General features: G+C 46.4%; 11 protein-coding genes across 26 annotated transcripts in view; 8 read left to right on the top strand and 3 right to left on the bottom strand.

The window, feature by feature from the left end:
* eml3 (EMAP like 3) overlaps window positions 1-32,136 on the bottom strand; it is a 67,234-nt gene extending 35,098 nt beyond the window's left edge. Inside the window, exons 1-3 of the mRNA XM_079257652.1 lie at window positions 32,027-32,136; window positions 634-810; window positions 429-534 (exon numbers count right to left, since the gene is read on the bottom strand). Of these exons, the coding sequence (XP_079113778.1) occupies window positions 429-534; window positions 634-810; window positions 32,027-32,051 (308 nt within the window). The 5' untranslated portion in view covers window positions 32,052-32,136. The remainder of the gene's footprint in view (window positions 1-428; window positions 535-633; window positions 811-32,026) is intronic.
* A 1,165-nt stretch (window positions 32,137-33,301) lies between these two features.
* On the top strand, window positions 33,302-35,969 carry ecsit (ECSIT signaling integrator). 2 transcript variants are annotated; one of them, XM_079257552.1, is made up of 8 exons: window positions 33,302-33,417; window positions 33,504-33,691; window positions 33,838-34,243; window positions 34,318-34,541; window positions 34,657-34,714; window positions 34,792-34,940; window positions 35,264-35,369; window positions 35,474-35,969. In XM_079257552.1, the coding sequence occupies exons 2-8, from the start codon at window positions 33,530-33,532 to the stop codon at window positions 35,740-35,742; spliced, it is 1,374 nt and encodes a 457-aa protein (XP_079113678.1). In that variant the 5' UTR covers window positions 33,302-33,417; window positions 33,504-33,529; the 3' UTR covers window positions 35,743-35,969. The 2 variants fall into 2 exon arrangements, with proteins under 2 accessions (XP_079113678.1, XP_079113679.1); XM_079257553.1 differs by having other exon boundaries at window positions 34,657-34,710; window positions 35,474-35,652.
* Window positions 35,970-44,504: 8,535 nt separating this feature from the next.
* LOC306769455 (uncharacterized protein) lies at window positions 44,505-61,216 on the bottom strand. Its single transcript, XM_079258064.1, has 7 exons — window positions 61,016-61,216; window positions 51,925-54,574; window positions 49,691-50,275; window positions 49,568-49,617; window positions 49,440-49,501; window positions 49,066-49,368; window positions 44,505-45,147 (listed from the first exon to the last, which is right to left on the bottom strand). Exons 2-7 carry the CDS (start codon window positions 54,436-54,438, stop codon window positions 45,131-45,133), a joined length of 3,531 nt encoding a protein of 1,176 aa, XP_079114190.1. The 5' UTR covers window positions 54,439-54,574; window positions 61,016-61,216; the 3' UTR covers window positions 44,505-45,130.
* Window positions 61,217-64,607: 3,391 nt separating this feature from the next.
* zfta (zinc finger translocation associated) lies at window positions 64,608-78,141 on the top strand. 2 transcript variants are annotated; one of them, XM_079258233.1, is made up of 5 exons: window positions 64,608-64,861; window positions 66,055-66,564; window positions 68,840-69,226; window positions 70,777-71,058; window positions 74,285-78,141. In XM_079258233.1, exons 1-5 carry the CDS (start codon window positions 64,714-64,716, stop codon window positions 74,764-74,766), a joined length of 1,809 nt encoding a protein of 602 aa, XP_079114359.1. In that variant the 5' UTR covers window positions 64,608-64,713; the 3' UTR covers window positions 74,767-78,141. The 2 variants fall into 2 exon arrangements, with proteins under 2 accessions (XP_079114359.1, XP_079114358.1); XM_079258232.1 differs by having other exon boundaries at window positions 70,777-71,232.
* An 11,218-nt stretch (window positions 78,142-89,359) lies between these two features.
* Window positions 89,360-125,424, bottom strand: rtn3 (reticulon 3). 2 transcript variants are annotated; one of them, XM_079257731.1, is made up of 8 exons: window positions 125,153-125,422; window positions 117,582-117,629; window positions 100,229-100,436; window positions 96,350-96,488; window positions 94,680-94,749; window positions 94,507-94,553; window positions 92,541-92,599; window positions 89,360-91,758 (listed from the first exon to the last, which is right to left on the bottom strand). In XM_079257731.1, exons 1-8 carry the CDS (start codon window positions 125,241-125,243, stop codon window positions 91,710-91,712), a joined length of 711 nt encoding a protein of 236 aa, XP_079113857.1. In that variant the 5' UTR covers window positions 125,244-125,422; the 3' UTR covers window positions 89,360-91,709. The 2 variants fall into 2 exon arrangements, with proteins under 2 accessions (XP_079113857.1, XP_079113858.1); XM_079257732.1 differs by lacking the exon at window positions 117,582-117,629 and having other exon boundaries at window positions 125,153-125,424.
* Window positions 125,425-126,273: 849 nt separating this feature from the next.
* Window positions 126,274-141,385, top strand: men1 (multiple endocrine neoplasia I). Its single transcript, XM_079257308.1, has 10 exons — window positions 126,274-126,332; window positions 132,779-133,254; window positions 133,449-133,657; window positions 133,735-133,863; window positions 134,697-134,737; window positions 134,822-134,909; window positions 135,057-135,193; window positions 138,315-138,456; window positions 139,661-139,834; window positions 139,912-141,385. Exons 2-10 carry the CDS (start codon window positions 132,819-132,821, stop codon window positions 140,425-140,427), a joined length of 1,872 nt encoding a protein of 623 aa, XP_079113434.1. The 5' UTR covers window positions 126,274-126,332; window positions 132,779-132,818; the 3' UTR covers window positions 140,428-141,385.
* Window positions 141,386-142,027: 642 nt separating this feature from the next.
* Window positions 142,028-208,297, top strand: map4k2 (mitogen-activated protein kinase kinase kinase kinase 2). 7 transcript variants are annotated; one of them, XM_079258170.1, is made up of 32 exons: window positions 142,028-142,314; window positions 154,963-155,020; window positions 156,250-156,340; window positions 156,577-156,641; window positions 157,016-157,071; window positions 157,607-157,654; window positions 157,739-157,781; window positions 157,871-157,943; window positions 160,730-160,861; window positions 160,969-161,031; window positions 161,114-161,195; window positions 162,439-162,555; window positions 163,960-164,038; window positions 190,427-190,485; window positions 190,577-190,626; window positions 194,009-194,047; window positions 195,247-195,280; window positions 195,734-195,890; window positions 197,108-197,283; window positions 198,754-198,795; window positions 199,035-199,119; window positions 199,207-199,286; window positions 201,213-201,273; window positions 201,350-201,473; window positions 201,656-201,714; window positions 203,273-203,376; window positions 204,944-205,121; window positions 205,192-205,260; window positions 205,359-205,445; window positions 205,512-205,582; window positions 205,665-205,720; window positions 206,359-208,297. In XM_079258170.1, the coding sequence occupies exons 1-32, from the start codon at window positions 142,222-142,224 to the stop codon at window positions 206,444-206,446; spliced, it is 2,619 nt and encodes an 872-aa protein (XP_079114296.1). In that variant the 5' UTR covers window positions 142,028-142,221; the 3' UTR covers window positions 206,447-208,297. The 7 variants fall into 7 exon arrangements, with proteins under 7 accessions (XP_079114296.1, XP_079114295.1, XP_079114300.1 ...); XM_079258169.1 differs by having other exon boundaries at window positions 190,574-190,626; XM_079258174.1 differs by having other exon boundaries at window positions 190,574-190,626; window positions 195,247-195,284; window positions 195,810-195,890.
* Window positions 208,298-210,096: 1,799 nt separating this feature from the next.
* Window positions 210,097-221,456, top strand: LOC306769350 (RNA-binding protein 4.1-like). Of its 2 annotated transcripts, XM_079257922.1 has the most exons (4): window positions 210,097-210,183; window positions 217,241-217,670; window positions 217,923-218,704; window positions 220,732-221,456. In XM_079257922.1, the coding sequence occupies exons 2-3, from the start codon at window positions 217,259-217,261 to the stop codon at window positions 218,687-218,689; spliced, it is 1,179 nt and encodes a 392-aa protein (XP_079114048.1). In that variant the 5' UTR covers window positions 210,097-210,183; window positions 217,241-217,258; the 3' UTR covers window positions 218,690-218,704; window positions 220,732-221,456. The 2 variants fall into 2 exon arrangements, with proteins under 2 accessions (XP_079114048.1, XP_079114049.1); XM_079257923.1 differs by lacking the exon at window positions 217,923-218,704.
* Window positions 221,457-226,801: 5,345 nt separating this feature from the next.
* Window positions 226,802-246,598, top strand: sf1 (splicing factor 1). 5 transcript variants are annotated; one of them, XM_079257921.1, is made up of 13 exons: window positions 226,802-226,926; window positions 227,676-228,099; window positions 234,674-234,805; window positions 236,463-236,538; window positions 239,736-239,888; window positions 241,261-241,350; window positions 241,433-241,616; window positions 241,693-241,808; window positions 242,099-242,206; window positions 242,284-242,479; window positions 242,557-242,779; window positions 243,871-244,035; window positions 245,397-246,598. In XM_079257921.1, exons 2-13 carry the CDS (start codon window positions 227,694-227,696, stop codon window positions 245,726-245,728), a joined length of 2,181 nt encoding a protein of 726 aa, XP_079114047.1. In that variant the 5' UTR covers window positions 226,802-226,926; window positions 227,676-227,693; the 3' UTR covers window positions 245,729-246,598. The 5 variants fall into 5 exon arrangements, with proteins under 5 accessions (XP_079114047.1, XP_079114046.1, XP_079114044.1 ...); XM_079257918.1 differs by lacking the exons at window positions 226,802-226,926; window positions 227,676-228,099 and adding an exon at window positions 232,263-232,670 and having other exon boundaries at window positions 242,284-242,431; window positions 245,397-246,595; XM_079257917.1 differs by lacking the exons at window positions 226,802-226,926; window positions 227,676-228,099 and adding an exon at window positions 232,263-232,670 and having other exon boundaries at window positions 245,397-246,595.
* A 475-nt stretch (window positions 246,599-247,073) lies between these two features.
* On the top strand, window positions 247,074-263,830 carry LOC306769088 (glycogen phosphorylase, muscle form). Of its 2 annotated transcripts, none has more exons than XM_079257601.1 (20): window positions 247,074-247,425; window positions 252,916-253,017; window positions 253,102-253,180; window positions 253,243-253,346; window positions 254,882-255,013; window positions 255,094-255,205; window positions 255,281-255,363; window positions 257,182-257,325; window positions 258,343-258,435; window positions 258,540-258,686; window positions 259,625-259,788; window positions 259,883-259,997; window positions 260,129-260,230; window positions 260,315-260,462; window positions 260,539-260,597; window positions 261,623-261,764; window positions 261,858-262,065; window positions 262,192-262,326; window positions 262,496-262,562; window positions 262,913-263,830. In XM_079257601.1, the coding sequence occupies exons 1-20, from the start codon at window positions 247,183-247,185 to the stop codon at window positions 263,060-263,062; spliced, it is 2,529 nt and encodes an 842-aa protein (XP_079113727.1). In that variant the 5' UTR covers window positions 247,074-247,182; the 3' UTR covers window positions 263,063-263,830. The 2 variants fall into 2 exon arrangements, with proteins under 2 accessions (XP_079113727.1, XP_079113728.1); XM_079257602.1 differs by lacking the exon at window positions 247,074-247,425 and adding an exon at window positions 252,521-252,753.
* Window positions 263,831-268,245: 4,415 nt separating this feature from the next.
* Window positions 268,246-274,846, top strand: LOC306769003 (protein C-ets-2-like; the record flags this gene model as incomplete). Its single annotated transcript, XM_079257503.1, has 8 exons — window positions 268,246-268,282; window positions 269,278-269,397; window positions 269,473-269,676; window positions 271,183-271,359; window positions 273,487-273,718; window positions 273,793-273,907; window positions 274,145-274,356; window positions 274,756-274,846. 8 exons carry the CDS (start codon window positions 268,246-268,248, stop codon window positions 274,844-274,846), a joined length of 1,188 nt encoding a protein of 395 aa, XP_079113629.1.
* Between the last annotated feature and the right edge of the window lie 12,749 nt (window positions 274,847-287,595).

Raw genomic sequence — 287,595 nt, 5'->3', positions numbered from 1 at the left:
TGAGTACCGCTCCCGTTTCCAGTCTATCCCTGTTTCAGGAACATTCCTGCTCCTCCGCGACAAGCCCAGCTTCTAGAGCCCAAACTTTTAAACGAGTTCAGGTTTTCCTGCAGAAGCGGCCTGTTGACTCTGATCTGTGTGAAACGGCGCGAGTCGAATGGATGTTTAAGAGACCAACAGTGTGTGTCTTCCTGTTATTCTGTCTGCTCTTTGTGCTTTAGCCTCATGGACTCAACTCAGCCTGCAGCTGTGTTGTAAACTTTGGACTCTTGGAGGGTACTGCTGGCTGCGTCATGTTGCTGCTGTCATTTTAATGTTCCAGATTAAAACATTCTGAAGCCGGATGATCAGGCTTGGTTTCTGTCCCGTTACTATGGAAACCAAAACAAAGATCAAGAAGCTAAGGAGTTTAGCTGGGTTTAAGTCACCTGGTAGCAGAGGCAGGGTGGCGAATCCCATCCAAGAGTTTTCCGCTGCCCGAGCATCCGTCCGAGCAGCAGACCTGGTTCAGAACCCGAGCAGCAGCTGGGTTCACTGAGGAGGGCAGGGCGGGTTAGAAACGCAGCTCTCCACAAGACAAAGTGAGCAGAACTCTCCCGTCTCCACACCGTGTCCCGAACCTCCGACACCCACCTGCTATGAGCTGCTGCTTCAGCAATGGGATGAGCTGGTCATGAACGCGGATCCGTCGCAGGGCGTCAGCCAGCGAGGACTTCAGCAGAGTGATCTCCTCCTCCTGAGCCTGCAGACGGACCTCCATCATGGAGCTCCGGTCCTGGAAGTCTGCGCTCCCGTCTGCCGACACATCGTCTGCAAACAGACCGGAACGTCGGGACACATGACTGTCATCCATCTTGTTTTCCCCTGATCCGTTTATCATCCATCCTCCTCCTCCTTTGTGTGTGTGTGTGAGTCTGTGTGTGTTTGTCTGTGTGTGTGTGTGTGTGAGTGTGTGTGTGTGAGTGTGTGAGTGTGTGTGAGTCTGTGTGTGTTTGTCTGTGTGTGTGTGTGTGTGTGAGTGTGTGTGTGTGAGTGTGTGAGTGTGTGTGTGTGTGTGTGTGTGTGTGTGTGAGTCTCTGTGTGTGTGTGTGTGTGTGTGTGAGTGTGTAAGTGTGTGAGTGTGTGTGAAAGTGTGTGTGTGTGTGTGTGTGTGTAAGTGTGTGAGTGTGTGTGAAAGTGTGTGTGTGTGTGTGTGTGTGTGTGTGTGTGTGAGTGTGTAAGTGTGTGAGTGTGTGTGAAAGTGTGTGTGTGTGTGTAAGTGTGTGAGTGTGTGTGAAAGTGTGTGTGTGTGTGTGTGAGTGTGTAAGTGTGTGTGTGTGTGTGTGTGTGTGTGTGTGTGTAAGTGTGTGTGTGTGAGTGTGTAAGTGTGTAAGTGTGTGTGTGAGTGTGTAAGTGTGTGTGTGAGTGTGTAAGTGTGTAAGTGTGTGAGTGTGTGTGTGTGTGTGTGTGTGTGTGTGTGTGTGTGTGAGTCACTTATTTTTCAGCAGAAGTTTCAGGTTGTTTTCACAATGTTTTCCAGAAGTAAAAGTAAACTGCTTGGTCGTGTACCGGTACTTTTCTGTACTAAAACAACATGAAAAAGTGTTTGTTGAGTCAAACCTTATTTTAAAAAAAAAAAAAAGGAAAGAAAAAACAATTATTTATTTTATTTTAAAATGGAAAAAAAACTAAATCAAGTCCACAAAAGCGGCGGGAGAATTTATATAAACGACGTGCACGCTGCAGCGGGGGATAATCAGCTGATCCGTGGAGGGGCATGGCAAGCGCAACAAACATAAAAAAGACCCACAAAGACTGGAGAAAGGATGTTTTATCATCTAAGAATGATGGCTGATCCGCCGGCTCTTTATGGACTGCAGGATGAAACGCTGATAGTCTGCTGCAACTTTCTCTGGTGGACTTGAAAGTTGATATGGGGTGTTTAGTAAATAGGTGCTGGTTTGTTTTATGCTCTTAATCTGTAGATTGGTCTGTATGTCGTGTCTGTATGTCGTGTCTGTATGTCGTGTCTGTATGTCGTGTCTGTATGTCGTATCTGTATGTCGTATCTGTGTATCATGTCTGTATGTCGTGTCTGTATGTCATGTCTGTATGTCGTATCTGTATGTCGTATCTGTATATCATGTCTGTATATCGTATCTGTATGTCATGTCTGTATGTCGTGTCTGTATGTCGTGTCTGTATGTCGTATCTGTATGTCGTATCTGTGTATCATGTCTGTATGTCGTGTCTGTATGTCATGTCTGTATGTCGTATCTGTATGTCGTATCTGTATATCATGTCTGTATATCGTATCTGTATGTCATGTCTGTATGTCGTGTCTGTATGTCGTGTCTGTATGTCGTATCTGTATGTCGTATCTGTATGTCGTGTCTGTATGTCGTGTCTGTATGTCGTATCTGTATATCGTGTCTGTATGTCGTGTCTGTATGTCGTGTCTGTATGTCGTATCTGTATGTCGTATCTGTATGTCGTATCTGTATGTCGTGTCTGTATGTCGTGTCTGTATGTCGTGTCTGTATGTCGTGTCTGTATGTCGTGTCTGTATGTCGTGTCTGTATGTCGTATCTGTATGTCATGTCTGTATGTCGTGTCTGTATGTCGTGTCTGTATGTCGTATCTGTATGTCGTATCTGTATGTCGTATCTGTATGTCGTATCTGTATGTCGTATCTGTATATCCTGTCTGTATATCCTGTCTGTATGTCGTATCTGTACGTCGTATCTGTATATCCTGTCTGTATATCCTGTCTGTATGTTGTGTCTGTATGTCGTGTCTGTATATCCTGTCTGTATGTCGTGTCTGTATGTCGTGTCTGTATGTCGTGTCTGTATGTCGTGTCTATATGACGTGTCTGTATGACGTGTCTGTATGACGTGTCTGTACGTTGTGCCTGTATATCGTGTCTGTATGTGGTGTCTGTATGTCGTGTCTGTATGTCGTGTCTGTATGTGGTGTCTGTATGTGGTGTCTGTATGTGGTGTCTGTATGTGGTGTCTGTATGTCGTGTCTGTATGTTGTGTCTGTATGTCGTCTCTGTATGACGTGTCTGTATGTGGTGTCTGTATGTCGTGTCTGTATGTCGTGTCTGTATGTGGTGTCTGTATGTGGTGTCTGTATGTGGTGTCTGTATGTGGTGTCTGTATGTCGTCTCTGTATGACGTGTCTGTACGTTGTGCCTGTATGTCGTGTCTGTATATCGTGTCTGTATGTGGTGTCTGTATGTCGTGTCTGTATGTCGTGTCTGTATGTGGTGTCTGTATGTCGTGTCTGTATGACGTGTCTGTATGTCGTGTCTGTATGTCGTGTCTGTATGTGGTGTCTGTATGTCGTGTCTGTATGTCGTGTCTGTATGTGGTGTCTGTATGTCGTGTCTGTATGTCGTGTCTGTATGTCGTGTCTGTATGACGTGTCTGTATGACGTGTCTGTATGACGTGTCTGTACGTTGTGCCTGTATATCGTGTCTGTATATCGTGTCTGTATGTGGTGTCTGTATGTGGTGTCTGTATGTCGTGTCTGTATGTCGTGTCTGTATGTCGTGTCTGTATGTCGTGTCTGTATGTGGTGTCTGTATGTGGTGTCTGTATGTGGTGTCTGTATGTGGTGTCTGTATGTGGTGTCTGTATGTGGTGTCTGTATGTGGTGTCTGTATGTCGTGTCTGTATGTCGTCTCTGTATGACGTGTCTGTATGTGGTGTCTGTATATCGTGTCTGTATGTCGTGTCTGTATATCGTGTCTGTATGTGGTGTCTGTATGTCGTGTCTGTATGTCGTGTCTGTATGTGGTGTCTGTATGTCGTGTCTGTATGACGTGTCTGTATGTCGTGTCTGTATGTGGTGTCTGTATGTCGTGTCTGTATGTCGTGTCTGTATGTGGTGTCTGTATGTCGTGTCTGTATGTCGTGTCTGTATATCGTGTCTGTATGTGGTGTCTGTATGTCGTCTCTGTATGACGTGTCTGTACGTTGTGCCTGTATGTCGTGTCTGTATGTCGTGTCTGTATGTCGTGTCTGTATGTCGTGTCTGTATGTCGTGTCTGTATGTCGTGTCTGTATATCGTGTCTGTATGTCGTGTCTGTATGTCGTGTCTGTATGTCGTGTCTGTATGTCGTGCCTGTATGTCGTGCCTGTATGTCGTGCCTGTATGTGGTGTCTGTATATCGTGTCTGTATGTGGTGTCTGTATGTGGTGTCTGTATGTGGTGTCTGTATGTGGTGTCTGTATGTCGTGCCTGTATGTCGTGCCTGTATGTCGTGCCTGTATGTCGTGCCTGTATGTCGTGTCTGTATGTCGTGTCTGTACGTTGTGCCTGTATATCGTGTCTGTATGTCGTGTCTGTATGTCGTGTCTGTATGTCGTGCCTGTATGTCGTGCCTGTATGTCGTGCCTGTATGTCGTGCCTGTATGTCGTGCCTGTATGTCGTGTCTGTATGTCGTGTCTGTACGTTGTGCCTGTATATCGTGTCTGTATGTCGTGTCTGTATGTCGTGTCTGTATATCGTGTCTGTATGTCGTGTCTGTATGTGGTGTCTGTATGTCGTGTCTGTATGTCGTGTCTGTATGTCGTGTCTGTATATCGTGTCTGTATGTCGTGTCTGTATGTCGTGTCTGTATGTCGTGTCTGTATGTCGTGTCTGTATATCGTGTCTGTATGTGGTGTCTGTATGTGGTGTCTGTATGTGGTGTCTGTATGTCGTGTCTGTATGTGGTGTCTGTATGTCGTGTCTGTATATCGTGTCTGTATGTGGTGTCTGTATGTCGTGTCTGTATATCGTGTCTGTATATCGTGTCTGTATGTCGTGTCTGTATGTCGTGTCTGTATGTGGTGTCTGTATGTGGTGTCTGTATGTCGTGTCTGTATGTCGTCTCTGTATGACGTGTCTGTATGTGGTGTCTGTATGTCGTGTCTGTATGTCGTGTCTGTATGTCGTGTCTGTATGTGGTGTCTGTATGACGTGTCTGTACGTTGTGCCTGTATATCGTGTCTGTATGTCGTGTCTGTATGTCGTGTCTGTATATCGTGTCTGTATGTCGTGTCTGTATGTGGTGTCTGTATGTCGTGTCTGTATGTCGTGTCTGTATGTCGTGTCTGTATATCGTGTCTGTATGTCGTGTCTGTATGTCGTGTCTGTATGTCGTGTCTGTATGTCGTGTCTGTATGTCGTGTCTGTATGTGGTGTCTGTATGTGGTGTCTGTATGTGGTGTCTGTATGTCGTGTCTGTATGTCGTGTCTGTATGTCGTGTCTGTATATCGTGTCTGTATGTGGTGTCTGTATGTCGTGTCTGTATGTGGTGTCTGTATATCGTGTCTGTATGTCGTGTCTGTATGTCGTGTCTGTATGTGGTGTCTGTATGTGGTGTCTGTATGTGGTGTCTGTATGTGGTGTCTGTATGTCGAGTCTGTATATCGTGTCTGTATGTGGTGTCTGTATGTCGTGTCTGTATATCGTGTCTGTATGTCGTGTCTGTATGTCGTGTCTGTATGTCGTGTCTGTATGTCGTGTCTGTATGTGGTGTCTGTATGTCGTGTCTGTATGTGGTGTCTGTATGACGTGTCTGTATGACGTGTCTGTATGTGGTGTCTGTATGTGGTGTCTGTATGTCGTGTCTGTATGTCGTGTCTGTATATCGTGTCTGTATGTGGTGTCTGTATGTGGTGTCTGTATATCGTGTCTGTATGTGGTGTCTGTATATCGTGTCTGTATGTCGTGTCTGTATGTCGTGTCTGTATGACGTGTCTGTATGACGTGTCTGTATGACGTGTCTGTATGTCGTGTCTGTATGTCGTGTCTGTATATCGTGTCTGTATGTCGTGTCTGTATGTGGTGTCTGTATGTGGTGTCTGTATGTGGTGTCTGTATGTGGTGTCTGTATGTCGTGTCTGTATGTCGTGTCTGTATGTCGTCTCTGTATGACGTGTCTGTATGTGGTGTCTGTATGTCGTGTCTGTATGTCGTGTCTGTATGTGGTGTCTGTATGTGGTGTCTGTATGTGGTGTCTGTATGTCGTCTCTGTATGACGTGTCTGTACGTTGTGCCTGTATGTCGTGTCTGTATATCGTGTCTGTATGTGGTGTCTGTATGTCGTGTCTGTATGTGGTGTCTGTATGTCGTGTCTGTATGACGTGTCTGTATGTCGTGTCTGTATGTCGTGTCTGTATGTGGTGTCTGTATGTCGTGTCTGTATGTGGTGTCTGTATGTGGTGTCTGTATGTCGTGTCTGTATGTCGTGTCTGTATGTCGTGTCTGTATGTGGTGTCTGTATGTCGTCTCTGTATGACGTGTCTGTATGTCGTGTCTGTATGTCGTGTCTGTATGTGGTGTCTGTATGTCGTGTCTGTATGTGGTGTCTGTATGTGGTGTCTGTATGTCGTGTCTGTATGTCGTGTCTGTATGTCGTGTCTGTATGTGGTGTCTGTATGTCGTCTCTGTATGACGTGTCTGTACGTTGTGCCTGTATGTCGTGTCTGTATGTCGTGTCTGTATGTCGTGTCTGTATGTCGTGTCTGTATGTCGTGTCTGTATGTCGTGCCTGTATGTGGTGTCTGTATGTGGTGTCTGTATGTGGTGTCTGTATGTCGTGCCTGTATGTCGTGCCTGTATGTCGTGTCTGTATGTCGTGTCTGTATGTCGTGTCTGTATGTCGTGTCTGTATGTGGTGTCTGTATGTGGTGTCTGTATGTGGTGTCTGTATGTGGTGTCTGTATGTGGTGTCTGTATGTCGTGTCTGTATGTCGTGTCTGTATGTGGTGTCTGTATGTCGTGTCTGTATGTCGTGTCTGTATGTCGTGTCTGTATGTCGTGTCTGTATGTCGTGTCTGTATGTCGTGTCTGTATGTCGTGTCTGTATATCGTGTCTGTATGTCGTGTCTGTATGTCGTGTCTGTATGTCGTGTCTGTATGTCGTGCCTGTATGTCGTGTCTGTATGTGGTGTCTGTATGTGGTGTCTGTATGTGGTGTCTGTATGTGGTGTCTGTATGTCGTGCCTGTATGTCGTGCCTGTATATCGTGTCTGTATGTGGTGTCTGTATGTGGTGTCTGTATGTGGTGTCTGTATGTGGTGTCTGTATGTCGTGTCTGTATGTCGTGTCTGTATGTCGTGTCTGTATGTCGTGTCTGTATGTGGTGTCTGTATGTGGTGTCTGTATGTTGTGTCTGTATGTGGTGTCTGTATGTGGTGTCTGTATGACGTGTCTGTACGTTGTGCCTGTATATCGTGTCTGTATGTCGTGTCTGTATGTCGTGTCTGTATGTCGTGTCTGTATGTCGTGTCTGTATGTCGTGTCTGTATGTCGTGTCTCTATGTGGTGCCTGTATGTGGTGCCTGTATGTTGTGTCTGTATGTGGTGTCTGTATGTGGTGTCTGTATGTGGTGTCTGTATGTGGTGTCTGTATGTCGTGTCTGTATGTCGTGTCTGTATGTCGTGTCTGTATGTGGTGTCTGTATGACGTGTCTGTACGTTGTGCCTGTATATCGTGTCTGTATGTCGTGTCTGTATGTCGTGTCTGTATATCGTGTCTGTATGTGGTGTCTGTATGTGGTGTCTGTATGTGGTGTCTGTATGTGGTGTCTGTATGTGGTGTCTGTATGTGGTGTCTGTATGTGGTGTCTGTATGTGGTGTCTGTATGTGGTGTCTGTATGTCGTGTCTGTATGTCGTGTCTGTATGTCGTGTCTGTATGTGGTGTCTGTATGTGGTGTCTGTATGTGGTGTCTGTATGTGGTGTCTGTATATCGTGTCTGTATGTCGTGTCTGTATATCCTGTCTGTATGTGGTGTCTGTATGTGGTGTCTGTATGTGGTGTCTGTATGTGGTGTCTGTATGTGGTGTCTGTATGTGGTGTCTGTATGTGGTGTCTGTATGTGGTGTCTGTATGTGGTGTCTGTATGTCGTGTCTGTATGTCGTGTCTGTATGTCGTGTCTGTATGTGGTGTCTGTATGACGTGTCTGTACGTTGTGCCTGTATATCGTGTCTGTATGTCGTGTCTGTATGTCGTGTCTGTATGTCGTGTCTGTATGTCGTGTCTGTATGTGGTGTCTGTATGTCGTGTCTGTATGTCGTGTCTGTATGTCGTGTCTGTATGTCGTGTCTGTATGTCGTGTCTGTATGTGGTGTCTGTATGTGGTGTCTGTATGTGGTGTCTGTATGTGGTGTCTGTATGTGGTGTCTGTATGTGGTGTCTGTATGTCGTGTCTGTATGTCGTGTCTGTATGTCGTGTCTGTATGTCGTGTCTGTATGTCGTGTCTGTATATCGTGTCTGTATGTGGTGTCTGTATGTGGTGTCTGTATGTCGTGTCTGTATGTGGTGTCTGTATGTCGTGTCTGTATATCGTGTCTGTATGTGGTGTCTGTATGTCGTGTCTGTATATCGTGTCTGTATGTCGTGTCTGTATGTCGTGTCTGTATGTCGTGTCTGTATGTCGTGTCTGTATGTCGTGTCTGTATGTGGTGTCTGTATGTGGTGTCTGTATGTGGTGTCTGTATGTGGTGTCTGTATGACGTGTCTGTATGACGTGTCTGTATGTCATGTCTGTATGTGGTGTCTGTATGTCGTGTCTGTATGTCGTGTCTGTATGTCGTGTCTGTATATCGTGTCTGTATGTGGTGTCTGTATGTCGTGTCTGTATATCGTGTCTGTATGTGGTGTCTGTATATCGTGTCTGTATGTCGTGTCTGTATGTCGTGTCTGTATGACGTGTCTGTATGACGTGTCTGTATGTCGTGTCTGTATGTCGTGTCTGTATATCGTGTCTGTATGTCGTGTCTGTATGTGGTGTCTGTATGTGGTGTCTGTATGTGGTGTCTGTATGACGTGTGTGTACGTTGTGCCTGTATATCGTGTCTGTATGTCGTGTCTGTATGTCGTGTCTGTATGTCGTGTCTGTATGTGGTGTCTGTATGACGTGTCTGTACGTTGTGCCTGTATATCGTGTCTGTATGTCGTGTCTGTATGTCGTGTCTGTATATCGTGTCTGTATGTCGTGTCTGTATGTGGTGTCTGTATGTCGTGTCTGTATGTCGTGTCTGTATGTCGTGTCTGTATATCGTGTCTGTATGTCGTGTCTGTATGTCGTGTCTGTATGTCGTGTCTGTATGTGGTGTCTGTATGTGGTGTCTGTATGTGGTGTCTGTATGTCGTGTCTGTATGTGGTGTCTGTATGTGGTGTCTGTATGTCGTGTCTGTATGTCGTGTCTGTATGTCGTGTCTGTATATCGTGTCTGTATGTGGTGTCTGTATGTGGTGTCTGTATGTCGTGTCTGTATGTGGTGTCTGTATGTCGTGTCTGTATATCGTGTCTGTATGTGGTGTCTGTATGTCGTGTCTGTATATCGTGTCTGTATGTCGTGTCTGTATGTCGTGTCTGTATGTCGTGTCTGTATGTCGTGTCTGTATGTCGTGTCTGTATGTGGTGTCTGTATGTGGTGTCTGTATGTGGTGTCTGTATGACGTGTCTGTATGACGTGTCTGTATGACGTGTCTGTATGTCATGTCTGTATGTGGTGTCTGTATGTCGTGTCTGTATGTCGTGTCTGTATATCGTGTCTGTATGTGGTGTCTGTATGTCGTGTCTGTATATCGTGTCTGTATGTGGTGTCTGTATATCGTGTCTGTATGTCGTGTCTGTATGTCGTGTCTGTATGACGTGTCTGTATGACGTGTCTGTATGTCGTGTCTGTATGTCGTGTCTGTATATCGTGTCTGTATGTCGTGTCTGTATGTGGTGTCTGTATGTGGTGTCTGTATGTCGTGTCTGTATGACGTGTGTGTACGTTGTGCCTGTATATCGTGTCTGTATATCGTGTCTGTATGTTGTGTCTGTATGTGGTGTCTGTATGTCGTGTCTGTATGACGTGTCTGTATGACGTGTCTGTATGTCGTGTCTGTATGTCGTGTCTGTATGTGGTGTCTGTATGTGGTGTCTGTATGTCGTGTCTGTATGACGTGTGTGTACGTTGTGCCTGTATATCGTGTCTGTATATCGTGTCTGTATGTTGTGTCTGTATGTGGTGTCTGTATGTGGTGTCTGTATGTGGTGTCTGTATGTCGTGTCTGTATATCATGTCTGTATATCATGTCTGTATGTCGTGTCTGTATGTCGTGTCATGTCGTGTCTGTATGTCGTGTCATGTCGTGTCTGTATATCCTGTCTGTATGTCGTGTCTGTATGTCGTGTCTGTATGTGGTGTCTGTATGTCGTGTCTGTATGTCGTGTCTGTATATCATGTCTGTATATCATGTCTGTATGTCGTGTCTGTATATCGTGTCTGTATGTCGTGTCTGTATGTCGTGTCTGTATGTCGTGTCTGTATGTCGTGTTTGTATGTGGTGTCTGTATGTCGTGTCTGTATATCGTGTCTGTATGTCGTGTCTGTATGTCGTGTCTGTATGTCGTGTCTGTATATCATGTCTGTATATCATGTCTGTATGTCGTGTCTGTATATCGTGTCTGTATGTCGTGTCTGTATGTCGTGTCTGTATGTCGTGTCTGTATGTCGTGTTTGTATGTGGTGTCTGTATGTCGTGTCTGTATGTCGTGTCATGTCGTGTCTGTATGTCGTGTCTGTATGTCGTGTCTGTATGTCGTGTCTGTATATCGTGTCTGTACATCATGTCTTTATGTCGTGTCTGTATATCGTGTCTGTATGACATGTCTTTATGTTGTGTCTGCATGATGTGTCTGTAAGTTGTTGGTATGTTTTGTCTTTACGACGTGTCGGTATGACCTGTCTGTATGTCGTGTTTGTATGTTGTCTGTATGTCGTGTTTGTATGTTGTCGGTATGTCGTGTCTGTATGTTGTCGGTATGTCGTGTCTGTATAGTCTCCTGCTATGACGTTGATGTGAATCGGCGCTGTATAAATAAAGCTGAATTGAAGTACTTTACTGGCCCGACACAAGATTGCGCTGAACGTAGAGTTGGGCCTTCCTACGCCAGACGATCAGCTTCTCTTGTGCTCCCAGATTTTTGGCCACATGTTCCTTTCTCCAGATCCAGAGACATATTTAAGATAAAGTTCGGCTGTAGTGAATACCGTCGTCACGTGTTTCTCCTAGCGGGGTTTTATCCCAGAGAGCAACTGATTCACATGATAAAGAGGAAAAATGCTTGTCAGAGCAAACGGCTGCCGGGTCCACTTGTCCGATTTGTGGAATTTTACAAGATAAGAGAATTTCTTTCAAAATCTAAATTGTAAGAAAGAAGCCAGAAAACATGGTTGACTATTAGATGGAGGGAAGTCACTGCTGGGCCCGGCTGTCTGGGACATCAACACTTCCATACATCCCCACAGGCCCAAGTCTGCGTGACCACTACACAAAAGAGACTCAGGAATCATAGATCCACCTAAAGGCCGTTGATTTTGCTGGTCTGTTGCACTTTCCTGTGCAGCCTTTATTACTGTGAAGAATTACCAGGAATTCCATGTTAACATTTGCTCAGAAGGAATATTTTCCCCTCCTCCAAGCGTTTTGAAACCGAGGCGATGATGAAATATTTCTTCCAGTTAAATGCTTTCAGCAAAAGAAAAAACAGGAGCTGTTAGAGGCGAATCACTGTGAATCACATCCAGCATGTCAACACTTGTATGAGGCCTCAGGCTGCTTGTAGACAGTTTATCTGGCGACTCAGTAACGCTCCGCGTTGCGTCACTATTGGCAGGACACCAGGAACATTTATGGACAAACATGCTGCGTTTAGGAACGATTCACAGCAATCCAACTTTCTGCTGTTATTAACCTGCTGTGGGATTGATTGGGGGGGGGGGGGGGGGGTTTCTAGTTTAGCTTCACTATGGGTCCAATGCTGTAAACATAAACATTACAATTAGTGTGCATAAACTCTGCTTATTGTGACATTTCCTTCACATTTCTCTGCATCTGACTCATCACGCAGCTTTAACTCAGTCCCAAAAGTTACGTCTACATCGGGACAAGTGCTTTTTGGTTGTTTTTATGAAAATCATTCTGCCAGATTTCTCCCGATGAATGAAAAGGCTTTTTGCACATGTGGGTAAAACACCAGGCCCACTTTCAAGCCCTAAAACTCAGAATTCAGAAACTTCATTAGAAGTTTAAACGGGCCTGGAAAGATGAACCTTCTGCTGCCTGAAAGGACATTTTTACATCTTTTCTGCTTGTGAGACAATCAGAGTTTAAGTTGTGTGAGAAAATTTCTATAACTTCTCATACACCCAGTTTTTCGCAGAGATACGCAAATTATATATGAAAACCTGGACATTTTTCCTGACTTCCATCCAACTGTCGCTGCGATGAGCCTCACGGTTTTCTCCCAGTTCGGCCCCCTACCACCTCATTCACCACCATTCCATCTTTTCTCAGATTGTCCCCTAACTCTCTAAGCGAGGGGTGTTTTTAACTGGTCATAAAAATTACACAGCAGCGTGGAAGAACATCTGTGTTCGGCAGACCCTTCTGCAACTCATGGTTCATGCATTGTTTCGTGTCTGTAGTATTAAAACTGACAATCACTGTTATTAGAAAGAAAACTGGAGCATGGCTGGGACAGATGCAGGTCTGCGAGGAACCTCCTTCCCATTCAGGTTTCATCAGAAACCGGTCTGCAGCTTTTATAGCCCCGCTGACAAAACAGCAGCCTGATGATAAACAATTAAAAACATTCCAGGCTGTTTTTGTGAGGCCGATACTGAAACGTGGACGGAAACGGCTGAGAAAAGCAGAAACACATGGCGAGAGCTCGTTCCTCTGCAGGCCTGCTGCCTTGTTCTTCACACACAAATACAGATCATTAATCAGCAGACGGCATCAAAGACGAGTCATAAACAAATAAACAAGTTTCGCTCCACAAGCCACAAGAACTCCATCTGACTCCATTGTTTAGACAGTGATGGATGGACACGGGACACCAAAGGCTTTGTGTCAACATTGTCTGCGTCTCATACCACATTTAACGTTTTTATTGTGTTTCTCTGCTTCTCACTTGCTTTGATGGCATAACATATTTCTGAAGCTGCCCTGCAGCAACCAGACTGGCACCTCCCCAATCTGTGTTAATCTGTGGTAATATGCAGTAATCTGTGTTAATCTGTGGTAATATGCAGTAATCTGTGTTAATATGTGCTAATCTGCAGTAATCTGTGTTACTATGTGGTAATCTGCAGTAATCTGTGTTACTATGTGGTAATCTGCAGTAATCTGTGTTAATATGTGGTAATCTGCAGTAATCTGTGTTAATATGTGGTAATCTGCGGTAATCTGAAGTCATTTCTGTTAACCTGTATTATTCTGCAGTAATCTATGTTAATCTGTGCTAATCTGCAGTAATCTGTGTTAATCTGCAGTAATCTGTGTTAATCTGTGCTAATCTGTAGTAACCTGTGTTTATATGTGGTAATCTGCAGTAATCCGTGTTTATATGTGCTAATCCGCAGTAATCTGTGTTAATATGTGGTAATCTGCAGTAATCTGTGTTAATATGTGGTAATCTGTGGTAATCTGCGGTAATCTGAAGTCATATCTGTTAACCTGTATTATTCTGCAGTAACCCGTGTTAATCTGTGCTAATCTGCAGTAACCCGTGTTTATATGTGGTAATCTACAGTAATCCGTGTTTATATGTACTAATATGCAGTAATCCGTGTTTATATGTGCTAATCTGCAGTAATCTGTGTTAATATGTAGTAATCTGCAGTAATCTGTGTTAATCTGTGGTAATCTGCAGTAATCTGAAGTCATTTCTGTTAACCTTTATTAGTCTGCAGTAATCTGTGTTAATATGTAGTAATCTGTGTTACTCTGTGCTAATCTGCAGTAATCTGTGTAACTATGTGGTAATCTGCAGTAATCTGAAGTCATTTCTGTTAATCTGTATTATTCTAGAGTAATCTGTGTTAATATGTGGTAATCTGCAGTAATCTTGTCTGTGTTAATCTGTCGTAATATGGGGTAATTTGCAGCAATTTCTGGTAATATGCATTAATCTGCAGTATTCTGTGTCCATCTGTGGTAATCTGCGGTAATATGGGTTTATCTACAGAAATCTACAGGAATATGTGGAAATCTGTGTTGATCTGCAATAATCTGCATTAATCTGTGGTAATCTGAGTCAATCTGTGTGAATTTGCTGATCTGCAGAATGACCACAACAACTTGTTAACATATTAAAACAAAAAGAAAATAAAAATACATTTTTTTTTATCCCAGAGAAATTTTATTGTAGTTATAAAATAATAAAAATAAAATAATAATAATGTGTAAACAACACTTATTACTGTGTTAATAATCCTAATTTGGCGTTATTTGTTTGGCCCGCCTACTCTTGGTTCTCGCACCACTAGAAAAACGTGGACATCAGTGAGAGCATCACTGAGCAGATGTGATGGCTGTGTCTACAGCCACACATGGGTAATATCAAAGTGCATCACACACACATATTTATTTGTTCAACCAGGGTTTAATTTGCAGAACCAATATTAGACATCTTTTTCATGTAGCATCACAGCTATTCTGAAAAAGCGCGCATTTTAGTTTACGTTGTGATGGTTTTCATTTGTTTTTTCCTTGAGTTCCAGCAGCTCCAGTCCCTTGGCTGGCAACCAGCAGGTGGCCACGGGGTGGAGCCAGCTAATTGGACCGAACCAGTGGCAGAAATGGGAGGGGGAATTTAGGGTTTTCTTCTGTTCATTTAGTTAGGCTTTTGTGTGTCATCCCCTTTGTCTGTTTTTGTTTGGGCTGATCAGCCACTATTTAAGTTTCCCCTTGTGTGTCATTCATTAGGTCGTTTGTTTCATTTTGTTGCTTTAGTTACTTCTGTTACAAATTCTTTGATTATAGTTTTGTTAAGTTGACATCTTTTATAGGCCTGATTTATTCATTTATGTTAAAACAACTTTTTCTTTTTTGGGTCAAAATAAAAAAAACCTATTTTTGAACTTTAAACCTGTGCCAGACTGTGCGTCACTGCTCGGCCCATCACAGCAGACAATGAGGAATTTCAACAACCCTAAAATAAAGACATGAAATTACGATGAAGCACATGGTTTTAATGTTTAATACAGTAATATTTCTTTTCTTTTTATTTAATTTCAATTTAACAAAATAAAATATTTTATCAAATTTATTTCATTTAAATTTTTTCATTATTTTTTCCTTTTGATCCAAAACACTTAATATTTATAAGAATTTCTATTTTTTAAAATATTTTTTATTTAGATTTTTTTTCTACTCATTTGAAATTTTCATTCAATAAAGTTCTTTAAATTTAATTTAGTTTCATTCAATGAATTTAAAAAAAAAAAAAAATTAGCTAAATAGCCATTATTTACTCATGTTTATATTGCATTAATATTTTATTCTTTATGTTATTTATCCTGCTACAGAGAAACTGAGTGGTGTTTACCATCAGCAGAACCAGAAACCAAAGTTTCATCCTGGTATCAGTACATTTAGCTAGAAGCTCTCTCAAATAGTCCAGTGCCATGAAATTCCAGTTCTCATCTCCTCATTGAGCCTTTGGGGCCACCGTAGTTAAGCCAGGTGGTGAGGAGAGAGTTTAGATGAGACGGATTAAGTTACAGATTTTAAACCTTTTATTGGAAAATTCAGCTGCAACTTTACAGTTAATAAAACCAATACTTCATCTAAAAAGGCTTCATCTATAGAATAAAGCTGTCCAGCTGTAAAACCTGGATTACAGCGTATCCGTCTGGTCCACTCGCAGCAGGAAACTACAAACAGGAAGCAGTTTTTTCCCAAAGGCGTCAGGAATTCCTGAATTTGGCCGCAGGAGGGGAAAAACCACTTCCTGAACCAGCTTGGGTCTGTCTGCCACTCACTTATAAACTGTCAATAAAAATGGACCTTCAAGACACGTGTTGGGTCGGAGCAGCTTCAGAACATGAAAACATATGTGTAGCTGAAAGAGCCACTGGTTTAACACGGCTCATGTAGGTCGCTTTCAGTCTTTAACTCTTTATGTCTGCTAATAACCGCAGTGACCATTAAACCTTCACGTCTGGGCCTTGCAGGCTACACTCACTGACAACTATCATTATTATTATTATTGTTGTTATTCATCAGCTGTTTTTGTGTAATCTGTTCCAGAACTCGCCAGTCTTCTGCCGTTTGAAAGTCTCCAGGCCACCGTAGGCGACTTGGTGACCGTCGTGTGTCTGGCTTCTGCTGAGTCTCTCCTGGGGAAAGGAGTTTTTTCTCAGAGTATTTCTGGAGCTACCACACCCACTGCTGCTGTAAAAAGACAAGATCTGTTATTGGCAGAGGGATAGTTAGTAGTTTGGCCTTCATGGGGGAGATGAATGCTGAGCTTTATTGTCTGGTTTTGCTGCTCACAGATGTGGAAATGGTCAGTTTGGCGTAATAAAAGAAGCATGTCAGGCTCTGCCCCATCTTTTCTGCTTTCCTGCAGGATAAAGAGCTTGACTGAGTCCTTTCACTGCAGGCGACACAGAAAGCTGCTTTCACCCCTCTTCAGACTATTTTCAGCGTATGATTTTCTGTTGCTTAAGTTGCAATTAGACCTAAAAACTGGCTCACAGCTGGTTTATTCGTGGAACTGCTGTTAGACGCTCCCTCAAAGCTGTTTGTGAGCTTTGTGACATGGTGCATCATCCTGCTGGAAGTTTCCATCAGAAGATGCTCCACTGTGCTCAGAAAGGGATGGACATGGTCAGCAGCAGGACTCAGGTAGGCTGTGGAGGTTAAACCACGTCATGTTGGGAAAATCAAACCCAAAAATTGAAAATCTGGATTTTTTGCTTCACAATTTTAAAATAGATTTTTTTGTTTTTGTTTGTTTAAAAAAAATCTTTTTTCTTTTTTTTTTTTTTTTATTCATAAAAATAATCCATTATGAAATATTTGTCATTTTCATTTTTTTGATTGATCTTTTCTTCTTGGGTGTTATAGCAGCAGAATGATGGTCTGGCTACTGTGGTTTATTCCTCATTTAAATCAAGAAAAATGACGAGCAAAAACAAAGTTTTGTACATTTTTTTGTTTGTTTTTAATCTACAAAAATCAGCAATATCAAAGAATTGTGAGAATCACAATTTAAAATTGAATTGGCACCAAAAAAACTCGGAATTGAATCAGCAGAAAAGCGTATCATCACAGCCCTACAAAGTTCCCAGCAAATCCTGAGGATCGCATCTGAAAGTGGAGCTGAAATGTTGCCGACCAGCAACGTTTTCCGGGTTTTTAGACAACATGACAGCAACGCTGGAGTTACATACGCACAGGAAAACATCTTGCATAATGAATACTAAATAAACACGTAAAATTGGTATTTATTAACTTTACCATAATATTAACCTGTGATCAACATTGTCAAAGCTTTTTTAATGAGACTGCTGGCTGCCAGGATGGTGATTCAGAAGAGAGGACGATAAGGGAATGTTCATCTTTACATGGTACTAAACTGTATCTATGTGTGAGCTTGGTTTCCTTAGTTGAAGTAAAATATTCTGCAGCATTTCCATTAAAACTTCTGTGTACTATCTGCATCAAGACACGCTGTTCCACTTTAAACCAACTGACTCTCAAACTGGGGAGGCTCAGGACGAGACAAGCGTTTGTCTTCCTAGTTTATCTTTGATGGTCTGAAGGCTGTCGTAGAGGTTCGTTCCAGCTTCGTGTTCAGACACCCGGAGTATAGAGATGTGTCATTCATGAACGAGCCGGCTGTAAGAGCCAATTCTTTCTGCAGAACAAGAAGAACTGATTCCGCCCTAAGAGAACCCAGTGATGGGGACAATACGAGGTCCATGCGAGGAAAGACGAGGATCGGACCACTCTGTAAAGACAGAACCAGGTACATTGGGTACGCAGAGAGAACTGGAAGCCAGGGTTAGATTACAGGTGCATCAGGAAAAGATGGAGACGAGTGAATTAAAAGTGTAATAATAATAATAATAATAATAATAATAATAATAATAATAATAATTATAACAGAAATTGGCCTGTTTTTACTAGATGTGGTTCCGTGTTCAGTTGTTTTGATTATATTATCAAACACTACATTAAAATGACATTTTATAGAAAATGTATAAAACTCCGTCTCTTATAATAAAAAAAATGTTTATTAACTTACAAAACACTTATAAATGATAAATGAGACTAAAATAGAAGCTTTAAGAAGCTTCAATAAAGAGCCATTTGGGAGCCGAAAGAGTCGACTCTTCTGAGCGAGTCAGTCAAAAGAGTCGACTCTTCTGAGCGAGTCAGTCAAAAGAGTCGACTCTTCTGAGCGAGTCAGTCAAAAGAGTCGACTCTTCTGAGCGAGTCAGTCAAAAGAGTCGACTCTTCTGAGCGAGTCAGTCAAAAGAGTCGACTCTTCTGAGCAAGTCAGTCAAAAGATTCGACTCTTCTGAGCGAGTCAGTCAAAAGAGTCGACTCTTCTGAGCAAGTCAGTCAAAAGAGTCGACTCTTTGAAAAGAGTGTACAACAGGTCTCTGCAAAGTTTTTAACCTTGAAGTGATGCAAGAGCTCTCAGAAACTGTTCGTATAATAGGTTTAGATGATGGTCAAAATTAATTTGGTAAATAAACGTGTTTTAAGCGTTTGTTGTAGAAAAATAAACAGAAAAAAACTTGGCAGGTAGACGTGAAAAGATCATTTTAACTTGGTTTGTTTTTGGATAAATCGTGTAAAAGGGGCCTGTTCATCCTGGATTTCCCTTCTTCCTGCTTCTTTTCATTCTTTTATTTGGATTTGTTTGTTTTTGTTGTTTTGTCTCAAGAACAAATTAAATAAACCAAATGTATTGAGATGCAGCCATGTGATTGGCTGATCAGATGCGTGAACAGCCGTTAAACAGGCGGAGCAGGTAAACTAGACGGTGGGCGTTTGTGCAGCTAATCTTCTGTCACTTTGGGGGTTTTGCAAACACAAACCTGCTGGCGGTCGCTCTGCTTGGACACACGTCCTGATGTCCTGCTGCTGTAAAGGTCTAACCACAACACGAGCCTGAGTTTCCAGTCATCACTTCCTTGTTTCATACTGAAGTGTAACTGAATGCGCACACACACACACACACACACACACACACACACTTTCCCACTCTACGTTGAGCTGTCCTTTGCTTTCATTTTTCACATTTCTGAGCACAGACCGGGTGAGTCATAGCAGTTTGGCAAGAAAAGCAGTAATATGATCCACATTAAACCACGACTGCAGCAACATTCTGGTTAGCGTGAAGACCTCGGCGCTGCTGCATCCATATTTACTGGGAAAAAAACTGGACTCTGAATCACGAACTTTGACACACTTGTTCACCAGTTTCAGCAGTAGAGATCTCATGTATGTTTACTAAATATAAAGCAGGGTAAAATAAAAAAAGCTGACAGGAAACGATGCTTGAATGGAAATCACACATGCATGAAAGAAACTCATTTCACGCTCAAGCTGTTGCTTCCAAATCACATTCATAACAAAAATTTGCCAAACAAATGAGTAACCAGGAGCATCGAGGTACTTAGAGCTGAAAACTACTCTGAACAAGGCGTTTATGACTCCAGTGTTGACGTGCATTAAGAAAAGAAAGTAAGGCCCCCAGCAGGGCCTCCTTTCACCTGGCCTGGTCTTCATATCAGTTAGCCCCAAGGCTAACTCAGCAGCACCGTTCTCCACGTAGCAGAAAATGTTTTCATTTTCAGTCGACATTGTCGGAATCAGCAGCAGAAACTCTGCAACCAGCAGTCTAAATTACTGCAGACCACCACAGACCCATGGGCCGTGCACGCAGGCTGAAGGTTCCTTTCTGCTCCCTTACGTACCCACATACCCTTCAAACGCTGTCCTGCGTCGCTGTCATAAGTCGCTGTCCTACGTCGCTGTCCTACGTCGCCGTCCTACGTCGCCGTCCTACATGGCTGTCCTACATGGCTGTCCTACGTTGCCGTCCTACATGGCTGCCCTACATGGCTGTCCTACGTTGCCGTCCTACATGGCTGCCCTACATGGCTGTCCTACGTTGCCGTCCTACATGGCTGCCCTACATGGCTGTCCTACGTTGCCGTCCTACATGGCTGCCCTACATGGCTGTCCTACGTTGCTGTCCTACATGGCTGCCCTACATGGCTGTCCTACGTTGCCGTCCTACATGGCTGTCCTACGTTGCCGTCCTACGTTGCCGTCCTACATGGCTGCCCTACATGGCTGTCCTACGTCGCCGTCCTACGTCGCCGTCCTACATGGCTGTCCTACGTTGCCGTCCTACGTCGCCGTCCTACGTCGCCGTCCTACATGGCTGTCCTACGTTGCCGTCCTACATGGCTGTCCTACATGGCTGTCCTACGTCGCCGTCCTACATGGCTGTCCTACGCTGCCGTCCAACATGGCTGTCCTACATGGCTGTCCTACGTCGCCGTCCTACGTTGCCGTCCTACATGGCTGTCCTACATGGCTGTCCTACATGGCTGTCCTACATGGCTGTCCTACGTCGCCGTCCTACATGGCTGTCCTACGTCGCAGTCCTACGTCGCAGTCCTACGTCGCTGTCCTACTTCGCCGTCCTACTTCGCCGTCCTACTTCGCCGTCCTACGTCGCTGTCCTACTTCGCGGTCCTATGTCGCCGTCTTATGTCGTCGTCCTATGTCGCCGTCCTACATCTCTGTCCTACGTCGCCGTCCGACATCTCTGTCCTACGTCGCCGTCCGACATCACTGTCCTACGTCGCCGTCCTACGTCCCTGTCATAAGTCGCTGTCATAAGTCGCTGTCCTACAACACTGTCCTACAACACTGTCCTACGTCGCCGTCCTACGTGGCTGTCCTACATGGCTGTCCTACTTCGCTGTCCTGCATCGCCGTCCTACGTGGCGGTCCTACGGCGCGGTCCTATGTCACGGTCCTATGTCGCCGTCCTACATCTCTGTCCTATGTCGCCGTCCTACATCGCCGTCCGACATCACTGTCCTACGTCGCCGTCCTACATCACTGTCTTATGTCCCTGTCCTACATGGCAGTCCTACGTTGCCGTCCTACGTTGCCGTCCTACATCGCCGTCCTACATGGCTGTCCGACATCACTTTCCTACGTCGCCGTCCGACATCACTGTCATAAGTCGCTGTCCTACGTCACTGTCCTACGTCGCTGTCCTACGTCACCGTCCTACATGGCTCTCCTACTTCGCCGTCCTACGTCGCCGTCCCACGTCGCCGTCCTACATCACTGTCTTGCGTCGCTGTCCTACATGGCTGTCCTACTTCGCTGTCCTACGTCGCCGTCCTACGTCGCTGTCCTACGTCGCTGTCCTACGTCGCCGTCCGACATCACTGTCATAAGTCGCTGTCCTACGTCGCTGTCCTACATGGCTCTCCTACTTCGCCGTCCTACGTCGCCGTCCCACGTCGCCGTCCTACATCACTGTCTTGCGTCGCTGTCCTACATGGCTGTCCTACTTTGCTGTCCTACGTCGCCGTCCTACGTCGGTCGCTGTCCTACTTCGCCGTCCTACGTCGCCGTCCTACGTCGCTGTCCTACGTCGCTGTCCTATGTCACTTTCATGTGTCTTTTAGGTTGCCATGGTTGTTAAGTTCATCCACTAGCGCCTCTAGAAAGTTGTTTAAAAACATCCAAAAAAGCAGAACAATAAAACCACTAAGGCCCTGTCCCAATACCCACGCTACACCCTACGGTCCTCTCTGAAGCGTGCACCTGGTAGAGGTGAACGTAAGCGTTCGAGGTAACCAGCGTGGGAAACAGCACAACTGGGAAAGTGATGGTTAACTGTGCGACATTTGTGTTGCTTTTTGCAGCTGAACCTGATGATTAGACTGCAACAAACAACCATTGAAAGAGGCTCATACAGCAGACTTGTGGCTGCAGATCAGGTTGCGAGGCGTAACCATCAATGCTGCATGCTGGAAGCAAAAGTGACACAAAGTTCACATGACTCTCTGACTTTGTTCATTTTACACACAGAGTTAAAAACAACACATGTGAACTTGTGATAGAGCAGGTAGTTCCACCCAGGCATGTTGCAGTTTCTCCTATTAGTTTTCCTCTTGTGGGCGCCGACTGATAAACATCCATATTCTGCAACTGTTGGTCCGTCTTCTGTGTAGAGTACAAATAGCACCTCCGTAGTCTCATAAACATAGCTCTTCATTATATCTTAATTCTTTATATTTTGTTGTGGACTTCGTAATCTTAGATCTTTTGAAGTACATAAACCACCGTTTTCTCATCAATTTGCATCCAGGAGGCGTCCGATCCAGATGCCCAAGCCACCTCATCTGGCTGCTCTGCGTGTGGAGGAGCAGCGGCTCTACTCTGATCTACTCCTGGATGAACGCACTTGTTTCTTACTCCTGGTCCTCAAGTATCACTGCCCTGCATGTCTTCAATGTTCTTCTACTCCAACACACCTGATTGGCATTGATGAACCTCATCACCAAGTTCTTAGCAAGCCTGCTAATAAGACAGTCACTTAATCCAGGTGTGTTAAAGTAGAATTATCTTATTGCAAACTGCATATAGCAAATAAACGTCTATGATTAGTGTCTTCCAGAGCTCCATGGACGACTTTCACCAACGAAACCTACTCTCAACAGCAGCTGTCCAGCAACCAAAGGGCGGCTTGGACGCCATTCTTTCCATCTTTTAGCTGGTATTTTCACGGGAAATGAAAAGTTAGTTTACATGCAGCAGTCTGTTTAATTCGCTGTTATCCAACCGTATCGTCAGACTTCCTGATTGGCCGATCCCGCCCTGGCAGCGCTGAACAGGCTATTATTATATTATGATTCAGCTTGTTCAGGAAAAGTAATCAAATTAATTTGCTAAAACATATTTTGCCACTGAATCACAGAACAAAGAAGAGAGTGTGAAACCTGACAAACTTATGTGGTATGTAGCTGTCGAGCCAAAAGATCCTCAAACAGAAAAATGTGATCATCTCATTTATTTGCAGATGCGTCGGGCTGACTGAAGTCTTGTTGCGAGTCTCTCTGCAGTTATCCAGTCTCTGTTGTCATTTGTTGGTGCACCAGTTCACAATAAACCCATTTTGATGCAGCTCCATCCCAGCCAGACATCCAGAAGCAGATTTCGCTTCATCTGTACTGCATCTATCTACATCTGTGATGCATACACTCCATGCATGTTTTTTTTTTTTTTATTTCTCCACTTCTCAGAAATGAAAGCGTGCAGTGCGTATTAGAATATCTGCTTCACACTGTAAAAAGCTAATTTAACATATTTAGCATGTCCCTCCCACTCACTGGTGGTGCGAGAAGAACCTCAACCTCAAGGCGCTGAAGCTTTTAGCGCTGTTCTTTGATTTGCCACTTCCTATCATCACGTATGCAACAGCACAAGAGTTTGAGGCTGAGAAGAGATGCGACAGCATCTGTGAGAATGCTTCTCTTCTTCCTCTGCAGCCACACAGCTGACAGACAGAAACACTCATTACAGAGCTGTACTCCTTGCTAAATACAAAAAAAGAAAACGTTCAGGGATGGCGACAGGGAGTTGATGAAGACAAAACAAAAACTGCTCAACAAAGATGAGGAAGTGCAGTCAGAAAGCAGCTCCAGAACAATGAGAGGGACGTGTGGTCAGGGAGGAAAATGATCACCAGTTCAAGGGGGATCGGACTGATGGAGGTCTGGACAGAGTGAATGAGATGAAAATGTTCTTCAGACGGTTTAGTTCACCTCCTCTCTCCAGTCCAACTAACCAGAAACTCTCCATGATCCACAGCTTTCCTGTCACACCTCCACTCTGTCACATTCCATGGACCTTAACACAACCTCATCTCTCTGGACATCGTCTGTCACCACCTCTAGCCCGTCTGTCTCCCGAGACCTCCTCTGTCTCCACCTCTAGCCCGTCTGTCTCCTGAGACCTCCTCTGTCTCCACCTCTAGCTCGTCTGTCTCCTGAGACATCCTCTGTCTCCACCTCTAGCTCGTCTGTCTCCTGAGACATCCTCTGTCTCCACCTCCAGCTCGTCTGTCTCCTGAGACATCCTCTGTCTCCACCTCCAGCTCGTCTGTCTCCTGAGACCTCCTCTGTCTCCACCTCTAGCTCGTCTGTCTCCTGAGACATCCTCTGTCTCCACCTCCAGCTCGTCTGTCTCCTGAGACATCCTCTGTCTCCACCTCTAGCTCGTCTGTCTCCCGAGACCTCCTCTGTCTCCACCTCTAGCTCGTCTGTCTCCTGAGACCTCCTCTGTCTCCACCTCTAGCTCGTCTGTCTCCTGAGACCTCCTCTGTCTCCACCTCTAGCTCGTCTGTCTCCTGAGACCTCCTCTGTCTCCACCTCTAGCTCGTCTGTCTCCTGAGACCTCCTCTGTCTCCACCTCTAGCTCGTCTGTCTCCCGAGACATCCTCTGTCTCCACCTCTAGCTCGTCTGTCTCCTGAGACCTCCTCTGTCTCCACCTCTAGCTCGTCTGTCTCCCGAGACCTCCTCTGTCTCCACCTCTAGCTCGTCTGTCTCCTGAGACCTCCTCTGTCTCCACCTCTAGCTCGTCTGTCTCCTGAGACCTCCTCTGTCTCCACCTCTAGCTCGTCTGTCTCCTGAGACATCCTCTGTCTCCACCTCTAGCTCGTCTGTCTCCTGAGACCTCCTCTGTCTCCACCTCTAGCCCGTCTGTCTCCCGAGACCTCCTCTGTCTCCACCTCTAGCTCGTCTGTCTCCTGAGACCTCCTCTGTCTCCACCTCTAGCTCGTCTGTCTCCTGAGACATCCTCTGTCTCCACCTCTAGCTCGTCTGTCTCCTGAGACCTCCTCTGTCTCCACCTCTAGCCCGTCTGTCTCCCGAGACCTCCTCTGTCTCCACCTCTAGCTCGTCTGTCTCCTGAGACCTCCTCTGTCTCCACCTCTAGCTCGTCTGTCTCCTGAGACCTCCTCTGTCTCCACCTCTAGCTCGTCTGTCTCCCGAGACCTCCTCTGTCTCCACCTCTAGCTCGTCTGTCTCCTGAGACCTCCTCTGTCTCCACCTCTAGCTCGTCTGTCTCCTGAGACATCCTCTGTCTCCACCTCTAGCTCGTCTGTCTCCTGAGACCTCCTCTGTCTCCACCTCTAGCTCGTCTGTCTCCTGAGACCTCCTCTGTCTCCACCTCTAGCCCGTCTGTCTCCCGAGACCTCCTCTGTCTCCACCTCTAGCTCGTCTGTCTCCTGAGACCTCCTCTGTCTCCACCTCTAGCTCGTCTGTCTCCTGAGACATCCTCTGTCTCCACCTCTAGCTCGTCTGTCTCCTGAGACATCCTCTGTCTCCACCTCCAGCTCGTCTGTCTCCTGAGACCTCCTCTGTCTCCACCTCTAGCTCGTCTGTCTCCTGAGACATCCTCTGTCTCCAACTCTAGCTCGTCTGTCTCCTGAGACATCCTCTGTCTCCACCTCTAGCTCGTCTGTCTCCTGAGACCTCCTCTGTCTCCACCTCTAGCTCGTCTGTCTCCTGAGACCTCCTCTGTCTCCACCTCTAGCTCGTCTGTCTCCTGAGACCTCCTCTGTCACCACCTCTAGCCCGTCTGTCTCCTGAGACCTCCTCTGTCTCCACCTCTAGCTCGTCTGTCTCCCGAGACCTCCTCTGTCACCACCTCTAGCCCGTCTGTCTCCCGAGACCTCCTCTGTCACCACCTCTAGCCCGTCTGTCTCCCGAGACCTCCTCTGTCTCCACCTCTAGCTCGTCTGTCTCCTGAGACCTCCTCTGTCTCCACCTCTAGCTCGTCTGTCTCCTGAGACCTCCTCTGTCTCCACCTCTAGCTCGTCTGTCTCCTGAGACCTCCTCTGTCTCCACCTCTAGCTCGTCTGTCTCCTGAGACCTCCTCTGTCTCCACCTCTAGCTCGTCTGTCTCCTGAGACATCCTCTGTCTCCACCTCTAGCTTGTCTGTCTCCTGAGACATCCTCTGTCTCCACCTCTACCCTGTCTTTCTCCTGAGACATCCTCTGTCTCCACCTCTACCCTGTCTTTCTCCTGAGACATCCTCTGTCTCCACCTCTAGCTCGTCTGTCTCCTGAGACATCCTCTGTCTCCACCTCTAGCTCGTCTGTCTCCTGAGACCTCCTCTGTCTCCACCTCTAGCTTGTCTGTCTCCTGAGACCTCCTCTGTCTCCACCTCTACCCTGTCTTTCTCCTGAGACATCCTCTGTCTCCACCTCTACCCTGTCTTTCTCCTGAGACATCCTCTGTCTCCACCTCTAGCTCGTCTGTCTCCTGAGACATCCTCTGTCTCCACCTCTAGCTCGTCTGTCTCCTGAGACATCCTCTGTCTCCACCTCTAGCTTGTCTGTCTCCTGAGACCTCCTCTGTCTCCACCTCTACCCTGTCTTTCTCCTGAGACATCCTCTGTCTCCACCTCTACCCTGTCTTTCTCCTGAGACATCCTCTGTCTCCACCTCTACCCTGTCTTTCTCCTGAGACCTCCTCTGTCTCCACCTCTACCCTGTCTTTCTCCTGAGACATCCTCTGTCTCCACCTCTACCCTGTCTTTCTCCTGAGACATCCTCTGTCTCCACCTCTACCCTGTCTGTCTCCTGAGACCTCCTCTGTCTCCACCTCTAGCTCGTCTGTCTCCTGAGACATCCCCTGTCTCCACCTCTACCCTGTCTTTCTCCTGAGACCTCCTCTGTCTCCACCTCTACCCTGTCTGTCTCCTGAGACCTCCTCTGTCTCCACCTCTAGCTCGTCTGCCTCCTGAGACATCCTCTGTCTCCACCTCTACCCTGTCTTTCTCCTGAGACATCCTCTGTCTCCACCTCTACCCTGTCTTTCTCCTGAGACCTCCTCTGTCTCCACCTCTAGCTCGTCTGTCTCCTGAGACCTCCTCTGTCTCCACCTCTACCCTGTCTGTCTCCTGAGACCTCCTCTGTCTCCACCTCTACCCTGTCTGTCTCCTGAGACCTCCTCTGTCTCCACCTCTACCCTGTCTGTCTCCTGAGACCTCCTCTGTCTCCACCTCTACCCTGTCTGTCTCCTGAGACCTCCTCTGTCTCCACCTCTAGCCCGTCTGTCATTTTGTGTGTGCTGGAGCTGGGAAACATGGAAAACCTGCAGGATTGCAGAATGACCAAACTGAAAGAGATCTATCCATCTTTGTGTGTGTGTGTGTGTGTGTGTGTGTGTGTGTGTGTAACGCGTTAATGATAAAACTATTGATGCATTTAAAAATCTATGTTTTTAATCAGACCCTGCATCATATATTTTCATTTTTCTTTTTCTTCTAATTTACACTGAAATACAATGAAACACATTTCACAGACACTAATTGAGACAAAGTTTATCATTTTAAATGTTTTGGGATTTATTAATACACTTAAAGTCATTTAAATTAACATCTGTGCTTTTTGGGGCAACTATAGTTATATGATAAAAATACAATGAATCAATATTAATTATTACAAAGCCTGTAATTAATTAGATTAATTTTTCTAATGAAAGTCGTCGTGTGTGTGTCCGCCCGCCCCCTAGCTCAGCCATAATTTTCATAATTTGCAATATATGAACACAGTTATAAATAGGATTAATGTGATCAATGAACTAATTTGTTTTAATTATATCTGAAATAATTATGAGGAACTGAATTGGACTGAACGTTGTCCGTCAAAGAGCCTTTAGATGACTGGATTCAACTAGACTTAGCTAGAATCTGCATTTTTCTATCTACAACGTAGAAAAACAACATTTCTTTGATGCACGACATGGCGAGGACACGTGAAGTAGGTACGGACAGGAATAAATTCTGGCGCGGGTCTGAGGGGAAAAAGACTACCATGTTGCTGACGTGAAGATCTGGTTCACTGGAGACCAGAACAGTAACCCATTAATCTTTTTAAGATGTTTTTGTTCTTTATATTTTATACATTTAGTGGTTTTATTAGAAAATGAAACAGGAAATGTGTGGAATGATGTGTGGACTTCCAAGCAGATGCTCTGCTGCACTTTCCAGCGTTTACATGACGAAAAGCTGCTGAAACGGCTGCTGCTGTGCAGTCTGCGTTCCATCCACCAGAAGGTCTAAAACCCAGATGTAGTCCTGTAACTGCTGTAAAACAGTAAATCTGACGGAGGCCGAGACAAATCTCACATGCTTTCTGCTGGTTAAAGCTGATATGTAGAGAACAAACCAGCGATTCGCCCTGCAGGGACAAAAATCATGAGGATCCCACAGTGAGAGCTGTTATTACCAGAGTTTTTCTTTATAATTTATATCCGTACTACAGCAGGGATTTCCAAGAGACTAATAAAGGCCTTCTGTAGCTTTTTTACCCTCCATGTCGACTTTAAGGAGCATTAATGTGTTTTAATTCGTCCAACAATTAAAAACAAGCGACAGACTTGTTTTTGGGTTAGCATTTCAGAAGCAGCCTTGATGGTAAACATCCGGACTTGAGGACCAGGAAGAGATCTTAGCCCACCATATTCCAGCTGCACCATTACAGCATTCAGACGAAGAAACCAACAGAAACACTGCGACGTGCTGATGCAACTTCCTGCTGTGTCTGCACAAATAAAGGCCTGAATGAACTCATTCAGCTCCCAAAAGACGGACTCCGGGAGGCCACTAGACCTCGGAGTCCGGGAGGCCACTAGACCTCGGAGTCCGGGAGGCCACTAGACCTCGGAGTCCGGGAGGCCACTAGACCTCGGAGTCCGGGAGGCCACTAGACCTCGGAGTCCGGGAGGCCACTAGACCTCGGAGTCCGGGAGGCTACCAGACCTCGGAGTCCGGGAGGCCACTAGACCTCGGAGTCCGGGAGGCCACTAGACCTCGGAGTCCGGGAGGCCACTAGACCTCGGAGTCCGGGAGGCCACTAGACCTCGGAGTCCGGGAGGCCACTAGACCTCGGAGTCCGGGAGGCCACTAGACCTCGGAGTCCGGGAGGCCACTAGACCTCGGAGTCCGGGAGGCTACCAGACCTCGGAGTCCGGGAGGCTACCAGACCTCGGAGTCCGGGAGGCCACTAGACCTCGGAGTCCGGGAGGCCACTAGACCTCGGAGTCCTGGAGGCCACTAGACCCCGGAGTCCGGGAGGCCACTAGACCTCGGAGTCCGGGAGGCCACTAGACCTCGGAGTCCGGGAGGCCACTAGACCCCGGAGTCCGGGAGGCCACTAGACCTCGGAGTCCGGGAGGCCACTAGACCTCGGAGTCCGGGAGGCCACTAGACCTCGGAGTCCGGGAGGCCACTAGACCCCGGAGTCCGGGAGGCCACTAGACCTCGGAGTCCGGGAGGCCACTAGACCCCGGAGTCCGGGAGGCCACTAGACCTCGGAGTCCGGGAGGCCACTAGACCCCGGAGTCCGGGAGGCCACTAGACCTCGGAGTCCGGGAGGCCACTAGACCCCGGAGTCCGGGAGGCCACTAGACCCCGGAGTCCGGGAGGCCACTAGACCTCGGAGTCCGGGAGGCCACTAGACCCCGGAGTCCGGGAGGCCACTAGACCCCGGAGTCCGGGAGGCCACTAGACCTCGGAGTCCGGGAGGCCACTAGACCTCGGACAGCCGAGCAGCAGAATCACCTGCAGGCAATGCAACACATGCAACCCTTAGAAAGATGGGCGGAGCCTCCATGGCGTCACCCGTAGGTTTCTGAAGAGCTGAACTGAAGCTCGGTGGGCGGTTCCTACCATCACCATCTAGGCAGCGGCATGCGTGTCGTCTCACCCAGAAAATACAAATATGGGCAAAGAGGTGGAGCTGAGAGGGGGGCTGTGAGCGTCATGGTGGATGATTGACATCGAGGGAGCTTTCTGTAGCTAAGAGCTAACCGAGCTAACCCGGAGCTAACAGGAGCTAACCAGCTAACGGAGGTAAGCGGGCTAAAGCTAAGTCACGTTGTTAACCAGCTAAAAACCGCGGTTCTACGTTCTTCTGACTTGAAGCGGAAGATCGGGTACCTGTCAATCAAAAGGAATAAGGATATGCCGAACTTTAAGATTAAATTACTTTTTTAAAAAATTCACTCAACCCACAGTTGTCATGAAGGTAAACCTGACCTGTCAAACCGAAAATGGATTTTCTAACCAGGCTGTAAACATGTTTATTTCTACTGTAAACATTCAGAAATGCTGCGAAACGTCCACAACATGTTCAGATGCTTCAGCCCGTCTGTTAACATCCAGACCCTGTAGGATCCCTGACTTAGCAGAAACGTCCTCACTACGACCAGGAATCTGGACCAGAGAAGTCCTCATCAAGACCAGGAATCTGGACCAGAGAAGTCCTCATCAAGACCAGGAATCTGGACCAGAGAAGTCCTCATCAAGACCAGGAATCTGGACCAGAGAAGTCCTCACTAAGACCAGGAATCTGGACCAGAGAAGTCCTCACTAAGACCAGGAACCTGGACCTGCAACCACTGGACCTGGCTTCTGAACCAACCAGATCCCTTAGGTCATCAGGACCAGGTCTAAGTTCTGGTTCCAGAGTCAGGACCAAACCTGGAGGCAGCGTTCAGGTTTTCTGTTCCTCACGTGGACCAGACTCCAGAAACCTGCAGGTCTGCAGAAACCGCTTCAGATTTCTATTTGCTGCTTTTTATTAGAAACAACTTTATTTCTCCTCCATTCAGTTAATTTTCTCTCTTTTTATTTCATTTCTCTCCTAAAGTCCGTTTCCTGCAGCAGCTTTTCATTTAAAACCCTTTGAATAGTTTGGTTTTATATCCTGCCAGCAACACGGTGGTGTAGCAGGTCAGTGCCGTGGCCTTGGGGCAAAAAGGTCACTGGTTCAAGCCTCGGGTGACAAAAATACAAATATTTAATTAAATAAAATCTGGATTTTATGCAGTTTTAAAAACCAGTTGTGAATCTTTATTCTTCTTAGCCAATAGAGACTGCTGCTTGCAAGTTGGACAAGTTTCTGCAAACGTGTTTCTGTTGTTCCAAACCTGGAAACCATATTTTCAGAGTTCACAGTCACCCTGCGGGTTAACTAGTGCAGGTTAACTAGTGCTGGTTAACATCTGGAGCAAAGTGCGTGTGTGTGCGTGCGGGGGGGGGGGGGGGGGGGGGGGTCTCTCCTCACCTGGAGGGGAGTGAAACCACGCTGCAGGACCAGCTCTGTGTGATGTGTTGGTGCAGATCTGTCAGCTGACAGTGAAACTCAGACTCCTCATGCATGACCCGCTGCAGCAGCATCACACCCACGTGACGCGTTTTCAGGACAACAATCCACGTTTTGTTAAAAACACGCAGGGAAGTTTATCCCCGTCATAACAACCCCAACCCCCCCTTCACCGACAGGAGCTGCCAAACAGGCAGCATTCCCTCCCCAGGCAGATGCTGGCAGCAAACCCATGTGATATTTACTGCTCTCTCGCGCATGCATCACTTTACAAGGCAAGTAAACACAACATCAGCACAACAGCTGGCTGCACGAGCCCAACAGCAGCGGTATTGTCTAACCCAGCTGCTTTTACAGCAGGAGGGGGTCTGCTGCACGTGCAGGGTGTGTTTCCAGTTTCTGCTTTTCCTCAGTTTGTTTTTTACTCCTAAACGCGGTGCGGGAGATCCGCTGTGGGGGACTGCGCGGGAGATCCGCCAACGTGGACCCTCAGTGGTGCATTTTGCAAACAGCGAACGAGCATGCAGCAGGGAAAACAGAGAGTAAACTTGCAACCAGCATCGCGACAACTTCCACACACCCACGCACGAGCGCGGCTGTCCCGTCCCGCGACGCGCCCTCCGTCACACTTTATCTCTAAAACCAGGAGAGAAGCTGCAGGTTCCACAGAAGTGGAAGAAGGTCTGCGTGCAGCGAGCAGAAGTGAACCTGTTTTGCATGTAAACGTGTTTTATGATCCTGTTTTCGCATCAACCATCTTCCATAAGCAGAGAATGCGGCAGCAGAGGCGCCTTCCTGCGCAGAAAGCGTTGTTTAGCGGCTCCACAACAAGCCTAAAGCTCACTAACTGCTCCAACGTCCCAGCGGTGCGTTTACTGGCGTGTAAAACAGAAAACTTTGCTTCCTTTTTACCTAAACAGCATGGAAAGTTCCCTGCACGCGCTGCCGCAGTTTCCTCCAACCCACGAACCAACCAGCATGGGTTAGTTACCAGCATGGGTTAGTTACTCACCTAAACTGTTAGTTGATGAGTCCATAATCCAAGTCCAAACCCGAAGCGAGGTGCAGTTTGTGCCGGAGGTGAAGTCTGCACTAAGGTGTGTTTTCCATGCTGACAGAGGAGTGTCTCACACACACACGCACGCACGCGCGCGCGACTTGTGTCAATTTCACAGGTTTGTAAAGAAACCGGAAACCTGATTTTTTTCCCCCTCTAGATAATAAATGGCATGTAAATAATACCTCATTTAATTAAGAACTACCCGTTTTAAATAATGTTGAGCTAATGTGAATATTGTTTTATAATAAAAAAAAATAAATAAAACAAAAGAAAGGAATAATAGCTCGCGCCAAAGCGTTTAACAGGAAGCGATGATAACGGTTAATTTGCCGCCATCTTTGTTAACTCGCTAAAATTTTATTTTTCCGCTTTTTGCGGTTCAGTTGTGAATAAAAGTGGCACAAAGCTTCCGTGTGGAAGTTTTTCTGACTTTATTTTTCTCAGCTCTGGGTGAAAACATGACTGTCTGGAGGTTTGTGGGGATTTGTCGCCACCAAACGTCGCCGTCGTGAAGTGCACGCGACGCCTCGTGCTGCGCGAGCTCCACGGATTATGTTCCTTCCAGATTAACCTGGATTCTTTTGTTCATTCAAAATTTAATTTCCACATATGTTTAAACTAGATTCTAATGTATGCTTTCTCTGTTTGGATTCAATTCCTTGTTTTATTATTTAAATAAAACCATTTAATGTAAATGTGGTCAGTGTTTTTATTTGTTTATGGTGAACAGTTTTATGATGGTGTCTACTGTTGGTTGCTCCTCAGAATATCTGATCGTGTGTTATTTTTGGTGTTACCAGTCCAAAGTAGGATCATTATTTTAATCCTATTTATTTGAATTTATTTGTATTTTCATAATTCCTGCCAACATCCATCTAAATTAACTCAGTGAATCGTTTTCTTTCCCTCTTAAAAACAAATAAGAAACAGTAGCAACATATATATTTGAATATTCATTTGTTTAAGCTGTCGGCTGACTTTTTCCCACAGGGCTGTGTGGTGTTAAGGATTTATATATTTTGGTTGTTGGTTGGTTTTCTGGTCCGTCTCCTTGTCAGAAACTGTTCTCCAGTTTAAACTAACAGACCCTGAGGTCAATACGTTGCTGTGTTAATCTCAGTGTATTTAATCTTTGACTTCGCAGAGTATTTTGTTGTGAAGCGGAATTTATTTCAGTGAAATTGAAGTGTAGCGGTACCATACTTTGTTGCTGTGTTTCCGTTTCTGGGGGAAGGAAATGTGTGTAGGAACACGGTTTTCCGCCGGCTTCTCAACATGGAGGCGTCCGTGGAGAATGATCTGTGAAGGAGACTCATTTCTGCTTGAGTCTGTCAGCATGGAAGGTATGGATTTATTCACTTCTTCTGTTCATTCCAGTCCAACATTTCCTCTCTAAGGACAGATAGATGCCATGATGTGTCCTCCACAGTCCAGACCCAGATGGACTGAAGAACCATGAGGTGTCCCCGATGCCTCCTGCAGCTCCGGGCTCTCAGGCTGCAGAATCAGCCCTGCAGGCCCCCCGCTGGGTCCGGAGCCCTGATCCGGTCTCCGCAGTCCTGCAGGCTCCCCGCCGGGTCCGGAGCCCTGATCTGGTCTCCGGCCTCCGGGCACCAGGTGAGCTTCTGTCAGACATGCATGACTTAATGACTGATGAGTCAGTTGTTCCTGTAAAAGGCAGATTTCTTGCTGTTTATTTGACCGTTTGAGGCAGTTTTTCTCAGAAGGGACCAGAGGAAAAACTGTCTTCTCTTGTCCTGTAGCCCTGGAGGACTTTCCACAGCAGTCCAGCTTGTCCAAAGAACCGACCTCCTCCTGCACGGTTTGTCAACGAAGACCACAAGACGGTGGGGAAGTCTCTGGCCACCCATGATGACCTGTTTGAGCAGATGGCCCGTGAGTCCAGAACCAAGACCACGTTCAACAAGGTGATCGACGTCTTCATCAGGACAGACATCAGGCGGCGAGGTCACGTGGAGTTTATCTACGCGGCTCTGAAGAAGATGCCGGAGTTCGGAGTGGAGAAGGACGTCGCTGTGTACAACAAGCTCCTGGATGTTTTTCCCAAAGAGGTGTTTGTGCCCAGAAACTTCATCCAGCGGATGTTCAACCACTACCCCAGGCAGCAGGAGTGTGGCGTCCAGCTGCTGGAGCAGATGGAGAGCTACGGTGGGTGTTGGCTGGAAGCAGACATCCCATCTGGGAAATGTTCCTGTGACTGTTTACATGTCCCCATTCCGCAGGTGTGATGCCCAACGTTGAGACCAAAGTCCTGCTGGTCCAGATCTTTGGAGAGAAGAGCCACCCAATCAGGAAATACCAGCGCATCATGTACTGGTTCCCCAAGTTCAAGCACCTGGACCCCTTCCCCGTCCCCCAGCAGCTGCCTGAAGACCCGGTGGACCTGGCCCGCCTCAGCTTGACCCGCATCGCCAACGACCTGGACGCCAGAGTCACCGTCTACCAGGTTTATTTTATTTTATTCATGCAGGAAACCATGTTGCAGTGTAATATATTGAGGAAAAATTGTGTGTGTGTGTGTGTGTGTGTGTGTGTGTGTGTGTGTGCGCGCTCCCCACCAGCTGCCCTGCACAGACGTGACGGAGAGCGGAGAGGAGATAACGCGTCCTCACATCGTAGGTATGGAAATGTCTCGGCGAGAAGCTCGGTGAACTTTTCCAGCAGGAACTGATCGGTTTTGTTCCGATTCCTCGCAGGCGTCCAGAGTCCCGACCAGAAGCAGCTGCTGGCCCAACACAGTCCCAGCAAGCCCGTGTTGGTGGAGGGGCCCTTCCCACTGTGGCTCAGGAAGACCTGCGTTCACTACTACGTCCTCAGAGCTGACCCGACGCCGCCTGAACAGAAGGTCAGGAAACATCCAGACATACGTCACATAGAGACACTTGGATAGTTTTATGTCTGAAGAAAAACAAGATGATTGTTGCTGTGGAAGCAGACCTAAAACCGCTGCGGGTCCTGCAGACGCCGCGGGTCCTGCGGGTCCTGCAGGCGCCGCGGAGCAGGAAACCTCTACGACCTGTGTGACCGTGGTCCTGCAGTTCAGAGTGTGAGGACCTGATACGGATCCAGTTCTCACACTCTGAACTGAGCAGGTCGGTGAGGAAGACGTGATCAGTGATGATCCAGGACCGCTTTAGACCGGCCTCCATCAGGATCTCCGTCTCGCAGGTGGAGGAGCCCTACGACCCAGAGAGGTGTTTGGACTATCCTCTGCAGCTGGACCTGGATCTGGACCGGGACCTCGGGGACGACGAGAGCTTCGACGTGGAAGACTGTAAGAACCCTGCAGCTGTGTGAGCCGCAACCAGCGGAGCGCTGTGTTTACGCCGTGTGTGTGTGTGTGTGTGTGTGTGTGTGTGTGTGTGTGTGTGTGTCCAGTGGACGAGGGTCCCGTCTTCGCCATGTGTATGACCAGCCAGGGAGACCAGGCCACCCTCAACCAGTGGATCTCCGGCCTCCAGGAGGACAACCCCATCCTGGGTCAGGTCCCCACCCTGTTCCGTCTGGACCCTGGACCCCGCGAGCTGCGAGGAGCCGCCGAGGCAGACCACATCCAGCGGCCCGGTCCAGAAAACCCAGAACCTGGTGAAGATGCTGATGCTGCTGTGGAGGAGGAGCCCAGGAGGAGCCAGGGGATGAAGAGGTGAGCTCCTGGAGGAGGAGAACTCATCCTGGCTCCGGGTTCCTGGTGTCCTCAGGATCGGTCCAGGTCCTGCTGAGGACACGCAGCCTCATCGGTCCAGAACCTGCTGAGGACGCGCAGCCTCATCGGTCCAGAACCTGCTGAGGACACGCAGCCTCATCGGTCCAGAACCTGCTGAGGACACGCAGCCTCATCGGTCCAGAACCTGCTGAGGACGCGCAGCCTCATCGGTCCAGGTCCTGCTGAGGACGCGCAGCCTCATCGGTCCAGAACCTGCTGAGGACGCGCAGCCTCATCGGTCCAGAACCTGCTGAGGACGCGCAGCCTCATCGGTCCAGGTCCTGCTGAGGACGCGCAGCCTCATCGGTCCAGGTCCTGCTGAGGACGCGCAGCCTCATCGGTCCAGGTCCTGCTGAGGACACGCAGCCTCATCGGTCCAGGTCCTGCTGAGGACGCGCAGCCTCATCGGTCCAGAACCTGCTGAGGACACGCAGCCTCATCGGTCCAGAACCTGCTGAGGACGCGCAGCCTCATCGGTCCAGGTCCTGCTGAGGACGCGCAGCCTCATCGGTCCAGAACCTGCTGAGGGCGCAGCCTCATCGGTCCAGAACCTGCTGAGGACGCGCAGCCTCATCGGTCCAGGTCCTGCTGAGGACGCGCAGCCTCATCGGTCCAGGTCCTGCTGAGGACGCGCAGCCTCATCGGTCCAGAACCTGCTGAGGACGCGCAGCCTCATCGGTCCAGAACCTGCTGAGGACGCGCAGCCTCATCGGTCCAGAACCTGCTGAGGACGCGCAGCCTCATCGGTCCAGAACCTGCTGAGGACGCGCAGCCTCATCGGTCCAGAACCTGCTGAGGACGCGCAGCCTCATCGGTCCAGAACCTGCTGAGGACGCGCAGCCTCATCGGTCCAGAACCTGCTGAGGACGCGCAGCTTCATCGGTCCAGAACCTGCTGAGGACGCGCAGCTTCATCGGTCCAGGTCCTGCTGAGGACGCGCAGCCTCATCGGTCCAGAACCTGCTGAGGACGCGCAGCCTCATCGGTCCAGAACCTGCTGAGGACGCGCAGCCTCATCGGTCCAGAACCTGCTGAGGACGCGCAGCCTCATCGGTCCAGAACCTGCTGAGGACGCGCAGCCTCATCGGTCCAGGTCCTGCTGAGGACGCGCAGCCTCATCGGTCCAGAACCTGCTGAGGACACGCAGCCTCATCGGTCCAGTAAGACATCAGTAAAACCCGTTTCTGTGGCGTCGCCACGCAGCTGCTGTGGAAGGCAGCGGTGCCGTGAAGAAGAAGACGCTTCACAACCGTCCACATCAGACCAGCAAGACTCCACGACTCAGCAAATCCAGACTGAAGGGTCTGGGTCCAAAACTTTGTAGTGTGGAGTCAGTAAACAGGCTGATCAGGATGATTGATTAGTTTAATTTGGTCCTGTGGTGATGATGATGATGGTGGTGATGATGATGACGACGATGATGATGATGATGTAAACCTGAATAAAGACAGCTGCACACGTTTCACGTCTCGTCTGAAAGACAAAAATTCCCATAAACCACTTCTGACCTTCCAGGTTTTATTATAAATTGATTATTGATCTTGTAAAGTTATTTTTCCCGATGGCGTCGTTCTGCTTCCGGGTTTTACGCACCCTGAGGCGTCGACCCATAGACATCATATTTACATAGACGCTGCATTGTATCACGCCGCCTATACGAGCTGACGTCTCATCGCGCCGCCATCTTGGATGGGTCTCCCCATCCAAATAAATGCATTTAGTTGTAAGGTGTAGGTCCAACCACAACAATAACTTCACGGATTTTTACCTGTTTTTCCTCACAGTTTGGTTTGTTACAAAGGGCAGAGATATTGTTATGATACAGATCACTGTAAAACATTAAAAAACAACGTGCTTTTAAGTTAAAATATTTTGAAAAGTCCAATAGTTTGGGATCATTAGCTATCTAACTATCCCTTAGTTATGCTGCGATAGGTTAAGACTGCTGAGGGACATTTCCTGGTACACAAGGGCTGATAACTTTCCAAAAACCTTGGAGTAAGATTTAATGAAGACAATCCAAATTTTGCTGTGTACAGAACAGCAAGACATTAGACCCAGGATGTTTCATTTTATGTAGGTTTAATAATGAAATATAGCACTTAGAAGTAACATTACATTATACATATATATATATATATATATATACATATATATATACATATATATGTATATATACATATATATGTATATATATATATGTATACATATACATATATATGTATATGTATATATATATATGTATATGTATATATATATGTGTGTATATATATATATATGTATATATGTATATATATATATATATATATATACACACACAAATTGTGTGTGTATATATATATATATATATATATATATATATATATACACACAAATTATGTATGTGTACATATATACATATATATATATATATATATATGTGTGTGTGTGTGTGTATGTGTGTATTAGTGTTAATTTAGGTTTATTTTTTTCTTCATTCATTCTTTGTTAAATGTAATGTCTTCTCCCCACTTGTTGTCTCATGATTGTCCTTTGTGCAGTACATTAAATCCTCCAGCGCTCTGCTTCGTTACTCATATATGAAGCTACGCTTTTTTTCTACTTCTACTTTTTAATCCTGTGTTGCCTCTACTGGGTTCTTGGTGTGCAGGAATAATTCTAATAATAATATAATAATTATAACAATTCACTTGCATTCAGGAGATTATTCACTGTGTTAATATTATTTATCAACAAATTATGTAGAAATGTGTTGTTGTTTTTTTTTTTTTTTAGTGTGTAATATATACGGGTTGTTCCACAAAAGAGTTTTGTGGGGAAACTACGTTGACGCCGCAGCAAAACTCGACAGCGGAGACCCATCCAATATGGCGGCGACGCTGGTTCACTCTCCAGCGCTCAATGAGGCGTCTACGTGTATATGATGTCTATGCGTCGACCACCCGCTTGCTGACGACACCGTACGTCGATTTGATGGGCTGTTGGCCGTTTCCCGACATCGCCTCCAGTCTGGATCTGGTTTGGATCCGTTTCCGTTCACACAGAGCAGCGAGAATCTCTTCCAGCAGCTTTTATTCCGGTTCGCGTATTTAAATCAATCTAAAGGGAAAAAGTTCTTTAACAGACGCGTAAATAAACAACAAGCCACAGGAACTCACAACAGCAACCTTTTCAAAATAAAAGTTGGTTTGATTAAGGGTTGTTGTATTGATTTTTCAACAAAGTTTGCATTTTGGATCAACCCATTGATCACGTGATCATCAATATCCGTACCGATGCAGACTGAACTGGGATGGGTCTGCAGAGCTCCTCTCTGCCCATTGAAGCTGCAGGACGGGATTCCAGTCTTCATGGTTGACAGAATCAGAAGGAAAATGGTGTAAAAGCTCCTTTTCCTGCACAGCCGTTCTGATTGGTGGGATCTGGGAGGAATTCTTTTCCAAACGAGATATTTGATCATTTCCAGCAGCTTCTACGTCCTTCATGGCTGCAAACTTTCTGACATGGAGTCTTCATATTTCCAGAACATTTCACCCTGATGGTGAAAAAAACGTCTGACGATGCAGATGTTTGTGTTTTTATGTTTCTGATCATGTTCAGATACTTTGGAAGTAAAAATGATCCAACAGGAAATCTCAGGTTATTCAGACTCAAACCTTTTAAATGTGAAATGTTTAATATAAATAAAATATCCATCCATCTTCTGCCGCTTATCCGGGGTCGGGTCGTGGGGGCAGCAGCCTAAGCAGGGAAGCCCAGACTTCCCTCTCCCCAGCCACATTTGCCAACTCTGCGGGGGGGATCCCGAGGCGTTCCCAGGCCAGCCGAGAGATATAATCCCTCCAGCGTGTCCTGGGTCTTCCCCAGGGTCTCCTCCCAGAGGAACGTGCCTGGACGCCTCACCAGGGAGGCATCCTGACCAGATGCCCGAGCCACCTCAACTGGTTCCTCTCGATGCGGAGGAGCAGCGGCTCTACTCTGAGCCCCTCCCGGATGACCGAGCTTCTCACCCTATCTCTAAGGGTGAGCCCGGCCACCCTGCGGAGGAAACCCATTTCAGCCGCCTGTATACGAGATCTCGTTCTTTCGGTCACGACCCACAGTTCATGACCATAGGTGAGGGTAGGAACGTAGATCGACTGGTAAATCGAGAGCTTCGCCTTCTGGCTCAGCTCCTTCTTCACCACGACAGACCGGCGCAGAGTCCGCATTACTGCAGATGCCGCACCGATCCGTCTGTCGATCTCGCGCTCCATCCTTCCCTCACTCGTGAACAAGACCCCGAGATATTTAAACTCCTCCACTTGAGGCAGGACCTGACTCCCGACCCGGAGAGGGCAATCCACCCTATTCCGGCTTAGGACCATGGTCTCAGATTTGGAGGTGCTGATTCCCATCCCAGCCGCTTCACACTCGGCCGCGAATTGTTCAAGCGAGAGCTGGAGATCACGACCAGATGAAGCCAACAGGACCACGTCATCCGCAAAAAGCAGGGACCCAATCCTGAGGCCACCAAGTCGGATCCCCTCAACACCTCGGCTGCGCCTAGAAATTCTGTCCATATAAGTTATGAACAGAATCGGTGATAAAGGGCAGCCTTGGCGGAGTCCAACCCTCACCGGAAACTAATCCGACTTACTACCGGCAATACAGACCAAGCTCTGACACCTGTCGTACAGGGACCGGACAGCCCTTACAAGGGGGTCCGGTACCCCATACTCCCTGAGTACCCCCCACAGGAGCCCCCGGGGGACACGGTCGAATGCCTTCTCCAGGTCCACAAAGCACATGTAGACTGGTTGGGCAAACTCCCATGCCCCCTCCAGGACCCCAAAGAGGGTATAGAGCTGGTCCACTGTTCCGCGACCAGGACGAAAACCACACTGCTCCTCCTCAATCCGGGATTCGACTATCCAGCGGACCCTCCTCTCCAGGACCCCTGAATAGACCTTACCAGGGAGGCTGAGGAGTGTGATTCCCCTGTAATTGGAACACACCCTCCGGTCCCCTTTCTTAAAAAGGGGGACCACCACCCCAGTCTGCCAATCCAGCGGTACTGCCCCTGATGTCCACGCAATGCTGCAGAGGCGTGTCAGCCAGGACAGCCCCACAGCATCCAGAGCCTTAAGGAACTCCGGGCGGATCTCATCCTCAGCAATAGAGGCACGGAACACAGCCCATTCAGACTCAATGTCCCCCACCTCACTCGGGACATGGTTGAAGCTCTGCTGAAGGTGGGAGTTGAAGCTCGCTCTGACGGGGGACTCAGCCAGATGTTCCCAGCAGACCCTCACAACACGTTTGGGCCTGCCAGATCTGACCGGCCTCCTCCCCCACCATCTGAGCCAACTCACCACCAGGTGGTGATCAGCTGAAGCTCCGCCTCCCTCTTCACCCGAGTGTCCAAGGCATGTGGCCGCAGGTCCGACGATACGACTACAAAATCGATCATCGAACTGCGGCCCAGGGAATCCTGATGCCAGGTGTACATATGGACACTCTTATGTTGGAACATGGTGTTCGTTATGGACAATCCATGACGAGCACAGAAGTCCAATAACAAAACACCATTTGGGTTCAGAGGGGGGGGACCATGCCTCCCAATCACTCCCCTCCAGGTTTCACTGTCATTGCCCACGTGAGCATTGAAGTCCCCCAGCAGAACAATGGAGTCCCCAGAAGGAGCACCCTCCAGCACTCCCTCCAAGGACTCCAGAAAGGGTGGGTACTCTGAACTGCTGTTCGGTGCATAAGCACAGACAACAGTCAGGACCCGTCCCCCCACCCGGAGGCGGAGGGAAACTACCCTTTCATCCACCGGGGTAAACCCCAACGTGCAGGCACCAAGCTGGGGGCTGATGAGAATGCCCACACCTGCTCGGCGCCTCCAACCATGAGCAACTCCAGAGTGGAAGAAAGTCCAGCCCCTTTCGAGGGTACTGGTTCCAGAGCCCAAGCCATGCGTCGAGGTGAGTCCAACTATATCTAGCCGGAACCGCTCAACCTCGCGCACAAGCTCAGGCTCCTTCCCCACCAGAGAGGTGACATTCCACGTCCCTAGAGCCAGCTTCTGCAGCCGGGGATCGGACCGCCAGGGTCCCCGCCCCTTGCTGCCGCCCAGCTCACATTGCACCCAACCCCTACGGCTCCTCCCGCAGATGGTGAGCCCACGGGAGGTGGGGCCCATGTAACCCTTTCGGGCTGAGCCCGACCGGGCCCCATGGGCGAAGGCCCGGCAACCATACGCCTGCTCTCGTACCCCACCTCCAGGCCTGGCTCCAGAGGGGGGTCCCGGTAACCCGCGTCCGGGCAAGGGAACATTCATGCCCAGGTTGGTCGTCATCGTAGAGGTCGATGATAAATAAAATATGTTCCAATTAAATAAAAATCCAGAAATATTAAAAATGTTTGTTTAAATACTATTACATATTTAATATTAACTACAGCTGACAAAAATGTTTTACTAGAAAAAGGATTTAATTTTTAAATGTCTATTCTTTCATGTTAAATATTTTCATTTTTAAATTAAAATAAAATGTATGTAGTTAAAAAAAATATTTTAAATTATAAACATGTTGGATGTATTTTAATTAAAACATGATTTTAAATGTAAAAAATATATTTAATGTTAAACTTTTGTTTTTGCTAAAAATTCAACTAAATGTACAAAAATAATTAGACATTGTCTTCATAGAATAGAAATTAACACATTTTAGATATAATTTGATATATATATATATATATATATATATATATATATATATGTATATATATATACACACACACACACATATATGTATACACCATGGCCACTTCGGTGATCTGCCGGTGGTACATCCCATGCAGGAGCTTTTCCTCCCATGATGGTTCATCCATCTCGTCTTCCTCCAGATTCCATTGTCTGAGACATTCACTAAGTGCTTCATCCCTCGGTGCCCTCTTCCTGATGTATTCATGGAGCTTGTATGTTTCATCTTGGATAGTAGCCTTGATGCTCACTAGTCCCCAGCTTCCTTCTTTGCTCTTGGTGTATAGTCGCTGGACACTGGACTTGGGGTGGAACCCTCCATGCATGGTGAACAGCTTCTGTGTTTTGACATCTGTAGTCTGAGTTTCCTCCTTTGGCCAGCTTATTATCCCAGCAGGGTATCGGATCACTGGCAGGGTGTAGCTGTTAATTGCCCGGATCTTGTTCTTGCCATTGAGCTGACTTTTCAGTACTTGCCGTAGTCATTGCAGGTATTTAGCTGTGGCAGCTTTCCTTGTGGCTTCTTCATGGTTGCCATTCGCAACCATTTAGAACTTCTTTGTTTGGGAGTTACCAGGGCCTCAGGTATGGACATCTGGCTGTACCTCTCTTCATGGTTATGTCCTTCTGGAGTTCTGACAGTTGACTAACTTCCCTTTGAGTTGCCTTGATCTTGGTTTCTAACCTTCTCCATGGTATCTCCTTCTTGTCCTTGATGTTATGTCGGCCAAGCTTCTCCAGGATCACTGTAGCTGTACTGTATATCAGCTCGTTGGTTTCCGTGATGGTCGCGGTACTTGTACTTATGCTATGTACTTATTGCTGCATTCACCTCAGTTAGGCTTTCTGGTGGTTCATCACAAACTCTTGCCAGTGGATGCCGGGGGTGCCTCACTCTCATCTTAGCTATGATGCCGCCTGAGACTGATTATTCCCTCACTTAGCTCTATCTCTGAGGTTTGGTACCCAGTCTTAATGGGGGAGTTGATGTTATCTCCCCCATACCTCCTCCCCCCAGTGGTCCCCCGTTCAGTATTAAGTGTGTTGCATCTTGTCAATCTCCAACTGTAATAGCAGCTGCCTTTGCATATGTTGGAACATTGTGCTACTAGGTGTTTCAGTATCATCGCCTCTTCATATAGCCCTGCTCACTAGGGTTACTTGCATGATGTCATTCCAACAGTTCCTTATTAGCCTCTCATGTCCAGTGTCATCTGCTTCGTGTTCCAGTAGCCCATTTTTCATCACAGCAGCCTGGTTCCTCAGTGTGTTTCCACTCATCATGAGGTAGCCGTGCCATAGCGCTAAGGGTCTTGCCCAAGGACCCAACTGGATGATGTTAGTTTTGGAGAGTCTTCTACCAGAAGACTGGTAGAAATCCAGGAGTGTCAAGATCCTCTAGGACTTCCAGATCCAGAAAGATAAAATGGTGGTGGCCAACCAAGTGGACATAGTGATCATGGATAAGCAGCAGAGGAAAGCCATAGTGATCGATGGATCCATCCCCAATGATGTACCAAGGCCTCAAAGACCTGGAGAAGTACCAAGACCTCAAGGAAGAACTGGAGCAGGCCTGGAGGGTGAAAGCAACAGTAGTACCCATAGTGATGGGAGCACTGGGGGCCGTGTCCCCCACACTGGAGAAGTGTCTCCAACAGATACCTGGTGGAACATCAGACATCTCCGTCCAGAAGAGATCCGTCCTAGGAACAGCTAAGATACTGAAGAGGAGCCTCCAGAACCCTGGTAGAGGACCCAAGATGGAGAGATTACCCGCCACCCACCCTACCCTGGCGAGATGGGAGGGGTAGGTGAGGGAAAAGTTTTTTTTATATATATGCACACGTGAACGTATTTAATCGTTATTTTTTTACATAAAAACAGAAAAATGTGAGCGAAGCAGAGGAAATGTAGAAAAGGTTTATTACTGAAAAAGCATTCAGATTCTCTTAACGGATCAATAAGTCATCGAGTCAAAGTTACATTCGAGGGAAGCGAAGTGGATCTGTCGCTTCTGCTTCTTGGCTTTCCGTTAGCCAAGCAGGAAGTTATCCTGACAGCTTTGTGCTCAAACAGAAGCTCAAGTCAGCATTTTATGCTTCAGGAAAGTCGTATGAAAGAGGAAGGAAAGCGTGGGATGCTGATCGTCCGTCTACTAATCATGCAGGAAGCCTTCGGATCTCCAACACTAACATCAGATACTCTAACAGGGAGCTACCTAGAGACACTAACTACGCGTCATCCGTCGTAGAAAAGGTTCAATAAATAATAAATACTGATGCTGAAGACTTTTGGCCTCTGAGTTTGTGTGGTTCTGTATTTACAGACCAAGTGCAGCCGAGGTCCAGAAAGCCACGGAGGATGGTTGTGGATGGGTGAACCAGAACCATCCCTGCAGCTCTGAAAATGTACAGCTTTTCTGTCTGCTTCCAATCAAACATCTCAGTTCAGGCAACTTCAACACAAACATGTCCACAGGTTGTAGGAAACGAGGTAAGGTTGCTGCGGGCTGAAGGTCACCACCAATCATGTAAACAAATAAACCAAAAGGTTTCCCAGATGACTCCTGCAGTCGTCGGTGCCACTCAGTCCATGTTCGTTTCTGGAAACAAAGAGAAATAAGATGAAGAACGAGAAGAAAACAGGAAAACGTGTTTCTGATTAGTCCTGTAAATACAGATAACCGGAAATAATAAGAAACGGATGTTTACGAATTTAACATAAGTTTCCATCAGAAGATGCTCCACTGTGCTCAGAAAGGGATGGACATGGTCAGCAGCAGGACTCAGGTAGGCTGTGGAGGTTAAACCAGGTCATGTTGGTACTAAGGGACCCCCCCACCATTCCACCAGCAGCAGCCTGAAGCATTGATCCTGACGGCAGGATGGATCCATGTTGTCATGATGTTTCCAGCAGATTCTGATCCTACCACGTCAATGTGGAGCTGAACTGGAGACTCATCAGACCAGCAACGTTTCTCCATCTTCTATTGTCCAGTTCTGGTGAGTCTGTGTGAATTGTAGCCTCAGTTTCCTGTTCTTACTGACAGGAGGGAACCTGCTGTGGTCTTCTGCTGCTGGAGAACATCTGCTTCCAGGCTGGACGGGTCTTTAAGACTTTTATACCAAATCCTGACACCCTCACCGGTCACAGTTTGACCTCAAACACAAAACAAAGCTGTTTAACGTGGCTGTAGGAACTGTTGACCTGTGTTTACTGGACTTCCTGTTGCCTTTCTACCATCTCCAACCAGTCTGTCCATCCTCCTCTGACCTCTGACCTCTGCAGCTGGACCCTTTCTCTTCTCCAGACCTCCTCTATAAATCCTACAGTAAATCCTCAACAATCATTCCACAGTCAAAGAAAAACAAATATTTATAGTTTTCATTCATAAATCTGAAAGGACCTCATTTCATATACAGAGTCCTGGTCTGACCCCGGGACCAGGACCACAACACGGAGGTCTGACCCCGGGACCAGGACCACCACCAGAGGGGATCTTGCTGAGTTAAAAATTCCTGTCCTGAGAAAATGTTCGTCATCTTTACGTTTCATTAAACATCAAAGCAATTTTAATTCTGCGGTTTGTTTACTTGTTTGTTAGTTTTATGTTTACTTCCACGCTGCTGCTCGTGTTTCCATGCCAACGAATAGTTCGCTGTCGTCGAGCACATTTTCTCCCACCTAGCAACCAATCAAATCAACTAGATTTAATGACAGACATGAATCCCTTCTCCTTCATTCTGCTGCTGGGTTTGGACCTCAGCAGGTCGCCTTCATTGTGTCTACATGGTGCCGTGCGGATTGCATGTGGTCGGCGTGTGCTTGGCGTGTGATTGGCATGTGGTCGGCGTGTACTTGGCGTGTGGTCGGCGTGTGATTGGCGTGTGCTTGGCGTCTGATTGGCGTGTGCTCGGCATGTGGTTGGCATGTGCTCGGCATGTGGTTGGCGTGTGCTCGGCATGGGGTCGGCGTGTGCTTGGCATGTGGTCGGCGTGTCCTCGCCGTGTGCTCGGCGTGTGGTTGGTGTGTGCTTGGCGTGTGGTCGGCGTATGGTTGGTGTGTGCTTGGCATGTGCTTGGCATGTGGTTGGTGTATGCTTGGCATGTGCTTGGCATGTGGTCGGCGTGTGCTTAGCGTGTGCTTGGCATGTGGTCGGCGTGTGCTCGCCGTGTGCTCGGCGTGTGGTCGGCGTATGGTTGGTGTGTGCTTGGCGTGTGCTTGGCATGTGGTCGGCATGTGGTCGGCATGTGCTTGGCCTGTGGTCGGCGTGTGCTCGCCGTGTGCTCGGCGTGTGGTCGGCGTATGGTTGGTGTGTGCTTGGCATGTGGTCGGCATGTGCTTGGCCTGTGGTCGGCGTGTGCTTGGCGTGTGGTCGGCGTGTGCTTGGCGTGTGGTCGGCGTGTGCTCGGCGTGTGCTTGGCGTGTGGTCGGCGTGTGCTTGGCGTGTGGTCGGCGTGTGCTCGGCGTATGGTTGGTGTGTGCTTGTCGTGTGCTTGTCGTGTGCTTGGCGTGTGCTTGGCGTGTGGTCGGCGTGTGCTCGCCGTGTGCTCGGCGTGTGGTTGGCGTGTGCTTGGCATGTGGTTGGCGTGTGCTTGGCATGTGGTCGGCGTGTGCTTGGCGTGTGTTTAGCGTGTGCTTGGCGTGTGTTTAGCGTGTGCTTGGCATGTGCTCGGCGTGTGTTTAGCGTGTGCTTGGCATGTGCTTGGCATGTGGTTGGTGTATGCTTGGCGTGTGCTTGGCATGTGGTCGGCGTGTGCTTAGCGTGTGCTTGGCATGTGGTCGGTGTGTGCTTGCCGTGTGCTTAACGTGTGCTTGGCGTGTGTTTAGCGTGTGCTTGGCGTGTGTTTAGCGTGTGTTTAGCATGTGGTCGGCGTGTGTTTAGCGTGTGCTTGGCATGTGGTCGGCGTGTGCTTGGCGTGTGCTCGGCGTGTGCTTGGCATGTGGTCGGCGTGTGCTTAGCGTGTGCTTGGCATGTGGTCGGCGTGTGCTCGCCGTGTGGTCGGCGTATGGTTGGTGTGTGCTTGGCATGTGGTTGGCGTGTGCTTGGCATGTGGTCGGTGTGTGCTTGGCGTGTGTTTAGCGTGTGATTGGCATGTGGTCGGCGTGTTCTTGGCGTGTGGTCGGCGTGTGCTTGGCGTGTGCTTGGCGTGTGGTCGGCGTGTGGTCGGCGTGTGGTCGGCGTGTGCTTGGCGTGTGGTCGGCGTGTGCTTGGCGTGTGCTCGGCGTGTGCTTGGCGTGTGCTCGGCGTGTGCTCGGCGTGTGCTCGGCATGTGCTCGGCGTGTGCTTGGCATGTGGTTGGCGTGTGATTGGCATGTGGTCGGCGTGTGCTCGCGTGTGGTCGGCGTGTGCTTGGCGTGTGGTCGGCGTGTGCTTGGCGTGTGGTCGGCGTGTGCTTGGCGTGTGGTCGCCGTGTGCTTGGCATGTGCTCGGCGTGTGATTGGCATGTGCTCGGCGTGTGCTTGGCATGTGCTCGGCGTGTGCTTGGCATGTGGTCGGCGTGTGATTGGCATGTGGTCGGCTTGTGGTCGGCGTGGGCTTGGCATGTGCTCAGCGAGTGATTGGCGTGTGCTTGGCATGTGGTCGGCGTGTCTTTGGCATGTGGTCGGCGTGTGCTCGGCGTGTGCTTGGCATGTGGTCGGCGTGTGCTCGCCGTGTGCTCGGCGTATGGTTGGTGTGTGCTTGGCGTGTGCTTGGCATGTGGTTGGCGTGTGCTTGGCATGTGGTCGGCGTGTGCTTGGCATGTGGTCGGCGTGTGCTTGGCGTGTGTTTAGCGTGTGATTGGCATGTGGTCGGCGTGTTCTTGGCGTGTGGTCGGCGTGTGCTTGGCGTGTGGTCGGCGTGTGCTTGGCGTGTGGTCGGCGTGTGGTCGGCGTGTGCTTGGCGTGTGGTCGGCGTGTGCTTGGCGTGTGCTCGGCGTGTGCTTGGCGTGTGCTCGGCGTGTGCTTGGCATGTGCTCGGTGTGTGCTTGGCATGTGGTTGGCGTGTGATTGGCGTGTGGTCGGCATGTGGTCGACGTGTGCTCGCGTGTGGTCGGCGTGTGGTCGGCGTGTGCTTGGCGCGTGGTCGGCGTGTGCTTGGCGTGTGCTTGGCGTGTGGTCGGCGTGTGGTCGCCGTGTGCTTGGCATGTGCTCGGCATGTGGTTGGCGTGTGATTGGCGTGTGGTCGGCGTGTGCTTGGCGTGTGGTCGGCGTGGGCTTGGCATGTGCTCAGCGAGTGATTGGCGTGTGGTCGGCGTGTGCTTGGCGTGTGGTCGGCGTGTGCTTGGCGTGTGGTCGGCGTGTGCTTGGCGTGTGGTCGACGTGTGCTTGGAGTGTGGTCGGCGTGTGGTTGACGTGTGGTTGGCATGTGGTCGGCATGTGGTCGACGTGTGGTCGGCGTGTGGTCGGCGTGTGCTTGGCGTGTGGTCGGCGTGTGCTTGGCATGTGCTCAGCATGTGCTTGGCGTGTGCTGGTGGAGCTGTGTTGTTTGTCTACACTGCCTGATCTTCATCGGCGTGTTCCTCAGCCGTGTCCGTACCGGTCAGCGTGCCGCCGTGCTGCTGCAGCTGGCTGGTGAAGAAGCGTTCCCGCCGGGACACCTGCTCGTCCCAGGCCTCCAGGATTCGCTGCTTCTCCGCAGGCTCCAGGCTCAGCGTGTGGGGGTGGGCGTCCTCGATGTGGGCCGCGACCCCCTCCAGGCTGTGGGAGTACTGCAGCTCTCCACACACCATGCACACCAGCAGCTGATTGAGCGGGTCGTGGTCCATGAGGTAGCGCTTCCTCCACACGGCGTCCGAGACGGCGCCGTCCCCGTCCTCAGCAAACAGCAGCTCCGACTCGCCTGCAACGGCAGCAGACAGATTACTCCCCTCCTCCTCGTCAGGTTCAAGCTCCTCCTGCTGCTTTCCTCACCTTCGGCCGGTGCAGAGTAGTCCGGGTATGGGCACGGTCCTGGTCCCGAGTCCGCTGGCGGGCTGGAAGAGAGACGCTGTTATTACCCAGCATGCAGCTGAAAAGCAGAAAACAAACTCAGTTCCAACCTCATGAGATGCTCCGGCGGCTCGGAGGAGCCCGTCCAGCCTCTGGAGTCCTGCAGGGTCAGACCACAACCATAAGTCTGGCGAAGTGGAGAGAAGCGCAGCGTGTGGCGGCTGCGGTCGTACCTGGACAGGTGTCTGGCTCGCAGGCTCCTGGACCGGCAGGATGGGGGTCCAGCTGCTGCTGGAGGACCTCCTCGGGTCGCCTCCTTTGTCCTGGACCGCCTTCCTGGCTCTCTGCTCCTTCTTCTTTATCCTCCAGTACTCCCGCTTTCTCCTCAGAAAGTCCTCCTCGGACTCGCCCGGGACGGGCTTGGGGGGGACCAGCGAGCTCACTGGGGCGGGCTTGGTGCAGAACGGCACCATGCTGGGCAGACTGGGCAGCTGGACATGTGGGATTTTGATGGGACTGGAAGTGGGACTATGACCGGGGGACTCCATGGGCTGCAGGTTGATGCTGGACAGTGGGTTTTCTGGGGGCTTCAGTGTGGTGAGGGAGGGGGCTGGGTCCAGGTCCAAGCTTTGATGAGCCCACTCCAGGGAACACCGTGGAGACTCCGACATGTTCTGTAGTTGATGGACTTCCTCTCCGCCGGTGGGGGGCAGCTGGATCTGGACCGGATCAGCTGCCTGCTCAGAACCCGCTGGACCGACGAGTCCAGGCAGCGAGGAGACGGATGGCTGGGTTGGACCGGCTGGACGTCCTGCAGTCTGAACAGATACAGGAGAGTGGAGAGCTGACGTCATCATGGTGGAAGTGATGTCATAACAAACAACAACAAACAGGAAGTTAGAAAGATAAACGTTGCTGAACGACTTCGAGACTAGATTACTGTAACTCTCTATTACTGGGCTGTCCTAAATATGCCCTGAAAAGCCTTCAGCTGATCCAGAATTCTGCAGCCAGAGTTCTGACCAGAACCAGCAGGAGAGATCATATTTCTCCAGTTTTAGCCTCTCTTCATTGGCTGCCTGTTGAATCTAGAATAGAATTTAAAATCCTTCTCCTTACATATAAAGCCCTCCACAACCAGGCACCACTATATATCAAAGACCTCATAGTTCCTTATATACCAAGCAGAGTACTTCGTTCGCAGACTGCAGGCTTACTTGTGGTTCCTAGAGTCTCAAAGAGCCGAGCAGGAGGCAGAGCCTTTGGTTATCAGGCCCCTCTCTTATGGAATAAGCTCCCAGTTAGTGTTAGGGAAGCAGACACCCTCCCCACCTTTAAGACTAGGCTGAAGACTTATCTTTTTGATAAGTCCTATAGCTAGGGATGGTTAGCATCCCTTAGTTATGCTGCTATAGGTTTAGACTGCTGAGGGACATTTCCTGATACACTGAGCTTCTTTATCTTTATCTCTCTCATGTATGTCTCCTGTCTCAGCAGGTCTCCCTGGCCGGGAGTAGCAGTTCCTGTTGTCTGTTGTCTTTCTGTCCTCTTCCCCCCACACAGCAGAGGCAGATGGCTGCCTGTCCTGAGCCGGGTTCTGCCGGAGGTTTCCTTCCTGTTAAAAGGGAGTTTTTTTCCTTCCCACTGTCGCCAGTGTGCTTGCTCAGGATGGGAGATTGAGTTGGACTCAACTCAATCTGTTGGTTTCCTTATATAGGCTGTTATGAATTGGCCTTCATTATGTTTTCCCCTCTGTCTGTAAAGCGTCTTGAGATGGCATTGCCGTGATTTGACGATATATAAATAAAGTTGAATTGAATTGGTTTCAGTTAGAAAGTTTTATTTTCCCAGTTTCCCAAAAAAACGTAAATCCTGCTGCTGACAAGCCGGACGCGGCCGTCGCTCTCTGTCGTTGTTTACCTGGATGTTTACCTGTTTCTTCTGGTAAACATCCAGAAGAATGTTTACCAGGTGTGTTTACCTGGATGTTTACCTGTTTGTTTCAGTGTGTTTACCTGTTTGTTTCGGTGTGTTTACCTGGATGTTTACCTGTTTGTTTCAGTGTGTTTACCTGTTTGTTTTGGTGTGTTTACCTGGATGTTTACCTGTTTGTTTTGGTGTGTTTACCTGGATGTTTACCTGTTTGTTTTGGTGTGTTTACCTGGATGTTTACCTGTTTCTTTTGGTCTGTTTACCTGGATGTTTACCTGTTTGTTTCAGTGTGTTTACCTGGATGTTTACCTGTTTGTTTCAGTGTGTTTACCTGGATGTTTACCTGTTTGTTTCAGTGTGTTTACCTGGATGTTTACCTGTTTCTTTTGGTGTGTTTACCTGGATGTTTACCTGTTTGTTTCAGTGTGTTTACCTGGATGTTTACCTGTTTGTTTCAGTGTGTTTACCTGGATGTTTACATGTTTGTTTCGGTGTGTTTACCTGGATGTTTACATGTTTGTTTCGGTGTGTTTACCTGGATGTTTCCTCCCCCGTCTCCCGGCCTGTCCCTGTGTCGGGCCTTCAGGCGAGCTCTCTGCTGCCTCTTCATCATCTTCCAGTACTCCCTCTTCCTCTGCAGGCTGCTCAGACCTCCCTGTTCTGGGCCTGGTTTGCAGCTTCTCTCTCCGTCCTGCTGCCGTTCCTGATGATGGGGGGGGAATGGCGGGTTGGGATGCAGCCTCGGCGGCGCCGGGGAACAGCAGTCGGGCTGTCCTGCCTTTCTGGAGCAGAGCCTTTGGGTTCTGCGCGGTGAAGTGGTGCCGTCAGGTGTTTCCATGGAGACGTTCCCTCTGAAGGCGGGAGGGGTCGGGGAGGGGTGGAGGACCTCGCTGGGGGCAGGAACAGGCTTGGATGGAGCCTTCAGATGGAGGTCTGATGTGACCTGGGTGTCCGGATGCCAGCTCTTGATCTGCAGCGTCAGATCGGCGGCGAGGGGACTGACGTCGTCCTGGAAGAAGACGGGAGGCAGACCGGGTTTAACGTCTGGTTCTGGATCATCCTCCGCCGCCTCCGTTTTAACGACGGTCTGCTGACTTCTGCTCTCCGTGACGGTGCTGAGCGACTCCTCCAGCAGCTTCTTCATGGAGGCCACGGCCAGCAGCGTGGTAGCCTGGCTGTCGCCGCTCAGAGCGCCATCGGGCTCCAGCGGCGGCGGCGGAGAGCTTGGCGGTTTCACATCCGGACAGATACCCGGCTCTGCTGGAGGATTTAGGTTGGCTTCTGGCTCAAACTCCTGTTTTATCCTGTCTCCGTGTGGTGGAACCGCCACGCCGTTGCTGGGGAGAGCTTGTGTGCTTCCTGCACAGTCCGTCTCCATGGCAACAGCCTGTTTGTGAGGCTTCCTCCTCTGCAAGGCCGGCCCGGCCCTCGCCGCTCGCTGCTCACGCTTCTTCACCCTCCAGTACTCCCTCTTTTTGGCCATCTTTTCCTCCTCCGTCAGCTCCGGGTTAAGAGTCAGCGCCATCAGCGGAGAGATGGCCATCTTTTTCACACCGCTGCTCGCCGCCGCCAGTCCGCTGGAAGCAGGGTGAGGGTGGGGCCTGATAGTCAGGAGTTTGGGAGCTTTCCGGACCAGCGGGGGGAGCAGGTTGATCCTGACCAGGGGAACGCCGCTCCGTCTGGGAAGTGTCCGATGCTGCAGGCTGGGAAGGGAATTCTTGGGAAGCAGCTCTTCGACTCCGGCGGCGGTTTCCTGCTTGGGACCGTGGAGGACGTTGACGGTCAGTGTCCCGTCCTCCTTGATGAACCCTCCGATGGCGTCGGCGGCGAGGGGAAGGCCACTTCCTGCGGACTGGGTCAGAGCTCTGGCCCGCCTCATCTCCTCCAGGATCTGCTGGTAGCGCTTGACCCTCCTCATTAGGGAGTCCTTCTCCTTCAGCCAAGCCTTCGTCTCCATGGACAGCTTCGCTCGCTGCTCACGCTTCTTCACCCTCCAGTACTCTCGCCGTTTGGCGATGATCTGCTCCGGGGAGTCGCTGGGGAGGATTCTGGGTAAAGCTCTGGGAGCGAACAGCGAGGCCATGGAGGGAGTTTTGCACCTGAAGCTCCTCGGGGTGTCGATGAGTCTCTGCCGCGGCGTCCGGCAGCGAGCGATGCCGCGGGTGGCGTTCCAGTGGTGAGGATAACCCAAAGCTCTTCTCTGATTTGCTGCTGCTTTCTGTACAGAAGCATCCAGCATGGCGGACGTCTGCGTCAGCCTGTGTTGCGGCAGGTCAGCCGCTCCGCCTCGCGCTGGAAACGGCAGGCTAACCCGGATGGGACCGGGTTTCCGGGCCGCTCCTCTGACCAGCGCTGCTGGAAGCAGACCCGGTCCGAGTGCGGCCCCACCCTGCGTCCGCTCTCTGGCCACCTGAGCCGCCAGCTTCGCTCTCTGCTCCCGCTTCTTGATCCTCCAGTGCTCCCGCCGCTTGGCGGCGCGCTCCTCCTCGGACTCCAGGAGGACCGGCGGAGCTCCGAACCCGGCAGAACTCGCCGTGGCGTCTGAGGCGGTTCCCCCGAACGGCGCTGCGTCTGGCGTTGTGGCCTCCGTTTTAACAGAAACATGGCCGCACTGAGACGCCAAAGCTGTGGCGACGAGCTTGGGCTGGACCGGCGCAGCAGACTGGGATACTGGGGCTGAACTGGAGCTGCTGGTTCTGATGGCAGGAGGCTCTGAGGAACTGGTGTCCATCTGGGTTCCGTTGGATGTGGGTTCTTCGGAAAGCTCCGTCTGAAGCCGCTCCTCTTCCTCCCGTCGGTCCCCAGCTGACAGTCCGATCTGCGGTCCCGGACCACTCCCAACAGTTTGGACGGGAACATGAAGGAGTGGGAGCGTTGCCCCCCCGTAGTCCCGTTCTGGCCTTCCTCTGTGCTCCGACAGACGGGCCCGCTGCTCACGCTTCTTGTTCCTCCAGTATTCTCTCTTCTGCGCCAGCGTGGCGTCGTCGTACTCCGCGGCGGGCCGGTAGCGATGAGGCGCCGAGCTCGCTCTCCCTTTTACAGCCGGCATGCTAACACCAGACCCATCGGGTCTCAGCCAACAGAGACGCTCTTTCCTTGTCCTGACAGGCCGATCCAGACCGTCGGCTCATCGACGTCCTGATGCAGCAGAGCAGAAGTCGGGTTCTGTGTCGTCACATCGAGTCCTAAAAAACGCCAAACAAAACATGAAATACATCAGCGACTCAGGTCAGAATCTGCACCTTTCTGGTCAAATCCGTTTTACGATCTGAACCCAGAAACGTTGCCGGAGCAACCAGAAACGCATTGGGTCACATTCCATTCTAGATTGCGCCATCTGATGGCAGCAGAATGTACTAACTCTGACTTGCTATCTTGATTTTTTTTTTTTTTTTTTTTTTTTTTAAGTACAAACTCGTCTCATATAGATATTAACTTAAATTAGGTGTTTTTTTTCTGAGGATTTCATGCCGGTTCGGAGGGTGTGTTGCAAGTAAGATTTTTCTGCATATTTTTGGCTCTCTCAAGGTTTGTTATGATGAGTCTCCATGGCAACGAAAGACTTGTTTACAATTGGGATCAACTGATTAACCTCTCCCAAATGAGGATTATCAGCGAAACAACACATCAAATCCCGATGGAGTTGAAAAGAAAGAGAAGAGGATGCAGAGCGGGAGTGAGACAGAGGAGAAAGCGATGGAGATTTAAACCATTTCTCCCGACTGTTTTAATGGGTAATGTGAGATCGCTAGCTAACAAAACGGACGAGCTTGAGATGCTAACAAGGTCTCAGAAAGAATACAGAGAGTGCAGTATTATGTGCTTCACCGAGACATGGCTGCATGAACACATCCGTGACTGTAATGTGTCTTTACCGGGCTTTAAAACGGTCCGTGCAGACCGCAGTAGACAACACAGCGGAAAGCTAAAGGGTGGTGGAATTGCAGTGCTGGTTAACCAGCGTTGGTGTCATCCTGGACATGTTACTGTCAAGGAGAAGATATGCACAAGGGACATGGAACTGTTAGCTGTGAGCTTCAGTCCATATTATTTACCCAGAGAGTTTACCTGTGTTATTCTGGTAGCGGTTTATATAATACCTGGTACCGCACCAGACACAGCCTGTGACGTCATCAGCTCCGTCGTTGCTCGGCTACAAACACAGCATCCAAACTCATTCATGGCGATCTCCGGAGACTTCAACAACGTCTCCCTCTCTGCAACTCTACCAACATTCCAGCAGTTTGTCAGCTGCTCCACCAGAGAAAATAAGATGTTGGACTTATTTTATGCAAATATGAATAATGGATACAGTTGTTCTGCCCTGCCTCCTTTAGGAAGATCTGACCATAATCTGGTTCTTCTCACCTCCACCTACAAGCCCATCGTTCAGTAGCAACCAGTCATCACAAAGACTATCAAAATCTGGTCTGCTGAAGCTGAAGATGCTCTTAGAGGAGGCTTTGAGGCTACAGACTGGAACGTCCTCTGTGAACCTCATGGAGACGACATCAACGCCATGACTGAGTGTGTGACAGATTACATAAACTTCTGTGTGGACAGCATCGTCCCAACAAGAACAGTGAGGTGCTTCCCCAATAACAAACCCTGGATCACCAGTGACCTGAAAAAGCTGCTGAACATCAAAAAGAAAGCCTTCAGGGATGGAGACAGGGAGTTATTGAGGGCAACACAAAAACAACTTAAAACACAAACTAAGAAGTGCAAGGAGGACTACAGGAAGAAGTTAGAAAGTCAGCTCCAGCAGAATAACCTGAGGGATGTGTGGTCTGGAATGAAGAAGATCACCGGCTTCAAGTTAAAGGGGGACCAGCCTGATGGAGGTCTGGACGGAGCTAATGAGCTGAACATATTCTTCAACAGGTTCAGTTCACCCCCTACCTCCAGCCCAACAGACCACACACCCTCCATAAGTCCACTGCTTTCCTGTCACGCCTCCAATCTGTCACCCTGCAGCTCAGTCATGGACCAGAACACAGCTTCATCTCCCTCCACATCAGGACATCCTGAGACCTCCACCTTGTTTGTCTCCTGCAATCAGGTTAAGAAGCAACTTGAGAAACTGAACCAGAACAAAGCTGCAGGTCCAGATGGTGTCAGTCCCAGAGTTCTCAAGACCTGCTCAGAACAACTATGTCCGATTCTCCAGCACCTTTTCAACACCAGTCTGAGACAAAATAGAGTCCCAGTGCTGTGGAAAACCTCCTGCCTTGTTCCAGTGCCTAAAAAAACACAACCAGCTGAACCAAGTGACTACAGACCAGTTGCCCTGACATCTCACATCATGAAAGTCCTGGAGAGACTCTTACTGGCTCACCTCAACAAGCAAGTAAACACCTTTCAGGACCCATTCCAGTTTGCATATCGTAATGGACTTGGGGTTGAAGATGCCATCATATACCTGCTCCAGAGAGCACACTCTCATCTGGACCATTCAGGCAGCACTCTGAGGGTCATGTTCTTTCATTTCTCAGTGCTTTTAATACCATTCAGCCTGCTTTGTTATGTGAGAAGCTCCATGAATTCCAGTTGGATACCTCCACAACCACCTGGATCTATGACTACCTCACAAACAGACCCCAGTTTGTGAGACTGAAAGGTTGTGTGTCTGAGATGGAGGTCAGCAGCACTGGTGCACCACAAGGAACTGTACTCTGGCCATTCCTCTTCACTCTGTACACCTCAGACTTCCAGTACAACTCTGAGTCCTGTCATCTGCAGAAATACTCTGATGACTCTGCAGTTGTGGGGTGTATCAGGGATGGACAAGAAGCAGAGTACAGAGAACTGGTCAGTCAGCTTGTTAAATGGTGCAGTGACAATCATCTCATATTAAATAGCAGCAAAACAAAAGAGATGATTGTTGACTTCAGGAGGAAGAAGAATAAACAAAGCACTGTTTCCATCCTGGGAGAGGAGGTGGAGGAGGAATACAAGTATCTTGGAGTTCAGCTGGACAACAAACTGGACTGGAAATGCAACACTGACTACATCTACAAGAAAGGTCAGAGCAGACTGTACTTCTTAAGGAAGCTGAGATGGTTTAACGTCTGCACCAAGATGTTGCATATCTTCTAGAAGTCTGTTGTGGAGAGTGCAGTCAGCTTTGCAGCATCTGCTGGGGTAGTAGCATCAGAACCAGAGACTTGAAGAGAATCAACAAACTGATCCAGAAAGCTGCTTCTGTGCTTGGAGTAACTCTGGAGCCGCTGGAGCTGATTGTCCAAAGAAGAATGCTGCACAAGCTGACGAAGATGATGGAGGGTTCTTCACACCCTCTCCACAACACAGTGATGAAACAACAAAGTGTGTTCAGTGAGAGGCTTCTTCAGGTGCAATGTAAGACTGTAAGATACAGAAGATCATTCCTGCCAGCAGCCATCAGCCTCCGGAACAAGACCTCCTCTAGTTATTATTATTATATACTACAATATTGGATTTCCCTTTGGGGATTAATAAAGTATTTTTCACTTCATTCACACAGAACACAAAGCGCCGGGTCGCACGATGGAACAGAGACATTTTATCCTCTGATGCAGTGACACGTCTGGAGGGGGATTTACTGGTTTAACTGGGAACAGGTTGATAACATAACTGGTTTAACTGGGAACAGGTCGGTAACGTGACTGGTTTAACTGGGAACAGGTCGGTAACGTGACTGGTTTAACTGGGAACAGGTCGGTAACGTGACTGGTTTAACTGGGAACAGGTCGGTAACGTGACTGGTTTAACTGGGAACTGGTCGGTAACATGACTGGTTTAACTGGGAACCGGTCGGTAACATGATTGGTTTAACTGGGAACATGTCAGTAACGTGACTGGTTTAACTGGGAACATGTCGGTAACGTGACTGGTTTAACTGGGAACATGTCGGTAACGTGACTGGTTTAACTGGGAACAGGTCTGTAAAGTGACTGGTTTAACTAGGAACCGGTCGGTAACGTGACTGGTTTAACTGGGAACAGGCCGGTAACATGATTGGTTTAACTGGGAACAGGTCGGTAACATGACTGGTGTAACTGCGAACAGGTCGGTAACATAACTGGTGTAACTGCGAACAGGTCGGTAACGTGACTGGTTTAACTGGGAACAGGTCGGTAACGTGACTGGTTTAACTGGGAACAGGTCGGTAACGTGACTGGTTTAACTGGGAACAGGTCGGTAACGTGACTGGTCTAACTGGGAACAGGTCGGTAACGTGACTGGTCTAACTGGGAACAGGTCGGTAACATAACTGGTGTAACTGGGAACAGGTCGGTAACATGACTGGTGTAACTGGGAACAGGTCGGTAACATAACTGGTGTAACTGGGAACAGGTCGGTAACATAACTGGTGTAACTGCGAACAGGTCGGTAACATGACTGGTGTAACTGGGAACAGGTCGGTAACATGACTGGGTATAAAAGGAGCATTTCAGAGTCTCAGACTGAAAGATGGACAGAGCTTCACCAGTCTGAGACAAACTGGTCTAATAGTTGTGGGGCCATTTTAGAAAAACATTCCAGACTGAAGATCCTCCATCTGCAGTGTAGAAGATCAGAATCAGACGGAATCTCTGTATGCTGGGACAAGGCTGGATGCTGGTGATCTTCTGCATTATAACATGATTCTCTACTGAAAACCAGTGCATGGACTCAGGAAGCTTCCAGAAACCAGTGTGAACCCAGTTCAGGCTGAAACCCACACATGCAGGTTAAAGCTCCATCATGTGTGAAGAGGATCCAGAAACACGCCGTCTTCTCTGGACCAAAGCTCATTTAAAATGTTCTGAGTGGAAACCTGGATGAAGATGTGGAATAGTTTGTGGACAGCATGGACGGCGTGTCCTGCAGACTAAAGAGGAGAGGGAGCATCCAGCTTGTTATCAGCCTGCATCTCTGATGGGATGGGGTTGCATTAGTGCCGATGGCGTGAACACAGACGTATTGCTGCACCAGATTCACAATCAGCTCATATTTTCCATCAAACGATAAAATGTCTCAGTTTAACCATCTGATATGTTGTTTCTGTGTTTGACCTGATAATATCTGGAAATAATCCAGTTATTACAATAATTATCTTCATCTTGTTGCATCACTTCCACCAGCAGGAACAGCCTCAAAGCCAAATATGCAGATTTTACCTCCTGAGAGACAAAAAAGAAATCTGAACATTATAAAGTTATTTCTAATGTGTTGTTGCCTCTTTCCTTCATGCAATGTCACAAAATCTTCCATATTTACTGACTGATGTCAGGCAGCAGGTCCGCTTCTGACCTGGCGCCTGCCTGCCTGTTAAACACGTTTAGTCAAACAAGTCCAGCTGCATCACACACATACGCTCGCTTTTCGCTGCTCTGCTTTTAATGACAAACAAAAAATGTAATTTAGCACTAAAGGAAATCAGATCATCTCTTTGTTGGTTTATTACCCCTGATATGGAGTCGTGTTTGTAAGGAGATCTGTGGGATGAACATCTGAGGATGTTGGTGTTGAACAGAGAGGGAATAGAAGAAAGACGATCCAGTGGATCCAGCTGAGCGGATCCAGCTTAGTGGATCCAGTGGATCCATCTGGCTGTAAAAACCCAATCAGGATTCACCAAAGCTGTTGGTGGAAACAGGGTCTGACACAAAACACAGAAGGCAACTGAAGGACTAAAGTAATAACAGACAACCAGTAAAGATGTGAAAACAAAGTAGACAATCATATGGAGCACCTACAAGAAGGTAAACTGGTCCAATGGACTGGTCTGCTTGCAGTCCATCTGGGGCTTCTGTTGTTAACAGAAATACCAGTCAAACCACATGGCTAACTGGTGACAGATGCTGGTTGAAGACTGGGACGGTGGAAGCATGCGGCTGTTTACAGACCTTCCACATGTTGGTTCAACGAAAACATTGTTAAAGTCTCCACATATCTTCAGACATCCAGTCCAGGAGGATCTCCCCAGGAATAAACAGCAGAATCATCTTATCATGGACATTAGCAGCATCCTTCACCCTGCTGCTCATCCCACAGAAGCATTTTCCTTCCAAATGAGACTCCATTTAAAGCATCGTTACAACAGAGGAATAATCCCCCAAACAGGCATTTTGTGCTAAGTTTAGCCACACTTCACCCGCAGGGGTCAATGCAGAGCAGAGACTGATAAACAGTTTCTAGGAGGCAGAAATACCGCGATTTTCTTGAGAGAAAAAAGCCCGTTTCACCCGGATGGAAAAATCCAGCTAATTTCCATCCTGTCGGAGGTTTTACCGTAAGAATCCGCTGCTGGAGTGAAAATGTGTCAGCTGCTGGGAGCAGTGTGTCTGTCCCTTTAAACCTTTCTATCACTATTTATATCCGGCAAACCTTTTCTCTGTTTTATTCTTTATTTTATCCTCTTCCCTCCGTCACGCGGCCAGGCTGGTTAGCGGGGCTGCGGTGCAGGAAATGCGGGGAAAGCCGGAGGAAAGGAGGCCGCGGCGGGGCTCAGCCGCCGCCTGAACGCCTGTCTCCCTCCGCGGCACAATGGACAGGATCTTCCGGCTCTTGTCCTCGCGGACAGCCGCCTGAAAAGCGGCGCATTTCCGCCCTGAGGTCGCGAGCTGGAAGCTACGGAAGAGAAACATGCACACCGGTACCTTTCCGTCTCACCCAACTTTCCGGGACAGTTTGGCGGAGGGTTGCAGGGCTGGAAGCGGCCCGGACTCTGCAGACTTTCCGACACCAGCAGAGCTCAGGCTGCCTTGACAACGCCGGAAAGTACCAGGATGTTGGACCTGGACGCCCATGTGCGACGCCCCCCCTCGTTTTATTTTTAGATTATTTATGTTTTTGCATTTAAACCCGTTAATCTGAGTTAAATGTGTAAATCTCGGCTCATTTCTAATGTTTTTACAGAAACGTGAATAAACAGCTGGATAAATATCCCTGTATGTTGAAGTTGTGCTCAGTTTCATTTAGTTTAACTTTTATTAAAGCAGATGGTCTGAAACACGCAGTTTCTGATTTATTTATTTTTTACAGAGAAAACAACATTTAGTTTGGGTTACAGAAGGATCTTATATAAGGTAGAGTTCATCTAAAAGCAGGGTACATTTAAAAAGAAATAAATAAAAAAGCTGCTTTATCCAGACCAGGATCCGGATCCAGGTGGGCTGATTTACCTGCTGCTCCAGGCTGGAGGAGCTGAGTAAGAAAATGACCTTTAGACAAGCTCTGAGGAACACTTACAGTAATATCCTGAACATTTGAAGATGGAGTCCGATCAAAATGATGGGTGTAAATCACCAGTTTGGTGATTTTACATCGATTCATGATATTCTATCGATTCTGCATGATGTTTGTCAGCTAAACTTATTCCAGGATATAACTTTAATTCAGTGCAGGATCCAGAGGTTTATGTGGAACTATTAATTACTTCTGTTGTCAAATTACACTAAATAAAACATAAAAAATATCAGTTTATTCCTGAGCTCAAAGCCACAGATTTCATTACGGGGCCAAAAACACATGAAGCAGCCATGGTGAATGTACAGATAACATCTGGGCCTCAGTCACCCAAAGCTCCATTTCAGCACATTGTCTCCAAACCTTTCCTCCCTGTGACTCTGGGATGAATCCCAACACATCCCAGGAGGTCATTAGAAAAAAAAGCACCTGGATCTTCAACATGTTGGGCTTTTCAGGAAGATGCGCGTCCCTCCAGGGTTTTAATCAGCATGATGCATGTTCCATGTCTGCTGTAGCATGAGATCCCACACATGCCAACACGTGACGTCAGGCTAATGACATCATTCCCATGTGTTGCTAAACCACAGACAGGCTCCATCATCAACCTGACATTTTGTCATGATAAAGAGGGCAGATTGACACCTTCTGGTGTTTAATCACATGAAAATGAGACATTGGAACTAAATGGAACATTTCAGTCCTGAACATACTTGTTTTATTTAGATATTCATCAGGAAAGCTTTGTGTGTTTAACCTTTGTGCATAAATGAAAGCTACACACTCACAAGCAGCGATGTGAGAGCAACCAGTAGAGGGCAGAGGAGAGACCAGTTGGACCAGTGGAAAGGTCGCATGGTGGGCTGGTTCAAACTGAGGGAAATCTCTCTGATGAAGTCTGAAATTACCCAGGTCTTTACGACGCATCGTTGCCAAACATCAACTTCCTCTAATGTGGGTTTTTTTCAAGATAGTGGGCTGACGAACTGTGTGCAGGCTCCAGGAAAAGACTGCTACAGACCTTCATACATTTATATACAAGTATTCTAAAACCAAAAAAACTTAAAGAAATAAACTAAATAAGACTTTTGTGCAAGACTTGTTCTTCCTTTACCAGCAAGTTTGTTGACTTTTGCAGACTTACCTTTCTCAACTTTCCCAATCATGGCAGAAGCTAACATAGATCATGGCTACTTGCTAGCCGCCTTGCAGCAAGCTGGTGACGCTGAGGATATTGAATAGCTGGAACAATAAGCTAATGAAGATGACTGTCTGAACCAGCAGAACAACCTATTACTGGATTGACAACATACTCCACTCAAAAGCCCAAAATCTAAGAAATCCAAGATGTCTGAAATGGAACGTAAAGTCTCCAAAATAATGCTCCTCAATGCCATTCATAGCCTTACTCAAAAAATTGACACTTGTTAACTTGTTCTGGTCAGACATTCACAGCTGGATTTCTTTAGAAATTAACATCCCTTTGTTTACCCATAAGGATATTATTTATTTTATGGACAACCTGGACACAAGCATCTCAGATGTTGTTATTCTCATAATCATGCTGGGTAAATATCATATTCATACCTGTAAATGGAAAAAATGCATTCCATCATTCACTGGGTTTATGAATGGCTCCACCTGTTACTTTAAATCACTTCAATGTCTGGTCCACAAGAACCTAAAGGCTAAAAAAAAAAAAAAAGTATACTTGTATTTGTATGTCCATGCTGTTTTTCATCACTTTATTTTTGCCTCTTTTTTTTTTTTTATGAGACATGCACAGTTTCACACAGCTCTCTACCACTAATAGTGTCACTTTGTTTATTGTTGTCTGTTTGTACCCTGACTTGTTGTACAATCTTTAATAGTTAAATAAGTAATTTAAAAAAACAAACAAGCAAAAAAAAAAAACTCCTCTAATGTCTCCATGTTAGTTTCCGGTGTCTTGATCCGGTATGAGCACTGCAACGCGCCCCCTGGTGGATCCCCGCGGTACCAGCTGCTGCTGAAGCTGCAGCGCGCCCCCTGGTGGATCCCCGCGGTACCAGCTGCTGCTGAAGCTGCAGCGCGCCCCCTGGTGGATCCCCGCGGTACCAGCTGCTGCTGAAGCTGCAGCGCGCCCCCTGGTGGAGCCCCGCGGTATCAGCTGCTGCTGAAGCTGCAGCGCGCCCCCTGGTGGAGCCCTCTGGTACCATTTACGGTGAACTCACTGCTGGAGCCCAAACTGGCACTTTTCAGTGCGCGCGCTGATCAAACATCTAAATCTGATCGGTCTAAAGCTGATCTGTAAACAACTATTTTACCAGAAAGTGTTTCAGTTGTCCAGAGAGCTGCTCGTTCTGCTCTGAGTCAATTCAAGCTGATAATTTCAATATCAGACCATCAGACACGATCAAAGTAACACCCCCCCCAAACACACTCACTCACACACACACACACACACACACACACACACACACACACACACACACACACACACCCTGATTCAAGCGGAGCATGGGATCCCGGCACAAAGCAGCGCGAGCTGGAGCTCGTGGGGCCCTGATTTGCCACGGAGCCGCCTCGTCTTTTAACCAATCATCTACCGGACAGCAGCTCCCTGCCAGCCTGGTTCTGACAGAACAGTTGGAGCAGTTAAAGGCTTATTAGCATTAGCTGCTCCTCCACCTCCCCCCCGGGGTGGGTGTGCGGCGCTGACACTGTTACTGTCTCTTTAAATTTACCCAGGAGCCCCTTAAGGAGCCCCAGGGGCCCCTAGTCCGGCTCCCCACCCAGAAGACAAGCAAGAGCCTTAAAATACATAAGCAGAGGCCTACGCAGAGGCGCGTCCACCCGAGCAGCACGAGCACCGGGCACGTTTCACCGGCGGAACACGGGTTGGGTTCATCCATGAAAAGTTAACTTGGCTCCGGTGCGGAGCGCGCGTGGGTGGGTGGGGGGGGGGGGGGGGACACCGTGGAGAGCACGGGCTCCAAACGCAATGGGTTCGCTCTAGAGCGCTCGCCAGATGCGTGCCGAGCGGCGGAACGTGCTGTCGATGTGAGCGTGACATGTCGACCCGCTGAAGGAAGGAGGAGCAGCCGCCGCAGCAGCAGCCAGGCCGGGGATGGAGGAGCCGGGGCCGGGGTCCGGGCCGGGGCCACGGACAGCACTGCACGAGCCCGTGGACCTCCGCTGCTCCGAGCAGTCTGAGCTGCTCTCATTAATAATAAGCGGAGAGGAGGAAGCGCCGCGCGGGGGGAGCGAGCTGGGAGGTAAAACATGAAAATAAATTCATACATAAACTAAATAAATAGGCTGGAGTGTTTTTACCCCGCACAGCTGAGCGCTGGCGCGGGCTTGTCAGTGACACGGCCATTGTCAGACAGTTAATCCACGCCAGGGACAAAGCCGTGGAGCAGCATGGCCCCTCCGTGTCCGTGGCTCCTATAAACAAAGGCTCAACGGCACAGCGGCGGAGGCGCGCACCACTGACACCTGGCGGACAGCCGCGGTACTGCAGCAGCACTAAAACTGATGAGGGGATGACATTTATCTGTTACAGCTGCAAAACACAGGTTTACATTCACTACGATGCCTTACCAGAGCAATGGATTCATGTGCAGTGATGAACGATGTCACAGGTTCTATGAAACCACCGGATCAATGTGTCGTTGTAGGCTGTCACACAGAAAACACAAGCTGCCGTGCAATTGGTACATTTTTAGTTTTACATATATATATGTGTATATATATATATATATATATATATATGTATATATATATATATATATATATATATATATATATATATACATACTTATACTTACAGTATATACAAAAGTTCTTTCCATGTCCAGTTTTTTGTTTGACGCCTGAATGAAGCTAGATTCCAGGACTTTTACAGGTGAACCTTATTCTCTGAACTATTGAACATCTGAACGTGTCAACTCCTCCATCTTTAAGTACATGTTGTTCTCTAATGAGAGGATCAGCCTAAAACAAGACAAGTTTCTGAAGCATGAATGGCTAAGTGTTAACCGTGTGTTAGGAGCTGCCGGCGCCGCCATGTGCAGCAGTGACTGGATGTTGTGACGATGGCAGGATGTTGCTGGATTGGTGCAGACAGATGGATTGTACCATATCTAATACCTCCAGCATGTGATGCTCCCATTCAGCCAGGTCCGCATCCACAACCCGACCTGAATGTTGCTGGACCGACAGAAGAAGCTGATTGATCAGATCCAGGGTCCAGAGATCAATAGGAGCCAATATCCCATCTGATTTACCACGATGGCTTCAGTTCACCCTGATCTCCGTCCTGGTCCGGCGTATGTAGATGAAGTAAAACTGGACCAAACCACGCTGTGGATGTCATTAAGTCATCTGTATTCTGTCCTGTTTGCTCTATTCTGACTGTCTGAGAAAACTGCTGATTAAATAAACTTTATTCACATTGTTCTTTCAGAACAGGACAATCTGGCCAACGGCCATGGTGAACCACATCCAGGTGCGGTCACCGCCGCCACGTCACCGGGCACCAGCTACTGGAGCATCACGGAGGGTCCCGACCACCCTCTCCTCCTCTCCCCGGCACCTGGACCCTCTGGACGCAAACCCAGGGTTCAGAGGGCATCGCGTCCAGGCCACAGCCGGATTCCCGGCCGTGACCACCGGCGCTACTACCACGAGTACTGGCGCAGCGAATACCTGATGGACTTTGACCCTCAGAGGCAGGGCATGATCTGCATGGTGTGCGGCAGCTCTCTGGCCACCCTGAAGCTCAGCACCATCAAGAGGCACATCAGGCAGAAGCACCCGGACTCGCTGCTGTGGAGCGCTGCCGACAAGGAGGTGATCCGCTCCGGGTGGGAGAGCCACCTCTGTCTGGGAGGAGGTCAGAGTTCATGTGGCTCTGCGGCTGGGCCATCGCTCCAATCCGACGAGGACTCGCAGCACTTTGGCCAGCATGTAGTCGGTGGGTAGAACTCAGAGCTCTTCCTCCTCCTCTTCCTCCTCCTGCCATCATGATGGCCGGAGGAAATATTTTCTTCCCAGTAGAACAGAACCTCACACAGCCGGGCCAGAAGTCTCACCTGGATTTACCCGGGATAACCGCTCGGAACCTCCTATCGGGTCGTTCCTGCATGCACAAACCCAAACCGATGCAAAGACACACCCCGTTTGAGAAGGGTCAGAGCGCCAAGCAGAGACCAGTAAAACTGGTGTCCCAGTACCAGACTAGATTAGACAAGACCAGACCAGACTAGAATAGACTAGACTAGACTAGACTAGACTAGACTAGACCAGACCAGACCAAACTAGACTAGACCAGACCAGGTCAGACTAGACCAGGTCAGACCAGACTAGACTAGACTAGACTATACTATACTAGACTAGACCAGACGAAATCAGACTAAACTAGACCAGGTCTGGCCTGGTCTGATTAGACCATGTGAAGGAAGAACTGTAGGTCCAGAAGATCCACCCTTTTCCAGACTCATCATGTGGTCTGATGGGTCCAGATCCACCCTTTTCCAGACTCATCATGTGGTCTGATGGGTCCAGATCCACCCTGTTCCAGACTCATCATGTGGTCTGATGGGTCCAGATCCACCCTTTTCCAGACTCATCATGTGGTCTGATGGGTCCAGATCCACCCTTTTCCAGACTCATCATGTGGTCTGATGGGTCCAGATCCACCCTGTTCCAGACTCATCATGTGGTCTGATGAGTCCAGATCCACCCTGTTCCAGACTCATCATGTGGTCTGATGGGTCCAGATCCACCCTGTTCCAGACTCATCATGTGGTCTGATGGGTCCAGATCCACCCTTTTCCAGACTCATCATGTGGTCTGATGGGTCCAGATCCACCCTGTTCCAGACTCATCATGTGGTCTGATGAGTCCAGATCCACCCTGTTCCAGACTCATCATGTGGTCTGGTGAGTCCAGATCCACCCTGTTCCAGAGTGTTCCTGTAGTCAATGGTTTGGGGTTGCTGCAGCTGCTCAGGTCCAGGTATAGGGTTAGGTATAGGTTCAGCTTTTGGGGTCAGATTGAGACAAAGTGGTTCAGGGACCAGCAGACATCCTGTTCCAGACCACAGAGTCCAGACCTGGACCCCATGAAGGATCTCTAGGATGGTCTGGAGAAGCTTAGTGCGGTGGTTGGACTCTCCTCCACCAGTTCATGTTGGAGAGAACTGGATGGAACTGAGTCTGCTGACGTTGCAGAAGCTTCTGGAGACAATGAGACGGAGAACAGTGCTGGAATCCAGATGCTGCAGACCTTTGTCCTCTTGCCGTATCTGATGGTGAAACTGAGACATTCTGCGGTGAATCTGATGGCAGCAACACGTCCAGCTGATGTGGGAGAAGTCTGCGTGCTGTCTGAAACCTGAAGCTGTGATGCTGTTCTCCAGACTGCCAGTAGCGGCAGCAGAGAGACAAAATCACTGGTTAGCTGCAAATGAAGAAGAGAACTCTACATGTCTTCAGGCAGGTCTGGTCTAAAACTAACTAAATGCAGACCAGAGTAGCTGGAGGGATGCGGCTGGTTGTTTCGTCTCTTTCCAGCCTCCTTTGCTGGTGAGAAACTCCAGAAAGAAGTGGTCTAACTGGTGAAAAGTAGGAACATCTTACGAACGAGTCCCATTCAGACCACTGCGTCCAGTGGTGGACGTGTCGATCCGCCTCTGGACCGACACGTCGTCCGCCTCTGGACCGACACGTCGTCCGCCGCTGGACCGACACGTCGTCCGCCTCTGGACCGACACGTCGTCCGCCTCTGGACCGACACGTCGTCCGCCGCTGGACCGACACGTCGTCCGCCTCTGGACCGACACGTCACACCCCCCAGCCGATTGTAGAATCAGTTTTTAGGAAACGTTTAGTCAACGTTGTCTCTGGAAAAACTGGAAGTCACCAGTTTGATCAGGATACGACGTAGTGGTCGCCAGCAGCGGACGACACGTCGTCCGCCTCTGGACCGACACGTCGTCCGCTGCTGGCGGTTTCACCCGGTTAAAGATGTTTATTTTAACTTTCTATCTAAAAACAAATAGTTTATGGTTTCAGACTTTCTTTTGAGTCCTTTTTAAGTAAAAAAAATGTGAAATACTAATTTGTAAGTGAAAAAATGAAGAAATATCTTTTATTGGACAGGAGTATGGATAACTTTGGGCCTAAGTGTAAAATCTGTTTTTTCCCTGAATACTGCAAACACCATATTTTGTCTTTAACTCCGAACAGAATCTCCAGATCCTGCGACGCCGCTGGAGCAGCCACAACAACCCCTCACCCTGTCTCCCCCCTCTGTGGGGGTGGACACTCTCCAAGCCCAGGCGGAGGAGGAGGAGGAGGAAGAGGAGGAAGAGGAGGAGCGGGAACTTCCCGGACCTTCAACGAGGACTCTGGAGCGCTACCTGAACAACTCGCTGCACGCCTGGTTCCGCCAGGAGTTCCTGATGGAGTACGAAGCAGAGGCGGGTCGGCTGCTCTGTATGGTGTGCGGAGCCGAGCTGCCTTCGCTTCACCTGGATCACATCAAGAGCCACGTGTTGGACACCCACCCCAACTCGCTGGTCTACAGCTCGGAGGAGAAGCACTGTGTCCTGCAGGCCTGGGCTCAGGCGCACGGTGAGAACATCAGCAACCTTCAGTCCGCGCTGACCTGGAACCAGCAGGGTGGGACTTATCTTAATCCACATTCAGCTCAGTCTGGTCTCCACCTACAAATAATGTGTTAGTACAAAGAAGTACAAGTACATAATGAAGATGTTTCCATTTAATTTTCCATCCTTTTAGAAAACATTATGAACAAACTAAACTGTGGAGGAAACTAAACATTTACATATTTTATTTAATAATATATATTCATTCTTTTTTTTTTTTTTTTAGATATTTTTATTATTTAATTAATTAGTTCATTCAATTATTTATTTATTTAGTGTCGAGTAATGGCGAGTAATTTAATGAAAATCTCACCTGGATACATTACAGATTACACTTTTACACAGTTAGCATCGTCTATGTTATTCTGAAATAACTAAATTCATGCTGCGAGCCACACTGGACCTTCTGGTGGGCTGCTTTTAGCCCGCGGGCCATATGTTTGACACACTCTTGCCAACTGCTCAGTAAAGAAAGTAGCTATTGGCTGTTCTAAAAGATGCTAAATGACATCATTGTCTAATTTGCATAATTGTTTATTTGCATTTAATGTAAATGACGTTGTGGGAGAAACAAACGGTGAGTCAAAACCACCCTAAATATGTTTAGTACTATAAATAGTCTTTTCTGTTGCTTTTCATTTATTTTGGTGTTGAAATAAGCAATCACTTTAGACTACTGAATGCCTTTAGAACCACATTGCATAAACTGGTTTTGTACTCCATTGCTAAATTTTAGAATATCAAATTTAACCAAAGGACTGTTATGGTGTGCGGAATTGCTAGCTGCATGTCCAACCCTCCTCCTTTATCCAGGCTTGGGACCAGAAAAGGGTCCCAACGGAGATGCTTTGGCAGAGTTACTTAGATTTTTTTTTTGCAGTTTTCTTACTTTTAATTTAGTTTTTTTTAGTCAAAGTAAAACATGAACTTATGTTGCCAAACTTTAACATGTTTTACTACTTACTGGACAGACAGTTTAAACTGGACATCAACCATCTAAATGGACCAAACGGAGACAACAGAAATTAATGCAATTTACATCCCACTTTGTAAGCCGGGGCGGGATCAGCAGTATATTTTTACATGCATTATTAATTTTGAATGTGTACATGGAGTCATGCAGGTGTCCTCTCTGCTCTGACTGGCAACACCTGAATCCGGAGCTGTTTGTAAGCGCTTTAGGACGCTTGTTTGGGAAGGTAACTGCAGAACAATATATGCTTTTAAGTCAGTCGCCAAAACACCAGAAAAGTCTCCAATAATTCCAGTAAAAGTCGCTACATTTGTCGCTAGTCGCTTTTCACAAAAAAGTTGCCATGGGGGTTTGGAAAGTCGCCAGATTTAGCGAGAAAGTCACAGTGGTTTGACACCCCGTTCCGTCTGTGTTGGCAATGAAATCATTGATCATGGTTGCTTGCTTTCAAGATGAGACAGAAATGGGATAAAAACTTGTGATGCTGACGGATCTATCCTGGTAATCTAAGCAGTGTTGCATGTTTGTCTGTCCTGCAACAGAGGAGTCAGAAAACTCCATCAAATCAGAGCCTGACACCAAAGGAACGGGGGCAGACGTCTTCGCTGACAATGTGACGGCCATCCAGGTCAACGCCCACATGTATTCAGAGGGAGATGGCACTTTAACTCAGGACATTTGTCTTATTGGCGAGGATGGAGGCGTTGGTACTCCGCAGCAGGGATCCCAGCCTCTCCGTCAACCCAAGAGGAGGCGGCTACGTGGGGGTGACCCGTGGAGGCTCCGCCTTGACTACCTAGTGGCCTACGGGCCTCAGAGCCAGGGTACGTTCTGCATGGTGTGTTCTCAGGTCCTGCACGAAACCAAGGTCAGCAGCTTCCGGCGCCATATCCAGGAATGTCACCCTGAGACCACAACCCTGAGCCGACAAGAAAGGGAAGCCATGGCTGCCGCCTGGACCAAAGATTGCTCTAGTGATGACACGCAGACGCAAGCTGGTGAGAGGTTTAGCTACACACCCGTTGTAGACATGTAACGTGGAGCTAGCGTAGTTTCTGACTCATATCTCTGTATTTGTAAGAGGAATAAGTACAGGTACAAATCAGATCCACAAGTACGGAATTTGTCCTTCAAGTCAGAAAAGTCACATTTTATAAGACTTCCAGTAAAACCAGTCAGAAATCTCCAACCAGTAACCAACCACAGAGCGCATTGACCGAGGCCAGAGTGACCCTCAAGGCGAGTCGCTTTCTGGATGCATGAAACTTTTACAGGAAACTTCCGCAGACTTGGCTGATAATAGTGAGTTTCAATGAACGACTCACCTTTAGGGATCTGTGACGGCCACGGTTGGTCTGACGGCCGGTCTGACAGTCTGACGGACTTTCTTTCCTCTACATGATGCAAAGTTCGGTTACGGACACATAATCTAAGCCCTCTGCTCTGTGATTGCGCAGGGTTTGGAGATTGGATCTGATTGGTTAACGAGCAGACATGTAAAATGTGGCATTCATTCATTCACTCACTCATTCATTCGTTTGTTGGTTCATACCGCTCAGTCCAATTCAGGCTCACAGAGAAGTTGGAATCCATCTATTTTATATCTTTTACTTGTAAAAGTATTTGTGTTTTATATTTGTAAAATGTACCAGTGTTTCCAGAGAAGGGGACTTAGTGGCTCAGGTGGTAGAGCTGCTTGTCTTGTGGCCTGATGGCTGGTGGTTCCAGTCCTGCTGCCCTATTGTTCTCTGGTCCCAAGCCCAGAGGGTTACATCAGGAAGTGCATCCGGTGTAGAATGTGCTGCCGTGTGAATAGCTTCTGTACCAGCTCGGTAGTTGGAAACTGGTGATTCGCTGACTGATGTCCAAATCCCAGCAGCTCCAGTTTACTCATTGTTACTGGTTCCATCTGAAATAGATTACTTAGTTTTATGGTAACTGTTAAGGGTCAATTAAAGCTAAAAAGACAGAAGTTACTTGAACAAGTAACCATAAAGCCAAAGACAGGAGAGAATTCATTTTAGTGCTGCCCTGCGATGGACTGACGACCTGTCCAGTTGTACCTGCCTCTGTCCAGGTATACCTGCCTCCCTGTCCAGGTGTACCTCCCTCTATGTCCAGGTGTACTTGCCTCTCTGTCCAGGTATACCTGCTTCCCTGTCCAGGTGTACCTGCCTCCCTGTCCAGGTGTACCTGCCTCCCTGTCCAGGTGTACCTGCCTCCCTGTCCAGGTGTACCTGCCTCCCTGTCCAGGTGTACCTGCCTCCCTGTCCAGGTGTACCTGCCTCTCTGTCCAGGTGTACCTCCCTCTCTGCCCAGGTGTACTTGCCTCTCTGTCCAGGTGTACCTCCCTCTCTGTCCAGGTGTACCTCCCTCTCTGTCCAGGTGTACTTGCCTCTCTGTCCAGGTATACCTGCTTCCCTGTCCAGGTGTACCTGCCTCTCTGTCCAGGTATACCTCCCTCTCTGTCCAGGTGTACCTGCCTCCCTGTCCAGGTGTACCTGCCTCCCTGTCCAGGTGTACCTGCCTCCCTGTCCAGGTGTACCTCCCTCTCTGCCCAGGTGTACTTGCCTCTCTGTCCAGGTGTACCTCCCTCTCTGTCCAGGTGTACTTGCCTTTCTGTCCAGGTATACCTGCTTCCCTGTCCAGGTATACCTGCTTCCCTGTCCAGGTGTACCTGCTTCCCTGTCCAGGTATACCTCCCTCTCTGTCCAGGTGTACCTGCCTCTCTGTCCAGGGATACCTGCTTCCCTGTCCAGGTGTACCTGCCTCTCTGTTCAGGTATACCTCCCTCTCTGTCCAGGTGTACCTGCCTCTCTGTCCAGGTGTACCTCCCTCTCTGTCCAGGTATACCTGCTTCCCTGTCCAGGTGTACATGCCTCTCTGTCCAGGTATACCTCCCTCTCTGTCTCAGTGTACCTGCCTTTCTGTCCAAGTGTACCTCCCTCTCTGTCCAGGTGTACCTGCCTCTCTGTCCAGGTGTACCTGCCTCTCTGTCCAGGTGTACCTCCCTCTCTGTCCAGGTATACCTCCCTCTCTGTCTCAGTGTACCTGCCTTTCTGTCCAAGTGTACCTCCCTCTCTGTCCAGGTGTACCTCCCTCTCTGTCCAGGTGTACCTGCCTCTCTGTCCAGGTGTACCTGCCTCTCTGTCCAGGTGTACCTCCCTCTCTGTCCAGGTATACACTCTTCCCTGTCCAGGTGTACATGCCTCTCTGTCCAGGTATACCTCCCTCTCTGTCTCAGTGTACCTGCCTTTCTGTCCAGGTGTACCTCCCTCTCTGTCCAGGTGTACCTCCCTCTCTGTCCAGGTGTACCTCCCTCTCTGTCCAGGTGTACCTCCCTCTCTGTCCAGGTGTACCTCCCTCTCTGTCCAGGTATACCTGCCTCCGTGTCCAGGTGTACCTGCCTCTCTGTCCAGGTGTACCTCCCTCTCTGTCCAGGTGTACCTCCCTCTCTGTCCAGGTATACCTGCCTCCGTGTCCAGGTGTACCTGCCTCTCTGTCCAGGTGTACCTGCCTCTCTGTCCAGGTGTACCTGCCTCTCTGTCCAGGTGTACCCTCTTCCCTGTCAAGGTGTACCTGCCTCCCTGTCCAGGTGTACCTCCCTCTCTGTCCAGGTGTACCTGCCTCTCTGTCCAGGTGTACCTGCCTCTTTGTCCAGGTGTACCCTCTTCCCTGTCCAGGTGTACCTGCCTCCCTGTCCAGGTGTACCTCCCTCTCTGTCCAGGTGTACCTCCCGCTCTGTCCAGGTGTACCTGCCTCTCTGTCCAGGTGTACCTGCCTCTTTGTCCAGGTGTACCTGCCTTTCTATCTAGGTGTACCTGCCTCCCTGTCCAGGTGTAACTGCATCTCTGTCCAGGTGTACCTGCTTCTTTGTCCAGGTGCACTTGTCTCCCTGCTCAGGTGTACCTGCCTCTCACCAAATGACTGCTGGGATAGGCTCCAGCTTCCACGCAACCCTGAATTGGACTTAGCGGTTAGGAAAATGGATGAATGAATTAATTTTAGTGATCTCTCCTCTCATTCTGAATTTATTGTTTATTTCTGCAGAAATCAACCTGGGCGAAGCTGTTGTCTTTAATACTAGAGGAGAACTGAAAAAAGATGTCTCCTCAGATGTCAAAATACCCACCAAAATGGTGAAACAGGAGGAGAGTTTCAGTGGAGGGAAGGGCAAACTGAGGGACACAGCAGTGACCCCTCGCCACAGCCATTATCCTGGTAAAGACCAGAGAAGGAACTACCAGGTGCGCTGGCGGCTGGAGTACCTGATGGATTATAACTGTAGGAGACATGGCTTGATCTGCATGGTGTGTGGAGCCACTCTGGCCACGCTGAAGGTCAGTACCATCAAGAGACACATCCAGCAGGTCCATCCTCACTCCCTGTTTTACAGTGCTGAGGAGAAGCAGCAGGCCCTGCTGAGCTACAATCAGACCGCCCTGCACTTCGTTCACTCAGAGGACTGCTTCTCCTCCCAGGATCACGGACACACCGACGGGGTCCCAGCTCCGGAACTGCTTGGCACTTAGACAGGGCTTCTATCTACATGGTTTCTGTCCCAAAAACAGCCCTACAATTTTCTCCTTCCTCAACTCACTCCTCGCCACCAATTTTCTTGAATCTCAAAAAACATGGATCCCGAACAGAACTGATATGGCCAGGTGTCATGATGAACATGAGAGAAAAGCTTATGTGGTCAGATACAAGAATTTCTCTTAAACCTGCTTAGGCTAAGACGACTTGTAGTATCTGTCAGACAGAAAACAGCACAATGTAAAAATGTTAATGCCTAAAGAACGTCAAAGTCATTCATTTGAAAGTAAGGATTCATTTGGATGTAACTTGTTGCACTTGAAGACTTAATTGGAAGTAAAGGACTAGTATGGATGCACAAAATGCGTTTTGTAGATAAATTTGCCAAATCCTGACTGCCAGGACTGAATATAGATGCTATAAAACATGACAAATTTTGGCCACATGACTATTCTCCCTCCCCCCCCCCGACACACACATGCACACACCTTGACCCTGAGTTTGTTAGAAATTGGCTTTAATATATAGTTCTAATAGCTAATTTCTTTAGATTGCCATTGTTTACTTGTGGAATAATCCTGTTTTTAGATTTACACATTTGGTAAAAAGTAAATAACTCGAGATCCATAAGTCTAAGCTGAACAGGACCAATATTTATAATGGCAAAATTTCAAAGTAAAGTTAATTAACTCAGTTTTTTGTTCTTAACCGTTTCAAGGAGAAAAAGAAGTATATGTTTTAATTGTCTGGAAAAGCTTGATTTTGTTACTGCTTTTGTTAGTTGTTAGGCAGAATAACAGCTTGCTTGGTTAAACTAAGCCAGACTCTTGTCAATGACTTTTTTCCCTTTCTGTGGTTAATTTCTACAGTTGTTAAAAATCATATGCTTTCGGTTCCAACAAAATAAACAACACAAAGAAATTTCCCCTCAAATAAAATTAAAAAAAAAAAAAAAATCCAATTTAATCTAGTGGCTGGTAGAATGGGAATTTCTGAAGGCTGGCTAACATGCACTTGTGACAAACCGCTCTATTTAATTGCCATTTACAATAGTGAAACTTTTGAGTGAAATTAATTATTATTGTTTGTTATTGGCTCAGGCATATATCTGCTGAGCCAATATCAAAATCTGGAGTTATATTTTGGTCACTGGGACATAATAAGATGGTGGTCCTGACAAATAGGAAGACATGATATCTGACGTCACTCAGCTGTCATCTCATGAGTGATTCACAAATAACAGTCTGAAGAAAAGATGTTATACAATATAATTGTGGAATATTTTTTTCTCTTACTAATGTCTTTTATAGCTGTTAGCTATACCAACAGCTAGCTACATTACCAGGTAGCTATACTAACGCTAGCTTGGTTAAGCTTGCCCTCCTGTCAGTGACTTTCATCACTTTCCCTTCCAGTTCTTGTCAGAAGCAAAATGCTTTGTGCTGTGATAAAGTTAACAATATTTTTGTACCATAAGGAATTTTGCATAACCCACATATTTATTTCAAATTTACTTTTAGTCTGCTAGCGCAGACGTGTTGGTTAGCTAACATAAAGATTTATAGCAAGCTGCAGTACTCACAAAGGACCCCCTGGGACCTAAAATTAATGAATGAAACTGTAGTAAAATTCAACTCCAAATGAATACCTGGGCTTTAAGGATTTAATGGCATTAGAAAATATGAAGAGAAATATTTGGTATCTGTCTTTCAGGAGAGCCGGGGCTTGGTTTCTGGTCATCACCGGATTCTTTTCTCAGGAAGTTAGAAAGAGAGAGTTGAATAAGATTGAGATGAATTTCTCGAACGAAACGTGTCTGAAGACAAAACAGCACTTTGTCCCCCCAAAACGAACTAAACCCCAACTTTCCTTGTGTACAGCCATTTGAATGAAACTGTGTTTGTTGATATTGCTAAAGACAATGAATGACACTGTGCAGTCACTGAGTTCAGATCCCTACAGAATATTTAAGTCCTTGTTTACAGTGCAGGAAAGGAAACCCTCAAAAACTAGATACATCACTTCCGTCAGCCTATTTTGAGCACCGGCCTTCATCATTTCCACAAACTACAACCCATCTTACCTTAACGCTGCACAAAAAAAACAAAAAAAAAAAAAATGTAAATATAGAAGAAAATTAGAATTATTTTTTTCCTTTGTATGAGCACTTTTGCATCCTGGTTTTTACAAAATATGTTTGTAAACAAGTCCAGTTTTCTACTTTATTCAAGATTTAAACAATGAAAGTGTTATTTAATGGCTAAAAGTGGCTTGTTTAGACTTTTGAACTCACTTTGCAAAGTTTGCTCCTGCTTAGTTTTATTTTTCTTTTTTCACTCGTTGTACAAAGTTATGCAACAAAAGAAGTTGAATAATAACTGTCTAAGTCTGCCAGAAATAGTCACTTCACCTGAAAAGTATCTCAGGGATTCTGTTGTCATCAAACTTTTCATCAGAAATCTTGTTTTTATCAAGTATGCTGTTGATATTAAAGATTTTGGACATGTGCAGTCAGTGTTGCTTGTTCACCTCGAGTTGGAGCATAAATATCACAGAGTTTTAAGGCCACTACACAGTTAAAAGGATTAATGGAACTGCAAAGGAAAAGTAATATGATCATCTCACAATTGCCTGATTAATTGATGTTTAATAATTTTGAAAATGTATTGTAATGTTAGAAAAAGGAAATTTTATCTTAAAAAATTTGGTTTCAAGGAAAAAAAATGTTTGGGGAAAATATACAGCAAAAAAAAAGACATAAGAAGTTTGACGACACTATAGCAACCTTTTTTGATGAAAAAAAAAGAAAACTTTTATTATTTATGGTATGAAAGTCATTATTTTAAAAAAGAAAAAATAAATTTATAAAGTATTTTTTCGGCTGTCCAGAAACAAAAAGTGAATATTAGAAGCAACAACATAAACTTTCAGTTATAATTAACATCCTTTTTTACTTTTACTTTCTTCACTTGACCTTCAAAAACATAAATTCACATTTTCTTTTTTTTTTGGAAGTACGTCCCCGCAACCAAAATTTACTGCATCAGTGGCCATGTGACTCTGTTGTATTTATGTGTCATTTTTCATGAAGGATAAAAACAGATTTTTTTTTTTTACAAACGTAGATGTGAAAAGAACCTGCTTCATACTTTTGGTTTAGAATAGATCCCTCATCACTCTGATAGCACTTATTATTTAAATGAGGTAAAGATAGATTTGTTGAGGTGACGCATTGCTTGTGTGTGAGTGTTATTTCAGTTTGTGTTTCAGGACGGATGCTGTTAGATGTGCCCAATGATCCTGTTCCTGGTTTGGTTTTCATGTTTTTCTCTTGTTCTCTGTACGCAGTCAACATGTCACATATGCATTCTTTCCTCCGTGAACCATAAATAAATATTCAAAACCAAACACTGTCTGGACTAAAGATTATTTTATTTTCAAATGTAATTTAAATGATTCTTCAATTGTTTTCATATTTAGTTTATTTACACCTAGTTTATCTAACACTGAATTACCAGTTTATCTAACAGAGATGCATGAATACTTTACTGGGTGATTATGGACAACATAATCTGATTATTTTTTATCAGATAATGAGCTTGTTTACATGACCATCACAATCTGATAACTAGGAATAAACAGATTACTGCAATATTCAGCTCTCATATATCTATATTCACTTCTAAAAATTATGATTTATAATTTCCAGTCATTTATCAGATTTCTAGCAGAATGTGTGCAAGGTGATGTCACTTCCTGTTATTTTTTTGAACATGGCGTAGCCAGCGGCTTTAGCATTAGTGGCTAATGTGGACGCTAACAAGCTGCTGAACAGACAATGTGAATGTTTTACTTCTTGAGGGGTGGAATATGTTTGCTATTGCATTGCATCCACATTTATCATGGCTGCTACGCATTCCTAGCGTTCTTTAGCATGTCCCGCTTCCATCGACACGAGATTACGTGATGCATACATGAGTTGCACTATTAACTTGAATGCTAGAGACAATCACACCAACAAGAGGATGAACAAGATCAGAGGAAAATGCGAAATCTGAAAGTTTTGAAAAACACCTCTCGGCAATCATTTGTGTGTTCACACAAAAACAAATTTTCTGCCGCTTATCCGGGGTCGGGTCACAGGGCCAGCAGCCTAAGCAGGGAGGCCCAGACTTCCCTCTCCCCAGCCACATTTGCCAACCAGCCGAGAGATATAATCCCTCCAGTGTGTCCTGGGTCTTCCCTCCCTGGAACACCTCACCAGGGAGGCACCCGGGAGGCATCCTGACCAGATGCCCGAGCCACCTCAACTGGTTCTTCTCGATGCGGAGGAGCAGCGGCTCTACTCTGATCTCCTCCCGGATGACCAAGCTCCTCACCCTATCTCAAAGGGAGAACCTGGCCACCCTGCAGAGGAAACGTATACAGGCATACATACAGCAGGGACATCGGAATGTCATTCAGACTGGACAAATGTGGGCGAATGATAACAAAGAGAGGGAAGGTAATCCATCCATTGTACTCCCAGAGGGCAGGATAACAGATGTGGAAGAAAGCTACAAGTACCTGGGCATACCACAGGTGAATGGCAACCATGAAGAAGCCACAAGGAAAGCTGCCACTGCTAAATACTTGCAACAAGTGAAGCAAGTACTGAGAAGTCAGCTCAATGGCAAGAACAAGGTCCAGGCAATTAACAGATATGCCCTGCCAGTGATCCGATACCCTGCTGGGATAATAAGCTGGCCAAAGGAGGAAGCTCAGGCCATGGATGTCAAAACACAGAAGCTGCTCACCATGCATGGAGGATTCCACCTGAAGTCCAGTGTCCAGCGACTATACACTAAGCGTAAAGAAGAGGGGCAGAGACTAGTGAGCATCAAGGCCACTATCCAAGATGAAACATCCAAGCTCCATGAATACATCAGGAAGAGGGCACCGAGGGATGAAGCACTTAGTGAATGTCTCAGACAATGGAATCTGAAGGAACATGAGATGGAACAACCATCATGGGAGGAAAAGCCACCGGCAGATCACCGAAGTGGCCGATATAAACAAGTCCCATCAATGGCTGGAGAGGGCTGGACTGAAGGACAGCACAGAAGCACTAATCATGGCAGCACAGGAGCATGTCCTGAGCACCAGAGCGATTGAGGCCCAGATCTACCATACCAGGCAGGATCCCAGGTGCAGACTATGCAAAGGAGCCCCTGAAACAATCCAGCACCTCACAGCAGGGTGCAAGATACTGGCAGGCAAAGAATACATGGAGCGCCACAACCAAGTAGCTGGCATAGTGTACAGGAACATCTGTGCAGAATATGGACTGGAGACCCCCTTGTCCCAGTGAGAAACTCCCCCCAAGGTTGTAGTGAATGAGAGGACTAAGATCCTCTGGGACTTTCAGATCCAGACAGATAAAATGGTGGTGGCCAACCAAGCGGACATAGTGATCATGGATAAGCAGCAGAGGAAAGCCGTAGTGATCCATGTATCCATCCCCAATGATGGAAATATCAGGAAAAAGGAGAAACTGAAGAGAAACCAAGGCCTGAAGGAAGACCTGGAGAAGGCCTGGAGGGTGAAAGCAACAGTAGTACCCATAGTGATCGGAGCACTGGGGGTCGTGTCCCCCACACTGGAGAAGTGTCTCCAACAGATACCTGGTGAAACATCAGACATCTCCTTCCAGAAAAGTGCAGTCCTAGAAACAGCTAAGATACTGTGACCCTCAAGCTCCCAGGACTCTGGTAGAGAACCCAAGCTTGAGAGATGAACAGCCACCTGCCCTACCCTGGGGAGATGGGACGGGTGGGGGAGAGAGGAGTTTTTATATATATCTATATCTCTCTCTCTCTCTCTCTCTCTCTCTCTCTATATATATATATATATATATATATATATATATATATATATAAATATATATATCTACGTGTATATATATATATATATATATATATATATATATATATATATATATATAAAAATATATATATATAAATATATATATCTACATGTATATATATATATATATATATATATATATATATATATATATATGTATAAACCACAGGGGGGGATATTTAAAAAAATAGTTTATTGATAAAATAACCAGCAACACATTATCTTTCACGCAGGTTTCTTCATTCCAAACTGGAAGAAAAATCTGGAAAATAAAAATCAGTATAATGTTCCCAATATGTTGGCCTATTTAAAAGATTCTTATTTTTTAATGCCCTTACCTATAAACTCAGCAGAACAGTCTGGTGTGGGGAGGGATCTCAGCTTTGTTTGACCTTTTCCCGTGGGAGCATTGGAGGCAGCATATCGGCCTTATTTGATCCACATCTCTGCATATTTTTCTGCAGGGAATAAATGTACTTCTGGGTCATTTACGGAGATGAAGAGAAGATTTTTAAGTTCTTGTATCACCATCCTACTTCTTTTCATTCATTCATTCATTCATTTTCCGAACCGCTTATTCCAATTCAGGGTTGCGGGGAAGCTGGAGCCTATCCCAGCTGGCTTTGGGCGACAGGCAGGGTACACCCTGGACAGCTCGCCAGTCCATCGCAGGGCCACACAGAGAGAGACGAACAACCACACTCATGCTCACACTCACTCCTAGGGGCAATTTAGAGTGACCAATTAACCTAACATGCATGTCTTTGGATGGTGGGAGGAAGCCAGAGTACCTGGAGAGAACCCACGCATACACGGGGAGAACATGCAAACTCCACACAGAAAGGCCACTGACCAAACCAGCCAAGGATTGAACCAGCAACCTTCTTGCTGTGAGGCCACAGTGCTAACCACTGTGCCACCGTGCAGCCCATCCTACTTCTTTTGTCTCTCAAAATTGCGTTCATTGTGTTGAATCCTCTCTCACACTGCTGTAGAATTTGGCAGCGTGGAAACTGCAGTGATCAACTTTTAAAGGTGTTTGCCGATGCGGCCTTGGTGCTTGTAGTGTCTGAAGTCATTCAACAGAAGTACTGGGGTCACGGAATTTACATGAAGTGCTCTGCTCAGATAAAGCACCTCGGAGTCGCCAAACATTGCCTGGTCCTCTTCACCAGGCGGCCAGGTGGATGGATTCAACACCACAGCAGCGTATTGTTCACGTTGTCCAGTCTCTGCGTGATGTTTTCAGTGAGTGCAAGGAAGAAGTTTGAGCAGAACTCTTCAGATTTCTTGCGTTGGGTTTCGCTGGCCTCAGACAAGTTCACCACCTTAAATGTATTTGTATTTTCATGTTCCTCTTTTAGAGACCGCGTGTTTACTCCATCTCTCAGAATCATGGATTTAAGAAATTTCAGCACGATGTCACCTCTGCTTTTGCCGTAATTGCTGTGGCATCCCTTCTCTGGAGGAATAGCGACAAGGGCCTCAGAGTTTCAAACGCATCTTTCACACATGCCATCTCTGACACAAACAACCACCAAGTCATTGTTGCGTGCATCCCTGCACATTTGGCTTTCTCCTTGGCTAAACGTGTGTTGTCCTCAGACAGGATCTGGAGCAGTATAACTAGGGCTGGGTAACTCTACCACAAAACTGTCACTGACGAGAATGATAGCCAGCGCACGTCAAAAACTTTGCCTACTCTTTTTGCTCGGATACCAAGTTCTGCTGCAACTGCCTCTAGCTCCCACATGTGTTTGGGGCTCTGAGAGAAAAACGCATGCGAGTCTATGAACATCTAGAGGTAGCTTGCTTGGGTGTTGTGTTTGACCGTGTTATGGAGGGCAAGTTCCAGCTTGTGGTTTATGCAGTGTATCACCACCATCAGTGTTAATTCTCTCTCGCATCAGTGTAGCAACCCCTTTGTATTTTCCCATCATAGCAGAAGCTCCATCTGTAGCCAATCCGAGCAGCCGAGCCCGCAGAATGTCCTCATCAATTCTGTGCTCGTTGAGACATTGCAACAGTGTCGCGCAGATTATTTCCCCAGTTCCAGCATCCAGCTCAATAAGTTTGTAAAAGAAATTACAAGTCTGATTTTGAAATGGAACGTGGATGTAAACAATTAGGCAAGTTTTGTTGGATGTTGTGGTACATCAATCAGAATGCTAAACATATCCGGAGACTTAACAACATATTCAGCAAGCTGTGCTGACATTTTTTCTCCAATAAACATTAAGATGTTTCTGCAAGCTTTGTCTGGGTGCAACATGTTACCCAGATTGAGCCCATTTAGCTGCTGAAGCTCAACTAGTGCTGGTTGGATTCTGAATGAGAGCTCTTTCCTGCAGATGGTGTAGGCAGTGCGTAAGCAACGCTTTGTTACTTTTAGTCTTCTCTCGTTCGCTTTTCTCCACAGTTCTGCGCTGTTGTCCATGGCCTTTTCAATAATCTCTTCCTCCCACTTTATGACAATGACTCTACATTTTAAATGTGACTGATACTTTTCATGTTTACTGATCTTGTTGTGTAACTTTTTAGTATTTTTTGCAACTACTCCGTTATCGAACGCTGGATCAATATGAACCCTCTCTTTGGTGAGTGGACCCAAACTGCCAACATCAGAACAAACTGACCACTTTACTAATCCATCATCAGCAACAAGCTATTCGCATCCTTCTTTCCATCTTAAAAAGTGGTCTGGCTCAAGGCTGCCTTCAACCAGACATGGGCGGGAGGGTGGAGAAGGCAGTGGCTGCTCCTTCCCCACAGATGCTGGCTGATGGTTTTTACTGTCATTGTCGACCAAAGGTGACACTGTGATGGTAACATTACTGATTGTCATCTAGTCTTGATTTTCTGGGGATGTTTTGGCATAAAGAATGAGGAAATACTTTGTTGACGTTTCATAGCAACTGTGAGTCGCTGTTCTCTTCAGACAGATAACTAGCTAGCTCACGCGCCTTTTAAATAGATGTAGTCTATTCCTGATCAACTTGCGCCATCTAACATCGTGAGTCTATAGCTTTTTATAAAACATTTTTTACTGCCTCGACCAAAGACTAGAACATTAGTCTATCCCCCCTGGGATAATAAATGAATGACCAGAGGGGGGGGACATCAAAAGCAGAGGGGGGGTAAATCCCCCCCCAACAAATCGCACCCTGTGTATAAATATATATATATATATGTATGTATGTATGTATGTATATATATATATATATATATATATGTATGTATGTATGTATGTATGTATATATATATATATGTCTGTATATATATATATATATATATATATATATATATATATATATATATATATATATATATGTATGTATATATATATATATATATATATATATATATATATATATATATATATATGTATGTATATATATATATATATATATATATATATATATATATATATATATATATATATATATATATATATATATATATATATGTATGTATGTATGTATATATATATATACACACAAAAGAAGAGGCTGTGGGACATATATATACATGTATAGCTAAGAGCTATCCGAGCAAACCAAGCTAATGAGCTTGGTTAGCTCTAAAGCCAAGTCCCACTGTTATAAAAGTGTGGAGGAGTTATACAAAAAAAAAAAAATCACTCCCAGCACAGTTGTCATGAAGGTAAACCTCAACTATTAAAGCTAAAATGTTTTTTGTAGCAGGCTATAAACATGCGGAAGTTTTTGCCTGGTCTACATGCATGAAGAGGCCAGGGTATCTGGAAGAAATCTGGGCTTGTTCATTTAATTGCTCATATTCAGATTACGATATTTACATGATAATCTGAAAATCTGATAACTCCAGACAAATGAACAGGTTTTCAGTGTTGATTCAAATGGGACCAATATCATATTCAGGTGAGATGGTTTGTGCTGTGTGACATGACCATGTTAGTACAACTGTTCTAAAACTGAAATTCTCAGAACAACCACCATGCTGCGTTCATCATGAGGTAAATCCCCTGTCTCCCTCTTTCGGATGCTCAGATGAAGTCATTGACATGTCTACATGACATGAGTTGCTACCATGTGATTAGCCGCTCAGATATCTGCGTTGACTGGTAAAGCCGACGATGACGTGCACCAAATTCATTTCCAAATGTTTTTCTGCAGTATTCAAAACAGGTAAGATGCAAATTTCTGTTGCCATGGCTACACTAGCAAGTAAAATACAAGATTTCATCAAATGGAGGGAAAAAAATTCAGTGGCTTAGTGACAAGAGAAAAATAATGGATTCATTCATCCATACTTGTTATAAATACAGTTAATCATAGGTTTTAAGTTTGGTAATTTCATGGAAATCTTCATTATTCTACTTCCAACTTGCTGCTACAGCCCCAGGCCAATCCGCTGTGTAAGACGGAGCTTGACTGGAGAAAGATCTGGATCCTGAGGAAAACCTCACATCACTCCAGGTGTTTATAGTGGTGCAACAACGTTTTGTGACACGAAATATCGCAGTAAAAAAAATTACCAAGTGAAATTTAAAGTTTCACAAAATAAAGGTCGAAATGAAAAAATATCAAGAACATGAAAGTCTGTGACTGATAAGTTTGACCCTCTCGGGCTATTGTAGCAGCACCGAGACATTGAAAATGGAGGTTCTCTGCGCACAGCCTCCGAAACGTGAACCAGGTTTAATGTCTTCAGGCCCGTTTCGAAATGCTCCGATTAAAATCAGTGGGAGAGTAAAAAGCTGTGTTTCTAGTTCTTATTTATTTACATCATTTTACCGACGCAGAACAGCTCGGAAAGACGGAGATTTCACAGCTGCGCGTGCGCGCCCTCTTTGCAACGGTTGCTATGGGTTGCCAGATCCGGTTATTATAGGCGACTCTGGGCTGCCAGATCTGCTTATTATAAGCGACTTTGGGCTTGTTTTTTGTAAAGTCGCTTGTAAATATCATCAGGTGCGGGTTGCAGTTTTTTGGGGTTGTTTTTAAAACACTGGTTGCTTATTTGGGTTTAATTTATTCCCTGTATGAACCCTTCCTAAACCTTCCTCACTTATCCATATTGATGTGAAAAGTGTGACGGGGTCAAATGCATGGGTTTTAAATGAAATTGTTTTATTGCATGTGTTTTTAACTTGTTGCCTGCACTACTAACCCCAGGCCTAACGAGCTCACCCTTGATTGTTAAATGGGAACACCTGTGAGTGTCTGGACAGACTATTCAAAAGAGCAACAGGTGTGGCAGGAGAGACTCAGAGAAGGAAAACAAAAAGAGAAGCAGAAGAGGAGCAGGACAAGGAAGGGGATGGAGCTCCTGGAAAATGGAAGACGATGACTATGATGATGATGATGGCGCCGCCGCCGACGAGTAAGGGACTGCTGAGGGGCCAGTGATGACTGGTCCCACCGTGGCTTGGTGGTGGCCAGGCGGAGCCTGAAGTGCAGCAGCCGGTCTGGACCCTAAGGCCTCCTGCCTGTAGACTGCCGTGTATGCTCCTCTCTGCAGGTCCTGGACGTGATGTCGCCAAATCGAAGGCTGAAGACAGGATCCGTCGCTGCAGAGAGGAGGGCCACCCCAAGCCGCACAGTGGTCATTTTAGAGGACATTTTAAGGACATCTGAGAGGACTGGGGTTTTATCATTTTAACTTCTTAACCTTTTTATTATCATCTTATTAAACCATTTTTTATTGAGATTTTAGTGTGGTTGACTCTGCTCCCCCTGACTTTTAAAAAGAACCAAGGTGGCCGGGAGGACCCTTTTTTTCCTGTTTTTATTTTCTTTCTTTTTTTAAATTTTTTTTAACATGCCCCGGCCACCCCTGTGTTACAAAAGCATCACACAGTCGCCTTGTTGATCTAGTTCTTGGATCTGTACATAACCCTATTTCCTTGGTAACCACCATACACTGTGCATAAAGAGAGAGGTAACCCTGCTGGCCCAAACCGGAGTTGTACACCTAAACCTAACCCTACAACACCACTGTCTGCCAGAAACTGGTCAAACAGCCGCGGGAGCGTGCAGCCTGTTAATACCATGTTGATCAGTGTCTCCAACCTGCTGCTGTTCCTCTGACCACAACACCGATGTCAGAGGTGACATCAGGCCCGTTTAAACAGAGAAAGTAGGTTTTTGCTGCACGTTGGTGCTTTAGCTGATTAACAAGTGAAACGAAGAGATGAAACAATGTTCATGCATGTTGCTGCTTGACTCTTCTGGTTATGTTTGGCCGTATGCTGCGTTTAGGATGTAAGGGTCAATTAACGGGATTTAATTCATTTATTACAGAGAGATTTATATGGAGAATGCTACAGTATCAATGTATACAATGATGTCCATGAATTATAAAGAATCTACGATGACGCATTTCTTTCAATAAAATGTAGAGTCTCCATAAATTCTCAAAAGGCCTGATTTCATTTCAGAGTCAGCTGTTATTACATCCACCCCCACAAACCTCTTAAGGAGGAATTTGATCTCAGAAATAAAGTTTCTGTGTGCCAGGAGAGATTTACTGGCTGGCTCCAAGTTATATAAAATGTAAGTTATATTCAGTTGTGCTCATAAGTTTACATACTGTAGCAGAACTAATTATTTCTTGGCCATTTTCCACAGAATATAACTGATAACATGTTGATGAGGCTCTTTATTTTCTCTGGTGGAGAAGCTGTCCATTCTTCGTAGTAGCTTCACCCAAGCAAGGACAGGGATGTCCCACATGTCCCCACACTTTCAGCAGTTCAGTGGACATACGCTGCTGAAAACCAGAAGGGGAAGAAACACCACATCTGAGATCTGAATCAGTGGATGGAACCAGACATGATCCCCCAGAAGAACTGGACTGGATTCAGGTCTGGTGAACAAGTACAGCATCAAACCTTCATGATGCAGGACCGGCTGAGTCACTCCAGCCTCATGAGGACGACTGTCCTGCATCAGGAGGAGCCAGGACCCCCTGCAGCAGAACGTGGTCTGACGAGGGTCTAAGTATCTTATCCTGGAACCTCTGGCGAGCACTTGAAGGTGCAGTTAGAGCAGAAATACGGACATTTTGTAGGACTCTGGCAGCTTCTCCTGGATAAAGGAGCAGAAAGGAGTCCTGCTGCTGGTCTGTTGTCCTCTTGTTTCCCCCTCCACGTCTCCGGGCGTACCGGTCCGTCTCCGGGCGTACCGGTCCCTCTGCAGGCGTACCGGTCTCTGAGCTGGAGTTTTGAAGTGACTGTATTATTTGCCATATTGATAATAAATTATTTACGAGTCTCTATAATAAATGAGCTTCACATCTATGTTTAAAACCAACGTTAACCGGATCCGAGACGTTATATAATCTGTTTTTCTGTAATGGATGAAAGTTTAATCTTCCTAAATATGACGGGAAGATTATAGGACAGTTTCTCTGAGGAGATAAAAGGAGGAAGTGGTTCTGCTGGGGAGAGACCAGTACACCCCCCAGGTTAGCAGCTGTAAACCAGGAGGAATGGACTCCTCTAAATCCAGGTTCAACCCAGTCTGGTCTCCAGCGGGTCGGAGCAGCATAACAATCTACTACACGTTTTAACTTGTAGTACGCAGAAGTACATGATCAGGATTTTTACTTTTAATGAGCCTATTAAAAATGGTAACAACTACCTGAGATTTATGTAGAAAAAAAGAAGTTTCAGCTGGAGTTGACCTCATATACACACGTGATTTATTTGACATTTTATGTATTTTCTAACACACACACCATGTGCACTGTTTTCATATGAAATATATATTCTGCCATTTCATTTTTGTAAATATTGGTAAAACCTTTACAGATTTATACAGTTTAAAAGCAATTTTCTTTTAAAAATAATTTATAAACATTTTCTTGCACATTTTTATATTGATGCGATTTTAACATGCGTCGTTTCCAGATCAGCACGAATCTGTAAAAGCAGCTTAATTCCAGCGATCAGAGAGAAGCATTTCACAAGATCAGAGGAACTTTTCCAGACAGAGAACTTCTTTCAAACGTACATACGTGTACATTTCTACACGCATGTCGTAATCCAGACTCACCTCATCATGCAGACTGAAGATGGAAAGATTTCCTGCTGGTCTGAAAGTTTTACATTTAAACCAAAAACATGAAACCTCACCAGAGTTTACAGTTACTTTCCTTAGATTGCAGTTACTTTCCTTAGATTGCTGTTACTTTCCTTAGATTGCCGTTACTTTCCTTAGATTACTTTCCTTAGATTGCCGTTACTTTCCTTAGATTACTTTCCTTAGATTGCCGTTACTTTCCTTAGATTGCCGTTACTTTCCTTAGATTGCCGTTACTTTCCTTAGATTGCCGTTACTTTCCTTAGATTGCCGTTACTTTCCTTAGATTAGTTACTTTCCTTAGATTAGTTACTTTCCTTAGATTGCCGTTACTTTCCTTAGCATATTGCCGTCATTAACCTCCATGTTGCTTCCATGTTTACTGGGTTCATGCTGTGGACCAGATGGGACGCTCCGGTCGGCCCATTTTGGGCCCTGGGCCAGATGTTAGGCACCCTGCTGTTTTACGACTTCACATCTTGAAGCTTCTCAGTGAAGCTGCTGTACAATGAGAAAGTTTAACCCCCCCCTCCCGAAACACACGCTTTAATCCCGCAAACCGCTGTAACCCCCACGCTGCGGTAACCCCGCCCCCAACAGAGACGCCAGGCCACAGACACGCCTTTGAGCTGTTTTATTAATTTCACTTTGACATCAGTACAGAGACCACATACTTATTCCACTTTGCTTTTTTCCTGCAACATCTCTCCAGAAAGCTTGAAAATCCGAACAAAAGTCAAAGAGCCGATACAAAACGGAGCTGATGTTAGTGAGGGATGAAGGAGCAACGTTCCTGCCGCTCGCTGAGGTGAGAAAACGGAGAAAACACCGACATGCCGACAGGGAACGTCTTTATTCACATCTTACAATCTACTGGAACAAACCGACTCCGGACACGTCCACCTCAGGTCCGGGAGGCCCGTGGACCCGCGTGGAGAGTAAATATTCAGCATGCAGAGAGGAGCGACTTTGTGCTGAAAACAGCCTGCAGTCCTGGTTCTGGTTCTGGTCTCATTTCCATTCAGCTTGGCGCTGCAAAGCAACTCGGTTCTGTCCATAGCGACGTCCAGAGTCACCGTGGAAACAAAGAGGAGGAGTAACGTCTGGGTGGAGGTGCGAGACAGCCGACGGATACGGGGGAGTTGCCATGACGACGAGAAAGAAAAGCCAAACAAAGATTTCTAGAATAATCACTCAGAAAAATGGATTTATGTTCTGCAGCTTCTCTCATCCAACATATTTACTTTTATTTATCTAAACAAAGCCTAAATCTCTAAACTTTACCGAGGGAAACCATCACATCCACGAGACCAAAGCAGGAAAATTTACTGACTTCAACAAACTTTTTCAAGTTTTTCTGCCAAAAAGAAACAATTTATGACTAAATTTTCAACAAAAACTCAGTTTTAGAAAGTTAAACAAAGCAAATAAAAAAAAAGAAGCTTGAAATAAATGTTTTAAACTTTCAGCTAATTTACCTGCTTCAACCTGCTCATGTTTTCCAAACGAGATGCAACGCGATAAATAAACTCATTATTCCCCAGTTTTAATAACTAAACAGCAAAATGTTCGTTTCAAACCAGAAAAATCATATTTCAGCTGATTTACTTGCTTTAATGTCAGCAAATTTATTATAGTTTCTAATTATTTTGTCACATTAATAAATATAAAAGAAAACTTAGATTTTAAATAAAGCAGAATTAATAATTAAATCCAGAAAATAGCCTTAAATGAGATTTTCTTAATTTTTCAGTTAATTATCCTGCTTTAATATTTTTAAATTTTTAAAATTAAACAGTGATAATAATGTAATTTTAAATAATTTTTTATGTTATCAATATAAAGCTGAATGAAACAAAATGAATCCAGTGAATGAAATCAAACATTAGAACAGATTAATGAACTGAAATATAAAACAAGGATCAACTTCTTTTGTGTCAAAACAAACTTATCCTCAAGTTAAACAATTAAATGTTAAAATTGTTTTAGATTTTTCTTTTTTCAGAATGAATGAATTAAATCCAGTAAATGATGTTAAATGTTTCTTTTAATCCAATATTCTGCTTAATTTACCCGCTTTAATCTCACTTTCATCGGCTTGTTATAATAAAGAATTTGCAGACATAGCGCTCTTTCTGAGCCGGGAAGGTTTTTGGGGGGTTGTTTGGATTTCTGGGGTTCTGGCAACTGGTCAACAAACCAACCAGTTAACTTCTACAGAGCCGACTAGTTAAAAGAAGAAGTAACACTTAACTTAGCTAGAAGGGAGTCGAAGCGGCCGTCCTATCCATAATATCACTAACAGTTAGAAGTAAGAAGAAAAGTCAAAATATACAAGTGAAGCTGACGCCTGAATGCGACGTGTGTGTGTGTGTGTGTGTGTGTGGGTGTGTGTGTGTGTGTGTGTGAGAGGGGGGTCCGTATAAAAAGCCAAGCGGGTGTGTTTGACGCAGCGGAGCCTGTAATCATCTAACGGTTTATTTACATGGAGCTGATGACAGCGTGTCAACAGAAGGCGAGCTAGAGCGAAGGATGACGCTGGCTCAGAGTTCGGGTTGTTGCCGCGGAAACCGCCGTCCAGGGTCTGGAAATCGCCTCCAAACGCAGCTTTTTCAGAGACGTTTGCTTTTCCTGACAGTTGTCTTCATCTTCATCATCATCGTCACCTCCCACCCCCCACTCCCTGGGCGCGACAGAGCCAGGTCATCCGTTCGGTCTAGTTCACGCCACGATGCCTCCATCTGGCGGCGGCAGCGTGACATCACCACCTCCTGCCGCGTTTCTAGTGCTGCCGGTTAAGCTGCAAAGTTTTACGTCGAACATCAGAGATTCTCTACCAAGCAGGCTTCAGTGTGGTCAGGGTGGAGATGGCGGGTGGAGCGGACCGTTAGGCGGGGGAGGGGCCGGGGGTCCACAATGGCGATGGAGATGAGGACGATGGTGACGTGGAGGTGGCGTTGGATGCGGGATCATTCAGTTTTACTGCGTTTCATGGCGCCAGGCAGCTTCTCCTGCAACCTGGCGAGAAAAAGAGCCGAGAGCACAAAGTGTCACGTCTGAGTTATAACAACATTATAACAACTATAACATTATAACATTATAACAACTTTATAACAACAACTTTATAACAACATTATAACTATAACATTCTAACTTTCTAACATTATAACGACTTTATAACAACATTATAACAACTATAACATAACAACTTTATAACAACAACAACTTTATAACAACATTATAACAACTATAACATAACTTTCTAACATTCTAACAACTTTATAACAACATTATAACAACTATAACATTATAACAACTTTATAACAACAAATTTATAACAACATTATAACAACTATAACATTATAACTTTCTAACATAACTTTATAACATTATAACAACTATAACATTATAACAACTTTATAACAACAACTTTATAACATTATAACAACTATAACATAACTTTCTAACATTATAACAACTTTATAACAACAACTTTATAACAACATTATAACAACTATAACATTATAACTTTCTAACATAACTTTATAACAACATTATAACAACTATAACATAACTTTATAACAACAACAACTTTATAACAACAACTTTATAACATTATAACAACTATAACATTATAACAACTTTATAACAACAACTTTATAACAACAACAACTTTATAACATTATAACAACTATAACATTATAACTTTCTAACATTCTAACAACATTCTAACAACTATAACATAACTTTATAACAACAACAACTTTATAACAACATAACATAATAACAACATAACTTACTTTGCAATCGTGGTGTTGACTTGAGTGCGTGCAAGGTCAATGTATTGATCAATCTGGGTCTGGAAGGAGAAAAGTAATTCAGATTTAATATTCAAGTTGTAAACTGTCGAGACAATGGGAAATAATTTTTTCGGGGGGTTTAAAATGATAAAATAAAATTACAAATGAATTTCTTAAAAATAATATTCTCCTTGCTTAAATGCTGGACACGACCAAAAAATAAAATAAAAATGAATATAAAAAACAATGTGAGAAATAAATGAACACATTATGACATGATTCAATTTAAACAAAGAAATAAAATCTATTAAAATTTCCAAAATACAAATCTTAAAGATCATATTAAATAAAAACCAAAAAGTCAAAACAATTTGGTGATAAAATTCGTAATGACTTATTGACTAAAGTGAGGAAATAAAAACATTAAAATTTCTTAGATAAATACTTTAAACAAGATGTAGATCATTAAAAACTACAAATGATGATATAGTGGGTCCTCGCGGGACGCTGTCCTGCAGGTTTTCAACATTTCCTGCTCCAACGCACCTGACTAAATTCACACGCATCCTACAGTCGAAGTTCTGCACATTGATCTGAGTCAAGTGTGTTGGAGTAGGATACGAAGACGGAGGGATGGAGGAGAGCAGGGAGGGAGGGAGGGAGGGAGGGAGGGAGGAGAGGAGAGGAGAGGAGAGGAGATGAAGGAGAGAAGGGAGGAGGGATAGAGGAGAGGAGGAGATGAAGGAGAGAAGGGGGGAGGGATAGAGGAGGAGATGAAGGAGAGAAGGGAGGAGGGATAGAGGAGAGGAGGAGATGAAGGAGAGAAGGGGGGAGGGATAGAGGAGAGGAGGAGATGAAGGAGAGAAGGGAGGAGGGATAGAGGAGAGGAGGAGATGAAGGAGAGAAGGGGGGAGGGATAGAGGAGGAGATGAAGGAGAGAAGGGAGGAGGGATAGAGGAGAGGAGGAGATGAAGGAGAGAAGGGAGGAGGGATAGAGGAGAGGAGGAGATGAAGGAGAGAAGGGGGGAGGGATAGAGGAGAGGAGGAGATGAAGGAGAGAAGGGGGGAGGGATAGAGGAGAGGAGGAGATGAAGGAGAGAAGGGAGGAGGGATAGAGGAGAGGAGGAGATGAAGGAGAGAAGGGAGGAGGGATAGAGGAGAGGAGGAGATGAAGGAGAGAAGGGGGGAGGGATAGAGGAGAGGAGGAGATGAAGGAGAGAAGGGGGGAGGGATAGAGGAGAGGAGGAGATGAAGGAGAGAAGGGAGGAGGGATAGAGGAGAGGAGGAGATGAAGGAGAGAAGGGAGGAGGGATAGAGGAGAGGAGGAGATGAAGGAGAGAAGGGAGGAGGGATAGAGGAGAGGAGGAGATGAAGGAGAGAAGGGAGGAGGGATAGAGGAGAGGAGGAGATGAAGGAGAGAAGGGAGGAGGGATAGAGGAGAGGAGGAGATGAAGGAGAGAAGGGAGGAGGGATAGAGGAGAGGAGGAGATGAAGGAGAGAAGGGAGGAGGGATAGAGGAGAGGAGGAGATGAAGGAGAGAAGGGAGGAGGGATAGAGGAGAGGAGGAGATGAAGGAGAGAAGGGGGGAGGGATAGAGGAGAGGAGGAGATGAAGGAGAGAAGGGAGGAGGGATAGAGGAGAGGAGGAGATGAAGGAGAGAAGGGAGGAGGGATAGAGGGGAGCAGAGAGGGAGGAGATGAGAAAGATGGGGGGATGGAGGAGAAGAGGGAGGAAGGAGAGGAGGAGATGAAGGAGGAAGGATAGAGGAGATGAAGGAGGAAGGATAGAGGAGATGATGGAGAGGAGAGGGATGGAGGAGATGAAAGAGAGTAGGGAGGAGGGGGGATGTAGAGGCAGTGATGCAAGAGGATGACAGCAGAAGAAAGGCTCCAGTGTGTGATGAAGACGAGTCATCCAGTGATGTCATGGCGAGGTGACATCACTGGCCACGTCTTCGGTGACTCACCTTGTTCTTCTCGTAGACGGGAGGGACGGCAAATAGCAGGATATCAGCTGGAGGACAGACAGACGGACATCACAGTTCAGGCCGGTACCAGTCACCATGGCAACAACTCAGCGTTTCAACAGATAAACAACAAAAACCGGTGACTATGGGATGTTGGTTGCCATGGAGCTTACCCAGGATGAGGAGGGTGATTCCATTGAAGACTGCTCCGACGTAAGTCAGCAACCACATGACCACAGCCAGCTGGGGGAGAGACACAGAGGCCCAGAGGACCAGTTCAGGCCAGTTTAGACCAGGTCAGGCCAGTCCACACCAGTTCAGACCAGTCCACACCAGTTCAGACCAGTCCAGGCCAGGTCAGACCAGTCCACACCAGCTCAGGCCAGTCCAGACCAGTCCACACCAGCTCAGACCAGGTCAGACCAGTCCACACCAGCTCAGACCAGTCCACGCCAGTTCAGACCAGGTCAGACCAGTCCACACCAGCTCAGGCCAGTCCAGACCAGTCCACACCAGCTCAGACCAGTCCAGACCAGGTCAGACCAGTCCATGCCAGCTCAGACCAGTCCAGGCCAGTCCAGACCAGGTCAGGCCAGTCCACGCCAGGTCAGACCAGTCCACGCCAGTTCAGACCAGTCCAGGCCAGTCCACGCCAGTTCAGACCAGTCCAGGCCAGTCCACGCCAGTTCAGACCAGTCCAGGCCAGTTCAGACCAGGTCAGACCAGTCCACACCAGCTCAGGCCAGTCCAGACCAGGTCAGACCAGTCCAGACCAGTCCACACCAGCTCAGGAGAGTCCAGACCAGTCCAGACCAGGTCAGACCAGTGGTAACTGATAACCATCCCAGTTAGTTCACTCAGCTCTGAAACTAACGGACTGTCTTGTCTGGATGGATGGTTTGTCTATCATGAAGACATCATCTCATTTCCACGGCCAGTAAGTCTCGTTACCACCTCAAACTGGGATGCAGAGAACGGTTGGAGCAGGTAAAGGTGAAGTGGGAAGATTTCAGGAACGAGAACCACGACGTTTGGAGAGACGCTGATGAAATACAGCAGGTGGCGTGGAGACCCAGCCCGCCGGAGGAATTTGGTCGGTTAGGCAGAAGTTATAGTGGAACTGGGGTAACTGGTCCAATTCCAGCTGAGGTCAAGTAGACAAGAAGCTCACATACAAACTACTACTGGGTTGTGTACTGGTTTCAGAGGGCCCCAAACTGGCGGCACCGTGGGAACCAGATCCAGATAAAATGAACCAGCATCCTCCAGATGTTGGTGAAACAGACAGGTGGAGGTCAGACGTCACCTGTGGAGGAATTTTCATGACGTTTCACAGAGAAGATTTTAGCAGGAATATACAGGAAGATACAGTTTTTAGCAGGAATAATTGTTAATCTGATGAAGTTTTACTGCTTTCCACAGCTCATAAAACCCTCTAAGATCAATCTGGCGTGTAGGCGTGTTCTGCATCTGGCCAAAGGTTAATCTCCTGGTTGTTCACACCCTGAACAGCTCAGCAGGGAGGAAACCACCTGAACTGGCTCTGCAGAGGGAAACTGCCCCTCCCACATGACGAGTCCTCGTCCTGAGCCCGGATCATGACCAAAGCCAGGGCGTCCTCATTCCTTTAGCAATAATCATACTTTTATTAGTATTCCACCTGACTTCTACACTCACAGTACTTTCACACTTACTAGTATTTCCCACCTGGTAAAAGTTACTGGTTAGTACTGGTTGTGTACATGTAAACCATGCGGTGAACACGTTACCGTGTTAACCGGGAGGCTGTCATTAACGTGATGAACGAAGGAGACCGCTGTGGATGGCGGCTGGAACTGCTCACCTTTAGAGAGTCCACGAGGTCCTCGACCAGGAATAGGCGGCTCATCTGCTTCAGGGCTCGGTTGATGTAGGTCAGACTGGCGTCCACGTGCTTGCGGAACGTCTCAGGAGGGATGCTGACATCCTTATCTATCAGAGCTCTGCAGAGGGATGGCGGAGAGAAAGGAGACCAGAAAATGAGGCTGAGTGCTGGAGCAGAGATGCTGCAGGAAACCATAAATAACCAGCCTGGAAGAGTCAGAGGAGGCTGCAGACACGGTTCCACGGCACACTCCGAGCCCAGCAGGGTTACCAACGAGATCAATGACAAAATGATTTATTAGCAAACTTTTCCTCTCTCACTGAAGAGGCTGAAGTTTGGTTTAAAATGGAAAAATCTGGACTTCTGTTTAGTTAAATACTCTGAACAGTCAGCTGGGCGAGCTTCCTCCGTAGTTCAGGTGTTCCAGAAAAGGTCTAAAAGGTTTCAGGGTCAGCTGATCTTGTTGCGTCCAATCAGCAAAAACTGATATTAAGAGAACAACAAATTTAAGGCCGAAAGGGAGGATTGTATGGATCCAAGACAGGAGCAAACATTTAGTAGCTTTTATCTCCTTACATGAAACTGCAACAAGCACAAGTCAAAACCAAACCTGCAAGTTCTGAGTAGTTCTACAAGTCTGAAAATACTAGGAAGTTGTACAAGTATGAAACATTTTATGAACCGACTCAAGTTCGGCTCAGACGGCCAGATGAGCATCACCATCGGCTCCCGAAAGGCGCGTCGGTTTGCGGATGAATTTAACATTCAGGAAACTTAGCAGAATGAGCCGACAGTAGCGAGGAGTTTCCATAAACCGACTCAGCTGTAGGAAACCCCGACGGTCGCGCTGGCCTTGGTTAGACGTACTTTTCTCTACATCAATGGTTCTAAAACTTTGAGCCATGACTGAGTGGTTAATGTTGGATATATATCAGATGTTTTATCCTGTAAGAGTAAAGCTGGAAAGGGTCTGAACTTTAAAAGAATGAGGATAAAGTGGTTTTTGGTGGATTTGGGTGACCACTGTAACAGGGATCAACATGCCCAAAATCAGCTTCTCTCGCAGAGATGATGCAAATTCCGACACTAACGTAACATCTATTCATATTGCATTAAAATATTTCACATATTTCTTTCTGTACTGATGCTTTAAATTTTACATCCCTCATAAAAATCTCACATCTATCTAATGTAGGATATATATTTTGTACCATTATCAGGCATCCCCCTAAAAAGATCTGGCGACCCCCAGTTTCAGACGTACATGATGTAAAATGTGGCTGTGGACTCGTAATCTCCGCCTTCCTGTCTGAGATTGGTTAGGGATTAGAGAGATCATATTCTTTTTTTTTTTTTATTAGGTGTGTAAAAGTTTTGTCCTTGTATAATCTACTCGTATTTTCAGACTTGTGTTTTACCCGTACTTGTTACAGCTTCAAACATGCAGATACAAGTTGCAAACCATATTCTAGCTCCGTAAGAGTCCCACCAAGCCCTGGCAATCTTAACATTTACGTTAATCTGCTTTCCCATGGCCAGATATCATTCTTGAATAAGATCATATCTGATAGTTTGATCCAGCCATGATGAGAAGTCTGGTTTCAGGATTCACTGCACGATGTTGAATAAAACTTATGTTGCTCAGAGTCAGCAGGGAACACGTTGGGGTAACGCAGCCCGTTTCTGACATGCCACCATAGCTCATGTGTTTCAGATAGCAATGTCAAGCCAGCCAGGCTGATATGGATCATGACTGCAACATGACGCTGATGAAGACCTGCATTACGGGCAAATCTCTGCTACAAAGTTACACAACAAAGCAAGTACCAGTAAATGGTTTGGTATTTTATGGCTGTTTCTCTCTGATCTGCTACACGTGGAGACATTTTTCCAGGACAAAAACCACCTCCTGATGACCAGGGATTGGTCATGGCCTCACGCTGGAACATAACAGCTCACAGACATGTTAAAACTCCTGAGCTGACACTGAACTGGTTCAGACGATTCAAAGCAGAAACCAGTCAGAAGTTACAGGCACAAATATGACTGTGTTGATACAAACGAGCTACAAACTTCAAGCTATTCGAGTAACTTTCCACCTGCACACGCAACACACTGTACAACCTATTGTACACACATTTCTGCTTCGCAGATCGTTTTTTAGTTTAGAAGTCTCCTACTGAGATATTTTAGTCTATTTCCACTCCACATGATGAAACGTGAAAGGTTTCATTCAGTCCAGATCTTTACAGTCCAACTACAACCCCATTTAAATAAATCCATCATATGGTCCACATCATGAACTGGTTCACAATAACCAGTTCATATTAACCAGTTCATAGATAACGGCCAAGCTAAAGAAACCCCAGAATGGATCAAAGCTTCCGTTTGATTCATTCCTGTGGTGCACAAAAAGACAAGGGAGGAATACCTCCATCGGAACCGGAACCAGGGAGGAAAACCTCCATCGAAACCTGGGAGGAAAACCTCCATCGGAACCGGAACCAGGGTGGAATACCTCCATCGGAACCGGAACCAGGGAGGAAAACCTCCATCGAAACCAGGGAGGAAAACCTCCATCGGAACCGGAACCAGGGTGGAATACCTCCATCGGAACCGGAACCAGGGTGGAATACCTCCATCGGAACCGGAACCAGGGAGGAATACCTCCATCGGAACCGGAACCAGGGTGGAATACCTCCATCGGAACCGGAACCAGGGTGGAATACCTCCATCGGAACCGGAACCAGGGTGGAATACCTCCATCGGAACCGGAACCAGGGTGGAATACCTCCATCGGAACCGGAACCAGGGTGGAATACCTCCATCTGAACCAGGGAGGAAAACCTCCATCGGAACCGGAACCAGGGTGGATTACCTCCATCGGAACCGGAACCAGGGAGGAAAACCTCCATCGAAACCAGGGAGGAAAACCTCCATCGGAACCGGAACCAGGGTGGAATACCTCCATCGGAACCGGAACCAGGGTGGAATACCTCCATCTGAACCAGGGAGGAAAACCTCCATCGGAACCGGAACCAGGGTGGATTACCTCCATCGGAACCGGAACCAGGGAGGAAAACCTCCATCGAAACCAGGGAGGAAAACCTCCATCGGAACCGGAACCAGGGTGGAATACCTCCATCGGAACCGGAACCAGGGTGGAATACCTCCATCTGAACCAGGGAGGAAAACCTCCATCGGAACCGGAACCAGGGAGGAATACCTCCATCGGAACCGGAACCAGGGAGGAGGTCCATCTTCTTGGACTGGCTGATTAGATTTATTTTATACACTTCGGATGAATCCTGTTCTGACGAGTTAGACCCGACTGTTTACTTCATTCTGGTTGGTGTTGGAAATAAACATGAAGCTAGTTTGGCCGACGCTGCTGGTGGAAAAAACCGTTAAAATAAAAGAGTTGATGGGAGAGGAACATCTGAGGAGGATCTCGCTGGTGGTTTTAGGTTCTCTGAAGTTTCCTTCCATCATAAAAGTCTCTCCATAAAAACAAAAGGCAGACATGTCGAGCTCCAACACTGAAAAGCATTGTCCTCTACCTCAGAGCGAAGTTTAACGCTTTACAACATTTCTCTTTTACTTCAGTCACAATCAAAAGCAAATAGAAATGATTTAAATAATTTAATCCTCAGTCCGTTTGAAAGCCTGATTTTTTTCATAAAAAGTGATATTGTGCCATCAAACAGACATTTAAAGGGTTAAATTTATTTAGATAATTACATATTTGGCATCTTTGATTAGGACTGAAGTTGACTGAGCGTAATAAGTGGAAAAATATTGATCTCTTTTCTAGTTGTCTACGTCTTACCAGTGAAAAACCAGCAGAGTTAGTCTTACTTGAAAGGATGTCCGTCGTTGGACTTCTGCACGGCCTGGACGACGGACTTGTAGATGCGGAAGGTGATGGTGACGCAGAGCAGAGCGAGCAGCAGGTAGGAGGCGACACTGATGACGCTGAAGGCTGCCAGCGACAGCAGCAGCAGCATGGACAGGCCGAACACCAAGCCCGACTTCTTGGGGTCTCGCCAGTGTATCAGGTCCTTCACTGCAGAGAGGCAGAGGTGGGAGGGGGGTTAGCGTAACGTAGGAACTCATGTATGGTCCTATCTGAATTCAGACATGCAGGAGGCCGAACAGGACCAGGTAGAACACCGTTAAAACTGACCGCTGATCATGTGTAAGTCACTGATTTGACGTGTTAGACTCTTCCTGCAGCAGAATGAACGTTTCAGGAGAAGCTGGCACTCAGGAGCCTGGACGACAGCCGGTTACATAACCGTGGAGGGGGCCGGCACCCTCAAACGGCCCCTCCTCCCCGAGTGTGGGTGAAAAAGCCTGGTGCGAGTGCTGCTGCAGATGCACGTGGCCCAATGCCCCGGGGACCAGAAGGCTTTAATGGGAGCAACTTAACGGGGACGCGGTAGGAAGTGTCATTCCAGTGGAAGGGAATGAGGAGTCTGTTCAGCAAAGAGCGATTATTCCTGCTCCTGCCCGCTACAAACCAACAGGAATGCTCATGATTCAGACAGGAAACAAAGCCGGTTTCTCTGCAGAGGTATGCTTGTGTCCTCCCAGCATCCTTTGCTGTCGGTGCCTGCAGGGAAGCAACCGGAGTTTGACAGACCAGATTCATTTTCCCTCCCCATCTCCTCATAACCTAGCTGAGGCCAGGCGCCCTGCTTTCATCGTGCGCTGCTCTTAAAGAGACACACGCACATAAAAACATCGTTACCATGGGGACCAGCAGCAGTTTCATCCATCTGCATCCTTCTACAGCTCCTCTGATTGGCCGCTTCATGAACAGTGTTTTTATGCTAAATTTAATTGATCAAATTAGTTTATTTTTAAATGTATCAGATACTTCGTCTTGTGACCTCACAGTCACAGGCAACCAGTCTTTAACGTCCCCTTTTCATTTGGGAGAAGTCATGATACATTTTTACGGGCTTCCACCAGATTAAACTGGTTCTTCAGAGATACAGGACATTCTGGTGTTTCTGTCTCTTTTATTATGAAGTCATGGGACCATCAGGGGGTGCTGGGAGTTATTTGTTTTGATGTGTGTGCATGAAATCATTTCCAAATCAAAATCTAGTGGTTTAAAAATGACGAACTACTGCATACAAACCTCCATGATTTCCTTTATCTGCCAACCATGGAAACCAGCTGAATCTGGTGTAAACCAGGAAAAAAGTCAAACTGTTGACATTAAATAATTTTAAACTGGAACGACTGAGATTTAAACGTGTTTTAATGGAAATGAGACGATTTGTCCATAAAAAGGTACCAATAGGAGGCATCTGGTACTACATAAAAATATTTAAAAAATAAATACATTTTCTATTCAATAAATAAAGTAAATATTTGATTAAAAATTACTTCTTGGATGACACTTTTATTTCATAATGGTATTTTTAACCTTTTCACATTTTGTAAAATCAATTTTATATTTTTTCTATTCAATGACATGATTCAATTCAATCACTTTATTAATTTAACATTTCTTTCATAATGGTACCTTATTATGTGAAACTAAGTTTGTCATGTTATTTCCTGGCTCTTGATATTCAAATGAAGGGGTGTGACTTTGTGAGTGGGGGCGTGGTTAACTCCGTCTCGGTTCCACACGTTAACCCGTTAATACACTAATAATCATATTTGAGACCTTTTGCATCAATTTATGGTAGAAACTTTGCTGAAAACCCACAATCCTAAACTTGCCTTCTGTGGACAACAACAGGAATACACTAATGCTCTAAGTGCAAAATCATCCTGTAATAAAGAGTAAATATAGAAAATTTATTTTTGTTAATTTTTTCCACATTTTTTAGAGACTAAAAGTCTATAGATTGAAAAAAAAAAAAAATCCCCGCCCCCATTTTTCTTGGCTCATGCTTGAAAAGGTTAAACAAGTAAATAAAAAATGTAACCAGATCATTTTCATATTTCAAATATAAGTAATTGAAAAGTATACCTTTGTGAAATAAAATTGTCAAATAAGTTCATTATTGAAAATGTAATTCATTCATTTGCATTTATTTTATTGGCATCCTTATTCATTTCATACATTATGAATACGTTATAAAAAGCAAGCCAACCAGAAAGAGCTGCAGTGATGACCGTTTAGGTGTGGAAATGAAGTGTACTTCATTTCCACACCTAAACGCTGGCTGTCCTCTGGTTTCCGACGGCAGCGGCTCAGTTCTGTGGCGTCAGCTTTAAGTATGCCACACATGTGGACACTGAGCAATGAGCTGAGCAACGCTGGAAAAACTGACTTCAACCATCTAAGATACAGACTGAGTGATGAAAGACCTGACTGCAGGCCGTTTCCTAATTTAGCTTCCTGCTGAAACCTAGATAGAAATTGCCACTCTGAAATAAACGCGCCTAGATATGAGCATGATTGGCTTTGATTTCCTGGACCAGGCTTTTTCGTCATCATCGCTGAACAGACCTGCCTGTGTGCTGTGGCAGAAACCCGATCCTGGGGATCGACTGCGCCGCTGACTTTCTTTCTTGCAAGCCGACACCAAGCCGCCATTTTTAAACCTCATCCCACAATATGAGGACAACTGGCGAGCTTTAAAGGACACGGGGCAGGACAGGGTCACTGGCTCAAATGGACCGGGGATAACTCCACCATATGCAGCCGTGGCGTCCATGCACCATCTCCATGACAGCTGCAGGCCCTGCAGTTAGCTGAACATGTACTTTCTGCTATAAAAACAGGAAGATCTCCAGGTTTTGAAGACTTTAAAGCAGATCTATGTGTCTTTAATACGATGTGATGAGAGTCAAACTGATTCGTCCGCAGAGATGGAACTATTCATAGACTGAGCCATATGAAATGAGCCGCAGGGATTTCCAAAAGGTTTTCATGTCCCAGCGGTCCATCAGCACAGCCAGATCCCCTCTTCAGGATTTAACAGGGTGAAGACCAAATTTCAATGCCGCCATAAACATATCAGAAAACTAAAATGAAAAATGTATTTTTTAAAATATAAAACAGGATAAAATCATTCCTCTCTGTAAAATGTGTAAGCAGCAGCTCAGACTGTCGCTAATCCAGTGTTCTGGGGAGAGTGCTAAAACCAGATGTAGGAAAAATAAAGGCCATCCGCCATCTTTCAGTGGCAGCGTATTGTCTTAACTTAGATGAGGAAAACACTTTAAAAAAACAAAAACAAAAAAAAAAAAACTTCCTAAAATAGGAATTTCATATAAAAATAATTTAAATTTAAAGTTTTGTAATTAATGGAATATCATAAAATCCATCTTTGGCCATGTTGGACTTTTCAACATTTTTTAGAATTATTCTGTTAATTCAGAATAAAACTAGTTTTATTTTTAAAAACATACATAAAAGTAAACAGATTATTTAGATGTTTTTTTTAATTGATCTTTATAAATAACTGATATGCAAGATCATCTGCTAAAGAAGGAAGTGGCACCGCCTCAGTCTCGACTGAAATGAATTCCCTCTATCCGTTAAGTAGCTTTAAATACCTGAAAACCCCTCCAGGGCCCAAAACAAGCAAAGATGAAATGTTACATCTAGATCAGCTCAAACCACGATACATGAAACATATTCTACGGACCCATCGTTCTTCAGCAGGTGGTCACTGCATCCAATGGTAGATTTTATGATCCACAGTCTGAAGAAGCAACACATGACAACGGTTTAAGGCTTGAACCAGAACAAAACTCAGAACATGATCCAGTGCTGGTTGTGGGAAAATACTGGTACGCTGTGATTGGTTGACTGACCTCAACTCGTCAGCTACCACACCTAAAGATTGTGACCCAAGCACAAAACCGTTTTCACTGGCTCTAGAGGCACACTGGACTTAACGTCCAAACCGTAAGCAGTAGCCTTAATTTTACTGCTAGTGTTTAAAATTTATTTATTTAAAAAAAAAAAAAAACATTTCCAGTAACCGGCTTACTGACTGGGCTGGTGGCAACCTGCTGAAATGAAACCAAAATACGAGCCATGTACCCTACCAGGTAGCGCAATAACCATACCTAGTTCCAAAACAGGCTTGGTGACAGTAAGTGTCTTTTAGGGAAAATACTACAATTGCCTCCTGATCAATAAATGCATGTCATGTGACATGCTCAGGGACATTAATATATCAGGAACCATTAAAACTCAAAACTAAAGGAGTCTATGAGGGCCAGAAGGAGGAAAGTGTTGAATATTCAAAGGAAGAAGTGCAGTAAGAGGTGCAGTTATAACAAAATGAGTCCCATTGAAGGGAGTGCATGAGGTTAGCAGGCCTACTGCCCAAAGGAAGGAGATGTTACCTGATAAATGTGTTAGTATTGCTGTCAAGACATGCTCAGCAAGATGGTAGGCTTCAGCCACCCATTCATCAATGGCTTCCACCTCTTTGGAGTATGTGGCGTCGGACACACGGGTGCTTTGGGAGCATGGAGGATGGGGAACTGACCGCGTAGACGTAGCACTAGGGTTAGCGTCACTCTGGTCTGAAGCTTTAGGTTGGAGGTTCATCGAGTCTTCCTCATCTTGACTGCTGCCCAGCTCTTTGAGAGCACTGATTGTAAGTTTTTCTTGTTCAAGGTCCATCACCACACTGGGCGAGGGGTGGGAGGGAGGTGAAACGGTTTTGCAGAGTTTGTTTTTAGAAGGAACAACCAGATGTATGTTTTCAGGTTCTTCATCCTGCCTTGATTTCAGACACTCTCTCATAAAATCAACAAAACTATCTGTAGGTTCGGAGGATGAGCTGTCGACTCCGTCTGGGCTTTCTGCTTCAATGTCCCGTTGGATATCTGAGCCTGGTTTTTGTGAGCGGACATCATCATTTTCCACATTATTGCCAACATCAGAGGTGGCTTTCTGAATGAAATCTTGCTCTTTGATGCTGTTAAGTGTTTCTGTTTGGTAACAGGAATATGGGTTTGGGGGATAGTCTTCAACAGACTGCTGACGAATCGTCTTGCTGAAGGCTTCATCGCAGTTCAATGACATGACACCATCTTCCGCACTGTCATTACGCCCAGGATCAGAAAGAAACCGTTCCTTAGCATTGTTTAGCCCTTTGACATCACTGTGATCCAAGCCGATATCGTAGTCGTAGTCAAATGATTGTCTGTCATAAATCTCATCCTGCATGAAGCCAGTTATGGATATCGGAGCAGTTTCCTTAAAAGCATCTCTTGCTGTTCTGTTGCTCTTTTCATCGACTTTGGATTGGTTGTAGAGAGTCGATTCCTTAGATGGAAGGTCAGCCTCACAAGGTTTAACAAGGATATCCTGTACATCATCAGACCACTCATCGTCATTGTCTTGGAAGTCCACTTCCTCGTTTTCAGTAAAAGCAGGGGAAGGTTTGTCACTCACTGGATTCACCTGTGGTTTGTCAGATTGGGGTTGTGAAAACTCATATGTAGAGTCCTTTAAGACTCCTGGATCAGGCAGGTCCTCAGATTGTTGAGGTCCCGTTTCTGAAACGGTTTGGAGAATCTTGTGTTTGGGAGAGTATTCGGTATCAGAGTCCACAGGTGAGGACGGAGGTGAGTAGCCTTCCATAAATTCAGTTTCTAAAGGACGTTTTTTGGGTGGTTCGGTTTTGCCATTTTCGGGCACTGGTTCTTGAGCTGGGTCTTTGACAACCTCATAGTCCTCATCTTCCTCTGCCTCAGGTTCCATTTCCATCTCCTCTTCACTGTAATTTGGCTCATCAGTCTCAATTACGTTTATCGTTGGAACCTGCATCAGCTTCCTCTCCGACTTTGGTGGTGGGGTCTCCTTTTCAGAAGGAAGATCAGGAGCAGCGGTGGGATCATTTGAAACTGGTGGATCAAAAGATGGTGGAGGCACAGATGCAGGAACACCAACTCCATCTTCAATGACCGTATCGTCCGACTCTCCTGAGCTGTCTGCCTCACCTACCTCTGGATCGCCGACCGAAGAAGCTTTCTTCTCACATGAAACATTTTGTTTAGTGTCAGAGGAAGCTGGAGGGGAAGAAGGTGGAGATGGCCCAAAGCCTGCAGGAGGTGCAGGTGAAGAAGAAATCACTGAATCTAGGTTAAGTGGAGCCTGAACTCCAGACTTTTCCTGTTGATCCCACACGTACGCTGTAGGTAAAAAGCGGATGTCAAACTCCTCAACTCCTGCTTGTTTCTGTTCATCAACATTTTCCTCTTTCAGCTTCTGAGACTCAACAGGAGAATCCATAAAAGCATCAGGAACACCGGCAAAAGCAGCAGGGGAATCAGGACCATCCATGTCAGCCTCCTTCAGTGGAACATTGTTTCCGCATTTAGTTAAACCAACAGTATCAAAATCCGGGACTGGTGGTGAGTGAGCCTTCATCCATTCTTCTGTTTCTTCCAACTCATTCATTTGTCTCATATCTCCAAGAACCTCAAAGGGTGACTCTGGAGACTCTTGATCAGATGGACTTCCCATTTTCTTACCGGCTGGTATGTTCTTCTCTGAAAAAGGTTTGATGGCTTCGGGAACAGATCTGGGGGCTTCGGGGACAGATCTGGGGGCTTCGGGGACAGATCTGGGGGCTTCGGGGACAGATCTGGGGACTTCGGGAACAGATCTGGGGACTTCGGGAACAGATCTGGGGACTTCGGGAACAGATCTGGGGACTTCGGGAACAGATCTGGGGATCTCTGGCACTGATTTCTCATGGTGGCGTTCCCTGAGGTGAATGTAACTTGCATCGCCTCTAAAATCCGGTTCCCTCTTTTTGGCAGCAAGAGCTTCTAGTGCTTTTATTCGCTCTGAAACAGGAGACGTCTTTATTGGAGAATCAGGTTGGTCGTCTACTTGCTCTGCTTCCCTTCCATAATTACTGGGTGAGAACGATCCGGGCTGAGAAGGAAAGCGAAGTGATGTAGCTACGCCTTCAGAGGGCTTGTCAGAGCCCGGGACCACTCTCTTGTCTGTCTCGTCATGCATGGACGACAGCAAAGAGAACAAAAAGTAGGGAGATCATAAAAGTCACTCCAACTATAATCCCATGCATTTCAAATGTTATTCCTCTAGGCCTTTAGGTAGCAGCCCAAGCATTCATGCATTGCATCATGGAAATGTAAGGCACATTCATATGGATGAGCTCTTAACTGTTCGCATGCTGCTCTTAACTACTTCACTGTCAGCCTCAAGCAGCACTCATTACGGGAATCTAAGTAATCTAGATGATCACATGAAGCATTGCAAGTGTATACAACCTTTTATATACTTGCAGGCTGGAAGGTGGTTTCTTTTTGATAGTGTTTGCCTAATATTAACCCTAAAATACTGTGCAGTTGAGTATTTCATTGGAAAAAACACTGCCGCCAAGTATATTAAGTCAACCCCTTACCCTTTCCCCAAATACCACGAAAACAAAAAAAGATCTAATTGTGCTCCTGTAAATGCTACTGCATTCATATAGAATAATAATGTAATGGAGTGCAACTACATAAACAAACATAGATACAAATACAAACATAACAATTTGGAAAATATTAAAACTTCAGAAAAACAATGTCACAAATTCTTCCACAATGATTGTGATGAGATCCAGGATCCACTGATAGAGAAAATATCACATTGATTTGACTCCATCCCCTCCATTCATATCAAACCCAAAAAAGGAAAATATATATAAAAAAAATATATGTAGAAATTTTCTTCCAGATAAATAATTTCTATTTAAAAAAAACAAACAAACAAAACAATCTGAGTAAAAACTGAGTGAACTCCATTCTGGATGTCGAGCTTTAAATTTGATTTGTTCACACCATGGAAAAGAAACTTCTATTTGTAACTGAGGATACAGTTTATGTTTAAATATAACCAAGAATTTTGTTAGAATAAGGCAAATGAAAACAATTCCAGGTGCTCTTACATAAAAATTCCTGACAAATCACTGAATCCATGATTGATTAATGTTTTCCACTGGATCAGCTTGTTTTAGCTTCTTTTGTCACATGGTTGTGTTTGTTACGGGCATTGCGACAATAACGACATTTCCTTTTAATCTGCCGAGGTTTTAATCTGTTAAAGAGAAACTGGAGAGTTTCCAAAACCAGACGTTTTATCAGACCTTGTAAAGGGTCTGACTACTAATGTTAAAAGCTACATCTATCTTTTAGTGAAGCTAAAAAAGCATGACTAACTTGCTATTGTGTTGCTTTATGTAAACCAATGAAAGACAAAAAGGGAAAAAAAAAAAAACAGAAAAAAGGAAAAAATTAGTAAAGCTTGAAAAGGGAAAAACAATCTACAAAAACTGCATGTTTACAAGATACATTGATAAAAAAAAGAACCAAACACAATGAGGATTTGTGCATCATGTCTTACCATATTTAACTCTATTTCCCTTTTAAATGGAGCCATGTTTGTTAAGAAAATGTATTTGTGGGACGATATGTGAAACTGAGTGGATTGTACGCCCAACAACTGTTGGCTCCGGTTTTCATTTGACAAGATTTTCATGGGTTTTACCCACATATTGAACTCTGCTGCTCATCCCACAAATACATCCTCCTTACAAATGTAGCGCCATTAAAAAAAAAAAAAAAAAAAAAAAGGAAATTAATACTTTCCAATAATTTCGGATTCATCACCAAGAAGCATTGTCTAAAATAACCCAGTTCTTTACTGACTTTTTAAGCCAGATTTAAATTTTTTCTTGTCAGTTTAGCCAAGATTAATAAGCTTTTATAGGTAAATACTGCAATGTTAGCTTTGCTGTCAGTATGACTGCAGTGTTATCTGCCACTTTATAGACAGTCCTTTCTACTGGCGTGCAACTGACTGGTTTACTTTGTCTTGATAGGACCGCCGCCTCCTCTGCACCACAATACATTGCCTTGTTCAAACTAGGCCACACAAATGCACTTTCCATCTCGTCAACAGCATTGTTGTGTTTTGGCTCTCTACTTGTAAACAAATTCCAAAAGAGCTGGTACTGTGACATGCAACACATTCATGGCTATGCTTACACAACTGAGGCTGCCCTTTTCTAACCAACGACTTCCAATGGGACAACAAACCATTAGGTGTTTCATGAAGAAAGTTCAGCTGAAATCATCATCAATAAACAATCATACACCAAACCATTGACAGACCAAGTTTGATCACGTTCCATCTGCCAAGTTAAGCCTCACATCTGATTTTTGTCCTCAGTAACTTTGGCTTGACAGGCCATGTCACGCTGGGACTCCGAGTAGAAATGCAGCAGAAACTTTTTCGACGTAAAGCCCAGGTTTTGGGTCTTCATCATCGAATCATTACGAGAGAAATTCTGTCCTTCTGTACATGAGCCAAGTGATGACGACCACAGCCAGCAAGACTGTAAAACTGTTTGCAATTTCAGCTGGATTTAGCCTAAAATGAAGCATAACAAGTATATCAGTTCTTTTTATCTGTTTTTTTAATGACTATTGTAATCTGAATCACTAACTTTGGTGAGATTTAAGTCAACCGGAGAACGACTTTGTAAAGGTGCAGACATGTTCTGCAAGGACAAAAATGCTGGATTTAAGCTTTCTGGTCTTGATGCTGGACGTGCTGACGTTGCGGTAACGTATTGTGTCATTTCCTGTTTCCCTAGCGTGTGTCACTGCGGATTGCTACGAGCCGTTGGCTCCTTTAACTTCTTTCTAACTTCTATCTATTGTTAACCAACCACTCACTTTAGCGCACAATATCTTCCCAAACCACTGTTCTATATATTGCATTTATTTTTGGGATCTTTGGCTTTCTGTTTACTGACTTAAACAGCTCAAGCACTCGGTTTTAGCATGGCTGCTAGCTCTCTTCCCACACCCCGGTCCCCTGCCTTTTCTTGCTCGGTGTGTCTGATGTTTAGCTACTCCTCCGCCTCCTTTAGTGATAACGGTAGGTGTATTAAGTGTAGCAGCTTGGCAACTTTGGAGGCGAGGCTCTGTGAGTTAGAAGCCCAGCTCCGCACTCAGTTAGGGAAGCAGTTAGTCAGCAAGCCCCCATTAGCCAGTGCGGAGCTACCAGCCAGGGCAGCCATCCCGAGCCGTCCCTCAGCAGTTCCCGCGCAGCCGGGAGCCGAGGCGGGCTGGACGACGGTCAGGCGGAAGCGTAGCCCCAAACCAAAACCCACTGGCCACCACCGACCTCGTATCGTATTTGAAACTGCTGGCTAAGGCTAAACGTAAATACCGTAAGATTGTAATTCACGTCGGCGGTAACGACACCCGGTTACGCCAATCGGAGGTCACTAAAATTAATGTTGCTTCGGTGTGTAACTTTGCCAAGAGCATGTCGGACTCCGTAGTTTTCTCTGGTCCCTTGCCAAATTTAATCAGCGATGACATGTTTAGCCGCATGTCATCCTTCAACCGCTGGTTGTCTAGGTGGTGTCCCGATAACAACGTGGGTTTTATAGATAATTGGAGCGCTTTTTGGGGAAAGCCTGGTCTTACTAGGAGAGATGGTATCCATCCCACGTTGGATGGAGCCACTCTCTTATCTAGCAATATGGACTCTTTTATTAGTCAGCTAAATTGACAACTCAGGGTTGGGACCAGGAGGCAGAATTGTAGTCCTACACACTTTTCTGCAGCTTCCCACCTGCCGCCGCCCACCCAAAACCCCATTCCGACCTTATACAACTCCCCAGCAGTAAGAATTAAACAACACAAAAACACTTCTGGGGTTAATCGTGAAAACCTCATAAAAATAAAAACAATGGATCTAATAAAATCTGAAAATAAGACAATAAAGTGTGGCCTACTGAATATTAGATCCCTCCCAAATAAGTCTTTATTAGTCAATGACTTGATAGGTGATCACCACATTGATTTATTCTGTCTTACGGAAACCTGGTTACAGCAAGAGGATTATGTTAGTATTAATGAAGCTACGCCAGCTAACTATTTAAACTTTCACATTCCTAGAACTACAGGCAGAGGAGGTGTTGCAGCTATCTTTAAGTCAGAATTATCAATTAGTCCTAAGCTCAAGACTAACTATAAATCCTTTGAATTCCTGACATTAAATTTATCTCATCCAAAATGGAATTCAGAGAAACTGCTCCTTTTAGCATTAGTGTATCGCCCACCTGGACCTTACTCAGAGTTTCTGACCGAATACTCTGATCTCTTGTCTGAGTTAGTGCTGACTACTGATAAGGTCACTGTACTAGGTGATTTTAATATTCATGTTGACGATGAAAATGATAGTTTAAACATTTCCTTTAGCTCTATTCTAAACTCAATTGGGTTTTCATAAAATGCCCATGGAGCCACTCACTCTCATGGCCATACTCTTGATCTTGTTCTAACATATGGTATTGAGACTGATAAGCTCAAAGTTTTTCCTCAAAACCCTGTCTTGTCCGATCACTTCTTATTAACCTTTGAATTCACTTTATTTGATTACTCACTGACCAAAAATAAATTCTACTATAGTAGATGTTTATCAGACAATAATATTACAAAATTTAAACAATCAATTGAATCAATTTTTTCACATCTACCATGTGTTAGCATGACTGAGAGTCCCCCTTTAAGCCTTACTCCTGCTCAGATTGATCAACATGCTGATACTATAACAGCTTCAATGCGTACAACCTTGGATAATGTTGCTCCCCTAAAGAAGAAGAAATTAGGTAAGATTATGAAGGCTCCCTGGTTTAATTCCCAGCTTCGAGCTCTAAAACAGGCATCAAGGCGTTTGGAAAACAGATGGCGTTCATCAGGACTAGAGGAGTCTCACTTAACCTGGAAAGAAACTTTAATCGTATACAAAAAAGCCTTACGTACGGCAAGAACAGCTTATTATTCATCATTGATAGAGGAAAACAAAAACAACCCTCGGTTTCTTTTCAGCACAGTAGCTAGGCTTACTAGGAGCCGGAGCGCTGTGGAGCCATGTATTCCTTTCTCACTTAGCTGTGATGATTTCATGTATTTTTTCAGGAATAAAATTGACACTATTAAGAGATCAAATTCACAATACTCTTCCTTCTACCTATAATGTTGAGCCTGTTGTGGTCTCCGAAGCATCCTTAGAACCAGGATCTGACTTGTGTCTAAATAGTTTCTGTCCTGTCCAACCCTCTGAATTAACTAAAATAATAGCTTCATCTAAACCATCCACCTGTTTCTTAGACCCTCTCCCAACGAGCCTCTTTAAGGACATTTTCCCTTTAATTGATACATCACTACTAAGTCTTATCAATATGTCTTTAGTGACAGGATATGTACCACAATCATTTAAAACTGCTGTAATCAAGCCTTTACTTAAAAAGCAATCTCTGGATCCAGAGGTGATAGCAAATTATAGACCTATATCTAACCTCCCGTTTATGTCCAAAATTCTGGAGAAAATAGTTTCCGCTCAGCTACATGCCCACCTGAGCAGAAATAATTTATGCGAGGAGTTTCAGTCAGGATTTAGAGCTCATCATAGCACTGAGACAGCATTGGTGAAAGTTACTAATGACCTTCTTATGGCCTCAGACAAAGGACTTGTGTCCGTACTTATCTTGCTTGATCTTAGTGCTGCATTTGATACAGTCGATCATAACATTCTGTTACAAAGACTAGAACAGGTGATTGGAATTACAGGTACAGCGTTAAGCTGGTTTAAATCATATTTATCTGATAGACTTCAGTTCGTTCATGTAAATGACAAGTCCTCCTCCCAAACTACAGTAAGTCATGGAGTTCCTCAAGGTTCTGTACTTGGACCAATACTCTTCACGCTATATATGCTCCCTTTAGGCAAAATTATTAGACAGCATGGAATAAACTTTCATTGTTATGCAGATGATACTCAAATATACTTATCCTTTAAACCAGATGAAACAAATCAGCCCGATAGGCTACAAAATTGTCTCATAGACATAAAGACTTGGATGTCTAGAAATTTTCTCCTCTTAAACTCAGATAAGACTGAAGTAATTCTCGTTGGATCTGAAAAACTCAAGAGCTAAATTTTCTGGTTTTGTAATGAACCTGGATGGCATTACTTTAGCTTCCAGTGCTACAGTGAGAAACCTTGGAGTAATATTTGACCCTGACCTGTCCTTTGGTCCACATATTAAGCAGGTTACTAAAACAGCCTTCTTTCATTTACGTAATATAGCCAAAATTAGGGACATTCTGTCTCAGAGTGATGCAGAAAAACTGGTTCACGCTTTTGTTACTTCGAGACTAGATTACTGTAACTCTCTATTACTGGGCTGTCCTAAATATGCCCTGAAAAGCCTTCAGCTGATCCAGAATTCTGCAGCCAGAGTCCTGACCAGAACCAGCAGGAGAGATCATATTTCTCCAGTTTTAGCCTCTCTTCATTGGCTGCCTGTTGAATCTAGAATAGAATTTAAAATCCTTCTCCTTACATATAAAGCCCTCCACAACTAGGCACCACTATATATCAAAGACCTCATTGTTCCTTATATACCAAGCAGAGTACTTCGTTCGCAGACTGCAGGCTTACTTGTGGTTCCTAGAGTCTCAAAGAGCCGAGCAGGAGGCAGAGCCTTTGGTTATCAGGCCCCTCTCTTATGGAATAAGCTCCCAGTTAGTGTTAGGGAAGCAGACACCCTCCCCACCTTTAAGACTAGGCTGAAGACTTATCTTTTTGATAAGTCCTATAGCTAGGGATGGTTAGCATCCCTTAGTTATGCTGCTATAGGTTTAGACTGCTGAGGGACATTTCCTGATACACTGAGCTTCTTTCTTTTTCTCTTTATCTCTTTCTTTTACCCCCCCATAACAGTGTTGCATCATTAACATGTATGTCTCCTGTCTCAGCAGGTCTCCCTGGCCGGGAGTAGCAGTTCCTGTTGTCTGTTGTCTTTCTGTCCTCTTCCCCCCCACACAGCAGAGGCAGATGGCTGCCTGTCCTGAGCCGGGTTCTGCCGGAGGTTTCCTTCCTGTTAAAAGGGAGTTTTTTTTCCTTCCCACTGTTGCCAGTGTGCTTGCTCAGGATGGGAGATTGAGTTGGACTCAACTCAATCTGTTGGTTTCCTTATATAGGCTGTTATGAATTGGCCTTCATTATGTTTTCCCCTCTGTCTGTAAAGCGTCTTGAGATGGCATTGCCGTGATTTGACGCTATATAAATAAAGTTGAATTGAATTGAATTGAAGGCAACTTTGATGCTAAATTCAAACAGACTTTTCACTCATTTCAGGTCTGAGTAAATCAGAAATCTTTTCTTTCACTGAATTGTGAAGTTTGATCCTCATAGTAGGGCTGGGTGATATGACCAAAACCTCATGTCTCGGTATCACTAATTTTATATCCCCCATCATGATATCCATAACTATATAAAACTGTATAAAACTGTGTAACATTGTGTCGGCCATCAGTTATGTATCAGATGTTGCTATGCAACAGGAGCAGTGATCTCTTTCCATCTGGGGGAACTATGGCTGTATGACGTTACACCTGCTGCAGCGTCTGGAGTTTATTCTGAGCTTTCGCCTCCACTTGACGCTGCTTTTGCTGGTTGACTATTCTTTATTCTGGATTCTTTATCCTGATTCCTGCAGGTGATAAAATGAGTTAGTTGTGTCAGAGTCCGTTGTTGGGACTGTGAGCTAGTCTGTTGTCGGTTCCATGTCGCTCTTTTTATATCCAAACCGCATCCAGACAGAAATTTCCCTCTTTTAGGAACAAGCTCATCAGTTTGGGTTGGCTGCTCATCTTTTAGTGAATTATCCTCTGAAACACGTCTGCTACCGTCTTCCTCCATGTTTGTTTAGATATTGCAGCGTGCCGTAAAGCGCATCTTGAAGTAAAATACTGCAGTAAAGCAGCTTATCGTAAACGTAAAGACTCGTATGAAACGACAGACATTTTCTGTCGTCCAGACAGTGTATATCGTATCGCCCAGCCCTACCTCATATAGTTCTCAACTTCTGAATCTACGAGCCCGGGGTCTGTGGGGTTGGGTCAGACAGACATTTGCTTTGAGCCAGTACCCAATCCCAAGCTTTAGTGCAACAATTAGCTAGCTTTCACTAGAAACCTAGAAATAGTAAGAATCTGATTAATTCTTGAAGAGTATCAACAAAAAAACTGCTGACTGCTAAACATGGCTGAAGGACATGCCCCCCTGCCAGTATACACTACATCCTCCAATTACTTTAATACAGTAGGTGGCAAAGGCCTCATCCTAGTGCCCCCCTCCCCCAGGAATCTCCTAGCAGTTTGATTCTAGTTTAGCTGTCATGAAACACCTCTCAGCTACAGACGTCTAACATGGCTAAAACCACAGGTCAAAAAGAAGCTGGAAAAATGAAGAAAGAGCAAAACTAGTCAAATAAAACCTACTTTAATGCTGTAAAAGCAATGAACCGAGACATGCAGCGTCTACAAAGCCATAAGCAAATAATGGGTTGGAGGGTGAGCGAGCAGCTACAGGCGATGGTGGGCCCAGGCCACTGGGTGGTGGATGGTATTTCCAGTGCCACTCGTCCTCTGAGACGCAGCTGATGCTGGGGGTTGGGTAGTCAGATAGTAGGGCAGCGGGAAGGAAGGATCATCCCTCGCGAGACACAAACCTGATCTACTTTTAGGTTTCTGCTCTTGTACGCACAATGTGAACTTGAACTTCTCTGCTTTCTTAAAATAAGGTGGCAATCTTGGGATTATCCTGAACCTACAGCGAGTGATGCTGACCTAAATAATGCATGCTAGCAGCTGATAAAGACTGAAATGGATTACAGTGCAAGCAGCTGCAGAAGGGAGGTTTTTCTGGTCTATTTCCTGGTGTCTGAACACTGATTTTGATCTCAGGTCCTGACTGCTGCTCCAATCACATCCTACTTTAACTGTGTGCTAAATGTGCTGCTCAGGCTGTGTGTGGATCCACTTCCTGCAGCTCTATAAATAAACCAACAACTCAACCTGTCAATAGGTCAGATGGCCATTTGAGCTTTAGCTTGGAGCAGGGGTGTCAAACATACCAAAACTGGCCCACCAGGGGGTCTAATCTGGTCTCTTCTGACTTCATAGACGTGACTTCAGCCTGCGTGATGAGGTGAGTCAGTTCAGGAGGTCAGGATTACTACATGCATGTGGATATGTACACCTAAATTACCTTGTAGGTCCGGAAAGGTTCCTCTGATCATCATGTGAAATACTGGATTTTTGGCTTTATAGATATAATATGATGTAGAAGTTGTAATGTACGTTACAGTAAATTAAATATGTAAATGAATAAAAATGTATATGCAAGATAAAAATGTACACTTAAAAATATTTTATATATAAAACTAAAGCTTTTAAAAAAAATAAATAAATATATATATATATATATATATATACAATACAAATATATAAATACAGATTCTCAATAATAGATATCTTCAAATGTATTTATATATGATTTAAAATAAAAATAGAAAATCAAATATACAACCAATGAATACATTTCATTTTTTTATTTCAGTTTAAACAAATTCAGTGTAAATTATTTATAAACATTTAATATAATTTCCAAATTTATGAATTTTACATATTTATATAAAATACAAATATTTTGATACGTTAATAAAATAGTTATATTTTCTGTAAAATTTAATTAAAAAAATTACTTAATGATATATGTGTAGGTGAGGCCAAATAAGGTTGAAACTTATTTTTATCCAGACTTTCCACGTTTTCAACATCAGGATCATGTATTTCTCTGAACTAAAACAAAGAGACCAATGTGGCGTTTTCATGACTTATAGGTCATTATGCTATTACTTTACTGCTTTGACCTGCCCGAGACCAGATTAGTTCAGTTTGGGTGCTGGATGTTGAACCTCCAGCACTGGAACCTGGACTAAGATCCGTTTGACACCCCTGGCTTGGCAGAGTTCGTCTCAAGTTACAGACTGTAGAGGAGGTGAAGACAAAAGAATAATAATAATAATAATAATAATAAGAGGGGAGTCAGTGGTGTTGGGAACTTATGGAGGTACAAAAGGATGTTTGTCAGGAGGGGCAGCTGGTGACTGGCTGGGGGTGGGAAGCAGCTGGGACGAGGACAAGAGTTCATGATGCTATTTTTTTCTTTGCAGGTTTGTCGTAGTTTTATTGGAAGTCTTGCGAGCAGGAGAGGGGCACCAGAAAGAGGGATGAAGAAGAGCAGTCCAGCAACAAGCCAGCGAAGACAGACGAGTAAAAAAGAGGGACAGAGCAGGCGAGCAGCGTAAGAGAACCAAACACTTGCCTTGAGGAGACTGAATGAGAGATACAGGCGAAGAGGAAAGAAAGGAATCTGAAAAAATAACAAAGAAAGGACAGAAGAGATGATCATCTTAGAAGAAAAGAACTTCTATCTACTGAAACCCAACCAAATTAAAGACATTTAGATCAAGACAGAGCAGAAATGAGCTTATTCAACTTAACAACTCTACGTGTACATCTACACATTATCAGACAGACGCCCCATGCAGATGATCTCATCAATAACACATGCACTTATGTTTATTAAGCAGGCACGGCTAGTTTCCTAAACAACAGGAATAATTCTCCCCCAACTTAAAATGCACTAAGACTTCTTTAATACTTTACCCAGCACTGCAGGTTTAAGCTGCTTCTCAGCGATCTAAAGCGCCAGACGTACCCATACCCCCCACATTCATTAGGCTTTACTCTTTCAGCTCTGATACGATCATCTGAGAGAAACCCTGACTGGAAATGAACAGAACTGCAAAAGAAAGGTGAAATGCTGCAGTTTTATGCTCCTGTTGTCCAAATCTTAAACAGAAATGATCGCGTGAACAATGCATGACACCCAAGCTGGAAATGAAAGGATGAAAAGCTGCATGAAGACCCCTCATCTGAGTGGGATGATGAGGAGACAGCCTTCGTCCTCAACGCCAGACAGGTGCACGTTTGGTTTTCTCCTACACCGGACTCCACATGGTGGCGCTGTGGAGGACACGCTGGGGGAAAGGAGGGTTACCACTTCACTGTAGTCTAACCTAAAATGTAAAAAAGGTAAGACATGGAACTCCAATCTGATGTTTGTGAAACCCACGCTGAACTGGTGTTGGCTGTCACACCATTAAGGCCACGTCCATCCGGTTCCCGACGGGAAAAGGCCGACAGAAAGACTTCCTCATGAACCAGCATCCTCACTGATCCACATAAACCCGTCAGAGGCAGCTCAGGCCAACATCAGCGTGTGTTCCCGCGCCAAACCAGTGGAGCCAAACCAGTCGCGGTGGTTACAGTGGTTCCACCTCAGCGAGGAGCTCTGGTGCTGCCTCTGCATTTCCACGTCACACCAACATAAACGTAAAATCAACCTGAATGTAACGTTAAACTTTACTGCAACGAGCTTAAGTGCTGAACGAAGATGGTTTCAGACCAGATCAGAGTCCGTCTGTAGCATTTTACACCTTTTACCTTTCTAGATGGCAAAATCGGGTCCTAGTCGTCTGGGTCCACCGGGGTCCCAGTCGTCTGGGTCCACCGGGTCCCCAGTCGTCTGGGTCCACCGGGTCCCCAGTCGTCTGGGTCCACCGGGTCCCCAGTCGTCTGGGTCCACCGGGTCCCCAGTCGTCTGGGTCCACCGGGGTCCCAGTCGTCTGGGTCCACCGGGGTCCCAGTCGTCTGGGTCCATCGGGTCCTAGTCGTCTGGGTCCACCGGGTCCTAGTCGTCTGGGTCCATCGGGTCCTAGTCGTCTGGGTCCATAGGGGTCCTAGTGGTCTGGGTCCATCGGGTCCTAGTCGTCTGGGTCCATAGGGGTCCTAGTGGTCTAGGTATATCAGGTCCTAGGGGTCCATATCGATCAGGTCCTGGCGGTCTGGGTAGATCAGGTTTCTATTACAACTGTTTCTCCTGTCTGTCGCCCCACACTCATGTATGTTCTGGTTGTGTTTACCCACAATGTACTTTGCTGCGTAGTCCGCTTCCTGTCTCAGACCAGGACGTGGGTTTATAGGTGGACCCAGTCCACTTCCTGTCTCAGACCAGGACGTGTGTTTATAGGTGGACCTAGTCCGCTTCTTGGATCTGAATCTGAATGGTAACTGTAACCCAAAGTGACTTTCCGAGCAAACGAAGCAGGATCTGGACCAGAAAGGCTGCTGTGAACCTTAGTGGGTAAACCGTAGACCAGGTCCAGCGTAAAAATGGTGCAACAGCATGAAAGTCTCCCTGAAACTCTCTACAAAGGTCTGGATCTGCTTCATCTGAGCTGGACCTCTATCTGGACCCGCTTATTGCTCACAAAAGAAACCAGAGAAAGCTCCATCCTTCTTCGGTTGCAAAGTGAAGGAATCCCTGCAGACATGGGAAAGGCGTGGAGACGTGTCAGGGTGAGGTGTGGTGCGCTCATCGCTTCGGTTCAACCGAGGCCTGCACTGGTTGGGCGAGCTGCGGTCGACAAGCGTTCGTAGTGCAACATTCCTTCATCCAAATTGTTTCTGTTAACACGCTATAAACACACACCACACCTTCCCGTCTCAATGCAACGCAACCCTGCGTGGGATGTGTCATAAAGCACACATCCCATTCACATCGAACACAGCTGAGTTAAAACACTTCATGGTTCTGCAGAATTTACCTCTAATATCAACTCAGGAAGCAGAGAAAGATGAAGGAAACTTTGTCCTTTCTGTCCCATGAAAAGCAAACCTGAGAGGCGCCTGCAGATCTGCTGATGCAACACTTCCTCAAAACAGTATTTCATGTCCGTAAAACTGATTTTGCACATCAAGCGTCTAATTTAGCTTCTTTTCAGTGGATCTAAACAAATCTCAGATTTGCTTTGTTGCTGCTGATCGCTGCCCTCCGACATGTTGCACACGTGTCATGCTAACGGCGGAGCCACACAACCAAACAACTTCACTGCAGCGCTGCGGTAGCGACGCAAGTTTTCTACGTCCAGGTGCGCCTCAGAGCTCCATACAGATTCATTCTGCAGGTGTACAAAACATCTGCAGCACATCGCACAAGAATCCATCCCATTTTACTTTTATTGTTCCACCTTTAGCTTACAGAATTCATCAACGATCGGGGATTTCATTTGATCTGCACAAACTTCAAATGCAAACAAAAGTTTTCTTTCACATCAGTGTGTTAAATCTGCAAACGCACAGCACCAAACTGGCCTCAGACTCCTCAGACTGGCCTCAGACTCCTCCCATTGGCCTCTCAGTGAAAGTGTCGGCGAAGGGTAAATCCTCCTACATGCATAAATTCTTATTTTAGCTCCATCCGGTCCTGTAACCCTCCCGACGGTCATCCGACTACCTCTGGACCATCAGTAATACATGGAGAGGAAGGGCCAGGGGCCAGGGGGGGTGGGGAGCTGAATTAAACATCATGATCATTCACCTAATTCAGATAATGAATGCAGATTAAAAGCCAAGCATCAGAAACTTCTGGATACTGATAACTATCATGAATCATGAATTTATATTAAAGGGGTGCTATGATGGTATTTGGAGTTTTCTGAGCTTCCTACAGTGTTACAGTGTTGAATCCTCATCAGACATGTGAACGACACTGTTTTTTATCACCTAAACGCATGTTTGAGTTTGAGTTCCAGCACTCTCTCCATTCGGTTTCCATGGTGACGAAAAACGCCTCGTTTTAGTTTTTTCTACTTGGAAATCCTTGTGACGTCCCGGGGGATAAGGTTCGGTGATTGGTTACCTTCTACTGGTTAACAAGGGCATGTACAAATACATCCAATGCTCAGGGTTTCATTCCTGCAGCAACATAAATGCTTCTTCAGATATGAACAGAATATGAGCTGGATCCCTGAGCAGGAGCTACAGTAAACACAGCTCAGTGTTTTACAGCAACAATCTGTTCAATGTACGGTTCTCATTAAAAATAAACGGTCTAAAAGCGTTGCTGATTGCTGGTCTGTCACACAGTAAGAAATTCTGCTCCATATCTGATGCAATGCAGCTTGAGAAATGACATCCTCATTTTAAAAGTGTGCCACTTCCTTAGTGAGTACTATCAGTCTTTCACAGATAAAATGGGCTCAGCAACAGAGAGGCCCCGGCCTGGACCATCTGCTGGATGTGACGTCCACAGACTCAAAGATAGACCCCACTAAGATGAAAAACACCGCTACAGGAGGAGCCAATGCTGACTAAAACACATCTTCAGGAGGAGCTAACGCTGGCTAAAACACTGCTACAGGAGGAGCTAACGCTGGCTAAAACACCGCTTCAGGAGGCGCCAACGCTGGCTAAAACACCTCTATAGGAGGAGCTAACGCTGGCTAAAACACATCTTCAGGAGGAGCTAACGCTGGCTAAAACACATCTTCAGGAGGAGCTAACGCTGGCTAAAACACTGCTACAGGAGGAGCTAACGCTGGCTAAAACACATCTTCAGGAGGAGCTAACGCTGGCTAAAACACATCTTCAGGAGGAGCTAACGCTGGCTAAAACACATCTTCAGGAGGAGCTAACGCTGGCTAAAACACCTCTATAGGAGGAGCTAACGCTGGCTAAAACACCTCTATAGGAGGAGCTAACGCTGGCTAAAACACCTCTATAGGAGGAGCTAACGCTGGCTAAAACACATCTTCAGGAGGAGCTAACGCTGGCTAAAACACTGCTACAGGAGGAGCTAACGCTGGCTAAAACACATCTTCAGGAGGAGCTAACGCTGGCTAAAACACATCTTCAGGAGACGCCAACGCTGGCTAAAACACATCTTCAGGAGGAGCTAACGCTGGCTAAAACACCGCTACAGGAGGAGCTAACGCTGGCTAAAACACATCTTCAGGAGACGCCAACGCTGGCTAAAACACATCTTCAGGAGACGCCAACGCTGGCTAAAACACATCTTCAGGAGACGCCAACGCTGGCTAAAACACCGCTACATGAGGAGCTAACGCTGGCTAAAACACATCTTCAGGAGACGCCAACGCTGGCTAAAACACCTCTATAGGAGGAGCTAACGCTGGCTAAAACACATCTTCAGGAGGAACTAACGCTGGCTAAAACACCTCTACAAGAGGAGCTAACGCTGGCTAAAACACATCTTCAGGAGGAACTAACGCTGGCTAAAACACAGCTACAGGAGGAGCTAACGCTGGCTAAAACACCTCTACAAGAGGAACTAACGCTGGCTAAAACGCCGCTTCAGGAGGCGCCAACGCTGGCTAAAACACCTCTATAGGAGGAGCTAACGCTGGCTAAAACACCTCTATAGGAGGAGCTAACGCTGGCTAAAACACCTCTATAGGAGGAGCTAACGCTGGCTAAAACATCTTCAGGAGGCGCCAACGCTGGCTAAAACACCTCTATAGGAGGAGCTAACGCTGGCTAAAACACATCTTCAGGAGGCGCCAACGCTGGCTAAAACACCTCTATAGGAGGCGCCAACGCTGGCTAAAACACCTCTATAGGAGGAGCTAACGCTGGCTAAAACACATCTTCAGGAGGCGCCAACGCTGGCTAAAACACCTCTATAGGAGGCGCCAACGCTGGCTAAAACACCTCTATAGGAGGAGCTAACGCTGGCTAAAATACCTCTATAGGAGGAGCTAACGCTGGCTAAAACACATCTTCAGGAGGAGCTAACGCTGGCTAAAACACTGCTACAGGAGGAGCTAACGCTGGCTAAAACACATCTTCAGGAGGAGCTAACTCTGGCTAAAACACCGCTACAGGAGGAGCTAACGCTGGCTAAAACACATCTTCAGGAGGAGCTAACGCTGTTGTCTTCTTTTTAAAACAAGAAACCACAGTTGCTATAGATATACTAGAAATTAAAGAGGATAATTAGCCCCTTCAATAGCTTAAAATAATAAAAGCGATAGTTTGGGCCACATGTAGCATATGATGAGTCGGTTCACTAAACTCTCATGGAAAATGTCTGACTTTTCATTTATGACACATCTATGATCTCTTGAAACATCTTGTATCATAAATCCAACTCCTAATGAAAACATATTTTACTGATACTATATTTTAAGAGAAGCTGTTGACAGCCAATTTTCCGAAGTAAACACATTTTGCAACATGTGAATAAAACAGACCAACACCCTGTTGTAAACATTTAATGTGGGATGTGTTCAATTTTAGTTTATTAAGACAAAAAAAACAAAAAAACAAACAAACTCAAAGTTGAATATCTTTGTTATTTATTACCACCACATTAATTCATCATAAAAAATTTGTGTTGTGTAAAATGATATAATTTAAGATTAAATTAGTTTTAAACAAAACTAATGAGACATTCAATTTTTCTATTTATAGTCTATTAACAGAAAAACTACAGATTTTTTTGTAGTATGGTGCCATTAAGAAAAAAATTAAACGTTTTTCTTTTACCTTTACAGTTAATTAAAAACAAACTTGGCACAATTTTCAAATTTTGAATAAACCAATTCAATTTCTTTGTTTGGCAACATTCACCCCTTAATTCACAAAAACAGGTTTTATTTTTGTATTTGATTTAAACTATATTCATGTAAATAAAATCATGTTTAGCTAAATTAATAAACTGATTTCAAAAGAAAACTAAACTAATTAATTTGTCATGATTTAGAAATGAATAAATTACAAAACAGGTAAACTCCTTATGTTTAATTTTTTTAATATAACTATTGACTTGTAAATAATTAAACTGTATCTTGTTATATATTGAATAGTGATAATCATAATAATAATATAATAAGTTTTGGATAAATGACTAGTGTAGAATTAAAAACTAGCAGAATGACTATATATTTGTAAATAATCCCACTGAATAAATTTTTTTTCTTTTAGTTTTTCTAATTAATTCAAAACACAAATTGTTCTTTATTTTCTTTCATTTGGGAAAATGTTTTGTTGTTTTTTGTGAAAAAGACTTATCCGTTTAATTAAAAACAAGCCAAATTATTTTCTTTTTCTTGTTTAATTAGAGAGAAAGCAATTCTGATCTGTTCTTCCCGAATAACTCTAGGTAAATAATAAAATCTGAGGCAAACCATCAACATGCCCACGGTGATGGCGAACCTGCCACTCCCACGTACACAACAACACGACAATTCCACCCGCAGGAAAACACGTTCCTCTGCTTTAACAGGCCTCCTCTTCGCCTGCTAGCCGCAGATCGGGTTTATTTGTCTAAACCTGAAAGGATGATTAGGAAACAGGAGGCAGTGAGTCTCTTCGGTCATTATATTTGTGAAGACATGCAGAAGAAACGGTGGCATTGCACCTTTAAGGGCGTCCTCCTCCTCCTCTTCATCTCTTCTTGGCAGTTGCCCAGTAACAATGCATCTGCAGTGCAGAGCATCGCGACAAAAACCATGTCATCTGAGACATTATCATATAAAAACTACATGTAGGGGTTTTTTGGTTAGTTTTTTTTTTTTCTTTTATTATTATTATTTCGGCGTGGCGCAGAAATAAATATTAGAGGTGGAAAAATCCACATTTCAAGCAGGCCGACGTCCCGTTTTTCCAGAAATAATCTGCTTTTGTTTACTAGGATCACGTTAACATGTCGTTAGGAGGGCGATCAGCAGCAAGCTCAGCGTTTCGCAATGCGAGGAAAAAGCCCACATCACCCTCACCACACGGCCTTCCGCTGCCCATGAGCAAGGCCACCAAGCAGCAAAGCCCATGACGGAGCAAAGGTGGGGAGGCTAAAGCTACCACAGGTGCTTCCAGCCGTCATGTCTGCAGCTCCAACCAGCTGCGATGTTGACTAATCAATAAAACACATCAATACAAGTCTGGAAAACATTTAAATGCTTTAAAGAATACCAATGCAACACATGAAAGTCGGACCTTAGTTAGTTTGAAGCGTCAGCCAGGTCTTACCAGACAGCTTTGATTCTTTGGCAGCAGAGTTTTGTCCATCTGGAAAACCTTGCGAGGAGGATATCTGCGCGGACTGAGTCATTGGATCCATTTTAGCTTCAGGACAGCAGCTCGAAACGGCTGGACGTCAGCAGGAAAACACGACTTTTAGCGTCCTCTCAGGCAGAATGTGGCGTCTGACTTTCCCACAGCGGGTCCTGGATCCGCACCTCAACGCAACGTCGGTGCACTGAAAGGAGAGCGGGATGGTGGTGGGGGGGGACAAGGCAGGCGGTCACGCCGTGGAGGAGGGGTGGAAAAACATGGCGGCCGCGAGACGTTCAATGCCTCCGCTTCAGCTCCGACATCGCCCACAATCATGGGATTTTCTCAACTTTCAAATACATTAAAATCCTATTATCGGATTTTCCACCCCTAGTTATTTCATCATCCACTCTAGCTGAAATATCATGTGACAAAATCCGTAAATACTTAGAATACTTAATTTACTTAATACTTAATTTTTCACATTGTCGCACAAAGGGGGAAAATCCAACAGGATGGGAACGCAGCAAGAATATTCCTGAACAAAGGTGAAAAAAATATTAAACGTACAACGTGTTTTATATAATGCAGAGTTGTTGTTGTTTTTTTTTTGTTTTTTTTATTTTTATAAAGAGACTGTATTACGGTATTCCAAAATACGTTTCTGTCAAAACAGAATGTAAAATTTACAGTACGTGTCAGTGTTTGAGCTCCGTATAACATGGATCAGAAGCGGTATTAAACACATTGTTTTTAATTTATGAACAAAACTCTGCTTTCACTATCAAAGTGCGGTTTAATTTAACTGTAAAAGGCGATTGCTTTTATGCACCGTGCTTTGTATTGTACAACATTTATCCCGCCATTACATCATGCTGCCTCCTATTGGGGCCGTTGTCGACTTACACGATAAGACTGCATTTCCCAGAATGCACTAGGAGAAACGCGTCAGTCCTTGAGATCAGATCTCTAAGCGTAGGGATGGACCTCCAACGTGCGTTAGCGGACTCAATCATGCCGTGTGTTGTTAGGAGATCTGCTTGGTTACGCCGACAGCGGTGGAACACGCACCAAGTGACTTTCGGGCAGACTAAACTGCGCGGTAAAAGAAGAGGGACACAAACAAAAACATGTGGTTGCGGCTCTGAGAAAACTGGTATGTAATGTCTCACACACCAGGCAGATTCTAAACTGAGTATAGCTCAGCGTAGTTCGTAGTTGCGGCACATTGTTACTATATATTTAGTGAAAAAAAAGGCTCGTAGATGCGTATTATTAAAAAGTGTTAAGTTTAGCTAACTAGCAGCTTGTTAGCTTGTTAGCAGGTTAGCGGGTTTTGAGCGGTTGGACTGTTTGCTGTAAGGTCTTCATCACCGCGGATGGCCCACCTGCTTCCTGATTCCGTTACCTAATCTCACACAGAGAAGCAACCAAACCTTCATTCATAAAACCAGGAAAGGTGCAGGGATAACGACGAGTTAACTGAACATAGTAAAGTTAGCCTGTAAGCATCGGTTTGCCAGTGAGAGAAGCTGATGAATGGCTCTATGGAGGCATGATCTGAGAAATCCTGGCTGTTTATGCTGCTGCAGGTGAACCGTGGTGTATGAAGGGGTTTATACAGTGGAAAAGGCTGACATCTGCAGCCTGGCATTGGGGGTATGGATGGATGGAGGTGTGGGAGTGCCCCGCCCACCACAGCTCCATACTTCCACAGCTAGCAGGACTGATGCAACCAGGGTTATGTAAACAGACCAGCAGCTTCTGCTCTGTGTTTCAATTAAATCCGCAGAGCATCGTGATTACAGAGGCTTTTCCACCAGATATATACAGTTATTGGCCAAACGTCTGTTTATTACAGCAGCAATGCTGGACATGTAGCTTCTGGATGAACTTATGTAACCCACACCTTCCAGCCTCTGAGGATTCCTTTAAACCTACACAGACCAGAAAAACCCTCATGAACTTAGAAACCTCTGAATTAAACATTATGTCATGAACAGTCGTGCTAATATGTATTCATCCCCTTTCATTAAAGAAAAGCTGAATTTACAACAGTCACTCAAATAACTAGAGAATTAAAAAAGGAACAATAACTAAGAATTTTCAAATATATAATTTAGTAATATAAGACACTGTTTTTTCATTTAATCGAGTTGAAGAATTAAAAAAAAAAGAAACAAAAAGAAAACAACCAAACAAATTGGTCCTGGACAAATTTGAGCACTTTTCTGTTGAACAGTGGTACAAAATACCTGTCAACAGGTGCAGAAGTCTGACTGAGAGGAACAGAAAACACCTGACTGGAGCGGAAACATTAAAGGATTGTTCAACTAAATATTACTTTATGACTGATGGAATATGTAATAAATTATCTCATTTATTTGCTTTTTTTTTTTTTTTTTAAATTTCTATTGAACCAGAATTAGAAAATAATGTAATCATTTTCATAACATTTTTATTTATTATTACTTTAGTCAATTTCAGATTATTTTACAGGCAGCTGTTTTTTCCTTCTTTAATGAAAGGGTATGTATAAATATGAGCACAACTGTATTTTATGTGAGTGCATGTCAGCTCAGAAATCTTACCACGACCACCACATGAATGATCTTTAGATCATGTAATGATGTTTCCAGCCTCCTGAAATGACAGATCATATTCCACTAGCATCTGCTGGAGATCCTGGAGGATGTAAGTCTGGGTTGGATGATACGTTTAGACCACAGGGGTCACATGTACGGCCATGGGGTCCAAACCCGGCCCATCAGATGGTCCAGTCTGGCCCTCAGCAGGAATTTAAACCTAAAAATGACAAATAAAACACTTAGCACAATATTTAAATAAATGTAGCTGCAATTCCTAATTTGTCCACTTGAGGTTTCTGATGTTTGAATGTGAAACATTTCCAAGCCAGAAGAGTAACTTGTTTATCGTCTTTCTGACTTATCAGATGCGACTTGGGTTTCATGGTGAGTTCAGGATTACTAAACACATGGAAAATGTACACGTATGCACGTTTAAAAAGACTTCTGCGTCTGCAGAGTTACTCTGATCCTCATGTAAAATACTAGATTAAATGCTTGCTGTTTGGGATCTGGAAGGAAACAAGTAAAATAAATAACATTTAAAACTTTTAAATAGAATAAATAAAAAAATGTCTTTTTATATATAAACAAAAATATAAATAAAATGCACATGATGAAATAAAGTGAAGTTTAAATTTATATCGATTTATGAATTAAAATAATTCTACATGACACGTTGAATTTAAAATAAAAAAATACATTTTATACATTTGTGAGTATTTTATATTTTAAATAGTTCTGTAAAAAATGTAAAATAAAATGAAGATGTAAATAAATGTAGATGAGAAAATATTTTTAACTCATCACTTTATTTTCTCCTTAAATTTCCGGTTATTTGTTGAGTTTTCTAAAGGGATGAATCATTCAATGTAAATATCTTGCAGATGAACGTATTTGTACTAAATCAGGGGGTGAAATGTGTATTTTTGTGGTTTCTGTGTTTTCCGCTCCGACCCGTTTGAACCACATGGAGCACAGCGTGGAACCTGGACCCAGACCAGCCCGGTTCTCCGGGATTAACCCGACTAACGAAGCTTCTCTCCGGGTTTAACCCACCTAACGAAGCTTCTCTCCGGGATTAACCCGACTAACGAAGCTTCTCTCCGGGATTAACCCGACTAACGAAGCTTCTCTCCGGGATTAACCCGACTAACGAAGCTTCTCTCCGGGATTAACCCGACTAACGAAGCTTCTATCCGGGTTTAACCCGACTAACGAAGCTTCTCTCCGGGTTTAACCCGCCTAACGAAACTTCTCTCCGGGTTTAACCCGCCTAACGAAGCTTCTCTCCGGGTTTAACCCGCCTAACGAAGCTTCTCTCCGGGTTTAACCCGCCTAACGAAGCTTCTCTCCGGATTTAACCCGCCTAACGAAGCTTCTCTCCGGGTTTAACCCGCCTAACGAAGCTTCTCTCCGGGTTTAACCCGCCTAACGAAGCTTCTCTCCGGGTTTAACCCGCCTAACGAAGCTTCTCTCCGGGTTTAACCCGCCTAACGAAGCTTCTCTCCGGGTTGAACCCGCCTAACGAAGCTTCTCTCCGGGTTGAACCCGCCTAACGAAGCTTCTCTCCGGGTTTAACCCGCCTAACGAAGCTTCTCTCCGGATTTAACCCGCCTTACGAAGCTTCTCTCCGGGTTTAACCCGCCTAACGAAGCTTCTCTCCGGATTTAACCCGCCTAACGAAGCTTCTCTCCGGGTTTAACCCGCCTAACGAAGCTTCTCTCCGGGTTTAACCCGCCTAACGAAGCTTCTCTCCGGGTTTAACCCGCCTAACGAAGCTTCTCTCCGGATTTAACCCGCCTTACGAAGCTTCTCTCCGGGTTTAACCCGCCTAACGAAGCTTCTCTCCGGGTTTAACCCGCCTAACGAAGCTTCTCTCCGGGTTTAACCCGCCTAACGAAGCTTCTCTCCGGGTTTAACCCGCCTAACGAAGCTTCTCTCCGGGTTTAACCCGCCTAACGAAGCTTCTCTCCGGGTTTAACCCGCCTAACGAAGCTTCTCTCCGGGTTTAACCCGCCTAACGAAACTTCTCTCCGGGTTTAACCCGCCTAACGAAGCTTCTCTCCAGGTTTAACCCGCCTAACGAAACTTCTGTCCGGATTTAACCCGCCTAACGAAGCTTCTGTCCGGGTTGAACCCGCCTAACGAAGCTTCTCTCCGGGTTGAACCCGCCTAACGAAGCTTCTCTCCGGGTTGAACCCGCCTAACGAAGCTTCTCTCCGGGTTGAACCCGCCTAACGAAGCTTCTCTCCGGGTTGAACCCGCCTAACGAAGCTTCTCTCCGGGTTGAACCCGCCTAACGAAGCTTCTCTCCGGGTTGAACCCGCCTAACGAAGCTTCTCTCCGGGTTTAACCCGCCTTACGAAGCTTCTCTCCGGGTTTAACCCGCCTAACGAAGCTTCTCTCCGGGTTTAACCCGCCTAACGAAGCTTCTCTCCGGGTTTAACCCGCCTAACGAAGCTTCTCTCCGGGTTTAACCCGCCTAACGAAGCTTCTCTCCGGGTTTAACCCGCCTAACGAAGCTTCTCTCCGGGTTTAACCCGCCTAACGAAGCTTCTCTCCGGGTTTAACCCGCCTAACGAAGCTTCTCTCCGGGTTTAACCCGCCTAACGAAGCTTCTCTCCGGGTTTAACCCGCCTAACGAAGCTTCTCTCCGGGTTTAACCCGACTAACGAAGCTTCTCTCCGGGTTTAACCCGACTAACGAAGCTTCTCTCCGGGTTTAACCCGCCTAACGAAGCTTCTCTCCGGATTTAACCCGCCTTACGAAGCTTCTCTCCGGGTTTAACCCGCCTAACGAAGCTTCTCTCCGGGTTTAACCCGCCTAACGAAGCTTCTCTCCGGGTTTAACCCGCCTAACGAAGCTTCTCTCCGGGTTTAACCCGCCTAACGAAGCTTCTCTCCGGGTTTAACCCGCCTAACGAAGCTTCTCTCCGGGTTTAACCCGCCTAACGAAGCTTCTCTCCGGGTTTAACCCGCCTAACGAAGCTTCTCTCCGGATTTAACCCGCCTAACGAAGCTTCTCTCCGGGTTTAACCCGCCTAACGAAGCTTCTCTCCGGGTTTAACCCGCCTAACGAAGCTTCTCTCCGGGTTTAACCCGCCTAACGAAGCTTCTCTCCGGGTTTAACCCGCCTAACGAAGCTTCTCTCCGGATTTAACCCGCCTAACGAAGCTTCTCTCCGGGTTTAACCCGCCTAACGAAGCTTCTCTCCGGATTTAACCCGCCTAACGAAGCTTCTCTCCGGATTTAACCCGCCTAACGAAGCTTCTGTCCGGATTTAACCCGCCTAACGAAGCTTCTCTCCGGATTTAACCCGCCTAACGAAGCTTCTCTCCGGGTTTAACCCGCCTAACGAAGCTTCTCTCCGGATTTAACCCGCCTAACGAAGCTTCTCTCCGGATTTAACCCGCCTAACGAAGCTTCTCTCCGGATTTAACCCGCCTAACGAAGCTTCTCTCCGGGTTTAACCCGCCTAACGAAGCTTCTCTCCGGGTTTAACCCGCCTAACGAAGCTTCTCTCCGGGTTTAACCCGCCTAACGAAGCTTCTCTCCGGGTTTAACCCGCCTAACGAAGCTTCTCTCCGGGTTTAACCCGCCTAACGAAGCTTCTCTCCGGATTTAACCCGCCTAACGAAGCTTCTCTCCGGATTTAACCCGCCTAACGAAGCTTCTCTCCGGGTTTAACCCGCCTAACGAAGCTTCTCTCCGGGTTTAACCCGCCTAACGAAGCTTCTCTCCGGATTTAACCCGCCTAACGAAGCTTCTCTCCGGGTTTAACCCGCCTAACGAAGCTTCTCTCCGGATTTAACCCGCCTAACGAAGCTTCTCTCCGGATTTAACCCGCCTAACGAAGCTTCTCTCCGGGTTTAACCCGCCTAACGAAGCTTCTCTCCGGATTTAACCCGCCTAACGAAGCTTCTCTCCGGGTTTAACCCGCCTAACGAAGCTTCTCTCCGGATTTAACCCGCCTAACGAAGCTTCTCTCCGGGTTTAACCCGCCTAACGAAGCTTCTGTCTGGATTTAACCCGCCTAACGAAGCTTCTGTCCGGATTTAACCCGCCTAACGAAGCTTCTGTCCGGGTTTAACCCGCCTTACGAAGCTTCTCTCCGGGTTTAACCCGCCTAACGAAGCTTCTCTCCGGATTTAACCCGCCTAACGAAGCTTCTCTCCGGATTTAACCCGCCTAACGAAGCTTCTCTCCGGGTTTAACCCGCCTAACGAAGCTTCTCTCCGGGTTTAACCCGCCTAACGAAGCTTCTCTCCGGGTTTAAGCCGACTAACGAAGCTTCTCTCCGGGTTTAACCCGCCTTACGAAGCTTCTCTCCGGGTTTAACCCGCCTAACGAAGCTTCTCTCCGGGTTTAACCCGCCTAACGAAGCTTCTCTCCGGGTTTAACCCGCCTAACGAAGCTTCTCTCCGGGTTTAACCCGACTAACGAAGCTTCTCTCCGGGTTTAACCCGACTAACGAAGCTTCTCTCCGGGTTTAACCCGACTAACGAAGCTTCTCTCCGGGTTTAACCCGCCTAACGAAGCTTCTCTCCGGATTTAACCCGCCTTACGAAGCTTCTCTCCGGGTTTAACCCGCCTAACGAAGCTTCTCTCCGGGTTTAACCCGCCTAACGAAGCTTCTCTCCGGGTTTAACCCGCCTAACGAAGCTTCTCTCCGGGTTTAACCCGCCTAACGAAGCTTCTCTCCGGGTTTAACCCGCCTAACGAAGCTTCTCTCCGGGTTTAACCCGCCTAACGAAGCTTCTCTCCGGGTTTAAGCCGACTAACGAAGCTTCTCTCCGGGTTTAAGCCGACTAACGAAGCTTCTCTCCGGGTTTAACCCGCCTAACGAAGCTTCTCTCCGGGTTTAACCCGCCTAACGAAGCTTCTCTCCGGGTTTAACCCGCCTAACGAAGCTTCTCTCCGGGTTTAACCCGCCTAACGAAGCTTCTCTCTGACTTGCTGCGCGTTCTGCGGCGCTGTGGCGGGAAGCCGGTGTAAACTTGTTGTTCCCGCTGCAGGCAGGAGACGCTGGTACATACGAGTCGACACGCAGACATCATGGGTTTGCACTCGTCCCAGAAGAAGCACTTCCCCCTGCGAGGCATCGACGGCGTCGTGCAGCTGTTCGACGCTGAGCTCCAGAAGGCCGAACCGGACCTGGCTCTTCTCTCCCTGGTATTGGGCTTTGTCGAGCACTTCCTGGCGGTGAACCGCGTCATTCCCATCAACGTGCCGGGGGTCCGCTTCGAGCCTCTGGAGCCGGACTGTCCCACCTCCTGCTTCCCCACAGTGGAGCTAGGAATGATTTCTGCACTCTACGAGCGCTTCACGGCCCAGATCCGCGGGGCGGTGGACCTGTCCCAGTACCGCAGGACGGCTGCGGGGTCCAGCAGGGAGCTGGTGAAGAAAGTGTCGGATGTCATCTGGAACAGTCTCAGCCGGTCGTACTTCAAGGACCGTGCTCACATTCAGTCGCTCTTCAGCCTCATCACAGGTACGCTACACAGGTACACAGGTACGCTACACAGGTACGATACTGGTTTTCTTTTCTCCTCCTGTGTCCTCGCTGCAAACCTGTAGGTCTGACCTAAACTCACCAGTCCATACTGGTTGTTAACTGGAGAAACATGATGACACCAGAAATACTTCCCACGCTGGGTTGTTTCACACCTGTGTTGCTATGAACAGGTACGAAGCTGGACAGTTCCGGGGTGGCGTTTGCAGTGGTGGCGGCGTGCCAGGTGCTGGGTCTGAAGGACGTCCATCTGGCTCTGTCCGAGGACCACGCCTGGGTGATCTTTGGGAAAAACAGCGAGGAGACGGCCGAGGTCACGTGGCACGGGAAGGGTAACGAAGACCGGCGAGGCCAAACGGTTACAGCGGGAGTGAATGAGAAGGTAACCGTGGCAACCGGTTGCTGGGTGAACGGCGAGAGACGCCGTGATTCACTCCAACATGTGTTTGTCTCCCTCAGAGCTGGCTGTACCTGAAGGGCTCGTACATGAAGTGCGACAGAAGCATGGAGGTGGCCTTCATGGTGTGTGCCATCAACCCCTCCCTGGACCTGCACACGGACAGCTCGGAGCTCCTGCAGCTCCAACAGGTCAGCACCTCCGCTGCGCTCTGCTGAAAGTCACCTCCCGGTCAACGTGGCGCACGAGTGGGCCGCCACGGGGAGTATAAACCCGCTGAAATAAGAGCATGAAAACGTGGTAAATGTCACCATGATGTGTGGAAAAACAATTCAAACAGAAAATAAAACTCGCTGTAAAGATGAAATATGAGGCGTTGGATGAAGAAATCTGTAAAACAGAAACTTTACTGAAAGATTTTAGTTTCGTTCCATCCTGAACAGTTTGGTAATGGAAGGTTTTCATGCTGTTATGGGACGGGTGGGACCCTCGGCAACCGCGTTGGAGCTGAACTGAAGCGGAGGCCCCAGATGTAAAACAGACCTGAGACAGCAGCATTCCCACTAACTGCTGTGGATCGGGGGGGGGGGTGTCATTTTAATGGCTTTTCCAGTCAGGTTCTACCAGCTACCACTGGTTTTTAGTTTGTAACGATGGATCTGCTCCAACAAAGCCCTGCGGAGTCGGCCAGGCTCCATGTTGTTCTGCATCAGGATGTCCAGGTCCAGCAGACTGTCCATGTATCCCTGCTCCAACTCACCTGACATGAGTCGCTGTGTGGAAGTAAGATCCATTTCATTTGAGTCAAGTGTGTTGGAGCAGGGATACGTGGAAACCCTGCAGGACAGCGGCCCTGGGGGGCCAACAGTGGACACCTCTGACCGACATGCGGCTCAGCGGATAGAAACAAAGCTAAAATGTGACCATCATGCTGACAACGCTGGTCCCTGAACGCATCACAACTTCCTTTATTAGAGCTCCGCCTCAAATCACTGCTTTCACCTGTTTCTTTCTGATTGGACAGAAACTCCTGTGGCTCCTTTACGATCGAGGTGACCTGAGCAGGTGAGCGTCCGTTGGTCAAAGCCCAATAAAACCCGACTTCGTGTCTGGGCGCGGTCACTGTTTCACCTGCGCCTCTCTCACCAGGTACCCGATGGCCATGGGCACGCTGGCCGACCTGGAGGACCAGGAGCCAATGGCGGGAAAGGAAAGCCCGCTGAACATCCATTTCAAGGTCTGTTGCTGCTTTCTCCACGTGTCACAGCGCAGCAGAAGAAACGGGCCAGCTGGCGCTGCTTCCTGACAAACTCCTGGTATTAGTGGTGGAAATGCTAAGTCTGCATGTCCTGGTGGTATTTACGTATCCTCCTCCGTTTGCCAGGCGGTCGGTTCTGCCCAGAAGTTCTACAACAACGAGCACATCTACCCCTACATGTACCTGGCCGGCTTCCACTACCGACACCGGAACGTGAGGGAGGCTCTGAAGGCGTGGGCGGAGGCGGCGCAGGTCATGCAGGAGTAAGTTCACGCTGCAGGAGACCCCGCAGATTCAGTTCCTCTGCTTACACACACACACACACACTCACACACACACACGGAGACGACGAATGGACCAGTTAGACCCAGCATTTAATCTGTCACCCGTCTGGCTGTTCGCTTAGCATTAGCATTAGCATTTCTGCATTCTGAGTTCTCCATCAGACTGATACCAGGCCAGCATGATATCCTCCTGATGTAGAGCAGATATCCTCCTGATGTAGAGCTGATATCCTCCTGATGTAGAGCTGATATCCTCCTGATGTAGAGCAGATATCCTCCTGATGTAGAGCAGATATCCTCCTGATGTAGAGCTGATATCCTCCTGATGTAGAGCAGATATCCTCCTGATGTAGAGCTGATATCCTCCTGATGTAGAGCAGATATCCTCCTGATGTAGAGCTGATATCCTCCTGATGTAGAGCAGATATCCTCCTGATGTAGAGCTGATATCCTCCTGATGTAGAGCAGATATCCTCCTGATGTAGAGCTGATATCCTCCTGATGTAGAGCAGATATCCTCCTGATGTAGAGCAGATATCCTCCTGATGTAGAGCTGATATCCTCCTGATGTAGAGCAGATATCCTCCTGATGTAGAGCAGATATCCTCCTGATGTAGAGCAGATATCCTCCTGATGTAGAGCTGATATCCTCCTGATGTAGAGCTGATATCCTCCTGATGTAGAGCAGATATCCTCCTGATGTAGAGCAGATATCCTCCTGATGTAGAGCAGATATCCTCCTGATGTAGAGCAGATATCCTCCTGATGTAGAGCTGATATCCTCCTGATGTAGAGCTGATATCCTCCTGATGTAGAGCTGATATCCTCCTGATGTAGAGCAGATATCCTCCTGATGTAGAGCAGATATCCTCCTGATGTAGAGCAGATATCCTCCTGATGTAGAGCTGATATCCTCCTGATGTAGAGCTGATATCCTCCTGTTCTTCAGCTGGACAAGGGGAAACGTTGTGGGTGTGCCAGGAATGTTTGTGTAAACATTTTCTTCTTCTGGTCGGGCTGTTGATGTGCAGTTTGGGAGCTTAACAAAACAACTTGTTCGACTCCTTCCGTTTTCTTTGACTCAGAAAACATTGATTTTCTCCCACCATGGCCGACCCAAACACGCTGGTGACTCTGGATCCTGTATCAGCAGCAGGAAGAAGCTTTCTTCTGCCGGTGCTGATCTGCTTGTTGTGGTCCAGCGGTGGTTGTCTGTGGACTCAGCCAGCTTCCTTTTCCTCTGATGAAGGAATTTGTCCCAGGAGAAGATTTTAGCATCTTTATACTGACTAGGGAGCAGTGGGCTGCCGTGGTTTGCTGCCCCGGCGGCTCAGTATTATCAGCACAGTGTCGGTATCGGTCGATGTTCATAACTAAATAGAGGATATCGGCCTCGCCACGGACAGGAGAGCAGGCGGTGGGAGAACATCATCCCAGTCTGTTCCCAGTAGGTTAGGATGCACGTTCCTTTGTTCGCTTTGATTATCTGGATCAGTCATAGGCTTAATGACAGGTAAAGTATTCTGCATAGCTAGGAATAATTACCTTTACTTTAATGAAATATCTTGGTCAGAAATAAGAAAAATACTGAATAAAACATTCAGTTTACAGGTAAAATTATTGCTATAAACAGGAAAATTTCAGATTTAGGATGTAAAAAGTTAAGCTGGTGTATGAAGAAGATCCGAGTCGGTCTGACAGTTAATAACTTTACATATTTAGTTTATATTTTTACACATCCTGACATGCATGTGGTGGTCCTGAAGACTCTGAGGAAGACTGTGGGGATGAAGACGTTCCTGGGGGACAATTTTCTGTTTCAGTGGTAATTTCTCTGAATGAACACAAGGTGGCGGTAAATCACACCGAACTTTCCTCACGCCGTCTTCATCAGACTCTCAGTGCGTCCGTCACCCGTCTCTTCAGAAACCAGTTGGAGCTCCTGCAGCAGAAACCAGTTGGAGCTCCTGCAGCAGAAACCAGTTGGAGCTCCTGCAGCAGAAACCAGTTGGAGCTCCTGCAGCAGAAACCAGTTGGAGCTCCTGCAGCAGAAACCAGTTGGAGCTCCTGCAGCAGAAACCAGTTGGAGCTCCTGCAGCAGAAACCAGTTGGAGCTCCTGCAGCAGAAACCAGTTGGAGCTCCTGCAGCAGAAACCAGTTGGAGCTCCTGCAGCAGAAACCAGTTGGAGATCCTGCAGCAGAAACCAGTTGGAGCTCCTGCAGCAGAAACCAGTTGGAGCTCCTGCAGCAGAAACCAGTTGGAGCTCCTGCAGCAGAAACCAGTTGGAACTCCTGCAGCAGAAACCAGTTGGAGCTCCTGCAGCAGAAACCAGTTGGAGCTCCTTCAGCAGAAACCAGTTGGAGCTCCTGCAGCAGAAACCAGTTGGAGCTCCTGCAGCAGAAACCAGTTGGAGCTCCTTCAGCAGAAACCAGTTGGAGCTTCTGTAGCAGAAACCAGTTGGAGCTCCTTCAGCAGAAACCAGTTGGAGCTCCTGCAGCAGAAACCAGTTGGAGCTCCTGCAGCAGAAACCAGTTGGAGCTCCTGCAGCAGAAACCAGTTGGAGCTCCTTCAGCAGAAACCAGTTGGAGCTCCTGCAGCAGAAACCAGTTGGAGCTCCTTCAGCAGAAACCAGTTGGAGCTCCTGCAGCAGAAACCAGTTGGAGCTCCTGCAGCAGAAACCAGTTGGAGCTCCTGCAGCAGGAACCAGTTGGAGCTCCTGCAGCAGGAACCAGTTGGAGCTCCTGCAGCAGAAACCAGTTGGAGCTCCTGCAGCAGAAACCAGTTTGGCGCTGGGTGTAGTGCTGGGTTCAGGAAGTGTTTCTGTTCAGGCTCTCTGTTCACCAGTACAGCTATAAATACCAGTACACACATTCCCTCCCAGTCCAGCAGCTTCCTGTTCCTGCTCTCCCATTGTTCTCCAGCATCAGCTGTCCCTCTGAACATGTCTGCACCACTCATGACAGAGTTCAACGGTTCCATCTGGCCTTCCTGACCCACAACTCAAGTCTTGATATATGTTCCAGGGAATTCCACTGAAGTTTAATGTCGAATAAAACGACGTTCTGACTTCCTTCTGCATGAACATGTTTGCTCCTGCAGCTATAACTATTTCCGGGAGGACGAGGAGATCTACAAGGAGTTTTTCGACATTGCAAATGATGTTATTCCCACTCTGCTGAAGGAGACGGCTGCTGCCGAGAGTCCTGGAGAGGAAGGAGAAGGTGGAGACGGGGCTGACAAGGTGAGCATGCTGCAATTCTTACAGGCTTTATGATTTATTCATATAATTTCTTCACTAAATTTGCCCCAAAAGCAACTTTATTTCAATTTAAATGGATTTTAGGAGATGATTAAATAAAAAAATAGGAAAAGAAAGTAATATTGTAAACTTGAGCTCAGTTCTCTGGAAAAACGCAGCTTCGAGAGCGTTCTTCTGGACGGGGCGGGGCTATATGTGTTAATTTTTCTGAAATTAAATCTGAGATAGTTAATGTTGGGGAGCTAACAGGGCCCTGCCTTGGCTCCTCCTCCTGGCTTGGCTCCTCCTCCCATCTTGGTTCCTCCTTCTGCATGGGCTCCCCACCCTTCTTGGCCCCGCCTCTTGAATTTGGCTCCTCCTCCTGTCTTGGCTCCTCCCCGTGCCTTGGCTCCTCCCCCTCTGGTTCTGCTCCTTGCGTGATCCGAGGCTTTTTTATTCGCAGTTTTTTTCCACCAACGATTTTCTCTTTCTCGGCTGTTTAGCAGAAAGAGGCAAATAACCCGAGCCGGAAATCCTTCCTGCATTTTCTCAGCCATGTTTGCCTTCCGAGTTTCTTCTTCACTACTTTGTATTTTTATCCTAACACGCTGTTTATATGCAGGGTGTGGCGATCAGGTATGTGCTGCTGGAGGGGGAGGAGGGGAGCCGGGAGAAGAAGCTACGGAATTTAAGAAATGAACAACTCCATTTGGGTCCGAACATTTGGATTGGTCAGAGTTTTTACAGATTTACAGTAAACTGAGGGGTCTAACTATATTTCTTATTGTTCATGATTACAGAATGTATAGACTACTATCAGGACGAGGAACCACTTCACCCAGAGGAACATGTCTCTGAGCAACTTTACCGCTAAAGTTCCGCGTCTAATATAAAAATATGAGGAACTTGTTTTTATTATATATTAAATATGTATAAAAAGGTTTTGTAAATAAAGACTATTTTTAATTAGCTGAAGAAACTTCTGGAAGGTCTTCGTACTGACTTTACCTCGACGTGGAGCTTTGTCGGCGTCGGTCAGACAGTTTGATAGAGTTGAACGTCATCAGCATATCGAGGATATTTGGAAGCTTGTCGCTTCTCTCCCGATCCGCGGTCACTCAGGACTTTCTGCTGCCGGGGAGTCCTGGAGGTTTGTGGTTGGAGCTCATCTCAGATCTTTCACTCGCTGATCGGGGTTTTCTTTCAGGACGACGCCAAGCAGCTGGCCGCCCTCTCGGCGCTCCAGGACCCAGAATGCTTTGCCCACCTGCTTCGTTTCTACGACGGCATCTGTAAATGGGAGGAGGGAAGTCCCACGCCAGTTCTTCACGTGGGCTGGGCCACGTACCTCGTGCAATCTCTGAGTCGCTTTGATGCTCAGGTGAGAGGCTGGGTGTGATGTAGCCCACGCCTGCAGGTGGAGCGTGGCTACCGACTGAACCTACGCCGCTTTTCTAGGTGCGTCAGAAGGTGACCATCATCACAAAGGAGCCGGAGTGCCAGGACGACGACGACCAGTCCAGCGAGGATCCCCGGGAGGGCCGTCGACGAGGTCCCAGGAGGGAGTCCAAGCTGGAGGACCAGGGCTCCCCGCCTCCCGCCGCCCCCACCTCCCCGTCCACCCAGCCGCCGACCACAGCTCAGCCCAAGAAGGTCGGAGACGGAGGCGTGCGGCGCCGCTCCTCACAGACACTGCGGGCCGGAGACATGGAGGCCAAGTCCCCCAGCCCCGACTCGGTGTCCTCGCCATCGTCGCAGCAGCAGGCGTCGCCGTGCCCGGCCGGCCCCGTGGTCACCTTCCAGAGCGAGAAGATGAAGGGGATGAAGGAGCTGCTGTGTGCCGCCAAGGTGAACTCCAGCGCCATCAAGCTGCAGCTCACTGCCCAGTCGCAGGTCCAGATGAAGAGGCAGAAGAGCTCGCCGGCCGGAGACTACTCCATGTCCTTCATGAAGCGCCAGCGCAAGTCGCTGTAGGGCGAAGCCACGCCCACTTCCTGTTGTCAGCCTGTTTACTGCTGTGTCATCCCGAGGACGTCGCAGTCCGGAGCGGCGTCGGACTTTATTGTGACGACGTCGTCTCCGACCAGAAGGAGGAAACGTTTCGTTTAGTTTTTATGTCAGATCATTTCTAGTGACCAAGCATGTAGCGCCATTAGCTCAGCGCCATGGATTGAAGACTAACTGCGTGGAGCGCCATCATGACACCGTTAGCTCAGCGCCGTGGCGTAGAGGCCTACGCTGTCCCGCACCATCCTGGTAGTGACGCCGTTGGCTCGGCCATGTGGCGTGGACACTAACGGCGTCCAGCACCATCCTGGTCGTGACACCGTTAACTCAGCGCCATCCTGGTCGTGACGCCGTTGGCTCGGCCACGTGGCGTGGACACTAACGGCGTCCAGCGCCATCCTGGTCGTGACGCCGTTGGCTCGGCCACGTGGCGTGGACACTAACGGCGTCCAGCACCATCCTGGTCGTGACGCCGTTGGCTCAGCCACGTGGCGTGGACACTAATGGCGTCCAGCGCCATCCTGGTCGTGACGCCGTTAACTCAGCGCCATCCTGGTCGTGACGCCGTTGGCTCGGCCACGTGGCGTGGACACTAACGGCGTCCAGCGCCATCCTGGTCGTGACGCCGTTGGCTCGGCCACGTGGCGTGGACACTAACGGCGTCCAGCGCCATCCTGGTCGTGACGCCGTTGGCTCGGCCACGTGGCGTGGACACTAACGGCGTCCAGCGCCATCCTGGTCATGACTGAAGCCTGAAGTGATGAATTTAGGATAGTTACTGTGTAACATTGTCCGCTCTGTTTCTATTGACAGCTTCCTTCTTGCTAGCTCTGTGTTGCCTTATGTTGTTTTGGTTGTTTTCTACAGTAGGTGGCCTTTAGAACGCCGGGCCGATTTCTGAAGCGTCGAGGAGACCGGACAGACCGTGCACTGTTGAGTCAGAACCGCAGTAGGTGGTCCTGCTACTTCCTGTTTGCTTGATGACTTGTTGGTTTTTTTATCTGCCAGTAATAAAGACCTGATGAAATGATGGTGTGACCCTCTGTCTAAATAATTACAGGCTTTGTAGGTGATTCATCAAACACACGACCATATTAAAAATATATATATATATAATATAATAGATTCTTTTAATGTGAAGTCCCATAATCTGTATCTGTCTATCTGTGTATCCATCTATCTATGTCTATCTGTCTTATCTGTCTTGCTTGTTTATCTTGTCCGGCCCCCGGACAAACATATTATAAACACGCCCCTGACAACAATTTGTTGAATGACACTAGAATTAAAGGTGTTGTGTGTTTTTGTGTGTGTGTGAGGGGGGGGCGTATTTCCAAGCCGGTTCTGGGGGGTGGTCCAGATGGTTCTGATAAAGTGTTTGTTTAGTCTTGTTGAAATATTTAGTGAAATATAAGCCGAACAAATTGTCAACTTATTTTCTTCCTGCTCATGCGCGTTGTGACTCCTCTCATGGTGGATAGCCGTCTCTCTCTCACACACACACACTCCCTTAGCGTGTCAGTGAACTCGCGCGCGCCTCTTGTCCTGTCAATGAGCGGCTCCGCGCGCCGTCCTCAGTCGGCGATGCACCAGGAATTAGTCTGGTCCGGATCTGAACCTGTTCCTCAGTAACACGGAGCTGTTGGCCGGATTTTTTTTTTTATTTTCCTCCTGTCACTGCTTGGGGGATGCCTGAATAGCAAAACCCGCCCCCACTGCTCCCAGTACAGCTCCCAGTAGAGCTGCGAGGAGCCGCCAAGTATGGACAGGATCGGGGTGTCATTCCTGGACCCGCTGGAGGACTACGAGTTAATTCACCGGATCGGGTGCGGTACCTACGGAGATGTGTTCAAGGTGAGTGGGAACTTTTCACGCCATCCGAACTCGTTGGTTCCTCCACGCATCGCATCAAACAGAAGAGTTAACTTCCTGTCAACAAGGTGATTCCGTATTTTTCAACCAGTTTCAGAGGCAAATAACGGATCTAGTGCTTCATCACATGTTTTATGTCTCAGTTGTGTCGGACAAATTTATATGTTTGAAATGAAAAAGACAACATGTCACCGTGTTGGGAAGGTTTGAGATCAGACTCATGATTTCATGTAATTTACCAAATTTAGTAGAATGACCGTGAATCTGTTTACGTTGTGTCAGGATGCAAACATCCTGTTCTGTTAGCAAACCCCTGGTGCAATGTCTGCAAGAATTTCTATTGTTTCTATTCTTTCACTCTTTTCTTCCATGATCGGGTTGAGCACAGCTAAAAAGAGTCTGTTGCTGTTTCCTTCATCAAAACCAAACAAAATCAGGGTTTTCTCCCATGATTAAACCAAACTTGGGGAAGAAGAAAAACCTCAGTCAGAATCGTATTCAGTTTTATGCTTTTAACACGTGAATCAGGCACAATATTCAACTGTATTTTATTTCAACGTATGTCTGATTTTACACATCAACTTTAAGCTCTTTTTGTTCCTTTTCACTTTTTATAACATAAAACTTCATATAAAATCAGAAAAGTTCAGTCCCAGTCAGCCTGCAGACGGGATGTTTCTATGTAGACTTGATGTTCTTCCTGCTACTATCTACCTGCTCTCCTCACTGCAGCACCTCCACCTCAGCTGCATCCCAAACATCTTCTTGGCTTTATTCCAGCCATAGAGGATCATTATTTTCCTGCTTTTCTCATCACTTGTTGATCTTTGGCTGCTTTGATTGGAGTTACCGTCAGTTTAAGCTCTCTGATTGGTGGAAAGTCTGACAGGAAGTGTCTTCATCATCATGTCCAGGTGAATGTTTTACAGATGGTGCAAAGAAAGTGTTAAAAAGTTGGTCAGAACAAAAACTTTCAGTCACAACTTGTATTTACATTCACCTAATTATTTTGATTAGATTTTTTATGAAGGTTTTGGTATTTTCTGATGATTCTTCCTGCAGCAGCTTCTGCGTTTATGCAGCCGAAAATAGATCAATCATCCTGTTTTTATGATGGCATGGTGTGATGAGACCTCTAACCACGAGTCATGATGCAGGGAAACACACAGAAGATCAGAGCAGTTGTTGCAGCTGCTGCAGGGTGGAGGACAGAAGGTCCCACCTGACCTTTGAAGTCCACTCGTCATGTATCTGTTAGTGTTTCACATGCGGGTTGGACAGGTACATGTTACACCTCACCTCTTACCCAGCAGGTCTTCGCTATGGTTACCGTCCTACCGAGGCCCGTCCAGCATGTCCAGCGTGTTCTAAGCATATCTAGCGTGTCCTAAGCATCCGAAGCCACCGACAAGGGAGCATTTCATTGTTTTAGTTACCCTGCTGGAAGATTCAGCTCTGTATGGAACCTGTGTGCCGATGCAGAGAGTAGTAAGACGCCATGTTTCGCCAAGCAGCCGCTGGGGGCTGTTCATGGCTTTGCTGCGGGGTCACAGTGGTTCCACTGTTTCCACGCGAGAGGACTCGAACCCTCGTTCTCCAGACAAAAAAGAAGATCAGCTGAAAGAGACAGGAAATGATAAAATTCCCAGAAATGCTAATGGATTGAAATCTTTGCTGGAAGAAAGATGTAAACATGCTGCTTTATTCTTTTAGGTTGAGACATTTTTTTCCACTCTGCACTTTACATTGTTGTAGCATCTCGCCGGAAGCCACCCGAGGCAGCAACACGTAACAGCAACACCTAGCAGTAACACGTAACAACAACACGTAGCGGCAACATCTAGTGGTAATATCAAACAGCAACAACTAGTGGCAAAACCAAGTGGTAACACCTAGCAGTAACACATAACGACAACACTGAGTGGCAACACCTAACGGTAACACGTAATGGTAACACGTAATGGTAACACATAACGGTAACACGTAACGGTAACATCAAACAGTAACACTTAGTGGCAACACCTAGTGGTACCACCTGGCGGCAACACGTAAGGGCAACACCTAACGGCAGCACATAACGGCAACACCTTGTGGTACCACCTAGCGGCAACACCTAGTGGTAACACCTAGCGGTAACACCTATAGCAGCAACACCTGGCGGTGACACCTAGTGAGACACGTAGCGGTAACACCTAGCGGCAACACGTAACAGCAACACCTAGCGGTAGCACCTAACTGCATCGTGTAACGGCAACACCAAGCAGTAACACATAACAGCAACCCTTAATGGCAACACCAAGCGGTGACACATAACAGCAACACATAACAGCAACACGTAACGGCAACGCCTAGCGGTAGCACGTAATGGCAACACCTAGCAGTAGCATGTAACGGCAACACCAAGCAGTAACACATAACAGCAACACTTAATGGCAACACCAAGCAGTAACACATAACAGCAGCACTTAACGGCAACACCTAGCGGTAGCACGTGACAGCGACACCTAGTGGTAGCACGTAACGGCAACGCCTAGTGGTAGCACGTAACGGCAACACCTAGCGGTAGCACGTAACGGCAACACCTAGCGGTAGCACGTAACAGCAACACCTAGCGGTAGCACGTAAAAGAAACACCTAGCGGTAGCACGTAAAAGAAACACCTAGCAGTTGCACGTAAAAGAAACACCTAGCGGTAGCACGTAACAGCAACGCCTAGCGGTACCTAAGTTGTTGTGTATTAAACATGTCCTTTAGCATCAGATCTCCCTGAAAGAGACGGTAAATACCAGCTTTCTGGTTAAACAATAAAAAAAAAATACTGACTGGCTTGTAGTTCTACTTTCACTTTTACATAAAAAACAAAAAAGTTTGAGCAAAAACAGCCAAATGCGGCTGGAGTTTGAAGGGTTAAGCTGTTGGTCAGCTGCTCTGGAGAAACCAGATATGTTTCCCTACTTTTACTGTCACATAAAGCTGGATGTTTGGCCGAAGAAGTCACATCCTCATGTTCTCAGGACGCGATTTGGGTTTTTGGACTCAGGTTTGTTGAGAGGAAATGAGTAAAAGGATGTTCATTTGGAGCTTGGAATGGTGGTGTTCAGTCAGAGCCTCCTCCAATGATGGCGCTGCCTTCTTAACCACATATTCATTTGTCCTCTTCAGTAAATGCCAGAAATGTCTGAGCACGTAGAGAAAATGTTTCTCACTCGGGGTTAGAATACTTGCTGCACAAGCGTCCTGTTGCTGCCAGCAGAACCAGGTTCAGACACATTTCTAAAAACCATTGGAGGCAGTCCTGATGCGGTTCACCGCATTCCTCTGTCGTCACACGCCATGGGGCTGGATATGATCCGATTTACAGAGCCGGTGAGTTACGGCTTGTTTACCAAAACCAGCTGAATAGTCAGCTTCATGCCATCAATCAGGGGGCTGGAAAAGTTCATGAACTGCAGTCTCTCGTTGAGAATTTTGGGCATGTCATGGCTTCGCCCCCTTCTCCCTCTGATTGGCCCTCACACGGCCACCAGAGGGCGCAGTAAGAGAGCGGCAGAATCTCCTCCTGCTTTGTTATGTGTGATAACGAACCTGTGGCCACAAGATAATGAGCAACTTATTTAATGATGGTGACGTGCATGGAACACGTAAACGGATGTTCTGCAATGTCTGGAAGTTAGCCACACTGTCACATTTACACATAAAGCTCACGATTTAAAAAGGATATGCGAACATCGTGCAAGTGTTAACACGTTAGTAACCAGTGACCACACCTCACTTCTTTCACTCAACAGGTCATTAAATTTCATCACAATTTTCCATCACGTGACCACAACTTATTTATTTCAACACACACGTCAGAAGCTGTGTTTACATTACAATTATTTTCTAAATAAAAGCGATTTGACAAACAATAGCGACTTGCAGGTGTTTCCATTGGAAAGTGTTTAGCGCATAAGCTGCAGCTTATGCAAAGTAGCCACGTAGCGTTATTTTGGGGTTTTCTACTTGCTGCAGTGAATTTGTTAAGACTTTTCTAAGCTTTTCTCCCTCATTTTATTTTCTAAAACTCAAAAATTCACTGTTTGTTCCACACCACACCATCTTTACCGGAACTGAACTGGTCACATGAACCCAATGGGATGTCCAGGGACACGTAAATGCGAAAAAAGTGGTTCCATTACACTTTTGCGATATTTCTACATCAAAATGTCTAAAGAAAAAAAAAACCACTTCCTCATGAGAGCATTAAAACGTTTGAGTTATTTTAGACTTTTTTTTATATATAAGTGTTTCCAAATCTGTTTTTTTGTTTATTGTGATATTTGGTCTTTGCGCAGTTGTAGGTGTGATGGAAACGCAGCTAGTGAGTCTGTAACGCGTAAACACAACTTCACATTTGGTTCCGGTAATTTAGTAAGCAAGGTAACTTATGCATGAAAGATCCTCTTTCTGTGATGTCACCGGGCTGCGTGAAGTTTCACAGAAACTAAAGCTGTTTGAGGCTGAATGAAGGAATCAGCAGAACCATCGCAGCTTTGCGCCCCGACAGCGTCCCGGCGGTGCCCCAACGGCGTCCAGACGGCGTCCAGACGGCGTCCAGACGGCGTCCCGGCGGCGTCCCGGCGGCGTCCAGACGGCGAATAAGCTTTGTGACTTTACGATAGGTTTCTGTAAAATGCTGAACGGTTACGTGGGAACCTGGAGGTTGGCTGATAACGGCTGGCAGACGTGATACTTTCGGTTTTGTTTTGCGGTTTGTTCATCTGGGTCTTTCATAACATTGAATCTTAATGTTTTTACCGCAGTTTCAGAAACAGCTCACCTTTTCTTTTTTTTCTTTTTAAAAAACTTTGCTTTACTTCTTACTGGCTGCTTCTTGCAGTAAAGCTGGTAAATTAACTTTTCAAGCAGAAATTTGTAGATTATTGATTATCAGGCTGATTAGATTTATTTTCTCATGAACACACTTTCAGCAGAAACAACTAAGTTAACCAAATCACCCAAACAAGGTGGTTGTTTCTATATTTTTACAACAGGAAAAGTCTTGTGTGTTTCTTTAACTGTTGCTTTTTAAAGAAAGGCACTAAATTGATGAAGAAATGAGTCATATATGACTTCATGTCCTTTTGTCCTTAAAATAAAGTTGGTTTGTTGGTAGTTGATTAAAGAAAACTGAATTCATGTAGGTTTTATTTCTACAGCTCCAGTTCACAACAAAGACATCTCGAGACATGAACAGTGAAATAGTTCTGCTCCTTGTAATCTGATTACAATCCAGTTAAAATAAATCTTGTGATCCACGTTAGTCCACTTACTAAAAACTTTGTTCATGTAAACAATTCATAAAAATAATTTCCAAGCTCAGGAAACCAACCGGTTGCATAAAATATACGATGATGCCAGACTCCACATTCCAGTTTAAAGCACAGCTCTGACCAGCTGTGACCAGCTGTAACCACCTTTAACCAGCTACAACCAGCTGTAACCAGCTCTGGCCAGCTCTGACTAGCTGTAACCGACTATAACCAGCTGTAACCAGCTCTGACCAGCTCTGACTAGCTGTAACCGACTATAACCAGCTGTAACCGGCTGTAACCAGCTCTGACCAGCTGTAACCGGCTATAACAAGCTGCAGCCAGCTCTGACTAGCTGTAACCGGCTGTAACCAGCTGCAGCCAGCTCTGACTAGCTGTAACCGGCTGTAACCAGCTCTGACTAGCTGTGACCAGCTGTAACCAGCTATAACAAGCTGCAACCAGCTCTGACTAGCTGTAACCGGCTGTAACTAGCTGTGACCAGCTTTGACTAGCTGTGACCAGCTATAACAAGCTGCAACCAGCTCTGACTAGCTGTAACCGGCTGTAACTAGCTGTGACCAGCTTTGACTAGCTGTGACCAGCTGTAACCAGCTCTGACCAGCTTTGACTAGCTGTGACCAGCTGTAACCAGCTGTAACTTGCTATAACAAGCTGCAACCAGCTCTGACTAGCTGTAACCGGCTGTAACTAGCTGTGACCAGCTTTGACTAGCTGTGACCAGCTGTAACCAGCTCTGACCAGCTTTGACTAGCTGTGACCAGCTGTAACCAGCTCTGACCAGCTGTAACTTGCTATAACAAGCTGCAACCAGCTCTGACTAGCTGTAACCGGCTGTAACTAGCTGTGACCAGCTTTGACTAGCTGTGACCAGCTGTAACCAGCTCTGACCAGCTTTGACTAGCTGTGACCAGCTGTAACCAGCTCTGACCAGCTGTAACTTGCTATAACAAGCTGCAACCAGCTCTGACCAGCTCTGACTAGCTGTAACCGGCTATAACCAGCTGTAACCGGCTCTGATTAGCTGTGACCTGCTGTGAAAGACCCGGAAGACCTCGGAGGAGACCCCGGAAAGACCCGGAACACCTCGGATCCCCCTGGAGGAGCTGGGAATGCGGCCGAGGAGGGAGGTCTGAGCTTCCCTGCTGGAACTGGATGTATGGTGGATAGTTCAGCATAAATAGGTGATTAGGGAGGATGGGAGCAGGACTGGACTAACGGTCTGATGCAGGCCTGTAAGGACAGCGTTCCAGTGGTCTCGTCTACGGAAGTCCCAACGGTTTTACTGTGATGCTGAAATGCTGGTCTAAGTTAAAGGACTACTTCCTGGTTTTTGCTGTTAGCATCGATGTTTAAAACTAAGTGCTGAGTTTTAATGTTTTCCTTGAGTCCAGAAACCGCGATGCTATCGCGATGATAACTGTATTAATTCTGTATTTTGTTTGTGTGTTTTCTGAGTTTAATTTCTATCATTCTGTTGGGGATTTCTTCATTCTCCTCCTTCACTTTTTTTCTTTTAGAACAAATAAAACTATGTTGACATGTGAAGTGCACTACCTGGAACAAGAATGGCTCTGTATTATTAGTTGGCTAATATGTATTTTTTATATTTTTAATGAATTGATATCATAGTCTATTTAAAAATTTATTCTTTTAATTTAAGATATATTGACATTTTAACTTCACATTGGGGCCCCCTGGTGGTGTGGAGGCTCCTAGTGGCCGTTCAGTTCGCTTGCTTTGAGCCAGCTCTGCCAAAAACGATTATTTCAGTTGTATCTTCCTTCAGCTGAAGGCAGTTCTGGTACATTGTCATTTCACTGCGTCTGATCAGTGTTGTGATCAGACTGCAGTCTCCTGGTGAGGTGGTTTTGTAGATCTATGTGCCATCGGCAAAGATATGGAAACACTTCTAGTTGTTTTTCATTATTTCTGCAAGTGGGAGCATGTGGATGGTAAACAGCAGCGGCCCAGAGGTGGAGCCTCGGGACCCGGCGTAGTGAGATGTTCTGAAGGATCCAGTCGTACCAGGACGGTAAAGTTACCGCTCTGCATAGACAGAAGTCAGTAGAGCAGTCTCGGTGTGGTGGTGTGACTGGAAACCTGACTGGTGGACATCCAAACCATTCCTTACAGTCAGGAAGTTGTGTAATTGTTGAAAGGCAGTTTTTCCATTGTTTCAACAATTTAAATCTCCAGAGTTTCAGGGGGTTTTACCAAGCGGCAACTTCAGACAGTTAAAAGTCAAGCCAAACCTGCAGTTCCTCCTTCATCCACTAGGGGCTCCAAAATAGAGCAAATCCCCACAGACTCCCATGTTAAAAAGCACGTTTACAGCAGAAATAAACATGTTTACAGCAGAAATAAACATGTTTACAGCAGAAATAAACAGGTTTACAGCAGAAATAAACATGTTTACAGCAGAAATAAACAGGTTTACAGCAGAAATAAACAGGTTTACAGCAGAAATAAACATGTTTACAGCAGAAATAAACAGGTTTACAGCAGAAATAAACAGGTTTACAGCAGAAATAAACATGTTTACAGCTGAAATAAACAGGTTTACAGCAGAAATAAACAGGTTTACAGCAGAAATAAACATGTTTACAGCAGAAATAAACAGGTTTACAGCAGAAATAAACAGGTTTACAGCAGAAATAAACATGTTTACAGCAGAAATAAAGATGTTTACAGCAGATTAAATATGTTTACAGCAGAAATAAACACGTTTACAGCAGAAATAAACAGGTTTACAGCAGAATAAATATGTTTACAGCGGAAATAAACACGTTTACAGCGGAAATAAACACGTTTACATCGGAAATAAACACGTTTACATCGGAAATAAACATGTTTACATCGGAAATAAACAGGTTTACAGCAGAAATAAACAGGTTTACAGCAGAAATAAACAGGTTTACAGCAGAAATAAACAGGTTTACAGCAGAAATAAACACGTTTACAGCAGAAATAAACACGTTTACAGCAGAAATAAACACGTTTACAGCAGAAATAAACACGTTTACAGCAGAAATAAACACGTTTACAGCAGAAATAAACATGTTTACAGCAGAAATAAACACGTTTACTGCAGATTAAATATGTTTACAGCAGAAATAAACACGTTTACAGCAGAAATAAACACATTTACAGCAGAAATAAACACATTTACAGCAGAAATAAACACGTTTACAGCGGAAATAACACGTTTACATCGGAAATAAACATGTTTACAGCAGAAATAAACACGTTTACAGCAGAAATAAACATGTTTACAGCAGAAATAAACACGTTTACAGCAGAAATAAACAGGTTTACAGCAGAAATAAACAGGTTTACAGCAGAAATAAACACGTTTACAGCAGAAATAAACATGTTTACAGCAGAAATAAACACGTTTACAGCAGAAATAAACATGTTTACAGCAGAAATAAACATGCTTACAGCTGAATAAACATGTTTACAGCAGGAATAAACACGTTTACAGCAGGAATAAACACGTTTACAGCAGGAATAAACATGTTTACAGCAGGAATAAACACATTTACAGTCTGTTACAAAAATCCATTTTAGGTTTAATAGGTCAGGTTTACCTTCATGTCAACTGTGGGGGGAGTGAATTTTTTTCTAACTTCTCTATTTGAAGTAATTTTATCTCAACGTTCAGCATAACCTTAACAACCGCGTTTTTTAGCCGGTTAACAACGTGACTAAACTTTAGCCCGCTTACCTCCGTTAGCTGGTTAGCTCCTGTTATCTCCGGATTACCTCGGTTAGCTCTTAGCTACAGAAAGCTCGGAGTTCCCTAGATGTCAATCATCCACCATGACGCTCACAGCCCCCTCTCAGCTCCACCTCTTTGCCCATATTTGTATTTTCCGGGCGAGACGACACGCATGATGCTGCCAAGATGGTGATGGTAGGAACCGCCCACCGAGCTTCAATTCAGCTCTTCAGAAACCTACGGGTGACGCCATGGAGGCTCCGCCCATCTTTTATTTACATTCTATGGTTTTTACATGAAATTCTCCAGTGCTTGAACTAAATGGAATTAGGCAGTAAAACAGCTTTGAGGTGATTTTGTTTTGAATTGGTGCAGTTTATAAATAATTATAAATAACGCCGAGTTGAGCTCAGAGGAGTAGAAAGTAGAAGTGAAATAAAAAGTAGAAGTTCCGCCATATTTTTGGATCTAGCGATTCTTTTAGAATGGATGTTTTCACCAACAGGTTCGTCTACCTGAGCTGATTACATTCAGCTGGTTTAATGATGGCTGGATAGAGCTGCCAGACAGGACTTCTACTGTCTACTTCTACTTTCTGCTTCTATTTTCTACTTCTACTTTCTGCTTCTACTGTCTACTTCTACTTTCTGCCTCTATTTTCTACTTCTACTTTCTACTTCTACTGTCTACTTCTACTTTCTGCCTCTATTTTCTACTTCTACTTTCTGCTCCTACTGTCTACTTCTACTTTCTGCTTCTATTTTCTACTTCTACTTTCTGCTCCTACTGTCTACTTCTACTTTCTGCTTCTATTTTCTACTTCTACTTTTTGCTTCTACTGTCTACTTCTACTTTCTGCTTCTACTTCATACACCTCTGGTTGAGCTGAATCTGCAGCCAGAGATGATAGAGTATAGCTATATAACTATCTGCACACCGTGGCCAGAGATGACGAGGTTATGACCTGATGATGAGCTACGAGGTCGGCAGACCGGAACCTGGTTTGGTTTTCTGAAACTAAAGGTCCTGTAAGTGGAGGATTAACAGAGACCTGGAACCAAAGCGAGTTTATAAACACCCCTCATGGAAAAACAGACTAAGAAGATGCAACGACAAACCAGGACGAGGTCGATGAGGATCTGGGAAGGAACAACTGAAACCAAAGCGTGTTTTTACTGATGAGCAAAAGCAGAACAGGTGTGACGGCCTGAAACAGAAACCAGGTGCAGAAAAGCCTGAAATAATGAAGAAACATGTTTTACTAACTGAAACAGGAAGTCATCGGACGCCAAGACAAAGAAACCGCCATGCTGAACCTAAAAGCTGCTGAAGGATTGCTGTACTAAACCTGGACGCACCGTCTTCTGGAGCCTGCGATGGTTAAACGTTTCAGACGTCTTACGCCTCTGTTATCGTACTTCCACATCTCTCTTACGTTGTTAAGTTCATCCACTAGAGGGCAGTGTCGATTTCAGAGTCCACTTCCACGTTCTGATGGATTGGTCGCGAAACGCACCGTGTTTACAGCTGTCCACAGACACCAGAAGTATAAGAATAAAACCATCAACTGTTTTTGGCTATTCTAAACTTCTTCTGATGCTTTTATTTGGCGATTTCTTCTTCCTGTTCCTCCTCTTCTTCTCTGGTTGTGTGTCAACTATACAACTCAACACTGCCCCCGTGTTTTCTGGTGGTATTGCTCCATTTTCTGCATCAACTGACAGAAAGCGAAGCTTCTGGAAAACTGACCAAAGTCTGTGCGTTGCATGCAGAAGACAGTTGAAACTGTCTGCATATCTGTCTTCCAGCATGAATGGCCTGAAGGGGCCTAAAGAGGGCCAACAAGGCGGGGTGGATCCACAATGCTTCCAGCAGATTCTGATCCCACCATCTGGATGTGGCAACGTTTTTCTGGACATGTTGTTTATTAAATAAGTCATGCAGATTTTCATGGGCAGTCACAGCTGAGACATGCAGGTTCAGCAGCAACTGTTGGATCACTTCAGGCTTTCTTCTGCCACAGCATTCCTGCAGCATTCAGTGATGCTTTCTGTGAAGCATCTGCCGTTTTGACCCAGGAGACGTCTGAAAAAAGCTTCTGCTTCTGACCCGGGTTTGTACGTAAACCCCAGCTTCGGTCTGGAGGTGCAGCGAGCCGACACATTGCTGTAGTCACAGGAAGCTCTGAAGCGTAACAGGAAGGAAAACAGGATGTACATGCAGCCAAGGCAGCTTGGGTTGAGGTACACGGCTCCTTTCATTGGTTGCTGTTTGGTTGTGAATGCACAGATTAAAACATCTGACGTCATTTCAGTCAGTGCATGGAGATGACTGATGTTTGCAGGAAGGATCAAGGATGTTTATAGCTTCGTCTGACTTCCTTGAAGCGACATTCAGGACGACGTACGTCTCCAGTCAGAGAAACAGGCTCTAAATTTATTTTAGCTTATTTTAATCAACAATACAATAATTAACTCATCAGAACTGTCGACTGCAGTTCCAGTCCAGACCTTTGGGGATTCCCAGTAGGAACATGAGGGATTGTTGTTGTTCTTACTCCTCTTGTTTTACCAGATTCACATCATTCTAGACGCTAGATGGACGCGTGTCGGTCGTTGCTGAAACGGCCGCAACAAAACAGTCGGACATATTTAAAAAAGCGATTTTCACACAATCATGTAGCTCAGAGTTCAGACCAGTAAAACCAGCAATGCTTTTGACCTGCATGCTAACGCAGATGTGTGTTTAGAAAACACCATATGCGAAGATGATCTGATCTGCTTCATTACTTTCACTGCTGTGACAAGAAACAATGATTTCATCATCATCATCATCATCATCATCATCATCATAATAATTATGTCAGATTCATAAACACATCATCATAATGATGATAATTATGTCAGATTTATAAACACGTGCACTAACTTACTGTTGATGTGTTTAAGGTTTACATTACGGTGCTAATTTCACAGGTTTTTTGCTGCACTGATGGTTTCTTTTGCACAACTGATAATAATCCCATTTTTGTTGGATAAATGTTGCGATTTCGTATTTTTTACAGTTATGCGGCAACTCCCAGTTTGAGAACCAGTGCTATAGAAGACCTGGACCAGTTAATCTGTTTTCCCCGTCACTGTTCCGCCGGACAATTACTGTTAAAGTAATTAGATTACTGTCTTTCTGCTGCACATAGAAATCAGTTTAACTTGGACATTAAGTCCAGAAACCAGAACATATTTAAGGTTCTGACTGGACTGAATATATCATTTTACATTGAGATTCAGTCTTAAAGTAAACTCGGCTGCAACCAGTCCACGTCTCAGAACATTTAAACCAATCAGAATTCAGCAGATGCTCCGAACATTTCAGCTCAAACATAAAAACAGTTACTCATAAACAAAGAAAGCCTGGAAGGAATAGTTTTCATTTCTGCCCCACTGGCTGCGAGTTCGTCCAGGATTTTCAGCTGTTAGTGTTAGCATAGCTGAAGAAACAGGAATCAAACCTCCGTACCTGCAGTCTGTCTGCAGTAAAAACTGATTATAACTTCTATTAATTCACAAAATGACTTAATCTTCCTTTCCTTTTCAGGCTCGAAATATCAGGACGTCGGAACTGGCAGCGATTAAGATTGTCAAGCTGGATCCTGGTATGTGTGAACAGGACACATGCTTCCGTCGTACAGCTTTATTTGGACTAAAATGGGAATATAAACAGAATTCTGTTGTTTCCACATCTCATCATCCCATATCTTATTGTCAACAGAAGATAAAAACATGTCAGATGTTCAAACTGAACCGGGATAGTCCATCCTGCACCACATGCTGGCGAATGACGCTAAAGTGTTAGCTAGCGCTAAAATGAGCCCAACTTGCGCGTTGATCTTGACTTCATGTTTTTAACAAACCAGAAGCAGCTGCAGCGTCTATCCTGCTGTGAGCTTCAGTTACACACGACGCGATGAAGAAAAAGCCAAAACAGCTGGCGACATGTTTTACATCAACGGGACGGCAGGAGCTGCTGGAGGACCGGACGAGCGGATCCGGACAACAAAGTCCTGCGGAGCTTTCCAGCTGGAGCATGTCGCAGTCAGGACAACGACGTCCCGCGGAGCTTTCCAGCTGGAACATGTCGCAGTCAGGACAACGACGTCCCGCGGAGCTTTCCAGCTGGAACATGTCGCAGTCAGGACAACGACGTCCCACGGAGCTTTCCAGCTGGAACACGTCGCAGTCAGGACAACGACGTCCCGCGGAGCTTTCCAGCTGGAACACGTCGCAGTCTGCTGGAAGATCTGCACTCGGACTGTTACCTCTCCAGGCTGGAGCTGATTGTCCAGAGACGTAAGCTGCCGGGCAGGACAGATGGTTCTTCCTCTGCACAACGCAGCGAGGTTGTTGAAGGAGTGTTCCTTCAGAGGCTTCTTCACGCAGCTGTCAACTGAAAGCTTCGGCAGGTCATTCCTGCCGTCAGCCCCTTACATTTTTATTTCTCCTCAGAGGATTAAAAAAGAATTATTGTTCTGTTTTTAAATGTACAAACATTTAACCAAGTCCTGTCTGGAAACAGGTTTTTGGTTGCTCACTTTTTTTCTTTTTTCTTTTTTTTTCATTGCTCTTTGTTTTATTACTTCTACCTGAAGGAACCTCCGTCAGTTTCATGATCTGAAGGATTGAAACAATTAAAATCAGAACAAACACGAGTTTTCATTTAGTTTAATTTCTGGCAAACTGCAGGTTTTCATGTGAAATCCGGCAGCAGGCATGCAGCGCCTGCTAAACGCCGCCTGCAGCAGGACAACGCCGTGATTTCCTGCTCTGTCGTTTGTATGAACTGAGTTTTGTGTTTAAATACTCAGCTAGACGTCTGTCTGCACAGGTGACGACATCACGTCCATCCAGCAGGAGATCACCATGATGAAGGAGTGCAAACACAAGAACATCGTGGCCTACTTCGGCAGCTACCACAGGTGCTGTTTGAGCTGAGCGTGTGCGGGATTCCTGGGGTGGTTGGTGGATGGAAATGTGTGGAATTTGGCTGAGTTTGTCCCTCCCTGCTGCAGGACCCCCCCCACCCTGCTAGAACTCAGTGAGCTGTGGGAGCAGCAGCTCCCGGTGCTGTAAAGACATCAGCATCGGCCTGCTTCCAGGTTTTCCTTCCCACCAGAGAATTCCCACATCACGCAACATGATTGTGTCTTTCCAGGAACACCAAGCTGTGGATCTGCATGGAGTTCTGTGGGGGAGGCTCGCTGCAGGATATCTACCAGGGTACGATAATTTGTCCTGTAATATGACAGAAATATGTCAGAAATTAATTCATCTCTGTGTGACCTTCATTATGTTGACATTATAGGTAAAAAAAAAACCATCTATTTTAACTTTTATACGATGATCTGAAGCCCATAAAAAATATTTTATTTTCACTTTTGTCATATTTAACAAGTGAAAATGGATTAAATCAAATCAAACGTTTTTATTTTTCACGTCAAGGTGCAGAAACATTATTTAATGAATAAAGATTATTGTTCATGCAGAAACGTTTGTACGATGAACTGAGGTCTGGGTTTTAATTAGAAACGTGATTTAATCTTTTCTCTTTTCATCCTCTTGTTGCTTCTATTTAACCGAGCTGTTCTTCACAGTAACGGGTCCGTTAAAGGAGAAGCAGATCGCGTTTGTGTGCAGGGAAACCCTCCAGGTGAGGAGCTTTATTTTATTTTATTTTGTTTATTTTGTTTTAATTTTCAATTGTTTTGTTTTTTTCTATTTTGTTTATTTTATCTTATTTTGATTTGTTGTTTTTTTTTATTTTTCCTTTTTTTAAAATTTCATTTTGTTTTGTTTGTTTATTTTATTTTATTTTATTTTATTTTATTTTATTTTATTTCATTTTATTTAAGTCAAACTGCCGCAGAGGAGCTACGTAGAGACCAGAACATCCCATACTGCTGCAGTGCTCAGTAGAAAACACCAGGAAGATTCTACTCAGACTTTATGGTGTCTCTGTGTGTGTTTGATTTATTTTTCCCCAGGAAGCAGAACGTCGCTGCCAGCAGCTCATACCTGTAGATCTGCTCTGAGTGTCCTAATTATTCCCCAGCAGATCTTTCAGGAAATCTTATAGGAATAAATTCTGAATGACACACAAACCACGTGAAATCTGTGATAACCTGACGTGAAACTCTTTCATCTGGTTTTATCTCATAATTTTCTGGTGATTTTGCTTTTTCCAGGGTTTGTATCACTTGCATGAAACCGGCAAAATGCACAGAGACATAAAGGTACCGCTGAACTTCTTCCTGTCGCTCATGATTACAGTTTGGTTGTCATGGAAACGGCATCTGACACATGTTTGTCCTCTCCAGGGAGCCAACATCCTCCTGACGGAGAGAGGAGATGTGAAACTGGGTGAGTGAGGGTCGCTGATGGTAGGTCGTTCTAAACAGATGGTCAGCGCTGGTTTCCAGCCTCCCACTGTGCGTCTCCTCTGTGTCCAGCTGACTTCGGAGTGGCAGCAGAGATCAGCGCTTCGGTCGCCAAAAGGAAGTCTTTCATTGGAACTCCCTACTGGTGAGCAACCCTCCCCTGAGCATCCACATATACCACATCGGTTAGGGTGGGACGGAAAGTCCACACGGAAGATGTCCTGAAATTGTGTCAGTGGACAGTGTCAACCAGTTCGTCCCAGTATGCAGAGATTAAACCAGATCGTCCCATAGTTTACCGCTGACACCGGACTGGTTTGTTCCCAGAGGCTGAAACGCAGACTGGAGACAGAAAAACGGCGTTCATGTGGTCTCCTCGGATAAGACGTCACTCAGATAAAATGTATTAGCATCGAAGTGGGCGGAGTCACGAAGCCTGTTCCTGTTCTGCCGTCTTCATCATGAAACGAGTGTCTCTGCGAGGACACGGTCAGAGTACACATGTTTACGTATCAGTGTAGGTGTTACTGGGAAAGATGAAAGGAAGATGGCACAACGCAGAAATGAAAAACGTTTCAAGCTTGTCTACAAAATGGACGGGACGTCTCTGCAGCTCCAGCAGAACACACAGCGGTGTGGGAACATCACCTCAGAGGAGCTGAAGCAGAACTTAATCAGAAAAGCTTTGGTTCAGGAAATGTCTGGACGTTTTGGCACCGTCTAGTTTCATGTCCCCCAACTGGAGGAACTTTTAAAAAGGTGAAGCTCGACATGAAGCCGAATGAAGAACTTGGTTGGTTAAACAGCAGCTCCGACTGCAGCCAGCACCGGGTTGCTTCTGATCTGACGGAAGTAGTAGCAGTGATCAGCTCTTTTATTCTCTCGTATCGATCAATCAATCCTGAACTTAATCAATCTGAATCATATAAAGGCAGAATTTGTGATCCTGGCATACGCTGAATTGCTGTAAACTGTTGTCCCACCCTGGGATTTCCACCTCTCGTAACTTAACTCTGTATTCTTTCCATCTGCTGCGTTTTAATTCCAGACATGTTGGCAATGGATGGATGGATGGATGGATGGATGGATGATGGATGGATGGATGGGTGGATGTGTGGATGGATGGATGATGAAAGATGGATGGATGGATGGATGGGTGGATGATGGATGGATGGATGGATGGGTGGATGATGGATGATGGATGGATGATGAAAGATGGATGGATGGATGGATGGGTGGATGATGGATGGATGGATGGATGGGTGGATGATGGATGATGGATGGATGGATGATGGATGGATGGATGGATGATGGATGGATGATGGATGGATGGATGGATGGATGATGGATGGATGGATGGATGGATGATGGATGGATGGATGGATGGGTGGATGATGGATGGATGGATGGATGGGTGGATGTGTGGATGGATGGATGATGAAAGATGGATGGATGGATGGATGATGATGGATGGATGTAACTCTGGACTGCGCCACTAGATGACGCAGTCTGGAGCGACAGGAAAAAAACACTCAAACACTGAAGCACAAACTCAGAAAAAGACACACAAAGTCCCGGAAGGCGGTGTGTCATGTGGGAGGGGACCGGGGGTGGTTGAGGAGGGGGACAGAGCGTCTATGAACATCTCTTCTTCCGTTCTCAGGGGGGGTTGCACCGGCCCAAGGCCGCTGGGAAGCCGAATCCAGATATGATTGTTGTTTGGGTTCCAGGCGAGGAAAACAATTTGCCCTCGGCCTTGAGTCCATAGCCGATCTCAGACAGGCAGCTCCAGACAGCTGAATGGGGGGGTCAATTTCCACTGATTCTAGCAGACATCTTCTCCATGTTGTTGTCGAGTCTGCGTACCAGCTCTGGGACCAACACAAGATGACCAGTATGGACCAGACTGCCATCCTGCTTACGGTCGAGTCCGGTCAGCGCAAGAGTCTGAGCACTGCTAGCTCGGCACATACCGTTACAGAATTCAGGCAGCCTGCCAGTTGTTGTCAGAATCTCACGGGTCTTCAGGTAGATCAGGACTCCACCAGCGCCAATCAGCAGAATCCCAATCACCAATAATCCAAAGATGTAAACATCCACCACGTCCTCAGAGGACAGAACCGCCCGACACATCGGTCTCCACCTGGCCCATGAGTCCTGAACGTATCCAGCCGGAAGTGTCCCCTCAGGACATGCGGGCTCCCCTCTGCCCGATCTCCGGGTTGAGAAAATTTGATCAATTGCGTTGAGAGACCAGCCAATCAGATCCATGATGTAAAATGAGAAAAAGAGATGTAAGAAGAGGCTTTGAGTCAGACAGGACAAGTAGCGGGCCAGAGTGGGAGGGAGGAAAGAATGGATGGATGATGGATGGATGGATGGATGGATGACTCAGATCAGCTGTGGTGGACCACAAGGTTCGGTCCCTGGTCTAGCAGCTTATTTAGGACATAAATGATGGTTTCTATGCTGATGACACTCAGCTGTACATGTGAATAAAAACCACAGATCCCAGCAGCTTATTGGTCCATTTATGCTGGACGGAGAAGACAGATATGCAGATGGACAGTTCCGCCACCTACTGTGTCTGTTTCATTCATCTTTTGGACAGTTTTCACAATGGCCATCACTTGATGCAGAACCTGGAGGCGTACCACTGGAAAGGTGGGGCAGTGTTGAGTTGTGTAGCTGACACAAGAAACAGGAACCAGACAAAAGAACAGGAAATGTAAGAAAAAGGAACTAACCAGAGAAGAAGAATAGGAACAGGAGGAAAATGGAAACCACCCAATAATGGTCTCAAACATCCATCTCAGACTGCCTTAACCTGCTTTGTGTCCTCCAGACCACTAAGATCCACAGATGGGTCCTTCTGACTTTTCCCAAACAACTCTCATTGTGTTTCTTTTTCTTTGCGTCTGGTCGGACCAGGATGGCTCCGGAGGTGGCTGCGGTGGAGAAGAAGGGCGGCTACAACCACTTGTGTGACATCTGGGCTGTGGGCATCACTGCCATTGAGCTGGCTGAGCTCCAGCCGCCCATGTTTGACCTCCACCCGATGAGGTGAGTCGGCTCCAACCCTGACAGACGGAGATAAACACTAAAGACATTGGAAACATCATTTGGGAAAAAAGAAAAAAGTGTTTTTCAGTGAATGAAACATGTTTCAGAGCTTTGATGCTGATGTCCAAGAGCAGTTTCCAGCCTCCGAAGCTGAAGGATAAAACCAGGTGGTGAGTTTCAGAGTTGTTTTTCTCTCCTTAACCTCAACTTTATTTTCCTGATGCATCAACCTTTGTCTGATTCCATCTGCAGGTCTGCAGGTTTCCAAAGCTTTGTGAAGATGGCTCTGATTAAAAACCCCCGTAAAAGACCCTCGGCTGAGACTCTGCTGCAGGTTAGCTTGTTATTATCCTCAAAACCTCTGCTGATGTGTCTCACGTGACTCTGCCTTCACTTGAAATGGATCATGAAGGTCCTGCTGGTTTCCATGGAGATGAAGTTCCAGCGGGTTTCCATGGAGATGAAGGCCCAGCTGGTTTCCGTTTCCATGGAGATTAAGGCCCAGCTGGTTTCCATGGAGATGAAGGCCCAGCTGGTTTCCATGGAGATGAAGTTCCAGCTAGTTGCCATGGAGATGAAGTTCCAGCTAGTTGCCATGGAGATGAAGTTCCAGCTAGTTGCCATGGAGATGAAGGGGTTTATAGTGAACTAGTTACTCTTCCCATCATATTCAGCTTTGTGTCGACGTCTGTCTACAACGCTACTGGTGTCATAAGATGAACTTGGGCGTTATCCGTTTATTCTCCGGTCTGTGATTGGTCGGTAGAGGTGTTTGTCAACGTTTACCAATGGCTTGCTGAGACATCTTTTATTATAATTGAAATATAATTATTCTCTAGTCTGGGACCCGGGAAGGCTTCTGGTGGTTCTTGACACATCTCGAAACGGCTCAGGTTCCTCCTCCGACATTAGTTCAGTAACTCCCAGGACTACTTCACTCACTCCGAGGACTGTTTTACCAGATCCCAGGATTACTGTAGTCATTGCTAGGTGAGTCAGGCTGCTATCTTCTGGTAAAGTAATGTTTATAGGAAGAGATGACCATTCCTCATGTGTTCCAGGTGAATTTACTCACAACACAGTACAACACATGTTGACGTCTCAGCTTCCTTTAGAGACCAGCATCATGCATACAACCTTTGTAGGTGTGAAGATGTACTCGTTTCTTTGACAGGCAGGAAAAATAAAAAGACGGGGATAATGAGAGGAAATGAGAGAGTCATCTGTCTTGGATTCTGTGCTGCGCTACACATAAAGTATTCATGAGGTGGATGGTTCAGTCCAGTTTTAATGGTTCAGACATGAACATGTGCACAGTTGCTGTTTCACAGCCGGAGGGTTTCTGTAACGTACAGGACAAGGACTGAGGCTGTATAAGGAGCAATCGGACTCGCTGAAGTTTGGCAACACTGTGAACCGCTTTCCTTTCAGACATCCGGCAATACTTCCAAATAATATGCACAAAAATCTGGTCTTCCCCTAAAAACTGCAGAAACGGGAGTTTGGTGTGTTTTAATGTTCAGATCACCATCATCTGCTGTGTGTTCAAATTCATGCTGTGCACCTTGTTCCTGCAGCATCCCTTTGTGACGCAGCTGCTGACCCGAAACCTGGTCATCGAGCTGCTGGACATGGCCAACAGCCCCGAGCTCCACACCCCTGTCACGCTCAGCATCGACGACGGCGACCTGGAGGTCGGTGCCTCTCCAGTCACCACTTTCCAAACACTTTTAAACAATGGCTGTCCGTTATCACAATGAAACCAGAAAGCAAAGGTTGCAGCTCAGTTTCTCAGAAGTTGGGACAAAAAGGAACCCGTTGGTCTTCTGACGCAGGCTGTAAAAACACAGTTTAAAAGAAACTTTAACGACTTGTAAGAAAGTAAAATGTGAACCCTGTAAAACACAGCTGAAGCGGAGAATATCTCAGGAAACGTGATGGTCTGTTCTGAGGCCAGTACCTGTAGTGGTGCAGGATTAATAGACCAGGTGAGGTTCAGGAGGCGGTGAAGAAGTCCACAGGGAAGACTTTACTTTGTCAACAAGACAATAAATGGGACAATGTTCAAACACAGAAACTATTTAAACTGAAAATAATAAATGTTTACATTAACTTAAAATAGAGCAAATTCATATTTTTGGGGAAATAAGTAAAATAAAAAGAGATAAATATATTATTTAAGATTTAAACATAAAAATTAATGAGAAAAAGTCTTGATAAATAGAAGTAAAATTAAATTAAAAAAAAAAAAATTAAAATAAGATTATTACCAAAAGGTTGTCTAGAAACAGTTGAAAGTTTAAACAGAAATCATCATTTCTGTCACACTTTGCACATGAATGTAGAGTCTCCGTATGCAGGGAATCGATCAGCAAGACAATCGTTTTATATACTGATGGAATAAATATTAATTGAAATGTGGCAAAGACATAAAAACATGTTAAACTAATAATGAAAAATGATACATTGGTATAAATGAACATGTTAAAGGAAACATGTCAAAGCTGTCCACAGAAGGTTTTACTGTTTTCAGCAAGACGATATTTAACTGAAGGAAATCATTATTGGTGGAAACACTTTAATTCGTAAAGATAAATAAAAATACAACAGGTTATTTGTTTAGGGAAATGGATATGTGCAATATGCCGGAAAAAGAGAGAAAGTTTCAGTATTTAAGATCTAAATATAGACATAAATGAAAATAAATGGTTTCATTGATACATGGAACTAAAATAAAACAATAATCAAATTAAAAACAGCCTCTGAACAGAAAGATTAATTATAATATCTGAAAGTTTAATGAAAAATAATTTATTTCACATATTAAAAAAATAATAATTTATAAATTAATTTAGTTAGATTTCAGAGATTTTTTTTGGGATATTTATTTTACAGAAAAATCAAAATATTGTAATATTTTGTCAGTTTTGATAGTTTCACAAACAAAAGAAAAAAACTGCAGGTGTGAAATTTAAAATATTTGTATTGAAAAAGAAAAAAAAAAAGGGATTCAGCATTTTAAGACAAAGTTTAAATAAAGTTTTTTCTGCGTAGTTGTGAAGTCTGACTTGTGGTTTTCTGCTGTTTGCTGTGGACAGGTGGGAGACGTGTCTCCTGACAAGATCCAGTCAGCAGGAAAACGCCTGCCTGCAGAGAGGACGCTGTCCGAGGAACAATGTGAGGACAAACGTCTGTCCCCTGAGTAGCGTTAGCATCGCCACAGCTCCTCATTACCAAGCTGAAGCTTATTAACATAAATGTTGTCATCATGAAAATAACTTTTAAATTTGACATTTCCAGGCCCTGCAAGACGAACAGCTTTCCCATCAGCCTCTGCAGCGCTAGTTACAGATTAGCTTTAATGTTAGCATGCTGTTGTAACTCAGTCTGTTAGAGCCACGACCCCGACGTAACGTACGCTGGCGTTCACGCCCCCACCTACATGCCCCCCGTCAGCTTCTCTCAGACATAATTTCTAATTCAGATTTTTAGTATAGCATAGATGCTAACTTTGGAGTTCATGTGTTATTGTGTTGAAAATTAAGGGGCTAATTTCAGAGATTTATCTTGGCAAAATCTGAAATTTATTTAATAAATGTAGGTTTTCTATTGTTTTACAATAATCTGGCAACCCCCATGGATTCCCGCGCCCCCAGGCTGAGAACCACCCTGTTAAATGAAGATGACTAAACAAATCATGACTTATGATGTGAACAGACTTTTTCTGAATATATTTGCAATGTTGCAAAGTTGTTAGCGGCGGTACCATGTGCTTCAGTGTAATCGGTGTACCAGGAAATTGTGCACAGACAAATGTTCTGCGAGTAAATGCGTGACTTTTTTGAGTTTAAAACATATTTATTTCCATACATTTGGTTATTATTGCTTGTAATTAATTCCAGTCTGTTCTGGTCTGGATGCGAAAGCATTCGACAACGTGCCTTGTGACTGTACATGTGAAGATCTACTGTATGTTGGCTGAAAAGTGGCTTTATTGTCCTCCACCACGCCAAGTATTCAGTGCTGTAATCTCCATAATATGAATGAGGACAAAAGCCTCTCAGTTATCCTGCTGATGCTGAAACTCCTCTGTACATGTGGGATGAAGGCTGCGTCAGAGGATGGCACTGAAAACATGCCTGATGAGTGACACAGAAGTACTTGTATGTACTCACCAGAGTGATTTCACACTGTGGAGCTTTTATGAAAGGCTGACCTTTCACTGTGGCCAACAGTGTGTTATAATTCAACAAGGTGTCAACCACAGTTTCCTGTTCAGATATTGTCACTAAATGACACGTAAACCACAACCACCTGAATCGCTAAAAAAACTTTGCTGTACCTGCTAAATAAGCACCAATACCTGCATATAATGCTCTATTTTAGTTTAGATATGAAGGGTAGCATCAAAAGAAAATGTATTTCTTTATTAGGAGAGACTGAAGATGATATTTTATCTCCACTCACCTTGTAGTACTGGGTCAGACGGACCTCATTCCGCCAGAGCTCCTCGAATGGAAGAGACTAAACAAGGTGCTGGAAACCTTCCTCTGATATTTTGCTCCATCTTAAAATGAACCATCAAACAGTTGCTGCACACCCACGACAAGAAAAACCCGTTCCACCTCATTACCACGAGAATCTCTCGTTCCACCTCATCACCATGAGAATCTCCCGTTCCACCTCATCATCATGAGAATCTGCCGTTCCACCTCATCACGATGAGAATCTCCCGTTCCACCTCATCACCATGAGAATATCCCGTTCCACCTCATCACCATGAGAATCTCCCGTTCCACCTCATCACCATGAGAATCTTCCGTTCCACCTCATCACCATGAGAATCTCTCGTTCCACCTCATCACCATGACAATATCCTGTTCCACCTCATCACCATGAGAATCTCTCGTTCCACCTCATCACCATGAGAATCCCCCGTTCCACCTCATCATGATGAGAATCTCGCGTTCCACCTCATCACCATGAGAATATCCCGTTCCACCTCATCACCATGAGAATCTCCCGTTCCACCTTATCACCATGAGAATCTCTCGTTCCACCTCATCACCATGAGAATCTCCCGTTCCACCTCTTCAGGATGAGAATCTCCCGTTCCACCTCATCATGCTGAGAATCTCCCGTTCCACCTCATCACCATGAGAATCTCCCGTTCCACCTCATCACCATGAGAATATCCCGTTCCACCTCATCACCATGAGAATCTCCCGTTCCACCTCATCACCATGAGAATCTCCCGTTCCACCTCATCACCATGAGAATCTCTCGTTCCAACTTATCACCATGAGAATCTCTCGTTCCACCTCATCACCATTAGAATCTCCCGTTCCACCTCTTCAGGATGAGAATCTCCCGTTCCACCTCATCATGATGAGAATCTCCCGTTCCACCTCATCACCATGAGAATCTCCCGTTCCACCTCATCACCATGAGAATCTTCCGTTCCACCTCATCACCATGAGAATCTCCCGTTCCACCTCATCATGATGAGAATCTCCCGTTCCACCTCATCATCATGAGAATCTCCCGTTCCACCTCATCACCATGAGAATCTCCCGTTCCACCTCATCACCATGAGAATCTCCCGTTCCACCTCATCACCATGAGAATATCCCGTTCCACCTCATCACCATGAGAATCTCCCGTTCCACCTTATCACCATGAGAATCTCTCGTTCCACCTCATCACCATGAGAATCTCCCGTTCCACCTCTTCAGGATAAGAATCTCCCATTCCACCTCATCATGATGAGAATCTCCCGTTCCACCTCATCACCATGAGAATCTCCCGTTCCACCTCATCACCATGAGAATCTTCCGTTACACCTCATCACCATGAGAATCTCCCGTTCCACCTCATCATGATGAGAATCTCCCGTTCCACCTCATCATCATGAGAATCTCCCGTTCCACCTCATCACCATGAGAATCTCCCGTTCCACCTCATCACCATGAGAATCTCTCGTTCCACCTCATCACCATGAGAATCTCCCGTTCCACCTCATCATCATGAGAATCTCCCGTTCCACCTCATCACGATGAGAATCTCTCGTTCCACCTCATCACCATGAGAATATCCCGTTCCACCTCTTCAGGATGAGAATCTCCCGTTCCACCTCATCATGATGAGAATCTCCCGTTCCACCTCATCACCATGAGAATCTCCCGTTCCACCTCATCACCATGAGAATATCCCGTTCCACCTCATCACCATGAGAATCTCCCGTTCCACCTCATCATAATGAGAATCTCCCGTTCCACCTCATCATGATGAGAATCTCCCGTTCCACCTCATCATGATGAGAATCTCCCGTTCCACCTCATCACCATGAGAATCTCCCGTTCCACCTCATCACCATGAGAATCTCCCGTTCCACCTCATCACCATGAGAATCTCTCGTTCCAACTTATCACCATGAGAATCTCTCGTTCCACCTCATCACCATGAGAATCTCCCGTTCCACCTCTTCAGGATGAGAATCTCCCGTTCCACCTCATCATGATGAGAATCTCCCGTTCCACCTCATCACCATGAGAATCTCCCGTTCCACCTCTTCAGGATGAGAATCTCCCGTTCCACCTCATCATGATGAGAATCTCCCGTTCCACCTCATCACCATGAGAATCTCCCGTTCCACCTCATCACCATGAGAATCTTCCGTTCCACCTCATCACCATGAGAATCTCCCGTTCCACCTCATCATGATGAGAATCTCCCGTTCCACCTCATCATGATGAGAATCTCCCGTTCCACCTCATCACCATGAGAATCTCCCGTTCAACCTCATGACGATGAGAATCTCCCGTTCCACCTCATCACCATGAGAATCACCCGTTCCACCTCATCACCATGAGAATCTCTCGTTCCACCTCATCACCATGAGAATCTCCCGTTCCACCTCTTCAGGATGAGAATCTCCCGTTCCACCTCATCATGATGAGAATCTCCCGTTCCACCTCATCACCATGAGAATCTCCCGTTCCACCTCATCACCATGAGAATCTTCCGTTCCACCTCATCACCATGAGAATCTCCCGTTCCACCTCATCATGATGAGAATCTCCCGTTCCACCTCATCATCATGAGAATCTCCCGTTCCACCTCATCACCATGAGAATCTCCCGTTCCACCTCATCACCATGAGAATCTCCCGTTCCACCTCATCACCATGAGAATCTCCCGTTCCACCTCATCACCATGAGAATCTCCCGTTCCACCTTATCACCATGAGAATCTCTCGTTCCACCTCATCACCATGAGAATCTCCCGTTCCACCTCTTCAGGATGAGAATCTCCCGTTCCACCTCATCATGATGAGAATCTCCCGTTCCACCTCATCACCATGAGAATCTCCCGTTCCACCTCATCACCATGAGAATATCCCGTTCCACCTCATCACCATGAGAATCTCCCGTTCCACCTCATCATAATGAGAATCTCCAGTTCCACCTCATCATGATGAGAATCTCCCGTTCCACCTCATCACCATGAGAATCTCCCGTTCCACCTCATCACCATAAGAATCTCTCGTTCCACCTCATCACCATGAGAATCTCCCGTTCCACCTCATCACCATGAGAATCTCTCGTTCCAACTTATCACCATGAGAATCTCTCGTTCCACCTCATCACCATGAGAATCTCCCGTTCCACCTCTTCAGGATAAGAATCTCCCATTCCACCTCATCATGATGAGAATCTCCCGTTCCACCTCATCACCATGAGAATCTCCCGTTCCACCTCATCACCATGAGAATCTTCCGTTACACCTCATCACCATGAGAATCTCCCGTTCCACCTCATCATGATGAGAATCTCCCGTTCCACCTCATCATCATGAGAATCTCCCGTTCCACCTCATCACCATGAGAATCTCCCGTTCCACCTCATCACCATGAGAATCTCTCATTCCACCTCATCACCATGAGAATCTCTCGTTCCACCTCATCATCATGAGAATCTCCCGTTCCACCTCATCACGATGAGAATCTCTCGTTCCACCTCATCACCATGAGAATATCCCGTTCCACCTCTTCAGGATGAGAATCTCCCGTTCCACCTCATCATGATGAGAATCTCCCGTTCCACCTCATCACCATGAGAATCTCCCGTTCCACCTCATCACCATGAGAATATCCCGTTCCACCTCATCACCATGAGAATCTCCCGTTCCACCTCATCATAATGAGAATCTCCCGTTCCACCTCATCATGATGAGAATCTCCCGTTCCACCTCATCATGATGAGAATCTCCCGTTCCACCTCATCACCATGAGAATCTCCCGTTCCACCTCATCACCATGAGAATCTCCCGTTCCACCTCATCACCATGAGAATCTCTCGTTCCACCTCATCACCATGAGAATCTCCCGTTCCACCTCTTCAGGATGAGAATCTCCCGTTCCACCTCATCATGATGAGAATCTCCCGTTCCACCTCATCACCATGAGAATCTCCCGTTCCACCTCATCACCATGAGAATCTTCCGTTCCACCTCATCACCATGAGAATCTCCCGTTCCACCTCATCATGATGAGAATCTCCCGTTCCACCTCATCATCATGAGAATCTCCCGTTCCACCTCATCACCATGAGAATCTCCCGTTCCACCTCATCACCATGAGAATCTCCCGTTCCACCTCATCACCATGAGAATCTCCCGTTCCACCTCATCACCATGAGAATCTCCCGTTCCACCTTATCACCATGAGAATCTCTCGTTCCACCTCATCACCATGAGAATCTCCCGTTCCACCTCTTCAGGATGAGAATCTCCCGTTCCACCTCATCATGATGAGAATCTCCCGTTCCACCTCATCACCATGAGAATCTCCCGTTCCACCTCATCACCATGAGAATATCCCGTTCCACCTCATCACCATGAGAATCTCCCGTTCCACCTCATCATAATGAGAATCTCCAGTTCCACCTCATCATGATGAGAGTCTCCCGTTCCACCTCATCACCATGAGAATCTCCCGTTCCACCTCATCACCATAAGAATCTCTCGTTCCACCTCATCACCATGAGAATCTCCCGTTCCACCTCATCACCATGAGAATCTCTCGTTCCAACTTATCACCATGAGAATCTCTCGTTCCACCTCATCACCATGAGAATCTCCCGTTCCACCTCTTCAGGATAAGAATCTCCCATTCCACCTCATCATGATGAGAATCTCCCGTTCCACCTCATCACCATGAGAATCTCCCGTTCCACCTCATCACCATGAGAATCTTCCGTTACACCTCATCACCATGAGAATCTCCCGTTCCACCTCATCATGATGAGAATCTCCCGTTCCACCTCATCATCATGAGAATCTCCCGTTCCACCTCATCACCATGAGAATCTCCCGTTCCACCTCATCACCATGAGAATCTCTCATTCCACCTCATCACCATGAGAATCTCCCGTTCCACCTCATCATCATGAGAATCTCCCGTTCCACCTCATCACGATGAGAATCTCTCGTTCCACCTCATCACCATGAGAATATCCCGTTCCACCTCTTCAGGATGAGAATCTCCCGTTCCACCTCATCATGATGAGAATCTCCCGTTCCACCTCATCACCATGAGAATCTCCCGTTCCACCTCATCACCATGAGAATATCCCGTTCCACCTCATCACCATGAGAATCTCCCGTTCCACCTCATCATAATGAGAATCTCCCGTTCCACCTCATCATGATGAGAATCTCCCGTTCCACCTCATCATGATGAGAATCTCCCGTTCCACCTCATCACCATGAGAATCTCCCGTTCCACCTCATCACCATGAGAATCTCCCGTTCCACCTCATCACCATGAGAATCTCTCGTTCCAACTTATCACCATGAGAATCTCTCGTTCCACCTCATCACCATGAGAATCTCCCGTTCCACCTCTTCAGGATGAGAATCTCCCGTTCCACCTCATCATGATGAGAATCTCCCGTTCCACCTCATCACCATGAGAATCTCCCGTTCCACCTCATCACCATGAGAATATCCCGTTCCACCTCTTCAGGATGAGAATCTCCCGTTCCACCTCATCATGATGAGAATCTCCCGTTCCACCTCATCACCATGAGAATCTCCCGTTCCACCTCATCACCATGAGAATATCCCGTTCCACCTCATCACCATGAGAATCTCCCGTTCCACCTCATCATAATCAGAATCTCCCGTTCCACCTCATCATGATGAGAATCTCCCGTTCCACCTCATCATGATGAGAATCTCCCGTTCCACCTCATCACCATGAGAATCTCCCGTTCCACCTCATCACCATGAGAATCTCCCGTTCCACCTCATCACCATGAGAATCTCTCGTTCCAACTTATCACCATGAGAATCTCTCGTTCCACCTCATCACCATGAGAATCTCCCGTTCCACCTCTTCAGGATGAGAATCTCCCGTTCCACCTCATCATGATGAGAATCTCCCGTTCCACCTCATCACCATGAGAATCTCCCGTTCCACCTCATCACCATGAGAATCTTCCGTTCCACCTCATCACCATGAGAATCTCCCGTTCCACCTCATCATGATGAGAATCTCCCGTTCCACCTCATCATGATGAGAATCTCCCGTTCCACCTCATCACCATGAGAATCTCCCGTTCAACCTCATGACGATGAGAATCTCCCGTTCCACCTCATCACCATGAGAATCACCCGTTCCACCTCATCACCATGAGAATCTCCCGTTCCACCTCATCATGATGAGAATCTCCCGTTCCACCTCATCACCATGAGAATCTCCCGTTCCACCTCTTCAGGATGAGAATCTCCCGTTCCACCTCATCATGATGAGAATCTCCCGTTCCACCTCATCACCATGAGAATCTCCCGTTCCACCTCATCACCATGAGAATCTCCCGTTCCACCTCATCATGATGAGAATCTCTCTTTCCACCTCATCACCATGAGAATCCCCCGTTCCACCTCATCATGATGAGAATCTCGCGTTCCACCTCATCACCATGAGAATATCCCGTTCCACCTCATCACCATGAGAATCTCCCGTTCCACCTTATCACCATGAGAATCTCTCGTTCCACCTCATCACCAGTAGAATCTCCCGTTCCACCTCTTCAGGATGAGAATCTCCCGTTCCACCTCATCATGATGAGAATCTCCCGTTCCACCTCATCACCATGAGAATCTCCCGTTCCACCTCATCACCATGAGAATATCCCGTTCCACCTCATCACCATGAGAATCTCCCGTTCCACCTCATCATAATGAGAATCTCCCGTTCCACCTCATCATGATGAGAATCTCCCGTTCCACCTCATCACCATGAGAATCTCCCGTTCCACCTCATCACCATGAGAATCTTCCGTTCCACCTCATCACCATGAGAATCTCTCGTTCCACCTCATCACCATGACAATATCCTGTTCCACCTCATCACCATGAGAATCTCTCGTTCCACCTCATCACCATGAGAATCCCCCGTTCCACCTCATCATGATGAGAATCTCGCGTTCCACCTCATCACCATGAGAATATCCCGTTCCACCTCATCACCATGAGAATCTCCCGTTCCACCTTATCACCATGAGAATCTCTCGTTCCACCTCATCACCATGAGAATCTCCCGTTCCACCTCTTCAGGATGAGAATCTCCCGTTCCACCTCATCATGCTGAGAATCTCCCGTTCCACCTCATCACCATGAGAATCTCCCGTTCCACCTCATCACCATGAGAATATCCCGTTCCACCTCATCACCATGAGAATCTCCCGTTCCACCTCATCACCATGAGAATCTCCCGTTCCACCTCATCACCATGAGAATCTCTCGTTCCAACTTATCACCATGAGAATCTCTCGTTCCACCTCATCACCATTAGAATCTCCCGTTCCACCTCTTCAGGATGAGAATCTCCCGTTCCACCTCATCATGATGAGAATCTCCCGTTCCACCTCATCACCATGAGAATCTCCCGTTCCACCTCATCACCATGAGAATCTTCCGTTCCACCTCATCACCATGAGAATCTCCCGTTCCACCTCATCATGATGAGAATCTCCCGTTCCACCTCATCATCATGAGAATCTCCCGTTCCACCTCATCACCATGAGAATCTCCCGTTCCACCTCATCACCATGAGAATCTCCCGTTCCACCTCATCACCATGAGAATATCCCGTTCCACCTCATCACCATGAGAATCTCCCGTTCCACCTTATCACCATGAGAATCTCTCGTTCCACCTCATCACCATGAGAATCTCCCGTTCCACCTCTTCAGGATGAGAATCTCCCGTTCCACCTCATCATGATGAGAATCTCCCGTTCCACCTCATCACCATGAGAATCTCCCGTTCCACCTCATCACCATGAGAATATCCCGTTCCACCTCATCACCATGAGAATCTCCCGTTCCACCTCATCATAATGAGAATCTCCAGTTCCACCTCATCATGATGAGAATCTCCCGTTCCACCTCATCACCATGAGAATCTCCCGTTCCACCTCATCACCATAAGAATCTCTCGTTCCACCTCATCACCATGAGAATCTCCCGTTCCACCTCATCACCATGAGAATCTCTCGTTCCAACTTATCACCATGAGAATCTCTCGTTCCACCTCATCACCATGAGAATCTCCCGTTCCACCTCTTCAGGATAAGAATCTCCCATTCCACCTCATCATGATGAGAATCTCCCGTTCCACCTCATCACCATGAGAATCTCCCGTTCCACCTCATCACCATGAGAATCTTCCGTTACACCTCATCACCATGAGAATCTCCCGTTCCACCTCATCATGATGAGAATCTCCCGTTCCACCTCATCATCATGAGAATCTCCCGTTCCACCTCATCACCATGAGAATCTCCCGTTCCACCTCATCACCATGAGAATCTCTCGTTCCACCTCATCACCATGAGAATCTCCCGTTCCACCTCATCATCATGAGAATCTCCCGTTCCACCTCATCACGATGAGAATCTCTCGTTCCACCTCATCACCATGAGAATATCCCGTTCCACCTCTTCAGGATGAGAATCTCCCGTTCCACCTCATCATGATGAGAATCTCCCGTTCCACCTCATCACCATGAGAATCTCCCGTTCCACCTCATCACCATGAGAATATCCCGTTCCACCTCATCACCATGAGAATCTCCCGTTCCACCTCATCATAATGAGAATCTCCCGTTCCACCTCATCATGATGAGAATCTCCCGTTCCACCTCATCATGATGAGAATCTCCCGTTCCACCTCATCACCATGAGAATCTCCCGTTCCACCTCATCACCATGAGAATCTCCCGTTCCACCTCATCACCATGAGAATCTCTCGTTCCAACTTATCACCATGAGAATCTCTCGTTCCACCTCATCACCATGAGAATCTCCCGTTCCACCTCTTCAGGATGAGAATCTCCCGTTCCACCTCATCATGATGAGAATCTCCCGTTCCACCTCATCACCATGAGAATCTCCCGTTCCACCTCATCACCATGAGAATCTTCCGTTCCACCTCATCACCATGAGAATCTCCCGTTCCACCTCATCATGATGAGAATCTCCCGTTCCACCTCATCATGATGAGAATCTCCCGTTCCACCTCATCACCATGAGAATCTCCCGTTCAACCTCATGACGATGAGAATCTCCCGTTCCACCTCATCACCATGAGAATCACCCGTTCCACCTCATCACCATGAGAATCTCTCGTTCCACCTCATCACCATGAGAATCTCCCGTTCCACCTCTTCAGGATGAGAATCTCCCGTTCCACCTCATCATGATGAGAATCTCCCGTTCCACCTCATCACCATGAGAATCTCCCGTTCCACCTCATCACCATGAGAATCTTCCGTTCCACCTCATCACCATGAGAATCTCCCGTTCCACCTCATCATGATGAGAATCTCCCGTTCCACCTCATCATCATGAGAATCTCCCGTTCCACCTCATCACCATGAGAATCTCCCGTTCCACCTCATCACCATGAGAATCTCCCGTTCCACCTCATCACCATGAGAATCTCCCGTTCCACCTCATCACCATGAGAATCTCCCGTTCCACCTTATCACCATGAGAATCTCTCGTTCCACCTCATCACCATGAGAATCTCCCGTTCCACCTCTTCAGGATGAGAATCTCCCGTTCCACCTCATCATGATGAGAATCTCCCGTTCCACCTCATCACCATGAGAATCTCCCGTTCCACCTCATCACCATGAGAATATCCCGTTCCACCTCATCACCATGAGAATCTCCCGTTCCACCTCATCATAATGAGAATCTCCAGTTCCACCTCATCATGATGAGAATCTCCCGTTCCACCTCATCACCATGAGAATCTCCCGTTCCACCTCATCACCATAAGAATCTCTCGTTCCACCTCATCACCATGAGAATCTCCCGTTCCACCTCATCACCATGAGAATCTCTCGTTCCAACTTATCACCATGAGAATCTCTCGTTCCACCTCATCACCATGAGAATCTCCCGTTCCACCTCTTCAGGATAAGAATCTCCCATTCCACCTCATCATGATGAGAATCTCCCGTTCCACCTCATCACCATGAGAATCTCCCGTTCCACCTCATCACCATGAGAATCTCCCGTTCCACCTCATCATGATGAGAATCTCCCGTTCCACCTCATCATCATGAGAATCTCCCGTTCCACCTCATCACCATGAGAATCTCCCGTTCCACCTCATCACCATGAGAATCTCTCATTCCACCTCATCACCATGAGAATCTCCCGTTCCACCTCATCATCATGAGAATCTCCCGTTCCACCTCATCACGATGAGAATCTCTCGTTCCACCTCATCACCATGAGAATATCCCGTTCCACCTCTTCAGGATGAGAATCTCCCGTTCCACCTCATCATGATGAGAATCTCCCGTTCCACCTCATCACCATGAGAATCTCCCGTTCCACCTCATCACCATGAGAATATCCCGTTCCACCTCATCACCATGAGAATATCCCGTTCCACCTCATCACCATGAGAATCTCCCGTTCCACCTCATCATAATGAGAATCTCCCGTTCCACCTCATCATGATGAGAATCTCCCGTTCCACCTCATCACCATGAGAATCTCCCGTTCCACCTCATCACCATGAGAATCTCCCGTTCCACCTCATCACCATGAGAATCTCTCGTTCCAACTTATCACCATGAGAATCTCTCGTTCCACCTCATCACCATGAGAATCTCCCGTTCCACCTCTTCAGGATGAGAATCTCCCGTTCCACCTCATCATGATGAGAATCTCCCGTTCCACCTCATCACCATGAGAATCTCCCGTTCCACCTCATCACCATGAGAATCTTCCGTTCCACCTCATCACCATGAGAATCTCCCGTTCCACCTCATCATGATGAGAATCTCCCGTTCCACCTCATCATGATGAGAATCTCCCGTTCCACCTCATCACCATGAGAATCTCCCGTTCAACCTCATGACGATGAGAATCTCCCGTTCCACCTCATCACCATGAGAATCACCCGTTCCACCTCATCACCATGAGAATCTCCCGTTCCACCTCATCATGATGAGAATCTCGCGTTCCACCTCATCACCATGAGAATCTCCTGTTCCACCTCATCATGATGAGAATCTCCCGTTCCACCTCATCATGATGAGAATCTCGCGTTCCACCTCATCACCATGAGAATCTCCCGTTCCACCTCATCACCATGAGAATATCCCGTTCCACCTCATCATGATGAGAATCTCTCTTTCCACCTCATCACCATGAGAATCTCTCGTTCCACCTCATCACCATGAAATTCTCTCGTTTCACCTCATCACCATGAGAATCTCCCGTTCCACCTCATCACCATGAGAATCTCCCGTTCCACCTCATCATGATGAGAATCTCTCTTTCCACCTCATCACCATGAGAATCCCCCGTTCCACCTCATCATGATGAGAATCTCGCGTTCCACCTCATCACCATGAGAATATCCCGTTCCACCTCATCACCATGAGAATCTCCCGTTCCACCTTATCACCATGAGAATCTCTCGTTCCACCTCATCACCATGAGAATCTCCCTTTCCACCTCTTCAGGATGAGAATCTCCCGTTCCACCTCATCATGATGAGAATCTCCCGTTCCACCTCATCACCATGAGAATCTCCCGTTCCACCTCATCACCATGAGAATATCCCGTTCCACCTCATCACCATGAGAATCTCCCGTTCCACCTCATCATAATGAGAATCTCCCGTTCCACCTCATCATGATGAGAATCTCCCGTTCCACCTCATCACCATGAGAATCTCCCGTTCCACCTCATCACCATGAGAATCTCTCGTTCCAACTTATCACCATGAGAATCTCTCGTTCCACCTCATCATGATGAGAATCTCGCGTTCCACCTCATCACCATGAGAATCTCCCGTTCCAACTTATCACCATGAGAATCTCTCGTTCCACCTCATCACCATGAGAATCTCCCGTTCCACCTCTTCAGGATGAGAATCTCCCGTTCCACCTCATCATGATGAGAACCTCCCGTTCCACCTCATCACCATGAGAATCTCCCGTTCCACCTCATCACCATGAGAATCTTCCGTTCCACCTCATCACCATGAGAATCTCCCGTTCCACCTCATCATGATGAGAATCTCCCGTTCCACCTCATCATGATGAGAATCTCCCGTTCCACCTCATCACCATGAGAATCTCCCGTTCAACCTCATGACGATGAGAATCTCCCGTTCCACCTCATCACCATGAGAATCACCCGTTCCACCTCATCACCATGAGAATCTCCCGTTCCACCTCATCACCATGAGAATCTCCCGTTCCACCTCATCACCATGAGAATCTCCCGTTCCACCTCATCACCATGAGAATCTCTCGTTCCAACTTATCACCATGAGAATCTCTCGTTCCACCTCATCACCATGAGAATCTCCCGTTCCACCTCTTCAGGATGAGAATCTCCCGTTCCACCTCATCATGATGAGAATCTCCCGTTCCACCTCATCACCATGAGAATCTCCCGTTCCACCTCATCACCATGTGAATCTTCCGTTCCACCTCATCACCATGAGAATCTTCCGTTCCACCTCATCATGATGAGAATCTCTCTTTCCACCTCATCACCATGAGATTCACCCGTTCCACCTCATCATGATGAGAATCTCGCGTTCCACCTCACCATGAGAATATCCCGTTCCACCTCATCACCATGAGAATCTCTCGTTTCACCTCATCACCATGAAAATCTCTCGTTTCACCTCATCACCATGAGAATCTCTCGTTCCACCTCATCACCATGAGAATCTCCCGTTCCACCTCATCATGATGAGAATCTCTCGTTCCACCTCATCACCATGAGAATCTCCCGTTCCACCTCATCATGATGAGAATCTCTCTTTCCACCTCATCACCATGAGAATCCCCCGTTCCACCTCATCATGATGAGAATCTCGCGTTCCACCTCATCACCATGAGAATCTCCCGTTCCACCTCATCATCATGAGAATATCCCGTTCCACCTCATCACCATGAGAATATCCCGTTCCACCTCATCACCATGAGAATCTCCCGTTCCACCTCATCATAATGAGAATCTCCCGTTCCACCTCATCATGATGAGAATCTCCCGTTCCACCTCATCACCATGAGAATCTCCCGTTCCACCTCATCACCATGAGAATCTCCCGTTCCACCTCATCACCATGAGAATCTCTCGTTCCAACTTATCACCATGAGAATCTCTCGTTCCACCTCATCACCATGAGAATCTCCCGTTCCACCTCTTCAGGATGAGAATCTCCCGTTCCACCTCATCATGATGAGAATCTCCCGTTCCACCTCATCACCATGAGAATCTCCCGTTCCACCTCATCACCATGAGAATCTTCCGTTCCACCTCATCACCATGAGAATCTCCCGTTCCACCTCATCATGATGAGAATCTCCCGTTCCACCTCATCATGATGAGAATCTCCCGTTCCACCTCATCACCATGAGAATCTCCCGTTCAACCTCATGACGATGAGAATCTCCCGTTCCACCTCATCACCATGAGAATCACCCGTTCCACCTCATCACCATGAGAATCTCCCGTTCCACCTCATCATGATGAGAATCTCGCGTTCCACCTCATCACCATGAGAATCTCCTGTTCCACCTCATCATGATGAGAATCTCCCGTTCCACCTCATCATGATGAGAATCTCGCGTTCCACCTCATCACCATGAGAATCTCCCGTTCCACCTCATCACCATGAGAATATCCCGTTCCACCTCATCATGATGAGAATCTCTCTTTCCACCTCATCACCATGAGAATCTCTCGTTCCACCTCATCACCATGAAATTCTCTCGTTTCACCTCATCACCATGAGAATCTCCCGTTCCACCTCATCACCATGAGAATCTCCCGTTCCACCTCATCATGATGAGAATCTCTCTTTCCACCTCATCACCATGAGAATCCCCCGTTCCACCTCATCATGATGAGAATCTCGCGTTCCACCTCATCACCATGAGAATATCCCGTTCCACCTCATCACCATGAGAATCTCCCGTTCCACCTTATCACCATGAGAATCTCTCGTTCCACCTCATCACCATGAGAATCTCCCTTTCCACCTCTTCAGGATGAGAATCTCCCGTTCCACCTCATCATGATGAGAATCTCCCGTTCCACCTCATCACCATGAGAATCTCCCGTTCCACCTCATCACCATGAGAATATCCCGTTCCACCTCATCACCATGAGAATCTCCCGTTCCACCTCATCATAATGAGAATCTCCCGTTCCACCTCATCATGATGAGAATCTCCCGTTCCACCTCATCACCATGAGAATCTCCCGTTCCACCTCATCACCATGAGAATCTCTCGTTCCAACTTATCACCATGAGAATCTCTCGTTCCACCTCATCATGATGAGAATCTCGCGTTCCACCTCATCACCATGAGAATCTCCCGTTCCAACTTATCACCATGAGAATCTCTCGTTCCACCTCATCACCATGAGAATCTCCCGTTCCACCTCTTCAGGATGAGAATCTCCCGTTCCACCTCATCATGATGAGAACCTCCCGTTCCACCTCATCACCATGAGAATCTCCCGTTCCACCTCATCACCATGAGAATCTTCCGTTCCACCTCATCACCATGAGAATCTCCCGTTCCACCTCATCATGATGAGAATCTCCCGTTCCACCTCATCATGATGAGAATCTCCCGTTCCACCTCATCACCATGAGAATCTCCCGTTCCACCTCATCATGATGAGAATCTCCCGTTCCACCTCATCACCATGAGAATCTCCCGTTCCACCTCATCACCATGAGAATCTTCCGTTCCACCTCATCACCATGAGAATCTCCCGTTCCACCTCATCATGATGAGAATCTCCCGTTCCACCTCATCATGATGAGAATCTCCCGTTCCACCTCATCACCATGAGAATCTCCCGTTCAACCTCATGACGATGAGAATCTCCCGTTCCACCTCATCACCATGAGAATCACCCGTTCCACCTCATCACCATGAGAATCTCCCGTTCCACCTCATCATGATGAGAATCTCGCGTTCCACCTCATCACCATGAGAATCTCCTGTTCCACCTCATCATGATGAGAATCTCCCGTTCCACCTCATCATGATGAGAATCTCGCGTTCCACCTCATCACCATGAGAATCTCCCGTTCCACCTCATCACCATGAGAATATCCCGTTCCACCTCATCATGATGAGAATCTCTCTTTCCACCTCATCACCATGAGAATCTCTCGTTCCACCTCATCACCATGAAATTCTCTCGTTTCACCTCATCACCATGAGAATCTCCCGTTCCACCTCATCACCATGAGAATCTCCCGTTCCACCTCATCATGATGAGAATCTCTCTTTCCACCTCATCACCATGAGAATCCCCCGTTCCACCTCATCATGATGAGAATCTCGCGTTCCACCTCATCACCATGAGAATATCCCGTTCCACCTCATCACCATGAGAATCTCCCGTTCCACCTTATCACCATGAGAATCTCTCGTTCCACCTCATCACCATGAGAATCTCCCTTTCCACCTCTTCAGGATGAGAATCTCCCGTTCCACCTCATCATGATGAGAATCTCCCGTTCCACCTCATCACCATGAGAATCTCCCGTTCCACCTCATCACCATGAGAATATCCCGTTCCACCTCATCACCATGAGAATCTCCCGTTCCACCTCATCATAATGAGAATCTCCCGTTCCACCTCATCATGATGAGAATCTCCCGTTCCACCTCATCACCATGAGAATCTCCCGTTCCACCTCATCACCATGAGAATCTCTCGTTCCAACTTATCACCATGAGAATCTCTCGTTCCACCTCATCATGATGAGAATCTCGCGTTCCACCTCATCACCATGAGAATCTCCCGTTCCAACTTATCACCATGAGAATCTCTCGTTCCACCTCATCACCATGAGAATCTCCCGTTCCACCTCTTCAGGATGAGAATCTCCCGTTCCACCTCATCATGATGAGAACCTCCCGTTCCACCTCATCACCATGAGAATCTCCCGTTCCACCTCATCACCATGAGAATCTTCCGTTCCACCTCATCACCATGAGAATCTCCCGTTCCACCTCATCATGATGAGAATCTCCCGTTCCACCTCATCATGATGAGAATCTCCCGTTCCACCTCATCACCATGAGAATCTCCCGTTCAACCTCATGACGATGAGAATCTCCCGTTCCACCTCATCACCATGAGAATCACCCGTTCCACCTCATCACCATGAGAATCTCCCGTTCCACCTCATCACCATGAGAATCTCCCGTTCCACCTCATCACCATGAGAATCTCCCGTTCCACCTCATCACCATGAGAATCTCTCGTTCCAACTTATCACCATGAGAATCTCTCGTTCCACCTCATCACCATGAGAATCTCCCGTTCCACCTCTTCAGGATGAGAATCTCCCGTTCCACCTCATCATGATGAGAATCTCCCGTTCCACCTCATCACCATGAGAATCTCCCGTTCCACCTCATCACCATGTGAATCTTCCGTTCCACCTCATCACCATGAGAATCTTCCGTTCCACCTCATCATGATGAGAATCTCTCTTTCCACCTCATCACCATGAGATTCACCCGTTCCACCTCATCATGATGAGAATCTCGCGTTCCACCTCACCATGAGAATATCCCGTTCCACCTCATCACCATGAGAATCTCCCGTTTCACCTCATCACCATGACAATCTTCCGTTCCACCTCATCATGATGACAATCTTCCGTTCCACCTCATCATGATGAGAATCTCCCGTTCCACCTCATCATGATGAGAATCTCCCGTTCCACCTCATCATGATGAGAATCTCCCGTTCCACCTCATCACGATGAGAATCTCCCGTTCCACCTCATCACGATGAGAATCTCCCGTTCCACCTCATCACCATGAGAATATCCCGTTCCACCTTATCATGATGAGAATCTCTCTTTCCACCTCATCACCATGAGAATCTCTCGTTCCACCTCATCACCATGAAAATCTCTCGTTTCACCTCATCACCATGAGAATCTCTCGTTCCACCTCATCACCATGAGAATCTCCCGTTCCACCTCATCATGATGAGAATCTCTCGTTCCACCTCATCACCATGAGAATCTCCCGTTCCACCTCATCATGATGAGAATCTCTCTTTCCACCTCATCACCATGAGAATCCCCCGTTCCACCTCATCATGATGAGAATCTCCCGTTCCACCTCATCATCATGAGAATCTGCCGTTCCACCTCATCACGATGAGAATCTCGCGTTCCACCTCATCACCATGAGAATCCCCCGTTCCACCTCATCATGATGAGAATCTCTCGTTCCACCTCATCACCATGAGAATATCCCGTTCCACCTCATCACCATGAGAATCTCCCGTTCCACCTTATCACCATGAGAATCTCTCGTTCCACCTCATCACCATGAGAATCTCCCGTTCCACCTCTTCAGGATGAGAATCTCCCGTTCCACCTCATCATGATGAGAATCTCCCGTTCCACCTCATCACCATGAGAATCTCCCGTTCCACCTCATCACCATGAGAATATCCCGTTCCACCTCATCACCATGAGAATCTCCCGTTCCACCTCATCATAATGAGAATCTCCCGTTCCACCTCATCATGATGAGAATCTCCTGTTCCACTTCATCACCATGAGAATCTCCCGTTCCACCTCATCACCATGAGAATCTCCCGTTCCACCTCATCACGATGAGAATCTCTCGTTCCACCTCATCACGATGAGAATCTCCCGTTCCACCTCATCATGATGAGAATCTCCCGTTCCACCTCATCATGATGAGAATCTCCTGTTCCACTTCATCACCATGAGAATCTCCCGTTCCACCTCATCATGATGAGAATCTCCCGTTCCACCTCATCACCATGAGAATCTCCCGTTCCACCTCATCACCATGAGAATCTCTCGTTCCACCTCATCACGATGAGAATCTCGCGTTCCACCTCATCACCATGAGAATCTCCCGTTCCACCTCATCACCATGAGAATCTCTCGTTCCACCTCATCACCATGAGAATCTCCCGTTCCACCTCATCATCATGAGAATCTGCCGTTCCACCTCATCACCATGAGAATCCCCCGTTCCACCTCATCACCATGAGAATATCCCGTTCCACCTCATCATGATGAGAATCTCTCTTTCCACCTCATCACCATGAGAATCTCTCGTTCCACCTCATCACCATGAAAATCTCTCGTTTCACCTCATCACCATTAGAATCTCTCTTTCCACCTCATCACCATGAGAATCTCCCGTTCCACCTCATCATGATGAGAATCTCTCTTTCCACCTCATCACCATGAGAATCCCCCGTTCCACCTCATCATGATGAGAATCTCGCGTTCCACCTCATCACCATGAGAATATCCCGTTCCACCTCATCACCATGAGAATCTCCCGTTCCACCTTATCACCATGAGAATCTCTCGTTCCACCTCATCACCATGAGAATCTCCCGTTCCACCTCTTCAGGATGAGAATCTCCCGTTCCACCTCATCATGATGAGAATCTCCCGTTCCACCTCATCACCATGAGAATCTCCTGTTCCACCTCATCACCATGAGAATATCCCGTTCCACCTCATCACCATGAGAATCTCCCGTTCCACCTCATCATAATGAGAATCTCCCGTTCCACCTCATCATGATGAGAATCTCCCGTTCCACCTCATCACCATGAGAATCTCTCGTTCCAACTTATCACCATGAGAATCTCTCGTTCCACCTCATCATGATGAGAATCTCGCGTTCCACCTCATCACCATGAGAATCTCCCGTTCCACCTCATCATGATGAGAATCTCCTGTTCCACTTCATCACCATGAGAATCTCCCGTTCCACCTTATCACCATGAGAATCTCCCGTTCCACCTCATCACGATGAGAATCTCCCGTTCCACCTCATCACCATGAGAATCTCTCGTTTCACCTCATCACCATGAGAATATCCCGTTCCACCTCATCATGATGAGAATCTCTCTTTCCACCTCATCACCATGAGAATCTCTTGTTCCACCTCATCACCATGAAAATCTCTCGTTTCACCTCATCACCATGAGAATCTCCCGTTCCACCTCATCACCATGAGAATATCCCGTTCCACCTCATCATGATGAGAATCTCTCTTTCCACCTCATCACCATGAGAATCCCCCGTTCCACCTCATCATGATGAGAATCTCGCGTTCCACCTCATCACCATGAGAATATCCCGTTCCACCTCATCACCATGAGAATCTCCCGTTCCACCTTATCACCATGAGAATCTCTCGTTCCACCTCATCACCATGAGAATCTCCCGTTCCACCTCTTCAGGATGAGAATCTCCCGTTCCACCTCATCATGATGAGAATCTCCCGTTCCACCTCATCACCATGAGAATCTCCCGTTCCACCTCATCACCATGAGAATATCCCGTTCCACCTCATCACCATGAGAATCTCCCGTTCCACCTCATCATAATGAGAATCTCCCGTTCCACCTCATCATGATGAGAATCTCCCGTTCCACCTCATCACCATGAGAATCTCCCGTTCCACCTCATCACCATGAGAATCTCCCGTTCCACCTCATCACCATGAGAATCTCCCGTTCCACCTCATCACCATGAGAATCTCTCGTTCCAACTTATCACCATGAGAATCTCTCGTTCCACCTCATCACCATGAGAATCTCCCGTTCCACCTCTTCAGGATGAGAATCTCCCGTTCCACCTCATCATGATGAGAATCTCCCGTTCCACCTCATCACCATGAGAATCTCCGGTTCCACCTCATCACCATGTGAATCTTCCGTTCCACCTCATCACCATGAGAATCTTCCGTTCCACCTCATCATGGTGAGAATCTCTCTTTCCACCTCATCACCATGAGATTCACCCGTTCCACCTCATCACCATGAGATTCACCCGTTCCACCTCATCATGATGAGAATCTCGCGTTCCACCTCACCATGAGAATATCCCGTTCCACCTCATCACCATGAGAATCTCCCGTTTCACCTCATCACCATGAGAATCTTCCGTTCCACCTCATCATGATGACAATCTTCCGTTCCACCTCATCATGATGAGAATCTCCCGTTCCACCTCATCATGATGAGAATCTCCCGTTCCACCTCATCACCATGAGAATCTCCCGTTCCACCTCATCACGATGAGAATCTCCCGTTCCACCTCATCACCATGAGAATATCCCGTTCCACCTTATCATGATGAGAATCTCTCTTTCCACCTCATCACCATGAGAATCTCTCGTTCCACCTCATCACCATGAAAATCTCTCGTTTCACCTCATCACCATGAGAATCTCTCGTTCCACCTCATCACCATGAGAATCTCCCGTTCCACCTCATCATGATGAGAATCTCTCGTTCCACCTCATCACCATGAGAATCTCCCGTTCCACCTCATCATGATGAGAATCTCGCGTTCCACCTCATCACCATGAGAATATCCCGTTCCACCTCATCACCATTAGAATCTCCCGTTCCACCTTATCACCATGAGAATCTCTCTTTCCACCTCATCACCATGAGAATCCCCCGTTCCACCTCATCATGATGAGAATCTCGCGTTCCACCTCATCACCATGAGAATATCCCGTTCCACCTCATCACCATGAGAATCTCCCGTTCCACCTTATCACCATGAGAATCTCTCGTTCCACCTCATCACCATGAGAATCTCCCGTTCCACCTCTTCAGGATGAGAATCTCCCGTTCCACCTCATCATGATGAGAATCTCCCGTTCCACCTCATCACCATGAGAATCTCCCGTTCCACCTCATCACCATGAGAATATCCCGTTCCACCTCATCACCATGAGAATCTCCCGTTCCACCTCATCATAATGAGAATCTCCCGTTCCACCTCATCATGATGAGAATCTCCCGTTCCACCTCATCACCATGAGAATCTCCCGTTCCACCTCATCACCATGAGAATCTCCCGTTCCACCTCATCACCATGAGAATCTCCCGTTCCACCTCATCACCATGAGAATCTCTCGTTCCAACTTATCACCATGAGAATCTCTCGTTCCACCTCATCACCATGAGAATCTCCCGTTCCACCTCTTCAGGATGAGAATCTCCCGTTCCACCTCATCATGATGAGAATCTCCCGTTCCACCTCATCACCATGAGAATCTCCGGTTCCACCTCATCACCATGTGAATCTTCCGTTCCACCTCATCACCATGAGAATCTTCCGTTCCACCTCATCATGGTGAGAATCTCTCTTTCCACCTCATCACCATGAGATTCACCCGTTCCACCTCATCACCATGAGATTCACCCGTTCCACCTCATCATGATGAGAATCTCGCGTTCCACCTCACCATGAGAATATCCCGTTCCACCTCATCACCATGAGAATCTCCCGTTTCACCTCATCACCATGAGAATCTTCCGTTCCACCTCATCATGATGACAATCTTCCGTTCCACCTCATCATGATGAGAATCTCCCGTTCCACCTCATCATGATGAGAATCTCCCGTTCCACCTCATCACCATGAGAATCTCCCGTTCCACCTCATCACGATGAGAATCTCCCGTTCCACCTCATCACCATGAGAATATCCCGTTCCACCTTATCATGATGAGAATCTCTCTTTCCACCTCATCACCATGAGAATCTCTCGTTCCACCTCATCACCATGAAAATCTCTCGTTTCACCTCATCACCATGAGAATCTCTCGTTCCACCTCATCACCATGAGAATCTCCCGTTCCACCTCATCATGATGAGAATCTCTCGTTCCACCTCATCACCATGAGAATCTCCCGTTCCACCTCATCATGATGAGAATCTCGCGTTCCACCTCATCACCATGAGAATATCCCGTTCCACCTCATCACCATTAGAATCTCCCGTTCCACCTTATCACCATGAGAATCTCTCGTTCCACCTCATCACCATGAGAATCTCCCGTTCCACCTCTTCAGGATGAGAATCTTCCGTTCCACCTCATCATGATGAGAATCTCCCGTTCCACCTCATCACCATGAGAATATCCCGTTCCACCTCATCACCATGAGAATCTTCCGTTCCACCTCATCACCATGAGAATCTCCCGTTCCACCTCATCATCATGAGAATCTTTCGTTCCACCTCATCACCATGAGAATCTCCCGTTCCACCTCATCATGATGAGAATCTTCCGTTCCACCTCATCACCATGAGAATCTCCCGTTCCACCTCATCACGATGAGAGTCTCGCGTTCCACCTCATCACCATGAGAATATCCTGTTCCACCTCATCACCATGAGAATCTCCCGTTCCACCTTATCACCATGAGAATCTCTCGTTCCACCTCATCACCATGAGAATCTCCCGTTCCACCTCTTCAGGATGAGAATCTCCCGTTCCACCTCATCATGATGAGAATCTCCCGTTCCACCTCATCACCATGAGAATCTCCCGTTCCACCTCATCACCATGAGAATATCCCGTTCCACCTCATCACCATGAGAATCTCCCGTTCCACCTCATCATAATGAGAATCTCCCGTTCCACCTCATCATGATGAGAATCTCCCGTTCCACCTCTTCAGGATGAGAATCTCCCGTTCCACCTCATCATGATGAGAATCTCCCGTTCCACCTCATCACCATGAGAATCTCCGGTTCCACCTCATCACCATGAGAATCTCCCGTTCCACCTCATCACCATGAGAATCTCCCGTTCCACCTCATCACCATGAGAATCTCTCGTTCCAACTTATCACCATGAGAATCTCTCGTTCCACCTCATCACCATGAGAATCTCCCGTTCCACCTCTTCAGGATGAGAATCTCCCGTTCCACCTCATCATGATGAGAATCTCCCGTTCCACCTCATCACCATGAGAATCTCCCGTTCCACCACATCACCATGAGAATCTCCCGTTCCACCTCATCACGATGAGAATCTCCCGTTCCACCTCATCATCATGAGAATCTTCCGTTCCACCTCATCACCATGAGAATCTCCCGTTCCACCTCATCATGATGAGAATCTCCCGTTCCACCTCATCACCATGAGAATCTCCCGTTCCACCTCATCACGATGAGAGTCTCGCGTTCCACCTCATCACCATGAGAATATCCTGTTCCACCTCATCACCATGAGAATCTCCCGTTCCACCTTATCACCATGAGAATCTCTCGTTCCACCTCATCACCATGAGAATCTCCCGTTCCACCTCTTCAGGATGAGAATCTCCCGTTCCACCTCATCATGATGAGAATCTCCCGTTCCACCTCATCACCATGAGAATCTCCCGTTCCACCTCATCACCATGAGAATATCCCGTTCCACCTCATCACCATGAGAATCTCCCATTCCACCTCATCATAATGAGAATCTCCCGTTCCACCTCATCATGATGAGAATCTCCCGTTCCACCTCATCACCATGAGAATCTCCCGTTCCACCTCATCACCATGACAATCTCCCGTTCCACCTCATCACCATGAGAATCTCCCGTTCCACCTCATCACCATGAGAATCTCTCGTTCCAACTTATCACCATGAGAATATCTCGTTCCACCTCATCACCATGAGAATCTCCCGTTCCACCTCTTCAGGATGAGAATCTCCCGTTCCACCTCATCATGATGAGAATCTCCCGATCCACCTCATCACCATGAGAATCTCCCGTTCCACCTCATCACCATGAGAATCTCCCGTTCCACCTCTTCAGGATGAGAATCTTCCGTTCCACCTCATCATGATGAGAATCTCTCTTTCCACCTCATCACCATGAGATTCACCCGTTCCACCTCATCATGATGAGAATCTCGCGTTCCACCTCACCATGAGAATATCCCGTTCCACCTCATCACCATGAGAATCTCCCGTTTCACCTCATCACCATGAGAATCTTCCGTTCCACCTCATCATGATGACAATCTTCCGTTCCACCTCATCATGATGAGAATCTCCCGTTCCACCTCATCATGATGAGAATCTCCCGTTCCACCTCATCACCATGAGAATCTCCCGTTCCACCTCATCACCATGAGAATCTCCCGTTCCACCTCATCACCATGAGAATATCCCGTTCCACCTCATCATGATGAGAATCTCTCTTTCCACCTCATCACCATGAGAATCTCTCGTTCCACCTCATCACCATGAAAATCTCTCGTTTCACCTCATCACCATGAGAATCTCCCGTTCCACCTCATCACCATGAGAATCTCCCGTTCCACCTCATCATGATGAGAATCTCGCGTTCCACCTCACCATGAGAATATCCCGTTCCACCTCATCACCATGAGAATCTCCCGTTTCACCTCATCACCATGAGAATCTTCCGTTCCACCTCATCATGATGACAATCTTCCGTTCCACCTCATCATGATGACAATCTCCCGTTCCACCTCATCACGATGAGAATCTCCCGTTCCACCTCATCACCATGATAATCTCCCGTTCCACCTCATCACCATGAGAATCTCCCGTTCCACCTCATCACCATGAGAATCTCCCGTTCCACCTCATCACCATGAGAATCTCCCGTTCCACCTCATCATCATGAGAATCTCCCGTTCCACCTCATCACCATGAGAATCTCCCGTTCCACCTCATCATCATGAGAATCTCCCGTTCCACCTCATCACCATGAGAATCTCCCGTTCCACCTCATCATGATGATAATTTCGAAGTCTTTTCTAGTTTACCATCTATTTGACCCCCTGACTGCAGAGAATGAGAAGGAAAATCTTGGGCATTGTTTAGACGAGGTATATTAAGATGCTGAATAAACTGCTGTTTAGAAACACCGTGACAACTAAGTCAGTCAAGACTAGATTTTAGTTTCTGTTTTCTGGTTCAACAGTTCTCTAATTTCCTGTTTCAGTCGACCAGCTTGTGGTTTAACTGCGTGTGTTTCCTTTGAGAACTACAGTAACAAGCAACCAGATGCAGCGAAACACTGAAATCATCTTCCCAGAACTGTACAAGACATTAACTGTCCTACAGAAGGCCAGACTTCTGCAACAGGTCGTTTAACAGGAAACTTGTGTCCTCTCTGCAGTTGACCAGGTGAAGTTTGGACCACCACGGAGGAAAGTGACGGAGCCCTACCCTGATCTGGTACCACAGCTTATAAAGCAGATTCTGCTGTTTATTGACGACATATTTGGTGATTTGTGAACGTGACCAGATCATGTGTTGACCTCAGCAGGGCTCCTACGATGATGACTGGAGTCTGTCTGGAGATGAAGACAACTCCCCGTAAGATCTGTTTTCAAATCATTCTTTCTGCCATCACTGAGACTGTCAGAAGCTTCTGGGCCTAAATGACTCCTCTGAAACCAAACATGGACTCATTAACCCTTAAAACTCCAGGAGATCTTCCCAAAGTCTATGTCTCTACCGTCAGCAATGGTTGCGTGTAACTAGGATGGTCATGTGACCCTCCAGCTGGTCATGTGACCCTCCAACTGGTCTACGGAGGTTTTCTATCCGTCCAGGAGGTTTACAATCCAGACACAACATGTAGTGTTTATTCAGAGACTCTAGATGGTAAATCCACCATTATTTATCACATCTTCATCACCATCACTACCATGTTGCTAAGAGACCTCTATTTTCACCTGATGAAAACACTTCCTGTCAGACTTTCCACCAATCAGAGAGCTTAAACTGACGGTAACGTCCAGTCAGGAGCAGCCGTTTTAGCCTCATAATCTGAGAGCTGAGGCTGAAACGTCATGTCTGTGTGGAAACGTCACGTTTCCATGGAAACATCACGTCTGCGGACTGACAGGGAGTAAAAGGATTCAGTTTTTATATCAGGTTTATATATATGATACATATTTACGTGGAGTTTTAAGGGTTAAAGTCTGAATATGTGAGCAAAGCATCCATCTTTATTCCAGATCCCTCATTTATTAACTTTCTGTAGAAGTTTTCCAAACATCCAGAAATGTCATTTAAAGTATATGGAAGTATAAAAACTTCTGTATGATTATAATACAGACATTACGGTAGTCAGAAGGGACAGATAATAAATCATTAATGTTCCTGATCATTGCAGTCATCAGAAAGACCCCAGTTTCCCCACGCCATCACATCTCTGCTCTTTCCACTCACTCAGCTCATATTCACATCTTTCCATGACTTGCATCATCATGAAGGTATTGAGCTTGAATAAAGTCAACTGGACTTCTGCATCTTTGTTCTTGGAGGCGTTTTACCTTCATCTGACAGTCTTCCTCAGTTCTGATCACTTAGTGGAGCATTTCAGCCTGTAGGTGCTGGATAAGGAACGTTTACCTCTTCTAGTTTTCTATATATCTGCAATTACGTAAAAACAAAGTAAAAACAGTAAAAAGAAAAACTGGAATAAGAAATATAAAATAAGTAATAAGAATAAATAAGATAAATTATAAATTTAGATGTTTAAAAAATAAATATCATTAAAAATGATAATAATAAATGAAAAGAATATCAAATGAATTGGAATAAAAAGTGTTTTTAATACATTTAGGACAACAGACATAAAGGTGTTGAGATTCGCTGAGGTCACATGGTGTTTCTGACTCGCCTGATCAATAAGTCGTTTGCCTATTGGAGCCGGTCGGCTTCAGTCCCGTGGGAAATCACCTGGAGGAGAGTCAGATGGATCCACCAGCCAAACCATCACCAGAGGTGTTCCCAGTCCCATAACGACTGGGATACCCAGCTATCTGCTGGTACTGGGAACAGATCCCATACCTGCGTTGTTTTATTCACAAATTTATTCAAGTTAAAGTTAAATATGATGTTTTACCATCGTTAAGCGGTGCAGCATTGATTAAACCATAAAACGTGAGTGTGACGACCGTGCGCTGGTCTTCCAGGAGAATAAAGTCTAAAATGTTATTCAGCTGGTTTTCTCACGCTTTTAGAAATATTTGCCAGTGTTTATGGTTGTTTATGTGTTGCAACAAACTTGTTTTAATGCGATGGAAACCAGAAAAGACATGCTAAATGTTCGTGTGCAGCGGCTTCTCCGCCTACAAAGTCTGAACAATCGTCGTGCTAAGTTGCGTTACTTCCTGTGTCTGTGTGGCGGCGTCGGGCTGGAAGAGCCGAACTATTGTTCCGTTCCTGTGGTATCAGCTGTTCTTCAGACAGAAGTCGTGATGCCCTTACTTTAGACAGGATCGGCGAGTTTTTCATAAGCTAACATCAATATCGGCACGACTCCACAGTGGGACTTGAATTTCCCGGGAGCAGTCACATGACCAACCTGGCGACGGCCGCTCATGTAGGTCCGGCGCAGAGATCATGTGTTTTATATGAGGAACAAGATGCCGGAAACACCAACCAGTAACATTAGCTTTTAAAAGTAAACACAGAATTGTAATTAATTCCTAATTTCAGAATCTTTCCTGCGGAGTTTTTCTTGCTTTTAATGTAAAACAACATGAAACGTGCTGATTTTAGAAAGTTCCTCTTTAACTATACTAACATAATATAATAATAATAATCTGCATCGATATGTTGATTATGTGGTCAACAAGCCGCTGACATCGACTCAAACTGCAAACGTTGTTAAAAAATCGGCACAATAATCTTTTATTAAAAATTATTTTAATAATTTTCACAGCACGCTATTTTCACTTTTTGCTATGAAAACAGATAGTTTTTTATTAAAACTGATTCATTTCATGTTCTAGTTGCTTTTGTGATGTTTCATTTCCACATCCGATCAAAATCAGATGGGGGGTGATGGGGGGAGATGGGGGGGAGATGGGGGAGATTGGGGGAGCTATGGGGGGAGATGGGGGGGGACATGGGAAGCGACTGGGGGGAGATGGGGGACGATGGGGGGTGATGGGGGGAGATGGGGGAGATTGGGGGAGCGATGGGGGAGAATGAGCTCGGATGCGTTTCACAGTCCTGGGTGTAAACTGTACTCAGTCCTACTGAGCTCATTTCTTGCATTGCGCTTCATATGAGGACCCTTGTCGGGGTTTCCGGGCCGAGTTGATGCGTGTTAGTTCCAGAGTGTCCAAAACCGCAGAGTCCAGCTGCCTTCATTCAAGCTTTACGCCAACCAGGACCCGGATCACTGAGGGTCCACACCAACATTTCCTCACAACACAAGTAAGAACTGAGCGTTCAGGTGGATGTTACCTGCTCCGGATGAGACGGTTCATATTGGTGTCGATGTGTCTGGTAACTGGATTCTGGATGTTTCCAGAAGCCCGGTTGATAAATGAGGGTCCAGATTGTTAAAACATGATATTTTGTGACGATGTAAAGGTTTTTAGAGCAGCAGCAGGTGACGTTCCAGCACCTGGAGTTTGTTCCTCATGATGAAAGTGGAGATAAAAGAGAAGCTTTTAGTCGACGTTATGAGGAATCTGCAGGCCGATAACTAAGCTCAGATCAGCGTCACAGTTTTCCTGCAGAGGCAGCGGGGGGGTGGAGGTGATGGGGGCGAAGCTCCACGTGAGACCGGGACGATCCAAACTGCTTTATGTGGAGGTGAAAGTAGATTTGCACAAAATCCAGCCCATGTTTAGGGAACGTGACAGCGGAGGAACTGGGTTCGTCCCTCCATGTTTGTGTCGGGCCATTCAGGCCTGTAGTCGGATAAACATCCCAGGTCTTCCCGTTGCAGGAGCCTGTTGGAATGTGTGGAGCAAGCTCTGGAGATGAGGTAGGCCACGTTCCGCCCTATGCAGCCTCGCTTCAGTGTTCCCCCTCCCCTCATACAATCAGCTGGTGTGATGATGATGATGATGATGATGTGTACGTCCAGCTCATGGCAGTAACTGACTCAGTCAGTGAGTTCCATCACGTCTCATTCGTCCCCGACGTTCCTGATCTGGACTCAGAACAAACCAGCTGCTTTTCAGGCTCCTTTGTTTCCTTCATGCTGAGTTTAGTTGTAGTGCTGCTTCCTCCCTGCATCCTCATCCTCATTCTCACCCTCATTCTCATCCTCATTCTCATCATCCTCTTCCTCCTCATTCTCATCATCATTCTCATTCTCATCCTCATTTTCATCCTTTTCCTCCTCATCCTCATTCTCATCATCCTCTTCCTCCTCATTCTCATCATCATTCTCATTCTCATCCTCATTCTCATCCTTTTCCTCCTCATCCTCATTTTCATCATCCTCTTCCTAATCATTCTCATCATCCTCTTCTTCCTCATTCTCATCATCATTCTCATCATCCTCTTCCTCCTCATTCTCATCATCATTCTCATCCTCATTCTCATCCTTTTCCTCTTCCTCCTCATTCTCATCATCCTCTTCCTCCTCATTCTCATCATCCTCTTCTTCCTCATTCTCATCATTCTCATCCTCATTCTCATCATCCTTATTCTCATCCTCATTCTCATCATCCTCATCCTCATTCTCATTCTCATCATCCTCTTCCTCCTCATCCTCATTCTCATCATTCTCTTCCTCCTCATCCTCATTGTCATCCTCATTCTTATCATCCTCTTCCTCCTCATTCTCATCATCATTCTCATCCTCATCCTTATTCTCATAATCTTCTTCATTCTCATCCTTATCGTCCTCATTCTCATCATCATTCTCATCATCCTCTTCCTCCTCATCATCATTCTCATCATCCTCTTTCTTCCTGTTCTCCTCTTCTTCCTCATTCTCCATGTCCTATTTGTCCTTCCCCATTTTTCACATCCTCCTCTGACCTCCAGTCTCCCCAGTATTACCAGTATCTCCAGTATTCCCAGCCTCCCCAGCATTCCCACCAACTCCAAGTATTCCCAGCTTCCGCCGTATCCCCAGTGTCCCCAGTGTCTCCAGTATTCCCAGCTTCCTCAGTGTTTGTTGTCATGGTGACCTGGGTTGAAGGTTGAGGTCCTGTCTGCTCTGTCTTCCAGGAGTTTAACCATCCTGAGAGCGCCATCTGCTGATGTGAGTATGAATCTGTGTATAACCAGTTCAGCGTTCAGACGAGGTTCTTACAGCCGTGGTGAGGAACTGGTTTCCAGTTTCAGGACATGAGCAGCGTTTATTCCCATTTATATGGAAACATTTTTTTTATTTGAAAATAAAATTTACATAAAATAACATCATTACTGCTCTTGTTTAGTTTTTTAGGCAAATAAATCTCTAATTCTGTATTTTCTAATGTCGTCAGAGGACATAAAATGTATTGTTTGCTGGATCTTGTCTAGATGTTTGCATTTTTATTTTTATTTTTCTGCTAATTTTAATAATCAGTTTTTTATGTTCATCATGTTTTCATGAAATTCTGAACTTTGCATTTAGTAAATAAACAAATTAATTGATTCAGTTTTATTTCCTGTATTTAGTTGAATATATTATTATTATTATTATTACAGCATCTCTTGTGGTTCCTTTCAGGAAGGTAGGATGAGTGCTTTGTTCAGTCCTTCTACCGCCTCCTTGCCAGCCTTCAGCTCTTTGACCTCCGACACAGAGGACTCGGACCTGACGCTCCGGCCGAGCTGCACACTCGGACCGGACTCCGCCGTCACGGCCGATACCAGCTCCACTACAGGTGCAGCCCACCGTCCAATCACGTCACCTGGACTGATTTAGTGCCCGTGTCGTGTGTGTGTGTGTGTGTGTGTGTGTGGGGGGGGGGGGGGGGGGGTGGTGGTGGTCAAACTGCTGGTCTTAATGCTAAATTTAAGTCTTCAGCTGAGATTTTGTTCTACTCATAATAAACTAGTCATGATTCTTCAGTTTATATTTATACATTTTCTAAATGTGCAGAAAAAGATTTACCTTTTTGTAAAAATATTAGAATTTGTGTAGAAAACTATGATTTAGCATCCTGTGTTCCGATGTAACAGCGATGATGCATCATAAAGATTTGGGTTCATGACCGGGTCAGCGGTTGTGACCTCGCGCCTGGACCGGGTCAGCGGTTGTGACCTCGCGCCTGGACCGGGTCAGCGGTTGTGACCTCGCGCCTGGACCGGGTCAGCGGTTGTGACCTCGCGCCTGGACCGGGTCAGCGGTTGTGACCTCGCGCCTGGACCGGGTCAGCGGTTGTGACCTCGCGCCTGGACCGGGTCAGCGGTTGTGACCTCGCGCCTGGACCGGGTCAACGGTTGTTATCTCGCGCCTGGACCGGGTCAGCGGTTGTGACCTCGCGCCTGGACCGGGTCAGCGGTTGTGACCTCGCGCTACCCCCTACTGGTCTCCGTCATATTGCAGATATAAACGACACTTTTCGTAACATTTGCAAACATCCTCGTTGGTGCTTGTAACTCCCAGAGGTGACGAGCAGAGTTCATTTGCAGCGTGTCTTCTTGTGAACGGTGATTATTTCTAAGTTCCGGAGGAATGTCTTTCATCGAAATGTCTTTCTAGAAGCTGAGAAGAGAATTATTGTGGTCGGTTTACACTCGTGCAGCGTCAGATCAGTTAGGCCGTCATCACCGCAGGCTCGGCATCGGTCTGCAGAGGCTCTTCCGGCGTGACGTGCATCCCAGTTATGCCAGTCAAGCCATGTGGAAGTACTCTCTTGTGATTGGTCAGGGTATTTTGGAGGAGGTGAACATGTCTCTGTGGGAGTAATGGGAGTATTTTGACTCTTCTTCTGTTATATAATGATCTTTTCTCGTTCTGATTTGGTCTTTATGCCCATACGTGCTCTTAACACTGCTCAGACTTTAGCATTGGGTCTTTAGCAGGTTTAAGCTAGCCCTTTGCAGATAATTCTAGTTATTATTATAAATATGGTTAGTATCAGTCTGTTTGTGTCAGTCTTGTCCAGGTGCTCGGCCACACAGGACATCAGACAGCGCTGCAGCGATCCTTGCCTGCCTGTAGAGGACGCTGTAACAGCAGAGAGGAGGATGGTCACCGCAGCTTCATCTGCGAAAAGAGAAACGCTGCTGTCACCTGAATGGAGCACACTACGGCGAAAGACCGAGGACGCTGTGAGTTGGTCCAGTTTGTTCAGCAGAAAGCTGGAGTGATTCGCTAACACAATAACTCCCTGATGATCATGTTGGAACGCTTTAAACGGGGGTGTCATCGACACGTCACGCCGCAGCACGACATGTTCATTCTGACCTCATTGATGCGGTGAGTCAGATCAGGAGGTCGGGATTGCTACACACGTAGAAATACGCACGTATGTACATGTAAAATAGCATGTAAAAGTTCCTCTGATCTTTTTTTTTTTTTATCTTCCAATTTTCTGGTTTTATTGATCCACGCTAACCTGGAAACTTCAATAAATGTGTAAATAAGTACAAATGTTAAATATGTAAATAGGTTAAATAAAAAGAAATAGACTAAATGTTATGTATTTACTGATATAAAACTTTTTTAAAAAAATACAATTAGTAAAATATATAGAATGTAGAATTTGTCGATAAAAAGGAATTCAAATTAAAATAATAGCAAAAATAATTTAAAAAATCTATAGAATTTATATATATTCTATATATAATAAAATAAAAATAATTTTTTAAAAAATGTAATATACACACAAACACACACACACATATATATATATATATATATATATATATATATATATATATATATATATATATATATATATATATATATATGTGTGTGTGTATATATATGTGTGTATAATATATATATGTATATATATATATATATGTATATATATATATATATGTATAATATATATATATATATATATATATATATATATATATATATATATATATATATATATGTATGTGTGTGTGTGTGTGTGTGTGTGTGTATGTATAATAAAATAATAAATTGATTAAAATAAAAAATGCAATAGATCGTAAGAAAATATGTGAATAAATTAAAAAGAATCAACAATAAAAAATATTAAATATAATTTTCAATGGTTTTGTTATGAACTTGATTAAAAAAATGTCTTAAATTCTTACATTCAGACATTATTTTAAAAGAAATTCTTTGTACAAAGTTTCAGAAATAAAATTTTGACAAAATCTAAAATTGAAATTTATTTGACAAGTTTACAGTTGTTTATATAACTGCATTTTATTGTAAATTTTGCATAAAGATCTATATTAAAATATAAATCTTGTTAATATATTGAATAAAATAAAAAAAATAAAGACAATGAAGATAAAAATGTGTAAATAACTAGATGATATAACTGTGCATTTGAGGCTAAATCTGGTTGAAACTTGTTTGTTCTTCATGATGTTTTATAAAAGAATAATTAAATGTAAACGTGTTGATAATGATCCTGCACCTCCAGCAATATTTTACTGCTCTGAACAATCTGCAGACCAGATTGTTCCGGATCAGGAGCTGGGATGACACCCCAGGTTTAAACGCCGTGATCAGATAAGTTGATGTGTGATTCCTCTATAATCCAGTTTTATCGCCCCGTTTCTCTTGTTGTGTTTAACCTTTGTAACCTCCAGAGAGCTGATTGTCATGGACTTCCTCCCACCCCTCAAGTCCATGTAAGTGTGGAGTCTAGCTGCTCTGCAGTGTTTGCAGAGGCTGCACCACCCGTTGGCTTGCTGCTGCCTCCTCCTGCCTGATGAGCTTTGCATGTATGAACCCCCGCGCACCATTTCTGCTTCCTGCAGGCAACACAAAACGTCCTGCAGCTTCCTGTTCATGCACCGCTGCAGCCACTTTGCTCTGCTGGTAAAAGCTGTCAGAGCTTCAGTCATTCGCTTCTTCTGCTGCTTCTCAGATGGGAGCCTGTTTCTCCAAAGTCTTCAATGGTTGTCCTTTAAAAATCCACTGCGCCGTCACCTGGATTTTACCAAAAACCAAAGGTGAGAAGACGAGCTTGGAGCATTGAGGGAGAGTTTTTAACAGCTCTCCATGGAGCTAACTGATCTAAGTAAACTTTGTCTACTTAGATCAGCATCTCATCCTGGGGGCTGAAGAAGGCATCTACACTCTGAACCTGAATGAACTTCATGAAGATACACTGGAGAAGGTAAGAATCACTTAATTCTCTATAAATGTTCCACGCTTCTTTACAGAAGTAGACATAAATAAGTTTTGTTGTAAAGTGTTTTTGGGTTTCATGGAAGTTTCTTCTAAATAAAAGTATAATTATTAAAACTACGGACGCTACGCATGTCATTGTGTCGCCCAGCATTGATGTTGTAGAATCAGACAATATGTTGATGTATCGTTTTTGGTCCATTGTTTATATTTTGCCATTTTCCTCCTTCTGTGGAAAATTTTATATCCTTCTCGTTTCCGAGACGTAAAAGTTGGATGAACTCACTGCTGGACTGAAGTCGCTTTACATCTATAAATATGGATCCACATGCCGCCCCCAGCATCCACACTGAGAAACACTATTTTAGAGTCAAATACTTGTTTTTATGCAGGTTTTTATCTGTTGCAGCAGAATGATTCCCTCCCGTCATTCTGCTGCCTGATAAAACTTACTGCTGTTTGGCTTTTTAAACAGTCAGAAGACATAAAATATCTGCTGCTAGCGCTGCTGTTCCATACAGAAGACATAAAATATCTGCTGCTAGTGCTGCTGTTCCATACAGAAGACATAAAATATCTGCTGCTAGCGCTGCTGTTCCATACAGAAGACATAAAATATCTGCTGCTAGCGCTGCTGTTCCATACAGAAGACATAAAATATCTGCTGCTAGCGCTGCTGTTCCATACAGAAGACATAAAATATCTGCTGCTAGCGCTGCTGTTCCATACAGAAGACATAAAATATCTGCTGCTAGCGCTACTGTTCCATACAGAAGACATAAAATATCTGCTGCTAGCGCTGCTGTTCCATACAGAAGACATAAAATATCTGCTGCTAGCGCTGCTTTTCCATGCAGAAGACATAAAATATCTGCTGCTAGCGCTGCTGTTCCATACAGAAGACATAAAATATCTGCTGCTAGCGCTGCTGTTCCATACAGAAGACATAAAATATCTGCTGCTAGCGCTGCTGTTCCATAAAGAAGACATAAAATATCTGCTGCTAGCGCTACTGTTCCATACAGAAGACATAAAATATCTGCTGCTAGCGCTGCTTTTCCATGCAGAAGACATAAAATATCTGCTGCTAGCGCTGCTGTCCCATACAGAAGACATAAAATATCTGCTGCTAGCGCTGCTGTTCCATACAGAAGACATAAAATATCTGCTGCTAGCGCTGCTGTTCCATACAGAAGACATAAAATATCTGCTGCTAGCGGTGCTGTTCCATACAGAAGACATAAAATATCTGCTGCTAGCGCTGCTTTTCCATGCAGAAGACATAAAATATCTGCTGCTAGCGCTGCTGTTTCATGCAGACGACATAAAATATCTGCTGCTAGCGCTGCTGTCCCATACAGAAGACATAAAATATCTGCTGCTAGCGCTGCTGTTTCATACAGAAGACATAAAATATCTGCTGCTAGCGCTGCTGTTTCATGCAGACGACATAAAATATCTGCTGCTAGCGCTGCTGTTCCATACAGAAGACATAAAATATCTGCTGCTAGCGCTGCTGTTCCATACAGAAGACATAAAATATCTGCTGCTAGCGCTGCTGTTCCATACAGAAGACATAAAATATCTGCTGCTAGCGCTGCTGTTCCATACAGAAGACATAAAATATCTGCTGCTAGCGCTGCTGTTCCATACAGAAGACATAAAATATCTGCTGCTAGCGCTGCTGTTCCATACAGAAGACATAAAATATCTGCTGCTAGCGCTGCTGTTCCATACAGAAGACATAAAATATCTGCTGCTAGCGCTGCTGTTCCATACAGAAGACATAAAATATCTGCTGCTAGCGCTGCTGTTTCATGCAGAGGACATAAAATAACTGCTGTCCCCGACACCACATGCTACTGAGGAGCCAGCAACGTACATCAGACCTGAAGGCATGTCTCTGTTTCCACAGCTGCTCCCTCAGCGGTGTACGTGGCTTTATGTTATGAACAACGTGCTGATGTCTGTATCAGGTAACGTATGTCGTGAAGCGGTCAAAGGAAACATGTGGTAGGTGATGCGCTGCTTCAATCCGGTGTCCGTCTGCAGGAAAGTCCTCCCAGCTTTGTTCCCACAGTCTGCCGGCTCTGTTTGATCAGAGAGGACATCTGCACAAGAAGCACAGCAGCATGTCGCTCAGTAGCAACCGCTTCACCGAGAGGATCAACCCCAGGTACCACAGGCCGTTAGATCGGAAAGTATACCTCGGTTCAGTGTTTTCCTTTGTTCGGGGTAATTTGGATCAATGCTATCGTTTGCTATCCATTAGATCGGTGTATGGTTGGAACATCTTCCTGGATAGAAACCTTAAAGTGAAAACTTTTAAACTGAGCAAAGTGTTTTCTCCTCTCACAGAAAGTTCGCCATATCCGTGAAAATTCCCGACACTAAAGGCTGCAGGAGATGCAGCGTAGGTAAGTTTCACACGCGCACCGCGGCCCTGACACGCCTGGAAAAGGTTTCAGACCATGCGATGAAGGCCAGAGAGAGGGCGGAAGCCAGCAGAACCAGGAGGGCCAAGAAGTTTGGTCCTTACAAACCGGCGCTTCACTGCTCACCGCTGCCCCCTGTGGTTTCCACTGGTGGTGCTCCATTTTCAGCATCAAGCGACGAATCGCAAAGCTGAACAGATTACGTACATAACTGAGACTAAATGCGCCTGTAGGGGTAGAGGTGGGATTCGTCCTGCTTAAAGGCAACTCAGTCTAAGAGCAGCGACATCTGCTGAAGCCACAGCATCCTCCTCCACGCTAGCGACGCACCCATCCACTTTTTGGGAGTTCTGATCCGATACCGATACCTGAAACGTGAATATTTGCCGATACCAGATGTGTTTATGTGAACATTATTGTGGCTATGGTTATTACTGCTGTTATAACTGTGTCAGATTTCATTAGGTTGTAATAAATGACCCATCCTTTCTGAAGTTACCTCATCAATACAAATATAATAACATTACAGATCTAACAATTTCAACAAGTTTTATTCTGATTTGGCACATTTTACCTAAATACAACTATAAATGTGTGGTTTTGGAACAAAGATCCAGCTTTTAGTGCCGTGTTCCTCATCGCATGCGGCTCTCTGACTCTTGCCTTGCGGCTCGTGAAGCAGCCGCTGGCTTTCTGAAAATGCATCTAAACAAGTCATAATGATCCTCAACGCTGCAGTTCTCTCCACAAACAAGAGCTGCAGGCTGCTTGCAGAAACTTTGCTGTCCTAACGGCCCTAACTGACCCTGTCAGAGTTGCCAGTTCTGGCTGATTTCAGCTGCACAGAACTCCACCAAAGATCTGCTCCGTCGGTAGCTCCGTATATATAATGAAAAAGAAACGCCCACATTCTGGAGGCATTATTGTATTTTCTCCAGATACTGTTGCATAAGAACACCATTACTCCGTACAATATTTAGGATAACCATTCCTTGCTAAGAAGCTGAATGTTACTGATTTGGCAACGTAGCAGGATACGTAGCGTGGGAACGCTTTGTTTGGGTGGGTGGTGGCTCTCCTCTTGTCTCAGTATGCTGAGTGCGGCTCTTGTTGAATTAACAGTTCAGTTTAATTATTTCTTTTAAAACACGTCCGACGCATGTCATCAAACACATCTGCTTGACTAGTGTGGTATCGGTAACTGTATCAGAACACTTTTATTAATACCAAGTACAAGTACTGATACTGGTTTTGGTATCGGTGCCTCCCTCGTCCCGCGACAGTCGTTTCCTACGCTGACCTGGGAACTTAACTAGGATCAGAGTATTTCAGCCAAGTCCGAAGAGAAACTCACTGAGACTCGTCGGTTTTACAAGGTGAACATGTTGAGTTGGACCAAAGAGGAAAAGTTTCGTTCATTTAGCTTTAAAAATAAAAGCTGTTTTTAGAGGTTGGTTCTCCTGAACATTTCCAGTGTTCACATGTGAAAACGCTCTGTGGCTCTTGTGTTTCATGTGCTCACCCAGCTGTCTTTCCCCAGCCAGAAACCCATACACCGACAGTACGTTTCTGTGTGGGGCGGTTCCGTCTGGCCTGGTTCTACTGCTGTGGTACGAGCCTCTTCAGAAGTTCATGCATCTGAAGGTTGGTGCGCACGTTTTCCTCGCCGCATCCTTTCCTCACATTCAGGTGAACTTTGCCTTTGTGATGCCGCTGCTTCCAGATTAGCAGTGAACTGGTTTTATTGGAATAAAGATGAAAAGTAGAATTAAAAACATAACATGTGACATCGACGGAAGCAAAACACGCCTGTTTCTGAAACTAACGGTGGGTTTACAGGTTTAAGCCCAGTTCCAATGAAGCCGGGATGTTGTGGAAAACAACAAACAGAAAATCTTTATATGACTGAAAAAGTCTTTATTTGGCGGCACGGTGGTGTAGTGGTTAGCACAGCAGGAAAGTCGCTCGAGCCTCTGCTGGGGGGGGTCAAACGGTGGCCTTGCTGTGTGGAGTTTGCATGTTCTCCCCGTGTATGTGTGGGTTCTCGAAGGCTTCCTCCCCCCGTCTGCAGACATGTTGGGTTAACTGGTAAATCTGTCCCCGGGAGGGAGTGGTTGTTTGTCTCTGTGAGGCCCTGCGATGGACTGGCGAGCTGTCCAGGGTGTTCCCCACCACGAAAAAGACGTTGTTTGGATGAAGCATGTTGCTCCAAACCTTACAGCATGAGTGGAGCTTCCCAGATGTGCAGGTTGCTCATGTCACCAGCACTAAAGGTCCATTTCTGCTGCCTTACGTACGGAAAGATGAAACCGTCTCCCGCATCGGACACGAGGAGCTTAGCTATCCGTCATTTGAGGCAGAAAAGGATCAATACCACGGGAAATGGCAGGGGAAGAGTTGAGTTGCCTAACTGACACGCGACCAGGGGAGGAATAAACCAGAGAGGAGGAGGAACAGGAAGAAGACGACACAGAAACCGCCAAATAAAAAGCACCTGAAGAAATGGAGAACTTCAAAATAAAAAATAAAACATGAGTTTCTTCTTCTTTCTCTTCTTATGGTGTTTTTGGACAGTTGTAAACAACTTTATAGCGATGCGTTTCCGCTACCAACCGCTGTCAAATGCGGAAGTGTACTCTGAACTCGACACTGCCCTCTAATGGATGAACTGACTTCACAACGTGGCAACGTAAAGAATGAGAGCGGCGACGTGTGAAAAGGGAGCAGAAATTGGCCTTAAGACCGCAGAATGTGTCCGGCTGTAAGGAAACAACCCGGAAGTTACGTTACTACATGTGCACTGGGAAAAACATTGGACAGACTAGGAAATGTGGACCAGGGTTTTCAGAATATTGCATTTCAGAAGTGCATGAAGATGCATCAGATGTGATTCTGAGAGTAGTCTGATTACTCCCAGTGTAATGGTAATGTGAACAGGCCTATATACTGATTAAATGTAGTCAGATTATTCTGTCTGGATGACTTGTATAATCAGATTATCGCTGATAATCCTGCTGCTTGTGTTAAACTGGCGACACCTTGTGGTGGCAGTGAGACATTACAACCAGCCACTGCTCTATGACTACAGGAGTTTTTTATTGTAATGAAATGACTTTTTATTGAGTGCTGCAGCTGCTGACCAAAGTTTCTGATTAAACTCTCACATTCTGATCCTTCCTCTTGGGAACTTGCTGGTTTTCTCCTCTCGCAGCACATCGCACTCAAGCTGCCGGACTCGCTGCCCATATTTGAGCTGCTGGTGCTGGTTTCAGACGAGTTCCCCCAGCTGTGTGTGGGGGTCAGACGGGGTAATGATGGGAGATCTGCAGCCAGCCAGCAGCTGAAGTTTGATATAATAGAGCTGAACGGGACACCTGTTTCAACTCCAGGTACGATGAACTTCTGTTAGTTCTGGTCGAAGAGACTCGGAGCGAAGCTGAAACTAAACTCTGTCTGCAGATAACGGAGCGCTTCCAGCTGTACAGCTAACCCAACTTGATGGGGACACTGTCCTCATTGCAGTTGAAAGTAAGTCCATTTTTAGGTCAAACCACGCCATGAATCCTGCTTTTCCTGTCAATCCTGTCTTTAATGCTGGTTCTGAAGCACCTTGATGCTGTCTGCAGGAACGGTGAAGATCGTGAACCTGCGAGGGCTTCCATCCAAAGAGCTGGCGGCTGAGCTGCTCTTCGACTTCCCCATTGAAACACTAGGTACTGACAATGATCTGGAAAGCTGAAGTTTAGCTGACAGCTGAGTGATGGGATGTCTCCAAACAGTCTGCTTACAGGACAGTGTGCTGGCTTTCTGGAAGCATGGCCTCAAAGGGAAGAGTTTCCATTCGGATGAGGTTTGTGTCTGGCTGGGATTCGTTCCGTTCATCTTTTCTTCATGTCAGCGAAAATGAAGCTGAATGTCTCGTTTTTACACAGGTTACGCAAGAAATTACAGATGAGAGTCGAGTTTTCAGAGTTTTAGGAACAAACAGGTACGTAAGCCGTAACTGGACTAAAACAACGTTTTGGAGACGTGACGTTTCCATAGAAACGTGACCGTTCCAGCAGACATGACGTTTCCATGGAGACGTGACGTTTCCACGCAGACGAGACGTTTCCATGGAGACGTAAAGTTTCCATGCAGTGATGTTTCCATGGAAACGTGATGTTTCTGCCTCAGCTGTCAGATTATGAGGCTAAAATGATGTAAAATGAATGTATGAACAGATAAAGCAGCATAAAGAGCAACCAGAAGTTTGTAGAAATAACACACATAGATAAACAAGCCTTTTCTCATCTGCACATCATTCTTTCACGTCTGAAACACACACACACACACATTGCACACTGCTGGTCCTGATGGTGGAGGACGGAGACTTTGGGGAGATCTGCTGGAGTTTTAAGGGTTAAAGCCACATAAAAGAAAGCGTCACACCACCATGACATTATGTTGCCATCTGTGTCTGTCTGGTGACACCTGTCCTACCAGGTAAGAGGCTTAGGAAACACCAGAGATCAGGGTTTCCCCTGGGTCGGACCCGTTGGTAGAAACGGGGCTTTGTTTACATGAACAGAATCACCGGCTGCACCTGGCATGACCTGACATGTTTTCTGTGTCCTGGCTGAACAGAGACATCATCCTTCAGAGTACGCCAACGGAAGACCCGTCTGCACTGAGCAACCTTTACATCCTGACTGGTCATGAGAGCAGCTACTGAGCAACGGAAAGACTCGCTTTCTCAGAGACAGACAGCGTCACGCTTCCCTGAAGATGCACCTGACCACACCTGACTGAAGTCTGCAAGGGACACGCCTCGTCGATATGCTTCACAGATGTTCCCGCACTGATATATTCAGAGGCTGCGGCTTTGCCATGCATTATAGCCTGGACCTGGAGTCCACCCCCTGAGAGACCTGAGACTGTTGGTATGTGTTTACATGGCAGATTACCAACTAACTGCATCATGTTCATTTAAAACCATAACAAAACATTATGTCTGCAGCTGTTTTCTCACTCTACTGTCTGTCCCTCTGAGTCGGCCAGTATGCGATAAACTGACTACAACCCAGCTCCTGAGACAAGAAATGATGCGTGAAATGAAATAAAAACAGAATGCAGTGATCTCATCAACACATTTTATTCACAACCAAACATAGGAAACAGCAAATGCTGAAATATGAGCTCATTTTTCACTTAATGGCAGCAAAACGTCTAAAATAAGCTGGAAAAGAAGCGGCAAGAGGCTGAAAAAGCGAGTTTTAACAGGAAACAGCTGGAGGAACATGTGGCTGTTGTCAACAGCTGGAAAGATGGACGAAGCTTCACTAATCTGAATAAAACTGGATTTAAATGTTGTGGAAGAATTTCAGAAAAATGTTCCTTAGACTGTGAAGATCCTCCATCTGCACTGTATAAAATCATCTACAAATCAGAAGGAATCTCTGTATGCTGGGACAAGGCTGGATGCTGGTGATCTTCTGCATTATAACATGATTCTCTACTGGAAACCAGTGCATGGATCAGGAAGCTTCCAGAAACCAGTGTGAACCCAGTTCATGCAGGTTAAAGCTCCATCATATGTGAAGAGGATCCAGAAACACGCCGTCTTCTCTGGACCAAAGCTCATTTAAAATGTTCTGAGTGGAAACCTGGATGAAGATGTGGAATAGTTTGTGGACAGCATGGACGGCGTGTCCTGCAGACTAAAGAGGAGAGGGAGCATCCAGCTTGTTATCAGCCTGCATCTCTGATGGGATGGGGTTGCATTAGTGCCGATGGCGTGGGCAGCTTCCACATCTGGGAAGCTCCATCAATGCTGAAACATCTGCTCCCATCCAGACAACGTCTCTTTCAGGGAAGACCTTGCAGGTTCCACCATGCTGGACCACATCCTGATGGTGGAACAGGAGAACCGGTCCTGCAGGACCACGCTGGACCACATCCTGATGGTTTGTGACTTGATGTAACAGAAAGCCTGATCGAGCTTCACGGTTATGTGCAGACAGAAATCTAAATCTATGCTCAAAAAGAGTTCAGTATTATACATTGCAGACCATAATATACACCCTGTAATAAATAATAGTTCTCAGTGAGCATTGCTTTCATTAATGCTTCATATCTGTTTTTTAAAATCTTCATGTTTTCACTGCAGGGTTTAACTACCTGAAGGGACACTGGCTCACCCCTTTAGTTAGGAGTTTTGGTCCCTAGAAAGAACTGCTGATAAAAACCAGTTTAAATCGTTACGACGGAGTCTGGCTGTTCGGAGGAAAATAAAAAGAAATGAGGAACTGGTTCAGTTTTTTTAAAGTGTGAATTCTGTACACAGCATTAACATACGACTTATGTGTCCCATCCTGCTTAATAAAGTGAACTTTACTTCTAATATCAATCCCACTACATTAGAAATTTATGTGTGAGAGATTATATTTATGTTATTTATGGAAAGGGGGCTTTCCTCAGGAACAACATGGGAGCCAGAATATTCTCTTCTGTGTTTTTGTTTTTATTTAGTTGTTTTTGTGCTGAGCATCCTGTATCACATAACTGTGTGCTGTTAGAAAGTGTCTGTAATATTAAAAAGATGAATAAAGATTTTAATGTTTTATGCCCTATTGAGTCAATAGTTGTTTAATCGGTCGGCGTCGTAGTGAGTGGAGACGGAATGAAGACAGATGGTTGATGTGGGACCAGGCCGACGTCCACCAAGCTGCTGCATCCTTCACAAACGTACATGAAGAAAACAGTTCTTGGCTAAATTTAACCTCCTTTATTTCCTTGCTTTACTACGTACATTTAACCCAACTTCCTGATAAAAAGCTGTCCTCAGTGAACATGGGGGATATTCAGCTTTCTGTGCATCCTCTACAGGTACATCTTACAGGTGTTTAACGTGCAGCGTGTGATGATTAAACACAAACCAAAGCAGAACAGCGTCTGAACCTTCTTTTTACAGACTTTCTTTGTGTGTTTGGATTATTTGGTTCTGCAGATGTTTGTACTACAAAGCTGAGGAACGTAACTTTAGGGTTACTCTGGGTTTTCCGTACTGTGATGCTGGCTCACTTCTTACCAGGTAGATCACCATGGTAACTTGCGCTGAATGGCTAAGCTGCTGCCGAGCAGGTTGTCTTCTGGATCAGAGATCAACGAGCAAAAAGCTCCTTCTGCTTCCCAACCACATCTCTTGCTAAATGGAAACCCATTGTGTGAATGTTGGATCATGACAGGAAGAAAGGGCGTTTTTCAGGACAGGTGCTTCACCAGGCTGCATCTGAAATAACGAGATCAACAACAATGCTCATGTCATCATGGTGAGAGGTTAATACTGAACTCACAATGCCTCACTCAGGGGGCGGAGCCTCAGAGGAGCTGAATGGAAAACATGAAGGAAGCTCTGTCTGAAACTGATCAGAGAGCTTCATATTATTAAATATAAATGATTAAATTATTACAAATTTACTCATTAACACACTGTATTCCTTCAGCAATCCTTCCCGGCTGTTGCTACGGCAACAGTTTTGCTTTTGGTCTGAATGATGTGTTGAAATTCTTCGTATTTCTGCAGGTTTACAGTCGGCTGCTCCCTGCTGGGTTTTCTCCATGTTTGCTGTTGGTCAGATACTGTAAACTTTCCCCTTTTGTTCTGAGCTCAGATGAGATGGAAATCCTGTTTTTAATTACAGAGTTGATGCGAGCTTCGTCATGCTGCTCATCCAGGCCCTGGTTGTCTGGGTAGGTTAACCAACCACCACTGGGTATGTTAGTCAGGCTTCATAGTACACACCTTCCATGGGCTATGACATTAGCTTAGCTTGGCCTGGCCTGGCCAAGCCTTGCATGTAAATGTCTTTGTCATCTTATTCATTCAACTAAACTCTCACAAGCTAAAAGCTATTTACATTGTGAAGCTATTAAGTAAATATTTAATCACACATTTCCACTTTCATTCCTCTAGTGTTAAAAAATTGAGAAAAAAATGTAAAAAATTATATACAATTTTATTATTTAATAAAAGTATTATTTCTAAAATTATTGTGAAATTTTCTTTGCTGAAATTTTTACCTTCAGTTTTTACTCTTACAATTTCATACACAAACACATAAAATAGTTAAATAATTTATTAAAACTTGAACAGTTTAACTCAGACACAATTTTTATAAGTTTTTGTTTGAAATTTAAAGGCTTGAAAATTAGAAATCGGGTGAAACAGATTTACTTGCATATTTTTTGCTCAACAAACAGAAAATCGATGAGAAGGTCAGAACAGACTAGTTCTACTAGACTAGTAGTTATTCTAACCAGCAGGTTGACTGTGTGCGCTGACGCCCAATCAGCAGAGGGGGCGCTAAAGCCGCAGTAAAGCAAATGTAAGCAAACAAGAGAAGAAGAAGAAACGGCTGACGCTACGCCTTTTCTTTTCATTCAGGTGTCTGAATCTACGTGGTTTTTCAGGTGAGTTTCACATTTAGCGATGAATACCTGAGCTAAGCTTATAGCAAAGGGAAATCATAATGCATAACTGTGGCTGTGCAAATAAATTCCCTATAGGAGGACACATAAGGGAAGTTAAGAGCGGGCTGTTAGCTTCCTGAGCGCTTTAGCTGAACTGGAGTTTTTACTGAACAAGGCAAATAAAGAAACTGTCTATAAATAATTAGATATTATTTATTAAAAATGACTTAACCATTTAAAAGGATGCATTGTGTCTGTTGATATTAAAGGAAACATGGGAACCTTGGCATTAGCATGTTAGCTCGTGGAGCGCGTGTTTACATTTAGCACCTTGTTTTAAACCAGATTTAACTTTAATTATCCGGTTTATAAATAATTAAAATTATAATTGACAAAGTTCCAGATAGTTTAATCTTTGTGTAACGTAGTTTACAGAAGGCCTAAATGTTTGTTATGAAGCGCTGCCACGCGCACGAGCAGCGCGCGTGACGCAGACGGTTTTTAATTGTTAACAAATCTTTGTTCTTGTCATTTTAGTGTTATAACAAATAACAAACAGCATTATGAGACATAAAGTAAACATTTAGCTGAAGCCAGGGGTTGTATATATAAAACGGGAAGATTACAAATCTCTGGAAACATATAAATTTTTAAGATTTATAAGAATTTCGAGCAAAGTGACCGATTCCAGGGATTTACTAAGAAGAGGATGGATGTGGATATGTGTATATGTGTGTGTGTGTGTGTATATATATATATATATATATATATATATATATATATATATATATATATATATATATATACACACACACTTTACTAAGAAGAAGATTATATATATATATATATATATATATATATCGTTTTTTGGGTTTTTTTTTTCCCTTGCTGTAAAAAAAAAAAAAGAAAAAAGAAAAATTCCAAACGTCAAAAATTATTCTTTTTCAAAAATGCTTTTATTGCGGTCAGCCGAGGAGTTTACCTGAATTTAAAGTGCAACTAAACAAGCTGTTAAACAAGATTGTAAAAAGAGATGCAGGCGCTGTAAACATTATTAGAAACATGTTTGCACTTTGTGCGTTTCCACTGTGAGATAGTTTTTAACTTTTGATCATACATTTAAGAATAGGCCCCACTTCTCTTGTGTAACTTTATTCTAAAATAAAAAAATCTAATAAATAAAAATGCCTTCTCTTGGAAGAAAAATAGTGATTCCTTTTAGAGTATTTTGACATTAAATAACCAAAACAATTCCCCACATTGGCAATGAGGTAATAAAAAGGAATGCTTCTTTAAACTTATGTGTTTTGAGAAAATTGACCTCTTTGATACAAAATACTATTTAAAAAAAATAAAAAATCCCTGAATGTTAATTAAAGCTATATTTCTAACATACATGTATTATCACATTCTTGCTGTTTTTTTGTTTAAAATTTACACATTTTTGGCAAAAAGACAAGCCTGTCAGCTGCATCTGGCTTCAGACCCCTGTGGCATGTGACAGTGCCCCTCCCACACTGAAAACCCTGTGTTTCCATTACACCTAGGACAAGGCAAAAACTAAATATCGCTATAAAAACCCGCTAGTATAAAAGTTTTTACAATCTCAAGAGGTGGTATTTCAGACATTTTTATGTAGAAATATATTGCAAAGAGTAATGGAAACATTTTTTTGCGTTTACGTGTCCCCAGACGTGACGTGGGGGTAGTGACCGGGTAATTCCCGGTAAAGATGGCGCGGTGTGGAATAAAAAACAGCGAATTTCAGAGTTTTAGAAAAGAAAGTGAGGGAGAAAAGCATTGAAAATCTGAAGCAAATTCTCCGCAGCAAGTAGAAAACCCTAAAATAACACTACAAGCCCACTCTGCATTAACCGCAATTTTTGTAACGAGATTTTACGAAACGTGATGCTAATGTGCTAAACGTTGTTTAACAGAAACACCCGCAAATCACAATTTTTGTTTGTCGAAATGTACAAATATCATTTTTATTTTGCAACAAAGTGTAATGGAAACAGAGAGGGAGCACTTGTTGTAAGTTGCTATCTGCCATGTTGTTGTGTTTATGTGTTAGTGTGGGAAACCAGCGGGAATGCGCTGACGTCACTGTAAGGTACGGAAACCCAAAAGATGATGGCGCGGCAACAAAATCTTGATTTTCATAAAAATAAATCTTCACAAACGGCAATTTCGAATTAATCGATTAAATTGATTGATCGCCCAGCCCTACAAATAGCAGGATAAGATTGCACAAAAAGAGTTGGTCAGCTAGTTCCTTCTTATACAGTGTAAACCAAAATAACACATCTTTAAAGTACAGTTTAAAATTATTCTGTGTATTGTCCACAACAAAGCAGCAAATGCCGTGCCACAGAGGTCTGGTGTGTTCACAGTTCCAAAATAGGTGAAATATCGTTTCTGGTTGACTGTTGCAGAAGGTGCAGGTAACATCAGTGTCCTTTTTATATTTTATTAGAAATTATTTTACTGGGTCACAGTGATGAATCATTTTAAAGGAAACTTCTCTTACTTTATTAGTAAATAAGAATTTGTTGGGAAGAGTCCATGTTTTGTTCCAGCTCACTCCTTTAACCAGTGTGGACCAAGCTACAAATATGTTTATTATTTTTGGAAGAACCAGAGTGAAAGCATGGTCTGCCTACAGGAGTGTCAGATGGATCGCGTGGAGGTGATGGTGCCTCATTGGATAAAGGAGTCGCTTAATCCCTTATATAGTATAGTAACACCTGCAGGAACAGCATCAAATACTATAGCAAACTCTCTGGAACTTAGAGGAATCTTAAAATGACTAAGAAATTCTTGGTAAATAAAAAGATTTCCTTTTGAATTAATGAGTTGCTTTTAAAGATTTTTAAACCAGTTGTAAAAAAAAAAAAAAAAAAAAAAGATTTTTTTTAAAACAGAAATCTTTGTTGTTCCAGATGAAGTACCTATTTGGAGAGAAATTGTGTTTGAAAATGAGAGACCAGGCCAGAAGGGCTTTTTTATGGAAGTTAGAGAGAACTACAGGAATCTGGTCAATATTGTAATTGCATAATAAAACAAACTTGAGGCCACCTATCTTAGAAAATATTTAGTGAGGAATAAAGTACCAAACAGAGGTAGAGGTTTGGGGGCATTTTTTAATCCAGTTGATTTTAAAAAATATTGTTAATTGTGGAAAAGTCGAGAATTAAGGCCCCCTTTTTCATAACTGTTCATCAGCACAGACTTCCTGATGAAATCGGTTTTGTTCTTCCATACAAAATAACAGAGCATCTGATCAACGATTTTGCTGGTCCTCTGGTCGACATCAGTTGAGATAGCAGCATAGCTGGGTCTAGATATTCCCTCTGCTTTAGAGAGTAATGTTCCACCACGAAGGGACAGGTCTCTTTGGAGCCACAAGTTAAGTTTCTTCTTTGTTCTGTCGAGAATCGGATTGAAATTTAGATCACATCTGATATTCTGATTCTTGATTAAGATTATTTCTAGGTATGTGACAGTGTCTTTTATTGGGATGTTGCAGATGCAGCTGTGCACAATTCCTTATGGCCATTAGTTCACATTTAGCTACATTTAGATAAAGACCTGAAGCTTTAGAAAAGATTTTATTAGTTTGAAGAGCCAAAGGAATTTGTGAGGAGTCCATTAAAAAGATTGTGTCATCAGCCAGTTAGCTGATGAGAATTTCCTGTCCAGAATTTGTATTCCTTTCACCTGACTGTTTCTTAGGTGAGTAGCTAATAGGTGAGTAGAAGGCAAGAGTAGATATGGGAAATAGGGCAACCTTGTCAAATTCCACGGTTTAGTTTAAATCTTTGGGAGGGTCCGTTTTTTTGTTTTTTTTTTAAGTTGCGCTATTACCATTATTATATAATGTTTTAATTGTTTTACAGAAGAAGTCACCGAAGCCTAAAGTGTGATTATTCCATGTGTTGAAGTGGGAGAGAGGGTACCTTCAACAATACTTTCATTATATACCACCAGTAAAAAGGGAGCAAGCTCCTTTGTGAACAGTTTGTAAAATTCTGATAGTAGACCATCTGACCCAGGTGATTAATTGTTTTTTTAGCTTTTCGGTTGAATCTAACACCTCTTTCAACAGGATTAGACTATCACAAAGTTTCTAGTATTCAGTGCTGATTTGTTTAGTATCTTGCAAAGAATTTAGAAATGTGGTCGCACTATTTTCACAATAATTGGAACTGTATAGATTTTGATAGAAGAGCAAAAGTTGAATAGAGAATAGAGAAGAAGAATGATATGGGTGTCAGCTAAGTAGCTTCAACTAAGAGAATTTTCATGATACAAGAACAGCATCAACATGAAATATGAATGCACATGTAGCTTATACCAGGCCTAACAGGCTCTTATAGGAGGATACAGGTGTCATCAGTAATTTTTGGTATTTTGGTAGCACTTGTCACCTCAGACTGGAAGAGGGATTTCCTACAAAGTAGGCAACCTTCCCAGCCTTCCGGGCCTCATTCACCAGGGGCCACAACTTCATCCTTGCCTCTCTAGCAGCTTTACAGAGATCTTCTGTGAAGCGAAGATGGTTGTCTCGTAGGAACAAGTAATTCTTGGCTGCGGCCCACTCTGCTGCTATGAGTGTTGCTGTGATGCTTCTGGTGCCGCTGGGTCTCTTTGCTCCGATGCGATGCACAGTGTCAATAAGATCTGACAGTTTCCCGGTTTCTGCGGGTAGTAGCTCCTGGCAGATTTGGATCACCTCTTTGCTTACGTCTTTTTCTTCCACACTTTCTGACACGCCGTGTAGCTTCAGGTTCCATTATCGAGAGTACCTCTCCATGTCAGTGATGCGTGACTCCAAGTATTTGTGTGTGTCTTTTCCCCGTATAGGGTGAGTTCAAGACTTGAGGCCTTCACCTCCACCTCTTTTTACCTGCATAACGTTTCCACATGTTCTTTCAAACATTATTTGGACCGTGTTATCTTGGACCAGGGATCTGAGCTCGTCTGATCTGCCATTGATTAACTTTGACAAAGTAGCAACAATGTCGGTGCTAACTGCGTCGCTTTTACCTTTTTTAGAGGGAGGTTTTTCTGGAGTAATGGGCAGGGTGGGGAAATCATCTTCGTCCATCAAGGACAGATTTGGGGTGCCTATACTGGTTGCATAGTTATGGCAGTTGTCAATGAGGACATTTGAAGCACCGACGTTAGCTTCCGCTTCGGCAGATTTTCTGGAGTTTTCCCTCTTTGTGCTGGAACTCGACATGTCTCTCAAAAGCTGTTTTTGAGTCAATGCAGATGGGGAAGGAGTACCAGCGTGCTTGAATAAATATTAACAGTGCCAATCAGAAGCTACCTGTGAGTATAAATGATAAATTTGAAAGCTGCTCTCAGAATCACGACCATTCGCAGCGCCATCTTGGGTCTGTCCAAATGAAATATATAAACGTGACGCAGACCTGAGCTTATTTCGCCGCATTTGGCTGACGTTTGTGCTCACTCCCTGCAGGAACGACAACATTACTGGTGTTTAGCGTGTGATGCAGATTTTCCGCTTTAAATTGCAGTAAAATCTTTGCACCATTTGAATTTTCATTGTAAGGATCCTTTTTAGATGAATAAATCATAATAAAGACATCTGTTTTAATAGTTTACCACTAATACATGATTAAAAACACAATATTCTTATATTAATACTAATTTGTCTTGAGTTAGTATCACCAGCTAAACTGCCTGGTTATTAAAGGCATAGACAATGTTATTTGTTGAATGTCTAATTACATAATGTTGAGATTGTTGACAACAAGATGGATCAGAGGTCATCAGGAAGGCTCCAACTGGGCACTTTTGTTGTTTTATTTAAACAAACTTAAATGGGTTTCTTGAGAATAAATGAGGAGAAAAAGACAATAGTTGATCATTAAAGCAGAAAGTCACTGTTTATGTGAGAATATGGTGCAAATCTTGTAGTTAACAGTGCCAGTGTCACACAACCATCTCACCCACAGCACTCCTGGAAGAAAAAACTCCCAAGATTTATAAAGATTTATAAAATTCAAAAACTTTCTTACCAAATGTCATGGCTATAGAACAATCACAGCCAAAATTATCTCGATAAATATCCTTTGCAACTCAACGAATTTCCTCAAGAAGTTAAGCAGGAGGTAGTCTGCTGGGTGAATCGTGTCCAAATGGTGATAAGTGAATCTGCTCATCTTTTTTTTTAAACGTTAAGGTAGAAAAAAAGGGAAAAGATCTCAGCTTTTTGTAGCAATTAACATGTAAACTGTAGGTTTCCTTTCTTTTTCACAAAACCTTCCTGGCTTTTGCAGGCAGTAATCTTCTATTGATGTATAGAATATACAATTTCCCGTATGGAAGTGAAAAGAAACAGGTGATGGAAATACTCAGCGGCATGTTGCTGCACATTCCAAATACCCTCAAAATATGTGATTATTTTAATGTTAAAAAATATAATAAATAACTAACACCAAATTTAAAATACAATCATGAAACCAGTCATTGGTGGTCGACGGTCGGACGGTGGTGGACCAGCGCAGCCACATGGAATCAGATCCACTTCATGCATTAAAAGAATCAGATTATTTCTCCAATTTCTCCAAGCAGGGATGAGTTGGAGGTTTGTACTGCTAATAAATGTAAAATTTTCTCCAGACTTCCCCAAAATTATTGGCGCGATCCCTGAAACGTCCAGAGTTATGAAGCTAAATTAACTTTCTAAAGGTTTTCTAACAGTCACGTGTCTCTGTGTCTTGTATGAGGCGCAAAAATGAGAAAATACTGCCTCTCACCTTCGCCACCGTTTAGCGAATGCGTGTCCAATGTGAGACGGAGATGTTGGCCTCATGAAGGTAAATAAGCCTCCTTCTTGACCCCGGGCCGACACTCCTTGTGGTTCAGACACGGAGACGGTTGTTCTCTGTAGGGTCACTTTGGGAAGCAAGGCTGTATTTGGGGTAAAACACTTGGAAAAGGATGCTGTTGGACCTCCTGATGAAACTGTTGAAAAGAATGAGCCCTGCTTCCCCTAGCTGACACATTTCTCCAACTCTTTCAGGAAATACTGAAATCCATCATGGTGAAAATCTTTATCGGGAACCTTGCCTGTAACACCACGGCTGAGGAGCTCCGGGAACTCTTTGAGAAGTACGGCAAAGTCACAGAATGTGACGTTGTGAAAAACTACGGGTTTGTACACATGAGCAACATGTCTGAAGCCGAGGAGGCCATAAAGAACCTCCACCAGCACCAGCTGAACGGCTGGCGCATGAACGTGGAGATGAGCAAAGGCAGGCCCAAGTCCACCACCAAACTCCACGTCAGCAACCTGGGCGAGGGGGTCACCAGTGACGTTCTGCGGGAAAAGTTTGAAGAGTTCGGCGCGGTGGTGGAGTGCGACATAGTTAAGGACTATGCCTTTGTCCACATGGAGAGGATGGAGGATGCCATGGAGGCCATCAATAAGTTGGACAACACCGCCTTCAAAGGTGAACTCCTGGGCAGGGGGAAGCTAAATGTCGTTTCTGTCTTTTCACACGAGTTCGGACTCTTTAAAGTCCTTTTCCACGTTAACAACCTTTGCCTTGACTTACTGGGGGGGGGGGTTACTAGTGACAAGGCAGAGGCGCTGCCTTTTGCTTCCCTCCGCAGGCTTTATCGGTCTTTTGCTGTAGCATGTCGGTAAGACCTTTCCGTGTCAGAGCCGCCGGTCTCATGCGTGTCTTCTCTCTCCTCACAAGGCAAGCTGATGAACGTACAGCTGTCCACCAGTCGGCTTCGCACCGCCCCGGGAATGGGAGATCATACCGGCTGCTTTGTCTGCGGGAAACATGGGCACTGGTCGAAAGACTGTCCAGTCGATCGGAACGGTAGCCACGGCGATGGCCGCAGTGGGCGGGGCCCCCCACACGCTCCCCCAGGTTATGGCAGGGCCGGCTACGGGATGGCCGCCCCTCCAGCAGCTGATTACATGAGCAGCTCTCTGTATAGCCGAGCGAGTTACGTCAGCGGGCTGCCGCCTCCCCCTCGTAGGCTCAGCGGCTACAGCCCCGAGCTGGGAGAGCGGTACGGCGGCAGAGCAGTCGGCTCGTACGCCGACAGGCCCTCACCTTATGACCGTGACCGTCTCTACAGCAGTGTTGACTATTATGAAAAGTACAGAGCTCGCCCTTATGGCTCAAGCTATTTCGAGGACCGCCGCCTGTCCTATCTCCCCCCACCTCCTCCCCCTCCCCCTCCTCCTCCTCCTTCTTCAGTCTCAAAGCTGTCATCCAGTGTAGATCCATACGACCGTCGGCCTCTCCCTCCACCGTCGCCGGCCGCCGCCGCTGCTGCAGCCGCCGCATACTATGCTCAAGATCACAGCCCAGTCCAGCGAGCGGCGGTCGCCCCCTCAGCAGGGTACACCTACGAGCGAACACGGCTGTCCCCGGTATCCGCCACCAGGAGCTCCTACGCCGTTTCCCGCCCCAAGGATCATTACGCACAGCGCTACGCACCTTACTAAAGCCGTGGTGCCCAGGTGAGCCACCGATCCCACAAACACGACGGTTTCTTTTCTTCTTTAGCGCCTGCATCTCAGAGTCCTCCGAGACGTTGTTTTTTACCTCTCCAGATTTTTTAGTGTAACAAGAACAAATCAAATCGACACGCATGGATTCATGTCGTAAATACAGCTACATCTGACATGTTCAGCATTTCACCTGCCTGCTCATGAACCAATCAGAAGGCTCAGCGTTTTCCAGAACGCGACTCGTCTTCGCTTCTGAAGGCGAGTCGCGTTCTGGGAAAAAAAAAACATTAAAGAAGCTGCCGTTAGAGACCAGTTCTTCATCTCAGGGAGGGAAACTAAACCAGCGTAACGCTGGACGTGGTCAGCTGGTCCGTTCGGGGTAAAGTTTGCTTTTGCACTGCGCCATGCGAGGAAACATAATGTACACGAACGCTACTGAGAGTTGCCGTGACAATATGAGCCTAGTTTCACCCACAGACTCCTGGACCGCCCTCTGCTGAACATGTGCTGTGATGACGCTAGCAGCGCTGTTTCAGCTAACGCAGGATTTGAGTAGTAGTTGCCCTGATAAAAATCCTTCGGTTGCCAATACAAACTGAGCATGTGCAGTGGCGTCCCGCAGCCCGAAGGCTGAAGGTAAAACAGAAAATAAACAGGCTGTGTAGAAGTTTGAAGCAGTTTTTTTTACCAGCTTGTGATGAATGAAAAGGGTTATGTTTGATATTCCAGAGTTTATTAAAATCATTTTCAGTTTACGTCCCACTGACGCCTGATATGAGAACCGATCTGCAGACAAGATCTGGTTGGTTAGGGGTTGGAGGAATCTGGTTGGTTAGGGGTTGGAGGAATCTGGTTGGTTAGGGGTTGGAGGAATCTGGTTGGTTAGGGGTTGGAGGAATCTGGTTGGTTAGGGATTGGAGGAATCTGGTTGGTTAGGGGTTGGAGGAATCTGGTTGGTTAGGGATTGGAGGAATCTGGTTGGTTAGGGGTTGGAGGAATCTGGTTGGTTAGGGGTTGGAGGAATCTGGTTGGTTAGGGGTTGGAGGAATCTGGTTGGTTAGGGGTTGGAGGAATCTGGTTGGTTAGGGGTTGGAGGAATCTGGTTGGTTAGGGGTTGGAGAAATCTGGTTGGTTAGGGGTTGGAGAAATCTGGTTGGTTAGGGATTGGAGGAATCTGGTTGGTTAGGGATTGGAGGAATCTGGTTGGTTAGGGGTTGGAGAAATCTGGTTGGTTAGGGATTTCAGGAATCTGGTTGGTTAGGGGTTGGAGGAATCTGGTTGGTTAGGGGTTGGAGAAATCTGGTTGGTTAGGGGTTGGAGAAATCTGGTTGGTTAGGGGTTGGAGGAATCTGGTTGGTTAGGGGTTGGAGAAATCTGGTTGGTTAGGGATTGGAAGAATCTGGTTGGTTAGGGATTGGAGGAATCTGGTTGGTTAGGGGTTGGAGGAATCTGGTTGGTTAGGGGTTGGAGAAATCTGGTTGGTTAGGGGTTGGAGAAATCTGGTTGGTTAGGGATTTCAGGAATCTGGTTGGTTAGGGGTTGGAGGAATCTGGTTGGTTAGGGGTTGGAGGAATCTGGTTGGTTAGGGGTTGGAGGAATCTGGTTGGTTAGGGGTTGGAGGAATCTGGTTGGTTAGGGATTGGAAGAATCTGGTTGGTTAGGGATTGGAGGAATCTGGTTGTTTAGGGGTTGGAGGAATCTGGTTGGTTAGGGATTTGAGGAATCTGGTTGGTTAGGGGTTGGAGGAATCTGGTTGGTTAGGGATTGGAGGAATCTGGTTGGTTAGGGGTTGGAGGAATCTGGTTGGTTAGGGGTTGGAGAAATCTGGTTGGTTAGGGATTGGAGGAATCTGGTTGGTTTGTAGAAGACGTGTGAAATGGGGAAGAGTGGTCGCACTGAACGTGTTTTTGTTGCAACCCTTCTGAACGCGGAAATAAAGCATTTAAAAGTGGGAGAACTAGCGATGCAGGTTGCTAAGCATATGTAGCATTTTAGCTCCATACCGAACGGTTTTTAACCCTTTGTTCTTCTTCTAGGTCTGTGAACTTCAGGACTTTTTTCTTTTCTGCCATTTCTTCGATCAACAGGATTCCATCGGTCTGCGCAGCGTGCGACGTAGAACCCATGGTCATCTTCCACGCTCCTGAGACGCCAGCTGCTTGCAGATCCATCATATCAGTGGTGTCTGCTTCCAGAAAACAGCACTGTGCAGCAGTTATGATGTAGAACATAATCTTTTCTCTCCAACTATATTTTTTTAGATTTTTTTTTATCACCTCTTCAGAAAAAAGCAAAATGTTAAATTCAATAAGTTCTGCTTCTGTTTCACTGATTTTTTATTATCATAAATACATGTGTGAAGAGGGAATGGTTGCTTGTGCAGGGAGTGGCATTTTGTTTCGTCATACATAAATTATCTTGTTGGTGACATGAATATGTATAAAGAGAAATGTTTGACAAAAAATTTGTGAAAATCTCTGTGATCGATGACTGATTAGTTCAGAAAGTAACCCTCCAGCCTGCATCCTCTTCCGTCTGCAGCACATGATGGGCGATGTAAAGGAGAAGATAAATCCAGATTTCCGTACAGCTGAGTGTTTGGGCCGTATGTAGACGAAGCTTAAGCTAGATACTCTAAACATTCCAGCTTTTATTTTTACTGTGATGTAAACGTGTTTACACCAGAAAACATTCACAACGCTGAAGACTTTTTCTTCTTTTAAAGTCGAACTGATTGAAATAAAAGTTTGGATGACACCAAAACCAGAACATTAGTCATTGCATAACTTCTCTGTTGGAAATGTTTGTGGCTGATAGTTGTCAGTCGGAGGGTTAATGACCCTGTTAACTGAAAAGCTGTAAATAAACGACAGAACGCATGATTTCCAAACCTCATCTACCTGTACTGCTGTAGAACATCATCAGCTGATGGAACTGCATTATTTTATCATTACGTAGGTGGTCCAGCATGGTGGAACCTGCAAGGTCTTCCCTGAAAGCGACGTCTGGATGGGAGCAGATGTTTCAGCATTGATGGAGCTTCCCAGATGTGGAAGCTGCCCACACCATCGGCACTAATGCAACCCCATCCCATCAGAGATGCAGGCTGATAACAAGCTGGATGCTCCCTCTCCTCTTTAGTCTGCAGGACACGCCGTCCATGCTGTCCACAAACTATTCCACATCTTCATCCAGGTTTCCACTCAGAAAATTTTAAATGAGCTTTGGTCCAGAGAAGACGGCGTGTTTCTGGATCCTCTTCACATATGATGGAGCTTTAACCTGCATGTGTGGATTTCAGCCTGAACTGGGTTCACACTGGTTTCTAGAAACTTCCTGAGTCAATGCACTGGTTTTCAGTAGAGAATCATGTTATAATGCAGAAGATCACCAGCATCCAGCCTTGTCCCAGCATACAGAGATTCCTTCTGATTCTGATCTTCTACACTGCAGATGGAGGATCTTCAGTCTGGAATGTTTTTCTAAAATGGCCCCACAACTATTAGACCAGTTTGTCTCAGACTGGTGAAGCTCTGTCCATCTTTCAGTCTGAGACTCTGAAATGCTCCTTTTATACCCAGTCATGTTACCGACCTGTTCCCAGTTACACCAGTCATGTTACCGACCTGTTCCCAGTTACACCAGTCATGTTACCGACCTGTTCCCAGTTACACCAGTCACGTTACCGACCTGTTCCCAGTTACACCAGTCACGTTACCGACCTGTTCCCAGTTAAACCAGTCATGTTACCGACCTGTTCCCAGTTAAACCAGTCACGTTACTGACCTGTTCCCAGTTAAACCAGTCACGTTACCGACATGTTCAGAGTTAAACCAGTCACGTTAGTGACATGTTCCCAGTGAAGCCATTCATATAACTGACCTGTTCCCAGTGAAACCAGTCAAACAGGGCATGATGAGGTTTTACAGTCATGCATTCTGGAGGTATTATCAGCTGTTTAAAGGCGGGGGGAGGGGGGGCGGGGGGACTGTTAAGTCTTGTTACCTGTGCCTGTCTAAGCATTACGACAGTGGAGGTGACTCGAGCATTACGACGTAACAGGGTGGGGTTGACTGGGGAGTATTGTGACGTAACAGGGTGGGGGTGACTCGGGAGCATTATGTTGGAACAGCGTGGGGGTGACTTGGAAACATTGACGTAACAGGGTGGGAGTGAGTCGGGATCATTGTGACGAAACAGGGTGGGGGTGACTCGGGGTCATTGTGATGGAACAGGGTGGGGGTGACTCGGGAGTATTGTGACGGAACAGGGTGGGGGTGAGTCGGGAGTATTGTGACGGAACAGGTTGGGGGTGACTCGGGAGCATTACGATGTAACAGGGTGGGGGTGACTCGGGAACATTATGACGGAACAGGGTGGGGGTGACTGGAGCATTATGACGGAACAGGGTGGGAGTGACTCGGGATCATTGTGACGGAACAGGGTGGGGGTGACTCGGGGTCATTGTGACGGAACAGGGTGGGGGTGACTCGGGAGTATTGTGACGGAACAGGGTGGGGGTGACTCGGGAGTATTGTGACGGAACAGGGTGGGGGTGACTCGGGAGCATTGTGACGGAACCGGGTGGGGGTGACTCGGGAGCATCACGCCGTAACAGGGTGGGGGTGACTTGGCAACATTACGACATAACAGGGTGGGGGTGACTCGGGAACATTACGACGTAACAAGGTGGGGATGACTCCGAATCATTGTGATGGAACCGGGTGGGGGTGACTCGCGAGCATTATGACGTCACAGGGTGGGCGTGACTTGGAAACATTATGACGTAACAGGGTGGGGGTGACTCGGGTACATTACGACGTAACGGTGCGGGTGACTCGGGATCATTGTGACGGAACAGGGTGGGAGTGACTCGAGATCATTGTGACGGAACAGGGTGGGGGTGACTCGGGGTCATTGTGACGGAACAGGGTGGGCGTGACTCGGGAGCATTGTGACGGAACCGGGTGGGGGTGACTCGCGAGCATCACGCCGTAACAGGGTGGGGGTGACTCGGGAACATTGTGACGTAACAAGTGGGGTAACTCGGGAACATTACGACGTAACAAGGTGGGGATGACTCCGAATCATTGTGACGGAACAGGGTGGGGGGTGACTCCGAATCATTGTGACGGAACAGGGTGGGGGGTGACTCGGGAGCATTGTGACGGAACCGGGTGGGGGTGACTCACGAGCATCACGCCGTAACAGGGTGGGGGTGACTCGGGAACATTACGACATAACAGGGTGGGGGTGACTCGGGAACATTGTGACGTAACAAGGTGGGGATGACTCGGGATCATTGTGACGGAACAGGGTGGGGGTGACACGGGATCGTTGTGACGGAACCGGGTGGGGGTGACTCGGGAGCATTATGACGTCACAGGGTGGGCGTGACTTGGAAACATTATGACGGAACCGGGTGGGGGTGACTCGGGAGCATTATGACGTCACAGGGTGGGCGTGACTTGGAAACATTATGACGGAACCGGGTGGGGGTGACTCGGGAGCATTATGACGTCACAGGGTGGGGGTGACTTGGAAACATTGACGTAACAGGGTGGGGGTGACTCGGGAACATTACGACGTAACAGGGTGCGGGTGACTCGGGATCATTGTGAAGGAACAGGGTGGGAGTGACTCGGGATCATTGTGACGGAACAGGGTGGGGGTGAGTCGGGATCATTGTGACGGAACAGGGTGGGGGTGACTCGGGAGTATTGTGACGGAACAGGGTGGGGGTGACTCGGGATCGTTGTGACGGAACCGGGTGGGGGTGACTCGGGAGCATTATGATGTCACAGGGTGGGGGTGACTTGGAAACATGACGTAACAGGGTGGGGGTGACTCGGGTACATTACGACGTAACGGTGCGGGTGATTTCGGGATCATTGTGACGGAACAGGGTGGGGGTGACTCGGGAGTGTTGTGACGGAACAGGGTGGGGGTGACTCGGGAGCATTGTGACGGAACCGGGTGGGGGTGACTCGCGAGCATCAAGCCGTAACAGGGTGGGGGTGACTCGGGAACATTATGACATAACAGGGTGGGGGTGACTCGGGAACATTATGACATAACAGGGTGGGGGTGACTCGGGAACATTATGACATAACAGGGTGGGGGTGACTCGGGAACATTGTGACGTAACAAGTGGGGTGACTCGGGAACATTACGACGTAACAAGGTGGGGGTGACTCGGGATCATTGTGACGGAACAGGGTGGGGGTGACTCGGGATCGTTGACGGAACCGGGTGGGGGTGACTCTGGAGCATTATGACGTCACAGGGTGGGGGTGACTTGGAAACATTATGACGTAACAGGGTGGGGGTGACTCGGGAACATCACGCCGTAACAGGGTGCGGGTAACTCGGGATCATTGTGACGGAACAGGGTGGGAGTGACTCGGGGTCATTGTGACGGAACAGGGTGGGGGTGACTCGGGGTCATTGTGACGGTACGGTGGGGGTGACTCGGGGTCATTGTGACGGAACCGGGTGGGGGTGACTCGGGAGCATTACGACGTCACAGGGTGGGGGTGACTCGGGAACATTACGACATAACAGGGTGGGGGTGACTCGGGTACATTACAACTTAACAGGGTGGGGGTGACTCGGGAGTATTGTGACGGAACAGGGTGGGGGTGACTCGGGAGCATTGTGACGGAACCGGGTGGGGGTGACTCGCGAGCATCATGCCGTAACAGGGTGGGGGTGACTCGGGAACATTATGACATAACAGGGTGGGGGTGACTCGGGAACATTATGACATAACAGGGTGGGGGTGACTCGGGAACATTATGACATAACAGGGTGGGGGTGACTCGGGAACATTATGACATAACAGGGTGGGGGTGACTCGGGAACATTATGACATAACAGGGTGGGGGTGACTCGGGAACATTATGACATAACAGGGTGGGGGTGACTCGGGAACATTATGACATAACAGGGTGGGGGTGACTCGGGAACATTATGACATAACAGGGTGGGGGTGACTCGGGAACATTATGACATAACAGGGTGGGGGTGACTCGGGAACATTATGACATAACAGGGTGGGGGTGACTCGGGAACATTATGACATAACAGGGTAGGGGGTGACTCGGGAACATTGTGACGTAACAAGTGGGGTGACTCGGGAACATTACGACGTAACAAGGTGGGGGTGACTCGGGATCGTTGTGACGGAACCGGGTGGGGGTGACTCGGGAGCATTATGACGTCACAGGGTGGGGGTGACTTGGAAACATATTGAAGTAACAGGGTGGGGGTGACTCGGGTACATTACGACGTAACAGGGTGCGGGTGACTCGGGATCATTGTGACGGAACAGGGTGGGAGTGACTCGGGATCATTGTGACGGAACAGGGTGGGGGTGACTCGGGGTCATTGTGACGGAACAGGGTGGGGGTGACTCGGGAGTATTGTGACAGAACAGGGTGGGGGTGACTCGGGAGCATTACGATGTCACAGGGTGGGGGTGACTCTGGAACATTACGATGTCACAGGGTGGGGGTGACTCGGGAACATTACGACGTCACAGGGTGGGGGTGACTCGGGTACATTGTGACGTAACAAGGTGGGGGTGACTCGGGAATATTACGACATAACAGGGTGGGGTGACTCGGGTACATTACGACGTAACGGTGCGGGTGACTCGGGAACATTACGACGTAACAGGGTGGGGGTGTCTCGGGAACATTACGACATAACAGGGTGGGGGTGTCTCGGGGCTGGGGGTCAGGCACTAGTTTCTGTGCTGAAGGTACTTTTGTTTCTATGCTTGTTCTACCTGCGGGTGCTGAAGAAGAGTGAATGTTTTTCTACTAGCTGTAAACATGTCGGCAGACATTAAAGATCTAAAAGCTAAACTCGCTTTGGTCACATGATTCCCTTCTTTCTTACATTTTCAACACAACTGGAACTTTAAGAGAAAATATTCTGGTGTTCACCATCTATTCCCAGACCTAATGACGGTTAATCGATCTTTATGTCGTGGTTATTGTGTCTAATGAGGAAAGTTTTAATAAAAAAAACACCTCCTGGTTTGGCGAACCGTTACGGAGGTTCCTCGTGCGTTCAACGTGTCGTGACGTCACACGCTCGAGCTACTCCTACGTCAGTCGGTAACGCATCGTGTCGTCACACGCTCGAGCTGCTCCTACGTCAGTCGGTAATGCTCCGGTCGCCATTTCGCAGGGTTCGGGTCAACACGCGGTTCTGACTCAGAGGTATGATTTCCCTCGTTACGGTGTTTACATGGGAGCATCTGCTGATGGAAACAAACCAGAAGCTGCTCCAGCATTTAGTGGGACGTTAGCTGGCTAGCTTAGCCGTTAGCATGGCTGGCTAACCATCATCCTAACTGCTAGGCTAGCTCTGCGTGCTAAAAGCACAGATTAAGCCAAGCTCAACGTGTTTACAGAGATTCTCTGAGGAATATGTTGTGTGTTTTGGTTATTGAGTAGCACGTTCCTTGATAAGTTGTTTTAAACCGCTGGTTTAGCTGTTTTATCTAAGCTAATTGGAAGCTAACGTAGCTTTAGCTTCTTAGCCAACATGGCTGCCGAGGTGCGATCAACTGCGTGACAATCCACCAGATCCTAAAGGCGTTTTGTAAGTTTTTAAGGGGGTTTAACTTCATACACACTGATTTAATCAGCTAACGGACGGTAATACCAGGTTTAGTTTCAAACAGAGGAGGTTTTAGCTGATTAAACAGACGATCCGCCATAGCAGTCTGGATGTAAACAGTTTGGATGCTTCTGACCATAAATGCTTCTGGGTGGTTCTGTCCAACACCAGGCCTCTTCCAGGAGAAATGCATTACAGATCATCTTTTTTACATAAACCCGTTCAGATCTAAACAGTCTGAGACTGGTTCAGAGTTGTGGTCCTCATTGATCATTATTTCTCATTCTCCAGCTGTGACTATTACCATTGAATCCTCTTTTGTTTTTCTTTTATTGTCCTGCTTTAGTGACGAGAAAGCTCCACAATGGTGAAAATATTCATCGGAAACTTGTCACCGAAGACGACATCAGACGAACTTCGCTCCCTCTTCTCCCAGTATGGAAAAATCGCAGAGTGCTCCATCGTTAAGAACTTTGGATTTGTGCACATGGATGACAAAGCTGAAGCAGAAGAGGCCATCCGCAACCTTCATCATTACATGCTGAACGATCAGCCCCTGAACGTGGAACTGAGCCACGGAAAGTCCAAAGGATCCACCAAACTGTATGTTGGCAACATTGCATGCACCAATCAGGAGCTGAGGGCCAAGTTTGAAGAGTATGGCGCTGTGCTGGAGTGCGACATCGTGAAAAACTATGCTTTTGTTCACATGGAGCGAATGGAAGATGCCGTGGAGGCTATTAATCAGTTGAACAACACGGCCTTTAAAGGTGAACTCTTGGGCTGGGCTTGATGGGCAGGTTCAGTCAGACTTAAGATTTTAGCACCAAGAATATTCAGTTCTTGTAAGTTGACAGGTGAGTGACGGTAAGTACAGAGAGAGCAGGTAAAGTTGAGCTAAACGGAGACAGAGGGAAAGGGCTGGCTCTTAAAGCTGCCGGCCATGATGCCATTGGTTTCTTCCACCTGCCTGACATTTATAGACAGATTAGCTGGAAAAATGTGTCATATTTAGATTTGGCAGCTGTAAATGAGTAAAAAGTACATTTGAAATGCAGAATGTGCACGGATTTCAGCTTTAACACCAGCTGTTTCATGTGCAAATAAAAAGCTCAGTTGAAGTGAGAAGCAGCTTTTAAACAGGCTGATTGATCAGGGGGCTCCATGTCAATGTCATTGATAACAAATGCCGGCACAAGTCCTTATTGAGTCTTCTCTTTTTAAGGCAAACTGATGAGCGTGAAGCTTTCGACTAGCCGCCTGCGTACTGCGCCGGGAATGGGAGACGGATCGGGTTGTTATCGTTGCGGGCAGGAAGGCCACTGGTCCAAAGAATGTCCTCTAGACCAAAATGGCTTCCACAGAAACAGCTCAGAGACGAAGTCTGATGGATGCAGTGCCTCGAGATTTGACGGGCGTGGTCAGAGCCGGGAGTATCAGGACTTCGGCGGTGATCCAGATTACGCCGGCGCCTATACACATGCTTTCTCCCGGGGTTCTGGTCAAAGCAGCATGGCCGATTACAGAGGAGGTGCAGGCTACGAGAACGCAGCGAGATATGGGCCACATCCCGGTTACGCCATAAACGCCGTTGCTGATCATAGCATGGCTCGGATGTACAGCAGCGAGGCGGCATACGGGACCAACGGCTCGCTCTATGGCGCGGTACCAGCCTTCTCGGTGCGACGCTCGTCTTACGAGGAAAGGGATCCGTACGGGGCCGTGGACTACTACGAGAAGTACAGGGCCAATACTTATGGAGACGGTTATTTCGAGGAACGCCAGGGTGTCGCCATGCCTGCTCCAACAACCACCTCCTCTGCAGCTTTGAGGGAACGTCTACCCCCTTCTAGCGTCGACCCATACGAGTGCCCTCCCCTCCCTCCTCCACCGGCCCCAGTCTCCTCATACTACTCACGTGACCGGAGTCCGATACGGAGAGTTGCTGGCGAGGCGGGTGGATTTACATATGAGCGTTCGCGCCTTTCCCCTGTGACCACCCTCCCGAGAAGTTCTACTTTTGAGCATGCGCGGGAACCCGCCGCTGATCGGGCACGATATGCTTACTAACCCCTCTCTGCTGCAGTGAGCTGATCTAACGCTGAGCGGACAGGAATGAGTGATGAAGCTCAGAACAAACCTGTCGGATCGTGTCCTGCTGTGATCCGATACCAGCTCAGACAGATGTTTCCTTACTTACCTTTTGTGGTATTTGTGCAGTTCTGAGACCTTTTAGCTTTTCTTGCTTCTTCTAAGTGCAGGTGCTCGGTTTACCTACAACCAAGCTTCATTCAGCAGCAGCCGTAGCAGCAGCTGGATACATGTAGACACAATGTCGATGTTAGTGCATGGTGATGTGTAAAGGTGAGTCCGTGTTTTAGCTCTGTGCATCGTAGTGAACGTGTTTCTGCAGCTTCCAGCATCAATAATCCGAGGTAACAGCCGTTTCCAGTTCAGTGCTTCTTAACCTACTTCTGGTATAAACATGTACAAAGATCAGTTTAACTTGCTGTAAAAATGTTGATTTGGAGTTTTCTTTATTTTTAAACATGGCTGTAATAAACCTAAAGCTTCAGTTCTTCATCTTGTAATATCACATTGCACTCATCTCAGTCCTCTTTCCTCTTTCTTTTATTAAAATTTGGAAAATTGAAACCTGCTTGTTCTGAGTCATTTTAAAAACCAGCAGATTGTTTGCGGCAACAACTCTTTATGACAATAAACTGGAAATGTATTACATTAAAGCCAGACTAGGTAAGGTTGGGGAGCTCGTCTTGGTCCCCCCCCCCATTGGCTCCTCTTCCATCCTGGATCCTCCCCCTCTGGTTTTACTCCTTGCGTGATCCAAGGCTGCCGAGTTTCTTCTTCACTATTTTGTATTTTTATCCTAACATGCTGTTTATATGCAGGGTGTGGCTATCAGGTATGCGCTGCTGGAGGGGGAGGAGGGGAGCCGGGAGAAGAAGCTACGAAATATAAGAAATTAACAACTTCATTTGGGTCGGAACGTTTGGATTGGTCAGAGTTTTTACAGATTTACAGTAAACTGAGGGGTCTAACTATATTTCTTATTCATGATTACAGAATGTATAGACTACTATCAGGACGAGGAACCACTTCACCCAGAGGAACATGTCTCTGTGCAGGATTACCTTCTGGAGATTTAATGTGGAAATTAGCGTCAGACAAAGCTCATGCTATTCATGGTAGCTGTCCAATCAGTCAGGCGTGTGGTCCGGAGCAAAAACTGGTCCAACACGGGGTCCAGTCTGGTCCATGGGTTTTGGTAAATGTAAATATGTCTGATCAGAAGACAGTCAGTTCTCCAGAGTCCAGTTTGTATGATGAGGTGAGTCAGTTCAGACAGGTACACATATGCAAATGTACATGTATGTACATTTAACATGTTCCTCCTGAGAAGTGCTTATGGAGCGGGATCGCTGCTGGTCTTCCTGGGAAAAACCAAATTCAACATGACAAGAATATTTTACAGATATGTGTGTACATCTTAAAATACATAAAATCTGAAATGCAACAAATGTAAATAAAAATGCAGACATTTATATGGAAAACATGAACTATTTGAATTGTTTAAACATCTTTGTAAACATAGCTGTGATACACAAAACTTCTAGCTAGTTACCTTCACTAAGCAGGTGGCAGAGATTAACTTGTCTACATTTATCTGTTCGTAACTTTATGTAAAAGTTCCTGGATTTTCATCATGTGTTTCTGAGAATTAATCCTGGTCTAACTTTATGATCTGGATCAGCATTTGGATGCAGGAGTGTTGTGAAGGATTCTTCTTCATTGCGAGATGGAACCATTTTCATTATATCTGCATAAAACTCCACAATAAATGATGAGAAAATCCAGGAAAAGTTCCCAACTGGTTTTCCAAGATATCAAAGGTAGATGAGGATCCTGGAAACATTCTGGATACTACCATCCAGAACAGGAACGACATTCTGAATACTAATAAAGTATTAGATATTACAATATTCCTCAATATTCATTTAATTAGTTTATTGAAATGGACAGCGCTTGTTTATGAACATGTATAAACTATAAATGTATAGCTAGCAAGCTAACTTTCACAGGTGGTCCATGCAGCAGTTAAAGGAAAGATACACAATACAAAAAGACAATGAAATAATAAAACTAATGTACAAAATGTGACATTAAGATTGTAAAATATTTACATTCTAAATAAAAGAATGTACAAAATTGACCTTGAAAGGTTTTTATATCAAATTAATCAGTCATTTCCTCCTGTCTGCAAGCAATTTTGTGACCTTTATGCTGAAAATTGTGGGGGTTAAATGAATGTGGCTGCATTCAAATTAAAATGAACAGGCCTTCCTTTTGTTTATATATGTGTGTTTTTATGTCATTCTCCCAAATTACATGTGCATTTTAATTGACAATGACATATTTAGAAGAGTATATATTGTTCAGTATTTAGACTATAAAAGATTATTTTCCCGTAAAGCAACTTCTAATTAAAGAATTACTGCATTTGTAATGTTGGTTATCTATAAGTCGAAGATCTGCAACAATGAGGAGCCAAATGAGGTTCATTTGCTAGTTATTTTTTCTATTAAGAACAAATCCTGTACAAATACTCCCTATAAGTTTAACTAATTTATTTATTCATGTATTTGTTTGTTTGTTTATTTATCTTTGTTTTCAATTTCCTACAATTACATTGTTTTTGCTAGTACAATGAAAAGACTAAGGTCGCTCATTAATCTTTTTGTTGGGTGGTGACTATGAAGATTTGTCATCAACGATTGGTGAAAATAAATTTGATTGACAGTTAAATGCACCAGTGACTTTTCGGAATGGAAGCCGTTAAGCTGGCCAATAGGAGCGCGTTACACTGACGGCTCGTTGCACGTCTCGAGGATCAACCATCAACCTTTGTGATATTGTGTTGACGCCATTTTAGAGCGGCGTCTTGTTCAGGCGTTGGAGACGAGATCCCGTTGGGTTTATTTCTGTTTTTACCGGTTAGAGGAGATTATACTTGGCTGAACAGGCGTCTGACCGAGACGAAGCCATTTCAGGGGATTGAAAATGGCCACGGGAGCGAATGCGACTCCTCTGGGGAAGTTGCACCCTAGTATCGGTGCGAAACGAGGGTTTGACGCCGGGCCTGGTGCTGGAACCGGGCTGATGCCGACACCGGGAACGCCCGGATCCTTTTCCTCCATGCAGGGCTTCCAGCCTTCTATCCCCAACGCATCTTTCCCCCAGACACACCAGTTTAACCCAGGGACAGGCTTCTCAGCCCAGGCTCAGCAGCAGGCAGGTGTGGGCTCCGGGATGGCTAAAGCTGGTAAGTAACCAGCTACCTGCTAACTAGCTAAGACTGGAATCAGTTACCCACAAACTAGCTAACCAGTTACCAGATAACTAGCTAACCAGTTACAAGATAACAAACCAGTTACCCGCTAACTAGCCGACCAGTTACCAGATAACTAGCTCAAACTGCTAACCAGTTACCTGCTGACTTGCTAGCCAGTTACCAGCTACCCGCTAACTAGCTAGCCCGTTACCAGATAACTACCTAAAACTGGTAAGTAACCAGTTACCAGATAATGGCTAACCAGTTACCCGCTAACTAGCTAAAAGTTTAAACCAGTTACAAGGTAACTAGCTAAGACTGGTAAGTAGGCAGTTATCCGCTAACTAGCTAACCAGTTACCAGATAACTACCTAAAACTGGTAAGTAACCAGTTACCAGATAATGGCTAACCAGTTACCCGCTAACTAGCTAAAAGTTTTAACCAGTTACCAGGTAACTAGCTAAGACTGGTAAGTAGGCAGTTATCTGCTAACTAGCTAAACAGTTACCAGATACCTAGATAAGACTGGTAAGCAACCAGTTACCAGATAACTAGCTAAGACTGGTAAGTAACTAGTTACCAGATAACTTCTAACCAGTGACCACTTATCCGCTAACACTGCAAACCAGTAAGCAGTTATCCGCTAACTAGCTAACCAGTAAGCAGTTATCCGCTAACTGCTAGCTGTTGACCAAAGTTAACGTGAGGTCCAGGGTCAGGCCTTGCACGACATGGAGGACATACCGCTCAGGTTATTAGGAAACAGGTCATTGATAAGATTTTAAGCCAGTTGATCGATCGATACCAACACATACTCATATCTTTGGAGCAGCTAACGTGCTTAACTAATGCAGGTAGTAAAATAAACTAGTCGTAGTATTAAACTAACACAGGTAGTAAACTAAACTAGCAGTAGCAGTAGTGAACTAACAGAGGTAGGAAATTAAACTAACCTAATAGTTGTAGTACGCTAACGCAGGTAGTTAACCAAACTAACAGTTGTAGTAAACTAACGCAGGTAGTAAACTAAACTAATAATTGTAGTAAACTAACGAAGGTAGTAAACTAAACTAATAATTGTGGTAAACTAACGCAGATTGTAAACTAAACTAATAGTTGTAGTAAACTAACGAAGGTAGTAAACTAAACTAATAATTGTGGTAAACTAACGCAGATTGTAAACTAAACTAATAGTTGTAGTAAACAAAACTAGTAGTAGAGAATTAACGCAGATACTAAACTAATAGTAGTAGTGAACTAACGCAGGTAGTAAACTAAACTAATAGTAGTAGTAGTAGTAAACTAACTCAGGTTGTAAACTGAACGAATAGTGGTTAACTCACGCAGGTAGTAAAGTAAACTAATAGTAGTAGTGAACTAATGCAGGTAGGAAACTAAACTAATAATAGCAGTGACCTAACGTAGGTAGTAAATTAAACTTATAGAGGTAGTGAACTAACGCAGGTAGTAAACTAAACTAATAGTTGTAGTAGTAGTAAACTAAAGCAGGTTGTAAACTGAACTAATAGTAGTGGTTAACTAACGCAGGTTTTAAAGTAAACTAATAGTAGTGGTTAACTAACGCAGGTAGTAAACTAAAACTAATATTAGTAGTGAACTAACACAGATGAACTAAACTAGTAGTACTTGTAAACTAAGGCAGGTAGTTTGTTTCCGTCAGAAGTTTTTCCAACACACGAGCCAGGAAACCGCCACGTTAAGGTCATATCTCTAATAAATATGTGAGCTGCTTGTGAAAGAGACAGACCTATTACATCTGGCGGATAATAAAAAATAAGTCATTCCGTCCGCTGTGTCAGCTCGTGTGCTATTAGCATTAGCAGGCTAGTTGACCGTGGACGTTAGCTGGAGGCTAGCAGGCTAACGGGCACGCTAGCTGGAGGCTAGCTTGCTAGCTGAGCGCTGTATTTGATGCTCATCCTGCAGTGTAACTCACCGGATTCACCTCCAGACGTGATTTCTGTCCCGGTAGATTTCGGCCAGAAGAAGCAGCGGAAGAAGAGTCGGTGGAACCCCGAGACCCCCGATCAGAAGACGGTCATCCCGGGGATGCCCACCGTCATCCCTCCTGGACTCACACGAGATCAGGAGAGAGCATATATAGGTAAATGTCTGTTTTAACCCAGATTACCTTCACCAGTTAGAAACGTTAGCATCCTGTAATCTATCATGAGCTATATTCTGTTTAAGGTTGCAGTATTTTGCTATGTTGCACATTTGTGTCCTGTTTGCTGAATTCCCAACAGTTCGAGCTTTCCAACCTGAAAACCGACGTTTCTGGTGTGTTTACTACATCATTACTGTGCTGTCTTATCTGGGACACGCCAGAACTTTACTTTTATTTCTTGTTTTGCTCCAACTGTTGAGACAAAGCAATCATTTCTACTGAGCAATGATTATAACATGTTGATGTAAAGGTGTTACATTGATTTCCAATCCAGTGGTTCTGCTGTGTTTGTAGTCTTTTGGTTTGCATACCATCGGGCACCCATTAACAAGAGGAGTTTGTCATAGCTGATACTACAAAACAAAACACTGCTTGCTGGTTATGTGTCCTGAGCTGCAGGTCATCGCTCAGTGTCTCGCCTGATTCCTTCCCACCTAAACACATCATCAGTGTGGTTCCTATGCATGAAGGCCTCATAGTGTCCTAACATGGCTAAATTGGGTTGAATGTGAGCAATGCTGAGTTTTCTGGCAGATCGTTGAACTGAGATTCAGTCAGAACCCCGGTTGGTTTTGCAAACTGAGGAGGAACACTTGATGATGGTGTTCATGTTCTTACCTTCAGCTCCATTGAACACGTAAGACCGTTTGCAGTTAAAGTAATGGGAATAAAAAGTAAATAATGCAAATTGTGGCTTTGTTTCACTCCACCAACAGGAAAAAAACCAAAAACACACGAGAGTTCATGAGAAATCTTTGTGTTTTCCGTGTTCAATTTAGCCCCAGTTTGGCCTGTTGAAAGAAAAGATCCAACATCTGAATGATTTTAACCACGTGCCTTCCAGCAGCAGTGCAGCACCAACCAACCAACCAACGAACGCACTACCTTCACTTCCCTCAGAGGCAGACAACTTTCTTTTGTTTGGTTTTTAGTAACTAACATCATATTTGATGTTGTCCTCTCATTGATAATGGTTGTTCTTCCCTGGTATGTAAACATCCATTTTTGTGGCCCGCCCTCCGTCTGTCACTGTTTGCTCATTCAGTAGATCCCCTAAAACCAGAGCTAAGAGAAGTGTCCACCTCTCTGGCCCAGAGAGAGCATTTCAGAGCTGAATGGGTCTGTGTTGGAGGGGATACACAACGCTCATGATGTGCATGGTTTATTTTGTTCTAAATGACAGACTTGTTTCTACGCCACAGCAGCCCAGACTAGCTAAAAGCAAAAGGACAGAGCGTGCCGTAGACCTTAAGCAGAACCAAACCGTAACGCTACAGCAGGTCTTATTTGCTTATGTAGAAATCATGGTTTCATCATTTGACATGTGATCATGCTTAATCATTGTCCAAGAAAAGGTTTTTGTGGTTTTACTGTAAATGTGCTTGAATCCTGCGGAAACAGTAAGTTTTTCCATGTTTTAGCCTCACAGATGTTTATTTCATCTCCTTTTTATTTAACAGACTCAACTATTGTCTCTACTGCAGTAATGAATGAGACTTTGCTCGTATGTGCAGAGCCTTGTCTCTTTGTTGTTGTTATGGTAACCACATTTCTCTCCATCCTTGTTTTTCTTTCCTAACCTGAATTCTTCCAGTCCAACTGCAGATTGAAGACCTGACTCGTAAACTGCGTACAGGAGACCTGGGAATCCCTGTTAACCCTGAGGACAGGTCGGAAAAAGATTAAACCCTCGAACAGTAACACTTTCTCTACCTTCTTGACTATTTGGAAGACATAATGATAATGATTGCATTGTAATGTGGTTTTTAGCTTAACTGTCAGTGTTAGCAGAGCTAAGTAGAGTCTAGTTTCCACTCCGAGTCTAGGACAATCTTGTTTAGAGTATTTCATGATTTCCCTTGAACAGCTTAACTTATTTATAAAACCTGAAAGTTTATTTATTTGAATGTGTTCATACATTTTGTAAGTAGATGTATTTTATTATCTGTGCTTTAGAAACTGGTGACGGTGAATCTAAACGTTTTTAGTCTCTTTATGCCAGTTTTAGATTAAAATTTACCTCACAGTTTTTTAGACTCTTTCCAGTTCAATCAGCCGAATCAGGAGTAAATAACGGGGAAATGAAACCAGAGAAAAAGCTACATTATGTTGTCGTTATAAGGTGTTAAACTCACAAGGATCCATTTCCACTAGATCAGAGCCAGACCAGGACCTGAACGGGTCTGATAACCACCTGACATGAACTGCTTTATATCCTCACGAGGCTCGGATACGATCGGCTTCATTTACCGACTAAAGGATGGAAGCGGCGGCCAGAAGTCGGAAGTTTCCTCCACAACGGGTTTCTGCTCTAACGGCACGGTGCAGAACCAGCTTAACGTAGAAGAAGACCAACCAGGAGAAGAATTGGCTTCATAATAATTTTATTATTTTCCTTCAGTGTTTTAACGTCCTTGATCACGTCTGCCACGTCGTTACGGTGGACCGCCTTCATGTCGATCCGGTTTTACGTCCGCTTCTAGTTCAGCTGGATTTTAATAGAAGATGTAGAAGCTGAATCCTTTTAGTCCGAGTCAGCATGTAGACGTGGCGGTTCCACGCCACGTTTCAGCCTCAGCTGCCAGATTCTGAGCTAAAACCTCCGTAGACCAGCTGGAGGGTCACATAACCGTCCCAGTTCCACGCTGCTGGTCCTGGAGAGTCCTGCGGGTCCTGGAGGGTCCTGGAGGGTCCTGCGGGTCCTGGAGGGTCCTGGAGGGTCCTGCGGGTCCTGGAGGGTCCTGGAGGGTCCTGCTGGTCCTGCTGGTCCTGGAGGGTCCTGTGGGTCCTGCGGGTCCTGGAGGGTCCTGCTGGTCCTGGAGGGTCCTGGAGGGTCCTGCGGGTCCTGGAGGGTCCTGGAGGGTCCTGCGGGTCCTGGAGGGTCCTGCTGGTCCTGGAGGGTCCTGCTGGTCCTGGAGGGTCCTGCTGGTCCTGCTGGTCCTGCTGGTCCTGGAGGGTCCTGCTGGTCCTGCTGGTCCTGGAGGGTCCTGCGGGTCCTGCGGGTCCTGGAGGGTCCTGCTGGTCCTGGAGGGTCCTGGAGGGTCCTGGAGGGTCCTGCGGGTCCTGGAGGGTCCTGCTGGTCCTGGAGGGTCCTGCGGGTCCTGGAGGGTCCTGCTGGTCCTGGAGGGTCCTGCTGGTCCTGCGGGTCCTGGAGGGTCCTGCGGGTCCTGGAGGGTCCTGCGGGTCCTGGAGGGTCCTGCTGGTCCTGGAGGGTCCTGCTGGTCCTGCGGGTCCTGGAGGGTCCTGCGGGTCCTGGAGGGTCCTGCGGGTCCTGGAGGGTCCTGCGGGTCCTGGAGGGTCCTGCTGGTCCTGCGGGTCCTGCTGGTGAAGACCACGCAGAGATCTGCTGGAGTTTACAGTTAAACTTCAGGACTTCAGGCCACCAAGATGAATCGTTTTTATTAAAAACAATAGGACAACGTTCTAAATTCATGACGGATATAAACCAGTTTCAGAATGAACCAGTACACCACCCAGTACTGGCCCCGTGACCAAACCAGCTTAGAACTGGTTCTGGCTGCGGTCCAGACCTGGGGGTGGATCTGCTCTGGTGGAAACGAGGAATGTGGGTAAAAACAATGTTTTTGTGAGAGTCTGAAGGGGGGGGGGGGGGGGTTCAGGTCAGATGAGCCGAGGTAAAAACCAGAGTAACGCACGTTTTTCTGGATATTTCCACCTTTTCACTCCAGCGTTGAGGTTGTAGCATAAATGTTCCTGCGACTGCTTGTGTTGTCTGTTTTAATGACTCCTCTGCTGTGAGACATGAGAAATGAAGCTTTTTTTCCTTTTTAAATCTAAAACCTGACTTTGTTGGCTGCATTTTGGCCTCTGATCCTCCACCGTTACGTGTGAAGTAGTCGAGATGAATTGGCTCTAAAAAAAGCCCTGATAAATCCGACCTGGTTTTCCTGCTTATTTCCACACATCTGCAGCTTCTTGGCTGCTGTGGAGCTCGTGGCCTGTAGGCTTGTCATGTTAGCACTTATCTGGGAAACAGGGAACATTTCCAGCAGGGGGAAGAAGCCTGAGCTCCAGCTTTCTCTCTGGACTCTGAAAAGACTGAAAAAGCTGCCAGAAGAATCGCTGGCCAGTCCATAACGTAGTCTGATAAGGATCTGTTCCCACAGGACGGGGCTCGCCCTCGGCAGTGTGTGGACTCGTTAGCTTAGAGACCCTCTGACTCGATTTAATGTGACACAATCAACTTGGGAGGTGTTTCAGGTGGTCACCGTTGGAAGTTTGAAGCTTAAAAGGAACATTTTTTACTTTTTTTTTCTCCACTTTTCACATGACCTGTACAGAAAAGTGTCTCTCTGATTGGAGAGCGTAGGAAAAGGTGGATATCTAATCTTAATTCCTTTTCTCTAACCCAAATTACCCCACGTCAACCTAACCCTTTTTCAAGCGCAGAGCCTCCTTAACGCAGCAGCAGCACAGGTTTTCAGCATCCGAGGGGAGGTGCGGACCTCTTCCACCACGTCAGCACCAAGCAACTCTCACTACCAGCATCTCTGCTTAGGATTGCAAAGTTTGCTTTGGTTTCTTACAACTGTCCTTTCTTGTAGAGCAACAATCCTGTATGCAGGTGTAGTTTCACACATTTTTATTTCCTTTTGTTTCCTTGTATGAGCCTAATCACCCTGGTCGCCCCCTCTTTACTCGTACGACACGACGAGCTCTGGCCTTTAACCTGTCGGCGCAGAGCTCTGGCTTAACTTCCTGAGTCAGTCAGCCGCGGTAGATCTAAATGACCAGAGCAGTTTGTAAGCCTGAATCAGCTGTAGGGAGCCTGTGAGCTTGTTGTCCCAGCTCCGCTTCCAGACGACTTGTGATGCCGTGTGTTCTGTATTTTGTCTGCTGCTCTCAGGTCTCCCTCTCCAGAGCCCATCTATAACAGTGAGGGCAAAAGGCTGAACACCCGCGAGTATCGCACGCGGAAGAAGATCGAGGAGGAGCGGCACGCCCTGATCACTGAGATGGTGGGACTCAACCCCGACTTCAAGCCTCCTGCAGACTACAAGTACGTCCCTCTGCTGTTGCTTCAGGCTGAAAATGTTCCTGCAGTCGTCGTCATACTGCCGTCACCTCCACCAGGGGGCGCCGTAGAGAACTCACAGCAGATGCAGGCTGCAGGCGTAACCATGGCGACAATGGAGGAAGTCAGGGATTAGTTCATTTTGAGATCCTATCAGGGGAAAAGTCTCAGCAGTGTCTTAGAAGGTCTGTATTAATGACATAAAGATGGGCGGAGTCTCTGTGGCGTTACCTGGAGGTTTCTGAAGGGCTGGATTGAAGCTCGGTGATCCTCCAAGGCAGCGTCACGTGGTGGCGATGACCCCAGCGGTGCACTGAGCCGGCCCCAGTTCCACCAGCAGAGTTTCAGAGCGGTGTTAGACTCTCTGGACATGATTCGAGGACCGCGCTGAGGCAGCGAACATGTCTGGTTTAGAGAGAAAAGTAAACACCTCCATGTGTCAGGTGTCAGCTGAGATCCCCCCCCCCTCCCCCGCCTGAAGGCTCGCCAGGTGTCAGCTGAGATCCCCCCCCCCCCCCCCCCCCTCCCCCGCCTGAAGGCTCGCCAGGTGTCAGCTGAGACCCTCCCCTCCCCCGCCTGAAGGCTCGCCAGGTGTCAGCTGAGACCCTCCCCTCCCCCGCCTGAAGGCTCGCCAGGTGTCAGCTGAGATCCCCCCCCCCTCCCCCGCCTGAAGGCTCGCCAGGTGTCAGCTGAGACCCCCCCTCCCCCCGCCTGAAGGCTCGCCAGGTGTCAGCTGAGACCCCCCCTCCCCCGCCTGAAGGCTCGCCAGGTGTCAGCTGAGACCCCCCCCTCCCCCGCCTGAAGGCTCGCCAGGTGTCAGCTGAGACCCCCCCCTCCCCCGCCTGAAGGCTCGCCAGGTGTCAGCTGAGACCCCCCCTCCCCCGCCTGAAGGCTCGCCAGGTGTCAGCTGAGACCCCCCCTCCCCCGCCTGAAGGCTCGCCAGGTGTCAGCTGAGACCCCCCCCTCCCCCGCCTGAAGGCTCGCCAGGTGTCAGCTGAGACCCCCCCTCCCCCGCCTGAAGGCTCGCCAGGTGTCAGCTGAGACCCCCCCTCCCCCGCCTGAAGGCTCGCCAGGTGTCAGCTGAGACCCCCCCCCCAGAATTTTCTGGAATTTTTTCCAGAAAAAAGTTTCCATTCAGGTTATTAATAGTGTCCACATGAGAGCAGGAATATGGTGTAGTGCACACGTCAGGCCAGTAGGTGGCGCTGTAGCGCTGCTGCAGGGTGCAAACATGAAGCGTCCATGTCTGGGATCCGGTTTCTACTTGCTCTTTAGTGGAGTTTTAAAGTTTCAGCTCAAATCTTTATAAAGTTGAATAAAAGCTCCATCAGGCAGATAAACGTGTTTTCTCCTTCAGACCTCCCGCCACCAGAGTCAGCGACAAAGTGATGATCCCTCAGGATGAGTACCCAGAAATCAACTTTGTGGGTCTGCTGATTGGGCCGCGGTGAGTAGGACCGGATTCAGAGTCGTCCTCTTCAGCCCGCTGAGTGAATAACGGAAGCTCTGCTCCCTTTGTGCCGTCGCAGCGGGAATACGCTGAAGAACATCGAGAAGGAATGCTGCGCTAAGATCATGATCCGGGGGAAGGGCTCTGTGAAGGAAGGGAAGGTCGGCCGCAAAGACGGACAGATGCTGCCGGGGGAGGATGAGCCTCTGCACGCTCTGGTCACCGCCAACACCATGGAGAACGTGAAGAAGGCGGTGGAGCAGGTCGGGTCGCCGCTGTCCTCGCTGGCCGACCGCTGAAGTCTGCAGTTTGTACTGATGGTCAGAAATGTGTCCGCAGATCCGTAACATCCTGAAGCAAGGCATCGAGACGCCCGAGGATCAGAACGACTTGAGGAAGATGCAGCTGAGGGAGCTGGCCAGGCTGAACGGGACGCTGAGGGAGGACGACAACAGGTACAGGAGAGAGACCTGTCGGCGTTCGCTCCAAGAAACGCTTCTACGTTTACAGGCAGCTAAATGTCTGGATGCAGCTGGTTTGAAAGCTCCATCGGAGCCGCTGCAGGTAGTTTGTCTTACACCGGGTCCGGTTGGACGTGGGCGTGATGCCGCTGCGACGGCGGCGTGATGCCGCTGCAGTTAGTGTATTTTAGACCAGGTCTGGACGTCTGCGTGACTGAACTTGTTGACATGAAGGATTCCTCAAAGGGAAGCCTGACTCCAGATCTGCCGTGGTGGTTTTGCAGGATCCTGCGCCCCTGGCAGAACTCGGAGCCTCGCAGCATCACCAACACCACCCTCTGTACCAAATGTGGCGGAGCGGGTCACATCTCCTCCGACTGCAAGTACACCAGGTACCGGTCTGAGTGGCGTCTTGTTGCTTACAGACCCCTTCTGCTCTTCTAACGGGGGCTTGGTTTCTTTCCTGCAGCACGTTCTCCGCCCACAGAGCCACCGGAGGAGAACCCCCCCAGTCCGCCCAGGACAAGGCCCGTATGGACAAGGAGTACCTGTCTCTGATGGCTGAGCTGGGAGAGGCTCCGGTCCCCACCTCTGGAGGAGGACACACCAGTACACAGGCAGGAGCACCTCGGGCCTCTGGTCCCAACAACAACCAGCCCCCGCCGGTCAGCCGGTTGCACAAACATCCGCTAATCCTGTTGCTATGGAGATGGCTTTTAATGGTACTGCCTTTTCTCCACAGAACCGCCCCCCCTGGATGAGCTCCAGTCCCACCGAAAGCAGGAACTTCCACAGCATGCATGGGGGGCCCACTGGACCTGGAGGACCCCACAACTTCCCTCCCCCCATGCCCAACATGGGGGGTCCACCCATGCCCCCCAACCCCAACGGAATGCCCCCACCATGGATGCAGCCCCCTCCTCCTCCAATGAACCAGGGACCTGGACCTCACGGACACCCCATGGGTAAGTGCTGTAACCCCCCCCCCCCAAAGCGTAAACCAGTTTGGTTTTATGGTTTTCATCACACGTCACAGTGGAGCTGCTTGATTATTACAAAAATTCTTATCACAATTGTTCTGACTGAAATTAAGATCTCGATTATTTAACACAGTGTTAGCTGCTAATGTGGGTTCCCTCATCCTTAGCGTTAGCTGCTAAGGTGGGTTCCCTCATCCTTAGCGTTAGCTGCTAATGTGGGTTCCCTCATCCTTAGCGTTAGCTGCTAAGGTGGGTTCCCTCATCCTTAGCGTTAGCTGCTAAGGTGGGTTTCCTCATCCTTAGCGTTAGCTGCTAAGGTGGGTTCCCTCATCCTTAGCGTTAGCTGCTAAGGTGGGTTCCCTCATCCTTAGCGTTAGCTGCTAATGTGGGTTCCCTCATCCTTAGCGTTAACTGCTAATGTGGGTTCCCTCATCCTTAGCGTTAGCTGCTAATGTAGGTTTCCTCATCCTTAGCGTTAGCTGCTAAGGTGGGTTTCCTCATCCTTAGCGTTAGCTGCTAAGGTGGGTTCCCTCATCCTTAGCGTTAGCTGCTAAGGTGGGTTCCCTCATCCTTAGCGTTAGCTGCTAAGGTGGGTTCCCTCATCCTTAGCGTTAGCTGCTAAGGTGGGTTCCCTCATCCTTAGCGTTAGCTGCTAAGGTGGGTTCCCTCATCCTTAGCGTTAGCTGCTAAGGTGGGTTTCCTCATCCTTAGCGTTAGCTGCTAAGGTGGGTTCCCTCATCCTTAGCGTTAGCTGCTAAGGTGGGTTCCCTCATCCTTAGCGTTAGCTGCTAAGGTGGGTTCCCTCATCCTTAGCGTTAGCTGCTAAGGTGGGTTCCCTCATCCTTAGCGTTAGTTGATTTTACTTTATTTCCAGCAACGGAACAATAAAGTTAATCATTAAGTTGAAAATAACGTTATTTACATGTTTATATTTGTCCGTCGTGCTTCCACCGTCGCGTTTCCACCGTCGCGTTTCCACCTCTGACATCACAGCCCTGACGATTATCCTCAGACCAACATGTTTGATGCAGACTCATTCCAGCTGATTCAGTTTAACCCGCTACATTTCTGTTCAGGTCTGCTGCCTCCTCCCATGAGTATGATGCCACCTCCACCTCCTCCTCCCAGCAGCCAGCCTCCTCCTCCTCCCTCTGCTCCCTTGCCGCCATGGCAACAACAGGCTCCACCTCCTCCTCCCACCAGCAGCATGGCAACGAGCACGCCACTGCCGTGGCAGCAGAGTAAGACCCGCTCCTGATTAACACACTTTCCACACATCAGATCCTGGAGCTTTTTTAGATCTTTTACCGTCCGCCACAAGGTCAGAGGTCGCCACGAACACTCGGACGGAGACGGAAAGCAGTTTGATGAAACGAGCTGTGTTGGTAGAAAAGCAGAGTGGCTGGAGGCTGATGGAAAAGAGTTCTGCCTCTTTTCCATCAGCACCAGCTCGTCTCAGCTCGGTCCGGTTTCTGTTCCATTACATTTCAGTACCCGGTCTGAAAGGGGCGGGGCTTGTGTGAAACCACAGCGATACCAACACAGGACCGAGAGACAGTCGCTACTCGGTCTGCGGCTCGCTGGTCGCCGACCATAAATGGTCTCCATCTGTTGGAACCACTTCCAGTCTGTCTGATCCACTCCCACCATCGTGGTCCTCCACCCGCCGAGTCAGAGCTTTTCCAGCTTCTCTCCACGCCGCTGGAAACGCCGTTGCTAGCCGTAGACATTGAGTCGGAAATCTCCTGATAGACTTTTTCACGTTGTGTCGCTCCATCTGGTTCCCTCTGGATCCTTTCCTCAGCAACCAGAGACACGACTCCGGACCGCGGGACTTCTGTCCCGTAACGTAAACAACTTGGAGTCGCTCTTCCAGTGATGTCACTCCCTGACCTCTGATTGGCCGCGCCCCTGACCAATAGCAGCATGCTGTCTGGCGACGTCACACACAACCCAACTCAGCTCGTTTAGAACCTGGGCTGAGCAGTTCCAGAAACGGGACCGGTAAACGGGTCCAAGCCGCGTGGCGAGCCAGACAAGCCGAGCCGATACTGGTGGGAAACTCCAGTCTGGACGATTTCCTGGTCTTTTCCCACCACACCATCGGGACCGGGTCTGGACCGGGACCGGGGCCGGGACCGGGACCGGGACCGGGGCCGGGGCCGGGGCCGGGGCCGGGGCCGGGACCGGGACCGGGGTCGGGGTCGGGGGCCGGGACCGGGACCGGGACCGGGACCGGGGTCGGGACCGGTCCAGACCGGGTCCCGACCGGGTCCAGACCCGGTCCCGCACAGGCCGGGGAACCTGAACGACAACAGAATAAATGTGAAACGCTGCTGGGAGCCGGAACCGGTCCCGGTACAGTCCCAGTCCAGTCCCGGTCCCGGGTCTGAACCGGGACTGGACTGGGACTGGACCGGGACCGGGACCGGTTCCGGCTCCCAGCAGCGTTTCACATTTATTCTGTTGTCGTTCAGGTTCCCCGGCCTGTGCGGGGAACCGGTCTGACCCGGTTCTGGGCAGCAGGAAGCAGAACCAGTGTGATCATGTGATGTCATGTTGTGACCAGTAGAGCTCTAACCCCCCCTCCCCCCCTCCACAGATACCACCACCACCTCCAGTCCCGGGTCCAGCTCCCTGCCTCCATGGCAGCAGCCCCAGCAGCCGGCGGCCTCTGCAGCTCAGTCCCCCCTCCCCATGGGAACCCCCTCCATGGTGCCGCCCCCTCCTGGAGTCCAGCCCCCGTTGCCGCCGGGCGCCCCCCCCCCTCCTCCTCCACCACCTCCAGGCTCCACCGGCATGATGTACGCCCCCCCGCCCCCCCCTCCGCCCATGGACCCTTCTAACTTTGTCACCATGATGGGAATGGGGGTACCGGGCATGCCCCCCTTCAGCATGCCCCCCGCCCCCCCTCCCCCCCCGCCACAGAATTAGTCCGGCCCCAGAGGAAGAAGATGGAAACCAGTATAACCAGTGCTTTACTTTCTACCACTGATGCTCGTTAGTTCAGAGAAGACGTGTAACTTTCTCCGTCTGATTTTAAGGTCCGTGCACACGCCGAACCCTGCGCGCGCGCACGTGTGTGTGTGTGTGTGTTATCAGTAAACAGAATAAATTACTTTCCTTTCTGATCAATAATCTGATGCTTTTACTCTGAAGGGGCCCGGCGAGCGTCTCGGCTGAATAAGATTAATATTTTTGTAACAAGTTCTGGATGTTAGTCTGTAGTTTGTGTCGGCAAGCCGCCGTCGCCCCGGCAACGCCGTCCCCTGTGCTCCAACAGCACACGGCAGTGTTTGTGTCGCTTCTCTTTGTGTTGCAGCGCCGCCTCCGTGCACCGCTGTAGACGTCCTGCTTGGTTTAGTAATAAACTGGCCCAGTTCACCTCTGCTCTGGTTTCTGTGGTCTCTTCTGGGGTCCGCCTGCTTCAGCAACACGTTACGCAACATGTCCAACACGTTTACAGCAGCACATGTTCCCTGGAAGGTTCGCGTTTAACCCTGAAGCTGCAGATGGGCAGCTCGGATGTCTGAATGATCCCAGGTCCGGATCCACGGTGAGCCCAGTCCGGTCTCCCGGGCGCCCGACCCGGTCCAGTAACAGCAGAACACAACTCCATGGTTTCCCTTTTATTTTAGTCCAAGCCATTTATGTTCAAGATGTGCACAAGATTTCAGCTGTCTTAACCTCAGTTACAGTTTTTCACACTTTTAAATGGATTTCAGAGATAAAATATCACTTAAAGGAGAAATAATCATGTTTCAGGTCTGGTGGCAAGAACATTTTCTGACTTAATTAAAAGCTGTGGAGAACAGCAGCATGCTGCATTATGTAACACACACACACACACACCCCTTTTCAATAAATAAAGCTAATAAAGTCTAATGCTGGATTATTGCTGCTCATCCCGTCTCAGACTTTACATCAATACCAGTTTGTGTCAAACCATCATCTTTCGGAGTTTTCGTATAAAGTTTATTTTTAAACCCAGAAATGCAAAAGAAAAGTAAAAGGCAACACTTCTGGGCCTCCGTACATTTAACCATCCATCAGTTTGATGAAGATGATCCGGAGGAATCCGTGAGGAGTCCTTTATCTGGTCTTTATTTCCATGGATCAGACTCCATCCCTGTAGTTAATGTTTTGTTAACCATGAAAAGGCGTTTCTAATGAAGCGCGTGACGCAGTTATTAATATGTGGATGGGTTTTATTGTGAAACTCCGTACCGGAAACGCGTGTGTTGGTCTCTGCGACTTGACGCCGGGATGCGGGATATAAACGCAACCGGAGCTCCGCTGCGGACCGGCGGGTCGAGCTGAGCGGAGGGTCGGAACAGACCGCCGGATCACATCAAGGACACACGGCTGAAAAGCAGCAGCTTCCCGCCATGGCCAAGCCGCTGACGGACCAGGACCGGAGGAAGCAGATCTCGGTTCGGGGTCTGGCCGGGGTGGAGAACGTCGCCGACCTGAAGACCAACTTCAACCGGCACCTCCACTTCACCCTGGTGAAGGACCGGAACGTGGCCACCCGGCGGGACTACTACTTCGCCCTGGCCAACACGGTGCGGGACCACCTGGTGGGCCGCTGGATCCGGACCCAGCAGCACTACTACGACAAGGACCCCAAGGTGGGGGGGGGTTCATACCGCTGATTTGGGGGGGCGCGGTCCGGCACGTCCACACTGCTGATGGAGGGGGGAGGAGGGGCTGCGGCGCTGCTGCGCACACACCCACACACAGGGGCTGTCCTCCGCGTGCACGCGCGCCTGCAGCGCGTCCATTTATAGCTGCGTTCCGGGTTCGCATTGAGGGGCTCGTGCACGCGCTTCCTGTCTTTCTGCTATGGGTCACCTTCACGCGCTCCTCCTCTTCCTCCCGACACGTGACCAGTGTCCCCCTCACACGCACGTTCAACTGGTTGCTGAAACGTCATGACGTAACAGCTCGCGCCCCCCGGTTCGCCTCAGACCGCATCACAAAATGGCCTCGCGCGTGCAGGAGATGTGCTTTCCACGCACGCGCACGAGCCGCTGCTCGAACATGGTTATCGATCATCGCCAAACCGGAAGCAGAAAGATTCTGATCAATAAAAGATGGCGTCGCGCCATCCTCTTCATCGCCTCCATCTTCATCACCTCCATCCTCTTCATCACCTCCATCCTCTTCATCACCTCCATCCTCTTCATCACCTTTATCCTCTTCATCACCTCCTCTCCATCCTCTTCATCACCTTCATCCTCTTCATCACCTCCTCTCCATCCTCTTCATCACCTCCTCTCCATCCTCTTCATCACCTTCATCCTCTTCATCACCTCCTCTCCATCCTCTTCATCACCTTCATCCTCTTCATCACCTCCTCTCCATCCTCTTCATCACCTTCATCCTCTTCATCACCTCCTCTCCATCCTCTTCATCACCTCATTCTCTTCATCGCCTCCTCTCCATCCTCTTCATCACCTTCATCCTCTTCATCACCTCCATCCTCTTCATCACCTCTATCCTCTTCATCACCTCCATCCTCTTCATCACGTCCCTCCTCTTCATCACCTCCATCCTCTTCATCGCCTCCTCTCCATCCTCTTCATCACCTTCATCCTCTTCATCACCTCCTCTCCATGCTCTTCATCACCTTTATCCTCTTCATCACCTCCTCTCCATCCTCTTCATCACCTTCATCCTCTTCATCACCTCCTCTCCATCCTCTTCATCACCTTCATCCTCTTCATCACCTCCTCTCCATGCTCTTCATCACCTTCATCCTCTTCATCACCTCCTCTCCATCCTCTTCATCACCTTCATCCTCTTCATCACCTCCTCTCCATCCTCTTCATCACCTCATTCTCTTCATCGCCTCCTCTCCATCCTCTTCATCACCTTCATCCTCTTCATCACCTCCATCCTCTTCATCACCTCTATCCTCTTCATCACCTCCATCCTCTTCATCACGTCCCTCCTCTTCATCACCTCCATCCTCTTCATCGCCTCCTCTCCATCCTCTTCATCACCTCCATCCTCTTCATCGCCTCCTCTCCATCCTCTTCATCACCTCCATCCTCTTCATCACCTTCATCCTCTTCATCACCTCCTCTCCATCCTCTTCATCACCTTCATCCTCTTCATCGCCTCCTCTCCATCCTCTTCATCACCTTCATCCTCTTCATCGCCTCCTCTCCATCCTCTTCATCACCTCTTTTCCATCCTCTTCATCACCTCTTTTCCATCCTCTTCATCACCTCCTCTCCATCCTCTTCATCACCTTCATCCTCTTCATCGCCTCCTCTCCATCCTCTTCATCACCTTCATCCTCTTCATCGCCTCCTCTCCATCCTCTTCATCACCTTCATCCTCTTCATCACCTCCTCTCCATGCTCTTCATCACCTTTATCCTCTTCATCACCTCCTCTCCATCCTCTTCATCACCTTCATCCTCTTCATCACCTTCATCCTCTTCATCGCCTCCTCTCCATCCTCTTCATCACCTTCATCCTCTTCATCACCTCCTCTCCATGCTCTTCATCACCTTTATCCTCTTCATCACCTCCTCTCCATCCTCTTCATCACCTTCATCCTCTTCATCACCTCCTCTCCATCCTCTTCATCACCTTCATCCTCTTCATCACCTCCTCTCCATCACCTTCATCCTCTTCATCACCTCCTCTCCATCCTCTTCATCACCTTCATCCTCTTCATCACCTCCTCTCCATCCTCTTCATCACCTCATTCTCTTCATCGCCTCCTCTCCATCCTCTTCATCACCTTCATCCTCTTCATCACCTCCATCCTCTTCATCACCTCTATCCTCTTCATCACCTCCATCCTCTTCATCACGTCCCTCCTCTTCATCACCTCCATCCTCTTCATCGCCTCCTCTCCATCCTCTTCATCACCTTCATCCTCTTCATCACCTCCTCTCCATGCTCTTCATCACCTTTATCCTCTTCATCACCTCCTCTCCATCCTCTTCATCACCTTCATCCTCTTCATCACCTCCTCTCCATCCTCTTCATCACCTTCATCCTCTTCATCACCTCCTCTCCATCACCTTCATCCTCTTCATCACCTCCTCTCCATCCTCTTCATCACCTTCATCCTCTTCATCACCTCCTCTCCATCCTCTTCATCACCTCATTCTCTTCATCGCCTCCTCTCCATCCTCTTCATCACCTTCATCCTCTTCATCACCTCCATCCTCTTCATCACCTCTATCCTCTTCATCACCTCCATCCTCTTCATCGCCTCCTCTCCATCCTCTTCATCACCTTCATCCTCTTCATCACCAATGTTCCAGTGAGACTGCAGGTGTCAGACATGCGGTCCGGGGACCAAGACAGGGTCCGCAGGGTTCATCTGGAAACAAATATTAACTGTTATGTCATGAAAGTAACTAATAATAATAACTAATCTGTTATGTATCCCGATGAGGTTTTCTATATAAATGTAAAACTTTCCATCTTTCTGGCTTCAGTCTGTGTGATGAGGTGAGTCAGTTCAGGAGGTCAGGATTATTCCATCCATCCATCTTCTGCCGCTTATCCGGGGTCGGGTCGCGGGGGCAGCAGCCTAAGCAGGGAAGCCCAGACTTCCCTCTCCCCAGCCACATTTGCCAACTCTGCGGGGGGGATCCCGAGGCGTTCCCAGGCCAGCCGAGAGATGTAATCCCTCCAGCGTGTCCTGGGTCTTCCCCGGGGTCTCCTCCCAGAGGGACGTGCCTGGACGCCTCACCAGGGAGGTCCAGGAGGCATCCTGACCAGATGCCCGAGCCACCTCAACTGGTTCCTCTCGATGCGGAGGAGCAGCGGCTCTACTCTGATCTCCTCCCGGATGACCGAGCTCCTCACCCTATCTCTAAGGGAGAGCCCGGCCACCCTGCGGAGGAAACTCATTTCAGCCGCCTGTATACGAGATCTCCTTCTTTCGGTCACGACCCACAGCTCATGACCATAGGTGAGGGTAGGAACGTAGATCGACTGGTAAATCGAGAGCTTCGCCTTCTGGCTCAGCTCCTTCTTCACCACGACAGACCGGCGCAGAGTCCGCATTACTGCAGACGCCGCACCGATCCATCTGTCGATCTCACGCTCCATCCTTCCCTCACTCGTGAACAAGACCCCGAGATATTTAAACTCCTCCACTTGAGGCAGGACCTGACTCCCGACCCGGAGAGGGCAATCCACCCTATTCCGGCTGAGGACCATGGTCTCAGATTTGGAGGTGCTGATTCTCATCCCAGCCGCTTCACACTCGGCCGCGAATCGCTCAAGTGAGAGCTGGAGATCACGACCAGATGAAGCCAACAGGACCACGTCATCCGCAAAAAGCAGGGACCCAATCCTGAGGCCACCAAGTCGGATCCCCTCAACCCCTCGGCTGCGCCTAGAAATTCTGTCCATATAAGTTATGAACAATAAAGGGCAGCCTTGGTGGAGTCCAACCCTCACCGGAAACGAATCCGACTTACTACCGGCAATGCGAACCAAGCTCTGACACCTGTCGTACCGGGACCGGACAACTCGTACAAGGGGGTCCGGTACCCCATACTCCCGGAGTACCCGCCACAGGAGCCCCCGGGGGACACGGTCGGATGCCTTCTCCAGGTCCACAAAACACATGTAGACTGGTTGGGCAAACTCCCATGCCCCCTCCAGGACCCCAAAGAGGGTATAGAGCTGGTCCACTGTTCCGCGACCAGGACAAAAACCACACTGCTCCTCCTCAATCCGGGATTCGACTATCCGGCGGACCCTCCTCTCCAGGACCCCTGAATAGACCTTACCAGGGAGGCCGAGGAGTGTGATTCCCCTGTAATTGGAACACACCCTCCGGTCCCCCTTCTTAAAAAGGGGGACCACAACCCCAGTCTGCCAGTCCAGCGGTACTGCCCCCGATGTCCACGCGATGCTGCAGAGGCGTGTCAGCCAGGACAGCCCCATAGCATCCAGAGCCTTAAGGAACTCCGGGCGGATCTCATCCACCCCCGGGGCCTTGCCGCCAAAGAGCTTTTTGACCACCTCAGCGACTTCAGCCCCAGAGATAGGAGAGTCCACCCCTTAGTCCATCAGCTCTGCTCCCTCATCGGAAGACGTGTTGGTAGGATTGAGGAGGTCTTCGAAGTATTCCTTCCACCGACCCACTACGTCCCGAGTTGAGGTCAGCAGCTCCCCATCTCCACTGTACACAGTATTGATGGAGCACTGCTTCCCCCTCCTGAGCCGCCGGATGGTGGACCAGAATCTCCTCAAAGCCGTCCGGAAGTCTTTCTCCATGGCCTCGCCGAACTCCTCCCATGCCCGAGTTTTTGCCTCGGCAACAGCCGAAGCCGCATGCCGCTTAGCCCGCCGGTACCCATCAGCTGCCTCCAGAGTCCCACAGGCCAAGAAAGCCCGATAGGACTCCTTCTTCAGCTTGACGGCATCCCTCACTGTTGGTGTCCACCAGCGAGTCCTGGGATTACCGCCACAACAGGCACCAACGACCTTGCAGCCACAGCTCCGGCCGGCCGCCTCAGCAATAGAGGCACGGAACACAGCCCACTCTTCACTTACTATGCCCGTGTAGAAATGTACACGTATGTACATTTAAAAGAAGTTCTCCGTCTGGAAAAGTTCCTCTGATCATGTGAAATGCTGGATTTTCTCTCTGATAGCTGGAATTAAGCTGCTTTTATCAATTCGTGCAGAGCTCGACATCAGACTCTGCACAAATCTGCTGATTAACCATTGATTTGAATCAGGTGTGTTGCAGCAGGGAAACTCCTAACATTTGCAGGACTGTAGCACTGGAGGACCGGAGTTGCCGACCCCTGGTCTAAAGACACGCATGTTGGTCTGATTCATCATTCGGCGTGACTCTGGTGGACCTGGCGACCTGTCCAGGTGTTGATGGCTGCTGGGATGGACCGATGGACTCATCGCCACCAGAACTGAACCAGGCAGAAAATGAATGAATGTGTCAAACATGTAAAAATAAAATCTCTACGTCCTATTTTTTAACAGAATCGTTAAACGTCATCGTTTGTGGGTGGGTGGAGTCCCGCCTGGTCTCCGGTGGGTCGGACCCTCCAGAGACCAGGTGGGCGTTTAACCTGCTGGTTTCATCTGGTTCCGTCTGCTCTGCTGCAGCGCGTCTACTACCTGTCCCTGGAGTTCTACATGGGCCGGACTCTGCAGAACACCATGGTGAACCTGGCCTTGGAGAACGCCTGTGATGAAGCCACGTACCAGGTGAAGCTGGACTGGTTTTACTGACTGCACGTTAACTAGCTGTAAAGGCAGCGGGAGTTTTAATAGTATGGATGTGTCCTTCAGCTGGGTCTGGACATGGAGGAGCTGCAGGACATGGAGGAGGACGCCGGCTTGGGCAACGGAGGGCTGGGTCGCCTTGCAGGTGAGCATCTGATTAGCTGCTGATGGACAGGTGTTTGGTTTTACACCTCCTCGTGTCTCCAGCCTGTTTCCTGGACTCCATGGCGTCTCTGGGTCTGGCTGCGTACGGCTATGGCATCCGCTACGAGTTTGGCATCTTCAACCAGAAAATCGTCAACGGATGGCAGGTGGGTGCGCCCGGCTTTAACCCCGCCGTCCTCCAGACGAGGAGCTTTCAGGGTTTCTAAAGTCGTGCAACAACAGAGACCATTAGTCGGAAACCCAGAAGTCCACCAGATCTGCCGTCAGGACCAGAACATCTAACACTGTGATGGATATGTCACCCTTTAGGTCAGGGGTGTCCAGACTGGTCCTTGAAGGCCGTTGTCCTTTTCCATGTATCCCTGCTCCAACACACCCAACTCAAACTAAATGGATCCAACAGCCAGCACGATTCAATCCTTTCAGTCAGGTCTGTTGGAGCAGGGATTCATGGAAAACTTACAGGACAGAGGCCCTCGAGGATGGTCATGTGACCCTCCAGCTGGTCTACAGAGGTTTTCCAGCATTTCTATCCGTCCAGGAGGTTTACAATCCATATGTAGTGTTTATTCAGAGACTCTAGATGGTAAATCCACCATTATTTATCACATCTTCATCACCATCACTACCATGTTGCTAAGAGACCTCTATTTTCACCTGGACATGATGATGAAGAAACTTCCTGTCAGACTTTCCACCAATCAGAGAGCTTAAACTGACGGTAACGTCCAATCAGGAGCAGCCAAAGATCAACAAGTGATGAGAAAAGCAGGAAAATAATGATCCTCTATGGCTGGAATAAAGCCAAGAAGACGTTTGGGATGCAGGTGAGTTGGAGGTGCTGCAGTGAGGATAGCAGGTAGATAGTAGCAGGAAGACGTTTGGGATGCAGCTGAGGTGGAGGTGCTGCAGTGAGGATAGCAGGTAAATCGTGGCAGGAAGACGTTTGGGATGCAGCTGAGGTGGAGGTGCTGCAGTGAGGATAGCAGGTAGATAGTAGCAGGAAGACGTTTGGGATGCAGCTGAGGTGGAGGTGCTGCAGTGAGGATAGCAGGTAGATAGTAGCAGGAAGACGTTTGGGATGCAGCTGAGGTGGAGGTGCTGCAGTGAGGATAGCAGGTAAATCGTGGCAGGAAGACGTTTGGGATGCAGCTGAGGTGGAGGTGCTGCAGTGAGGATAGCAGGTAGATAGTAGCAGGAAGACGTTTGGGATGCAGCTGAGGTGGAGGTGCTGCAGTGAGGATAGCAGGTAGATAGTAGCAGGAAGACGTTTGGGATGCAGCTGAGGTGGAGGTGCTGCAGTGAGGACAGCAGGTAGATAGTAGCAGGAAGACGTTTGGGATGCAGCTGAGGTGGAGGTGCTGCAGTGAGGATAGCAGGTAGATAGTAGCAGGAAGACGTTTGGGATGCAGCTGAGGTGGAGGTGCTGCAGTGAGGAGAGCAGGTAAATCGTGGCAGGAAGACGTTTGGGATGCAGCTGAGGTGGAGGTGCTGCAGTGAGGATAGCAGGTAGATAGTAGCAGGAAGACGTTTGGGATGCAGCTGAGGTGGAGGTGCTGCAGTGAGGAGAGCAGGTAGATAGTAGCAGGAAGACGTGGAATGAGTCTGCAGGATGTTCTATGTAAAAGCAGGTGGACCAAAGTAAACATGTTAAAGAGAAGGTATTTTGTGGTGTTTCCAGGTGGAAGAAGCCGACGACTGGCTGCGTTATGGTAACCCCTGGGAGAAAGCCCGTCCTGAGTACATGCGTCCGGTCCACTTCTACGGCCGGGTGGAGCACACTGCTGACGGAGCCCAGTGGGTGGACACGCAGGTCGGCAGATCCAGAGTTCTGGACATCTGCTGCTTGAGTTATCGTCATAACAAACTCCTTTCCTCCATCCGATGCTGCAGGTGGTCCTGGCTCTGCCGTACGACACCCCCGTTCCCGGCTACAGGAACAACATCGTCAACACCATGCGGCTGTGGTCGGCCAAGGCTCCCTGCGACTTCAACCTGAAGGACTGTGAGTGTTGCGTTTCATAAACACGAAGCCTGAAAAGTGCGAGCTGCTCACCCTGCTGCTGTGGTTCCCTGACAGTTAATGTCGGCGGCTACATCCAAGCCGTGCTGGACAGGAACCTGGCCGAGAACATCTCCAGGGTCCTCTACCCCAACGACAACGTGAGTGCCTCTCGTCAACCTTTTCTCCCGACGCTCTCCTCGGGTACAGCCAGACCTGCCGTGGACCCGGGAGGACCTCGACTGTAAACAAGCCTTCGATGATTTTAGTTTCACTTCCACTAAATGGGCTCCGGTTTCTGCTCTGTACAGCTTTATAGAAGTCATTTGTTGCTTTTCGGAACGACTTGATGGCTGCTGTTGTGATGTTCTGCATGTGAGACTTGGCTGACTGGAATGTGCACGTTTGGCTCAGCTGGTGGAAATGGTCTCACTGGTGGAGTCCAAGCTGGAAAAACAGCTTCAGGTTTCTCACTGTGAAGCAGAACGGCTCGATGTTATAAACATTTTCATTCTAATGAAGGTATCTGGCTGCTACGTGCGCAGCAGCCTTCTCTGAAGCTCATTTCAGGGACGTTACTTCAGTTTTCAGAGTAAAATTCATGATTTTTATCTGGACTGTCAAATTAAAGACACTGCAGAACTTTTACCATTTTCCCGCCAGCGCCCCCCATCGACGGCCAACCCAGCCTCCGTCCTGCATCCTACCTGACTGGTTCGCTCTCTCTTTTGTCTTTTTTAATCTTCTAATTTTCTTGCATTTCTTTGCTGAATCAGCGACGTTGCGTGTTCAGAACAGTATTTTACCGTGGAGCTAAACGTCACGTCGCGTCCCGGATGTAAACGTTGTAACATGTCGGTTTCTCAGCCTCGGGACGCAGCTGAGCTCCAGCTGCTGTAGAAATACACAATAGATGTCACTGTGTCATCGAACACGTCCGGAACGCAGAGTTTTAAGGTCAGAACGTTACATAATGCGTTTTTAGCATGTTTACGCAATCATTTAATACAGCGAAGAACAAAAAATATTTAAAAAAACACACTTTATCGTCTTTATGAGGATTCTGACAGGTTTACAGCCCTGATATCACAAGTTGCTCTTCTAAAAATCCGAATTTTGTTCTATTTTAGAGAGAAGCAGCTTTTCAGGAACATCAACGTATTCCGTTATCTTACGAGTTGTGGTGGTAAAAAGCTTAGGAACCGCTGATCCACAGTATGCGGATGGATCTGCTCGCTTTTCAAATAAAACTTTATCCGAACCGTGCAAAAGAATTGTTGTAGTGCCAAACATGTCCACTAGGAGTCAGAAGACAGCTGTCAGATTAGTTTTCTTACCGCACGGTGATGCAGAAAGTCTCGGAAACATGTGTCCAATACGATAAAATAAGTGTTAAATGTTTATTGACAACCATTTTGTGAAAATGCAAATCGACGCTGAAACATGCTAATCAGAATATGAAGTTTTTAATATTTAAATGTTCTCACCTTCTTAACATTTTCTTTCCGTTGGAAACTTTTAGACATGATCAGTCCTCGGACAGCAACTGTGCAAACCTTTTAGCTGCGTACTTTAAATTCCCTAAAACACAACGTAGAGATCTCACACATCAAGACAAAGGACCTGATTCTCAACTTTAATGAAGCGATGAGGAAAAACAGAACATGAATCTTTCTCCTGTGCTCCATTGTCAAAGACTTAAAACTTTTTACTCCCTTTCTTTCTTTTTGTTGTGCATGGAAGATTACGCGTTAACAGCTTTATAATTTGAACAATTGCCACGTCTTATGTCCATCTGGAGTGAATCTGTTGCCTCTCAAAAACCTAAAACCCCTTAAAAATAGGGATTTATACCAGTTTCTAGTCTCAGAACCACTCTGCGTTGTTGTGTTTCGGTAGAATAACTGAACATTTGCATCAGAATATACCTGAAAAAAATGTGATGGTACTTCTAACGCTGTCTGATTTGTGTTCTTCAGTTCTTTGAGGGGAAGGAGTTGCGACTGAAGCAGGAGTACTTCGTTGTGGCAGCAACTCTTCAAGACATCATCCGTCGATTCAAAGCCTCGAAGTTTGGCTCCACAGAGTTTGTGCGACTGGACCTTTCCTGCCTGCCAGACAAGGTGACTGCCCCAGTACATATGTACCAGTACCATATGGTACAAAGTCTGGTTCTGGGCATAGAGGGTTCACCCTCTTTCTATCAGTGATGGTTTGAGAATCATATAAAAAACAAATTTAAATATTCAAATAAAACAAATTGTATATCTTTAAGTGAAAATCAGTATTACAAATTTGGAATGATTAGCATGCTTAGCTTAAAACAAGCAGGCAGGACAATGTTTGGTTGTGGACACAAAGCGCTCACCATGGAGACGGTAGTAAAATCTACGAATACAAATCAGATGTGAAGTGTAATAAGTTGGAGTTATAATTACAACTTTGAAAATATAAACATGATTAGCATGAGTTGCTAACAAGCCGGCTAACATTTCAGAAGATGCTGAATCTCTTTGTAGACATGAAGGGCCTGTCTAGTTTGAGATGATCAATTTCACATATGTAAATCAAATATGCATATTTATATGTTTCAAAAAACAGGTTTGATCCTACAAAACATGATTAGCATGACTAACAAACCAGTTGACTAGCTAGCTAACATTTTACACAGTACAAGTTTGGCTGCAGAAACGGGGGTCACAGACGAGGTGGTCATAAAATCTGCCAGTGCAAATCTAATCAATAGATCTGTATGTGTTTGTAATGCGTGTTTTAAAATACAAAACATGATTAACATGACTTATTAGCTAGCTAGCAGATGAGCTAACGTTTTACACAACACTAGATTTGGTTGCAGATGAATATGGCTAACTCTCTTTTCTGCAACAGACAGTCATCAAATCCAAAACTGCAAATAAAAACTACAGATTTGTATGGTAGCATTGCAGGTTTAAAAATACAAAACATGATTAGCATGAGTAGCGGACTAGCTTGTGAGCTAACGTCTTACAGTGCAGAGTTTGGTTGGAGATGCACAGTGTGGAAACTTTCTGGACATGCAGGCGTGTATATTTGGTTTGTGCTGATAAAGTTGGTGATTAAACGTCTCCTTCACATTTTTCTGTTGCTACTGTTGGCAGGTGGCCATCCAGCTGAATGATACCCACCCTGCTCTGGCCATCCCTGAGCTGATGAGGATCCTGGTGGACATTGAGAAACTCACCTGGGAGAAGGTAGATGGCGTTTCAGACTTGACCTCAATTCAGAACTGAATCGGCTTCATTTGGCCGTGGTTTGGCGGCTCAGCGTGACCTAGCCATTGTCTCTCTGTGTCCAGGCCTGGGACATTGTGGTTCATACCTGTGCCTACACCAACCACACTGTGCTGCCCGAGGCACTGGAGCGCTGGCCTGTCGACCTCTTCCAAAACCTGCTGCCTCGACACTTGGAGATCATCTACGAGATCAATAGAAGGCACCTGGAGGTAGGAGGGGAGTTTCTTATTGATTAAATGGAGCACCTAGGGAGGGTTGTAAGGGTCAGGATAGTCTGACTTGGTCTGACTGGGGAGTTGGTCCAGTTGGGGGGGCTCCAACATGATTCTGTACTGCATTTACGCTGCAGTTCACAAATGTACAGTGTCCCGTGTTCTGTTTTCCTGTTATAGTATTAAAAAACGCAAAATAAAGAGTTAAAAAAAACCCTGAATACATTTATATAGATGGCTGAGTGCAAACCTTTGGCAGCATAGTGTATGTAAGCGGCAGAGGTGTAGAAAGTAGAAGCAGAAAGTAGAAGTCCTGTCCAGCAGCTCTTTCCAACCATCACTGAACCAGCTGAATGTAACCAGCTCAGCTCCACTGCAGGTCGACGAGCCTGTTGGTGAAAACAGCGGCTCTAAATGCATCAGCAGATCCAAAAACATGCAGGACTTCTACTTTATTCTTACCTCTACTTCTACTTCATACACCTCTAATGAGCGGTAACGGGCCTTTAGACTTATGATAACCATGATAATATTGCGGTTAAACCGTTTGTGTTTCTTGCCAGTTGAGACGGGCTTAACGCCAGTCGACGATAAGCTACAGCTCAAAGTTATTGTTTGCAGATCCAATATTCATCAGCTGAAGAGTGCAAGTCAAAGAGCACAACGTGTGTGTGCTGTTTCTGGCGTCGACACACCCACTGACTAAAGGTTGCAGCTCAATGTCCCATACCTAGTTAAATCTGATAGCTATGAGCGGGAAAATACAGATAAATGGACAGCGACACCCTGCTGGCAGGTCCAGCTGATGGCTGAGACGCTTTCTGCTGCTACCGTAACGACCTTTGATACCATCCAGAGTAAAACTTGGTGTTTCCCTTCGTTAGGTCTGCCAATGCAACAGGTTTATATCTTTACTTTTTTCTTCATTTCTGCAGCGCATCTCTAAACTCTACCCTGGAGATGTTGACCGTCTGCGCAGAATGTCCCTAATTGAGGAAGGCAATGTCAAGAAAATCAATATGGCTCACCTGTGCATCGTGGGGTCCCATGCAGTCAACGGGGTGGCCCGCATCCACTCCGAAATCATCAAAAACACTGTGTAGGAAAAACCAGTCACCTCGTTCTGTTAAAAACATCAACTTTTAGTTTGATGTGTTTCATTTGACGTCCTCTCATAAATCACAACTCTCCAGGTTCAAGGATTTCCATGATGTTGACCCTCAGAAGTTCCAGAACAAGACCAATGGCATCACACCCAGGCGCTGGCTGGTCATGTGCAACCCAGGCCTGGCGGAGGTCATCGCTGAGGTGAGAGGTGGCATTATGGCATTAGAAAGTAGGATTTTACAGTAGTTTGGTTGTGTCTCAGTGTTCGGTGAGCCTTGTGAGATGGCTCTGATGTGAAGTTTGCTTCCTTCACTGACCTGCTTAACTTCCAGAGGATTGGAGAGGATTATATCCGCGACCTGGACCAGCTGAAGAAGCTTTTGGACTTTGTGGACGACGATGCCTTTATTAGAGATGTTGCTAAAATCAAACAAGTGAGAGCTTCAGATTTAAAAAGAAAGATTTATTGAATATCCTTCCTGTCTGGTTGATAATCTCCATTTTTCTTAAACCTTAAGGAGAACAAAATGAAGTTTGCGGCCCATCTTGAAGAACACTACAAGGTGAAGATCAATCCCAACTCCATGTTTGACGTCCAGGTGAAGAGGATCCATGAGTACAAGAGGCAGCTGCTCAACTGCCTTCACATCATCACCCTGTACAATCGTAAGCGCTACTCCTTTTTTCTGATTATGCATTCAGAGTTATAGAAAAGCTTTTTAATTTTTATCCCATATATTAGGCATCAAGTTGGAACCCAACAAGTCATGGACTCCCAGGACGATCATGATTGGAGGAAAGGTAAGCTGCTAGCTGAGTGCTAAAGTTTTTCTAAATATAACACACAATTTAAATCAGTTATATTTCTGTGCCTTATAACAGAATGACAAAACATTTAGCCTAACGCTAGCTCACCTCACTGGGCTAAATACAAGCCCACATTTATTTTAATGTTAGCTTATAACATTTAGCTTAATGTTAGCCCATAAGACATGGCTGATAGTAATAGCCTAAATGTTAACCTCAAACCATTAACGTAATATTAGCTAATAACATTTAGCTTACTGTTAGCTTATAACATAAAGCCATAAATTTTTAGCTCACAAAATTCAGCCTAATGTTGACTCATAAACAGGACTGAATGTAATAGCCTCAATGTTAGCTCCCAACATTTATCCCAGTGTTAGCATGTCATTTGGCTAAACGTCTAGCTCACAACATTTACCCCAATGTTAGCACATAACATTTAGGCTCTAACATTAAGTTAAATACAATAGAATAAGTAGCTAAAAATGAAGCTTTTTATTTGTTTCTCTCAGAAAGTTAATTTGTTGTATTTTTGGTTTTGTTTACTTTTTCTTTCTTTTTTTTTTTTTTTTTATCATATTGCAGTTCTAGCTATGTGAGATAAGTTTTTAGCTTAAGCTAAGCCAAAAATTGTTTTCATTTTTTAGTACATTTGATAACTCTGGGGACGCTGCATTATAATAGAAAAAGTCTGTTTAACCAAATGAGATGAGTTGTAAAAAATACATTTTAAAGATAACTAATAACTAACTTAACGCTATACTTCAGATTGTTAGTTAATGTCAGTATTCATGCTAAAGCTTTGTTGTCTGCCTCCCAGAAGGAAAGTTGACAACCAAAACTTTCCATCCTGGAAAAGAAAATTCCGACTTAATGAAGAGGAAGACTGTCAGTTTCATCATTTCATGAAGATGTTAACTACAGCAGAAAATACTTTTGTACACACTGCATGTTTAGTGCAACCTCTGTGTTGGTTTATATGCAGTGTTTCCTAACATGTGGGTCCTCTGTGTTTGCAGGCAGCTCCTGGTTACCACACTGCCAAGATGATCATCAAGCTGATCACATCAATTGGTGATATTGTGAATAACGACCCTGTGGTGGGAGACCGCCTTAAAGTCATCTTTTTGGAGAACTACAGAGTGACTCTTGCTGAAAAGGGTAACAAACGATGCTGAATTACTTTCCTCTTCGTCATATCTTAAAGGAGTGTTTTCTGCGGGTTATTTGACAAACTTCCTTCCGTCTCTGCAGTCATCCCAGCTTCTGATCTGTCCGAGCAGATCTCCACCGCCGGCACCGAGGCCTCCGGCACCGGGAACATGAAGTTCATGCTGAACGGCGCCCTCACCATTGGCACCATGGACGGTGCCAACGTGGAGATGGCAGAGGAGGCTGGGCAGGAAAACCTCTTCATCTTCGGCATGCGTGTGCATGATGTGGAGGCTCTGGACAGGAAGGGGTTAATACCATTTCCCCACTTTGCATGCTTTATATTAAACATAAAATGGCATATTTTCTTCCAAATTTATGATTTACTTCTTAGTCCAGTTTGATCTGAATGCGTCTCTCCTGATCCGTCTGTCAGCTACGACGCCGTGTCATACTACAACCGCATTCCCGAGCTGAAGCAGGTGGTGGACCAGATTTCCGGAGGCTTCTTCAGCCCCAGCCAGCCAGGCCTTTTTAAAGACCTCGTCAACATGCTGATGCATCATGACAGGTGAGAGGCGCGCGGCGCCGACAGGAAACATGTGCTGATCAGAACAAACCTGCCTGAAACTTTATCAGTTGGCTCGAGCAGAGTCATTTATCAGGAGCATGGACTTTAGACGGTCGGCAGGTGTGTCCTGCACTTTGTTCTTTTCCATGCTAATGCTGGTGTGTTGCAGGTTCAAAGTGTTTGCCGACTATGAAGACTACATCAGCTGTCAGGAGAAAGTCAGTGCTCTCTACAAGGTCAGTGTGTGAGAGGAAGCTTTAACATTAGCTCATGTTTGCTACGCTACACTCTGACCCTTTTACTGGCCGTGCAACAGCGCCGTGCGCGGCTTGCTGGGGCGTTGATGACCTGTGTGAGGCTGCATATAGCATCTCCACTTCCAGTGATTCATCACAAACATGTTTCTTAAACAGGAGAAAACTTGTGTCGTTTAGCTAACAGCTGCAGAGCTGCTAATGCTGCACGCCAAGCGGTTTCTGCCCACAGCCTGACCTGACACGAGTCTGTGCAGACGTTTCCACCCAGAACGCTACAACACAGTCAGACTGAGACTCAGGAAGATGACCTCTTTCTTTCTGTGTAACAGAACCCCAAAGAGTGGACCAAGAAGGTGATCCGCAACATCGCTGGCTGTGGCAAATTCTCCAGTGACCGGACCATTTCCCAGTATGCCAGGGAGATCTGGGGAATGGAGCCCAGTTTGGAGAAGATTGGTGCTCCCGATGATCCTCGCTAAGCCACGACACCTTCCTCCTCCTCTTCCTCACTGTGCAGGTCGCCCTGTGGTCCAGCAAGCAACCCTGTAGCTTCTTCACTTTGCACTGTGACGTGATTCCTCCGCGGTACCGACCTCTGCTCAGTCTCCATGTTATCTGCCACGTTTGTTCAGTCGTACGCAGAGTTCTCTGCTTCTGGGAGCCATGCCACTCCCAGCCTGTCAGGAGCTAGATGAAGAGTTATTTTAACCCGAAAGATTGAACATGTTTATGGTGGGATGTCTGATTCACTGGGAACATCTGACGTTTGAACTAACTGCATTCCCCTTCCCCAGAAAACCAGATCAACCTCAGCGTTGCCGTCATTCCAGACCGGCCCGTCTTCCACAGCAGAGTCAGATTATTTCATTCTTCATAAACAACAGAAATCCCTGACTGTTTTCTGAATGTATTCATGCGTCTGTGTGTCGCGCTCATCAGATGTGAACTGACTTGTCCTCAGCATGTTTGTGTGTCTCCTGCTTGTGTTCTCTAAAAGCCACTTAGAAAATATCCGAGCCTTTTCTGCCTGAAGTGACCGAACCTGTTAGCTTGTATCTGCTGTGTTTGTGTTAAATGTAGAGACACCACTGTCACGCTTTCCGTGCACTGTAACGTCGTCCACGCGCCGTGCACTGTAACGCCGTCAGTGCACTGTAAGGTCATCCTCGTGTGTTTGTGCTGCTCAGCACCGAACATAACCTTGTTTCTGTCAGTGGTTTTTATTTTAGTCAATAAACAATAAACCTGAAAAACTGACTCTTGTGTTAAAACACATAAAAATTCATTCTTTAAATGTGCAAAAACAGCAGAAATCCTCTCACAAATCCATAACAGAAGCCAGAGGGGCCATTCAGACATGTTGAACTTCATAAACTAGCCTAAGTTTGGCTTCTAATTTATTTTTCTACAAATTATAAACCTCAGGTTTAATAATGTTTAAGGTGTAAAAAAATTCCCAGAAAATCATATGTTAAGTACATTTTTGTGAAATTAACCTTAATTTCCACAGCATGCACGTATTAACAACATCCACTTAAGTGTGATTCACTGTAATCCAGTTACAGTCCAATAGTAGTCCAGTTCTAATCATGTTATAGTAGAGTTATAATTCTCTTGTAGTCAAGGTAAATCAATAATTTAATCTATACCAGTTTAATTTATTAAAGCTGTTTAAATAAACCAGTTTATAAAATAATGACCTGGATAAAAACCTCAATCAGAGCCTAAAAGAATACTTACACTACCACCACCTTGGCTATTATTATTATTATCTATTATTATTATTATCATCATCATTATTATTATTATTATTATTATTATTATTATTATTATTATTATTATATATGATAAAAACAACAATACTAATGAGAAGAAAAATAAATAAATGAATAAACTGTTGGAATATTTGTAAAACATTAAGCTCAATAAGACGATTTGGAACCTGAGACTAAGAACCTTCCAGATAAACCAGAACCTAAGATGGGCGCCATCTAGCCTGCCAAACCACAACAAGGACTGGAGCTGAAGAACCGTCTTCTCCGGTTTTACTACCAGGACATGCCCAGTCTGGGCGGGTCCATGTCCAACAACCTGGTACTGGTCTCACTGACACGGTACCAGATGGAAGACGTACTGGTGGAGCATCAGATGGAAGGTTGCTGGTTCGATCCTAGATCTGCTTCATTCAGTCGTTTCTGTTTTAATCTTCTGACACCGGGTTTCTGCACACCTGTTCTGTATTTAAAACTTCATCTTCCTCAGTATAAATACTCCTCATCTGCATGATCAGGTGCCAACAGTAACATCATTATCATCCCGTTTATAATCCACAGTAAAATATGCATCCAGAGATATTATTACATTTCTGGCTCAAATATGAGTCTTTGTACAACTGGATAAAAGATGTTGAAACTGGTAGAAAAGGTCTGGACTGCAGCAGACCAGTTCTCCTGTTCCACCGTCAGGATGTGGTTCAGCGTGGTCCTGCTGGACCAGTTCTCCTGTTCCACCATCAGGATGTGGTCCAGCGTGGTCCTGCAGGACCAGTTCTCCTGTTCCACCGTCAGGATGTGGTTCAGCGTGGTCCTGCTGGACCAGTTCTCCTGTTCCACCGTCAGGATGTGGTTCAGCGTGGTCCTGCTGGACCAGTTCTCCTGTTCCACCGTCAGGATGTGGTCCAGCGTGGTCCTGCTGGACCAGTTCTCCTGTTCCACCATCAGGATGTGGTCCTGCAGGACCAGTTCTCCTGTTCCACCATCAGGATGTGGTCCAGCATGGTCCTGCAGGACCAGTTCTCCTGTTCCACCATCAGGATGTGGTCCAGCGTGGTCCTGCTGGACCAGTTCTCCTGTTCCACCATCAGGATGTGGTTCAGCATGGTCCTGCAGGACCAGTTCTCCTGTTCCACCATCAGGATGTGGTTCAGCGTGGTCCTGCTGGACCAGTTCTCCTGTTCCACCGTCAGGATGTGGTCCAGCGTGGTCCTGCAGGACCAGTTCTCCTGTTCCACCGTCAGGATGTGGTTCAGCGTGGTCCTGCAGGACCAGTTCTCCTGTTCCACCGTCAGGATGTGGTTCAGCGTGGTCCTGCTGGACCAGTTCTCCTGTTCCACCGTCAGGATGTGGTCCAGCGTGGTCCTGCAGGGCCAGTTCTCCTGTTCCACCGTCAGGATGTGGTTCAGCGTGGTCCTGCTGGACCAGTTCTCCTGTTCCACCGTCAGGATGTGGTTCAGCGTGGTCCTGCTGGACCAGTTCTCCTGTTCCACCGTCAGGATGTGGTTCAGCGTGGTCCTGCTGGACCAGTTCTCCTGTTCCACCATCAGGATGTGGTTCAGCGTGGTCCTGCTGGACCAGTTCTCCTGTTCCACCATCAGGATGTGGTCCAGCGTGGTCCTGCTGGACCAGTTCTCCTGTTCCACCATCAGGATGTGGTTCAGCGTGGTCCTGCTGGACCAGTTCTCCTGTTCCACCATCAGGATGTGGTCCTGCAGGACCAGTTCTCCTGTTCCACCATCAGGATGTGGTCCAGCATGGTCCTGCAGGACCAGTTCTCCTGTTCCACCATCAGGATGTGGTTCAGCGTGGTCCTGCAGGACCAGTTCACCTGTTCCACCATCAGGATGTGGTTCAGCGTGGTCCTGCTGGACCAGTTCTCCTGTTCCACCATCAGGATGTGGTCCTGCAGGACCAGTTCTCCTGTTCCACCATCAGGATGTGGTCCAGCGTGGTCCTGCAGGACCAGTTCTCCTGTTCCACCATCAGGATGTGGTTCAGCGTGGTCCTGCAGGACCAGTTCTCCTGTTCCACCATCAGGATGTGGTTCAGCGTGGTCCTGCAGGACCAGTTCTCCTGTTCCACCATCAGGATGTGGTCCAGCGTGGTCCTGCAGGACCAGTTCTCCTGTTCCACCATCAGGATGTGGTTCAGCGTGGTCCTGCTGGACCAGTTCTCCTGTTCCACCATCAGGATGTGGTCCAGCGTGGTCCTGCAGGACCAGTTCTCCTGTTCCACCATCAGGATGTGGTTCAGCGTGGTCCTGCTGGACCAGTTCTCCTGTTCCACCATCAGGATGTGGTCCAGCGTGGTCCTGCTGGACCAGTTCTCCTGTTCCACCATCAGGATGTGGTTCAGCGTGGTCCTGCAGGACCAGTTCTCCTGTTCCACCATCAGGATGTGGTTCAGCGTGGTCCTGCTGGACCAGTTCTCCTGTTCCACCATCAGGATGTGGTCCAGCGTGGTCCTGCAGGACCAGTTCTCCTGTTCCACCATCAGGATGTGGTCCAGCGTGGTCCTGCAGGACCAGTTCTCCTGTTCCACCATCAGGATGTGGTTCAGCATGGTCCTGCTGGACCAGTTCTCCTGTTCCACCATCAGGATGTGGTCCTGCTGGACCAGTTCTCCTGTTCCACCATCAGGATGTGGTCCAGCGTGGTCCTGCAGGACCAGTTCTCCTGTTCCACCATCAGGATGTGGTTCAGCGTGGTCCTGCAGGACCAGTTCTCCTGTTCCACCATCAGGATGTGGTCCTGCTGGACCAGTTCTCCTGTTCCACCATCAGGATGTGGTTCAGCATGGTCCTGCAGGACCAGTTCTCCTGTTCCACCATCAGGATGTGGTCCTGCTGGACCAGTTCTCCTGTTCCACCATCAGGATGTGGTCCAGCGTGGTCCTGCAGGACCAGTTCTCCTGTTCCACCATCAGGATGTGGTTCAGCGTGGTCCTGCAGGACCAGTTCTCCTGTTCCACCATCAGGATGTGGTTCAGCGTGGTCCTGCAGGACCAGTTCTCTTGTTCCACCATCAGGATGTGGTTCAGCGTGGTCCTGCTGGACCAGTTCTCCTGTTCCACCATCAGGATGTGGTTCAGCGTGGTCCTGCAGGACCAGTTCTCCTGTTCCACCATCAGGATGTGGTTCAGCGTGGTCCTGCAGGACCAGTTCTCCTGTTCCACCATCAGGATGTGGTTCAGAGTGGTCCTGCAGGACCAGTTCTCCTGTTCCACCATCAGGATGTGGTCCAGCGTGGTCCTGCAGGACCAGTTCTCCTGTTCCACCATCAGGATGTGGTTCAGCGTGGTCCTGCAGGACCAGTTCTCCTGTTCCACCATCAGGATGTGGTCCAGCGTGGTCCTGCAGGACCAGTTCTCCTGTTCCACCATCAGGAGAAACTATTCCACATCTTCATCCAGGTTTCCACTCAGAACATTTTAAATGAGCTTTGGTCCAGAGAAGACGGCGTGTTTCTGGATCCTCTTCACATATGATGGAGCTTTAATGTTTACAAACAAACCTGCTGAATGAGAGTCTGCATATCTTAGTGTTTATTTACGCTGTCAGTTTTTTGGGATTTGCAGAGCAAACGTGTGTGTGTGTGTGTGTGTGTGTGTGTGTGTGTGTGTGAGAGGAACACTGAAGGTTTTTAAGCGCTGATGGGGGGTCCCTCTGTGAGAAAAGGCAGAAGAGGCGTCCCGCTTTGGGCAGACGGAGCTGCTCATCCTGATTCTTCATGTCCCGTTTCACCCTGAGGTGAGAGACGGTGTGGTCTCGTATCCATGGAAACGTGAGGCTCCATCTTCTCTGCCACGCCCATATGCCAATGACTGACAGGTGTCCATCACAGCTCCTCCTCCCACCATATTAAAGGCTCATTCCGCGCCGTGTGATCATGCAGCTGAGCTCTGACATGGACGGCGACGCTTACGGTGAGTCTCCTCCGTTTGCCCTCTAAGAACAGAAAAAGTTCATTTAACACTTTAAAGTTGTGAATATACAGTAAATATGTGAGGTTGGATAATAAATGTACATTTTTTAAAATCTTTTCTCTCAAATGGAGTCAAAACAGATGAAAAATAATGAACATAGTTTAATTTTACAAGATGAAAATAGTTAAAAATAGTACATGATGATGGTGGTTTTTAGGATTTGAACGAATTTATTATCATTTAATCAGGAAATATTTTATTCAACCTGAAAGAAAACAACACAAACAGTTTGTGCAGAAAAGCAAAACAAGACAAACAACAAGAAAATGTTCATTTATATTTAAAAGAAGCAAAAAATCTGACATTTTCTTCCCTCTAACAGAAAAGTACGAGTTGTAGAACATTTTGGAGAATTATTATTCATATCTAACTGAACTGTCAAAAAGAGATGCAAGAAAAAAACAAAGAAACCACCAAACTTTAAAAGATGAGAAACATTTCAAGATTTCTGGACATTTAAATGTAAAAACAGGAGAAATGAGGAGTAAATCAGAGAATTCCTGTTTGTGGAGAGAAAATGTTTTGCAGAACTCGACTCACATGCAGACGTCGGGGAAAAGCATGAAGACGTGTGATTCTGTGTTTTCATGAAGACTTTAAACCTGATGAGAGGTGAGAATGAAATGTGACTTTTTCCTGCAGGTGAAGCGATTATGGGATGTTTTAGAGCTGATGTTGGACTTATTTCCAGGATGATGGCATCAGACGGGACAGCTTGTTCTCTTTCAGCTGCTGATGGAGAAATGTTTTGTGAAAATATGATTTAAAGTATTAATTTCTTCATGCAGATGCAACATGACGGACTGAGTCCGGCGCTCCAGGAGGTAAAATGAAGCCTGTAGGCGGTCAGCAGGCACAGCGGGACCATCTTACATGGATATGAATCATTTATAGATTATTCCTGTTCACTAAGATGAGTTTCCTGCGTGTCCCAGAACTGGACTCCCTGGACGTCCCTCCTCTCACCCCGACCAGTAAGGAGGTCCTGAGTCGGGCTGTGAAGGCCAGTTTTGCCGGCTTCGCCCAGGAGATAGTCCAGCATCAGCTTCCACACGGTACAAACACGACCGCTTCACCGCCACCCTCCGCGTCTACGCCTCTTTATTCATGCATGACCTGTACATGTGCAGATCCCAGCCTGTGGTCTGAGTGGGAGGTGAGCCACTGGTTGGACTGGTGCCAGTCTGAGTTTGGCCTCCACTGTCTGGGCTCAGATGTGAGGGGTCTGCAGGGGGCCGAGCTGTGCAGCCTGGACAGAGACGCTTTCCTCGGCCTGACGTCTGACGGCGCTGCTGGAGAGATCCTGTGGGAGCATCTGGAGTCCATGAGGAGAGGTAACGACTGATGGTCTCTGAACCATCAGGTCAGCTCGGTTCTAACTGGACTCATCTGGCAACACAACACGTAGCCCCTTTAGGGGGTCTTCTCTAATGCCATTTTCCCTGAAGACCCCTTCACTCCACCAACAAGCCGTGGACCCTGGCTTTCATCAGCGGCTTCATACGATGTGTTCTGGCTGCTTTAAAGATGGGCTAGGTAATGTTGGGGAGCTAGCAGGACCAGGTCTTGGCTCCTCCCCCTGCATGGGCTCCACCCCTATACTGGCCCCTCCTCCTACAGTGGCTCCTCCCCTGCCTAGGCTCCTCCCTCTGTCTTTGCTCCTCCTCCTCAGGTCGGGAAATCCTTCCTGCATTTTCTCAGCCATGTTTGCGTTCTGAGTTTATTCTTCACTACTTTGTATTTTCATCCTAACACACTGTTTATATGCAGGGTGTGGCTATCAGGTATGCACTGCTGGAGGGGGAGGAGGGGAGCCGGGAGAAGAAGCTTAGGAAATATAAGAAATGAACAACTCCATTTGGGTCGGAACGTTTGGATTGGTCAGAGTTTTTACAGATTTACAGTAAACTGAGGGGTCTAACTATATTTCTTATTGTTCATGATTACAGAATGTATAGACTACTATCAGGACGACGAACCACTTCACCCAGAACAACATGTCTCTGAGCAGGAGGACCTGCTGGAGCTTTGATGAAACAAAAGTTAACCTTTATTATTTTGCAAAATGACGACGAATCATCTGCGCTGCAGCTTTTCTCATGAATCACACGATGCCAAGTGTTTTCCAGCTCCAGACGCAACGCTCTGAAACCCCAAAACACTGGAGAGGATTTCAGCTCCATGTGGGAACAGAAGCAGCACACCTCGACTGGTCTGCGTGGACATGGCCTTCACGGCCCCCCTACCTCCCCCTACCCCGCTTCCTGTAAATAAGGCTGTAATTAGGAAACGATCCCATCATTAAGAAATGTTGGCAACTCGGAGGAGTCGTCCATGAGATGAAAAGTAAAATGAAAAATGATGATTTGAGGGAATTTTTAAATTCATTCTTGATTTATTTTTATTTAATTTTCATTTTTAAAAAAGCACATTTGAATCTTTTCCTGGTCGTTTATCAGTGACTGTAACGCGTCGTTGTTGACGTTATTCAGAAACGTTTCAACGCTCTGAGGTTTTCTGGAAAATTCCCAAAATAAAAAGGTTGATCCAGATGTTTGGGCTCGACTGCACATCTTCACATCTGCCCTGAGAAGATCATCTGATTAAAAGAGAAAAACGCTGAATAATTCTCCAGAATATCAGCAAGTCGTCTCCAACCTGGCCGTGTGAATGAGGGAAAACCTTCAGGATGGAAGAAACAGATGTTTGGTCTCAGATTCAGGAACGTTTTAAGACCCTCAGAGTTAAAAAAAACCCCAAAAAACACTTCAAATAAAACTGCTTGTGAATAAATTCAGATTGTTTGGCTCGAGACAGTTTTCCTCTCGCTGTTTTCACAGAAAACTACTCGGAGTATGTTCAGGAGAACCCAGACAAGCATAATTTCCAGACGGAGTTCGGTTCGTCTGAGAACAGGAACCTCCACAATCTGCAGCCTGCGACTGAAGGCTTCTACCTGCCGCCGACACGAGACCCCCACTCTGCTTTTCTGATGCCACAGGCAGACAGGAAGCGAGGTGAAGAGCTAGTTTCCAGCATCTCTGCAGGGTTTCAGCTGTTTGAGCGGCCCTCCGCTGCACTGCAGGTTTTCAATGTTCTCCTGCTCCAACACACCTGATTCTAATCAGTCTGTTGTCAAGTTCTGACCAATAAAACGGAAACATGTAAAACCTCCAGTGCTGCTGCTGCAGGAGGAGGTAGGAGGGGGGGTGGAAGATGCCAACACATTATTCACATCATTTTTCACTAAAGTTTGACTTTTTACTCTGATTGTTTCTCTGTCGGGTGGAGAAGGGTGGAGTCAGGATGCATGTTCATAGTTGACTCATTTTGCAATGCAGGTTCATCATGGGACAGTCACGATGCTACGTTAACACGTGGAGTTACTGGAGTTTTCTGGTTTCAGACCGGCCGGTTGATAAGATCGTACATATAATCATTTAAGTTAGGTTAGGTTAGGTTAGGTTAGGTTAGGTTAGGTCAGGTCAGGTTACGTTACGTTACGTTAGGTTACGTTACGTTACGTTACGTTACGTTACGTTACGTTAGGTTAGGTTAGGTTACGTTAGGTTACGTTAGGTTAGGTTAGGTTAGGTTAGGTCAGGTTACGTTACGTTACGTTACGTTACGTTACGTTAGGTTAGGTTAGGTTAGGTTAGGTTAGGTTAGGTTACGTTACCTTATGTTACGTTAGGTTACGTTAGGTTAGGTCAGATTAGGTTAGGGTAGGTTTACGTTATGTTAGGTTACGTTACGTTACGTTACATTAGGTTATGTTATGTTAGGTTAGGTTAGGTTACGTTACGTTAGGTTATGTTACATTACGTTAGGTTACGTTAGGTTAGGTCAGATTAGGTTAGGGTAGGTTTACGTTACGTTAGGTCACGTTACGTTACGTTACATTACGTTACATTAGGCTACGTTAGGTTAGGTTAGGTTATGTTACGTTAGGTTATGTTACATTACGTTAGGTTACATTAGGTTACGTTACATTAGGTTAGGTTAGGTTAGGTTACGTTACGTTATATTACGTTAGGTTAGGTTAGGTTAGGTTAGGTTAGGTTACGTTACCTTATGTTACGTTAGGTTACGTTACATTACGTTAGGTTACGTTAGGTTAGGTTAGGTTACGTTACGTTACATTACGTTAAGTTAGGTTAGGTTAGGTTAGGTTACGTTACATTAGGTTAGGTTAGGTTGCATTGCGTTCCGTTATGTTATGTTACATTATGTTAGCTTAGGTTAGGTTAAGTAAGGTTAGGTTACGTTACATTACGTTACGTTAGGTTGCGTTACGTTATGTTACGTTACGTTACGTTAGTTTAGGTTAGGTTAGGTTAGGTTAGGTTATGTTACGTAACGTTACGTTACGTAACAGGAGTGAAAAAAATGTTTATTTATAAAGTTCATGTTGGAAAAATATTTGATGTTTCATTTATTATCATTATTATCATTATTATTATTATCATTTATTCATGTTTGTGGTTTCACTGCACTTGTAATATTTCCAGCATTTTTCCTGACTAGTGGGGGGCGATAGGGTTGCGTGGGAGAGGGGCCTGTTGACTGTGGGTTGGCTCTGGCCTGGGCCTCCCTCTGACTTCAGGGTGGTGGGGCTCACTAACATGCAGTTTCTGGTTTTAGTTTAAATACGCTTTTTTCTTTGTTTTAGTTTGTTCATCTCTGGTACTCCTTATAGTTGTCTTTCTTTGGATGGACGGATGGATGGATGGATGGATGGATGGATGGATGGATGGATGGATGGATGGATGGATGGTGGATGATGGATGGAATTGATGGATGGATAGATGGATGGATGGGTGGATGGATGGATGGATGGATGGATGGATGGATGGGTGGGTGGATGGATGGATGGATGGATGGATGGGTGGATGGATGGATGGATGGATGGGTGGATGGATGGATGGATGGATGGATGGATGGATGGATGGATGGATGGATGATGTATCGTGTAAACAGAGAACAGTGGGGGGCCCCTGGCTGAGCTCAGCGGTCCACCACGCTGCTGTGAAAGTAAAAGAACAAACTGGTCTCCATATGTTGAGTTTGTATTTTCCATCTGAACGTATTTGCATAACCTCGTCCTTCTTGTCCTTCATGCTTCTTGTCCTGCGTGCTTCCAGACACGTATTCGGATGAAAATGCTGCTCGATGCCATGGCGACTCGGACACCATCGGCTCTCTGTCCTGGACGACTCCGCTTCATGACGCCGAGCCGGTAATGGAAGAGAGCATGTCTGATGATGCCTTCACAGTACCGCAGAAACACAAGAGCTTTAAGGAATACATGGGGAATAAGACGGATCTGGGTAGAGCTGTGATCCCAGCCGCCATCCTCGCTGGTTACACTGGTTAGTACAGGTTGTGATAACTCACCTAGTTCGCTCATTTCATTCAGCTTTTCAGAGTTATCATGTCCTATTAGGAAGTGGTCCCATCCAGCTGTGGCAGTTTCTGCTCGAGCTGCTGACCGACCGAAGCTGCCAGTCATGTATCAGCTGGACAGGAGACGGATGGGAATTCATGCTAACCGACCCTGATGAGGTACATGATGTGGTGTGAGTTACACATGTGAAATGATGTATGTTACGTTGTTAAATCATTAAAACAGCTTGACCAAAACGCTTCCAGCGACTCACTCTGAGAATCCATCCACTGGGTTTGTCTCGACTAAATGTAGTCGAGACAAACCCAGACCAGACCCAGTTCCATCAATGCAGACCAGAAATCTTGCAGTCGTTTCCGATCGTTTGTGATCAATAATGAAAGCTGTGCTTCCAGGTGGCTCTGCTGTGGGGGAGGCGGAAGAACAAACCCAAGATGAACTACGAGAAGCTGAGTCGAGGGCTTCGTTACTACTACGACAAGAACATCATCCGCAAGACGGCAGGCAAGCGTTACGTCTACCGCTTCGTTTGCAACCTGCAAGGCCTGCTGGGCTATGAGCCCGGGGAGCTGCACGCCATGCTGGACATCCGTCACAAGAGTCCAGCGTGAGAACAAGCGGACATGATGACCATCAGACATGGAGACGCTCAGATTCAGCTTTTACAGTTCAAACATCATAATTAAATTTAAGGCCCATTTATGCTCCACTGCATACGGCGATGGGTACGTCCGTTTCAAACGGTGTCATACGTACATGCGCCTTTAACGTGGCCATGGTTATCACTTCAGCCACTAGGAGGCAGCGTTGAGTTCACTTCCTTGTTCTCAGACAACGGTTGGAGGTGGTAATACAACACGCCCGACACACTCGCACAGCCTTTCTTTAAATGCTCCCACCAGCTTTACAGTTGTCTTCTTCCTCCACCCGTTCCTACTCTTCTTTGGTTTGTTCCTGCTGCTGGTCGCATGTCAAGCCTGTCGTTTCTGGTGGTGTTTCTCTGCAGGGCCTCCAAAAACGGACCAAACTCCCTGCAAGAGAACTTCAGTTTGCAAACCATCGAGTGTAAATGGACCTTTAGATGGAAGAAAGCTTGAAAAGGTCCCTGGAATTTCCTTCTGACTGCCTGGAATCAAATATTTGAAATAAAGCCATGAAAATGTTGCACTGAGGAGATTTAGGTAAACAAGTTGAGTTTGTTTAGTTATTTACACAACGTCATCACAACCCAAATGCACTGTGACTCTTCATGTCATGGAAGAAATAAACTAAGATATTGATAAAAAAAAAACAAAAAAAACAACTAAATGCAGCGATTCAGAAATACCATTTTAGTCCAACTTTCAGTAGAAAAGAGTTAAGATTTCAAAATAAAATAAGACTTTTGAGTTTGTTTTTCTTCTGAAGCATGATGTCAGACATTTGGCCAGGGGACTAAAACTCTCCAGAGGCCTCTGGAGTGTCAACTCTGGCCTGTGAATTTTAGAGATATGTAAATGACATAAAAGTTACTGCAATACCTTTTTAAAAATGTTTGAATATACATTTACAAGGCATGACATACATATTTCCTTCTTACCAAACAGTTTGTATTGTGATGTGAATCTGTTCATGTTGTCAGGATACTGGAAACATGACGTGTAACGGTACAGTTACACGTCTCATGGTGACGTTTATGACACCGTCATAAACAAAACAACCTGGAAGTAGAAATAAAACTATATTTCTTTTTCTATATTTTATTGGTCTGTTAAACTTCAAGTTTTGCTTTACATGAACTAAAATTAATTTTTAGTGTGATCGTTTGAACAAAGTGTAAAGATTGATTTTGCTCCATATTAACATGAAAGATTACTAAGATGCCACCTCATCATGATGAGAATCTCCCGTTCCACCTCATCACCATGAGAATCTCCCGTTCCACCTCATCACCATGATAATCTCCCGTTCCACCTCATCACCATGAGAATCTCCCGTTCCACCACATCGCCATGATAATCTCACGTTCCACCTCATCATGATGAGAATCTCCCGTTCCACCTCATCATGGTGAGAATCTCCCATTCGTACTCATCATGATGAGAATCTCCTGTTCCACCTCATCATGATGAGAATCTCCCATTCCACCTCATCACCATGAGAATCTCCCGTTCCACCTTATCACCATGATAATCTCCCATTCCACCTCATCATGATGAGAATCTCCCGTTCCACCACATCACCATGAGAATCTCCCATTCCACCTCATCACCATGAGAATCTCCTGTTCCACCTAATCACCATGAGAATCTCCCGTTCCACCTCATCACCATGAGAATCTCCCGTTCCACCTCATCATGGTGAGAATCTCCCGTTCCACCTCATCATGATGATAATCTCCTGTTCCACCTCATCATGATGAGAATCTCCCGTTCCACCTCATCATGATGAGAATCTCCTGTTCCACCTCATCACCATGAGAATCTCCCGTTCCACCTCATCACCATGAGAATCTCCCGTTCCACCTCATCACCATGATAATCTCCCATTCCACCTACTCACCATTACAATCTCCCGTTCCACCTCATCATGATGAGAATCTCCCGTTCAACCACATCACCATGAGAATCTCCCGTTCCACCTCATAACTATGAGAATCTCCCGTTCCACCTCATCATGGTGAGAATCTCCCGTTCCACCTCATCATGATGATAATCTCCTGTTCCACCTCATCATGATGAGAATCTCCTGTTCCACCTCATCACCATAAGAATCTCCCGTTCCACCTCATCATGATGAGAATCTCCCGTTCCACCTCATCACCATGAGAATCTCCCGTTCCACCTCATCATGATGAGAATCTCCCTTTCCACCTCATCATGATGACAATCTCCCGTTCCACCACATCACCATGAGAATCTCCTGTTCCACCTCATCACCATGAGAATTTCCCGTTCCACCTCATCATGATGAGAATCTCCCGTTCCACCTCATCACCATGACAATCTCCCGTTCCACCTCATCACTAGGAGAATCTCCTGTTCCACCTCATCATGGTGAGAGTCTCCCATTCCACCTCATCATGATGATAATCTCCTGTTCCACCTCATCATGATGAGAACCTCCCGTTCCACCTAATCACCATGAGAATCTCCCGTTCCACCTCATCACCATGAGAATCTCCCATTCCACCTCATCATGATGAGAATCTCCCGTTCCAACACATCACCATGAGAATCTCCCGTTCCACCTCATCACCATGAGAATTTCCCGTTCCACCTCATCACCATGAGAATCTCCCGTTCCACCTCATCACCATGATGATCTCCCGTTCCACCTCATCACCATGAGAATCTCCCGTTCCACCACATCACCATGAAAATCTCCCGTTCCACCACATCACCATGAGAATCTCCCGTTCCACCTCATCGCCATGAGAATCTCCCGTTCCACCACATCACCATGAGAATCTCCCGTTCCACCTCATCGCCATGAGAATCTCCCGTTCCACCACATCGCCATGAGAATCTCCCGTTCCACCTCATCGCCATGAGAATCTCCCGTTCCACCACATCGCCATGAGAATCTCCCGTTCCACCTCATCACCATGAGAATCTCCCGATCAACCTCATCATGATGAGAATCTCCCGTTCCACCTCATCACCATGATAATCTCCCATTCCACCTCATCATGATGAGAATCTCCCGTTCCACCACATCACCATGACAATCTCCCGTTCCACCTCATCACTATGAGAATCTCCCGTTCCACCTCATCATGGTGAGAATCTCCCATTCGTACTCATCATGATGATAATCTCCTGTTCCACCTCATCATGATGAGAATCTCCCATTCCACCTAATCACCATGAGAATCTCCCGTTCCACCTCATCACCATGAGAATCTCCCATTCCACCTCATCATGATGAGAATCTCCCGTTCCACCTCATCATGATGAGAATCTCCCGTTCCACCTCATCACCATGAGAATCTCCCGTTCCACCTCATCACGATGAGAATCTCCCGTTCCACCTCATCACCATGAGAATCTCCTGTTCCACCACATCATGATGAGAATCTCCTGTTCCACCACATCATGATAAGAATCTCCTGTTCCACCTCATCATGATGAGAATCCCCCGTTCCACCTCATCATGATGAGAATCTCCCTTTCCACCTCATCACCATGAGAATCTCCCGATCAACCTCATCATGATGAGAATCTCCCGTTCCACCTCATCACCATGATAATCTCCCATTCCACCTCATCATGATGAGAATCTCCCGTTCCACCACATCACCATGACAATCTCCCGTTCCACCTCATCACTATGAGAATCTCCCGTTCCACCTCATCATGGTGAGAATCTCCCATTCGTACTCATCATGATGATAATCTCCTGTTCCACCTCATCATGATGAGAATCTCCCATTCCACCTAATCACCATGAGAATCTCCGGTTCCACCTCATCACCATGAGAATCTCCCATTCCACCTCATCATGATGAGAATCTCCCGTTCCACCTCATCATGATGAGAATCTCCCGTTCCACCTAATCACCATGAGAATCTCCCGTTCCACCTCATCACCATGAGAATCTCCCGTTCCACCTCATCACCATGAGAATCTCCCGTTCCACCTCATCACCATGAGAATCTCCTGTTCCACCACATCATGATGAGAATCTCCTGTTCCACCACATCATGATAAGAATCTCCTGTTCCACCTCATCATGATGAGAATCCCCTGTTCCACCTCATCATGATGAGAATCTCCCTTTCCACCTCATCACTATGAGAATCTCCCGTCCCACCTCATCATGGTGAGAGTCTCCCATTCGTACTAATCATGATGATAATCTCCTGTTCCACCTCATCATGATGAAAATCTCCCGTTCCACCTAATCACCATGAGAATCTCCAGTTCCACCTCATCACCATGACAATCTCCCGTTCCACCTCATCACTATGAGAATCTCCCGTTCCACCTCATCATGGTGAGAGTCTCCCATTCGTACTCATCATGATGATAATCTCCTGTTCCACCTCATTATGATGAGAATCTCCCGTTCTACCTAATCACCATGGGAATCTCCCGTTCCACCTCATCACCATGAGAATCTCCCATTCCACCTCATCATGATGAGAATCTCCCGTTCCACCTCATCACCATGAGAATCTCCTGTTCCACCTCATCACCATGAGAGTTTCCCGTTCCACCTCATCACCATGAGAATCTCCTGTTCCACCTCATCACCATGAGAATTTCCCGTTCCACCTCATCACCATGAAAATCTCCCGTTCCACCACATCACCAAGAGAATCTCCCGTTCCACCTCATCACCATGAGAATCTCCCGTTCCACCACATCGCCATTTGAATCTCCCATTCCACCTCATCACCATGAGAATCTCCCGTTCCACCACATCGCCATGAGAATCTCCCGTTCCACCTCATCACCATGATAATCTCCCATTCCACCTCATCATGATGAGAATCTCCCGTTCCACCACATCACCATGACAATCTCCCGTTCCACCTCATCACTATGAGAATCTCCCGTTCCACCTCATCATGGTGAGAATCTCCCATTCGTACTCATCATGATGATAATCTCCTGTTCCACCTCATCATGATGAGAATCTCCCATTCCACCAAATCACCATGAGAATCTCCCGTTCCACCTCATCACCATGATAATCTCCCATTCCACCTCATCATGATGAGAATCTCCCTTTCCACCTCATCATGATGAGAATCTCCCGTTCCACCTAATCACCATGAGAATCTCCCGTTCCACCTCATCACCATGAGAGTCTCCCGTTCCACCTCATCACGATGAGAATCTCCCGTTCCACCATATCACCATGAGAATCTCTCGTTCCACCTCATCACCATGAGAATCTCCCGTTCCACCACATCACCATGAGAATCTCCAGTTCCACCTCATCACCATGAGAATCTCCCGTTCCACCACATCGCCATTTGAATCTCCCACTCCACCTCATCACCATGAGAATCTCCCGATCCACCTCATCATGATGAGAATCTCCCGTTCCACCTCATCACTATGATAATCTCCCGTTCCACCTCATCATGATGAGAATCTCCCGTTCCACCTCATCACCATGACAATCTCCCGTTCCACCTCATCACTATGAGAATCTCCCGTTCCATCTCATCATGGTGAGAATCTCCCATTCGTACTCATCATGGTGAGAATCTCCCATTCGTACTCATCATGATGAGAATCTCCCGTTCCACCTCATCACCATGAGAATCTCCCGTTCCACCTCATCACCATGACAATCTCCCAATCCACCTCATCATGATGAGAATCTCCCGTTCCACCACATTACCATGAGAATCTCCCATTCCACCTCATCACCATGAGAATCTCCCGTTCCACCTCATCACCATGATAATCTCTCGTTCCACCTCATCATGATGAGAATCTCCCGTTCCACCACATCATGATGAGAATCTCCCATTCCACCTCATCACCATGAGAATCTCCCATTCCACCTCATCATGATGAGAATCTCCCGTTCCTCCTCATCATGATGAGAATCTCCTGTTCATCCTCATCACCATGAGAATGTCCCGTTCCACCTCATCATGATGAGAATCTCCCGTTCCACCACATCACCATGAGAATCTCCCTTTCCACCTCATCATCATGATAATCTCCCATTCCACCTAATCATGATGAAAATCTCCCGTTCCACCTCATCATGATGAGAATCTCCCTTTCCACCTCATCACGATGAGAATCTCCTGTTCCACAACATCATGATGAGAATCTCCTGTTCCACCTCATCATGATGAGAATCTCCCATTCCACCTTATCACCATGAGAATCTCCCATTCCACCTTATCACCATGAGAATCTCCCGTTCCACCACATCATGATGAGAATCTCCTGTTCCACCACATCATGATGAGAATCCCCCGTTCCACCTAATCACCATGATGAGAATCTCCCGTTCCACCTCATCACCATGAGAATCTCCCGTTCCACCTCATCACCATGATAATCTCCCATTCCACCTCATCATGATGAGAATCTCCCGTTCCACCTCATCATGATGAGAATCTCCCGTTCCACCACATCACCATGAGAATCTCCCGTTCCACCTCAATACCATGAGAATCTCCCGTTCCACCTCATCACGATGAGAATCTCCCGTTCCACCTCATCACCATGAGAATCTCCTGTTCCACCACATCATGATGAGAATCTCCTGTTCCACCACATCATGATAAGAATCTCCCGTTCCACCTCATCATGATGAGAATTCCCCGTTCCACCTTCATCATGATGAGAATCTCCCTTTCCACCTCATCACTATGAGAATCTCCCGTTCCACCTCATCATGGTGAGAGTCTCCCATTCGTACTCATCATGATGATAATATCCTGTTCCACCTCATCATGATGAGAATCTCCCGTTCCACCTAATCACCATGAGAATCTCCAGTTCCACCTCATCACCATGACAATCTCCCGTTCCACCTCATCACTATGAGAATCTCCCGTTCCACCTCATCATGGTGAGAGTCTCCCATCCGTACTCATCATGATGATAATCTCCTGTTCCACCTCATTATGATGAGAATCTCCTGTTCCACCTAATCACCATGAGAATCTCCCGTTCCACCTCATCACCATGAGAATGTCCCATTCCACCTCATCATGATGAGAATCTCCCGTTCCACCACATCATCATGAGAATCTCCTGTTCCACCTCATCACCATGAGAGTTTCCCGTTCCACCTCATCACCATGAGAATCTCCCGTTCCACCTCATCACCATGATAATCTCCCGTTCCACCTCATCACCATGAGAATCTCCCGTTCCACCACATCACCATGAGAATCTCCCGTTCCACCATATCACCATGAGAATCTCCCGTTCCACCTCATCACCATGAGAATCTCCCGTTCCACCACATCACCATGAGAATCTCCCGTTCCACCTCATCACCATGAGAATCTCCCGTTCCACCACATCGCCATTTGAATCTCCCATTCCACCTCATCACCATGAGAATCTCCCGATCCACCTCATCATGATGAGAATGTCCTGTTCCACCTGATCACTGTGATAATCTCCCGTTCCACCTCATCATGATGAGAATCTCCCGTTCCACCTCATCACCATGAGAATCTCCCGTTCCACCTCATCACTATGAGAATCTCCCGTGCCATCTCATCATGGTGAGAATCTCCCATTCGTACTCATCATGATGAGAATGTCCCATTGCACCTCATCACTATGAGAATCTCCTGCTCCACCACATCATGATGAGAATCTCCTTTTCCACCTCATCATGATGAGAATCTCCCATTCCACCTCATCACCATGAGAATCTCCCATTCCACCTCATCACCATGATGAGAATCTCCCGTTCCACCTCATCACCATGAGAATCTCCCGTTCCACCTCATCACTATGAGAATCTCCTGCTCCACCACATCATGATGAGAATCTCCTTTTCCACCTCATCATGATGAGAATCTCCCATTCCACCTCATCACCATGAGAATCTCCCATTCCACCTCATCACCATGATGAGAATCTCCCGTTCCACCTCATCACCATGAGAATCTCCCGTTCCACCTCATCACCATGATAATCTCCCATTCCACCTCATCACGATGAGAATCTCCTGTTCCACAACATCATGATGAGAATCTCCTGTTCCACCTCATCATGATGAGAATCTCCCATTCCACCTTATCACCATGAGAATCTCCCATTCCACCTTATCACCATGAGAATCTCCCGTTCCACCACATCATGATGAGAATCTCCTGTTCCACCACATCATGATGAGAATCCCCCGTTCCACCTCATCACCATGATGAGAATCTCCCGTTCCACCTCATCACCATGAAAATCTCCCGTTCCACCTCATCACCATGATAATCTCCCATTCCACCTCATCATGATGAGAATCTCCCGTTCCACCTCATCATGATGAGAATCTCCCGTTCCACCACATCACCATGAGAATCTCCCGTTCCACCTCAATACCATGAGAATCTCCCGTTCCACCTCATCACGATGAGAATCTCCCGTTCCACCTCATCACCATGAGAATCTCCTGTTCCACCACATCATGATGAGAATCTCCTGTTCCACCACATCATGATAAGAATCTCCCGTTCCACCTCATCATGATGAGAATTCCCCGTTCCACCTTCATCATGATGAGAATCTCCCTTTCCACCTCATCACTATGAGAATCTCCCGTTCCACCTCATCATGGTGAGAGTCTCCCATTCGTACTCATAATGATGATAATCTCCTGTTCCACCTCATCATGATGAGAATCTCCCGTTCCACCTAATCACCATGAGAATCTCCAGTTCCACCTCATCACCATGACAATCTCCCGTTCCACCTCATCACTATGAGAATCTCCCGTTCCACCTCATCATGGTGAGAGTCTCCCATTCGTACTCATCATGATGATAATCTCCTGTTCCACCTCATTATGATGAGAATCTCCTGTTCCACCTAATCACCATGAGAATCTCCCGTTCCACCTCATCACCATGAGAATGTCCCATTCCACCTCATCATGATGAGAATCTCCCGTTCCACCACATCATCATGAGAATCTCCTGTTCCACCTCATCACCATGAGAGTTTCCCGTTCCACCTCATCACCATGAGAATCTCCCGTTCCACCTCATCACCATGAGAATCTCCCGTTCCACCACATCACCATGAGAATCTCCCGTTCCACCATATCACCATGAGAATCTCCCGTTCCACCTCATCACCATGAGAATCTCCCGTTCCACCACATCACCATGAGAATCTCCCGTTCCACCTCATCACCATGAGAATCTCCCGTTCCACCACATCGCCATTTGAATCTCCCATTCCACCTCATCACCATGAGAATCTCCCGATCCACCTCATCATGATGAGAATGTCCCGTTCCACCTCATCACTGTGATAATCTCCCGTTCCACCTCATCATGATGAGAATCTCCCGTTCCACCTCATCACCATGAGAATCTCCCGTTCCACCTCATCACTATGAGAATCTCCCGTGCCATCTCATCATGGTGAGAATCTCCCATTCGTACTCATCATGATGAGAATGTCCCATTGCACCTCATCACTATGAGAATCTCCTGCTCCACCACATCATGATGAGAATCTCCTTTTCCACCTCATCATGATGAGAATCTCCCATTCCACCTCATCACCATGAGAATCTCCCATTCCACCTCATCACCATGATGAGAATCTCCCGTTCCACCTCATCACCATGAGAATCTCCCGTTCCACCTCATCACCATGATAATCTCCCATTCCACCTCATCATGATGAGAATCTCCCGTTCCACCTCATCATGATGAGAATCTCCCGTTCCACCACATCACCATGAGAATCTCCCGTTCCACCTCATCACCATGAGAATCTCCCGTTCCACCTCATCACAATGAGAATCTCCCGTTCCACCTCATCACCATGAGAATCTCCTGTTCCACCACATCATGATGAGAATCTCCTGTTCCACCTCATCACCATGAGAATCTCCCATTCCACCTCATCATGATGAGAATCTCCCGTTCCTCCTCATCATGATGAGAATCTCCTGTTCATCCTCATCACCATGAGAATGTCCCGTTCCACCTCATCATGATGAGAATCTCCCGTTCCACCACATCACCATGAGAATCTCCCTTTCCACCTCATCATCATGATAATCTCCCATTCCACCTAATCATGATGAGAATCTCCCGTTCCACCTCATCATGATGAGAATCTCCCTTTCCACCTCATCACGATGAGAATCTCCTGTTCCACAACATCATGATGAGAATCTCCTGTTCCACCTCATCATGATGAGAATCTCCCATTCCACCTTATCACCATGAGAATCTCCCATTCCACCTTATCACCATGAGAATCTCCCGTTCCAGCACATCATGATGAGAATCTCCTGTTCCACCACATCATGATGAGAATCCCCCGTTCCACCTCATCACCATGATGAGAATCTCCCGTTCCACCTCATCACCATGAGAATCTCCCGTTCCACCTCATCACCATGATAATCTCCCATTCCACCTCATCATGATGAGAATCTCCCGTTCCACCTCATCATGATGAGAATCTCCCGTTCCACCACATCACCATGAGAATCTCCCGTTCCACCTCAATACCATGAGAATCTCCCGTTCCACCTCATCACGATGAGAATCTCCCGTTCCACCTCATCACCATGAGAATCTCCTGTTCCACCACATCATGATGAGAATCTCCTGTTCCACCACATCATGATAAGAATCTCTCGTTCCACCTCATCATGATGAGAATTCCCCGTTCCACCTTCATCATGATGAGAATCTCCCTTTCCACCTCATCACTATGAGAATCTCCCGTTCCACCTCATCATGGTGAGAGTCTCCCATTCGTACTCATCATGATGATAATCTCCTGTTCCACCTCATCATGATGAGAATCTCCCGTTCCACCTAATCACCATGAGAATCTCCAGTTCCACCTCATCACCATGACAATCTCCCGTTCCACCTCATCACTATGAGAATCTCCCGTTCCACCTCATCATGGTGAGAGTCTCCCATTTGTACTCATCATGATGATAATCTCCTGTTCCACCTCATTATGATGAGAATCTCCTGTTCCACCTAATCACCATGAGAATCTCCCGTTCCACCTCATCACCATGAGAATGTCCCATTCCACCTCATCATGATGAGAATCTCCCGTTCCACCACATCATCATGAGAATCTCCTGTTCCACCTCATCACCATGAGAGTTTCCCGTTCCACCTCATCACCATGAGAATCTCCCGTTCCACCTCATCACCATGATAATCTCCCGTTCCACCTCATCACCATGAGAATCTCCCGTTCCACCACATCACCATGAGAATCTCCCGTTCCACCATATCACCATGAGAATCTCCCGTTCCACCTCATCACCATGAGAATCTCCCGTTCCACCACATCACCATGAGAATCTCCCGTTCCACCTCATCACCATGAGAATCTCCCGTTCACCCACATCGCCATTTGAATCTCCCATTCCACCTCATCACCATGAGAATCTCCCGATCCACCTCATCATGATGAGAATGTCCCGTTCCACCTCATCACTGTGATAATCTCCCGTTCCACCTCATCATGATGAGAATCTCCCGTTCCACCTCATCACCATGAGAATCTCCCGTTCCACCTCATCACTATGAGAATCTCCCGTGCCATCTCATCATGGTGAGAATCTCCCATTCGTACTCATCATGATGAGAATGTCCCATTGCACCTCATCACTATGAGAATCTCCTGCTCCACCACATCATGATGAGAATCTCCTTTTCCACCTCATCATGATGAGAATCTCCCATTCGTACTCATCACCATGAGAATCTCCCATTCCACCTCATCACCATGATGAGAATCTCCCGTTCCACCTCATCACCATGAGAATCTCCCGTTCCACCTCATCACTATGAGAATCTCCTGCTCCACCACATCATGATGAGAATCTCCTTTTCCACCTCATCATGATGAGAATCTCCCATTCCACCTCATCACCATGAGAATCTCCCATTCCACCTCATCACCATGATGAGAATCTCCCGTTCCACCTCATCACCATGATGAGAATCTCCCGTTCCACCTCATCACCATGATAATCTCCCGTTCCACCTCATCACCATGAGAATCTCCCGTTCCACCACATCACCATGAGAATCTCCCGTTCCACCATATCACCATGAGAATCTCCCGTTCCACCTCATCACCATGAGAATCTCCCGTTCCACCACATCACCATGAGAATCTCCCGTTCCACCCCATCACCATGAGAATCTCCCGTTCCACCACATCGCCATTTGAATCTCCCATTCCACCTCATCACCATGAGAATCTCCCGATCCACCTCATCATGATGAGAATGTCCCGTTCCACCTCATCACTGTGATAATCTCCCGTTCCACCTCATCATGATGAGAATCTCCCGTTCCACCTCATCACCATGAGAATCTCCCGTTCCACCTCATCACTATGAGAATCTCCCGTGCCATCTCATCATGGTGAGAATCTCCCATTCGTACTCATCATGATGAGAATGTCCCATTGCACCTCATCACTATGAGAATCTCCTGCTCCACCACATCATGATGAGAATCTCCTTTTCCACCTCATCATGATGAGAATCTCCCATTCGTACTCATCACCATGAGAATCTCCCATTCCACCTCATCACCATGATGAGAATCTCCCGTTCCACCTCATCACCATGAGAATCTCCCGTTCCACCTCATCACTATGAGAATCTCCTGCTCCACCACATCATGATGAGAATCTCCTTTTCCACCTCATCATGATGAGAATCTCCCATTCCACCTCATCACCATGAGAATCTCCCATTCCACCTCATCACCATGATGAGAATCTCCCGTTCCACCTCATCACCATGAGAATCTCCCGTTCCACCTCATCACCATGATAATCTCCCATTCCACCTCATCACGATGAGAATCTCCTGTTCCACAACATCATGATGAGAATCTCCTGTTCCACCTCATCATGATGAGAATCTCCCATTCCACCTTATCACCATGAGAATCTCCCGTTCCACCACATCATGATGAGAATCTCCCGTTCCACCACATCATGATGAGAATCTCCTGTTCCACCACATCATGATGAGAATCCCCCGTTCCACCTCATCACCATGATGAGAATCTCCCGTTCCACCTCATCACCATGAGAATCTCCCGTTCCACCTCATCACCATGATAATCTCCCATTCCACCTCATCATGATGAGAATCTCCCGTTCCACCTCATCATGATGAGAATCTCCC

The sequence above is a fragment of the Telmatherina bonti genome (genome assembly GCF_933228915.1).
Source record: "Telmatherina bonti genome assembly, chromosome: 18".
Classification (NCBI taxonomy): Eukaryota; Metazoa; Chordata; class Actinopteri; order Atheriniformes; family Telmatherinidae; genus Telmatherina; species Telmatherina bonti.
The sequence above is the reverse complement of the archived record's forward strand: the minus strand, read 5'-3'. Positions and strand labels throughout refer to the sequence as shown.

Excerpts from the sequence above, each read along its gene's own strand:
- rtn3 (XM_079257731.1), bottom strand. The coding sequence starts at position 125,243 with ATGGATCCAATGACTCAGTCCGCGCAGATATCCTCCTCGCAAGGTTTT. Across the intron at positions 100,437-117,581 it reads TCTCATTCAGTCTCCTCAAG|TGAAGGACCTGATACACTGG; the intron begins GCAAGTGTTTGG and ends GCCTCTCTGCAG. Across the intron at positions 96,489-100,228 it reads AACGACGGACATCCTTTCAA|AGCTCTGATAGATAAGGATG; the intron begins GTAAGACTAACT and ends ATCCCTCTGCAG.
- zfta (XM_079258232.1), top strand. The coding sequence starts at position 64,714 with ATGGAGGAGCCGGGGCCGGGGTCCGGGCCGGGGCCACGGACAGCACTG. Across the intron at positions 66,565-68,839 it reads CTTTGGCCAGCATGTAGTCG|AATCTCCAGATCCTGCGACG; the intron begins GTGGGTAGAACT and ends AACTCCGAACAG. Across the intron at positions 69,227-70,776 it reads GGCCTGGGCTCAGGCGCACG|AGGAGTCAGAAAACTCCATC; the intron begins GTGAGAACATCA and ends GTCCTGCAACAG.
- sf1 (XM_079257921.1), top strand. The coding sequence starts at position 227,694 with ATGGTGAAAATATTCATCGGAAACTTGTCACCGAAGACGACATCAGAC. Across the intron at positions 239,889-241,260 it reads AAGCCTCCTGCAGACTACAA|ACCTCCCGCCACCAGAGTCA; the intron begins GTACGTCCCTCT and ends TTTCTCCTTCAG. Across the intron at positions 241,617-241,692 it reads TGAAGAAGGCGGTGGAGCAG|ATCCGTAACATCCTGAAGCA; the intron begins GTCGGGTCGCCG and ends ATGTGTCCGCAG.
- men1 (XM_079257308.1), top strand. The coding sequence starts at position 132,819 with ATGGGTTTGCACTCGTCCCAGAAGAAGCACTTCCCCCTGCGAGGCATC. Across the intron at positions 138,457-139,660 it reads GTGGAGACGGGGCTGACAAG|GACGACGCCAAGCAGCTGGC; the intron begins GTGAGCATGCTG and ends GTTTTCTTTCAG. Across the intron at positions 139,835-139,911 it reads TGAGTCGCTTTGATGCTCAG|GTGCGTCAGAAGGTGACCAT; the intron begins GTGAGAGGCTGG and ends CCGCTTTTCTAG.
- ecsit (XM_079257552.1), top strand. The coding sequence starts at position 33,530 with ATGAGGTGTCCCCGATGCCTCCTGCAGCTCCGGGCTCTCAGGCTGCAG. Across the intron at positions 34,244-34,317 it reads GGAGCAGATGGAGAGCTACG|GTGTGATGCCCAACGTTGAG; the intron begins GTGGGTGTTGGC and ends CCCATTCCGCAG. Across the intron at positions 34,542-34,656 it reads CCAGAGTCACCGTCTACCAG|CTGCCCTGCACAGACGTGAC; the intron begins GTTTATTTTATT and ends GCTCCCCACCAG.
- LOC306769455 (XM_079258064.1), bottom strand. The coding sequence starts at position 54,438 with ATGCCGGCTGTAAAAGGGAGAGCGAGCTCGGCGCCTCATCGCTACCGG. Across the intron at positions 49,618-49,690 it reads CGAGCCAGACACCTGTCCAG|GACTCCAGAGGCTGGACGGG; the intron begins GTACGACCGCAG and ends CTGACCCTGCAG. Across the intron at positions 49,369-49,439 it reads CTACTCTGCACCGGCCGAAG|GCGAGTCGGAGCTGCTGTTT; the intron begins GTGAGGAAAGCA and ends CTGCCGTTGCAG.
- LOC306769350 (XM_079257922.1), top strand. The coding sequence starts at position 217,259 with ATGGTGAAAATCTTTATCGGGAACCTTGCCTGTAACACCACGGCTGAG. Across the intron at positions 217,671-217,922 it reads GGACAACACCGCCTTCAAAG|GCAAGCTGATGAACGTACAG; the intron begins GTGAACTCCTGG and ends TCTCCTCACAAG.
- map4k2 (XM_079258169.1), top strand. The coding sequence starts at position 142,222 with ATGGACAGGATCGGGGTGTCATTCCTGGACCCGCTGGAGGACTACGAG. Across the intron at positions 162,556-163,959 it reads TCGACGACGGCGACCTGGAG|GTGGGAGACGTGTCTCCTGA; the intron begins GTCGGTGCCTCT and ends TGCTGTGGACAG. Across the intron at positions 195,281-195,733 it reads TGAGAGCGCCATCTGCTGAT|GAAGGTAGGATGAGTGCTTT; the intron begins GTGAGTATGAAT and ends GGTTCCTTTCAG.
- LOC306769088 (XM_079257601.1), top strand. The coding sequence starts at position 247,183 with ATGGCCAAGCCGCTGACGGACCAGGACCGGAGGAAGCAGATCTCGGTT. Across the intron at positions 257,326-258,342 it reads TTTCCTGCCTGCCAGACAAG|GTGGCCATCCAGCTGAATGA; the intron begins GTGACTGCCCCA and ends TACTGTTGGCAG. Across the intron at positions 259,998-260,128 it reads TGGCGGAGGTCATCGCTGAG|AGGATTGGAGAGGATTATAT; the intron begins GTGAGAGGTGGC and ends CTTAACTTCCAG.